Genomic DNA, 288358 nt, shown 5'->3' with positions numbered 1-288358 from the left:
GAGCGCAGGTTCAGTAGTTGTGGCGCACGGGCTTAGTTGCTCTGCGGCATGTGGGATCTTCGGGGACCAGGGCTTGAACCCGTGTCCCCTGCATTGGCAGGCGGATTCTTAACCACTGCGCCACCAGGGAAGCCCTACATTTTGCAGATTTTTTAAATGTATGACTTAATAGGCAGCTGGATTCTCAGATCTTCTTCTGTGTTTAATCTGTTGCCCTATCACATGCCGTGTAGCCTCTGGAAAACTCCATGGTCCGCTTGTGAGAGGAGAGGGAGAAAGACAAATGACAGTGTAGTGCTTGACTTTGCAAACCTCAGCTTTGATTATCAACTCAGGGTCAGTCTTGTTTTATCTCTTCCTCCTCCTGTGCACCCCCCCACCCCACTGCATCATTTTGAAGCAAATCGGTAACCATCAATTATTAGCGGCATTGTGCTGGTTGCTTTCTGCCTTGCCTTCTTAGTCATCATTACAAATCTGCTTTATTAGCATGTATGAGTATCTGGTTGCTCATGTGAGGGAGGCAGGCCTCAGGGACGTTAGGAAGATTTCCCAGGTTCGTGTCTCTGTGAGCTGACGACATGACAGCCAGGATGGTGCCCAGGTCAGATCTTTATTACACAGTCTCCTAAATTTGACTTCGGACCACGAGAGCTACTGGGGCTGCTGCCTGCCTGCTTCTTTTTTCCACTGGGACTTTGGGGGAAGGCACTGGTTTTCCTCCCTGTTTCCATCTCTCACATGTGAGTGCTCTTTCAGGAGATCTTTAAGAAGTCATCTTGGCCAGGCCTTGTACCAGCTGTTGGACAGAGAGCTGAGCTGGCTGCTGCTGTGTGAAGCAATTCTGGGTAACTTCTTGGTGCATGAGCTGAGAAAACATTTGCACTCTCCATTCTGTGGTCCAGCCCTGGGAGTGAAGAAGAAGCAGCTGAAGAACCCAGGCTAGTGGGGTTTGGTATGGTCTGCTCCAGCTGGAGCCAGGAACATCTCCACTCACTATAGAATCATGGTGCCCAGAGATGACAGGGCTCCAAGGTCATATAGTCCTGACTGCCTCCCAGAAATCATCTCTGAAATACCCTACCCAAACGCTGCCTGACCTCTGCTTGTACCCCTCTCATGACAGGGAACTCACTACCTACCTCAGCAGACAGCCATTCCATGGATGGCACTCTCATTGTTAGAAAGCTCTGCTCTCATTGAGTAACCTTCCAGGAACAACCCGATCTATGCTGTGATGGGAAGAACCAGATGGGGACTTGAGATTCCTGGGCATGAGATTAGGGTAACTGTGGTTAAGCCCCATCGCCTCTGGGATGTTGATTTCTTTGTTGTGAAGATTGCTGGTTTCTGGTTCCTTTTCCCACTAACATTCATATTATTTCTGATTTGGCCTCCTTTCCTCCAAGAGCAACCTTCGAGGACTTGGAGAACTGAGGTCCTCTTTATTTATTTATTTGTTTATTTTATTTATTTATTTTTGGCTACGTTGGGTCTTTGTTGCTGAGCCTGGGCTTTCTCTAGCTGCAGCAAGCGGGAGCTACTCTTCATTGCGGTGCGCGGGCTTCTCATTGCGGTGGCTTCTCTTGTTGTGGAGCACGGGCTCTAGGCACGCTGGCTTCAGTAGCTGTTGCACGTGGGCTCAGTAGTTGTGGCTCGCGGGCTTAGTTGCTCCGCGGCATGTGGGATCTTCCCGGACCAGGGCTCGAACCCTTGTCCCCTGCGTTGGCAGGCGGATTCTTCACCACTGTGCCACCAGGGAAGCCCCTGAGGTCCTCTTTGAGTGTGGGCATTGCCATTTCTCCAGGTGCACGGTCTCAGCTGCCCATCCAGCCACCACCTCTAGAGACAGCACCATCTTCCCCTGGCCCTCTCTGAGGAGGCGCACCCCAACACAGACCTCCAGGAGTTCCCAAAGCAGTCCCGCATTGCACAGATCCTGAGGCAGCCCCAACATCCGTAGCTGCTTCACACACCTTCTGTTGCCTTCAGGAAACCCCCACCCCCCGCGCCCAAATAAGCTGTCCTGTGACTTTACAAAGATTTTGCAATTGCACAGCCATGAGACTTCCCCTGCCTTTGCCAATATCCCAGTTGATTTTCAAATAGTTGCACCTTCCGGCAGGAAGAAGAGGGAAAAATAAAGTGGAAGAAATCCCCAACCAGGTAATTGGAGAAGAGCTGGGGCTCAAGTCGCCTCTTTAGTTTGGAAAGGGTGTGGATGTGGCTACTCCTGCCCTGGCCTGAGAGTCATTCCAGGCTGGCAGGCTGGACCATCTCCATGGCAACTGTTGTTATTGGTAACTGAATAAGCATCTCCAACAACAGCCGCTGGAGCTGCTGATGCTTTTCCCTTCTAGATGAAAGAGGAGCCAGGTTCTTTGCTGATTGATCCTAAGTGCTGGCTCTTTGCCCCCATTTTGGGATCATCAATTGATACTGGGCAAGGTGAAGCCACTCTTTAATTATCCCCCTAACCTCTGTGGCCTAAGGGGTGTGACAAACCGACTTAACATGTATTTTCCAGCTTCCTTCTGAGATGCTGAGAAACCCACTTAAGGGCATCTGGCTAGCAAGGTACAGAACTTGAAGCCTGACCTGTCATTCTGAAAGTCATGCTTATGACTGCATAAGCCTCTGTCCTTTTTCTCTGAGATCACAGGGCAACTTTATCAGCCCTCCCTTGTGACACCATCGGTTTGTTTAACTCTTTGTAAGGACAGGTAGCATCTCATGGTGATTCATGGGCCACCATGATGGTTCTTCTAGATGCTGTCTCACTTGATTATCCTGCAGTGGGGTCAGTGGGACCTCAAGATCCTACAGTCCTAGAATTGTAGGGAAGCAGAGAGTCATGGAGGTGAGGGGACTTGCTCAGCCAGGCCATTGTCTCAAGCTGCCTGCTCTCCCCATCACACTCTCTCTTCATCCTGGCGGCTGATGTACAGTGAGGCACAAGTGAGATTCGGAGCACTGCTATAGAGCACCTTTGGGCACTGCATTCAGTTTTATCATCTTTCTCTCTCTCTCTGAGTTCTCTTGTTTTACAAAACATTTCAGGCCTACTTCCATGGTTGATTTTCCTAGATGAACTTTAGGATCACTTTTGCCAGGATTCGGAACTAATCCCACTGAGATTTTGAGTAGAGATGTACAATGCTCATAATTCATGAGGGCCCTGTCATATGGAAGTGAGGAAGAACTCAGAGTTTGGCATCTGGCCATCTATGTTCAAATTCTAGTACCCCTTCTTAAGAAGGACCCTCATCTTTCTTGGTCTCTCAGTGGCCTCCTACAGAAATAACCACTCCCTCCATCTTGAAAATTCCCTTGCCCTTGGCTTCTATGACCCCACCTTTCTCTGGTTTTCCTCTTGTCCCTCTGACTATTCCCTTCACTGTTCCCTTTACTATTCTTCCTTTACTTGACCTCTACAAGTTGGCGTGGTTCAAGGCTTGGTCCTAGGTGACATCATCTACTGTGGCCATGGCTTCAGTTCTTACCTTTCATTCCGTTTTTATGGCTGAGTAGTATTCCATTGTGTATATATACCATGTCTTCTTTATCTGTTCATCTGTCGATGGACATTTAGGTTGTTTCCATGTCTTGGCTATTGTAAATAGTGCTGCTATGAACATTGGGGTGCATGTATCTTTTTGAATTAGAGTTTTCTCCAGATATATGCCTAAGAGTAGGATTGCTGGATCATATGGCAACTCTAGTCTTAGTTTTTTAAGGAACCTCCATACCGTTTTCCATAGTGGCTGCACCAATTTTATGTAAGATGCTTTGATCATCATGAGGCTACCATGCCATGAGGAAGCCCAAGCCATTCAGAGTCCACATATCAGTGCTTTGGTTGAAGGTCACAGCTGAGCCCAGCCTTTGAGTCATTCCAGTCTAGAAGTCACTGAGTGAAGAAGTTTCTAGATGGTTCTAGATCCCCTCAACTTCAGCCACCGAGTCACCGTTAGCCATTCATGTCTTCCCAGCTGAGGCCCCAGACACTGAAGAGCAGAGACAAGCCATCCTTGTTGTTCCCTGTTTGAATTCCTGACCCAGAGAAAGCATGAGCATAATAAAATGGCAGTTGTCTAGGGGGGTTTAGTATGCAGCAGTGGGTAACTGGACCAACATTCAGATCTTACAGATGGACTTCAAGGCCTGCAGGTCTTTACCTCCAACTGACACTCCATACATCTTCTCATCTCAGGGTCTGGAATGTTCTTTTATCCTTCTCCCCACCTGCTCAGCTGGCCACCACTGACTCATCTTTCAGTCTCAGCTCCAACATCACTTCTGCTGGACACCTTTCTCGACCACCCAGAGCAGGTCAAGCCCATCATGGGCTTCCACCCCGTGACAAATATCTCATGAACGTGATCCTAGTGACCTTTGAATCTTTTTTATCAATTCTTCCACACTGGACTGTGAGCTCCATGAGGGCTGGGCCCATGCCTGGATCCCCGGCTCGTGGCAGACTTCCTGGCACACAGTTGGCACGCAGTGAACGTTGGATAAGCGAGAGAATGGATAAAGCTAGTGTTAACATTGATATTGTTTGGTGGGAATATTTGGGAAGCATAAGAGCTTCTGCTATTGGTTCCAAATTTACAAGGGCTCTCCTGATTAAATTTCTTACTGTGACCAGGGAGCAGACAGGAAGGAAATGTCTTGGGCTGTGTGGGTTTCAGGTGTGGTGGCATCCAGGTGGAAGAAGAGTCTTAGGGCAGGGCAGGGGTGGGGTGGTCAGGCAGGGTGCATTCTCCATGCATGGGCTCTGTATAGGGGCCTTTGGACCTGACCATCTAAAATCAGCCATGCTGAGTGGGGGCAAAGCCCCAGCCTGACCTGATGGAGAACTTCACTCACCCTCTCTAGGTCCCATTTTTATACAGATGTTTCACAAGAGCCCAACAAAAGCCAACTCTAGCTTTATGGATCTGCAGATAAAGACACTCTGGAGACCAGGCAAAGCAGCCTATAAATGGCTGTATGATCCAGGCAAAATCAGCAGGGAGGGGTGCAATTTGTAATTTTAAAAAAATTAACCAATTATATCCTCAGTGCTTTCAGTTCTTGGTCTCTTTTGGAAAGGATCTTCAGGCATCTAATTGACATACTTTAAGAGACATATTGGCTAGTTAGACATCAACTGACATCCTTATTAAGTATCAATTAACACATTCCCTGACTTGATATTTAATTAGCTTGCTGTAGCTATTCTTTTAAAAGTCAATTAAATGCTTGGAATATTCTTACAAGTTGACTCCACTGATAGCGATTATGTATGAATTCCTGTCATAAGGGGTTTTTAGTTAATTGCAGGGCAAGCTGATTCTGAATATAGATTATCAGGCCTTTCAATAAGAATTTTAAAATCAATCATTGGATATCTAATGAACCCTCTTCTCATTGCTGATTGTGAATAAAAGGCACGTCTGGCTCTGGGACTGTGGGCTCTTATATTTTCATTTGATTGTGGAAACTCTATGTCAAACAGTCCATGCCCCTGCCTCTAGGTAAAGCCATGCTTCATTTTTTAAAAAACTGTGATAAAATACACACAGCATGAAATTTACCATTTTAACTATCTTTAAGTGTACAGTTCAAAATTTTTAAATACATTCACATTGTTGTGCAACCAATCTTCAGAACTCCTTTCATCTTGCAAAACTGAAACTCTGTACCTATTAACAATAAGAATTCTCTATTCCCCCCTCCTCCGGACTGTGGCAACCACCATCCTACTTCTTTTTTTTTTTTTTTTTTTTTCATCCTACTTCTGACTCTGTCAATCTGACTACTCTAGGTACCCATGTAAGCAAAATCATACAGTATTTGTCTTTTATGTCTGGCTTATTTCACTTAGCGTAATGTTCTCAAGGTTCGTCCATTTGTAGCAAGTGTCAGAATTCCATTCCTTTTTAAGGATGAATTTTATATATATGTATATATATATATATATATATATATATATATGTATATATATATATATATATATATATATATATATTTCACATTTTACTTGTCCATTCATCTATCAATGAACACTTGGGTTGCTTCTACCTTTTGGCTTTTATGAATAATGCTGCTATGAACATGAGTGTACAAATATCTCTTTGAGAACTTGCTTTCAATTCTTTTGGGTACATAGCCAGAAGTGGAATTGCTGGATCAAATGGTAATTTGATCAAATGGTAATTCTATGTTTAAATTTTTGAGGACATGCTCCATTTTTAAGTTCATTCAGTGTGTTCATTGAGCTCCTAGGCTAAGTGGACATTCCTAAAATAGGGGAACCCAGCCCAGTGGGGTTACCAACCTAGGAAGAATTCTAACAGTGGGGCTATTGCTGTAGTAGTGAGGATTCTAGCACAGATGGTGTGATTGGGATCTTTCTCACAGTGTGGCATGGACATGAGGTGTGGTAGAGACACGAGAAAGGAGAAGGGGAGTTCAGCCCTAAGGGCGGGGCCCAGGTTTCCCCTGCACCACTGTTGTCACATCTACACTGGTGGATGCTTCCGTGCTCTCACTGTCCTCCTTGCCCCACCCAGTACCTGTTCTTCACCCCCCATCATCTCCCTAAAATTACTGAGTTCCTATTACCTGCCTAGGACTTTGCTACATTTTTTTCATAATTTGTCCCATAATGAGGAGTTTTTAGTGTTTTCTCTGCTTTCCTCAGGAAGATCTTGAGGCTCAGGAAGGCTAACTAACCTGCCTGGGGGTTCTCATGGCCGAGGGCCAAAGAGTCCACGTCTGTCTAATGTCATACCTCCGCACTATCCCCTCCTCCTCTTCCCCACATTGTCGGACCTTCACTGCAGTCTCTCTCCCTCCTCCCCACAAACCCTCCTCCTCTCCAGGCCTCTGATAGAGGGTGGGGAAAGTGTCCTAGGCCAAAGTGATGCTGCATGTTCTGGGTGAAGGGGGTAGAAAGATGCAGCAAGCATGGAAATCTCTAGCTCTTGGAGCCTCAGTTTTCTTACCTGTAAAATGGGGGCAAAAACTGCTTCTCTCATATGCCTGCTATGAGGATAGGTGAGAAAATGCTTGTAGTTTGACAAGTCATTTAACAGTCGGGCGCACAGTAAGCATTTGATAAATGCACAAAACTATTCAAGACACAGATCAGATCCCTCAAACACCTTTTCCAAACCTCTCCACGAGGCCCTTTTCATGCTATCTGTGCTCAAGCCTGCGGTGGATGGTGGCGCTGTCAGCTCCAGCAAGCCCTGCAGGCGGGGCGGGGGGGGGGGGGGGCGGGTAGCCTTCGGCACCTGCTCTCTTATTCAGCATTTAGGGAGGAAGATGAACCCTCAGGCCTCAGGGCATGGTGATCAAAGAGGTTGCAGGGCATTTGGAGCCTGAAGGTATCTAGAACTGAAAGCCAGTTCTGCCTCTTCCTGGCTGTTAAACTTCATCTCTTTGTGTCTCCATTTCATCACCTGTAAACTGGGGATATAAGCTGGGCCCATCATCCTGTTGTCAGGATGCAATGAGTAAATCCATGGGCCGAGCACATGCTGAGCACTCAATAAATGTTAGATACAGTTCATCTCTGAGCCCCAGGACCCAGAGATCCCCACTCAGCACCCACAAGGCGCTTTGATGCCTGGCCGGGAGGGCCTACAGAGGGCCAGGTCAGGGCTCCAGGAGACAGTCTCTCTCCAGAACTCTGTGTGCCAGGCGTTGTCACCAGCTCTGTCCACACACTGCTATTTATGAATAGAACTGGGGGACCCATCTGCAGGTCAAGAAACGGAGGCTCAAGGGGGGCCGAGACACTGTCCCCAGTTGGTAAGAAGCAGTCAGGATCAGAGGCCTGGTTGACTGGTTGTTCATTCACTCATCAGCCAGCCATTCACCTGATACTTATTGAGAACCTACTCTGTTCCAGGTACTGTTCCAGGTTCCAGGTATACTGTTCAGAGAAACACAGACATGACTTCTGCCATCTTTGGATTTTTTTTGCTTTTTACAAGAGCACAGAAATAAGGGAGTAGTCAGGCATAAAGGTTTCTGGCCAAGCACTGATCACAGGGTCAGCTGAGCTCTGCATGGGCAGGGGCAACTGGAGCTTGAAGGGATCAAAAAAAAAAAAACATGAGCCAGATTTTCCTCTGGGTAATGATCACTGCTCTATCAGTGTGAAGGAAGGAGAAAAGATTTTGGTGCCCTGGGCTGCATTAGTAAAGGTATAACACTCAGAATAAAGGAGGTGAGAGTCATACTTGTAATCCTGGTCAGACCTCATTGTTCTCTGCTTGCAGAATAAGGTGAACATGGGTCATTAGAGCAGATGCCATGGAAAGCATCTAGGATGGCCTGTGGGGCACCACTGAAGGAACTAGAGAGGCACATCAGGCAAAGAGGGGGTTTACTTGGGGGCATCGTTGTTGTTTCCAGCTGTCCAAAGCTGTCTTGTGGACCAGCTTGGAGTAACTTGAGTGGCCTTAAGGTCGTAACTTGGACCTTATGTTATCGGATGTTATGGGGTTCATATGAAAAATAACTTTGACCTATCAAAGCCCTCAACAATGGGTGGGGAGGGCAGTTCCTAGAGGCAGTGAGTTCCCCATCCCCTAAAGCATGTAAGTGGTAGCTAGAAGATCATTTGACCATTTGGGAAGGGAGTTGGACTAAGGAATGTTTCAGGTTCCCAAGCAGTTCATGATCACAGTCTTTGCACTGACTGTTTTTTCTACCTGAAAGACTTCTCAATGTGCCTTCTCATCCTTCAGATATCAGGTTTAATGTCACCTCTTCAGAGAAGTCTCCCTTGATTACTCATTCAAGGTAGGCTTCTTCTTCTCCTGCCATTCTCTGTTTCAGAGACCTATTTGTTTCCTTCATAGCATTTTTCACAATCTGTAATTATTTAGTTTGTTTACTTAATTAACATCTGTATCCCTGGTAGAGACAAAGTTGTATGGCTTACCACCTGTATCCCCAGTGTCTGGGACATAGTAGGTCCTCAATAAGCATTTCTTGGATGGATGGATAGATGGATGGATGGATGGATGGATGGGTGGATGGATGGACGGGTATTTCTTGGATGGTTGGATAGATGGATGAGTGAATGAATAGATAGACGGGTGGGTGGGTGGATGGATTACTTCCCAGGGTTTCAGATTCAAGCTTCTCCTCTGTGTGTTCAGGAAATACATATATGTATATTCTCTTCAGAGAGCTTATCTGTGTGTGTTTCATCTTCAGTTCCCATGGACAAGAATTATGGCTTCTTTTTGGGGAGTCACTGTAGTGAACTGATTAGGAGATAATTATAAGAGAAAGATTTTATGTTTTTGACCCCAGAATTAACCACATGAACTTTAATGAAGAGGAAAATCAAGGACTGGGCGAATCCACTCGAATATTGTTTAACATGCCCTTTCAGCATGTAGGCAGCTAATAAAAATGGATCTCATTCATGTCCAAATCCTCTCTGAGGGGTCCTCCCTGGATGTCCCAAAGTTACAGCCAGCTCTCTTCAGAGTATGGCCCACAGACCTCTGGAGAAAGGTTATCTCCAAGCTTTGTTAGACTTTGGGGCTCATCCCAGACCCAGTGAATGAGAACCTTGGAAATGGGCCCAGGATGGCATATTTCTGAACTACCCTGAAATGATCTGGCTCCAGTGGTGTTTGTCTCTTCCAGAGAGAGTCAGTGCTTAGGCACCTGGAAGACCATCTAGTACAGACTGACAGATGATGAAACTGAGGCTCAGAGAGGGGCAGTGACCCGCCTGAAGTCACACAGCAAATCCATGGCAGAGCTCAGACTAGAACCTTCTCTTTCTTCTGCTAGACCTATAGCCTCTTCTTGATAATGGGCACGAGAGAATGGGATTTAGGGTCAAAATAATCATAACGCTCCCAACCTTTAATTTATATTTGACTGTTAGTCCCAACCTTAAATTTACAGTTGACTGTTAGTCCCAATTTTCTACGAATAATGTCTATTAAATAATTAATGTTCCTTAAACTAGTCTGGGTTCCCTCACGCCTTTTCCCTCACTCCTGGAACATCAAACCCTTTCAGATCATAATTAATTAAGACACCTGATGGCCCCGAGAGGTAGGCAGACACCCACAGAAGCCTGGTAATTGGTTCTGAACACTGAGAGACACAGTCTGCATTCCAGAATTTCCCTGATTCAAGGATTGGCAAGGGAAAGAGGAGGGGGTGGGATTGGAGAGAGACTAACGTGGTCCGGAGGGCTGCCATGCTCCAGGCAACATGCAGGGATCTCTTCATACATTTGGGCGTCTTAGCCTCACAACCTTGTGAGGGGGGTGGAATTATCTCCATTTTACAAACTGAGGCCACGGAGGCTCAGACTGCAGGGCCATGTCTTCAGCACAGTGACATTGGAGGGGGTGGTAAATCTGCGCACAGAACTAATCTCATTCCCACAAGTTGAAGTCAGGGTGGCAATTTGTCCTATGCTGTCTTAAAAGCATGCTTTGCTCGTGGTTTGACCAGTCCTTGACCAGTGTGGCTGAGTGGAGCGGGGTGTGTTCATCCTGGGATGAACCGTGGGGGAGCACGAGGAAGGGTCTGCAGAGTTGGGGTCTGGGGTGGACAGAGGCCAAGCTGCAGAGAACCTCGCTCAAGGTGAATAGTTATTTGTAGGTCTGTCTTGGGTTATTTATAAATAACCTCCCCTAACCCTCCTCCACTGCTGGTGGGAATGTAAATTAGTGCAGCCACTATGGAAAACAGTCTGGAGGTTCCTTAAAAAACTAAAAATAGAGTTACCATATGATCCAGCAATCCCACTCCTGGACATATATCCAGAAAAGATGTAAACTCTAATTTGAAAAGATACATGCACACCAATGTTCATAGCAGCGCTATTTACAATAGCCAAGACATGGAGACAACCTAAATGTCCACCAACAGATGAATGGATAAAGAAGATGTGGTATGTATGTGTATATATATGTATGTGTATACATATATATATATGTATATATATATATTACTCAGCCATAAACAGAATGAAATATTGCCATTTGAAGCAACATGTATGGACCTCGGGATTATCATACTAAGTGAAGTAAGTCAGGCAGAGAAAGACATATTATATGATGCCACTTATATGTGAAATCTAAAAAAGTAATACAAATCAACTTACTTACGAAACAGAAACAGACTCATAGACATAGAAAAAAAGGGGAAAGGGGAGGGGGAGGGATAAATTAGGAGTGTGGGATTAATTATTATACATAAAATAGATAAGCAACAAGGATTTACTCTATAGCACAAGGAACTATATTCAGTGTCTTATAATAAACTAGAGTGGAAAAGAATCTAAAGCTGTACACCTGAAACTAACACAATATTGTAAATCAACTATAGTTAAATAAATTTTTAAAATGCTGTTGATTATTTGCAAAAAAAAAACCCCAAAAAACCCAAAACCTCCCCTTACATCCATCAAGGCCTTCATGGGGTACCACACACAGTAACCCCTAGCTGTTTGTTCATTAGTTCAGTCAACAAATATTTCTTGAGCACCTATTATGTGCCAGGCACTGTCTCAGACACTGGGGAAACAGCAGTGAACAGGACAAAGCCTTGTGGGTGACACAGACAATAAATCAGCAATCAAATAAATTAATGAATTACCATTGTGATCCACACAGTGAAGGTAACCAGTGTTGCTGTGGTTTGGGCATTTCAGAGGCAGCCTTCTGCAGATGGGGCGGCCAGGGCAGGCCTCTCCAAGGGATGGAGGTTGTAGGCTGAGAACTGATGGAGCGGGAGGAGCCGGCTGTTTGAAGATGGGGAGGAAGAGCGATCCAGGCGTGTCCTAAGGTTCAGAGATGAGAAAAAGCTGAGAGCCCGGAAGAGGTTTACCTTCCTGGCATGTGCGGTGGGAGAGTGGTGGTGTGGCAACTGGATCTGGACCAGGTCAGCAGGACCAGAGCCTGAGGGCACTTTAGCCCTGGGTAAGGAAATGGGGGAGCTGTCAGAGGGGCTGGAGCAGAAAAGTGACACAAACTGACTTATGCTGTACAAGATCCCTTTGGCTCCAGAGTAGACTGGAGGTGGGGGGCAGGGAGGCTGCAGGGAACCCAGGTGAGAGACGCTGGCAGCTTGGTCTGGGGACAGAGTGGTAAAGGCGAGAGTCAAGGTCAGACCCAGATATATTTGGTGGAGGAAGGGACACCTATGAAGGCTGACTTCTGGGTATTTGGAGACTCCCTCTGGCCTGGGGACAAGGAGTGGGGAGAAGTTTCCTCCCATTTGCTAGGTGAGAACACTGGAGCCCCCAAGAATGAAGTGATTTGCCCAAGTTCTCTCCAGTATGTATAGCTCTAAGCAAGGCCTCTGTCCACCCCTATGGCCCGACTGAACCCAGGACTTCATCCCTCAGGAGGTGGATGAGCCCAGCTGAGGAGAGATCCCGGTCCTGTAGGAGCTGAGGGCTAACAGCCTCTTTGTATAGTGAGCCCCTCCTCTGTGCTCAGAGAGGCATGAGGTCCAGCTGGGCTCTGGAGGAGGTCAGAGTTCCATGGGGGAGGGAGATGAGAGGCCCGAGCATGACAAGGTGAAATAACTAGACTCAGTGGGAGCTGAGGATGGGGATGAACCCTGATGGTGGGCAGCTGAAGGCCTTCCTGGAGGAAGTGAGAGAACCGTAGGACCAAAGACATAGCCGGTAAGGAAGTGAGAGATGCAAGTGAAAGTGGAGGACGGTGGCAGGTGGGTAGTAGGCAGAAGACCCTCCAGGTGAGAGGTGTGTGGGCACCAGGACAGACTGAGGATTGAGCTGGGGGGGGGGGAGGGGGGCAGGAGGCCTGGCATGTGACCCCACTTCTGCACCAAGTGACCAGTCCCATCCCCTCTGTAGAGTTCTTCCCCCCTACTGAGCCTTGAGGGTGTGCCCACCAGCATTCCCCACTCATGGCAAAAATAATCTCTCCAACCCTCTTAGAAGATTTATAATCTATTTCACGTATTTTATATGGTATATGTTAAAAAAGTAGTTAACTATTGAAATTAGCATACTATTAAGTATTGTATTACAGAGTTCATGTTTAATACAATTGTTACATAGAGAGGCATTTTTTATCTTGCTCCTTTAAAAAGAGATACACATAACAAACTACACAGTTTGCTGACCAATACATCTTTAAATAATGTATCATGTTTGATTTGGGGAACAAATGCATATTAAAATGTAGACTGACATTTAATCACGTGTTTAATCTGACACAGAGAGAAACTGCTTTCATGGCCTGATGTTAGGGAGTTTTGAGTTTTGTGGCTAAAATAAAAGCCATGGCTTATTAGTTCATTTTGAGGTTTTGTTTCAAATTGACTAAATAGGAGAGAAGGCTTCAGGCTGGTGTTGGTGAGACCTACTCAAGGAACACATTGTGGGTTCCTTTTTTTTCCCTCCAATAAGTGAAAAGTCAAGTCAGTTGTACTCATCCCTGAATTTTCTCTCTTTCTAAGTGGTTTCTGAGGAGCTTGAAGCATATGGATGTGCTTTATTAGGACTGTGGTCAGATGGCATCAGTGAGTGTTACCATGAGGCATATACAGTGAATTATCATCATTGCAGCGATGCTCATTCACTTGTATCTCAAATCCACTGTCCTCAGGCTTCCTGTTCTTAACCAATATTCTGTTGTGGGAATAAATGAAACAGGGTATGAGTAAGAATGTGAACAACCTGAACTGTCATACAACCAAGATCCTACGAACAAATGTAAAATTACAACAGTGATAGTACTCACGAGATGCTTGCAACAGTGCATGGAATGTACTGAATACCCAATAAAGGATAGCTACGGGGGTGATGATGATTAACGCTCTGAAGGTGAGGAAGGTGGTGCTGAGTGTGTATAATATAGGATTTGGTCCAGAGAGGGAGGGTTCTCGAGCTAAACTCCTGTGTGACCATGAGCAAACTGATGAAACTTTCTGTGCTTCAGTTTCCACCTGTAACATGAAGACGATTAAGGTACCTGCCTCACAGGTTTGTTGTGAGGATTACATGAATTAAGACATGCAAAGTCCTTAGAATGTTCTGAATACATGGTAGGAGCTAAAAAGATTACTTTCTAAACATCATCATCATCCTTTATCATCATCATATTGTGATATTAGTCAAAGCAGGCTTCCCAGAGGAAATGACTTGGAGCTGAGCTATGAAAGATGAGTCGGTGGTAGCTAGGCAACAACGGGAGGGACAAGCATCCTAGGCTGAAGGAACAAAAAGTCCTATGTACAAAAAAGCCCTATGGCGGGAAGGAGAGTGGTGTGTTGGGGAGCTGAACGGAGCTCGTCGGGCTGGAGCAGAGTGATCAAGGGGGAGCGTGGTGAGAGATAAGGCTTGAGAGCTTGGATGGGGCCAGAGCAGGTAGAGCCTGGGAGCCTTTCCTAGGGCTTTTGGTCTTTATCCTGAGGGAGTGCCAACAAAGGGCTTGAAGCTGGGGAGTCTCCAAATGTGATTTGGGATTTGAAAAGCGCCCTCTAGTGGCTTTGGGGAGAATGAATGGGAAGAGCTGATGCAGGCTTTGGTGGGGCTGATAGGGATGGAGAGATGGTAGCAGAGAATCTGATGGGTGCACCCCAGAAGACCTGGTGATGAGTGGGGTGGGTGTGAAGGGGGAGGGGGACTACAGAGGCAAGGACGACCCCCCCCACCTTAGTTTGTGTAGCCATCGGGTGGACGGTGGTGTCTGAGAATGGTGGTTTTGGGGGGTGAGATTACGTCACCTCTTGGAGCCCCAGTTTCCTCGTTTGTACCCTCCAGCCTATTGTGAGGATTAAGTGAGAGAACCTCCAAAAGGAGGAAAGAAACTCCAAAATGTGTCTCCAGACTCATCACTGGGGTCCTGCCTCTTTGCTATCGTGGATGTGGGTATAATGGAAGGTATCACACAAGTGTCACTCACACTTAATGATGTCTCATTTTCATCATCTAAAAAGTGTCTACCAGAACCCTTAACCCACAGGTTTCTATGAGTTCCCTGAAGGGCGATGGAAGTGAAGGAGCTTTCTGCCCGTGGAGGACCACACTCATGTGGATGGTGATCAGGGGCAGGCAAACCTGCATCCCTGAGATGCTTCCTCCCCCCCATCCTCTCTCTGCATCATACTCAGACTCCCCCATTTGTGTGCACACCATCTACGTGTACACATTCGAGCACACACTTTCCTCTTGACAATTTCATACCTCAACACACAACATACGTATGCACACACACTCCTAGTACCCACGTCCATGCCCCCCTCAAAAGATTTAAACTTAGAAGGTCTCCAGAGCAGTGCTATCCAATGGGAGGAGAATGGAAACCACATATATAATTTTAAAATTTCTTGTAGCCATATTCAAAAGTAAAAAGAAACTGGTGAAATTAATTTTAATATCATATTGAATTTAACCCAATATATCCAAAATATTATCATCTCAACATGTAATCAAAATAAAAGTGTATTAATGAGATATTTTATATTCTTATTGTCTTTTTTTTTTTTTTTGTACTAAGTCTTAGAAATCTGATGTATATTTGACACTTTGAAGACACATGTGGCTAGTGGCTACCATATTGGGCAGCACATCTCTGGATTATCTGCCCAGAACCCTCATTCAACAGATGGGGAAACTGAGGCCCAGAGAGGGGCAGTGACTGGCTCTGGGGATGCAGGATGTCGGCTTTATCCCACATCACCCTGCCGTGGAAGGTATCCAGGGTTCCCCACTGACTGCAGAGCAGCCCTAGCACAGCTCCCATCCTCGGCTTCCCAGGAGAAGTAGTGCCTTTACATGGATCAGGATTGAGGTGCCTGACACAGCCTCTTATCTGACCTGCTGGCCCATGATCACCCCTGAGGGGGCATCAGCTAGAAGCTGGGCTCACAGGTGTGAGGGCAGGCTCGGGTCTGCCCCTTCTCTTACACCCCTAATCCCTGGAACCTGTGAATATTACCTAATGTGGGAAGTGGTCTTTGCACATGTGATTAAGGATTTTGAGATTTGGAAGATTATGCTGGATTATCCGGGTGGGCCCTAAATACAATTATAGCTGTCCTTGTAAGAGAGGGGCAGAGGGAGATTGGACGCAGAGAAGAGACGACAATGTGACTACGGAGGCGAGATCGGAAGGCTGCGGCACAAGTCAAGGAATGCTGGCAGCCCCCAGAAGCCGGAAGAGGCAAGGAACAGATTCTGCCCTAGAGCCTCTGGAAGGAGTGCAGGGCGGCTGACACCTTGATTTCAGATTTCTGGCCTCCAGAACTGTGAGAGAATGAACTTGTGCTGCTTTAAGCCACCAAGTTTGTGGCAATTTGTTTCAGCAGCGACAGGAAACTCATACACTCTGTCTGGCACCAGATACCTCCGCCCCTAACTTAGTCATCATCATCCAGCTATTGTAACAGCCTCAGCGCCAGACTCCTGTCTCCTGCCTGTCCCCAGCCCTGCCCTCCACACACAGTCTAATTGGGTAACTTCCTCCCCAAATTCCCTCAGCACAGAGCCCACATTTATTAGCCTGAAGCACAAGGCTTTTCCTGACATGGTCCCTGAGTACTTCTCCACCCTCATTTCTCACCACTAGCTCCATCACTTTTGCTCCAGCTACATCAACCTTCTTGCAGTTTTCAACGGTTACATGTTCTCTCAAGCTTCTGAGCCTTTGCACATGCTGTCCCCTCTGCCTGGAACACTCTTCCCCACCCGAGATATCTACATGGCTTGTTCATTGACTTCAGGTCTTTGCCCCAGAGACCTTCCCTGATGACTGATTTCAAAGCCAACCCCCTCGTCACCCTCACATTTCTGATTCCCCTGCCCTACCCTGTTTTTTCCCCCATTGTACTTATCACTGCCTATGTATTTAACGTATTTGTTCATTATCTGTTGCCCCCAATTAGAGTTAAATTTCACAGGGACATGGAATTTAGACTGGGTAGCTTAAACAATAAACATTTATTTCTCACAGTTCTGGAGGCTGAGAAGTCTAAGATCAAGGTGCCAGCAGGCAGATTCAGTGTCTGCTGAGAACTCTGAGCTCTGCATCCCCTTATAAGGACACCAATCCCATCCTGGGGGCTCCACCCCCATGACCTCATCCAAACCTAATCACTTCCCAAAGGTCCCACTTCCAAATACCATCACACTGGGGATTAGGCTTCAACATATGCATTTTGGGAGGATACAAACATTCAGTCCATAGCAGGAGGGTTTTGGGGTGATCTGTAAGGCCTCCTGGGACCCTCAACACCTTGTAATCCTCAAGGTCAAAGTTTCCTAACCCTTCTGAGCCATGGACTTCTTCACTGAGCAAATCTTTTGCATGCATAAAATAAAACACATTAGATTACGAAGGATTCCAATTATTTTGAAATGCAGTTATCAAAATATTAAAAGAAGACATTTTTGATATAGTAATAAATGTGCTTCTTTATTAATGCACTAAATACCAAGAGCTAGGGACAGGCCTAATTAGTATCATAATTTTGAAGCGGTGATGAGTGTAAACAATCTTTCAAGATAGCAGCAGCGACAGCGATGTGATATGAAAATATCTGTGATTTCTCTTGGTGACAAAGTCACGGACACTGCAAACACTACGGCTTGTTGTCAGTCTTCACAAGGGAAGGAAATGCTGAATTTCAGTTAGAGGCAAGTAAAGAGAAAGACGAATTTTTTTTTTAGATCCAAATTTACCGGCCCCCTCCAGTCAGATCCCCTGTCACTGATGGAGTTAGAGGTGAGCCGGGAAGAGCTTGGACCCAGGATGTTTCAGTGTGGAGAGATGCTCCTGACAAGTGTACCCCCTGTGGCTAAAATGGGGGGCCCTTGAGGGTGGCCCTCCTCAGCAGGCAAACCTGAGAACTGTGTAGGGCCTGCCCCTTCCTCCCTTTAACCCCAGGGAGTCACAAAGCCTCCTTTCTCAGGAAGACCAAATATACACAGTTCAGGATTATCTTGAGAACAAGATGTTTGTTCACTTTAAAAATTGCAGACATGGCAAAGCGCTCAGGCCCACAACTGCAATTAATAATAATTTAGGTCAATCTTTCCTGGGGCGAAGCTGCATCTTGATTTTAGAGACAAGACCAATCTTTTTCTTGTTTTGTGTTCAGGTAACATTATGTTGTTTATTTGTTCTTAGTCATAGATATTTGTATTGCTTTTTCCCCCAGTTATAAAAGGAATACATGCTCATTGCAAAAATTTCTAAACACTACAGAAAGTGAAATTTCCCCCATTTTAACCTATTCTCCAGAGAGAACCACTGATAATGGAGAAGAATACATTATGTGTGCTTTTGTCACCATGCATGTACTTACACACATTACCACTCATATAATTCTTTTTTTCCCAAATTGCAGTCTATGAAAATTGTTCTATAACTTGCACTTTTCACCTAAGACACCACAAATATTATTTGCCTATATGTCTGTCTCCTCAAATGGAATTTGAGGTTCAGAGGGGAAAATAACAGTGCTTTATTAATCTTTATAAATCTAATACTTTGCCCAATAATTTGTACATAGTAGGATTCCATAAATATTTGCTGAGCTAATAACCAAATGAATGAATAAATGAAGTTTTTAAAAAACTGTATCATAAACACCTTTCTATATTTGTTCATTGAACAATAGTTCATTGTTTCAGGGTAGCTGAGAATTAAATTGTATGGATATGATTAACTTTTTCAATAACCACTAATGGGTACTTGGACGTCGGCTGTTTCCAATTTTTCAAGCTTATATCTATTCTGTGCTGAATATCCTTATATCAATATATATCTTTGCTTACTTTTTTATGCACTTTTTTATAGACTCAGAGAAATGATGGGTATTGCCAAATTGCCCTTTCTCTAGGTTGTACCAAATTACAATCCTATCACCAGAGAATCTGTTTTCCTGTTCCCTCACTAACATTGAGTATTTAAAAAAATAATATACTTTGAAATTTCAAGCTTACAGAAAAGTTGCTAGAGAAATACAAAGAACTCCCATAGACCCCTCACCCAGATTCTCGAATTGTTAATGTTTTTATCACATTTGTCATCTTTCTCCATGATCCTTTTTCTGAATCCTTGGAGGGCAAACTGCAGATATAGTATTGCTCATCTCTAAACACTGCAGTGGGTATTTCCCCAAACCAAGTTTATTCTGCTACGCAACCCCCACGCAACCCTCCAGATCAAGAAATCAACATTGCTACAAGCACCACTGCCCAATCCACAGAACCCATTCAAATCCACTGTGCCGACAGTGTGCCTTTTCTCTTCTGGTCCAGGATGTTCTCCAAGAATCTGTATTGCATTTAGTTCTTCTGTGCCTTCAGTTTCCCCCTGTCTTTGAGTTCTCAGTAGTACTAAAGGGTATGAATCTTACATTCTGTCGGATGACCCTCAACCCAGATCTGCCTCGTTTCCTCAATTCCAGACTCAGGTCAAGCTTCCTAGGTGGGAGGACCACAGAAATGATGCTGTGCTCAATCAGTGTACCGTATCAGGAGGCACGTGGCGGTGATCCGTCTTACCCTGGAGGGGAGGCTCTCTGAGAAGATGTCAATATTCTGTTCCTTGTCAAACCTCCATGGATGACTCCTGCTGGATCAACCACCTCTGTGACTGTTGCCAAATGGGGATTTTCTAGTCCTATCATTCCTTCTACACTTATTAGTTGGCTTTCTATTGTAAGGAAAAGCTGTTTCCCTTCTCCCGTTTATTTGTATCAGCAGGAGCTCATGGATTCTTATTTTATAATCCATTTCTAACATTATTTTCATGCTCCTAGTGTCCCTGATTTGGCCAGCAGGAGCCCCTTCAAGGGCACAGTGTCTCCTTTGTCCTTTTGACATGACTCCATGATTCATTGATCATTTCCTTACTTCCTGGCACAATGAGATAGTCTAGGTTCATCTTCTCCTCTTGCATTTTCCTTGCCTCAGCCTTGGAATCAGCCATTTCTTTGATTAGTCCTGGTTCATTTCAGTGCAAGATGGTACGTAAAGCCAAGATGTGGGCGCTCAGTATGCTTGTTGCTACTGGAATGTCATGGCTTCTGTCTGTCTGTCTGTCTGTCTACCTACCTACCTACCTGTGTATGTATGTATCATGTATCTATCGATCCATTTATCTCTGTGTATGTATACACACATATAATCATTTATTCATTTATAAACTATCTCCATATCTATTTGTATGTATATTACAGAACCGCGAGTTCATATCCAACCTCCAATTCCAATCCAACACCTCAGGGTTCTTTAAGGCTCCCCTTTTACATCTGTAACTGTCTTCTCAGGCAGTGAAAATCTGGGCTCTTGTTATCCTCAACATTTTTACTTATTTCTTTAATTGATTTGATTATTTGCTAATGTGAACCCATCTCCCAACCTTGCCTTCTGTCTTCTTTGCCCACCAGCTCAGCATCCCGCTCATCATCCTGCATCTTTGGCGGCTTTGACTGTCAGCTCGTGCCTCTAGGCTGCCCCTCAAGCTTCCCTCACCACCCAGCTTCCTCGGTCTTCAGGCCTACAGGCCCCGGGACCTTTGCGTGACTCCCCTCACACGCCTTCACCTCCAGCCCTGCATCCTTGGCCACTGACAAGTGCCTCCATGCTCCTACTCCCCCTCAGTATTTTCAATCACTAAATTTTGCCAATCTTAGAGTTTGAAAGAACTGTCAATGTTGTAATTTGAATTCTTTAATCATTAGTGAGGCTGAGTATCTTTTTATGTTATTTCTTATTTGAATGGCTTACTTATTTATTTTGCCCATTTTCTACTAAGTTCAGCTATTTTCTTAGTGATATGAAAGACTTCTTTGTACAGTAGAGACCTTGGCTCTTGGTCATATGCTACAGTTTGTCTTTTGATTTTGTTTATGGTGTTCATTACCATTTTAAAAAGTTACATGATAAAATTAACATTTTAGGGTTTCATATTCCTCAATTTTTGTATAAATATATTTTCCTAGCATTTTAATCATTTAAAAATATGTAAACCATTGATCTCTGGAATATTTTTTGGTATTAGGAGGAAGGCTGGGATTTTTACCCCACCAAAGGGCTAACCAATTATCCCATCTTTTATTGTATAAACCACAATCTTCTCACTAACTTGAAATGTTGCCATTATTATAAATTAAACTTCAATATATTTTTGGGTCTAAATTGGATTCTCCATTCTATTTCACTGATTTGTCTATCTCCTTAGGCAACATATCTCATTACTGATTACTGTAGTTTTATAATACATTTTAATACCTAATACCTGGTAAGGAAAATTCCCCTTCATTGTTCTTTTTTTTTTTTAAAGGATTTTCACAGCTCTACACATTTATTTTCTTGGCAAAATTTAGAATTATTTTGTTAAGATCACAAAAAAATATTTTTTGAGGTTTTAATTTGGATTGCATTAAATTTTATATTATTTTGGGAAGAATTTATATTCTTTATGATGTTAGATTCTACTTAGAAAAAGGTATCTATCTTTATTCATGCAAATCTTTTCTTATATTTTATGTAGTGTTTTACTTTTCTCTGCATTAGAGGCTCTGCACATTTCCTGTTTGTTCATTCCTAAGTATTTTCTTGTTTTTGTTGCTATTGGGAAATGAGTCTTTTACTCCATAGTATTTTCTGACTAGTTATTACTTGTATATGTGAAAGCATACTGGCAGGAAATAGTAGTCCCTGATGTGTGTAAACACATGGGCTTTGGAATGGGACAACTTGAATTTCCATCCTAGCTCTGTTATTCACAAGCTGTGTGACTGTGAGCAGATAACTTTGCCTCTCTGAGCCTGAGTTTCCTCATTTTAACATAAGGATAAAAATAGTACCTATTTGATGGCAATGTCCCCAGTAAGTCCTTAACAAATATTAGCTATTGTTATTATTATTTAAAGTTTTGTAATGAACTGTTTTCTTGAGCTATTATAATGCATATATTTCCCTAATTTAGTGTATTATTACTCTTGTATTCTTGTATTATATTGCATTATTGTATTACTTCTAATAGTTTATTAGTGATCCTCTTAGGTTTTCTAGAAAGCCAACTATATAATACATGAATATTTTGCAGATCCTTTTCCAAAGGGATCGGCAAATTAATTTATTTTCTTATTTAATGTATAGCTGTAATTAATTTGTTAATATTTTATTTCATGCTTTTGCATCAGTTTTCTTTTTTCCTGTTGTTTTCAGCTTTTAGTATAATTTATATGTCTGCTTTCTTAAAAAATTCAGAAAGTTTCTTCTTTCTAAATACTCTGGATCATTACCCTTTCTCCTTAAATGTATTTTAAAAATTATCATACAGTAAAATTGACTTTTTTGAGGGGATGTACAGTTCTATGAATTTTAACATATATATAGGTTTGCACAATCACCACCATAACCGGAGTACAGAATTATTCCATCACTATATACAACTGTCATGTGGTTCCAGAAAAAGGGGTGGGGGCAGGGAGGGAGAGAGAGAGAAGTGATGATCAGGAGGAACTTGCAGGACACAGAAGCAAGGGGGTTCCCAGGAATGGTTTCATGGGTACCATCATAGAATGTTGGACTGTGGTTAGTGGGATGGAAGACTGAGAGTCATAATAATTTGTTTCTTAAAATTACTATGCGGCCATTGACTTGAAATCTGAGGGCATATCAGTTAACATTTGTTTCAGAATGTAACTGTTTAAGCCTATGAATTGTCTTCTCAATATGGCTCGAGCTGTTTAAATAGATTTCTTCTTTGAGGCAAGAGTTGTTGAGGATAGAAAATGTCTCAATTTCCGTTTTTCTTTTGCCTTTACTATTACTTTACATTTTTATTGCATCAAGGTCAGTGTTTATGAACTGTAATATATCTACTTTTAGAATTTTTAGGTTTCCTTTGTGACCTAGCATATGGCAAACTTTTGCAAATATCACATTGGCACACAAAGAAGAAGAATATTCTCTGTTCCCTGTGTACAGGGTGTGAATATATTATATACACTCATATTTGATCAATTTTATTAATCATATTATTTAGATTATTTATATCTTTATTTATTCAACTTAACTGTCAAAAATCAAGGGAGGGGAGTTACAGTTTCCTACTCTTGTATTTCTATTGATTCCACATTGCATTTATATTTGTAGTTTTTGCTTCATATATGTTGACACTACATTATCTGGAACATAAATTGTTATGACAATTATTCTAATGTTTTATACCTTTTATCATTATGGGTGATGCTTTTTTTTTGTTCAATGAATTTTGGTTTCAATTCAGCCTTTTCTGATATTCATATCATGGACTGTGGTTTCTTTTTTTAAGTTTAAGGTGTATAATGTAATGATTTGATATATGTATATATTGCAAAATTATTACCACAATAAGGTTAGTCAACACATCCATCACTTCGCATAGTTATAATTTTTTGTGTGTGGTGAGAATTTTAAAAAGCTACTTGATCGTGGTTTCTCTTAGTTTGCATTTGCCTGGCACATCCTCGAAAATTATTTTACTTTCAACTCCTGTTCAATCCTTCTCCTGGCCTCCCACTTTCTCTGCCCTCAACTCAACTGACCAGTTACTGATAGAGTTTATCAAATGTTTTTACTTTTTAAAAAATAATATACTCGAACCTCTTTTTTCTTGATTTGTCAAGAAATAAAACAGTGTTATCATAGTATCAATGGACTCTTTACTGTGAAAGATCACAAATCTAAGGGTTCATATTTCCTCCCCAACCCAATTTTGTTATGATCTGAGATTTTTATCACAGTTCATTATAGATATTCTATTTTTGTTGTTTACTTTTATTTCTTTTCTTTTTTTTTTTTTTTATAAGAAGGATTTTATTAGGTAATATATACACTTTAGATGAGGCATGCTGACTTGATACACTGATAGAGGGAGGCGTACACGCTGGGAGCTACAGATAAAAAGGGGGAGTGAGGGAGAGTGGGCGAGGGTCCGGATGGAGGCCCCGGGCCAGCAGAGGCAGGGCCGGGGATGGGGGACTCCTGGGTCCTCTGGCCCAGGGGACTGATCAGGCCATGGCGCTCCTCTGCCCTGGCCTGGCCGGAAAGTGCTGCGCTAAATCAGGGCTCCACACGGAGGAGAATGCTCATAGATGTTGGTGCTGTAAGGCAGGTTGATGAAGATGGGGTCCATGTCCTGGATGTCTGTGATGATGATGGCCAAGTTGGCCAGGGTGGACAGAGGCCTGGTCTTGTCTTGGTCCGTGGCATTGACGGTGAGCTGGTAGGCCTGCGTGATCTCGTAGTCCAGCTCCTGGATCACTGTGACAATGCCACGTGCGCTGTCGATGGCAAAGAACTGGGAGGGGGGCTGAAAGGAGTAGAGGACGCTGCCGCCTGCACCTAGGTCGGGGTCCGTGGCGTTCACGATGAAGATGGGCGTCCCCACTGGCGTGTTCTCAGGGATGCGGACACTGTAGGGCTGATTATGAAATGTGGGCGCGTTGTCATTCACGTCCCCGACCTGGATGTTCACCTTCCGCGTGATCACCCCCTGGTGGTCGCTGACAGAGAACTCCACCGTGAACTCCGACTTGGTCTCTCTGTCCAGCGGCTGCCGGAGCCACACCACGCCCATGTCAGGCTCCACGGCAAAGAAGCGGGAGGCCTCCTCCCCAGACACGCCGAACACCAGGGGGTCGTTGTCCATGTCTCGGGCCAGCAACTGGGTCACAGACGAACCCACAGGCGTATCCTCGCTGATCAGCAGGTATGTATCAAAGAAGTGGTTGGTGAAGAAGGGCAGTCGGTTCACCTGGCCACAGCATCCAGAGATCAGCACAGAAAGCCAGACCACGAGGCAGCTGGAGGCGACGTGGCACCTCATGGCTCATCAAACGGTGCTCCCCTCGTCAGAAGCCCAAATCTTGGGACACCACACAGTCCTGGCCCAGAAGCCTGCATTGTCCGTGGCGGCCAGAAGTGGCCCAGAGAGGGGGCCACCTTGGCAGAGATGACACAGCACATCAGTGCCGGGGGCCAGAGACAGGCCTGACGCCCACTTTAGCAAACAGACCCAGAAATCAGGCCTGGGGGGCAGGGCACGGGAGAAGGCCCAGCCTCACATTCAGCTTTTGCTAAGGAATATCCCAGTTGTTGTTTACTTTTATACAATGTAGACTTTCTTTTGGAAATTATGTAATTTTCATTTTGACTAGAAATTAATTTTTACAGTTATTTCGGCTTAGTTTTATATTTAAAAGGATCCAAGACTCAGTTCTTGCCCTTTCTTTCAATAGCTTTCCTATTCCTGACTTCTAATTTTGAATTATCTCTTGGTTGTTTGGGTTATATTATCAAAACCTTTTTAAGAGAAATGTTGATGGATCCTACAGTCCTTGAGTAAATATGGATAAAATATTTGTTGAGTATAAAATTCTTTTTTTAAAATTTTTTAAAAATTTATTTTATTTATTTATTTTTGGCTGCATTGGGTCTTTGTTGATGTGCACGGGCTTTCTCTAGTTGCAGCGAGCGTGGGCTACTCTGGCTGCGGGCTTCTCATTGCAGTGGCTTCTCTTGTTGCAGAGCACAGGCTCTAGGCGTGCGGGCTTCAGTAGTTGTGGCACGCAAGCTCTAGAGCGCAGGCTCAGTAGTTGCGGCGCATGGGCTTAGCTGCCCCACGGCCTGTGGGATCTTCCTGGACAAGGGCTTGAACCCATGTGCCCTGCATTAGCAGGCCGAGTCTTAACCACTGTACCACCAGGGAATCCCTGGGTATAAAATTCTTAAGTCACACTTCTGTTCCCTCAAAACTTTGCAGATGTTACTTTGGTCTTCTGACATCAAACGTTAATGTGGAGAAATTGAGGGGATTCTGATATTCTTCCTCTTGTTGATAACTTGGTATTCCCGGCTGGATATTTATATAATTCCTTCTTAAATTCTTTAAGCTGAACATCTTGATCAGAGTATGTCTAGATTTTCATCTGCCTCTAATAACATTTTTGCAATGCCATATACTCTTTCAATCTCCATATTCAGCTTCCCTTCATTATATGATGGATTATTTTTATGATGTATTTGTTTTGTTCTCTTCTTTAAGGCTACCCATCTGTATGTTGACCTCCATTGTCTGTCATCCATACAATCATCTTCTCTAAATTGTCCCTAGCTCTTTGAGTCTTTCCTTTGCATTTTGTATGATTTTTTTCTGTAGACTATCTTTAATACTCCCATCTTATTTTTCTCCTGTGTCAGTTCTATCCTCATGGTTTCTCGTCTATTTAATAGTAGCATAGTGGTATTATTCTGGACCAAAATTTCTTACCTTGGCTCTGCAATCCTTCTAATCTTATTCTGTTAAATTATTGTCTTATCTTCAGTTTCTTGGGATTGTGATACATTTGTGGTCTAATATTTTTCTGTTTCCTGGGCCATGTATTTTTCCAAAACTGAGTTTTTAATCTGTTTTTAACCTGATCTATCTCTTCCTTTCCTATATTGCTGTTTTTTGAAATTTTCCATAGTTTTAATGGTATTTTGTTGTTGTTGCTTATTTATCTTTGAACCGGAGGAGTTTTATCAGGTCAATTATTTGCCAGATGCAGAACAGCTGGAGTCTCCCATACCTCCTCCCCTGTTTACCTGGGTCTTCTCTGTACCCATCACATCGTGAATTTCAGGGCTGCTCTTCTGGTGCCTGGAAGGTGGGAGAGGAGGGGCTGGGGACCTGGGTAGTAGTTACAAGTGAAACTTTTATGATTTTTCTCCACATAGCACATGGCTTAAAGCCCTGGAGGGGAGTCACTCAGCCTGGTTGGGGACACATCCAATCAGGGACAGTGGGGAGGAGGGACACTCTCAATTTCAGATGGTCCCAGCAGCTTCAGAGACAGCCCACCTTCTGAGGCTACATCTTTGCCATAAAAACAATGAGTTTCAGGCCATTGATCCAGCCAAGCTCTTCTGCCTTCTTGTGAGATTGAGTTTTAAAGATCCCAGCTCCTCCACCTATTGACAGGGAGGCCAAGTGGGTAATTCTTTGCATTCCACATCTTTCCCGGGCTACTTCACCCACAGGAAGTGCTGTTTTCTCTCTCCATTCTGTAAAGCCTTTATTTGTTGTCAGAGTGTTTGACCCGGTGTTCATCCCCTTGAAAGAGTTCTGCTCCCCTCTCAGTTAGAGGTAAGTATTGTAGGTTTGTCTGCAATTGGTCAACTCACTATTTTCTGGAGTAAGGGGGGAGGGTCTTCTACCCCTGTGGTTCTCATTTAGGAAATGAGATTTCTTTTCTTTTGAATTTTTGAATTTTATTTTATTTATTTTTTATACAGCAGGTTCTTATTAGTCATCAAATTTATACACATCAGTGTATACATGTCAATCCCAATCGCCCAATTCATCACACCACCACCCCTACCCACTGCCACTTTCCCCCCTTGGTGTCCATACGTTTGTTCTCTACATCTGTGTCTCAATTTCTGCCCTGCAAACCAGTTCATCTGTACCATTTTTCTAGGTTCCACATATATGCGTTAATATACGATAGTTGTTTTTCGCTTTCTGACTTACTTCACTCTGCATGACAGTCTCTAGATCCATCCACGTCTCTACAAATGATGCAATTTCGTTCCTTTTTATGGCTGAGTAATATTCCATTGTATATATGTACCACATCTTCTTTATCCATTCGTCTGTCAATGGGCATGTAGGTTGCTTCCATGACCTGGCTATTGTAAATAGGGCTGCAATGAACATTGGGGTGCATGTGACTTTTTGAATTATGGTTTTCTCTGGGTATATGCCCAGTAGTGGGATTACTGGGTCATATGGTAGTTGTAGTTTTAGTTTTTTTTTTTTTTTTTAAAGATTTATTTTATTGATTAATTGATTGATTGATTGATTGCTATGTTGGGTCTTCGTTTCTGTGCTAGGGCTTTCTCTAGTTGCGGCAAGTGGGGGCCACTCTTCATCACGGTGCGTGGGCCTCTCACCATCGCGGCCTCTCCCGTTGCGGAGCACAGGCTCCAGACGCGCAAGCTCAGCAGTTGTGGCTCACGGGCTCAGTCGCTCCGCGGCATGTGGGATCCTCCCAGACCAGGGCTCGAACCCGTGTCCCCTGCATTGGCAGGCAGACTCTCAACCACTGCGCCACCAGGGAAGCCCCTAGTTTTAGTTTTTTAAGGAACCTTCATACCGTTCTCCATAGTGGCTGTATCAATTTACATTCCCACCAACAGTGCAAGAGGGTTCCCTTTTCTCCACACCCTCTCCAGCATTTGTTGTTTGTAGATTTTCTGATGATGCCCATTCTAACTGGTGTGAGGTGAAACCTCATTGTAGTTTTGATTTACATTTCTCTAATAATTAGTGATGTTGAGCAGCTTTTCATGTGCTTCTTGGCTATCTGTGTGTCTTCTTTGGAGAAATGTCTATTTAGGTCTTCTGCCCATTTTTAGATTGGGTTGTTTGTTTTTTTAATATTGAGCTGCATGAGCTGTTTATATATTTTGGAGATTAATCCTTTGTCCATTGATTCGTTTGCAAATATTTTCTCCCATTCTGAGGGTTGTCTTTTCGTCTTGTTTATGGTTTCCTTTGCTGTGCAAAAGCTTTTAAGTTTCATTAGGTCCCATTTGTTTATTTTTGTTTTTATTTCCATTACTCTAGGAGGTGGATCAAAAAAGATCTTGCTGTGATTTATGTCAAAGAGTGTTGTTCCTATGTTTTCCTCTAAGAGTTTTATAGTGTCCGATCTTACATTTAGGTCTCGAATCCATTTTGAGTTTATTTTTGTGTATGGTGTTAGGGAATGTTCTAATTTCATTCTTTTACATGTAGCTGTCCAGTTTTCCCAGCACCACTTATTGAAGAGGCTGTCTTTTCTCCATTGTATATCCTTTCCTCCTTTGTCATAGATTAGTTGACCATAGGTGTGTGGGTTTATCTCTGGGCTTTCTATCTTGTTCCATTGATGTATATTTCTGTTTTTGTGCCAGTACCATATTGTCTTGATTACTGTAGCTTTGTAGTATAGTCTGAAGTCAGGGAGTCTGATTCCTCCAGCTCCGTTTTTTTCCCTCAAGACTGCTTTGGCTATTCGGGGTCTTTGTGTCTCCATATAAATTTTAAGATTTTTTTGTTCTAGTTCCATAAAAATTGCCATTGGTAATTTGATAGGGATTGCATTGAATCTGTAGATTGCTTTGGGTAGTATAGTCATTTTCACAGTGCTGATTCTTCCAATCCAAGAACATGGTATATCTCTCCATCTGTTGGTATCCTCTTTAATTTCTTTCATCAGTGTCTTATAGTTTTCTGCATACAGGTCTTTTGTCTCCCTAGGTAGGTTTATTCCTAGGTATTTTACTCTTTTTGTTGCAATGGTAAATGGGAGTGTTTCCTTAATTTCTCTTTCAGATTTTTCATCATTAGTGTATAGGAATGCAAGAGATTTCTGTGCATTAATTTTGTATCCTGCAACTTTACCAAATTCATTGATTAGCTCTAGTAGTTTTCTGGTGGCATCTTTAGGATTCTCTATGTATAGTATCATGTCATCTGCAAACAGTGACAGTTTTACTTCTTTTCCAAACTGTGTTCCTTTAATTTCTTTTTCTTCTCTGATTGCTGTGGCTAGGACTTCCAAAACTATGTTGAATAATAGTGGCGAGAGTGGACATCCTTGTCTTGTTCCTGATCTTAGAGGAAATGCTTTCAGTTTTTCACCATTGAGAATGATGTTTGCTGTGGGTTTGTCGTATATGGCCTTTATTATGTTGAGGTAGGTTCCCTCTATGCCTACTTTCTGGAGAGTTTTTATCATAAATGGGTGTTGAATTTTGTCAAAAGCTTTTTCTGCATCTATTGAGATGATCATATGGTTTTTAGTCTTCAATTTGTTAATATGGTGTACCACATTGATTGATTTGCGTATGTTGAAGAATGCTTGCATCCCTGGGATAAATCCCACTTGATCATGGTGTATGATCCTTTTAATGTGTTGTTGGATTCTGTTTGCTAGTATTTTGTTGAGGATTTTTGCATCTATATTCATCAGTGATATTGGTCTGTAATTTTCTTTTTTTGTAGTATCTTTGTCTAGTTTTGGTATCAGGGTGATGGTGGCCTCATAGAATGAGTTTGGGAGTGTTCCTTCCTCTGCAATTTTTTGGAAGAGTTTGAGAAGGATGGGTGTTAGCTCTTCTCTAAATATTTGATAGAATTCACCTGTGAAGCCATCTGGTCCTGGACTTTTGTTTGTTGGAAGATTTTTAATCACAGTTTCAATTTCATTACTTGTGATTGGTCTGTTCATATTTTCTATTTCTTCCTGGTTCAGTCTTGGAAGGTTATACCTTTCTAAGAATTTGTCCATTTCTTCCAGGTTGTCCATTTTATTGGCATAGAGTTGCTTGTAGTCGTCTCTTAGGATGCTTTGTATTTCTGTGGTGTCTGTTGTAACTTCTCCTTTTTCATTTCTAATTTTATTGATTTGAGTCCTCTCCCTCTTTTTCTTGATGAGTCTGGCTAATGGTTTATCAATTTTGTTTATCTTCTCAAAGAACCAGCTTTTAGTTTTATTGATCTTTGCTATTGTTTTCTTTGTTTCTGTTTCATTTATTTCTGCTCTGATCTTTATGATTTCTTTCCTTCTGCTAACTTTGGGTTTTGTTTGTTCTTCTTCTCTAGTTCCTTTAGGTGTCAGGTTAGATTGTTTATTTGAGATTTTTCTTGTTTCTTGAGGTAGGCTTGTATAGCTATAAACTTCCCTCTTAGAACTTCTTTTGCCGCATCCCACAGGTTTTGGATCATCGTGTTTTCATTGTCATTTGTCTCTAGGTATTTTTTGATTCCCTCTTTGTTTTTTTCAGTGATCTTTTGGTTATTTAGTAATGTATTGTTTAGCCTCCATGTGTTTGTGTTTTTTACGTTTTTTCCCTGTAATTGATTTCTAATCTCATAGCGTCGTGGTCAGAAAAGATGCTTGATATGATTTCAATTTTCTTAAATTTACTGAGGCTTGATTTGTGACCCAAGATGTGATCTATCCTATAGAATGTTCCATGCGCACTTGAGAAGAAAGTGTAATCTGCCGTTTTTGGATGGAATGTCCTATAAATATCAATTAAATCTATCTGGTCTATTGTGTCATTTAAAGCTTGTGTCTCCTTATTAATTTTCTGTCTGGATGATCTGTCCATTGGTGTAAGTGAGGTGTTGAAGTCCCCACTATTATTGTGTTCCTGTCAATTTCCTCTTTTATAGCTGTTAGCAGTTGCCTTATGTATTGAGGTGCTCCTATGTTGGGTGCATATATATTTATAATTGTTATATCTTCTTCTTGGATTGATCCCTTGATCATTATGTAGTGTTCTTCCTTGTCTCTTGTAACATTCTTTATTTTAAAGTCTATTTTATGTGATATGAGTACTGCTACTCCAGCTTTCTTTTGATTTCCATTTGCATGGAATATCTTTTTCCATCCCCTCACTTTCAGTCTGTATGTGACCCTAGGTCTGAAGTGGGTCTCTTGTAGACAGCATATATATGGGTCTTGTTTTTGTATCCATTCAGCAAGCCTGTGTCTTTTGGTTGGAGCATTTAATCCATTCACGTTTAAGATAGTTATCAATATGTATGTTCCTATTACCATTTTCTTAATTGTTTTGTAGGGTTTGTTCTTGTAGGTCCTTTTCTTCTCTTGTATTTCCCACTTAGAGAAGTTCCTTTAGCATTTGTTGTAGAACTGGTTTGGTGGTGCTGAATTCTCTTAGCTTTTGGTTGTCTGTAAAGCTTTTGATTTCTCCATCGAATCTGAATGAGATCCTTGCCAGCTAGAGTAATCTTGGTTGTAGGGTCTTCCCTTTCATCACTTTAAGTATATCATGCCACTCCCTTCTGGCTTGTAGAGTTTCTGCTGAGAAATCAGCTGTTAACCTTATGGGAGTTCCCTTGTATGTTATTTGTCGTTTTTCCCTTGCTGCTTTCAATAATTTTTCTTTGTCTTTAATTTTTGCCAATTTGATTACTATGTGTCTCGGCGTGTTTCTCCTTGGGTTTATCCTTTATGGGACTCGCTGCATTTCCTGGACTTGGGTGACTATTTCCTTTCCCCTGTTAGGGAAGTTTTTGACCATAATCTCTTCAAATATATTCTCGGGTCCTTTCTCTCTCTCCCCTCCTTCTGGGACCCCTATAATACGAATGTTGTTGCATTTTATGTTTTTCCAGAGGTCTCTTAGGCTGTCTTCATTTCTTTTCATTCTTTTTTCTTTAGTCTGTTCCGCAGCAGTGAATGCCACCATTCTGTCTTCCAGGTCAGTTATCCGTTCTTCTGGCTCAGTTATTTTGCTATTGATGCCTTCCAGTGTATTTTTCATTTCAGTTGTTGTATTGTTCATCTCTGTTTGTTTGTTCTTTAATTCTTCTAGATCTTTGTTAAACATTTCTTGCATCTTCTTGATCTTTGCCTCCATTCTTTTTCCGAGGTCCTGGGTCATCTTCACTATCATTATTCTGAATTCTTTTTCTGGAAGGTTGCCTATCTCCACTTCATTTAGTTGTTTTTCTGGGGTTTTATCCTGTCCCTTCATCTGGTACATAGCCCTCTGCCTTTTCATCTTGTCTATCTTTCTGTGAATGTGGTTTTTGTTCCACAGGCTGCAGGATTGTAGTTCTTCTTGCTTCTGCTGTCTGCCCTCTGGTGGATGAGGCTATCTAAGAGGCTTGTGCAAGTTTCCTGATGGGAGGGACTGGTGGTGGGTAGAGCTGGCTGTTGCTCTGGTGGGCAGAGCTCAGTAAAACTTTAATTCACTTGTCTGCTGATGGGTGGGGCTGAGCCCCCTCCCTGTTGGCTGTTTGGCCTGAGGCAACCCAACACTGAAGCCTACCTGGGGTCTTTGGTGGGGCTAATGGCGGACTCTGGGATGGCTCACGCCAAGGAGTACTTCCCAGAACCTCCGCTGCCAGTGTCCTTGTCCTCACGGTGAGACAGAGCCACTCCCCGCCTCTGCAGGAGACCCTCCAACACCAGCAGGTAGGTCCAGTTCAGTCTCTATGGGGTCACTGCTCCTTCCCCTGGGTCCCAATGCGCACACTACTTTGTGTGTGCCCTCCAAGAGTGGAGTCTGTTTCCCCCAGTCTCCTCAAAGTCCTGAAATCAAATCCTGCTAAGCTTCAAAGTCTGATTCTCTAGGAATTCCTCCTCTCGTTGCCAGACCCCCAGGTTGGGAAGCCTGACGTGGGGCTCAGAACCTTCACTCCAGTGGGTGGACTTCTGTGGTATAAGTGTTCTCCAGTTTGTGAGTCACCCACCCAGCAGTTATGGGATTTGATTTTATTGTGATTGCGCCCCTCCTACTGTCTCATTGTGGCTTCTCCTTTGTCTTTGGATATGTGGTATCTTTTTTGGTGAGTTCCAGTGTCTTTCTGTCGATGATTGTTCAGCAGTTAGTTGTGATTCCAGTGTTCTCGCAAGAGGGAGTGAGAGCACATCCTTCTACTCTGCCATCTTGAACCAATCTCCCTAAGTTTTTTATTATTACTTTTTCCATCTCATTGTTAGGCAACTGCAAAAATTCCCCATTATTAAATGCAGGTGTTATTAGAAGTGCAATTTTATATGAATGTGGTTTTCTCCTCTGCCTACTGGAAATGGATGAAATCTCACCAAAGTATTGGCTCACCCTGGGTTGGAATTTTCCACCTGGACCCCTTACATTGAGGAGTTATCCTAGACTCTGACAAGAAAGTCTAACCACACAAGGCTCATTTTTGGAAGGATCCCCAACTTCCTAGTGTACCCCTGTCTCCACAAGTCTAGAACCAGATATTCAATTGTCTCAGGATCCCGTTATTGGAGGCCAGAGATACTTCAGTCCAATACCCTCCCTTCACTTCCCGCCAGCAGCTCCTTTTCCTGTGAAGCCTCCTTATCTCTGTGCCCAACCCCAGCACAGAAACCTGTGACTCATCCTGGTTTCTTCCATCCTCCTTAACTTCACCATCCGATGAGCTACCCTGTCCTGCCTCTGCTCCCAAAACAGCTTATTCACACATCCCTCAGTCTCGCTGGACCTGTTTTCTCATAGAGGATGAAAAAGGAGAGAAGTAAAGATAAAAGGAAGGAAACAGTGAGTTTTTTCTCTTTGATGTAGGCATATTCTAAGGAATTTGACATCAAACAGATTGGGTCAAATCCAACGTTGCTGCTTCTTAGCTTTGTGTCTTTGGCAAATAACACATCCCCTTTTTGAGCTTATTTTCTCATCTCTAAAATGGGTGTGATAATATGTATTTTGAACATGAAATGGCACAGTGGACCTGGCACACAGCAAGTGATGTATTTTAGCCAGACTGCCTGTCCTCCCTTCCTTCCTCTTTCCTTCCTTGTCTCATTGAGAATCTGTCTACTGAGCTGTATTTTTCCATCCAGGCAAATGTCCCACTGCCCCCCACCTCCAAGTGCGTGCACTGTTTGAGAGGGTGGGCCGTGAGATGAGGCTGTGAGTCGCAAACACATCAGCTCTGCCAGTTTCCGTCGCTGGCTTACAAATGTCACGTTCATCCAAACAGCAATTTCAGGGCAGATTTCTTTTCTGATGTGTTGGTGTTTCTGAAAAATTAAATGGAGAGAACATTGAGGTGCCAAAGAACATGATGAACTCATGGTAGGAGCAGAGTCAGCTCTTCCCCAGGCCACAAAGCTCTCAAGTTAGACTCTGCGAGGAAGGCTTGGTTCACCCTTCCCCCAAAGCAAAGGGTATCCCACTTGCCCTGAGGTCCTGAAGTTTGGGGGACAGACCTTCAAGGCTGACCCATAGTCTGTGGCATCTCTCCCCTCTGTCCACTTCCATGTGGAACCAGGTCCCACAGGAGAGGCTGCACACCTGCCAGTCAACATCTCATTGAATTGTTCTTTCTTTTAAGGTCAACTTTATTGAGGTATAATTTACATGTGAGAACATGCACCCATTCCAGGTGTCCAGTTCAAGGCGCTTTGACCGAGGTCCACAGTCATGTAACTACCGTTACAATCAAGACAGAACATTTCCATCACCCCAATAATTTTTATTTTAAATTTAGAAATATTACAACCATCCAGAAAAATATAGAGCTTAATATTACAAAATAACAGAAACTTGCCACCAAGGTTTAGCAAAGGTTACTGTCTTGCCATATTTGCTTTGGTCTGTTCTATTTCTCTCTCTCCCCCCCCACCACCCTTCATCTACCCTCCCTTTTAAAGAAATGGATTAAAATTCTTTTGAAGAAATGAAACATTGTAGATACACTTGGAGCCTTCCTTATCCCAGTCCTCAAAGGTAACCAATTATCACTACCTGTGTTTAAAGGTAACATGTTCTGGGGACTTCCCTGGTGGTGCAGTGCTTAAGAATCCACCTGCCAATGCAGGGGACATGGATTCGAGTCCTGGTTCGGGAAGATCCCACATGCTGCGGAGCAGCTAAGCCCATGCACCACAACTACTGAGCCTGTGCTCTAGCACCTGCGAGCCACAGCTACTGAGCCCACGTGGCGCAACTACTGAAGCCCGTGACCTAGATCCCAGGCTCCGCAACAAGAGAAGCCACCGCAATGAGAAGCCCTTGCACCGCAACAAAGAGTAGCCCCTGCTCGCTGCAACTAGAGAAAGCCCACGCGCAGCAACGAAGACCCAACGCAGCCAAAAAATTAAAAAAAGAAAAGAAAAGGTAACATATTCTACCCATGTTTTAAATTTCATTGCATTGTGTATGATCACAGACAATACACTGCACTGTTAGGGAGGCTTCTGATGTTTACATAAAATAGTGCCATAATGTATGTGCGTAATGTATACAACTTATTTTTACTTAGCATGTGCTTCTAAGATCCATTCACCTTTTTACAAGTAGATGTAGTTCCTTTGCCTTAACATAGTGTTATAGTGTAAGAATGTTTTAAAATTTCCTTATCCAGTGCCTTATTGATAGGCAGTTAGTTTGTTTCCTTCTTTTCTTCCTAATAATATCAATGCTGGAGTGATTATCTTTGAGCCCATGTATAAGAGTTACTCTCAGGTATTTACCTGAAAGTGGGATCGTTGGGTCATAGGGTCATATGGTCATAGGGCAGACACATCTCTGACTTTACTAGGTATTGCCAAATCTCCGAGGTGAGAGTACCAACACCCTCACCCAGAATGTATGAGAGTTCCTGTTTATTCCACCTCCTCCGCAACATTTGGTCTTGTTAGATAACTCTCCCCAATCTGGTGTTTATGAAATGGTCTGTCGGTTGTTTTAATTTGCATATCCCTGATCATCAGTGAAGCTGAGCACGTTTTCATATATGTGTTGGCATTTAGAGTTTCTTGTGTGAATGCATGTTGATGCCTGATTTCTTCTACAAAATAAAAGGCAAGGTCCCCAGCTGAGGTGGTGGGGATTGGAGATTTGAGGGGAGAGGAGGTGAAGAGTGTGAGTTATCTTCCTTTGGGTTGCTCAAAAGCGGATCCTGAGACCAGGATCCCAGAGCATGTGGTTTATACGGAAGGTGATCCCAGGACACACAGGCAGGGAAGCGAGGCAGGGAAGGGAAGGAAGTCAGTACGGGGTGCATAGTTAAGCCCATTGCCACAGTGGGCAACTAAAGGTCAATCCCAGTGGGGAATCCTGGGATCCACCCATGAGGAGAGGGAGCTGGGGTATCTATACACCAACTCGGGTAGTTTTTGCTTGAAGGTTGCTCCTGGTTGGGGATTCCTTAGGTCCCCAGCACTTAGACAGACTGCAAGGATGAGGAGAGAGCTCTGCCCACCAGAGAAGGCCCTCAGGCAAAGACATGCAGATGATGGCAATTAGAAGTTGGGTCCGCACTGGTATGGTCAGGGCCCAGGGGTCATGGGTGGGACCCTCACAGCATCTGCTGTGGTTGGAGAGTGAACTTACCAGCAACAGGCTTCTGAGCAGTGCCATAAAGGGCCCCTCAGCGCTAATGGTGGTGGTTTAAAGGAAACCAGAGAGCATGATAAGTGCTCAAAGAACCGTGGTGATCATCAGCTCTCTGGCTTACAGATGAGGAACTGAAGGACCCAGAGGAAGAGAGACTTTTCCAAAATCACAAAGTACTCTTACATGTCAAGGTGGCAGGTTGAGTTCCCTTGGGGCCTTGCACAGAAGGAAACAACGATTTTAAAACAGTTTTTATTTTATGAAAGTAAAACACAATTATTGGAGAAAATTCAGAAAAGATAGCCAGAAGGAAAATTAAGACTCACACCTATAACCCAGAGACAAATACTGTCAACCATCTGGTTTGTATCTTTCTAGTCTTTTTTTCTAGATATATTCATATCATATCCATATACTAGTTTTTTTTCAACAAAATTTCAGTCACATTAATCATGCAGAATATACTGTCCTGTAACATGATCTTTTCATGTTTCAGTTTATCATGTATATCTTTCAATATCACTGAATATTCTTCTACATCAGTGTTAAGTGCTCCCCAATATTCCACTGTTAAACATTTAACTTGTTTGTATTTTTTCATTAGTATAAACACCACTGCAATAAATATCCCAGAAACTAACTCTGAGCATGATCATGCTTATTTCCTAGGAATAAATTCCTAGGAATGGAAGAAAATGGGTAAGCACTTTTTAAGGCTGTTACTACATATTGTCAATTTGATAAACTTTGCTAACTTTGGAAACTGTACCCAACTGCTCAGGTCAAAATTCTTGAGTTGTTCTGCATATAGTAATTTTGTACTTTGTGGTAGAATTTCTGTAGGGTCCCTGGAAATGGGTTTGCTGAATAAAATGGTATACTTATTTGCCATTTTATTTATTTATTTTAAAATTACTTATTTATTTTTGTCTGCTTTAGGTTTTCGTTTCTGCGCGTGGGCTTTCTCTAGTTGTGGCAAGTGGGAGCTACTCTTCGTTGCGGTGCGTGGGCTTCTCATTGCGGTGGCTTCTCTTGTTGCGGAGCACAGGCTCTCGGCGTGCGGGCTTCAGTAGTTGTGGCGCACGGGCTTAGTTGCTCTGCGGCATGTGAGATCTTCCCAGACCAGGGCTCGAACCCGTGTCCCCTGCATTGGCAGGTGGATTCTTAACCACTGCGCCACAAGGGAAGTCCCTTATTTGCCATTTTGATAGACACTGCCAAATTATCTTCTAAAAGTATTTACCCTAACCAATTTTGTTCTTATCCAAAAACATGCTATTTTTCTTTTTCTTTCTTTCTTTCTTTCTTTTCTTTTTTTTTTTTTACTATTAAATACTTCAGTAGAGTTAAGTAGTTGTTTCTTCATATAGATCATGCATATTTTTTAAAGTTTATGTTTAGGTATCTCCTGCTTTTTATTGCTGGCATGAATGCAATTTTTAAAATCTGCTATATTTTCTAATTGGTCATTGTTGGAAATCTAAGAAAACTATTGATTTTAGTATATTTATTTTTAAACCATCTGCCTTCACTGAAACTATTATTATTTCTACCAGGTTTTAAATTGATTTTCTTGGTTTTTTTCTAGATAGAAAATTATATAATGTGCGAATATTGATCATTTTGCTTTTATTCCTAATACCTACACCTCTTATTTCATTCTCTTGCCTAGTGGTAACACCTCAGAAGAGAGTAATAACAGTCTCTTTTGTTTTTCTCATGGTTTAAGGGGAATGTTCCCGAATGTCTTCCCATTGATTGTGTTGCTAACAGTCATTTGATGTCAGTGTGAAATTTGGGGGGGTGGGGGAGGGAGGTTTCATGCTATGAAAATATCCTTCTATTCTTATTTTATGAAACATTGCTATCAAGGATAGATGTTATTTTTTTAAATTGATTTTTTGGAATTTATTGAGGTTATTCTTTTTCTTTTTATATTAATAGTCTATCAAAGTTTGAACAATCATTGCTTAATCTCACATTTTTTCTCTTAACATACTCTTTGGTTTATGTGCTAATATTTTATTTAGTATTTTGCAGGTGTATTCATAATTGGGTTTCTAGTGTTCCATTTCGTGCTTTGTCTACTTTTTTATATTGAGTCCTGCATAATTTGTACAAATAATTGAAATTTTAATTTCATTATGCACTGGAATTATTTAAATGGCAAGAGACTGCTATAGTATTTGAACGTTTGAGAGAATTCTACTTTGTCTGATGTTAGCACTGTGGCTCTGCTTTCTTGTTTGTTTGCATTCCCTAGAACATCTTTGCTTTTCCTCTTACTCATAATCTTTCTGAATCATTCTGTTTTACTTAAGTGTTTTGTAGACATTCTGGAGCTCTATTTTGTGTTTTAATTCAAGTAAGTTTTTTAAAAAAAATATGTTTATCCCATTTTCATTTATTGTCGTAATAATTTCTGTTGTTTAAAAGTGTTGTTAGGCTATTGTGTTTTTAGTTGCTGTGATTCATGGCAGTATTACTTGCTTTGTGTCTTTTGCTGTATTGCTTATAATTTAAAAAGTAATTTAATGACTATATAGATTCTATGCTTTAGATCTATTAATAATTGAATAACAATTAATCCAAGATTCTCCAATTCATCAATTTTAGAAGTAAGACCTGGCCTTTCATCTCTCTCTATAAATGAGTAAGAAAATACACATTTTTACTTCCTTTTGTTCTTTCCTCTGTCAATCTCAACTCCAAATCTAAACCACCAGATTTACTTATCTGTGTATCCTGAATTTTTGTCCCAATGTATTATAATGAAATTATTATTAATTTTGTATTATGTGCCTTTCTCTGCCAAGGAATTGAATAACTTCATTCTGTTTTATAACTATATTTGTCATGGTTACTGAGTCTTAATTCCATGTTTAGGATTTGGATGGACTTGGGGCTCACTGCAACCCTTCCGTAATACAACTTTCATGTTCAAAAATATTTATTTTTTTGACTAGTTCCTGAGGAAGCGTTTTATAGTGATCTCCTCCTCAAATTCTCCAACGTTTAACAACATCTTGTCTGTTTGCTTAACAGGAGACTGGCATCTTGGCTGAGCTTAGAATTCTGGGACCATGTTCTTTTTATTCCTTCAAACCTTTTTTTTGTCTTCCAGCAGTTAATTGAATGGCGGAAAAGTCAGGGTTCTGTTTCTTCTCCGTGGATATTTACATAAATTTTTATTTAGATGTAAAATGAAATAATTGTATCAGAATTTGCCTTGTTATTGTCTTTCACTTTTTCCTTTCTTTGGTGGACTGCTTCAGGCTTCAATTTGAAGTTCTCTTTCATATTAGGAAAGATTTCCTCTTTTATGTTTCAAATGTTTTTTTTCGATACAGTTTGTTCTGGTCTCTTCTTTAGGAATACCAGTTATACTATATGTGATCTCTGTTGTCTTCTCTATATGGGTTTTCTCATTCTCTTGTCCTTTGCCTCTATATTTTGTATTATTTTCCTCATATCTATGCTCAGTCTTGTTGATTTGGGTTCCTTCAATGATGAGTCTCTTTTTCATTGCTTCTTAAACTATTTTTTAAAATGTTGCAATAGCATTGTTCATTTCCTTAATATTTTTTCCTAGTATTGCCCATCCTTTTGTTAACCTGATCTGTTGTTCTAGGACCTCATTTTTTAACCTTTTTTTTTTTTTGAGCCGTTGATTTTTTCCCATTCTGTTGAAAGTAGATTTGCCCAAAATTTTCATGCTTTATGGGTTCAATTTTCAGAAGCATACTCTTCACATCTCTGTGCTGCTGTGTTTGTTTCATTATCTTTGTGGCGAAGCTTTTGCTTATGTCTCCTTTTTTCATCTTTGACTAGGATTCTAGTTAGGATTTTTATTTGTTTCAGACTAACATGGTCAGATTTTCCTTGGTGATTCCCCACACCTCACACTCCATCCCTATGTATTTGAGTAGCTTGGGAATCACCTTACAAGAACCATATAAGTGTCTATATATTTGGATGCATTTAGAGAAAAATTAAGAAGGATACAAAACCAACAGAATATATTGGTTATTTCAAGGTAGGAGTGGAGGGAGAGAGAGACTATCAATTTTTTTCTTTAAAAATCTCTTTTTAAAAACTGGGCAAACATTCTGAATAGCAAATAAAATTTGCTTGTAAAAAGATGCTTGACTTTGCTGATGTCCATTGAAATGCAATGAAAACAACACTGAAACATCATCTCTTGCACATCAGATTGGAAAAACCATTAAAATTTTATAATATGTAACATGGTAAAAATATGGGGAAAGATGCACTATTACCAGAAATTTTTTTAAAAGGGAACTTGAAGACTGCATCATGTAACTTAAAATACTATTTCAGGCATTTAAAACCCAGACTGAAATGGGGCTATGGAGAGAGCGGGTGAATTTAGTCTTAGTGTATTTTGTTTTCAATGAAGAAATAATTCATATACTCTTAAGAACACTATGAACAAATTCAAGATCAGACTTAATTTTGCATTAAGATTGCCGTCAGTTTTTCTGGACTGTGGTGTTTCACCTAAAATGCTGATATCTCTCCACTGCTTTATCAAATACCATACATCAACATCATGAAATAGATACAGAGCCTAAGGGCTGCAAGTTTCTGTCAAGGTGACCTTGTAGCCCAGGTTGATAGCTCTTGCCCTCAAACTATCCTGGAGAAACTATAGAAACAGGAGGAAGCTTGGATTTGAGGAATTAACAAAGAACTGTTGCAGAATTCCCTGGCAGTCCAGTGGTAAGGACTCCGCGCTTCCACTGCAGTGGGCAAAGGTTCATCCCTGGTCACCCCGGCCAAATAAATAAAACAAAACTGTTGGAAATCCTTGGGGGGGTTTGAAGGCTGCCTTGAGCTGGAGTGTGTGTATCTGTGTGTGATGTTTCAGTGTATGTTTATGGTGTGTGTGTATGTATGTATGTGAGGTGTCGTGTGTGATGTGCATGATATATAGTATGTGTGGTGTATATGTGTGTGTTGTGTTTGTGGTGTGTGTGTGTGCATGCTCATGTATGTTGAAGGGTAGGAGATAAGGCAAGTAAAGGCAATGGTGGGAAGACAGAGCAGTGATTCTCAATCCTGGATGCAAATTAAATATTATCTGAGGACACTTCTAAAAATATTCACACCAGATAACAATGATATGTAAGAGAATGACCTTGTTCTTAGGAGACTCATGTTGAAGTCTTAGAGGTGAAAAGTTATGATGTCTGGAACTTACTTTCAAATGGTTCAGCAAAACAAAACTAAACACCCTGCACTCCCATGAGGGAGGGAGGGAGAGAGAGAGAGAGAGAAAGAGAGAGAGAGAGAGAGAGAGGAAGCAGATGTGGCAACATTTGGTGAATCCAGGTGAAGGTCACACTGGTGTTCATTATACTATTTTTTTCAACTATTTTATAGGTTTGAATTTTTTTTTTTTCTAAAATACAATGTTGAGAAAGACAATACTCATCTCCAGGCTGCATCTGATTTTATCAGTCTGTGGTGAGGTGGCATTATTAAGAACCAGGATTAAAACCCATTGGCTTGAAGGAAAGCTTTTTAAAAGTTTTGCTCTAGCTGTTCCTCCTGAAATGCCCTGATACCATCTTTGACGGTCACTTCACCACAGAAATTGGAAGCAACAGCCCAGACCTCCAGTATCAGTAGAGTAAACGCGGGACAGCTAGGTGCTCTGCTGGCCATCATGGGATCATGACTCAGAGGCCAAAAATAACTAGACACCCAAGAAGTACATCTCTTATGGAAGAAAGACAAGAAACTATACGTATCCCATCTGACACAGAATTATTGAGACAGATGGATCCAGAATTTAAAATAAGCATTATAAAAAGACTTAAGGAAATAAGGGAAGATGTAAAGAGTGTGAAGAAGAATTAAGAAATTGTTTAAAAGAACCAATATTAAGCATGAAAAATAGAACAGTTGAAGTAAAGGATACAAGAGATGGCATGGATCAAGCAACAATTGACAGAACCTCAGGGAGATGTTGATAATTCATTATTTGTCATTGGACATTGTATCATATTCCACTCAGAAATGGACAGATGAAGTAGTCTAAAAATAATCAGAAATATTTTAAAAAATCTTCTTTTTGCTCCCAGTGTTTCAAAACTTCACAATGATATCCTTTAGTCCATTTTTTGTGTATCTTGCTAGATACTCGTGGGCTTTTTCAATCTGGGAATTGATGTCCTCTCTTTGGGGCAAATTGTTATTGTTTTGTTACTGACATACAGTAATATTGTGATTTATAATAAGAAATATATATTCAGTCTTCGACCCCTTTCATGGCACAGAGCTACTAAAACCCTTCACATTTCCTGTGATAAGAGTGTTTTGCTATGTTAATGAGGTCACTTTTGGAAAGCCCTTACTTAACCTAAGGATGGGGGCTGACTGCCAGGGGAAACAACCATGTCTTTAGAGGGTTACAACTTTCAGTATCTCACCCTCCGTCTCCCACCCTAACCTCCGGAGCAGGGGAGAGGGGCTGGAGGTTGAATCAATCCCCAGTGGCAGATGATAATGAAGCCTCCAAAAAATCCCAAAGGACCTGGTTCAGAGAGCTTCCAGATTGGTGAACACGTGGAGATGTGGGGAGAGTGTCTTTCCCGGAGAGAGCATGGAAGCTCGTGCCCTTTCTCCATATCTTGCCCAGTGCAGCTTTTCCATCTGGTGGTTCCTGAGTTCTATCTTTTTATAATAAACCGGCAATCTAGTAAGTAAATTGTTTCTCTGGGTTCTATGAGCCACTCCAGCAAATTAATGAAACCCGAGGAGTAGGTGATTGGAATCTCTGATTTATAGCCAGTGGGTTGGAAGCATAGATGACAAACTGGACTTGTGATTGGCCTGGGTCGGGGGATGTGCCTTACAGGATTGAAACTGAACCTGTGGAGTCTGGTATATAGTGTCCAAACTGAGTTGAATTGTTGGACCCCCAGCTGGTATCTGAGAATTGCTTTTTGGTGTGGGGACCTCCGCCCACAATAGAATTGCTATCAGAACCTGTTTATGTACTTCCCTATATTCCTCCAGAACTCCTCTTATTTGGATAGTTTATCTTTTTTGCCAATTTCCTATATCTTTGTCTTCTTTATCTACTTTCTGGGAAATTTCCTCATCTGTATCTTCCCATCCTGCTGTTGACTTAAAAATTTTTTTTCTCCTATCTTCTTTTTTTTTAAATAAGTTTATTTATTTATTTATTTTTGGCTGCGTTGGGTCTTCGTTGCTGCGTGTGGGCTTTCTCTAGTTGCGGCGAGCGGGGGCTGCTCTTCGTTGCGGTGCACGGCCTTCTCATTGCGGTGGCTTCTCTTGTTGCGGAGCACGGGCTCTAGGTGCACGGGCCTCAGTAGTTGCAGCACACAGGCTCAGTAGTTGTGGCTCACGGGCTCTAGAGCGCAGGCTCAGTAGTTGTGGTGCACGGGCTTAGCTGCTCCAGGGCATGTGGGATCTTCCTGGACCAGGGCTCGAACCCGTTTTCCCCTGCATTGGCAGGCGGATTCCCAACCACTGCGCCAACAGGGAAGTCCCTCTCCTATCTTATTTTTAACTTTAAGAGCACTTTTTTGTTCTCAGAATCTTTCTTTTCTCAAAAATAGAATCCTGTTCCTGTTTCATGCTTGCAGTACTTTATACCTCTGAGGAAGTTAATACTTTTTAAAAGGAGGTCTTCTTCGTGAATCATATCTGTTTCTTGAAACCCCCTTGTACTGGTTTTTATTGCTTCTGTAACAAATGAACACAACACAAATTTATTGTCTTACCATTTTGTAGGAAAAAAGTTCAATACGGATTTCACTGGGCTAAAATCATGGTGTCTGCAGGACTGTGTTCCTTTCTGGAGGCTCCAGGGGAGAATCTGTTTTCTCACCTTTTCCAGCTTTTAGAGGCCACCCACATTGCTTCCTCATAGCCCCCTTCTTCATCTGTAAAGTCAGGAACTCACATCTCTCTCACTCTTTTCTAGTTGTCACATCTCTCTCTGACCATCACCAGGAAATGTTCTCAGCTTTCAAGGATGCATAGGATTAGATTGGATTCATCCGGATAATCCAGGATAATCTCCTCATCTCAAAGTCGGTTGATTAGCAACCTTACTTTCATTTGCAGCCTTTAACCTGCCACATAACATATTTATAGGTTCTGAGGATTAGGACATGGACATTTTTCAGGGGCATTATCTTGCCTGCCATGACCCCCTCTTTTTTAAAAATTTGGTCTCTGATTTTCACATTAGTGGTTTTCTCTGATGTCTGGTAGTCCTTAGTTATCTGAACATATTTAATAAAAGGGGACTAAGAAAAGTATTGGAAGCTCTGAAACATGAATAGAGCTTGTTGACTGTGAGTTTCGCTGTGGATGATTTCACTGGCCATATCTGTGGGCAACCCCAATGTTAGCATCTGAGGGTCTTTCCTGTTGCACGGCTCAGATTCCCCAGAGAAAACTTTCACAATTGCCTGGCCTTCACAGAGGGCCTGGCCTTCACAGTTCGGCAAGATGAGTAGGGCAAGAGGCTTGGGGATTTCAAGATCCAGGGTGTGTATGTTTACTCAATTCTTTTGTTCCCTTCAGAGATGCTTGGTGTCCCTTGTACAGAAACTAGACATTCAGTCCTCCGTCTGGGTGTGAAGAATCAGGGAGGGAATGGATGGGGGTGCCCGGCAGTCTCTTCAACAGACTTTCAACCAATCATCCAGCTTTTAGTCGAATCTTCCCCTCTACATCCAGAGATACCTGATAACAATTGCTGATTATTTTGGCGAGATCAGAGGGGGGTTAGTATAAATTTATTTGCCCCTGCTGTCCTTTTTTTTTTTTTTAATTTTATTTATTTATTTTGGTTGCGCGGGGTCTTAGTTGCAGCAGATGGGCTCCTTAGTTGCGGCTCGCGGGCTCCTTAGTTGTGGCATGCATGTGGGATCTAGTTCCCTGACCAGGGATCGAACCCATGTCCCCTGCATTGGAAGGCAGATTCTTAACCACTGCGCCACCAGGGAAGTCTCTACCCCTGCTGTCTTAGAACTCAGCTTTCTTAGTTCTCAGCTAAATATGTCTCATTGTTCCATCTTCTAAAATTTTGATGTTGCTTTTTCTCCTATTGGTCCTTATTAATCTATGCTTTATTTGTTGTTGCTAAATCCCCTTATTGTTGCTTTAATGGAAATTCTAAAGGGAGCAGAGCTCAATGCTTGGGTTCAATTCATCATCTTTAACTGGAAGTTGGTACATTTTTCTATATTTGTTGTACCTCCTGGGCAACGTGGAGATGGGGAAGTGCCCCGGCCCACTGTGGGTACCCCTTCTGACTTCCATTTTTTTCCCTTTTTGGGAGTGGATCAACCAGTTTGAAGAGATGTCAAGCTAAAGGAAAAAATCATAACCATAGGCTTTCTGTATTGAAGGCCACTCGTGTTTCCACCCCAACCTGTATCTGTTGATGATGTTGGTCTATATTTGTGAAAACAGCTTCAAGACAATTAGCCCCATCCTCCCTGATTCTGCCTTTGCCTTGATAACATCCGTGGTGTGTGTGTGTGTGTGTATGTGTGTGTGTGTGTACATGTGTACACTTTCCTCCTTTAGAATGTTGTACCCTCAGCAGTATTAGGACTCTGGATCAGAGAGATGTGATAGGAGCTTTGGGCTTATTCGGCCCCATTACCATAACCTCAGAATGGTGTCTGTGTAGGGCAGTGGGTCTCTGATTTTCTCATGGCTCACCCATGTCTTTCTCTTCATGCCTCCAACTCAGAGATAGTGCCATAACTTAGCACTTAGTTTTACAGCCATAGGAATATCTAATACCATATATGGCTTAAATACAGGGCAGCCCAGAATATAATGCATATCTCCATCCATTTTCCAATTTAGCATAGCCTCCAGATTCTTAGCCAACTTAAATATTAAAAAACCATTAGTGCATAACTAAAATAGATATTTACTTATAAATTTTTTTGGAATAATTACACACACATTTAAAATTATATATTATAAAAATAATTTAATTTACCGCTTTTTTTCCACTCATATTTTAAGGAGCAATTTTGTTCAAGCTCTTCACCGGCATCTTGGACATCAGTGTTCTTGTCATCTGTAGGGCCATTTTTTAAAATCATCTAACAGTTTTCCACACCACCTTATCTTTATTTCCATTTAAGGCATTTGAGATACATTAATATTTGAATCTATATTTTTGCTATCACAGAAACTTTTATCCCAAGCCACAATAACACATTATGTCAGGACGGGCTTTGGGTTGTTTAATTTGTCCTGGAGGTGTTTGTGCATGATTTCCACAGACAACCATTTCCTGTATTGATTTTAAAGTGAGCTTTAAGAGGCTTGTTTACAAAGACATCTGACACTTGCAATTGTGAGATGATACCTCCAGCAATAATTACTAAATCTGTGTCAAATTTCTTTGCCTTCCTTATTTACTGATTCTGTCAGGTGCCATCTCTAATCATCCCAAACCAGCATTGATTGAGGTCATTTCAGGTTGATGTTTCTTCCCCAAACAGGATTTTTGTTCAAAATAAAGAAATTGAGAGTGTATTCCCATAATATGAAAGATTTTGTAAGGACTAAAATTTAGGGCAATTCTTTTCTGAGAGTTTATTTTTAGAAATACATAATATTTAGAGTAAATTCCATACTAAATTGATTTTATTGTTAATTACCAGTCCTCTTTCATTATGATCTTCTTATTTCTGGTCCTATACTTTAATCCAACAATCATCAGGAGTTAAGTACGTTGTTTTTATTTTTTTATTATTTTTAAAAAATTTATTTATTTATTTTTGGCTGCGTTAGGTCTTCGTTGCTGCATGAGGGCTTTCTCTAGTTGTGTCGAGCGGGGGCTACTCTTTGTTGTGGTGTGTGGGCCTCTCATTGCGTGGCTTCTCTTGTTGTGGAGCATGGGCTCTAGGTGCGTGGACTTCAGTAGTTGTGGCACGTGGGCTCAGTAGTTGTGGCACATGGGCTTAGTTGTTCTGCGGCATGTGGGATCTTCCTGGACCAGGGATCGATCCCGTGTCCCCTGTATTGGCAGGTGGATTCTTAACCACTGTGCCACCAGGGAAGTCCCAGTACAGTTGTTTTTTAAACATCGTTTACACAGTGATGACTCTCTGTTTTATATCTTCTGACATTTCCCTTGATCTTCAACTTATATACTCACCTGGCAACTCAACACCTCCAATTAATATCTAATAGGCATCTCAAACGTAAACTGTCCAAAGGAGAGTACAGAAGTATTGACTGATCTCCTCACCATCCCCCCACCCCAGAACCTGTTTCTCCTTTACTCTTCCTTATTTCAGTTAATGACTCCATCATGCATTTTTCTGCTCAGGTTCAAACACCTAAAAGTTATTCTTGATCCTCTTCTTTCCCTCATCAACCCCCGCACCCAATTCATCCTCAAGTTCTATTAACTCTTCCTTCAAAATTCACCATGAATCTGATCACTTCTAACTTCCTCCACCACCCTCACCCTTGTCCCAGATACTAATCGCTCTCTTTCTCTCTTGAACTGTTGTAAAAAACGTTGAAACTGGTCTCCCTTGACCCCATACAGCCTGCTCTTCACACAGCAGCCAGAGGGATCCTTTTAAAAACATAAATCTTTTGTTCACATCCCTCGTGTGGATTCTCTTTACATGTCGAATAAAATCCAAAGTCCTCAAGTGGCCTATGACAGTGCCCCTCAATCCTTAAGAGGCAGACCAATCATCAGGGGATTTGTTACAATACAAATTCTGATTCTATAAGTCTGGAGCAGGGCCTGAGACTCTGCATTAATCTTCCAGGTGATGTTGATGCTGCTGGCCTACCGATGGCACTTAGAATAACAGTAACCTTTAAAACAATTTGCAGTCTGGCCCTTGCCTTTCTGATTTCATTCCTACCACTCTCCTTCTCCCTCAAAACATACCAGCTGTTCTATTTTCTTTAAAAAAAATATCCAGTTCCCTAATGAAATTCTCCATCTTTCCTTTTATCTGAAATTTTGTATCTGATTACTCCAAAACCTGGAGCTGTTGTGAAACCATTCATTTGTCTGTTGTTTCTGCTGGTTTTATTCATATCGTATCATCACCTCCTGTGCCTGGTTATTTTTGATTGTGTGCTGGACACTACATATAAAAACTTGTAGAAATAATTTGAGGCCCAGGAGGATGTAATTTTCCTCCAGAGAGGATTTGCATTTAATTCTAGCAAGTGCCTATGGACACTAGCAAGGTAGAATTACCTTAATCCAAAGTTAGGCTTTGGTCCCTGTGGAAGGGGATGGTCATTTTCCAGCTTACTCTTAACTTTAGGGTGTAGACTTTCAAGGTGAAAACCCAAAACCTGTGGTGATTACCACTCTCCCCCCAATCTTGATGGGCCCTGAACTTTATGTTTGCCCTCTTTGAGGATGTTGAAAGTGTCACTTCTCTTCTCAGAACTTTTACAGAATTGGTGAATGACCTTTTGAGAGGAAGTGTCCCCAGCTGCCAAACTTACATTCGCTGGTTTCCTCCTCCTCTTGGAGCTTGTCTTGGTAATTTTTCCCTGCTCTTTTAACTCTCAAATGCCTTCATATAGGTGTTATTTTTACATTTTAATCATTTTTTCCCCCTGATTGTAGTTAATGGAATCATTGTATAGATTGTCCTCTGTATCTTTCTTGTATTACTTCTAGGTGGAGGTATTTAAAATCAAAAGTTAATAACAAGACATATTTGTTCTTGGATTCTTCTGACGCTACCTCCTTTGGGGTCATACAGGTCTCATATTTCAGGGACAATGTGGGAGGATTCTGGTTTTAACAAATGGAGCTGGTGGGAAAAACCTAGAAGATAATATTCCGTGCATCACCCCACCATATCTATCTTTGTTTTAGTTATTTATTTTTTTAAAAAATTATTTATTTATTTATTTTTGGCTGTGTTGGATCTTTGTTGCTGTGTGTGGGCTTTCTCTAGTTGCAGAGAGCCAGGCTACTCTTCATTGCAGTGGCAGGCTTCTCATTGTGGTGGCTTCTCTTGTTGTGGAGCATGGGCTCTAGGCACGTGGGCTTCAGTAGTTGTGGCTCACGGGCTTAGTTGCTTCGTGGCATGTGGGATCTTCCCAGACCAGGGCTTGAACCCGTGTCCCCTGCATTGGCAGGCAGATTCTTAACCACTGCACCACCAGGGAAGTCCCTATCTTTGTTTTAATGTCCTCTCATCTCTCCATTAAAAGACCAGCATCTTTGGATCAGAAATACCTATAACTACGCTTCTGTTCTCCCCTTCATAGCTAAAGTTTCTAAAAAAAAATTGAGTGTTTTCATTGCCTGCCTCTACGTCTCCACCCCTCCTCATGGATTGCTCCTGGTATGACAAGATATAGATATAGGATACCAAGTTTGTTTCAGCGGTATCCACTGGTCCTAGGATTCAAGTCCAAGTCTCTCTCTCGAGCTCCAAAGCCTATGTGTATACTTCTAAGCACAACTAACCCCTCTTATATCACTCTCTTTTTACAGGTTCAGTCCTGCTTCATTTTCTCTGACAAGCACCCTAAGTTTCCTTTTGAACTCAGCATGCTGCCTTGAACTCTCACCTGGTTGACAGCCCTTAACTCCACCTTCCTCCTTCTGACTCCTTTGGGGGCTCTATTCTTTATATTCCCAGCTGCTCGCCAGGATCTTATGACAGAGACTATGACACCTATTTCCTCCTTATTGTGAAGTTAAGGAGGGAATATATATAAAAATATTGAGTCCAGAACCTGGCCATCCCTGGGACTGAGGATGTCCAGGTGAGGGTGACTGACAGACAGCTCTGCTGAGGTGGAGAAGCTGAGAGTCTATGATTCTGTGAACAGTGTGTGGTCCCTCAGAACCTAACCTCTCTCTGCACTGACTAGCACATGCCCAGCTCTTTTAGAGATCTGGGTTAGCACCAAAAATTCAATATTACACCCTTGCTCAAAAAACTTCAGTGGCTCCCCACTGAATTCTAAATAAGAGCCTAAGTTTTAGTATAACACTCACATCTCTCTAGAATATGATCCCAACTCACCTGTCCCATCTCTGGTGCATTTCCCCCCCAGCATTGCCTATCCTTCTCCTCATGCATCTGACATGCCATTCAGCACAATACAACAGAGAGCATGGATTTGGGATACGAGGAGATCTGGTCAGGAAGTCCAGCTTTGCCACTGACTAGCTGTGTGACACTGAGAAACTTTCGTCTGTCAAAATGGAGAATAAGTCTACCTATCTCACTTGGTGGTTGTGAGGTTTAAATGGAATAGGGTATGTAACTATAGGGAACAAATTTTGCTCAGTCCCTCTCTCCTCTTATTGGGGGAGAGACTCCCCATCTTACTTTCACCCTTTGGTTCTGTGGGCTGTCAGTCATTGCAGCTTTCTTCCCTGGACCAGAGCTGGAGAATGGATCCCATTGGGCCAATCAGAAGTCTTCCTAGGAGTTTTCAAATTGGAGTTAAAGGAAGAGGTGGAGCATCTTTTTTTTTTTTTTAATTAATGAATTTATTTATTTTTGCCTGCATTGGGTCTTCGTTGCTGTACGCGGGCTTTTTCTCTAGTTGCGGCGAGCAGGGGCTACTCTTCATTGCAGTGTGCAGGCTTCTCATTGAGGTGGCCTCTCTTGTTGTGCCACAGGCTCTAGGTGCATGGGCTTCAGTAGTTGTGACACATGGGCTTAGTAGTTGTGGCTCATGGACTTTAGAGCGCAAGCTCAGTAGTTGTGGCACACGGGCTTAGTTGCTCCGTGGCACGTGGGATCTTGTGCGACCAGGGCTCGAGCCCATATCCCCTGCATTGGCAGGCGGATTCTTAAGCACTGAGCCACCAGGGAAGCCCTGTAGCATCTTTCAGATGGGAGAGTGTGAAAGGTATGAGGGAGGGAGTTTGTGGTGTTCAGGTGGCCCAGAAAGCCAGTGTATAAGAATGAAGCCTAGAGAGAGCTCTGGAGGCATTTAACTTTGGGTTCTGGTTATTTCTGCAGCAGCTGCAGCTCTTTCCATACTAAGGAAACACACCCATTAATTATTCTTTTTTGCCCAAGCTAGATCACAATAGATTTCTGACTCGTGTCTGAAGTCACCTGACTAATTCAGTGATCAGAGACCGAGGGACCCTCCAATGAGGTCATTTTCCTTCTTCATCCTCTCCCCACCTCAGAGCCCTCATCACTCCAGTTTTATATCACTGTCTTCTCTGATTCTTATTTTCCCATCAGATCCGAGGCTCTGTGTGAGCAGAGAAATCGTCATCCGACTTGCTCTTCCTCGTGAGCTATCCTGCGGTTTGGTCAGGGTTTGAGGATGTGTTTATTAATTCACAAGGCTCAGGCAACATCAGAGTCCTTGAAAGGGAGCAAGGGTACTTAGAATACTCCAATATGGTTGCCAGGACTTCTGCCAGCTCCCAAGGAGGGCTAAATTTGGATTTCTGTGGATTTCAATGGCTAACTTACCTTCATTTCCCCTCAGACCCACCAAACCCAAGTTTCTGGAAGTGGGTCCTGAGAGTACGTATATCTGTCAAGCATCTGGGAGATTTCAATGTGACCAAACTCGAGAATCTCTGGGCTGAGTCTTTGATGATACTCTGAGTTAATAGTCTTACTTCTTCAGATTCCTGAGTAGAGCAGTTTGGGGAAAGTTATGACCAAAACAAGCCAGTGAGCTTAGTTTCTTATGCTAATGGTCACAGAGGCCTCATAATTACATGACAACACAAGTGTCCCATAATTAGCGTCTGCTGTTCTGTTCCTGGAGATCAATTGTTCTGCAACAATGGCCATGCTCAGCACTGGACAGCCCACATCCAGCTCAGCTGCTCCCCTCCACATTCTTTTCTCATGAGAGAAGAGCCCCCGAGTTCTTAGGGCTTTAACCCCCTCCTGCCAGGACCCAAGGACCAGGGGTCCTGGGGAGGAGACCTGGTGCTGGGCATCAGAAGGAAGTGGAAGAAAGATTCTCAGGAATGACTGAGTATTTGGGGCAGCTAGCACTTTGCATCTAAGGCTGTGTTTCTCACTCACATCTGACAAAGTATAACTTTTGGGACAGAGGCACAGGAATCCTCCCGGGGATTCTGATTATACCAGGATTTGAGACACATTGACTAAATCCTTACACCTCTTTCAGGCTGAAGAGTTGGCTAAGAGGGCAGGGAGACTTACCCCTGACACATATCTATCACTCAGACTGTCAGAGTAGCCTTTCCCCTCCTCAGTGGGATTATGAGTGACCAAGCAGCAGAGTGGTGTAGTGACAAGAACATGCATTTGGCCTTAAAATTTGTGTCAAATCCTGGCTGTCGGCCACCAGCTATGTGACTTTAGGAAAATTGTTTAATCTCTGAGCTGCTGATTCCTCACCTATAAAACGAGGATAAGTCTACCCACCTCTATTATTTGTATATTTCCAATTTCTTTCTTTTAAAATAATATTCTTGGCATTATGAGTTTAGCATTCAAGGTTCTGACCAATGGATGATACTTGGGTGTCCACAAAAACCACCTGGGGACCTTTTATAAAATGAAGACCTAGTCCCGTTGAGCTGGAATCCACAAGGGCACAACTAAGTCAGGAAGGAGTGTTTGGAAAAAGTTCTAAAGGTCCTCCTGATGGACACTGGTTGTTCAAACCCATCCGTGAGAGGCCTAGAGGGAATGTGACATGTAAAAAATGTGTGATTTTGCAGAGGCAAAATTAACGTGATTTTCCACGTTAATATGTTGGAGCAAGTTAGCGGGGAGTCACCCTAGACAAGCGCCCGGTATAGACCTGTCTGTCTCCTTTCTAAGATTCACAGGGGTCCAAACACTTTATTTGATTTTCTTATTTAATCCTGAACTTGTATTGCTAGTCTGGGCCACTCCCACGAGCTCAGACCCATACACCCAGCTACCTGCCTGCTCTTTCCATCCGGAAGTAAACAGACTTCTCCAGTATAATTTGTCCCAACTGAACTCCTGATCTCCCCTACACCTGCTCCACGCTCAAGCTCAATGGCAATTCAATTCTTATACTTTCTCAGGCTGAACCTTTTGGTCCTACTACACTAAGGGTGAGATATCCTTACCATCCTCATGGCCACCACTCCATCCTAAGCCACCATCACCTCTCTCAATAATCACCATAGCACGTAAACGATCTTGCTGCTTCTACCCTTGACACGCTCCAGTCAAATGTCACCTTAACAAGAGTCCTTCCTGCCTCACATGCAACACCCTCACTCCATTCCATTTCCTTTCTTTGTTTTTCTTTTTAGCATTAACACTGGCTCTTACAATTTTGTTTATTTTGTCATTTTCTATCCTCTCCTAGAATGTAAATTCCACAAAGGCATGAGTTTTTGTCTGTTTTATCAGTGCTGGGTTCCCAGTGTTTAAAACAACGCCAAGCGTATGACAGGCACTCAATATATATTTGCCGAATGAATGAATAAATGAATCAATTGCCCACAACATCTAAATATTATTGTCTTCATTTTACTGAGCAGGAAACAGAGGTTCAGAAGATGTTATTACATTCCCCAAGGCCTCACTGTGAGTAGAGAGAAGAGCTGAGTTTCGAACCCAGGACTGACTAGCCAGACATCATTCTTCCACACGTGGAGGAGGGGCCATTTTTGCAATCAACCACAATTTCCTTCTAAATAGAGCTCCTGCATTGGCATTTCAAATTGAGATTGCTATCCTCATAGGTCAACATGGAAGCTTAACCCTAAGACAAAGTGGCTTTCTTACCCCAGTCTCCCAAAGCTCTCTGCACTGAGCCAAGATGACCATGCAAGAATCTAGGCAACCATAGTTAGTACTCACATGAGAAGAAATCATACCCTCCATGGCTCTTTTGCTCAGTGCTCCCCACTGGTGAGGAACAATAAGGAGAAAAGTACTCAAACCATGGGAAGACCCATTTGCACCAAGATATTTATCACTGAATTACTCACTTGGGAGAATCCTTGCAAATTTAAGTCTGAGCTTCGGCGCCCATTGTTAAGAGGTCTGGGAGCAGAGGAGGAACCAGCAAAAGATACCATGAAGGAGCCATTTGGGAGGCAGGAGGAAAAGTAGGAAAGTGTGGAGTCCTGGGAGTCAAGTAAAAAAAGTGCATCCAGGAGGATTCCAGGAGACAAGATCAGGAAATGGTTTAATATGGAGAAAATAATGAATCTCCTCTCAAGGATATAAAATAGGACTTTAATAAATATAATAAGTACCTAATAGGACTTCCTATTCTGGATAGGAAGAGTTAGTATAGTAAGGATGTCTGTTCTTCTTAGATTAGTCTTTAATTCAAGGTAATCCCCCTCAAATTGATGGGAATTTAACAATTATTATAAATCTGGAACAGTAGGTATGAAAGAATAGAATGGCATCTCCTGAAAAGGAGGCGTGAGTGGGACTCGCCTTACCCATTTACCTAAGCATGTTGCAAGTAAAAGGGATGGGGAGTGATGAATTAATTAAAGGGGCCACAGAGCGTAGATGTAGACTCAAGGGTCCGTGGCTATTGTCATATAATGAAGTCAGTGTTTCACATTTGGGGAAGAACTGATGAATTATTTATTAAATCATATCTAAATTGGCTAGCCATTGGGATAAAAAGTTAAGCTAAAAACCGTCCTCGGGTCTTACTCCAAAATAAACTTCAGAGATAAATCAGAGATGAAAAGAAAAAAAAAAAAAAAGCAATCCTTAAATCCATACAACATAAAAAAAAAACCCCAAGAGAACATTTTAGTGATCTTTAGAGAAACTAAAGGAAAAGATTGACAGATTTAATTGCAAGAGGACAGATTTCTTTTGTTTGTTTTTGGTTTTTTGAGGACAGATTTCTCTACAGCAAAAGAAGGCATGAAAGTAAAAGATAAACACCAATGTGGAAGAAAAACTTTAAAAACATATATGAGAGAAAGGGTTGATAGCATTAATATTAATTTTGAGATTGGAGTAAAGTTGAGGGTTAAATAAATACTTAGGTTGGGGGAGGGGCAAAGAGCCTTAGACTCTGTCCACCCCTCCTCCTGCAGGTATCTGCCTCCCTGAATTCCCAGTTCGGTGGGATAGCTTCCAGGTGGGCAGGCTGGGCCATGGGGATGTTACTAAGTACCAGGAAATGAAAGAACCCCACTCCCCCACTCCTCCACCCAGAGGGCCCCCCTGGACCCTCCCGTTATCTCCCCACCAAGGGGCAGTGATGGGGGCTAGGAGGAGTCATGCAAGTTCTCTTTCCCTCAGAGGCTGACCCCAGGGGACTTGAGGCCATGCTGGGCATCGGAGCTGGAAGGTGAGAGGCTAGAACAGGTGGGTGGGAAATAAGGGGTGTGTGCAGAGCCTGAGGGTGGAGATTGTAAGCAGCAGGGAGGAGGGGAGTAGCGGAGAGGAAGATTTGGGGGTGGGAGCCATAGGCAGGTAGGATTTGGGGTCAGAGGGGGCTGCCACAGGCCCCAGAGATGTCATTTCGCATATCCCAATCCTCCAATTTGCAGTGACTTCCCTTTGCTAAAGAAAAGGTACCCTCATGTCCTTGGTTTCAGGAAATAATGTGATGAGTGAAAGCCCATCTTGGGACATTAATTACTGAATTGGTTCATTCATTCAAAGAAGATTTGTTGATTGTTTGCTGTGATCCACATGGAGCTGGGTACTGGGAATACTCTGGTGCCACTGCGTTGATACATTTTAAGGCAATGTAAGAACACTTGGGTTTAAAATGGAAAGCCACAAGTAAGGGGTTTCTCCTCCAACTCTAACTGGCTGCCTTCTGGGGGAGTCAGAGAAAACCAGGGTTTGGATTTCCATCCTAAGTTTACTGAACCTGCTGTGTGCCAGGCATGGGGGGAGCACTGGGGTGTAGGGCTGATGATCCTCCTGTGCTTATGAATTTCATAGGAGGCTCAAACAGGGTCACACAGTGTCCAAAGTGAAACAGTCTTTGAACTGACACAGCCTGTTTCAAAGCAGCTGAGATGGGTTGCCTTTTTGGCATTTGATTTTTGGTGCTAGGCCAAAAAAAGAAGAAAAAAAAAAAAAAGAGGGTGGGGGGATTTTATCATAAATGCTGTTATTTCATCCACTGTCACTTTGTAAGGGTCCTTTTGAATTTTTGATGGAAAAGATGTTTTTGTCTGGGTCCAGCTTCAGGACAAAGGGAAATTAACGAACACAGAGCAGAGTTGATAGTGTTTAAAAACAAGTTCAAAGTTCCTCTACTTTGTAACCGAGTTGCTGAGCAATAATGGAAGAATCCCTGACCCAGCAGGGTGAGCCTGGCCAAGCCCCACCCACAGGGCCCGAGAATAAAGGCCCCTCCTCCCAGCTGTCACAGGCTGCTCTCTAGAAGCTTGGGAAAAAGATTATGATGTGCTGGGATGTTTTTCTGGAATGACACACAAATCTCAGTGGTGTTCTGGAGGATCGATTTAGATGTAGTGGACTAGATCGGTCAGCCAGGACTGGGAAACAGATGCCCTGGGTTCCAGTTCTGGCTTCTGACTTTGCCCAAGGTCTTCTATTGGACCCTGTTTCCTCATCTGTTAAGAAGGAGTCATGAGCTGATGAGCTCCCTTTCCCAAGACTCAGCGAGGATCAAATGTGAGAGAGTCACATCCCAACCTTACCCCCGCACAACTCACCTGCATGTTCCAATTAGAATCTCAAGCAAGGCCCAGAGCGCAATCCAAGGCTCACTTGGTAGCAGCTCTTGTCCTTGGCCACGACCACACACCTGTACCCACCTTCTTCACATCCCTGTCACCTCCTGTGTCGCTGAACCAAAAATCTGTGCTGCCCCTCCCATGGTGTAACACTGTTCTGAAGAGGCATTTTTCCAGGCAGGGACTACATTTCCCAGCGTGCCTTGCATCTAGGGTTAGCCACGGACTAGTTCTCATCCAGGGAAGGTGAGCAGAAGTGACAGGTCACTTCTTGGTTGGGGTTTGTACGGAGCATCTAGGGCTTCTCCCCTCCCCTGGCCTTTATCTGCCAGCTCAATGCAAAGAACTCCAAGGCCCTGGGGGAGGGTGGAGCCCAAGAGAGAGGAAGCCTGGATCCCCGAATCACACATGGAGGAAAGCTGTCAACCGAAGAGTAACAACTAGATTGGACTCTGCAGTGAGGTTAAACCACTGAAATTGGGGGGTTATTTGTTACAGCAGCTAATGTTACCCTAAAAGAGGCACCCTCTCTGCATACTCCTCTCCTCTGGCACACCCTCCCCTGCTTCCTTCCCCTCCAAACCTCTCAGACATTCACAGATGCCATTCAGAATATCTGGATCACTGATGTTATCTATTCGGTCATTGATTGAACAAATATTTATAGCTCACGTACCATGTGCAAGAAGCAGGGCTGGGCACCGGCAAAAGAAAGGCAGAGTGGTATGTAGTAGCCCGTGATGTGCAATAGCCCCATGCACACAAGGCAGATTCCACCCCTGTCCTTCCTTGAGGAGGTCATGGTCTGGTTGCCCCTTGCCCCCAAGTCTAGCTGCTGGCCTGAGGCTTCATTCTCCCACCTTGGGATCCAGCCTGCCACCCAGTCTTCTGGTCCTGGACTTACCCTTCTCTCTGAAGGCCAGCCCATCCTCACTGCTGAGGACACACCCTAGAGACTGTCTGTCCCTTAGTACTGCCACTCCCCCACATTAAGTTAAAACCTTCAACTTGCAGGCCTCATTATACCATCCTCAGCCTTCTCACAATTCCTCTAGCCCCATCCCATGGAGACCTCAAAAACCAGAACCTCCGCCCTTTTTCATACTCTGTCTCCTCCTGCCTTCTTTTCTCTCTTAATTTAGAATTGACTCCGAGGCTGAGAGTTTCCATGGTTCCTTTGCAAATGCCTTCACCCCTTGTTGCGGAAGGCTGGAAATTTGGGTGGTCCTGAGGGTGCATGTTCAGACATCCCTGGCAACGCAAGTAGCCCCGAATGGTTCTCCAGGACCTGCTAATTCATCTGGATTTTTGCCTGGCCTCTCTTTGGACTTGGCAGCCCCTCCCCCCAATAAACACCGCCTGAAGTTTGGACTCAGGACACAGCTGCCCACCCCTGGGAACAGGCATCTGAGTAACTGATGTTTTTACAAACTGACCTTGCTGCCTTTTTAAGTGGAAAGGTTCAGCCATGGCCACAGGGCTTGGCCAGCAGAATGCAGGCTGGATTTCAACTCTACTCACCCCCTTTACACAGTACACAATGTATACAACTGTCCATGGTCACCTTGGCTTTGAGCTCCTAAGCCTGGCTCATAGGGTCCTCCCTCTGGCTTTGCCTCTCCAGCTGTATCCAGGCCTCTCTGCCATGCTCTGTACTCTCTACCGACAGCCAGCTTCATGGGGCTATTGCACATCATGGGCTACTACACACCACTCTGCCTTCCTTTTGCTGTTTCATCTGAACAAAGCATTCTTCTTTGCTCAGCCAGCTCTGGTCATTCTTTTGTTTGGGAGTGTCCTCAGCCTGGAAGTCTTTCTGTACTCCTTGCATCCTCCCTTGTTGCTTCCTGCAACCCCGGGATCACCCCCTCATTGGGCACTCACTGTCCTCGACTGCAGGGTCTGCACACACAACTGTCTGAATGCAACCCCTCTGGGCAGGAGCACATCTGTCACCTGGGCAGCCTGCTCCAGCCCTGGACCTTACAACAGAGGACAGCAGGAATGGAATTAAATGAGGAAAATGGCTTCAACCTCAAGGAGTGGTTGGTACAATGAAATGAGTCCGTACTGAGAGATTCACTCATTCTTGATTCACTGGTTCAACAAGTACTTTTCAGAGTACACCTTGTGCACCGGGCTCTGTGCTGGCCCCTGGTGCATAGTGAATAAGACAGACACCAGTTCTGGCTCTGCTGGAGCCCCCAGTCTTAGCTTCTACATACATCACTGGATCCGAAAGAGGAATGTGAAAGATGATTCTGGTGGGAACAGTGATAGAGGAAGTGGAAAAGGGCCTCAAATGATCCTAACCCGCAGGTAGAGGGGTGGAAGCCCATGGCTCTGGGAGCAGGAGGGCCATGGGCTGTAGCCTAGGCCTGGAAGTCAGGATGCTACGTTCCCAGCCTGCTCTCACAGGGCCAGTTCAGCCATCTCCCTGGGCAGTGCCCACCCCACCTCCTCCCTGGGGTTTCAACTTTGAGGGAGGAGGAAAGTCCAAGGCTGAATGACACTTGAGCCCCAGATCTGATCAGAGTACGTGGTGGGGGGCTGCCGTTGGCACAAGCCCCCCTGCTCTTGGGTACAGAGGTCACTCCAGATCCAGGGGCGGCCAGGACTTCTTTCTGGGCCAGAGCCAGGCTGCTTGCTAAAATTTGAAGAACCCACCTTCTCACCCACTGCTGCTGGAGTTGCCATTTTAATAACCAAGTTTAGGAGATTCAATTAAGATTGGGAGTCTCATCCCTCTTCCAGGGAGGCCTCACAATTGGTATTTTTCTCTGCAAGAGCATGAGTGGGGCCCTTTGCAGGGGTTTTTGTACAGCAAGCAGCACAGAGAGAGAAAAAGGAAAAAAAAAAAAAAACAACTTTGGCTCAAAGATGCCAATAATAGGGGATTTCTTTTCCCGGTCTCCCCATGGAAGGTTGTCAACAGTGCAGGCATAATCGGGCCGGCGGCTGCCCTGCTCAGAGAGGGGGACGTGTGCTCCTTTGTTACGATGGGCTGAATAGGATGTCCCTGCACCCAGACCTGGCCTCCCGGCTAACAAAGGGCCCCTTTGTCACCCCGGGCAAAGAGTGCTGCCGAGGTTGCCACAGCAACTCAGGGACAGAGACTTAACGTGCAAGTGACATTTCAGATGGGAAGCGGGCATTCAAAAATTCAAATTTCTGTATGTGTAGTGGTTTCCTTCTCTGGATATTTTAAAGGAACCACATGGCAAACGAAAGAAAAAATAAATAAGCCAACAATAAACGCGTAGCCAAGCAAACAAACATCACTGCAAGTCAGCATGCTGGTTCCTCCTCCCTCGATGGGTGAAAAGCCCTGTTGACAGCATCATTGGGGCCCCTAGGCGACCTGTGTGTTCTTATCCAAAAGGCAATCTGACACCATTAAAAAAAGTTTGAAAAAAATCATCTAGAATTCTACCTGCTGGACACAGGACACTTTTTCTCTGTCTCTGTCTCTGCATTCCCTAGACGGTCCTGTATGATCTGCTGCATGCCAGACCAGGAGCTGGGGTGGGGGGATGCAAAGATAAATCAGATTCTTTCTCTCCAAGGCTGATGGTACAGTGGGGCTCCCAATGTACCTCTAATCTCCTTACAACTGGAATGGCCTTTAGTTGGGGTCTAAGACAGTTGCCATCAGAGGGAGTAACGGATGCTGTTTGGGGAAAGGGGGTGAGCAGGGCTTGATAGAGGAGGGGAACCTGAGAGGGATTTGCTGCTAACCCAGTGTTGGCACTGAGTTGCTATTTCCAGGATGAAATGAGGGAGGAAGGGAGGGAAGGAAGGAAGAGAGAGAGGAAGTGCTCTCTTTCTCTCTCTCTCTCCATTCTTTTAAAGGGGAAAGCATCATAAATAGCAGGATGCAGGCAACATGTCAGGCAAAAAAAATGTCTTTAAACAATTGCCACCACAATATACAAGATATTTTCCTTTAGCACTTTATTATGACAGTTTAATAAACAACATTGAAGGAATATTACAGTGAACACCTGTATATCCACCACCTGGATTTGGCCATTAACATTTTACTTTTTCTGGCTTTATTGCATATTTATCCATCTATCCATTTCTCTACCCATCCATTAATCCTTCTTATTTTTTTGGACACATTTCAAATGCAGACATCCTTTAACTCCCCTAAAATACATCAGCATGCGTGTAATTATTTAGAGTCCAGTATTTGTTTACATCTTTTCTTTTGATTTGAAATTTACATGCAACGAAATGTACATATCTTTTTAAAAATTAATTTATTTTTGTCTGCATTAGGTCTTTATTGCTGCACACGGGCTTTCTCTAGTTGCGGCCGAGCGGGGGCTACTCTTCGTTGCGATGCATGGGCTTCTCATTGCTGTGACTTCTCTTGTTGTGGAGCACAGACTCTAGGCACACGGGCTTCAGTAGTTGTGGCACGTGGGCTCAGTAGTTGTGGCTCGCGGGCTCTAGAGTGCAGGCTCAGTAGTTGTGTCGCACGGGCTTAGTTGCTCCGCGGCATGTGGGATCTTCCCAGATGAGGGCTTGAACATGTGTCCCCTGCACTGGCAGGCGGATTCTTAACCACTGCGCCACCAGGGAAGTCCCAAATGTACAAATCTTAAATGTACATTCTCTGAGTTTTGACAACGGCATCCGCCTGTGTGACCCAAACCTTTATCAAGATACAGAACGTTAGGATCACGCTAGAAATTTCCCTCATGGGAAGACAGACAAACAAATAGTCAGATATCTTCTTCAAGGTGAGAAGTACCAATGAACTCTATCTTTATTCTTCTTTGCCCAAGCCTGTACATCACTGAGGCTACTACAGGGGATGGAGAATATAGGCCAGAGGGGTGTCTGGGTCCAAAGTGGAGGCTCTTTATCCTTAGAAGGGGGAAATATTAGCAGACATTCTCTTGTGGAAATGAAGGAGACTTAAGATCACAGATTCCTGAGTCCAGGCAGCCCACTCCTGCCGGGAGCTGAGTCAACTGAAGATGGGCCTAAGGTTAGGGCCAAGAGATACCCATCTCTTCACTTGACTAACTCCTCAGTACCCTACAGTGCCCAGCTCAGCATTACCTCCTTCAGGAAGTCCTCGTTTGTGTTCCCATTTTATTTTTTCTCACCTCTATTATGTTTACTACACTGTATTTAATTGACTATTTGTTTGTCTTCCCAATTCAGCTGTGAGCTCCTTGAGAGCACAAATTATGTCTTGATCATGGTTCAATCTCTAGTCTCTGGCATGTGATCAAAAATATTTTTCATATATTACCCTTACTAATATTTGCCAAATACTTTCTAAGTGCCAGGTAATTTGTAATTACCTTTGTTTTTAGAAATATTAATTTTTTACCCAGTTGCTATAAAAACTTGTAGATTAGAGGAGAATACAGAAAATAGAAAATATATAATATGGAAAAATATAGTCTAATGACAAAGACCAACCTTGAGTATGATAAAGAAAAAGGATAGATAATAGATGCAGGAGAGTTCTTAAAGCCATAAGACTAAAAACACCTTTACACTAATACGTTTGTAAAGTTAGAGAAAATGAATAACTTTCTAGAAAAGTATAATTTACCAACATTTACTGAAGAAAAATATGACATAATGATCTAATTATAATTTAAGCAGTTGAATCAGTTACCAAAATTCTTCCTCAACTCATCAGACAAAATGAGTATAACCTTGGCATGCAAAGCTTGACAATAACAGTACAAAAAATTTAAGACCAATTTCAATTACTAACGTAGATGCAAAAAATTCTAAATGAAATAATGCAAATGGACTTAGCAGTGTATTAAAAAATGAATTATGACTGAATAGAAGTTCCAACAATTATCCCAGGAATTCAAGGATGGTTCACCATGAAACTATCTATTAATATAATTTACAATATTAGTAGGTTAGGAGATAAAATCCAGATGATTATTTTAATATATGCTAAAAAATATTATGAACTACTACTAATTCATGCTCCCCAGAAAAATCTCTTAGCAGAATATGAATAAAAAGAAACTTTTTTAATTGATAAAGAGTATCACCAAAAGTTTACAGTTAGTATCTTACTTAATAGCTTAGAGGTGAAATGTAATCAGTTTTCTTATTGAAGTAAGGAACAAGGCAAGAATTCCTGATATCAACACTTCTATTTAACATTGATTCTAGAGGTGCTGGACAATGAAATAAGAAAAGACAAAGAAACAAGTAGTAAGATGATTGGAATGGAAGAGCAGAATCAGTCTCCCCCCACTCCCCTTTCTGCAGAAAATATGACCATGCATGCAAAGAATCCAAGAGAATCTACAGAAAACTATTAGAACAAATAAGAGAGTTTAGTTAGTTTTGTTGACACAAGATATTCATCCACAACTTTAATATTGTTCCTTTATATACATATTAATAAAATCTCGAAGGATTGAAAGACTTTTTATCAAAAAAAACCCTCAATTCTCCCCAAGTTAATTTAATAACTAAATATAATTCAAATCAAAATACTAACAGGGTTTTCTTTTTGCATAAGCTGAAATTCATATGTAAGATTAGAGAGATGTAGTAAGGTCTAGTGGTTATGCGTGTGGACTTTGGAGCCAAACTAGTTAGTTGAAAATCCTGGCTACAATATGTACTAACTACAGGTAAGTTACTTGGCCTCTCTGTGCCTCAGTTTCCTCATTTTTAAAATAGGGATAAGAGTAGTACCTACCTCATGGAGTTGTTGTCAAGATTAATAGAGGTAATAGATGTACAGCATTTAGCATAGTGCCTGGCATACATCTGGCACTCAGTACTTCTTAGCTGTTATTAGAGCTTCTTTTAATTTCCCCTTAGAGAGCAGCACATGGTTATTTATCTTCTTATTTCTTTTTCGAGTGGGGTTCATTCACATTTAACTTTTCTGATTTCTTTCCTTCTGTAACTAGCACACGCTAATATACAGGTGTGTACATGGCAGACAAAGGTAAGGAAACCTTGAGAGCTCTCAGGGGATATGTTCCAGATGGCTCATTCGTTACAAGCTTTTTGTATTGTAAGACAATCTGCATGATGTCATTTAAACTCAAGTGTAGTGTGTTGTTGCAGAAGGTGCATGGATTTCAAGTATGAATCCCAGCTCCACGAAGTTCTCACTGCATGTTTGAGGTTCAGGGACTTTTTTCTAAGCCTCAGTTCCCTCATTTGTAAAAAGTGCTTTGATAATAATGCCCATCATGAAGGCTGGTGAGGGGATCCCAAAAGATAATGTGCTGGTTCCCACAGCAGGGCTCCATGAACTTCAGTCATCGCCCAAGGATTCTGCACCCTCCCTCTTTCCTCCCAGCCCCCACTTCCTCTCCCCAAGAAAGTCCAAAGAGTGTAAAGTCTCCCAGATGGACCTTGGCACTGCCCCTCTGGAAAGCTGGAGAGCGATTCATGGGTGGGACATCAGGGAGAAGTCCCCTCCTTTTGTGAGGGGACTTTAGAGCAGTTGACTAGGTAAACGTGGTTTAATAACAACGACTCACAATTTAATAGTGCTTCAGAGTTTTAGAAGTGCTTTGCTATCTATTTCCTCATTGCTTCTCATAACAAACCCGTGGAGAAGGCACTACCTTCCCATTTTGCAGAAGTGGAAACTGAGGCTCAAAGAGGTACATTGACTTGGATAAGGCAAAACAGGGAGTTGAGCAGAGCTTAGGACTTGAACTCAGAGCCTTTGGTGTCTCGGTGCTCTTATATGAAGGGCCTAAATGAATTATCCTGTGCTAAAGTGTCTGCCACATGTGCATCGGTTCATTTGATCTTTTGTCCAGCAGACATTTTGAGTGGAAGTTGTGGGCTGACTTGGCCAGTTGTCAGAAATAATGGACAGGTTGGAATGTTGTTGAGGGGGTACAATGGTTAGGGCCCCAAGAATGCCCAACTGATGCACCAGACAATAGCCACCCACCTCAGCCAAGTTCCTGAAGGAGATGCGTGCGTGCACGTGCAAACACGCACACACTCACACACACACGGAGTGAGAGTGCCTAAGGAAAGCAGAGTTCTGCTCTGTTATTAGGTGGACTTGAGCCCTGTGGTAGACACTACCGGGGCTCTGCCCACATCCCCACAAACCTCACCACTCCAGTGCATGAAGCCCCAACTTGTGGCTGCTGGTATCTGCATCTCCTTGTCTAATGGCTTTCTCTGGTTGACAGAACCCCATTCTCCTTGCCAGGCTGAACTGCCCTGGAATTAATGCTCTGTGAGAGCAGCCTCTAACCAAGACTGTGAGGAGTTGGTGGATAAAGACTCCAACTCCTTGCCCCTCAAGTGGGATAACTCTGAGGCAGTGTTCTACATTGTTTTCCAGAACTCCCCCGTGGAGTGAGGCTCCAGTTGCCTACAGTGGTAATTTGCATGATAATGTGCCCATTACTGACTGTCTTTCTTTCCTGAGATCACTTTTCTACCCCCTACCTGTGTGTCCTGGGATCACTCTCCAATAAACTACTTGCACTAGGATTCTTGCCTCAGAATCAGCTTTTGGAAGACCCCAACTAAGAGAGGTGAGCTTTTCCTTGGGGACCTCTTTTTTCCACACCCCAATTGAGCTTGACATATCCCATCACATCTAAGCCTGAGTCAGATCTTATGCACACTGGCCACTGGGAGGGAAGAGACAGAGGAGCAGATACTGCCAGGAGTCACCCACATGTGCTAAATTGTGACTCCCCTCACTGGCAAATGTAGCCCATCTGTTCCCTAGAATCTGGACAATTCAGAGGCTTCTTCTTCCTGAGGGTGTGCATGTGGCATGTGTGTGTAGATAGGAAGTCCCTTGAAAACCCTACCTCCCCTGGAAGTGGGCATGAAACATCCATCCTGTATTAGTCACTGGAGGCACCAAGATGAGTGAGCCATCATCCCTGCCCTGGAGGTACTCATAGGGCAAATGCGTTATTACGGTTCGGTGAAATCTACACTAACAGTCCTGTGTGCAGACAGTTATTGGAGCAGCAAATTGGAGCAATGAGTTGGATTCTTGGGGAAGTCTTCACCGAATAGGTGTCACTTCTATTGGGTTTTAGTGAATAAGTTGGAATTTGTTAGGGTTTTCATGGTGGAGGGAAAAGAGAATAAGGTTAAGTATGCCTAGACCCATAAATCCCCCACCTGGAAGTGACACGCACCACTTCCGTTCATGTTCCCTTGGCTAAAGTAAGTCACAAGCTCATACCTAAGCACAAGCGGGTGGGGAAGTACATTTCTACCATGCGTCCATAAGGGAATGATTCAAACTAGCCAATCCTAAATTTGTTTATGCTGCTTTGCCTGTTCCTTTACATGGAAACCACAATAAATGTTCTTGCCTACAATTATTCCCTCTCCCCATGCCTCCTAACTGACCCTGGTGCTTCCCCATGTGGCCCCTACGGCATGGCATGCCTCTCCTCTTGGGAACTGTGAGTAACAAACTATCTTTTCAATGGCAATTGTTTCCTGATCCATTTTCCTTACCATAGCTAAATAATAATAAAATATGTTAAAACACATCCATATTCTGATATCTCAGCTATTTATGATATCAGAAACTGAGAACTGGAAGATGCATAAGCAGGTACTCTGGGTCCCCAGACTGGATTGCTGCAGGCAGGGCATGACCAGGCTGGCCTGAACCAGCTGTGAGACTCCCCTCTCCCAGATTCCACCTGGGCTCAAGAGGAAGGGAAACCCCACTCCTGTCCTGAGAACAAAAAATGAGGCTGAGGTGTTTCTTTGAGGGAAATGAGTCATCAGCTTCCTATCTGATCAATTCCCACAAAAAAGGGCAAGCCCAAGCTTTGGGGTCTGCATGGCTTCCTTACTGGGATCCACTACCAGACTTCCCAGAGATCTCTTTGGTGCTGACCTCCCCTCGGGGAAGGGAGTGGACATAGGTGACTGACAGGGTTGGTGTTTGCTGCTGCTGGCAGACCCCAGGGAAGCCGAATTGCTTCCTGAAGTTGACCCACTGCACATGGACCTCCATACTCTGGTGGCTGTTGTTCTACAGCCCTGGCCAGAGTTAATGAGACCAAGACTGTGGAAATGCGGGCTGTGGGAAGTGCTCCAGGTGGGATTCCGGACTTAGGTACTGCTGATTAGTCCTGATATTAACACTGTGATGTTGAGGATTCCTCCCTGGGCTTCATACTTCTCATCTGTAAAACGGCCACAGCAGTCTTATTTCCTGACTCAGAGGATTGCTGTAAAGATTGACCTCCTCAACCCACAACAGAGGTATCTACAAAAAACAAAATGAAATTAAACAAAAAAGCAAGCAAAAAACTACAGCAGGCACTATAATAAATGGTGAAATATTGATAGCTTTCCTTCTGAGATCAGGAATGAGACAAGGATGCCTGCTATTATTACTTCTTTCCAACATGTACTGGCCATACTAGCCAGTGCAACAAGGTAAGAAAAAGAAAGAAAACGTTTAAGGATTGAAAAGGAAAAACTAAAACTCTCATTTTTACAGACGAAATAGAATATGGTATATTTTTTTAAAGTCAAACAATCTACAGATAAATTGTTAGAATAAGTGAGTTTGGCAGTGTTGCTGGATACAAGTGCATTATACAAAAATTTACTTCTATATGTATTATGTTCCAGATCTATATTGCCGAGTAACAAACCATTCCAAAACTTCATGGGTTAAAATAACAATAATCGTCTATTATCTCTCATGGTTTCTGTGCATTTTGGATTCAGGAAGCACTCAGCTGTATGTTTCAGAGTTTTTCATGTGGTTGCAGTCAGGTAGTAGATGGAGCTGGAACAGCAGGGGACTGGCTAGGCGTTTTCCTCTCTTTTCTTAGTCTCAAGGTCTCTGCATATGGATTCTCTGTGTGGGTTACTTTAGACTTCTTCAAAGCACAGCAGCTGAGGACGTCTTACATAGTGGCTTAGGGTTCCAAAGACAAATGTCCCAAAAGAGGGAGCCAGGCAAAAGATGTATCAACTTTCATCACCTAGACTCAGAAGCCACACAGCATCACTTCTGCTACATTCTATTTGTTAAAACCCAGTCACCAAGACCAACCCTTTTTAAGGGTTAGACTCCACCCCTTTGGAGGATGTCAAAGAATTTGCTGACTTATTTTAAAACTACCACACTGTACTGGCAACAAACAGATAATTAAAAAATATATATATAAAGGAACCATTGACAATGGCGTCAAAAACGTAAAATACCCAGGACTAAAAGTTATAAAAGATGCGCAAGTTCTCTACATAGGAAACTACAAAACATTGCTGAGATGACTTTAAAAAAACCTAAATAAATGAAGGGACATACCATGTTTATGGATAGCAAGACAATGTTGACAATGTCAGTTTTACCCAAATTGATCCAAAGATTCAAGGTGGAAATGCAAATGTCAAGAACAGTCAAGGCACTCTCGAACATAAAAGTGGGTAGATTCACGCTATGGGACATTAAGACTTATTATAAAACTATAGAAATTCAGACTGATAATGGCACAAAGAGAGACAAACAGGCTAATGGAACAGACTAGAAAATTCAGAAACTGCCCAGTGCACACATGGACTACCTGATTTATGACAAACTTAACACTGCAGAGAAGTGGGAGGAAAGGTGATCTTTTCAATAAATACTGCTGGGTCAGTTGGATGTCCAGATGGAAAAAAGGAGAGAGGCCAGTGGGAAATTCCTTCTAATGAGACATGGCAATGAATTCTAGAAACAATGACTGCTGAAATTTATTTAGAAGTTCTTTCCTTTCTGAGCTGTAATTTCCTTCTGTTGTTCCCAAACCTTTAGTGAAAGCCTGTTTCCCACACCTGTCTTGTATTAGGGGATCTTTATGGTCACAAATAGTGGTCCTAGCTTGAAGCCAGGACCAGCAAAGCCCAAATCGCAGTTGGGAGCTAAGTTCTAAGCTGGTTCCTGGGTGGGCAAGGGGCTCACTCCCTTTTTTCCAGATAGCATCTCATGTCCTGCTGCCACCCAAGAATCCCATTCTAATTCACTTCTGCCTCCTGGCCTTGTGCCCTTCCCAGCAAGGCATCCCCAGTGTGCCAGAGCCAGGAAGGCAGAGGGCAGTGGTGGCCCAGTCAGTGGGAGGTGAGGGAGTAGAGACTGTTAGACAATTCTTAGATGGGAAGGGGAGGAGCAACAGGCCAGCTGCCAGCAGGTGATGTGAGGAGTTAGGGGGCTTCTTTTATATGTGTGTGTGTGTGTGTGTGTGTGTGTGTGTGTGTGTGTGTGTGTGTGTGTGGCGGGGGAGACTGTTTCAGTCACCTCTCTGTCCCACCATGCGAGCCATGTCATTTCCATTCTTCTCTCACTCCAGAAGACCATGGTGGTGGTGGTGGTCGTGGTGATGGGGGTGGCAGATTCTGGACTCTTCCCCAGAACTTCACTTTCTAGGCTATTTCTACAGCCCTCTCTCTGTCATTAAAGGGAGAAGGATCCTCTGCCTTCTCCGGGTGGTTTCAGTCCTAGATCCTCTGGGGGCAGCGGAGCCCACTCCATTCCCGACGCCACAAGTCCTTGCCTCGGTTTCCTCATATGTAAAGTGAGAATTTAAGCAGCAATCCTCCAGGGCCACTCTCTCAGTGACTCAGATCAGTGGCACACGGAGGGAGAACATCCTAACGTCAGCCTCGGGCTCTGGGCCGCAGCCCCGGGGTAAGGCAGCACCCATCTCCGAAAGTGTGCCTTCCCTTCCGTCACATTTAGGGCTCAGAGACGCCCTAAATATCTAGGGCGGGGAGTGTCCCACTTCTGGGGAGGGGTGTCGTACAGGCTTCTCCCTCCCTTCACCCTTGGTGGCTGAAGGCGGGACGGGAAAGGGCCGTCTGGACCGGCGCGCAACCCCCCGGAACCCCCGGGGGCGGAGAGCCAGGCGGGAGACCCGGCGTCTGCCTGGCCCGCGGGAGGAACCTCCCCACCCGGGTCCGGGCCCCAGGCCCTGCGCGGCGCCCGAGGCCGGAACAATAGCGCGCGCTGGCGGGCGGGGGCGGGGCGCTCCGCCGGGCGCCGCCCCCGGCCCGCCCCCCGCGCTCCCACACTAGCTCGCACACTGGCTCGCACACTGGCTCCCACCCGCCGCCCGCCCAGGCACTGCCCGCGGGAGCCGCCGCCGCCGCCGCCGCGCCCGCCATGGACGTCCGCCTGTACCCCTCGGCGCCCGCGGTGGGCGCGCGGCCCGGGGCCGAGCCGGCCAGCCTGGCGCCCCTGGACTATTACCACTGCGGCAAGGTAGGCGGGGGCGGGGTGGGGGCCCGGGAGGGCGGGGCCTGCCCGCGCCTTCGGACCCAGAGCCGAGCCAGAGCGCCCCGGGCTGGAGCGCGGGCAGCAGTCTCCCGGCGGCTCGGGACGCGGGCGCTCTCGGGGACACACGCGGGGAGATGCCGACGGTGCCGACGCGCGGGGACACGCACCCATCAGCCCCGCCGACGGGCACATGCCACTCACGCCGATCCTCTGGCGGTGACACTCACGCCCAGAGTTGTTGGGATCACAGGCAGAAGTCACCCCGACAGTCACTCACACGATGTCACAGTGACACACACTCACCCACGTCCCCCTGACAGCCTCGCATGCATTCACAAGCCGACACACAGTGACCCACTGTCACACACACAGCCATCCTGCTTACACTAGCGTCCCACACAAGTCACCCTGACAGTCATTTATTTCTACACAGCCACACGCAGTCACTCGCCCACCTGCGCTGTCACACCGCCACATGCAAGCCACCCGTTCCCACACTGCGACGCCACACACCGCGTTCCATGCCCCCATCCGCCGTCACACGCAGTCACAACTGGGGACAGGCACACAAAGAAGTCGCTCCGACAGTCACTCGCTCACGCTCCCAGTGACTCAGACAGTCGCACGCTGTCACCTATAGCCACCCCATGGACGGGGAACCTCAGGCACCCTAATCGCCCTGACAGCCACACAGTCACACGCGGTCACACCCGGGGGCAGCCGCGGCCACCACACCGCCCTTCCCCCACCTCGGCCGTCCACACTCGCGCGTGGGCGGTTTAACTTCTCGGCGCCGCAGCGCAGTAATTGGGCCGTTTGGTAATCGGTTGTCACCGCCCGGCGGGGCCTCGGATTGCGAGCTGGCCATGGCCCAGCGAGGCCTGTCCCCTCTCGGGAGCGAGGCCTGTCCCCTCCCGGCTGGGGCTGCGGTGAGGGATACCCCTTCTTTCCCGAGATCGCCGCCTCCACCCGCAGCCAGGTCCCAGCCCCGCTGCTTCGGGCGCGATGCGAGCTCGCGCTCCTGGAAGCCCGGACGGGCGGCGACCGACCCCGCTCCCCGCGCCGAGCCCAGCCCGGGACGCTGAGGTGCAGCGGCGCCGTGCGCGTCTCCTCCCTCGCCCGGGAGGGAACTTTCGAACTTAGTTAGGAAGCCGGACGGTCCGTGCGTCCGCGGGACTGTGCGTCGGTCCGGGGCCGGCCGGAGCCGAGCGCGGCTTTTCGTCACTCGGAGCCCGGATTGAACGGCGCGCGTGGGTTTCCCCGCGGCCCTGGCGCAGACGCGCGGGCTCCATGGCACTGTGTGGTGAGTGCGCGTCGGGTGGCTGGGTCGGCGGCCCTCCGGGGCCGTAACCCCACCCCACGGGCCTTTCGTCAAGCTTCTTGCTGTGGGGATGCTGCGGGGAGGGGGCGTCCCCGCGCGGAACCTGGGGCCGCCCAGGCTGAGTGCGTCCTCAGGCCTTGGGGAGCGGCTTCTGGACTCTGGGGGCAGAGCCCTGCGCAGTTCGCCTGGGGCTTGGGGTGGGGTCCGGGGCCCTCAGGGCCGGGGGCGGCGTGGGCCGGGGGCAGGAGGCAAGTGAGGTCTCGCGGAGGATGGGGCGATTATCTTTTGTCCGGTGACCGGCAAAGTTAGAAGCCGAAGAGGGGGATGGTGTCTTCAAGAGAAGGCCGGTTCTCGGGCTGCTTCCATCTGATGGAGGAAGAATTGATTAGAAGTAGCAAGTGGAATCTTTAGGAAGGAGAAGACGGTTGGGTTTGGGGCAGCTCGTGTATCTTCTGCCCTTGGCTTTGTTATTTTTTAAAATATGAAGTTGGCAAGGTTCCAGCTCCTGGTTTGGGGGCAGGGGTGAGATTGGGGATTTGGGCCTCAGAGTCTGGTTGGATGGGTGCCCCTCGCCTGCAGTGCTCCTTTTGGGGGTGGTGTTTCTGTAAACCCCCTCAGAGTGGGGTGGTCTCATAAGGGGGCCTTTGGGAGGTGGCACTCAGCCGAGGCCCCAGCTTTATTCCGATCCTCTGTAAAGCTCTGACTCAGCACCGAGAACCAGTGTGAAACCCTGGTGGGAGGGAACCAATCAGGGAGTCAGAAGCTGGTGATTCTGGTTTCTGTCTGTGAACTAGGACCCCTGACCCAGAGCTGAGGGTGTGTCCAGGTGGAGGAGGGTGGCAGCTGGGCCACTAAGATGGGTGAAAGAAAGGTCTGACATTGCATTTGGACGTGTGATCTGCTTCTCGATCCTTCAGCCTCATGGCAGGGTGAGGCAGAGGAAGTCACTTGGCTCAGGGAGGGGTGGGTCAGAAGCCTGTCGGTAGCAGATCATCAGTGGGCAGTCGCCTTCAGCGCTGGCGGTTGGGGGGTGGGGCAAGTTGTGCCGAGGAGCTGATGTTGAGGGACTGGGGAGGCTCCGTCCTTACAGCTGGTCACTCTCAGAACTGGAGGGGAAAAGAGGCCCAAGATGCAGCCATGACCACAATTGGGGTCTATAGACTGGGCTGCAGAACCAGGACAGGGCCTGCACATTGGGGGCTCGGTCCCTGGAGCCCAGATAAGAGGCTTGTCCCCACAGGGCCTGAGAAACACAAGGGCAAGCCTTTGCCAAGTGATGCTGGACAGCCGTGGGGCAGTTGACCTGGAAGGGCCCTTGGCAACCGTTCCCTTGGTGACTGTCCCCTTAGTGATCCTCTAACACAGAGATTCCAGCCTCTTTAAACCAAAGTCATGAGCAGTGGCTGTTCTTTGGGTATCTTTTGTTTGCGAAGATACACAATGACGCAAAGCTGGTATGGTTTCATTTTTGCTTTGAAATAGATGTTTATTAATCACTATAATATTAGCATGCATTTGAAAAATAGCTTACAAGATATGGAACAGGCACATTACTTATTTTATGTAGTAATGGTGCCTGGTGAGCGTAGGGGCTTGTGGCCCTGTAGCCCTGTCTGTGGCCCCCTACTGGGAACCATTAATCCCCTCCTTCTTCCTTCACACAAGGGGAGACTGAGTCATGGAGTAGTATACTCATAGGTTACATAGCAAATGAAGAGCACAGCTGAGGCCTGAACGCAAGTTCCTGGACTCCCAGCTTGACACTTGTCTGGCATTCCCCACACGTCTCTGTCGTGGTTTGGGGGTTAGGAGTCATGATGTCCTTCTAGGGTAACTATGAAGTCCCTTCATTAGGGTTTTGGCAAGGTATTTTATCAGGCTGGGGGCATTGCCTGGGGCTTCCTGCTCAACCATGGCAGACTAGTGGAAACTGGCCACTGGGATTGGGCAAACGTGGATTCAAATCTCCGCTTGTGGCTTTGTGACCTAGGGCAAATTATTTTACCTCATTGAGATATGATTTACATACAATAAAATGCAAATTTTAAGTGTACTGTTCCATGAGTTTTGACAAATATATAACCACATGTGTAACCACTATCCCAATCCAGATATAGAACATTTCTGTCACCCCAGAAAGTTCCCTCATGTTCCTTTCCAGTCAGTACCCCCTACCCCTAGAGGAAACTACGTATCTAATTTCTATTATCAATGCTTTATTTAAGTTCAGTTTAAGTGTACTAAGTTAATTTAAGTTGTAGAACTTATGAAGCATATACATTTTTGCATTCGGGTTCATTTTGCTCAGCGAAGTGTCCTTAAGATTCATCCATGTTGTGTACGTCAATAGTTTTTTCTATTTTATTTAGTAATATTACATCATACAAATATAGCACGATTTGTTTATTTGTTCACCTGCCGTTGGACGTTTGGGTTTGTGTCCATGTTGGGGCTGTTATAAATAAAGCTTCTGTGAACATCCTTATACAAGTCTTTCTTTGAGTGGGGCAAATTATTTAATATCTCTGAGCCTCAGTGTCCTCTTGAGGACAACATTGTCTACCTCTGAGGTTCGGGAGAGTTAAGTGAGTTGATATAGGATAGGAAAGTTCTTGACACATACCAGCTACTAATTAGATAACAATGCTATCAACCACCTGGGACCTATTCCAGTAAGAGGCTTAGCATCTCTGTGTTCCAAGTATCCTTCATCCCTGGTCCAAACATCCTGGGTACGAGGCCAACCCAGGATGAACCCAGGGTGTTCAAGGCCAACCTGGGTACCACTTTCTCCATGCAGTGCTCCATGGCCAACAACCTTCTCTCTTTCTCCAGGCATGCCCCATCACCCCAAGAACTGGGGTTCAAAACTGCATGGGTTTTGACATGTTCTGTCATCCATCATTCAATCAACAAACAGTTTTCGAGCACCTCTTTGTGCTAGGCACTGCACTAGGCAACTGATGGTACAGCAGTGAAGCAAAGTGACACATATTGCTACCCTCTGGAGCTTACATGTCAGCATGGGAAGTCATAAATATATGGGTGAGATAGATACGGTATTGTGACTGATGCCATCATTACAACTATGGAGAAAAATGAAGCAGGGAAGAGGGTTAAGGATGTTAGGTCCAGGTGCCGGTTTGCAGTTTTAAGTAGGGAGGTTGGGGAAGGCCTTGTGGTCTAGATCAGTAGGTCTAAAATTTATGTACCCATTAAGAATCATCTGGTAAGAGGTGAAACAAAAACAGATTCCTGGGCATCCCTTCCTGCCCTGAGATTCTGATTCAGCTGATTCGTGCTGGGGTCCTGAGGGTTTACATCTCTGATGAGCGCCCAGCCATGCTGCTGCAGCTCTGGAGACCACACATTATATAGCAGCGGTTTGGTTGTTTGTATACAGGCTTTTGTGGGCTCCCACCAGGCAGGAACCATGCCCAGCACCTGGCACAGTGCCTGACCCATAATTACTCAGGAAATTGTGCTGGTGGGTGAATGATTCAACTCTCCACCCACACAGCTCTGGGCACAGCATCTTGTCCCTGGATGGGATCTAGACAAGCTTAGTTAGTGAATGATTGGAGGCTCCTTATGGCGAAAATCCATGAAGTGGAAGTTGCTGGTCCCACCTCACCCAGACTTGAGATATGAGAGACCCGTTCAGCAATCCTAGTAGATGAGGTCCCCGCAGCATCTTTCTGCTGGGGCACAGGTGGCTGTGGATGGGTCCTGGGGAAGGAGCCCTGGGCGGGTTGGTCCTGGGGGAACTCTGGAAGGGTGCCTCTGTCTCTGTTAGGAAGATTTTTTACTTTCTGTCTAAAGGTGCTCCCTACAGCCCTCCCCGAGTGTGTCCCAGAGGCTCCTCAAGGACCACACTTCCGTACCTACCAATGTCAGGAGCAGCAGCCCAGGCCTGACACAGCCCCTCCCTCCCCCCACCCCAGTCTGCTGGGTGACCTTGAGCATGACAGTGCCTTTCTCTGGGCCTCTGTACCCCTCTGTGCAAAGGGAGAGCACATAAGTGACCATTATAGCCTCATGAGATGGGGAGCTATGGTGTGGAAATATAACGAAATAAAGTCTGGGGCATGTCCTTTATAACTGTAGAGTGTGGTGCACCCGGCAAGGATGAGGATGATACTTTTTGAAGAGATAGGCCCTCATATGCATCAGAGGGTAGGAACCACCGTGTCTGTCTACCTTTACTTTTGTATTCCCAGAGCTTGCCTGGCACATAGGTGCTCAGTAAATATTTGCCGAATGAACAAATTCAGGGCTGGCCTGTTGTTCCCTGTGGCTTGAGGAACTTAGCATCTGTTTGACTCTTAAAATCTGAAGACTTTGCAGTGAGCACATCGTGTCCAGAGCAGGGCAGGGCAGGGGCCAAGAGTCTTTTGGTTGACCTGACATTCCTAGAAGAACTTCCCTGAGTAGGCCCAGGGAGCAGAGCCCAGCATGGAGAGCAGCCAGTAAACTGGGAAGAGCCTCACCCGCATCCCAAGGATCGCCCTGCAGGGTGGCTGCCAGCTCCATGTGATTCTGTAGGGCGTTTATTTTGCTTCTCGGATTTCCCAGCGCTGGTCTCAGGTTAGGAAGGCAGTGTAAATTCTGGGACCTGGCAGACCTGGGTTTGAACATTACCTTACCATCTTCAGTGCAGGCAAGTTATTTCACCTCCCTGTGCCTCAGTCTCTGCATCTGGAAAATGGGCACATCAACACCTCCCCCACAAGGTTGCCATCAGAGCTGGAAATCCTGCCTGTAAGGTACTCAGCCCCAGCAGGAAATGCTTTCATTTCTATTCACAAAGAGTAGCACAACTGAAAGTTAAAATGCAAGAGGAATCTAGTTTCAGCACTGGCTGCTGGGGGAAGGGTCTTCCTAACAACAGGCCTTTCTATGCCTTGGTCTCTGGATCTGATTTTCCTGGGTCTAGGGTTTGAAGAGGTCTCTGCGCAGCATTCTGGACAGACAAGGAGCTGCTCACTTCCTTTGCATCTTTCTTTTTCCTTCTTGAATCTGTGTGGGAGGGAAGGTGGGTTTAGGAGGCAGAGAAGACTGGTTCAGATTGCAGCTGCACCGTTCATCGGCGTGGACCGCTGACCTTGTGCACATCATTCAACTGCTCCAAGTCTCAGTTTTCTCATCTGTACAAGGGGACAGTAATGCCTTCCTCATATTGTTGCTATGAAGCTCAGGTTAAAGTAACAGACATGGAAGTTCCCTCTCATCTAGAACAGTGTTTCCCAGCCTCAGCAATATTGGCATTTTGGACCTGACAGTTCCTTGTCTTGGGGGTTGTTCCATGCATTACAGGATGTGGAGCATCATGCCTGGCCTTTACCAGCCGGATGCTAGCAGCACCCCGCGCTCTAGTCACGACAATCAAAAATGTTTCCAGACTTTGCCAAGTATTCCCTGGGCGAGGAGGCAAAATCACCTCTGTTTGAGAACCACTAATCTGGAAAGTGTGGTACCGGTAAACTAGGAGATGATGGTGATGAGAGTGGCAGAGCTTTGGGGCTCGTGCTTTCTGTTCGGTATTTTAGTCCTGTGTCTCCTTGTCAGCAAATCCTGTATCCACGTGGTTGACAGTTATCCTATTTATTTATTTACATGGACCAAAAAACTACATAGTGATTTTTCAGCATGGTTTGGGAGCAGCAGTAAAAACATATGGTAAGTAATTATTACCTTAATGAGTCGTGGTAAACTGTAATTTTATATCTTAGTGAAAACATGTTGTATAACACGGGATAATAAATTTTGTTCAATTACCCTGATGCTTAAACTTGCTACTGTACGGTTGCGATTTCTGGTGCCTGCTAGAATGAGCAGCAAGGTTGTGGCTTTTCAGTGCGTAATGACCTGTTTCCCGCCGGATTTTTCAGATGTTCAGCAGGTTTTAATGAGTGCCTACTGTGTGCTAGGGGATTCAGCCCTGTCCTGAAGGTGCAGGGACTCAATAGGAAACTCGGCTTTCCTAGGTGAAAGGCTGTGTGGATCTGTAATATATTGGCTCGAAAGGCAGAGTCATAATTAAATATATAATTATCTGGGGAAGTGATAGTGTCAGAGGTGTGGGAAGGCTGCACATGGCAGAGTCTTACAGGGAACACCAAGCAGGCTACATGGGGGGCATGCAGAGTGGTGGGAAGGCGTTCTAGGCAGAGGGGCACCCGTTGCAAGGTGGCTTGGAGGGGATTTGGGGATACTGTCAGCCTAAGTCAGGGAGTGCTGCCTGCAGGGGAGAGGGATGACAGCAGGAATCATTATACGGAGGGAGGGTCGCATCCCAGCTGGTTGGGTTTTAAGTAGAAAGGTGCCTTGGAGCCAGAGTTATGGTTCAGAGTATGGAATGTTTCATGTTGCTGGATCCAGACCATTGTCGGTCACTGCCTCTTGGTCTTCTGCTGTGGGAAAGTTTTTTGGTCTTTTGTTTGTTTGTTTGTTGTTTGGTGGAGAGTTTAATATCATTATAAATGCCTACAAAATATCCTTCACTTGTATGAAACTGGGGTTTATCATAAGTAGGCATCCTATTTTTTTACTGCAGTATAGTTGATTTACAATATTGTTTTTGTTTCAGGTGTACAACAAAGTGATTTAGTTTTATATATATATATTTTTTTCAGATTCTTTTCCATTATGGGTTATTATGAGATACTGAATATAGTTCCCTGTGCTATACAGTAAATCCTTGTTGTTTATCTATTTTATATGTAGTAGCGTGTATCTCTTAATCCCATACTCCTAATTTATCTCTCCTCCCCCTTCCCCTTTGGTAACCATAAGTTTGTTTTCTATGTCTGTGAGTTTGTTTATGTTTTGTAAATAAGTTGATTTGTATTATTTTTTAGATTCCAGATATGAGTGATGTCATATAATATTTATCTTTCTCTGTCTGACTTAGTTCACTTAGTATGATATTCTCTAGGTCCGTCCATGTTGCTGCAAATGGAAATATTTCATTCTTTTTTATGGCTGAGTAATATTCCATTATATATGTATACACACACACACACACCACATTTTCTTTATCCATTCACCTGTTGTTGGACCTTTAACTTGCTTCCATGTCTTGGCTTCTGTAAATAATGCTGCTATGAACATTGGGGTGCATGTATCTTTTTGAATCAGAGTTTTCATCTTTTCCAGATATTTACCCAGGAGTGGGATTGCTGGATCATATGGTAACACTATTTTAGTTTTTAAAGTGACCTTCATACTGTTTTCCATAGTGGCTGCACCAATTTACATTCCGCTATGGGAAAGTTTAATGACTTGTGTTTGATTTCCCCCAGTAGCCAGGGATGCTCTGCTTCTCAGACTTTAGTGCAACAGAATCACCTGGAGGGCAGTTAAAACACAGAATGCTGGCACCACCCCCAGATGTTCTGATTCAGTATGTCTGGGGAGGAGTTGAAAATGTGCAGTGCCAACAAGTTGGTGATGCCAGTGCCGCTGGTCTGGGAAGCACACTTAGAGAACCCAGCTCTCGTCGAGAATATGGGAGGATTTTCCCGCCTTGGCCTAGGACAGTAAGGATGTACTGCTGGCCTGGGGCATGTAGCCCTAACTTGGACATGGTCAGGTGTCCCAGAGACTCCTGCCTTTTTCAGGACCCCTGTGGGTCATGGGGAGCGTCTCCTTCACCTTGGAGAGAATCTTACATTGGACTCCCTGGAAATAGACTCTGATGTGGAGAGTTGCCTGTGGAAGGTGTATCTGGGGGGAAGTTCTGAGGAGGTGCACCTTGAAGGGAGTAAGAGAAGCATGGTTGGGCAGAGGGAGATGCTGGCCTGGGATACAGTTAATGATGAAAGCATCCCACAGGGACCTTTGGAGCTGGACTCCAGTTTGTCTCAAACTAAGGCAAGGGGGCTGCCCATTCCTTTGATTCTTGCATCCTCTGGTCACTGGCTTCAGGTGGCCCCCACAGGGTATAGCTGTGAGCCCAGAAGTTAGGGAATGAATGGGTGGAGAGGGAAACACCACACTGTCCATTTCAGGGAGCTGCATTTCGGGGAGAAAACTCACCTTCCTCTTGTTTCCCAAGAAATCAAGGGTCAGCATATTGATGATTAAATTTTAGAGACTTTTGAGTCACTTGCTAGATTCTTCTTTGCTTCATGCTGTGAGGGAGAGCTGGGAGATAACTGCTTCTTAGGTCCGAGTGAAGAAAAATGATAATTAATGGAATTTTCTGGGGCCCAAGGAGATTCTCTTACACATTCCTAGGTAGGATTCCAGAGTTCTTGCGCTGAGATGTCGCATGTTTTCCTGTGTGGTAGGGAGGACTCCACATTGATTTCTGAGGAGCTTCTGGGCCATGCCTGAGTGAGTCACATCTGGGCAGGGGACCGTGGCTTTCTCTTTGGACTGGAGTCCTGTCACATTCTTCAAGAGCCTCTTTGCCCTGCCTCCACCTCAGTGTAGGTCAGCATCCATGGTGGTCCCTTTATCAATCTTTCAGCTTTTCTGAGCAACCGGGAAGCTCAGAGACAAATGCCTGTGTCACTTGTAGGCATGACATAGGATATCATGGGACATCTTTTTTTTCTTTTAATTTTTATTTATTTATTTATTTATTTTTGGCTGAGTTGGGTCTTCGTTGCTGCACGCGGGCTTTCTCTAGTTGAGGTGAGCGGGGGCTACTCTTCGTTGCGGTGTGCGGGCTTCTCATTGCGGTGGCTTCTCCTGTTGTGGAGCACGGGCTCTAGACGTGTGGGCTTCAGTACTTGTGGCACACGGCTCTAGAGTGCAGGCTCAGTAGTTGTGGCTCGTGGGCTCTAGAGTGCAGGCTCAGTAGTTGTGGCGCATGGCCTTAGTTGCTGTGCGGCATGTGGGATCTTCCTGGACTAGGGCTTGAACCCGTGTCCCCTGCATGGCAGGCAGATTCTTTTTTTTGTAACATCTTTATTGGAGTATAATTGCTTTACAATGGGGTGTTAGTTTCTGCTTTGTAACAAAGTGAATCAGCTATACATATACCTATATCCCCATATCTCCTCCCTCTTGCGTCTCCCTCCCACCCTCCCTATCCCACCCCTCTAGGTGGTCACAAAGAACCGAGCTGATCTCCCTGTGCTATGCGGCTGCTTCCCACTAGCTATTTTACATTTGGTAGTGTATATATGTCCATGCCACTCTCTCACTTCGTCCCAGCTTACGCTTCCCCCTCCCCGTGTCCTCAGGTCCATTCTCTACATGTGCATCTTTATTCCTGTCCTGCCCCTAGGTTCTTCATAACCTTTTTTTTTTTTTTTTAGATCCCATATATATGTGTTAGCATACGTTATTTATTTTTCTCTTTCTGACTTACTTCACTCTGTATGACAGACTCTAGGTCCATCCACCTCACTACAAATAACTCAATTTCGTTTCTTTTTATGGCTGAGTAATATTCCATTGTATATATGTGCCACGTCTTCTTTATCCATTCATCTGTCGATGGACACTTAGGTTGCTTCCATGTCCTGGCTATTGTAAATAGAGCTGCAGTGAACATTGTGGTACATGACCCTTTTTGAATTATGGTTTCTCAGGGTATATGCCCAGTAGTGGGATTGCTGGGTCATATGGTAGTTCTAATTTTAGTTTTTTAAGGAACCTCTGTACTGTTCTCCATAGTGGATGTATCAATTTACATTCCTACCAACAGTGCAAGAGGGTTCCCTTTTCTCCACACCCCCTTCAGCATTTATTGTTTGTAAATTTTTTGATGATGGCCGTTCTGACTGGTGTGAGGTGATACCTCATTGTAGTTTTGACTTGCATTTCTCTAATGATTAGTGATGTTGAGCATTTTTTCATGTGTTTGTTGGCAATCTGTATATCTTTGGAGAAATGTCTATTTAGTTCTTCTGCCCATTTTTGGATTGGGTTGTTTGTTTTTTTTGATATTGAGCTGCATGAGCTGCTTGTAAAGTTTGGAGATTAATCCTTTGTCAGTTGCTTCATTTGCAAATATTTTCTCCCTTTCTGAGGGTTGTCTTTTGGTCTTGTTTATGGTTTCCTTTGCTGTGCAAAAGCTTTTAAGTTTCATTAGGTCCCATTTGTTTATTTTTGTTTTTATTTCCATTTCTTTAGGAGGTGGGTCAGAAAGGATCTTGTGTGATTTATGTCATAGAGTGCTCTGCCTATGTTTTCCTCTAAGAGTTTTATAGTGTCTGGCCTTACATTTAGGTCTTTACTCCATTTTGAGTTTATTTTTGTGTATGGTGTTGGGGAGTGTTCTAATTTCATTCTTTTACATGTAGCTGTCCAGTTTTCCCAGCACCACTTACTGGCAGGTGGATTCTTAACCACTGTACCACCAGGGAAGCCTTCATGGGACATCTTTTGCTCATTAACTCACTCCCAATTTCATTTCATTCTTCTGTCATTTCCCCCTTTGTCTTGAGTCCTGACATTTTTTTTTGAAAAATATTGTTTTTATTCTCTATAAAATACACAGAAATATATTAGAATAAAAAAAAGTAGAGCCGCCTCTCATTCTCTTTCATTTTCCCCACTGCCCTCTCAGCCCTGCTCCCCAGGGCTAACCACTGAGGGGACTGTGGTGGGTATACTTCCAAGCATGACCATTCTTCAGTTCAGTACTTCTAATAAGTTTATTGTTTCTGTTTCTGTAATCACTTTTTCATGTCTCAGAATTCTGTATTGTTTCTTGATTGAGCTTATGTTCTAGTAGCCCATTCTTTTTTTTATGGATATGTGAATATCTTGAATCTTTTTGAAGATAATGTTTCAGTTTTTAAAAAAAGTTATCTTCTGTTTGCTGCATTAACTCTGTTTTCTTGCTGGTTAGGTCCTTGGTTCGCTTCCTGGTCTCTCTTTTATGCTGATATTTTCTACAAATGCCTGGTGACTCTTGGTTGACATTTATTTGTGAACAAGGGTCTAGATTGATCTGTTCTGTCGTTGTAAGTTTCCTCAACATCTGTGAAAGCCACGAGCCATGTGGGTAGGCAATGTGAATGTTGATTTTAGGTGCCCTGCGTGGGGTCTGTGTGTAGACACTTAAAGCTGGAGACTTCTACTAGACCATGGGACAAGCTCACTTGAGGTTGGGGACATCTGTTTCTCTTATCAGCCAGCAGTTACCCATGGGCACTGGTGCACTTTGTTTTGTTTTTCCTGCATCATGTCCATCCATGGTGGGGGAATCCCCCAGACGGATTTCTCATTTAATTAAAGAGTTCTTCTTCCTGGCTTTAGCCTCAGGGCAAAACCAACAGTCAGCTTCTCTGAGGACTGTAGACTAACACAAAGGTCAAGTCACCTCCCCCTGCCCAGGACTTTCAACCCCTGCTGCCTGTGCTTTGCGATTTTCTGGGGTTCGGTTAGGAAAATAGCTTTTCTGGAGGTCTTGTGTTAGTGTGCAGGTACCTTAGAACTGATAGGTTTCATTGTCAGTCTGTCTCTTCGACTTCTTACTTTCCAGCACCCTCTCAATGTTTCTGATGCCCAGCCCTTTCTCGTTTTCTTATGGGCTCTTTTGGAGTTATTCAGTTTTCATCTCTCTATCTGAATTATGAATATATGTGTGTGTGTACATACGGATTATGAATATGTGGGTGTATCTACCTCCCCTTTTTTTGTCATTCTGGTGGGGTTTAGAAGAGGGGAGAGGTAAAAGTATGTGTTCTACCCATCATCTTGAACAAAAAGCCCCCTCTTACAGATTTCTATTTCTAAAATTTGTGCTGTTTTATGGAGAAAAGTAGGGTAGAAATAAGCACAAATTATTCTCTGAGCATTTACTGCATGTCAGGCTCACGCACTCATATCATCTTGCTGAATCTTTGTAAGAACTATGCTAGGCATATGTGTCCCCATTGTGTCGGTGAGAAGACTGAGATCCAAATAGGTCAAGTTACAAAGGGCAGCAGAAGAGCTGGTTGGCAGAGCTGGGGTTTGGCCTATGCCCTCCCTGCTCCTCGCTCCTGCAGCCTTCGTGGTGCCCGCTGGAGCTCTCACCCTCTGCAGGGATGCAAGAATGGACCAACTCACCCCTTGTTTTTACTGTTGATGCATTGCCTATTCTGGGAGCCAGGGGGTTCCCAGCTGGGCCTCCCGCCTTGGTTTTCAACTTCGAAAATCATTTGGTAATAGAATGCCTTCACATTAGAGCTAATTCAAATGTGCTTATCTCGAAGTTGGGCCTAATTTGTAGGAATGATTTAGAAACCTGTTGGAAACGAATCCAACTCAGTAGTATAACCCAGGGTCAATCTCATGCATAAATTTTATTGTTCCACAGTGCTATGTTTTGACTCGAACTGAACTTGATAATGTGGAAGGTGGACCCGGGGCCTTTCTTTGCTCATTTATTCCACAAAGATTTAATGAGTGCCTATTGAGTGCTACCTACATTATTTAAGGAGGTCCCTTTACCCCACCCCACCCCTATGCATTCTCTGTTCTATATGTCCACCAGAGCTGTAAGTTAATTTTTATACAAAACCAGTTAGTGGATTCAGATATAACTTTTGAGTTCTATGGAAGTGCCTGGGTTCATATCCTGTCACTTACAAGCTGTGTGACTTTGGACCTGTCACTTAACCTCTCTGAGCCTCAGTTATCTCACATAATTGTATTTGCATCTCAGGTTTGTGGTGAGGCCTCTGGGAGATCAGGTAAGTCATCCCCTCCCTCATTCCTGTGCCAGGTGCTGTTCAGGTCAGCTGGGCCCTCGAAGGACAGGGAGCATAGATGTCATCCCAGGTTTTTATGTCTTTTTATAAATTGGAGGTCTAAGGAGCTTCTGAGTTCAGAATTAGTGTAGTGGTGTTTCTGGTTGGGGTGGTCTCGTTTCTCCTCTGTATCAGTTCTCTTCTTTCTCATTGAAGCTCTCACAGGAACCCTTTAAGGTTCAATTAAACATTCAGACTCACCAGACTCACGCAGGTTACCCTTGGTACCTGTCTCCTTGAAGGACTTGGGAGAGGAACCACCGCTTGCCAGCAGGGCACATGATCTGTCCCTCTTCTGCTGGAGTACTTCTAGCAGCGGCCTCTGCGGGAGCCCACAGAGGTGGCCAGCAGCTCTTCTCTTTGTCAGCCCCCGCCCTGCCAGGTCTTAGTAAAGATGCAAGGGAGTGAGACCCACAATGGGTGGGTTTGGAAGCCACCCTGACTTAGAAGCTTTAGTTCCCGAGGGAACATCTCTTGTAACAATTCCATAGTATCCACATCAAGGGTCCCTGCAAGGGGCATGTCAGTTACAGGAGTCACTACACTCAGGGAAACTTTAACTGTGGCTTCTTTATCAAATCTTTGTAATTTATTTATAACTTATTTATAGTTCCTTCCAGTCCAGATGCAACTTACCAATCAAGGGTCATTTTACCACAAGCAGAGTTACCTAGTAATATAGTTAACATCCTGCCTTCATCAGGTTTCCAAGGGAGTTATGCTAGACAGTTAACAAAGCTGAAATGCTTTTGCAAAAGGGAAAAGGGTTTGGTTAACCCTTTATCCATATTCGCCATCCTATTTTCCCCTGAGGGATGGCGCTTTTCAGCAGTTCTTCTGGAGGGATGAATGAAGCCCTTGGTATGTTTTGAAATGTATCCCATGCTTGTGTACGTTTTCTGATGGATTATATAAGACACACTCACACTCTGGCCAAGAGATATGCTTTGGAGTCATATTGGCCTGGGATCAAATTCTGGCTTTGAAACTTATTAAGAGTTAATTCATTTACTCATTCATTCATTCAGCCATGCAAAGAACATTCACTGCCTGCTGTATGCAGGGCTTGGAGGTATATGCCAGGCATGGAAAGGAGATGAAGACCTGGTCCTTGTCCTTGAGAAGCCACAGTCTAATATATTAGAGAGACAGGCAAAAAGAAACAATTCCAAATGGGTGTGAGACTACCAGGCCAGGCAGCGGGGGAGTTAGGGAAGTCTTCTCGGAGGAGGGGACACCTGGCCTGTGCTTGAAGGTGAATTGGCCATGTGAAGAAGATAGGGAAAAGCACTCCAGGTAGAAGGAACAGCACGTGCAAAGCCATCGAAGGGGACAAGAGTGTCAAGAGATGAGGCTAGAGAGGGGAGCAAGGCCATTTGGAAAGCTAAGCTACTTATTATCTCTGGGCCTCAGTTTCCTCATCTGCAAAATGGAATTAACTGTGCTTACCTGTTGATGAAATTAAATGAGATAATAATGTGTGTTTAAGCATCTGGGATACTTAATTTTAATTCCCTTTCCAAAACTCTCTATGGGTGCCTAAGAGCCAAACTTTGATTTTAAATGAGACAAAGAGAAAAAAAAAAAAACCCAAACCTGCAGGGCCTGGCCTCCCACCTGTGCAGTGCAAGCATTTCCTCCACTGGCTCTTGTGTTAGTCCTTTTACTTGTCTTGTGGATGGATCGCTAAATGTTTGCATGCTGTCTTGGATTATGTCTTATAGTATCAGTGAAGCACATAATTGTGTTTTCCTAAATTGTGTTTTCCACGACCCTGTTGTGGCGTCTTTGGGACAATATTCCCTCTGCCGACAGCCTTGAGTCTCTTGCTGCTTTGTCTTGCTTTTCTGAAAGGTGGCCACCTCCCACATACAAGCTGGGGCACTTAGCTTTTGGGGACATTCATTATCCAGTGATCACAAGTCACACATCATGATGAACTGAGGGGCCATCCCGACCATGATGGAGCTCTGTCTGATGTGTAAATTAGATCCTGTCATTTCTCTGGGCAGAATCGCTCTTGGGTCTCTGTTGTGGCTTGGTGAACTCTGCCCAACTGAAATCAGACCTCTGCTTAAAACCTTCCCATGCGTCCCCTGGTGTGTAGGTAACATCAAATGCCTTTTTTGGTGCAGACATCCCGGTGTGATCTAGCCCCTGCCTGCTTTTCCAGCCTCACTCCCAGCTGCTCTGTCCAAGGCCCCAGGCTTTGTGCTGGGGATACGGTGGGGAGCAAAGCCAGCCTCCATTGACTCTATTCTAACCACCCCAGCCTTCTTGCTTTTCCCCAGACACCTCCACCCCCATGGTCTTTTTTGCTTGAGGGGCCTTGCATATGCTGTTCCCTTGGTCTGGAATGTCCTTGTCTTCATTCTGCACAAGGCTGGCTCCTGCTCATCCTTCAGGTCTCAGCTTTATCCTCACCTCCTCCAAGACTCCGACCCCCCCTAATTTATGCAGTTACCCTGTTATTCTCTATCTCAGCGTCCAGTGTATTTTCCCCCTTGCATGATATATCTATGAGATGACTTGAGTGTCTGTTCCACCTTGAGGACAGTAAGCTTTCCAACCAGTGGCATCATGCTTGTTTTTTTCACTACCTAGTCCCTGGCACCTTAGCGTGGTGTCTGCTGTGTAGTAGGTGCTCAATAAAAAGAATGAATGAATCAGTGTGGTGGTTATATTTTCCGGAGATGGCCACCATAACATATCCCAGGCTGTGTTTCCAAGAATAATTTGCTCACCCTCTCTGGGCCTCACTTGTCATATTTGTACCTTGTTGCCAAGAGGATTAAACACATAAATGTGAGAGCCACAGTGTCTGGGCCTTGCAGATGTTAATAAATGTGAGTTCCCATTGTAACGACAGAGCCCAAGGAAGAAAGTTGAAATGGCAGTGAAGAGGGTTGATGGTCGAAACCCTTAGGATTTTTCATCAATGCTTGACTCTCTGGGGGCAGGGCTGGCAGACCACAGTCCCCTGTTTTGTCCACTTCCCATCTCCCTGTGGGTAGTGACCTTGCCATTTTCAGGAGGGAGGCGTCACTCCTGGTTGGTTGGGTTGGGGTATCTGGGGCACAGTTGGCCTGACCTTCGGAGATAAGGAAATCTCTCTCTAGCCTGTGGGAACGCTCCTGTTGGGCAAGTAGGACTTTTTGGTCACTTCTCTCCTGAAGTTATCACCCCTTTTTCTTATTAAACTGTAAATTATGAAGACTGCGTTCCCTGCCAAAAAGTTGGGGAAATCACCCGCTACTGTCCTACCACACAGACTCAAGAACAGGGTTTATTTGGGCACTTTCCTTCCTTACTATTTAATGCTGCAAATGTCTCCCCTCCACCCCAGTCCCCCAGAAACCCCTTACCCATCTTTTTCTTTCCCCTTCTCACAGTGTGTAATGTACCTATTCATTCTTTTTATTGTGTATGTCCCACTAAATTATCAGCTTCACAAGGGCTGACTCTTTGCTGGTGGCTCATGGATGTAATTATCAGAGCAGTTCTCACTGCTCTGCCTCTGGTCTTGGCATTCCTGACCTACCTGGCAGACTCCTACATTTTTAAGTTTCTGCTCAAGTGCCACCCACTCCGGGAGGCCTTTGCTGCCTGCTGCCCCCCGCCTGCACCCAGCACCTGGCACACCATAGGCTCCCTGTTAACTGGAGTATTCTCTGTCCCAGAGACGGGGCCTCGAAGGCTGTCTCTGGGAGGTTGGACTTTGTCTCAAAGGTGGTGAGAGTTGAGGTGTGTTGCATTTGAGAAGAATCTTTGTGGCTGTCTTAAGGGGAAAACAATGGATGGGGGCAAGAATGGATGCAAGTAGACAGTGGGGAGGTGATTACTGTCATTTAGAAGAGGACTGGTGATGGCTTGGAGTTACACTTTCCAATACGGTTGCCACTAGTTACACGTAGCTATTGAAATTTAAAGTAAAATGGAATAAAATGTAGTTCCTCAGTCACACCAGCCATATTTCAAATGCTTTATAGCCCCTGTTGGGCAGTGTGGATATAGAACATTCCCGTCATTGCACAAAGTTCTCTTGGACCTCTCTGGCTTGGACTGTACTGGTGGGATGAGAATGGGGAGAAGTAGAGGGATATGGAAGATGTTAGGAGGTGGAACATATGCGATTTGGGGACGGGTTGGCCGTGGGGTGTGCTAGAGAGGGGGTGTCAAGGCTAAGACCTAGGCTGTTGGCCACGGCCAAAGTAGAACTTATGGCTCAAGGAGTGAGCATTTTTATGGCTCTTGATTCAGGGCATCATGTCGGAAGGATTATTCATATTCCACCAACAGCACGAGAAAGCACCCATTTTTTATTTTGGCTGCACCACATGGCATGTGGGATCTTAGTTCCCTGACCAGGGATTGAACCCGTGCCCCCTGCAGTGGAAGCGTGGAGTTTTAACCACTGCACCACCAGGGAAGTCCCCAAAGCACCCATCTTATTGCACCCTCCTGGCAGAGTTGATTGTCTTTTCAAAAACCTTCAATTGTGTATATGCCTCTTGCCAAACCCGCCTTCACTTGGGGTCTAGCAGGTGGACCGTGAGGTCTTTGTGATCAGGGAATTATATGTATATTAATGCAGATTTCAATAAAAAGAGTTATGTTTGCCATTGTGGTACAGTCTGATGCTGTTTAAATGCCTTCGGTAATATCTTCAATGAGACGGCAAATAGAAAACAGGAAAGTTAGTAATAAAAAATGAATTAGGGTGATTAGCAAAAGGTGAACCGCTTCCCTCCTCAGGCAACAGGCCGAGATGATGGAGCTTTGCAGGGCTCCTCCTGTCCAAACACCCGGCTGGATTATTGCAGCCTCTGTGGCTGGCCCTGGGGTCTGCTCGGCACGTAGGACTTGGTTATTGCATTTCGTTTTGCAAAGGTCACAGGCATCCCCTTGGAGGGACTCTGAAGGGGCTCATTCCCTGGGGTGGGCTAGAGTGGGGCCTCTGAAGAGGAGTTTCTAACTCAGGGCAGGTCAGGAACCTTCTTCTTCCAAGGCAGAGACATCAGTGGCCTTGCTTCCCCTCCCTTCATCCTCCAAGGCCCTGGGGAATCTGTCCCTCTTTGCAACATCTTCTCCAAAGGTGCCCTTGGAGAACCTTTCCTAGCTGTCTGGTGCTGGGGTTTGGGGTCCCTTCAAGAAGGCAGTAGAGGCAAACACTCTAATTGCCTAATGCAAACACTGGGACTGGTTCCTGGGGCATCAAAGAGAAACAGGATTCTGGTGACCGCGTGAAGTGTGTGGGACTGGAGCTTAAATCAGAAGGACACGGAGCTTCTACCTTGGTAATGTTGGAACTCACATCCACCCAGAGGATGGAGCATGGAGATGGCACAGCTGGTGGTTGGGATGGTTATGTCTACACTGGTCAGCTCACTTCCATAGTCGATGGCCAGGGCTGGGTAACACACATGTTAGCTATATGATTGCCAAAACAGATGGGCAGACTTGGTTAATACCATGTTGGTTGGATGATCCCCACAATGGGATAACTATCTCTCTTAAGCCAGTGCTTCTCAAATTTTAACTCGCATGGGAATCACGTAAGGGTCTTGTTAAAATGCAGATTCTGATTCAGTAGATCTGGGTGGGGTCAGAGGTTGTGCGTTTCTTACAAGGTCCAGGTGATGCTGAGCTGCTAGTCAGTGGACCACAATCTGAGAACTGAGGACTTTGTGTCAGGCTGAGCTCCCTAGCCCACCTTCCTGCCTCTGTCCTTCCTGAGAGGTCAGTGCCAGGCTGCGTACTGGTGCCTTGGAGGTGAATGGAGGAAGGACCACAAATAATCATCCCGGATGAAGACAGTGTGGGCTTGGGGTGTGTCAGCCTTCAGGGCGAGGATTCAGTTCTGAATCATCTCCATGTTTCTTCCTGCTCTTCCCCAAGGCGTGAGTTTTCTCCCCCAGTCAGAGCTGGCAACATCCAGCTCTTTCCCTCTTATCCTTCAGGTAAACCTCTTTCTCTCTGTCTCTCATGTTATGTAAGCTACAGTCACAACTTGGCATCTGGCACAAGATGCTGATCTCAAACATGGAAACTCTTACTGCCACGCAGGGTTGTGGGGTTAAGATGGCAGTGAGAGGTGCCAGCAGAGTGAGGGTGGGGACGGAGGAGGAGCTACTATTTATTGAATTCCTGTGTGCCAGGCACTGTGCTTGGTGTCTTATGTATACTGTCTTATTTAACCCTCACAATAGCCCTTCACATCATGTATTGTTACCATGTCACAGACACCTGACACCTGTCAGGTGATGTGTGTCAGGTGACACCTGAAGCTCAGAGAGGTTGAGAAACTCGCCTAAGGTCACTCACCTGTTAGTAGCAGAGTAGATCAGGAACCGGAATCTGTCTGCTCTGAAGTCATGATCTTTATTCTGCAGCACGTGTCTTCGCATGTACAAAGAATCTTTAGCTTCCTTTGGGATGCCCTTTCACATACGCTCCCTGTTTAGATTCAGATCACCCCTCCTGGGGAAATCTGGCATAGGATGTGTCATTCTCACTGCAGAGACAGGCAGACCTAGGCACAGAGGCAGTGCCCATCTTGTCCAAGCTCAAGCCAGAGTCATAGGCCAGCAGGGCTCAAACCCAGGGGCTTGACCTTCACCCGCCAGCTGCTTTCCACCTCCCAAGAAGCTTTTGTTGTTCTCAAGTTGATGTTGTATAGATCAGACCTATGCTCTTTGACTGTGAGCGTATCATGGCCCGTACTCTTCTGTTAGCTCCTGTATCAGTTATCGCTTGCTGCGTAACAAGTCACCCAAAATTAGTGCTTTAAAACAACCACCATTTTATTTGCTTACAATCTGTGGGTTGGCTGGAGGACTTTCTGTGCTGGGCTGGCCTCTGCTGGGCTCTGTCCTGCATCTCTGGTCAGTTGGCCAGTCAGCTGACAGCTGGGTGATAGAGGATGGCTTCACCCCTGTGTGTGTGTGGCACTTGGCAGGCTGCTGGCTGGGGGCTGATTGTTGGGTCAGCTCTTCCCAGAGCCTCTCATCCTCCAGCAGGCTAGCTCAGGCTTGCTCACCTGGTGCTCTGGGGTTCCCAGCACAGCGAGACAGCTCACCCCAGTGCACAAGCGCTTTTTAGGCCTTTGCTTGAGGCACATTTACTGCTGTCTCGTTGGCCAGATAAAGTCACATGGCTAAGCCTGGCTTCAAGGCGTGAGGAAACAGACTCCGGCTCTTGATGAGAGGAGCTGAAACGTCACAACACAGAGGGTGAGCATGCAGAAACCGGAGGACCTGTGGTCATCTTTTTAATCCACCACAGCTCCCCTCGCTCTTTCAGACCACAAACATTTATCAAGCCCCTGCTGTGCACCAGGTGCTGTGGCAGGGACTCCAGCACAAGACAGACCTAGTGTTGCACTTATGTGGCCTCTAGTCTAGCAAACAAATAATCACATAACGAAACACATAATGTGAACACGACAAGTGTGATTAGGAGAGCTGCACAAGTGCTGTGGGTAACAGGGAGGGTCAGGAAGGACTTTCTTGACCCTTAAACTGAGACCTGTAGGAAGACCAGGAGTTGCTAGGTAATAGGGACAGAGGGGAAGCATTCCAGATAGCCAGGATAGCATGTGCAAAGGCCCCGTGGAGGGAGGGACCTGGCACATTTGAGCATCCAGTGAGGTGCCAGTTCCCTTTAAGTGTCAGCCGGTTTGGGCTGAGAAAGGAACTTATGGTTCACAGCTGTCCCTTGAGCAGCCTCCATGTGACCCAGTCTCAGGAGGGAGGTGGGGATAGACCTTTCCGTGGGTGGCTCGTTCACAGGGGCAGCTGGGCTTGGTGATCTCTGGGAGGAGGAAGAGATTGATACTCACGTGGGCACCCAGGAAGTCCTTGTGGAAGAGGAGGGATTTGAGCATTGGAAAGGGCAAGGAGACAGCGAGGAAAGGGTCAGATGCATAAAACTGCAGGGGCAGGGGGGCGCTGGGTTAAGTAAGGGGCTTAGATTTAGTTCTGTTGGCCAGCAGTCTTTGAACCATGAACCGAGAATGATGTGGTCAGATCTGGGGTGGGGACATGAGTGTTGGGTCCCCCTGGGGAACTCCCTGCTTACTCCCATGAGCTGCTTTTGATGTCCCCAAGCGTTTGACAGGTTCTCTCAAGGCATATCAGGAGGTACAGTTTTGGGAAAAGGCCTGAGCTCCCTGGGAGACAGAGTAATGATCATAAATGAGCCAGCACACAGTTGGAAAAATGGGACAAGTCAGACAAATCCAAGTTTGAATCCCTGCTTCTCGCTGACATCACCATGAAACTCTGGGCAGGTCACTGCCCAGCCCCAAGCCTTGGTTTTCTCATCTGAAAATGGGGCCTGGTCCCATCCACCCTGGATTGGGTGAGGAGGGACCAGTGGGGCTGAGTTAACATTAGCGCCTTTGCTTCTGTGCATGAAGGCTCTTGTCTGTGTGCAGCCGAGGACAGTGCAAGGGACCTCGGTGACTACACAGTCTGAGTGCAGCAAACACTCGTCTTTACCAGGCCTGGATGTCAGGGAAGCTGTCTTTCCCAGAATAAACAGAAACCATGGCAACCAGTATGCATCACGTGGGCCAGCAGCCCATCCCGCTGCCGATGGCCGGGAGGAGGGCCTGTCACAGATGTCCACCGGGGGTGCGGTGACCCCCAGGGACCTTCTTGGCCCCCCCCTCCCTGTCTGAGGTAGGACTGAGAAGTTCTGGAAAAATCAGTCCTGATTTTGGGTTTCTAGTCAACCTCAAATTTTATTATTTAATTTTATTTTTCCATCTTGTTCCAGAAAGCATGTCTTGAATAAGTTGGAGCAAACCTCCCTGCCCTCCCCATCCCTCTGTCATCTGCAGATTGATCCCTTGGAAGGATTTGCCAGGACGATGCTGGGGGCGGGCACCAGCATGGTGGCAAAGCTACCCTAGGAGGGAGGGCAGGGGCCCAGTAGGCTCTGCCAGTCTCCCCAGACGTGCAGCGAGGTGGTGACATCAATACCCCAGTGGACAGAGAGGCTCACCCTCACCCAGGGTTCACAGCTACTAAGTGGCAGAGCTGGGATTCGAACCTGGGTCTTCATGCTTCACAACTCATTTCCATACTGCGTGTGGCTGAAGTGGGCACTCAGCCACCAGTGTGGCAGGGCAGAGGGAGTTTATCAGCTCCCCGTGTGGGGAGCCTGTGATGCCTGCCCCTAGCACAGAGGGGTCCAGTGTGGTGGCGGAGAGGCAGCTGAGGTGGTCTTGGAGACTGGGAAGGTTTTCCAGTCCTTGTGTTTCTGCCTGGAAGCCTCCTTTTGCATCTCTGGTAGGAGAAGTCAGGACTTAGGCCCTGACTTCTAGAAGCATGGCCTTGTCTTGGCCGGAAGTTGGGAACAGGGTTTTCTGGAACCCCTGGCTTCTCCCTCTGTGTCTGCGGCCATCCAGACTGGACAGTCAGAGCCAAGCTTGGGGAACCCCTTGTCTCTTGGAACCTTAGGTCCTTATCTGTAAAATGAGGGACTTGTTGACTCAGTTGACAGCCTCATGGCAGTGAGCATGGACAATAGAGCCCAGAACCTTAGTTCCAATCCTGTCTGGGACACTTACAGCTGTGCACATCTAGTAAGTTACCCGACCTCTCAATTCATGCCTCTGTAAGATGGGAATAATAATAGCACCTACCTAATGGGGTCATCATGAGGACCAATATTTGTAAACGCGGGAAACAGTACCTGGGACAGCGTACGTGCTATTACTAGTGTTACCTTTTGGAGTTGCTGGGAAGTTAGTGTGAATGTGGCAGGACCTGTCGTGCTCGGCAGGAAGCAGATGCTCAGACACTGTTAGCTTTTTGATTGAGGAGAGGAGGCAGGAGATGGGGTCAGTGTGGAGGGTACCTGGGTAGACGGACCCCTGGGCTGGCTTTGGGACCTTGGAACACCCACTTAACCACTCCATGTCTGGCTTTTGGTGGTTGCTTAGTTTTGGTCATTCATTCACAAGAACACACACGAAGCTATAAAAGTATAGATAATACATTAAAAAATTAGAGCCAAGGAAAATATAAAATAGAACAAATTCCAGGTGGAAAATGAAAACAGATATGTTGGCCTTGGGCTCTATAGTTATTGAAATTGGCCTGCACATCTGGTTGTGGGCTTCCTGGTGGACAAGTGAAAAGGGAAATAGATTTACTCCAGGATTTCTTTATCCAAGGGGAAGATGCTTGGCAGCTCCTCACGGGAAGCACAGCCTTAACTGGTATTTGGAACTAAAAGAAATCCCTCCCTCTCACCATCTTCATGGATGTTCTCAGAGCTCAGTTTCCCCAAATGTAAAATGGGGGGATGAGACCCTGCTCCTCTGTCTGTCTGGCTGATTGTGGGCATATGTACCTGTGCATTCCTGGCGTGTAGTGGGCACCCAGAGGGCATAGTTCCCAGCCCTCTGCCCCATCATAGCTGGCGCCTGTCAATTTTTGGGCAAAAGTTTAAGTCAGCACAGGGTCAGCCCAAACAAAACCAGCTGTGCTCAGTGTGCAGTTCTGCTGTCAGAACCCAGTCAGGGGGAAGGATGTGTGTACGGGGAGTGGAAGCTGTTTAATAATAGGACATATGCCAAGGCCAATGGGCACTTTGACAAATTGAGGCTGGCACGTGGCGTGGTGCATAAGCCCCGCAGGTGAGTACACACGGTGGGGTTGGAGGACCAGCAAGGGCCCATTTGGTGAGACCGGCTGTGCAGTCAGACGTGAGTTGGAGTTCGAGTGCTGGGAGGGCTGTGAGGAGGGAGAGAGGGAAATGGGAGGCAGTTGCAGAGGATGGAGGGAGGCAGGGCGTGGAGTACCTTCAAGTGTGCGACGTGGCCCCTTGGTGATCAGCGTTTCCGGCGAGGAAGCACGTGGGGTTAAGCAACCACGACATCCCAGTGAGCTTGAGGATCCAGACAGGGCATCTTAGAGGTGCAAATGGCTTCAGTCACTTCCCTGGGGGGAGATTGGTTTCATCTCGAAGAAGCTTTTGTAGCTTCTCAGCACTTCCAGGTGCTGATGGCGGCATCACAATATTGTGAAATTAGCAGCGAAGCCGACTTCGTTTCCAGCTTACCTGGTGAGGGAGCAGCCGCCTTAGTTAGCACCGACCGTTGGGTATGACAGAGCTAAAACTGAACTTGGCAATTACTACTCGTGAGAGGTTCTCGGTGCTGTGAAAAGAAGGTTCCATGGAAATCAACCCTGGTAATCACAGGGCTAAAAATTAGTCAGTTACTATTCAGGTTGCTTTGTCAGCATACGCATTGGGGTGATGCAGGGGAAGGGGGATGGAAACTTGGGTTTTGGCTGTCTTGGGTTACCTTGTGTTCACCTGCACCAAATTCGTTTTTTACATTGATTCCAGGACAAAGGTTTGAGAGACCCCGTGTTAATGTCGTGGTGCAGGGTGGCCGTTTGAATGATGGGTCGTTTTAAAGTCCTGTTCTTTTTATTTGCATGAACTCACACATCTTTCTCAGCTTTCCAGTTTTCTCTACACTTGTGAAGGGGTTTTCCTAACAGGTCCTTGCGTCTCCTTGGGATGTGGCACATGACGAGCTCAGATTTTGTTGACTCCTAGTCTTAGAGGAGGGTTATTGAAGGCTATTATTGAAGGTTTCTGAGCCCTTCATGGAATTATTTTTATTAAGCTTTGACTAGAATATTTCAGCAACCTCAGAATAATGTCCCCATGTTGCAGGTAAAGACAGTGGGGGGCCGGTGTGTGCTTGGCTGAGAGAGTCAGATGGAGAGGAAAAGCTTGTAAGATTCAGTTCTCAGTTGACTTGGGATGTGGGCCCTGACTCTCAGGAATGGGAAGATGGCAATTCAAGTCAGCTCATTGCTTTGAACCTCAGTTTCCTCATCTGTAAAATGGGAGCTTGGGCTAGGCAGGTGTGAGGCTTCAATGAGATAAGGCAGGCACAATAGGACCTCAGCACAGGTGGCTGTTGTTATTAACAGTGATATTTATTGTCCACTTCTTTTGTGCCAGGCACCGGACTGGACCCTTTCCATAGGAGACCACTGCTTTGTACAGAGATCCTGCAAGGAATTCTTAAGTAAATGCAGGCTCAGAGAGGGTTTAATTTTGTCCAGGTCCTCTCAGCGAGTAAGGGGCAGGGCCTGGATTCAAACTCAGGCACTCTGGCCCCCAGAGCCTGGCAGTTGTCTCTGGCCCCATTGTAGGAACACTTGACCATCAAAAAAAACAAGGCAGCCTGGATATGCTGCCTGGAGGGCCGAGAAGAGAGAAGCATTAGAACAGAAATACCTTTTCCAAAAGGCTGCGGCCCTTCCACAGGAAGCTGAGTCATCTCTCTTTGTTTTGAACCATAACCATTGAGCTGCCTCCAAATTCGAAAAATAAAAATAAAGCTAAAAAATGCTGAGTTCTGTCAAGATGCAGGGGCCCCTCCCTGGCTCTACCCCAGGGAGAGCTGAGCGGAGGGTCTGTAGAGCTGGGACCCCTGCCACCCCATGCTGCTTGGCCAAGTACTCAGTGCAAAGGGAAGAGCCCTCCTTCTGGAATCCACGCTCTGCAGGTTCTCCTGCAGGTACCCAGCCTGCCAGGTGGACGCTCCTGCCCCGGCCCCGCGTGCCCCGTGGGCCTGGGACTCTCACGGTGAGTGAGTCACGTTGGGACGCTGCTCTATCACGGCACACTGAGGACGACATGGTTACACCCCAGAATTCCTCCTTCCAGTACATCCAGAACCTTCTGTCCTCAGACTCAGCCTCCCTTCCCCCCGCACATGGTGGAGTTCAGTAAGTGTTTGATGGAGAATGTGGGGACTTCCTGCATTTGTCCCGTGTTGTCCCATCTCTAGCATGCTTCCTCCCTTCTCTGTTCACCCAAACTCTGCCCCTCCTTCAAATCCCAGCTCAAATGACACGTTTTCTAAATTCCTCGCTCAGCCGATGACCCTGGGGCCCTTAGCTGTGAGCACCATCTTCCTTCCATCATACTGTCTCACTACATGCATGAGCTGGGATGTCTTGTTTTTTTTTTTTTTTTAATTGGGAAAGATTTTAGGAATCTCTACTTCATGGGTTTTAATTTTATTTATTTATTTATTTATTTATGGCTGTGTTGGGTCTTCGTTTCTGTGCGAGCGCTTTCTCTAGTTGCGGCAAGTGGGGGCCACTCTTCATCGCGGTGCGCGGGCCTCTCACTATCGCGGCTTCTCTTGTTGCGGAGCACAGGCTCCAGACGCGCAGGCTCAGTAGTTGTGGCTCACGGGCCTAGTTGCTCCGCGGCATGTGGGATCTTCCCAGACCAGGGCTTGAACCCGTGTCCCCTGCATTAGCAGGCAGATTCTCAACCACTGCGCCACCAGGGAAGCCCTGGGATGTCTTCTGAGGACACGGACAGTGTCCTGCTCACACGTTGCCCTGGTGTCTGGAACCCCGCCCTGCATGGCGTGGGAAGTAGGCAGAGGGAACAGAAAATTCTTGGTGAGTGAATGAATAAATAAATGATAATTGAAGGATTTTTGCCTTCACACTGTCCGTGTGCCAATCAGTTACACCTTTTATCAGCATCTCTGGTTTCCAGTGAGCGAGTTTAACATTCAACAAACAACATGAGCTTCTTTCCATAGCAATAAATGCTGATCATTTCATAGGTGCCTAGTATTCCACTGTACAGAGACCTGTGATTTATTTAACCAATCCCCTCTCAGTGGATTTTGTTGTCATTTCCATGTTCTCATAAATAATGTTGGCAATGAAGAAATAAACATCCTTGTTCATACAGATTTGGGCCTAGAAAATCCTTTCCCATCTTAAGCTTATATGAGTATTCATGGATGGTTTCTTCCTGCACCCTTCCAGCTTTGTGTGTGTACATTTCCAAATCTTCAGTATGTCTGAAATTTTCATCCCTTTCTATCACAGTGCAAAACCTGCATCTCCCTTTCCTTCAGACAAACTTCATGTGCTTGGATCTTGGCCTTGTATCTACAGATTGTGTGTACTTTCTATTTGTTGAGCACCTACTGTGAGTCAGTTCCTGTGCTAGGAGCTGGGACCCAGAGGTGAACAAGACAGATGGTCCCGGCCATCAGGGAGCTCACAGCCTAGGGAGGAAGATGAACAATAAACATAGAAATAAAAACCATCAAAACAAGCAACCAGAAACCATCGGCTGGAGGACTGTGCTACAAAGAAAATAATTCAGGTGTGGGTGAGTCAGTGGACCCCCTCTCTGGGGAGGAAGGAGAGCTTGAGCAGGATGCAAGGGTTTTGTGAAGATCTGGGCAAAGGCATTTTATGCAGAGGGAACAGCATGAGAAAGGTGCAGAGGCACAAGCAAGACTTCTTCCTCTCTGGAGCCTTTTCTTTCTTTCTTTTTTTTAAATTAATTTTTTTTTTTTTTTGGCTGCGCTGCGCAGCATGTGGGATCTTAGTTCCCTGATCAGGGATCGAACCCATGTCCCCAGCAGTGGAAGCGCAAAGTCCTAACCACTGGATTGTCAGGGAATTCCCTTTGGAGCCTTTTCTAATCCCCTCAATCCTTCCTCATACTGACATGCTGGGCAGCAACCCCCTTTATCATGTGGCATTTGCCGTTCCCCAGGCCTTTCTCTCTGTCACTTAGTTTATTATTGTTACCAGTGGGGCGACCCCCCAGAACTCCTCTCACTTAGTTCTGGATGCCCTCAGCTCTCTGATGCTTCCTTAGCAGCCTCTGATGTTTCTGAAATGTCCAGAAGATTAAAATTGGCTTAATAGCACCCAGCATAGTACATGGTACTTAACAGGTACTATCATCCCCATTTTACAGATGAAGAAACTGAGGCTCAGGGAAGTTAACTGCTCCAGCAGGCAGAGCAAGAATTCAAACCCAGTTCTGTCTTATTCCAAAGTCCACCTTCTTCACGGAGCCCTAATTTAGCTGGATTTGTGTGAAAGCTAATGAGACTGCCAGGGGAGCCATAGTGCTTCGGGCAAGCACTGTCCCAGACCTGATCCAGCCTTGTGGTGGGTGACCTTGGCCCTTGGCTTACTGGCTTCAGAGGAGTGGGAAAGGAACCAGGGAGGCTCTTATGTTTTTGTTTTAAACTACAAATGTACTACATGCTTGTGGAAAAGAAAAAAAAGAAAAAAGAAACAAGAAAGAAAAAAGCAGCAGCTGAAAATACCTCCTTCTCCTACTCCCAAGGGTAACCACTATTAACGGTTTGGCATCTTTTACAGTGCATATCCACACACACACATAATTATGGTTTTTATAAATATGGGATCATGTCCTTGACTTGCTCCCAGCCGGTTCTAAGTCAGCACCTACAGACCTCCCTCATTCTATCATATGCCACAGAACGGATACACTTCAGTCGATTCAGCCTGACCCCGTTTTAGACATTTAGCTTGCCTCTAACTCTTCTCTGTAACGAGCAGCATCAGTGAGCATGCATGGTGCACACAGGTACCAATATTTCTGCAGGATGGATACTCAGAAGTCTAATTGCCAAATGAAATGACATGCAGGTTTCACACAGGTGCTGCCAAAGTGCCTTCCCAAAGCCCTTCCGGTCCCACACCCGCTCCCAGGGCAGTGGGGAAGGCCCTTAAGCCACAAATAATGCAGAGCTGAGCTGCCTCCCCTTCTGCGCCCTGAGACCTGGCGTGGAGACCGCCGCCAGGAGCTCTGAACACACAGGCCCAAATTGGGATAGAAGATGGATTTTGATAAAAGAGGTTAAATAACAGTTTTTTCCATTTCACCTTATAGGAATGGGATGGGGGGTTGGGGTACTGGGCCTCCAGCCAATAGAGGACCAAGAGTTGTCAGGAGGGCTTATAAAGCTTGCTATTTCTGGCATTTTTTCTCTTTCTCTGCTGATTATGCAGCAGAATCGCACAGAGGCTGTCGCGGGCGCGTTCTCTCGCTGCTGGGGCTTCTGTGGAATGAGACTCGGGTTCCTTCTACTTACAAGACACTGGTGCATTGCAGGTGTGTTTCAGCAGAAGGTAAGCAGCGGGTGCCCGCTGCCCCCTGGGGTGGAGGTGGTCAGGCTGGCGCTGCGGGGTGAAGACAGATGATGTCTGGGTGGGGGCAGGCAGGGACCTGGACAGGTGTCTGTCACATTGTAGAATGAAGATGCTTTGGAAGGTCCAGGAGGCCTGCAGTTGGCAGCTCCTTCGTGAAAAGAAATTCTGGAAGTGGCTGGTACCAGCCCCCGAAGAGCAGGTCTTGGTGCCCAAATGTTCAGAAAGCATTTGTTCGCCCATTCGTACATCCATTTAACATGCCCTGCAGTGGGCCTGACCAGGTGTGATGGGGGGGGGTGTCTGGCTAACTCAGATTGAAACAAGGATGGAGCTGGCCCATGGCATGGTAGGAGCCCAGAAGATACCTGGGATGAGGGGTGGGAAGGGCCTTTCAAGGCAGGAGGGGTGAGAAGTAGCTGGGGACATCACCGGGAACAAAGTTTGAGCTGCCTCTTGCATTGGATTTTGGAGTTTGTGGAATCAAAAATTCCTCTCCCGATTTGGTGAGTGCCACTTTTTCCTTTTCTCCATTAATGATATTGAAAAGATAACCAGTTGGGATCTCCAGTTGCCCTCCTTTTGTAGAAGAAAGGACAGCAAAAAATGAGAAAGGACATCGTCACAGGTTTAAGGGCAAACACACACGCATTATAGGTGACAGGGATTTTGAATGCAGAAACACAACATTCATGGCATTTTCCCGCCGTCCCTGGGGAGATAGTCTTTGTGATGGGAGTTGGCTGAGTTGGGGGTGGGGCTTGTTACAGTTGACAGGGCTGCACCCAGCTGAGCCGAGAGAGAGTGGGAGGCCTGACCTCTTCTGGCTCCGATTCATCACAGTCATTGTTGCAAATCTGGCTGCGTGCACGTGTGTCCCAGAAATGGAAGCCACGCCACTCTCTCAGGCCTGCTTTCCCTGGCTCGGAATATCCCAGGTCAACTGAGAGAGACCAAGAAACAGGAGCTTCTGTGGCCCGTGTGTGAGCTCCACTTCCTGCACACTGGGTCTAAAAGCAGGCAGTCACAGGCCCCCAGTGTGCTGGGAAGGCTTTGGAGCCAGCCAGCCATTGAGGAGATAGCTATTGAGTGCCCGCTGTGTACCAGGGGCTGGGTTAGGTACCGGTTGCAAATCTCAGCTCTGCCTCAAATACAATCTGTGACATTGGGCAAGCTTTTTGAGCCTGGCAAGTCTCAGTCTCCTCATCCATAAAATGGGGACACTGATACTTGCTTTTCTGTGTTGTGATGATTTTGTGTGTGTGTGTGTGAGAGCATATCTGTGTATGACCTGGGGAGCTCTCCCCTTGTGCTTGTAGCCAGAGGCTCTGTGTTCTGGTTCTCTTCTTAGGGAGCTTGAATGCACGGCCGCAGTCTGCTTTGCAGCCCTGGCTGATATGAATTTCTCTGTCTCTGGTCACATCCATGGGCTCTTGACAGGGAGAGGAGTAAATGACAGGGGCTTACTCGCTGTCTTGAAACAGAACTGACTCTAATTTTTAACACTTCCTGAACAGCTTACTGAATACCAGTCACCAGCGTTGTATAATACAACTGGGATCTCAAGACAAAAGCCAGCTAGTAAACCAGTGTTTGCTGAGAGCCCTGGGTCAGGGAGAAAGGCCTTGGAAGAGAGGAGGGAGTGGTCTTGGAAGGGAGGGTGTGGCTGGAGTATCACCACCCCCACCCCCATCCCCACACATCTCCCAAACCTGGAGAACAGAAGCTGAACCCAGGTTTAACACTTGGCTTTGAGTCCTGGCTCTACTCTGCGCTCGCTGTGTGATCTCCGGCAGGTCACCTTACCTCTCTGAGCCAGAGTTTCCTCTCCTACAAAATGATGGATTGTTAGGAGGATTAAACAAGATCTATCAAGCACTTTGTTGGTGCTCAGTAAATAAAAATACTCATCTCTCTTGAGGAAGGGACCCTGCAGAACCTTTGACAGGGTGTGGCACACAGCAGGCACCCACTGAATATTTACAGGAAGAATGAAGGTGCCCAGGGAGTGGGAAACCGCAGTTGCAAGTATGTACCCTGCTATTGTAATTGCTTTGTGATCTAGGGCAAGTTCTTCACCTTTTTTGGTCTCTGATTCCTTCAGAGAAATAATTCAGGCTGGTCCCAGCAGCCCCTACTGTTTTACTCCTTGTTGGAAATCAGGGTTGTGTGGGGACCCTCCAGAGGAGGATGAACTGCATGTTTGAAATTAATTTCCTTCCCATCATTAGCGGCGCCCGTAACGACTCTTTCCCTGCTGCCTCGTGCATCCACAAACCAGTAATTAATGAAATTGGGAGCAGAAGCAGGGATGCAGGGTTTCCCGAGGAGGCGGCTTGGGCACAGCTGGGCCGTCCCTGTGGCACCCACTGTGATTGCCTCAGGGGCCCGAGGGCTGCCCAGGAGTCGCCATCTCTGTCTAGCCAGGAGGCCTGGCAAATGTTCACATGTGTGAACAACAGCAAACGAAGTCCTGAGCTAACATAGACGGGGAGTGGATTCCCCAGCTTCTCCCAGACCCTGCGGTGACATTTTCCAGGGAGGGTGTGAGGGCTCCCCCGCTGTCGGGTGTCTGTGGAGATGGGCATTGGGATGGGAATCGGGGGCCTGGGTGGGCAGGCTTCGCTCTCGTGATTTCTGGCCATGAGACTTGCGGCAACATTCTTACCTTCTGCGGGTCTTAACTTGCTATGCAGAGCAGTTGGGGCCAGGGGAACGGATGTCCCTTAAGGATGGGGGAATAGTGTAGAAAGGCAGCTTTGATTTGCACGTCCTCACCCCAGAGTGTTCACCTGAAGGAGACGGTGGCTCGAAATGGTCCTTATCTCGGTTCACGTGCCCCCAACCCCAGACTTGCCCTCCCCCATCACGCCCATCTTGGTAAACATCATGACTGTACACTACTTGGCTTAAGTCATCCTTGACCCCTCTGTCTGCCATACTCCCTGCTGGTTGTGTCTTCAGGGTACAACCACGTCTGCCTGCTTCACTCTTACCTGTGGTTGGGTGACACTGGAGCCTCTACCCAGGCCTCCCTGCCTCCGCCTTCCCTCTTAGAGTCTGCTCTGCTCACAGCCCCCAGCGGGATCTCCGGGAACCAATCCCCTGCTTGAAGCCTTGGTCACTTGTACCCACTGGATCTGTTTCAAAATCCATCATATGCCTGCTTGGGGGCGGGGGCACCTGTCGGATCTCAGGTTTTGCAGTCAGAGCTAGCCTCTGTCTCCTCCCTCCTGGACAGAATCACTGCCCTGCTGCTGCCTAAAGCCCCTCCCCTGCTAACCAAACTATCATGCTTCTTGGTTTTGTACACCCAGACCCTTTTGTCCAGAATATGTTTTCTCTACCCCTCGAGCTGCTGCTTATTCTTGCAGACAGAGTTGTGGCATCACTGCTTTCTAGAAGCCTTCTCTGATTGCCATCTCATCCCACCCCCAACAGACTGAGCCAGGGACCCCTTCTCTGTGCCCTTCCCATCGGTGCTGTGATGCACGGAGGGGACTGAAGCCATGTATGATGCACCTTTATCCTCATGCCTCCTGGAAGGCTGGATAGCACAGACTATCTGCTTGGGAAACATTACTTTAGAAAGTAAATGCGAAGAATCCTTTGCAAATTAACAGCCTTCAGACCTAGACAGACTGGATCAGAATCCTCAGCCTGTGGTTTGATTTGGCTGTGTGACCTCAGAAAGCCACAACCTCTCTGAGCTTTGAGAGTCAAGAGGATTGACAAGACGACACCTATAACAAATTCCCTCTTCTTTCCCACTTGCTGGACAGTAAATGTCCCCAAAGGCACTTGGAACATTTCAGTGGCCACTCCCCATTTCTCCGAGCAGAGTAAACCTAAAGAGGGGCCAGGCCCAGAGCAACCCCCAATCCCGTACACAGAGGAGCCCGGCATCGAACCCCAAACAGGAGCAAACAGGAGCAGCTATCGGGGCAACCTGAGATGCAGAAGCCACAGGAAGAAGCCACAGGCCAAGCGGATGTCAGCTGCTCTGGGGCCCCATGTGGTTCCTCGGATGTGCCGAGCTATGCAGCCCCCACGCCTGCCCTTGCCTGCTCCTCCAACCACAGCATCAGATAAAGCAGGCGGAAAAAGTGCTGCCTTCCTCTCTCTGGGGAGGGGTAATCTCAGTGCCATCTGTGGGGCACACTCTGTCCCCTGTTACCTCTCTGGCTGCTCCTCCTCTCCCCCGTCGCTTGCTCTGCCCACCTTAGTGGTCTCCACCAGCACACTCCCACCTTAGGGCCTTTGCACGGGCTGTTTCTCCCCCACCTACCTGCCCGGCTCACTCCCTCACCTCCTTCCAGTCTTTGCTCGACTATCACTTTCTCAGTGAGGCCCACCGTGACCACCCTGTTTAAACTCGCGTACCCTCCACCTCACCACTCCTGATTCATCTCACCTGCCCAACCTTTTCTTCTTTCCATATAAGACTTAGAACCGTCCAACATACTAAGTAAATGACTTACTACGTTTATCGTTTATTTTCTGTCTCCAATGCAAAAGGGAAGCTCCAAGGATCTTTGGTCACTCCTGTATCTCAGGGGCCTGGAATAGTGTCTGGCACCAAGCACATACTCAATAAATATTCCTTCAGGAAGTGGATGCATGAGAGAGGGGATAAGAACCAGCCCAGCAATGAGAAGAGGGTCAGGATGGGTATTTTGGATTCTTCTTCCTTGTATATGCACACACGCCCTCAGCTACTTTTTGAGCCTCTCAATGTTCGGGACAGGGCTGGCCCGGGGTAAGTGCTCATCAGCGGTTGTAGGAAGGAGGGGGAGACTAAGTAATGCCAGTGGAACGGAGACCTTGGCATATTCTACGAGTTGTTGAGTTGGCAGGAGAGTAGAGGTCCAGTGGGAGATGGTGAGGGATGGCACTGGAGAAATCAAGAGCCAGACCAAGCAGGACCTCAGGACCAAGGGAAAGAGGTGAGTCTTTGCTGAGGACTGTAGGGAGCCTTTAAAGGATTTCGAGCAGAGGAGTGACTTGTGTATGGATGATTTAGGACTGGGTTCTCCTGGTTTGTGATTAGGTGGGAAAACCCAGGCTTTGCTCTTCTACTTTCCAAGAGTCAGCTGTCTGCCAGACAGCCCTTGGTTATGCTTTTCACAAGGTTTCTCATGAACCCATTGTATAGATGAGCAAACTGAGACTCAGAGAATGGAGTCTTATGGAATCCGTCTTCCTTGTGGCAGCCTGAGTCATCTTTTAAAATAGAAATCAGAGCACGTTGCTTCTCTGCAAAAACTCTCCAGTGGCTTCCCATTTGAGATAAAATCCAAGTCCCCACCACGACCCCAGGGCCCCACATGCTTTGGCCCCTGCCGACTGCTCTGATCTCATCCTTGCTCCTGCCCCTCTGCTTACCGTGTTCCAGCCACATTATGCCTCCCCTCATGCCAGAGCTTTCTGCTGGCTGACCCCAGGGACTTTGTACTTGCTGCCCACCCCCCGACCTATTACGTGGCAGGGCCCTTCTCCTCCTTCAGGACTCCCTCAGTTAAACTGTCACCTCGAGAGAGAGACCTTTTCAAGTACTCTGTGTTTCTCTCCATCTTCTATCTCTGCACTCTGTTTGCTTCACAGCATTTGTCACAGTTGTAGACACTTTTGTGTGTTTGTTTGTCACCTGCCTCCTCCAGGGGACTCTGAGGCTTTCGGGGGCTAGGACCGTGTCTGTGGTGGATTCAGGGAGCTCTGGGCCTGTGGGGACGGCTGATGCTCCCAGGCCTGCCTGAGGAGACAGACACCTTGCAGGGACCCAATTCCTGTTGCACCTGGTCCTGACCCGCTCCCAGTGCTGCCCACATTCCCTGTAATGGTAAATGCTCTGCCTGGCATTTCGGCAGCCTGGTGGATCCACGTGTACCTGTGGAAAGATGTCAGCTGAGTCATCTAATAGCTGTGAGACCTTGGGCAGTTTCCTTTATGTTTCTGAGCCTCAGTTTCCTCATCTGTAAAATGGGCATACGGAGGGACAGTGTCCCAGCAAGGGCCTAGCGTATGTGTGCCCAGTGCTTGATTCAGTTCTGAACTCCCTTATCTGAAATCCAAAAGGCTCTGCAACCAGCAGTTATCTTGTAAATATGCTGCAAACTCATTAGGCCCCCAAGCCTGATCTAAACTAACAGATATAAGTTCACTTAGCCCTCTTGTGTGAACATTCATAGGATTCACTGTAGAAATCTGAATGTGTTTTAACTGCAGGTGTTGTCCCAGACCCCACAGAGGCTACTACCTAATTTGTGGAATCTTCACTTTCTCACTTTTATGAAATCCAAACAGATTCTGAATTCTGAAACTCCCTGGGTTCTGGCTAAGGGGCTGTGGACCTGGGTGTGTGAGTTGCTGCTGAAGACCCTCCTGGGGTCTGGGAGGGTCCACAGCGGCCTTTGACAGACATGGCAGAGCCAGAAACCTCGTTTCCTCTTGGTTTCTTAGCAGCCAGTGTCTTTTTAGTCACCTGGGGTTAAGTTGGGTTTTGTTGGCTGAGGGGCCAAGGTTAAGGCTTGGGCAGGGTAAGCTCCGGTGCTCAAGCATTTCCGGTTTGAATTTAAAAGGGGAAATTTTTTTTTCTTATGAATCATCAGAAAAAGAAATCAGAAGGAAGTGTGTGACCAAGGAGAGGAAATTAGGGTTTGCAAACTGCGTGAGTCACCCCCTTTCTGACTCTTGGGTGATCCCTTGCTCTTGGCAGTTTTCATTCATCTCTGAGACTCTTAGTTCTGAATTTTGGAAAATATACTGGAGACTGTCGTGGTTTTATTCTGGCTTCAACCCTGCTTCCCTTTCTAACCATCAATATAAATTTCTATGTTTGAATCACTGCCACACTCTTTTACTTATTATTGCTTTAGCAAGTGTTTCTTCCCTGCTCAGAGTCCTGCTTCTGGGCTCCACCCCTGGATCACCACAGAAGCTTCTGCCTGGCTTCCTAGACAGGCTTCAGTCTTACTTTCCCCCATCCATTCTTTACCTGAAGCTAAGAAGCCAGTTTCTAAAATGCAGCCCACAATCTGGGCTTTGGTCTCAACCGTCCACCCCCACCTTGCATAGCCCTGAAAAGCCCCATCGTGATAAGGTCCTATTTGCCTTTGCAGCTCAGCTCTCACTGCCTCCCCTAAGTAAGTGGGTCCTCCTCTCCAGCCCTCTGTCCTTGGCAAATGCTGTTCCCACCAGCCTGCCTGTCCTGTCCATCTGGTGCCTTCTCCCTCACCTGGCTAATTCTGCTCAGCCTGTAGGTAGATTGGCTTAGAAGCCACCTCCTCTGAGAAGTCTCTAGGCTCCCATGAACTCTGGCTCCCAGTGCACTTATCACCCACTTATAGTTCCTGGTCCTGTCCTCTTCACTGCACCAGATGCTCAGGAGGACAAAGACTGTATCCTGTCCATCACTGGTACCATCCCCAGCACTCGGAACAGAAAGCTGTTTCAAGCCAGACTGGGTGGACTCGAGACAGATGGGCAGTGTGGTGAGGGGGTGACTCTTGAGGCAGCAGGCAGGGGTCTTGGGTACTCATCTACCCTGCTTCTGGCTGGCTATCTGCCTGGCGGTGGCTGCCATATTCCTTTCCAGAAGGCTGGAAACTGTTTTCCATGTCAGCAATGGGGGGAAGTATCCCAGTTTCATTATAGTTCGTGTGTTTCATGTACATTTCTCCCATTTCCATAGAATCAAGGGTACATTTTTTCCTATGTATTTGTCTCTTGGTAGATTGCCTCCTGTGTGACTTTCCTGTTTGTGTCCTGTGTCTTTTTCGTCTGTCGGCATCTTGGTCTCTTTAATTTGACTGAGCCATTTCTGCATCGTATTTATTAACTGTCTCATAGTTGGTGCTGATATTTTCTTAGCCCGATGTCCTTTTCATTTTGGTTTTATCATGCTTCCTTCTACAGAAGATATCAATGCGTATATATTTGAATCTGTCAATCTCCCTTCCTCCGTGATTGCTTCAAGGGCTGAGGAAGTTATCCTGCCGCCAGAGATCTGATAAACATTCTGTTCTGTTTTCTGATATTTCCCTATAACATGACTTTTTAGACTTAACTCTTGAATCTGTTTAGAGTACGTTTTGGTAGGTGGCTTGCAACGGGTATCTAGTCCAGTGTTCCTAAGTAGGAACAGGATAACCCTGTTATCCCCATTCTGTTTATGAAATAATTGGTCTTTGTCTCTTTGTTTCCAAAAGGAGAGACAAAATAGAGTAGTTGTTATGGGCAGGAGCTCGCAGAGTTAAGATTCTGGCTTTGCCACTTTCTAGCCGTGTAACCTTTGAGCACGCTGCTTACATCGAGCTTTTCTCCTCTGTAAAAGGGGGTCGTGGCATCTCCCTTGTAGGCTCGTTGCAAAGATTGAGTGAAATATCTTAAGTAAATCACGTCACGTGATGCCTGGCATAGAGTAAGTGCCCTCCTTAACCATAATGTGTTTCCGTACGGAGTTGGGTCTAATTCTCTACCTTCTCTTCTGTTTCATTGATTTAAAGTTCTCCTTTGACACCCCTGCCCCACTGCTTTAATTATTTAACTGTTGCTTCACAGAATGTTTTATCTCTGGCCAAACTAGATGACACCTCCCCAATTACTCATCTGTTAGGAATATTGCTTCAAACTCTCACTGTTTTTTTTCAGTGAATATTGAGTCTTCCCATGCACTCTGCACTATAGCCCACCTCACACCTACACACACACACCAGTTTTCTCACCCTCCCAGCTGCCTCGCCTCCCAGCTCTCTGATCACTCTGGCCCCTCTACCTGGCAGGTGTGTATCAACTGTCTCACCTGGCCTATCTCTACCTAATGCCTCATCACCCCAGCTGTCATTAGTGCTGGTGTCTGTACTGCCTCTGGGCCCCAAGCTTCCCTTGGGGATCGTTTCTGTGTCCCTGGTACCTTCAGAGCCTGGCACATGGCCAGTTACATCATAGATTCTCAGATCAGGGATTGGGGAAGGCGGGGGTGCTGCCACCATCTTGGATTTTGAGGGTAACTGGTCTTTGTTATCTTCTGGAGGCACAGGCTCGGGGACCCCAGTATTGTGGTGGTTTTAACCGTTGGCATGCTGTGGCCAGTCACTGGGGGCTGTCTGCCAGCCCTGGCCTCCGTTTCCCCAGTGGGATAATGGGAAGGAGTCTAAGAGCCTATCAGCCCTGAGGTTCTATAATTTATCTTAAACTGGGTGGCTTGGCAGTGAAGATGAATTTGAAGAACTCATTGGCATGTGCTCTGCCTTGGAGTGGGGTTTGCTCTCTCTCTCTCTCTCTCTCTGTGTCCGGGAAGAAGGTCCGGACCCAGAGGTCCTAACTGCCCTCCTGGCTTCTGTGCTGCAGGGTCCCCAGGGAGAGCCCAGACCTAGGGCGTAGGGCTTCCGTAGTGAAGAACAGAGGAGTGGACCTCAGCCTAGGCAAATGGCAGGGGCGATAGGGGAATCCAGCCTCTCTAGGGCACCTCGGTGTGCCCGCACACTGACAGGAGGCATGCACAGCCCTGCCAGTCCCATTCCCATTTTACAGGAGAGGCATCTGAGAATCAGAGAGGTGAGGTTCCTGTCCCAGCCACATGGCCACACAGCCACACAGCAGCTAAGTGCAGAGCCTAGGCTTCCAAAACCGGTCTGCTCCAGTGTTCTCTCAGCTCCCAAGTCCAAGGGCTGATTTCAATACAGCGCTAAAAAATATAGTAGCAGTGTTTACAAATATCATTTCCTGTGTTATCTGGTACCGACAGAAGGAAGTGAACTTGGTACTTTGTCTATGTTAGATTTTGGGGTTAGAGGCATTAAGTGTCAAGTTCAGGTGACCTAGAAAACCTTTCTAGGTCAAATTACGATTTCAAAAGATTTTGTTTTCTTTTCCTTTCTTTCTTTTTTTTTTTTTTTAACCGCCCCACGATTGAACGCTGTCGTTGACATATTTCCCTTCCAACAATACCAGCCCTTTGTGGCATGATTGAGGGCTTGTTTTGTAGCACTGGGGAGAAAATATCTTCCAAATCATCTGCTTCTCATTGTCTCAGTCACACTCACTCCCCCAAGCCACAGTCCCCACAATGTACACTCATGTGGCTTTTAGTTAATTGTCTTTGGCAAGGATCAGTTTTGGGACTTGTTCCCAACCGCTCGGATGATAGATAATTGTCAAGCGCAGATACTGGCCACTCTGGGCAGCCTGAGGCTCTAGACCGCTGACCGCAGCCCAGCCTCTGGGCAGAAGGCTGCGGGTGGATAGCCGTGTGCCTTCGTGAGTAGCAGGGCAAGGCCACGGAAGTAGCACAGCCCCATCGTGAGAGCGTCAGCTCTGGAGGTGGACATCCTGGGCTCGAATCCTGACTCCACCACTTACTAGCTGTGTGGCCTTGGGCAAGCTGCTTAACCTCACTTGACCTCAGTTTCCTCATCTGTAAAATGGGAGCCTTAGAAGCAGTAACTCACCTTGTAGGTTGGTTGTAAGGATTATATGAGTTAAAACTCGTAAATCGATTAAACGAGTGCCTGACATATCGTAAGCAGGCTGTAAATGTTGCACGGATTAGTTAAAATGAATAAATGATCATAGCTGTAGTGGATGCTGTTGTAAGTCACCCAGATCCCTCCCCGATTGAGACGCTCATTCTTCCAGCTGTGGAGAGTGTTGGCTGCTGCCACTCGCAGCCGAGTCTCTGGGTATTGCCTTTGGTGGAAGGAGGGACCTTGTCCAAGGTTATCAGTCACCCTGTTCCAGGGCAGCCTGGACCCAGTGGCTGGCCTGCTTGGGAATGCAGTGGCTTCTGCCTCTATTTAGGACATCTCTACAGAGCCATCCCAGCTCCAGAGTCTCCTTGGGACAGGCTGAGGCCTCTGTTGTGACTACATCACGGTTCAACTTGCCCTCTGCCCACCTGCTTCCCTCGCTCTGCTGTCACGCTCCCCAATAAACTTCGAACTGGCAGATTTCACTCTGAGTCTGTTTCCAGGGAACCTGCCCTGGAAACAACAGGTAACCATCAGATGTGAACAGACCTTGATAACCATCTTAAAACACACACTTAGTTTCCTTGCTTCTTTTTCCAGAAGCTCTGTGAGGCGTGGCCTCAGAGTTCTCCGCGATCCCTCATCCCCACCTCTGGGTGGGCGCCATTTGTACACTCTAGACGTGGCTTGGTGAGCTCCCCGTGTTCCGAGGGTCCCGGCTGAACATTTGAACGTGCGTCGGTGGCTTCAGGGCCACTCTTCAGGTGGGAAGAGAAAGGTCTAGCTGCTGAACGAACCACAAAACTTAAACCTGACTGAACTACAAAGGGCCCAGAGAGCCTCGCCCATTCAACCATTCCACGTACAAATGGGGAGATTGAGGCCAGAGAGAGAAAGGCCTTGTTCGGGGCCACACAGTGAGTGGATACCTCTCCTCCCCGCCCTTGGAGCAGAGGGTGCTATGGGGAAACAGCAGGGCAGTCTGGTCTTAGGAGCCAGACGTGTGGCAGTTGGTAACAGGATTATAGGGTCCGATAAATCCTTCCATAGCTTCCCCCAAGCAGAGGGCCGGTCAGCTGGATCCAGGAGTGGGTATCAGCGATGGCTTCCTGGAGGGGAACAGCGCGGGAGTGATTGGGAGTTAACCGCAAGGAACAGAACAAGAAGGGAGATTCAGGTGGAGAGTGCAGAGCCGCAGAGGCCAAGGTGTGTGGGAGAGTGTGGTCCATGCCGGGAGCTCAGGACATCCCGAAAAGGCAGAACAGGGGAGGACTGTGAGAGAGGAGTGGGAGGCCAGCCTAGACAGTCAGGTTTGGCAGGATGGAGGTTCTCAAGTGCTTTGAATGCTACAGTAAAGAATTGAGACTTTTCCCCCAGTGGTGAGATGGACCTTGAAGGAGGATGACCTGGGCAGAACCAGACAGGGGGCTCATCTGTCACGATCCCCACTGACCCCTCACTGCCTGATCAAGTCTGTGCTTGGGCCATCGTTGTGGAATAAATGAGTGGACAGATGAAGGAATGGAAGGTGCTGGAGAAAGATGGCGGCAGTTCAGGGGGAGAAGGGTGGGAGCAGGGACAGCTGCTGATGGGGGAGGGTTTATCATTCAGAGCTGGGAGTGTGGGTCACCCTTCCCCACCCTAGAGAGGCCCACTGGCTCCAGCTTAGACGAGACTCTGACGTACTGGGGGTGCAGGTGGGACCAGCTGAGAAGATGCGCGTTGGCATCTCCAGCAGCAGAAGCCTGGTGGACGGCCATCAAAGTCTTGATCGGTCTGATCTGATGGGGTCCTGGTCCTGCTCTTGGACAGACCACACCCTGACCCACTTCTCGGGCCCCAGCTCCTTGCAGCCACAGGCAGCGTCGGCAGCCCCCCTGGAACCATTCCCCCTCACAGCGGCCAAATGAAAATGTTTGTTGAAAACAACATGTGCATAATTAAAGCTTAATGAGTGCTTGTCTGTTTGGAATGTGCAATTAGATTTATAATCGGGGATGGGAGCAAGCTCCAAATGGCTTTAAATGGAGCTGAGAGAGAGGATAATTTTTGCCATAAATCTGCAGTAGTGCAGACGGTGTGTAAGCTGCCACCAGTGGTAGAATCACAGGCTTGCCAGGCCATGCTGTGCCCTCTGAGAGACCCTGCCCGTCAGGATGTCTTGGCAGCTGCTGGGGGGGCTCAGTATTGGTCTTTGAGGTGGATCTGCTCTGGGTTGGAGCTGGAGTTTCACCATGTCTTCCTGTCTCTGAGCTCTGTGATCTGAGGTGGCAATGGGGAACTGAGGAATTGGTGCAAGTCCAGCTGCCCTGGTCCCCAGGTGTATTGGCCGGGCAAGGAAACCTGCATCATCAACATGTCACCTCTGGTCTGGGGTGTGGCTCCACGCTTTGTCCTGTGCTGTATCCCAGCACTTAGAACTTAACGTGTGTTGAGTGAATGAATGCCTCTGTACCAGCTGCTTGCCTGAAACATCACTCTCCCTCTGTGGGCCTCAGTTTCCCCATATCTCTCGTGGAGAATTGGATTCAGCTATTGCTGTCTCCAAGATTCTGGGTCTGGAGCAGATAGTGGCTGGGACAGCACCTCTGCCAGCACTGTCCAACAGAAGTATAATGCAGACCACTTACATAATTTCAGATGTTTAGTAGTTGCAGTTTAAAAAGTAAAAAGAAACAGGTGAAGTTAATTTTAAATAATATATTTTAGTTAACTCCATCTATCCAAAATGTTATCATTTCAGCATGTAATCAATATAAATATACCAATGAGGCATTCTGTATTCTTTTGTGGCTGTTGTTGTAAGTCTTTGAGACCTGGTATGTGTTTTACATGTAAACACCTCTCAGTTTGGACCAGCCGTATTCCAAGTGCTCAGTGGCCACCACGCTGGACAGGCCAGGTCTAGAAGGAGGATGGCTAGAGCGAGCTGGGAAGGCCCTGCTTCCTTGTCTATAAAACGGGGGCACTGATTCCCACCTCTTGGAGGAGCCAGGTGCCTGGTAGCACTCTGCCACTGAAGTTGTATTGATCACTGTCTTTTTACATTACCTTCCAATATTTTTAATTGATAAAACACGTGGCGCCATCCAAGCCAGCTCTGGTCAGTGGTGGGCAAGCAGGTCCTGCAGTGGCTACAACACTGGGCTTGCTCATGAGGCCCCCAGCCCCTCTGGCAGACCATGCCCAGGGCATTATCTCTCCTTCCTGGTAGACAAGGCTCCTGGCCCAGAGTCACGAGGTTACCTGCTCTGGTTCACACAGCTTGGAAACAGTGGAGGTGGGAAGCCAGTGTGGTCTTTTGGGGGTCCAGCAGCCTGGACTGCAGACTCAGCTTGGGCACGTCTTGGCTGTGTGGCCTTGGGCAGACCCCCTAACCTCTCTGGGCCTCAGTCAGAGTTCTGGATTTCTTGGTGGGCAGAATAAGAATGTGTGTCACGTCTGGCAAAGCACTGATAAAGAGAAAAACTTGTTTTTGGAGAGAAATTGATATTTGACATTTAGGAACAAAGCGCGAATGTCATCATCATAGAAAAAATTAGCCCTTAGTTGGACTGTCTTACAAAGATTTTAATTTACAAATTTTACTTCAAATTACATATGGTGGGCGGAGGCATAAGGGGTTTTTCCCACACTTAGGACCTCACAGGTTTGCATGAAGCCCCACTCAGTTTCTTCATCTACAGAAGGGAGGCAATTATAGCAAGCTTCTAGGGTTGCTGTAAGGTTTAAATAGTAATATAAGTAATAGCTAACAATTTTGAGTACTTTCTCTGTACCAGGCAAAGTTCTAAGCACATAAATTAATTTATTTAATCCAAGTGATAGTCATGCCCATTTTCCGGATGAGGAAACTGAGACATAGTAACTTAGTTAAAAAGTTGCACAGCTTGAAAAGCAAGCACAAGATTTAGACCCAGGCAGCTTGGCACCAGAGCCCACGTTTGTAACCACTGTGCTGTCATCCTTCTTTGAGTGATGGTGGACCTGGAGTTAAGCATACGGGGTCTGGTCAGAGTTTGAGCCTGAGGCCCTGTCCCTGTCCTGCTCCCTCTGTGCAGCGCCTCTCTGCCCCTCCCCCATGATCTCCCTGGTGTGATGTGTATCTCTCTGTGAGACTTCCACATAAAACCGCACTCTCGGCAGGGCCCAGGGTGCAGCTGCCACGTTTGCTGCCTCTATACTTTTGAACTGTTTTATCTGTGCAGAACGAGTGTTCTCACGGCCCACTGTGGGGGCAGGCGGGAGCGGTGTAGGCTGCTTTGATTGTTTCCTCTTTAGATCTCCATGAGGCGTATCTCTTGGTGCCTGCAACTGGCCGGCCTGAGGACTGTGCATCTTTGGTCTTTGATCTGTGTCTCTGTGCAGAGGGGAGGGACAGCAGCTTCTACAGAACAACTGTTGCTTTGGTACCTGACATCAAGGGCAGATTCGGAACTGACTGGGTAGCTTTGGGCAAGCTCCCCAACCACCCTTAGCCTTGCCTTACTCATGTCTACAGTGGGGCTGGTCATGAAGCCTTGGGAATTCTGGGGCTTTCCAGTGAGATGACCAGGCACAGCTCTGGGATGAGGTCTGGAATAGAGTAGGTGCCCACTGGCCTGTGCTCACAGCAGCCTCAGATGTCATGTTCCCTGCTCTTTGCCTGGCCAACTCCTATATGTTCTCCATCATGGGGCTTCCAAGTTATCCTTTTCAGGATACTTCTCTTGAAAGGCCCTTCTCCCTTCTTTCACTCCTCTGTGATAACTTGATCCTACCATTGTCACATTTGTCAAAGATGAGGCCATCATTTTATATCAGAAACAAGATGTTGAATTCATTGCTGTACCTTGCAAAGCTAGTCTGTCCAAATCAAGCAAGAGCTGAGTTTTGTAGGGTTTGGGGAAGCATGGAGTCCAGGGATGGGGGTACTTTCAGAAGCAGGAGGTTCTGGGGAAGGCTGACCCCCAGCTGTGGACATGTAGCTATTGGAGCGAGGCTGTTATTGATCGCTTGACTTTCAGAGTCTGGGTGGGTACAAAACTGTCACTGACCAATTGAGATGAGCGTCAGACAAGGTTTGTGGTTACTTGTTCCTGTTGTGGGACTATGGCCAAAGAACGGCCTGTCTTCCTTTCTCAGATTTGGAGAATAGGAACGTTTTATTTGCCCAAGCTTCTCCAAAGGACTGGGGGCTCCTTGAGGAGCTGTGTCATTATCATTACAGCATGGCTGGTGTCTGTACAATGTCAGGCACATGGTAAACAATCGCTAGATACCAGTCAACAAACAATGACAGTTGCCCCTTCTGTGACCTCAGAATCCCTTCGCTTTTACCTCTTTTCAGTGCCTTGTGACAAGATTTATTTAGGGTAAACCGCCGATGCTGGGAGTGTGGTACTCAGTGCGTTGTAGGTGCTTGGTGCCTGATATAAGGGCATTGACTGATTTCATTTTACCTCAGCATATTTTTTTTTTTAAATGAAAGCTTCTTTATTTCTTTCTTTCTTTATTTAATTTTGGCTGTGTTGGGTCTTCATTTCTGTGCGAGGGCTTTCTCTAGTTGCGGCGAGTGGGGGCCACTCTTCATCGCGGTGCATGGACCTCTCACTGTCGCGGCCTCTCTTGTTGCGGAGCACAAGCTCCAGACGCGCAAGCTCAGTAGTTGTGGCTCATGGGCCCAGTTGCTCCGCGGCATGTGGGATCTTCCCAGACCAGGGCTCGAACCCGTGTCCCCTGCATTGGCAGGCAGATTCTCAACCACTGCGCCACCAGGGAAGCCCAACCTCAGCATATTTAAATTAGGTCTTAGATCTAGGAGTGGGAATGAATGAGGAAAAGACATGAGAGGGACGGGGTCAAAGTGAAAGGGCTCACCTTGAATGGGAGGGAGACACCTCACCTATTTAGACTAAAGGAAAGGAGGTCAGGATGGGTGTGATATTAATAATGTGGAGGAGGGGAGAGAGTTGAGGGAGTATCTGATGGTCTCAGAGACATAGGAGATACAGTCCTCTGCAAGACTGAGGGGCATTGGGGCTGATAAATAAAAGATAATGTTGATTAAACACTTGTCAAAAGTCATTACCATTATTAAGTATTATGTTACAGATATTAACTCATATCTGATATCTGATAACAGATATCAAAAACCTTATGAGGCAGTAATAATTAACTGCCATCATTACCATTTTACAGGTGAGGAAACTAAGGCAAAGAGAAGTTAAATCCAAGGTCACACACAGCTAAGTAAGTGGTGGAACTTATACTCCTATTCAAGAATCAGTGCTGTTGCCCAGTATATCACACTATACATGGAAGTTGAATTAAGTCCAAAGCTGGCTTGAGATGGGGGCTTTAAGATTGGGCCCAAGAATACGGATTTATAGAAGCAAGCAGGACTGTTAAGGTTGGAGTGCATAGCCAGAAAAAAAAAAAAAAAAAAAAAAAGACCTAGGAAGAGTTGGATCTCAGTGGATTGAGAAAGGGAGGAGGAGGGTGCCCTAGGCTGATGATGGGGCAATGTGTGCAAAGGCAAGGGTGCTGGAGGTTCCTGCAGCCTTGAGGGATGCTGTGGGAGCTGAATCTCAGGGCTGGTTGTCATGGAAGGTCCTGGATGCCAGAGTCAATGATGTGGAGTCACTGCAGGGTTTTGATCTGAGCAGTGAAATGATTGCCGAAAGATTGCTAGTGATAGCCAGGGTGAAAGATGGGTTGGGTTGGAAGAAGCTGAGCAGAAAGCTTCTGCTGGTGATTGGATCAGGAGGATATAGGATGGAAGGGGTCCAGAGTCACCCCAGAGGTACTGACAGTGTACTCTGTAGAGGTGACATCTCTCATGATGGCTGACCGCCAGAGAGAGAGCAGGCTTCTACAAGTGTCGTGAGTTCAGTGTTGGGTGTGTTGAACTTGAGGCGCTCATGGACCAAATGGGGGAAATGTTCAGGGGAAATGGTGCATTGCAATCTGGAGGTAACTTGGCTGAAGGTGAGTGTTTGAAAGTCAGTGACATGTTGCAACCCTAAGGAGCCGTGGCATCATCCAACGAAAGTGTGAATCGAGGAGGAAATACCAGACCTATCTATCCACCCACCATTCGGCCCATTCCATTAGCGCAGGCATCCCACACACCCATTCCAGCCATCTGTGTATCTCATCCACCATCCTAATCATCTTCCCGTCACACCCGTCTCTTCATACTCACCCAGCCATCCCCTCTCATTCATCCATCTGCTTGTCCCTCTCATCCCAGCCACCCACCTGCCCCTCCATCCATTCATCCCACCTTCTAATTCCATCTGTCCAACCACTGAGTCATCTCTTTGTCCACTGACCCATCTATCCCACTCATTCCCTAAACCACTCATCTCCCCATCCCCGCTTCCATCCATCATCCATCCATCCGTCCACTCATCCGTCCATATTGCACCCATACACCTACCCGCCATCCATCCACTCGTCTTATCCATCCCAACTATTTACTTCTCTATTCACCACCAGCCACCTGTGACTTTTGAGCACTCAAAATGTGGCTAAGTCTAAACCGAGACGTACTGTAACGTAAACTACATACTGGATTTCAAAGACAGTATCAAAAAAAGACTGTAAACCATCTCATTTACAGTTTTCCTATTGATCACATGTTGAAACCAATATTGTTAATATATTGGGTTAAATAAATACGTCTTTAAAATTAATTTCACCAGTTTATACTTTCTTTTTAAACTTTATTTATTTATTTTTAAATTTATTTTTAATTTAAAAAAAAATTTTGGCCATACCACGCAGTGCGGCATGTGGGATCTTAGTTCCCCGACCAGGGATCAAACCCGCGCCCCCTGCATTGGAAATGCGGAGTCTTTTTTTTTTTTTTTTTTTAGTTTTTATTGGGGTATAATTGCTTTACAATGTTGTGTCAGTTTCTACTGTACAGAAAAATGAATCAGCTGTATGTATACATATATCCCCTCTTTTTTGGATTTCCTTCCCATTTAGGTCACTGCAGAGAACTGAGTAGAGTTCCCTGTGCTTTACAGTAGGTTCTCATTAGTTATCTATTTTATACGTAGTATCAGTAGTGTATATATGTCAATCCCCATCTCCCAGTTCATCCCACCCACCCCCCTTGGTATCCATACGTTTGTTCTCTACGTCTGTGTCTCTATTTCTGCTTTGCAAATAAGATCATCTATACCATTTGTTTAGATTCCACATATATGCGTTAATATACGATATATGTTTTTCTCTTTCTGACTTACTTCACTCTGTATGACAGTCTCTAGGTCCATCCACATCTCTACAAATGACCCAATTTCATTCCTTTTTATGGCTGAGTAATATTCCAGGAAGCGTGGAGACTTAAGCACTGGACGGCCAGGGAAGTCCCTTTTTTTTTTTTTTTTTTTAACTGTGGCTACTAGAAAATTTTATATTACACACGTGGTTTGCTTTATATTTCTATGGGACTGTGCTGATTTGTACCATCCATCATCCATCCATCCATCCATGCATCCATCCATCCCATCCTTCATTCCCTCCCTTCCTTCCATCCATTCATCTACCCAGTTACCACATTTGTCCATGCCACAGATGTTTAATTTCCACCTCCTGTGAATCTGTGGCTCTGTGGGTCATCAGAATAAGGAAACGGAGGCTTCGAGCAGTTACGGAGCTTGCCCAAGGGGCACAGATGGAACTAGCATCATCCGACTCGCTAAAATCAGGGCATCTCACCTTTCACCTTGGCTGCCTATTTGCTAAGTTTGCTTAAAGATAGAAAAGGGATCTATCCTTTTCTTTGTGCATGTGTGTATGTGTGTAGGGGGGCGGTGGCTGTTGGACTAGAGGACCAGCTGCCGCTCTCACCAAGGGGACCACACGTTGTGGGGAGAGACAGACCCTTCAGAAGCCTCTCCTTGGTGGCCGTCATGAAAGGGTTATCCCCACACATTCGCTATTTGCAAAAATGTGGATTCTTTCAGATTCCCAAACTCATTTCCATGACAAAACTCTTGGGAAGAGAAGATGAAGGGCTGGCTTTCGCAGAACAATCTTCCAGCTGTAATGACGACTGAAGATGGCGCTGGGAAAAGGAATTATAATTAGAATATGAAATGGGGAAAATTAATCTATTCCAGTCAGTGGTAAGAGATGTTCTCCTGGCATTTCATGGAAATTCTTAGGCCGTTGTTCCCCACCCTCCTGAAACACACACACACTTTTTTTTTTTCACATTTTAAAGCGTGTGGAAGGTTGTGTGGTGTGAAAAAAGATTTTTGGCTGAGGGACTGAGAAACTGAAATACGCACAGAATTTAAGTTCTTCGTTGTCTTTGTGTGTCTCTGCGTGCGTGGGTCATATGTGCTTGTGTGCACGTTTCTCTGAGTTATATACGTATTCAGTTGCAGATGGGTGGGGTACTCACTCTCATCTGGGCATCCCCTCCCTTCCGTGTGTGCAGGCTCTGGCGGTTGCGTACCAGCCCCATCAAGGGTCTGTGCCGTGTACACTGACGCTTGTGCTCTGGACATCTTTGTCTGCGATGGTTGGTGCTACCCATGTGTGTGGTGTGTGTGTAACTGAGTGCTGTCTTGAACACTCTGTTGTGTGTGCCGTGGGCCCCCGCCAGTCTGTGATGCATATGTTGTTGCCATGCTTGGGCACACTGTGTGTCGTATACCTTCGTGTGATGCTCATTCAGCGTCACCGCTGTGCAGTGGGTGTCCATGTGGGCGTTTTCAGTCTGTTTGGTGCACGCGGAGGAGGAGGTGACTCTTCAGTGTCTAGGCTTTGTGACTTCTCCCCTTGGCACGCAGGTTCTTTCCTCCAGAAAGCCCCCCAGGGGCCCCAAGAGGAGGGCTGAGGGGTTAAGTCTCAGGCCTTAGGGCCCTGGGGGCCAAGGCAGGGGAAGCCTGGGAGGTTGCGGAGGCCCCTTCCCTCCTTCCTTCCCCCTACAAGGGCTCAGAGGTGGTGGAACGCTGGACAGAGGTGGGCAGAGAAGAGACACCAGCTACCCAACCACCACCTCGGGGCCTCTGTTCATAGCCGCTCAGTAGCCGAGTCCTGTGCTCCAGGACACCATGCGAAGCGCCCAGGGGCGACCCGACGGAGGCTGACCCAGGCCCTGCCTTGGGAACCTCTGCCAACTTCTCAGATTTTCCTTGAAGCAGGAAGCAAGCTTCGCTCTGGCATGTGGCTGCTCTTTCTTGTTTGAATAAACAAGTGAATGCAGAAGCCCACTTGAGGGGGCTCTGATGACCTCATGGGGACCCGCTGCTCAACCTCTGCACTACCCCTGGCACACACGCCTCAAAATCCAGGGTCCCTGTCCCTCCCCAGCGCCATTCCCCACCGCTCACTGCGGGGAGTTCCTCCCTCTGCGAAGCACGACCACGTACACATGGAACACCTAGTATGTGCCAGGCCCCGGCAAATGATTGGCTATGTGTGTGTGTGGGGGGGGGGGGGGGGAGTGCAGCCAGGCCGTGATCCCTGCCGCCAAGGAGCTTACAGCCTCGTGGGAGAGGCCAAGCCCAGGAAGCAAACAGACCACTCTGCAGTGCAGTGTCTCCCTAACTGCGTGATCTTGGGCAACTGTTTATCCTCTCGACCTGTTTCCTTGGTTTGAAACACTGGTTGTTGTGAGGGTTAAATGAGCTCTTTTATGGAAAGCATTTTGCTCGGTGCCAAGCATATTCATTCATTCACCAAGTATTTGTTCATTGCCTGCTGTGCATGTCGGGGGAGAGAGTGGACCAGGGTGGCTTCGTTCTAGCCAGCATTTAATAAATGGGATATTGCACAGAGTTTGGGGGATATCTTTCCCTCTGCTCCTTTAATACACGTCCCTGTACTTTTAATCTATACCATACTGTTTGATGACTATTGCTTTATAAAATGTTCCAAATACCTGGTTAAATTTCATCCCCCTCCACTTCCCATCATTCTTTCTTTTAGAACATACATATAAATTACGTGTGATTTTTCAAAAGGTCTTACTTTTATTGAAGAACATGTAGCCATGGTGACACGTCTGATAAGTACCCAGGAGCTTTTGTTGAGAGCACTCTACCCTGCCTAAGTCGTAGTCCCGTTCCTGACGCCAGTCTGTGTCAGGTGTTGTGGGATTTGGAGATGACCAGGACACAGTTCCAGCCTCCATGCTGCTCCCACTCTGGGGCAGAAGACAGATGTGGAGACAATCTATGTTGTTAGAGGGACAGCCAAAGGAGGTGAAAGCATGGCAGGCCTCTTGGAGGAGGTGTTTCTGAGCAGAGCCTTGAAGCCTGAGCTCCGGGGGTACAGTGTGGTAGATGGAGCCTTGCATTTGGGGTCATGCCAGACTCTAGGCATGGCATGGCCTTTTCTTTTGCAAATCCAGCAGTCACCAAAGGACTCTGCCCATCCTTGTGTTGGGAAGGCACTTGGGTATAAACCCTAATCCCACTACCCCGATGGAAAGATTGGCCTGGTAAAAGACAATGTGAGTGATGTAGTTTCATTCACTCATTCATTCAACAAGCATTTATTGAGTATCTGCTCTGTGTCAAGCACTATTCTAGGTATTTGGGAGGCATCAGTGTCCAGACAGACTAAGACCCCGACCTCAAGTCCCCTCCATTTTCGTAGGGGAAATCCAACTGTAAGCAATGAACGTGGTAAATAAGTAAATTATGTAGAAAGCTAGAAGGTCAAGAGGCTGTGTAACGATGAACAAGGGCAAGCAGGGCAAGGGAGTCGGGGGAGTGGGCTTCAGAGCCCACAGAGGTAGGAGGCTGGCATCTGAGCCGGTTGTCAGGAAAACCTCTCAGAGCGAAGAGGGTCTGGATGAACTGATGATTGCAGGATTGTGGACTTTTCCAGCCTCCACGAGGGCTGCTTGGTGATGCCCATCCACATTACAGACGCACACACGGTCGGATGCCGTGAGTATGCAGACTAATCCTACAGGTAGACTCACACCCACGCAAGATGATGGGTGCACAAAATATTCCCGGGAGCAATGCGGAAATAGCAAAAGCCTGGAAACAACTCAATTGCCCACGTGCTTAGCTAGTTAAATATATATGTTACAGGCATACTGTGGCATACTAGGTACCAGCAAACAAAATTATGTCCTGACATAAAACCCTTTCCAGGATGTGTTGCTAGGAGAAAAATAAGGTGCGAAATGGTGTGTATAGTGTGCTGTCATTTATGTGAAAGCAATGACTCTAATGTATATACAGGGATTGTCTCTGAAAGGATGTATAGGAAGCTGGTAGATGCAGCTGTTGTCTCTGGAGAGGGGCGGTGAATGCCTGGGAGGTGGGGGGAGGCGACTTTTCACTCTGTTGCTTTTTGTACTTTGGGAATTTTGAACCATATGAATATAACCTAATAAAAGGTTTTTTTTTCAATTACAGTAAACTGGCCAGCTGCTGTTGGTGCCCCCCCTCCCCCAGATCCCTTTACTGTCCAGCACAGCCTACTCCCATCTGCTGTGAACACTGACTAAAAATGGCTCACAGCTGGCACAATTCTCTGGAGAACTGTCCTTGGCCAAATGGGGGCCACCCTTCTCAGGTTATGACTCCTTCTGTCCCTTAAGGGCAGCCCACAGCCAATGACTGATGTACATGGGCTACAAAAGTGCAGCCTCTTGCTTCATGCTGGGACTAACTCTGTGGTACCATCCATGCCCCAGAGCTTGTGGTGGGATCAGGCTACAGCGACTCTCCAGCTGGGACCACATCCTTTTAGCTCCTTCCCCTGTCCTATCCTGATCCCTCCCTCCCTTACAGGTTATTTCTAAAGAGCACTTCTCAAAGATCACATGCATTTGAACCCTTGTCTCAGGCTCTGCTTCTAGAGAACCCGACCCAAGACACTTGTCTCAAGCGAAGGGAACTGGAATTGAGCCAAGTGCTTTGCACGTTTCAGTGCAGCATCCCCTGGAGAGAGGACTACTGTCGTTATCCCCATTTGACAGATGTGGCACCTCAGAAGTTCAGACACCAGCTCAAGGTCACACATCAGGGAAAAGGGGAGCCAGTGGCCCCAGAGCCCCTGCTTCTCCCGCTACACCTGCTCCCTCTTGCAGACAAATCTTCCCAACTCCAGCCTTGGCAGCTGCTCAGAACACAGGGTGTAGTTCCTGTACATGGTTTTTACCACAGTCCTCACTGCCTAAGGGTCAAAGGTGAGGGGGCAGAGCCACTTGGGATGGTAAGACCCGGAGGATGGGTCGGGGGCAGGCTGTCCTGATCCCAAGGCTCTGGAGACCTTGGCCTCTCTCCAGCTTGTGGAATTCCAGCTCTAGCTGAGAGCCTGATGTCATTTTGGTCAGGAGAAATATTTGCATACTTCCAGAGATGGGGAGCTCAGTATCTGACAAGGCAACCTGACACATCTATGGACAAGGTATAAAGGGCAGAAAGGTTTTCCTCTCTGCATCCTAAGTGTGATGAACCCAAGCCATCAGAGGTCACAGAATAAGGACTGCTCCTTCTACCCGAGAGGGAGTCCTACTGAAATGGGGACTGGGCATCTTGGGCTCAGTCTTTGTTTCTCCAGGCTCCAGAGTCTTTACCCCTCAGTGCTTTTAGTCCCCTGACCTCCTCTGGCTTCTCCTGGGCCCTTCTTGAGACCATTTTCATCAGAGCTGCCTCTCTTTCTCTGTTCCAGTTTGATGGTGAGAGTGCCTACGTGGGGATGAGTGACGGAAACCCAGAGCTCCTATCAACCAGCCAGGTGGGTGCCCCGTCCTCCCTGTCTAGCCTTGGGCTGGCTGGAGCCAAGCTGCTCCCGGGGTGGGATGGGAGGGGTGCAGAGCAGGAAGCTCATCCCACTATTGTCCTCTCTTAGAATGATCAAGAATATCAGCTGAGTCTCCCTCAACTGGGCAGTCAAACTGGGACTGTAGTGTTTTCTGTACATCAACTACCTGGCTCCTGTTGGCTTACAATGGGCATCACTGAAAACTTGATAAAACTCGAAATGTGTTGTCTGCACTCTCCATGCACAGAGGGGAAGTTTTCAGCAGCAACGAATAGAGATGTCACATGCTCTCTGGTGCTGCCTGCCTCTCGTCACCACACAGCACCCATGGGGGCAGATGTTGGTGTGGAGGTGCTCACACCCACGTATCAGCATTCGGGGCTCTCCTGCCCACCTGGAGTTGTCTAATGCCGCTGGGGAGGGTTGTGGACATGGTGAAAAGGGAGGAGAGCAGAGGCTTTCTGTGCAGCTTTTCTTGGTGGTGAAGGGGGCTGAGTCATCCCCGGGCAAGACTGTCCCCAGCTCCAGTCCAGCCCCTTGGGAGCCCCAGATGCCAGTTGGACAGATTTGCCACTGAGAGCCTGGGCTCTGGAAATTAAGGTTTCTCTCAGCTGGGAGCATCCTTGCTAGAGACTCAGATGCCAGAGAGGGTCCTCACTATAGCCTGGGACCCCATGGAGGGTCCCGCAAACATCCTGGAAGATGTTTCCCTAAAGCAGTGGTGCCTGCTGGGAGGCAGCAGCTCAGGGTGCTGGATGGAGGGCAGAGGGGTTTCATAGCTGCTGAGAAACTTGGGGAGCTGGAGGACAAGCCTGTCCCTGGAGCTGCTGTCCCCCGCCTCTGGCTACGTAGTCGTGGAGGTCATGGCAGTCCCAGTTGGGTGGCTAGGACCACATTTTCCAGCTGGGGAAACAGAAGCCTATTAATTCACAAACATTTATGTGCCCTACTCTGTGAGAGGTACTGTGGGGGACACAGATGAGAGAGACATGGGCTTGTGGCCCTTAGGGAACACTGCCGGTGAGGGAAGATACTGTTGTCATCCCAGCGTGGTGTGGAAGCTCCTCTGTTACAGGGCGCTGCAGCCCCCTCCTCTGCCACTGCAGGGGTGTGCCTGTGGACCTGCCAGGCCATACCCCTTCTATGGCCTGTGACCATGTGAGCACCAGGGGGGCTGCTGAAAAGCTGCCTGTATATTGCTCTGACTTGTGCCGAGCTGCAAGAACTGGTGAGCCAGACTCCAGTCCTGGAAATGCTCATTTTGGAAGAGATCGCAGAAGTCACTGAATTGTCCATAATCCACTTGGAAATGTGATTGTCTCAAAAGACCAGAGTTTACTCCTGAACACCTTATCCGAGCCCTTTCACAATGTTTCAACTGCATTTTGCTAACATCCTGAGCCCTGGCTCTCAGAACTGTGCTATGCTGGAGTCGGCACTGGCTCAGTCCCTAGTGGAGAGGGTTGGTACTGTGCTTCCACCAAGAAGGGCAAGTGGGACTCAGTGGGGCTCCGCGTCTGCTCTAGGCTTGGGCAGAGGGGGGCACAGTCCTTTGCAGGGTAGCTGGAGAACAAATAAATGTCCCCCCGCCAAGTTGCTAACAGTAGCTTCAACTGTTCACCCAACACTCGACAGTTTGCCCTTTTCTCAGTGGTTATTTCAACTGACCTTCACGACCGCTTTGAGACGTACCATGAAGAAGTAAGACAGTATCGTTAACCCCATTTCATAGATGAGGCAACTGAGGCTCAAGGATGTTGACTGACTCAGCCAGGGAGCAGTACAGATGGAATTTGAACCTGCAGGGCTGGGACTCAAAGCTCCACACACCTTGCTGTGTCTGTGGAGAGCTCCGTTCCCACCTCAAGGCTGCCACCAACTTGCTTCAGCCTAAATGTCACTTCCTTAGAGAGCTCTTGGTGACCCCCAAATCCAATTTAGGTCCCTTCTCTGTAATTCTGTCTCATGGTACCATGTCCTTTTAGTTCACAGCGTTTGTCACTGTGGTTGTCTGCTTTTTTGTGGGATGACTTGAATAACATCTGGTTTCTACCCTAGACTGTGGCCTCCCTGAGAGCAGGATCTGGTCTCTCTTATTCACTGTTGTGCCCCCCTGTTGGGCCATAATGCCTGGCACAAAGGAGGCACTCAGGAAATACTTATGTAATGAATGCATTTCCTTAACAGTGTAACGAGGTGGTTGGACTCCCTAAGGGTCCTTCCAAGTCTCTTGTGCTGTCACTCAGAGAGTCTCCCTAACTTAGAACTTTATAGAGAAGATATCAGGATTCTCTGAGTCCACGTGGTGGCACAAGCCAACCTTGATGTGAGCAGACTTAGAAATTACAATCTAGACTTATTATAGTGTATCAGTTAGCTTTTGCTGCATAACATACACCCCCAAAAATTAGTGGCTTAAAACATAAATATTTATCTAGTTCATGATTCCATGGCTTGGCAATTTGGTTGAGTTCAGCTGGGTGGCTCTTCTGGTCATGGCTAGGATCATTTAGGTGGCAGCAGTCAGCAGCCAGGTAGGCTGTGGGCTGATTGGTATGGAGGATTCCGTTCTATGCCAGATGGTCTCTTGTGCTCCAGCAGGCTAGCCTGAATTTGTTCACGTGGTGGGAAAAGGGCTCCCAGAGCAGCAAGAGCCAAAGCTGCAAGACCTCTTGAGGTCTAGGCTTCCAACTGGCATATGACTACTTCTAACATATTCTAGAATGTGGTCAAAACAAGTCAGAGGGCCAGTCTAGAGTCAGGGTATGGGGAAGTAGACTCTGTTGATGGGAGGTGCTGCAAAGCAGTGTGGTCTTTTAACAAACTATCACATATGGGAAGCATGTGCCACGTAGTTCACGCTGATTTTGCTGAAGAGTAAGACTCCTCTGGGACCTGCAGCTCCCATGGCTTGGTGGGGCTCCACTGGCCTCTAGCTTTTTTTTTTTAATTATTGAAGTATAGTTGATTTACAACGTTGTGTTAGTTTCAGGTATACAGCAAAGTGATTCAGTTATTTTATATATATAAATATATGTATATATATTCTTTTTCAGATTCTTTTCCATTATAGGTTATTACTAGCTATTGAATATAGTTCCTTGTGCTATACAGTAGGTCCTTGTTGTTTATCTATATTATATATAGTAGTGTGTAATCCCAAACTCCTAATTTATCCCTCCTTCCCTTTTCCCCTTTGGTAACCATAAGTTTGTTTTCTATGTCTGTGAGTCGATTTCTGTTTTGTGAATAAGTTCCTTTGTATCCTTTTTTTAGATTCCATATATAAGTCATATCATATGATATTTGTCTTTCTCTGTCTGGCTTACTTCACTTAGTATGATAATCTCTAGGTCCATCCATGTTGCTGCAAATGGCAATATTTCATTTGTTTTTTATGTCTGAGTAGTATTCCATTGTGTATATTTACCACATCTTCTTTATCCATTCACCTGTAGATGGACAAGGCCTCTAGTTCTTAATGGCAAAAGTTCTGTATCTTTCCTTCCAGTCTCTTCCCTGGAATGCTTGCTTGAACCCACACATGCACATTTGTACATGAATACCCAGTCCTGGTGTGTGGCCTCATCAGCTGTAGGAATTGTATTGTCCCAATTATTGAAGGATTGACATACACATGTGGGCAAATGAAGGTCTCATAGCTGATAGAGGATTCAGAGGATAAACACTCTAAATGGCAGGAAATGCATTTTATAAATACAGTTAAATACAAGCTTCATCTATTCACCACATGTTTATTGGGCACCTACTATGTGCCAAGCTCTATATGTAAGCAGGAAGCCATTTCTGGAAGATGTTTGCTTCCAGAAAGTGCAATTTTGTCATGTTAAAAACCTGTTCTTTAATTTAACCTTCTCCTGAAACACCATCTTCTTTATCTCTGCAGCTGAGACAGAGGTTCCTACAGGATATGTATTAGCCAACTGTGTCCCCTTGTAAAAACTTTCAAACTAGTTCTCATGGACTTGAAGTTTCTTTTGCAAATGCTTGCTTCATTGTTTGCTTTTTGCAAGTCTCTCCAAAATTCCTGAATAGCTGCCTTAGTTTTCATATATTATCACTTTTCCTACCTCCCTGGACCTTGAGTTTCTTTTGTACCAGACTTTCCTGGGTGGTCTGAGCCCGAGATGCAGTTGTCAGGCATGGTTTCTGGCCCATCAGCAACTTCTAGGGGTGGAGGGCCCGGTAGAGCTCAGCTCTTTCCCCTCCTGAGAGGATTCCCCATTCAGGAGTTACAGAGATTGATATTTCCTGGTTAAGTGATCCAGAAAGAGTCTCCCTCTTCCTGGGATGAGGGCGAAGAGGAAAGGAACTAGGCTTGGGTCTTAGCAGTCCTGGATTCAAATTCCAGCTTTTCCACTTCCCAGCCAGATGCCCTTGTGTAAGTTATGTCAGCTTTCTGTCAAATGGGAGGAGTAATGATTGCCTCCTAAGGTGTTCTGAGAAGTAAACGAGGAGTGCGATGTGGATTCTGTTGGTACCTCCCCTGCAGATTCCCTTCATCAGCTCAGGACAGCCATTATCCAGCTGTTGTGAGTATTGGCTGTTACCTATTCACAGCTGACCCTTCCTTAGAGAATTTTCTGCCAAATGGGAACCATGAACCAGGAAGGGGAATGGGAGATGGTCTAGAAGGCCCCACCCCTTGTCTCAAGGCGGACCAACTGGGCCACTCCCCATGGAGTTCCAGCCAATTCTAGCTGAGACCACATCCTTACTCAGCTCCATCACATGCCCTCTCCTGCTTCCCTCCCTCCCCTTTGCTAAAGTCACTTCTCAATAAGTTACTCTCATGGGAATCCCCGTCTCAGCTCTACTTCAAGAGACTCTAACCTAAGATAGTGTGTAAAGTACCAGTGTTCAAAAAAACTACCTATGTCTTCTTTTTATTGTTTTTATTACCATAAATAATGCTTTGGTCGCACGAGACGAACCTCTGGTCACTTCTTGTACTCATTTACAGTTTTGCGCCTCTGTGTGTGGTGTTTCCTCTGATGGGAATCCCCTGGCCATTTTTACCCAACAAATGCCTATTTGTTCTTTCATGGCCACTGCAAATGTCACCTCCTCATTACAGCCTTCCTAGTTGTGGGTAGAGTTTTCCACTCTCATGGCTGTAAATACCACTTCTTTTTTTTTTTAATTGAAGTATAATTGATTTACAGTGTTGTGTTAGTTTCTGGTGTACAGAAAAATGAGTCAGCTATATATATATAGACACACACACACATATATATACACACACATATATATTTTTTCATATTCTTTTCCATTATGGTTTATTACAGGATATTGAATATAGTTCCCTGTGCTATACAGTAGGTCTTTGTTGTTTATCTATTTTATATATAGTAGTTTGTGTCTGCTAATCCCAAACTCCTAATTTTTCCCTCCCCCACCCCGTTCCCCTTTGGTAACCATGTCTGTGAGTTTGTTTCTGTTTTGTAAATAAGTTCATTTGTATCATATTTTAGATTCCATGTATAAGTGATATCATATGGTATTTGTCTTTCTCTTTCTGACTTAGTATGATAATCTCTAGGTCCATCCATGTTGGTGCAATTGCATTATTTCATTCTTTTTTATGGCTGAGTAATATATATATATATATATGTATGCCACATCTTCTTTATCCATTCATCTGTCGATGGACATTTAGGTTGCTTCCATGTCTTGGCTATTGTAAATAGTGCTGCTATGAACACTGGGGTGCATGTATCTTTTTGAATTAGAGTTTTCTCTGGATATGTGCCCAGGACTGGGATTGCTGAATCACATGGCAACTCTGTCTTTAGTTTTTTTAAGGAACCTCCATACTGTTTTCCATAGTGGCTGCACCAATTTATATTCCCACCAACAGTGTAAGAGGGTCCCCTTTTCTCCATACTCCCTTCAGCATTTATTGTTTGTAGGCTTTTTAATGATAGCCATTCTGACCAGTGTGAGGTGATACCTCATTGTGGTTTTGATTTGCATTTCTCTAATAATTAGAGATACTTAGCATCTTTTCATGTGCCTATTGGCCATCTATAAATACCACTTCTGCTAAATATTTCACACTTTGTTTTAAGAATTATTGGAAGAGGGGCTTCCCTGGTGGCGCAGTGGTTAAGAATCTGCCTGCCAATGCAGGGGACACGGGTTTGAGCTCTAGAGCCCATGCTCCGCAACAAGTAAAGCCACCGCAGTGAGAAGCCTGTGCACCGCAACGAAGAGTAGCCCCCGCTCTCCACAACTAGAGAAAGCCCACGCACAGCAACGAAGACCCAATGCAGCCAAAAATAAATAAATAAAATAAATTTTAAAAATAAAAAAAAAAGAATTATTGAAAGAGCTTGTGTTTGTGTGTGTGTGTTAGAGAAAACTGGCATATGACTACTTCCAGCATATTTTATTAGTCAAAGCAAGTTACTGGGCTTTGTTAGTGAGAGACAGAGAGAGACTGAGATTGAATGATGTGATCAGATTTGCAGTTTTAAAAGCTCTCAGTGGCAAGAGTGGATACAGGAAGACCAAATGGGAGGGTGTGGTAATAGTCCAAGTGAAGGATGATATATTGTCCTAGATTGTGTAGAGGCAAAGAGGAGATGGGAAGAAGTGGATGGATCTGAGATGTGTTTTGGAAATAAAGCTGGAAGATCTTGATGATGATGGATGCAGAGGGAGAGAGAAATAGGGGAGTAAAGGATGACTCCCAGGCTTCCATGATGCGTCTGTTTCCCAGCATGATGGTACAGCTTTCTAAGCTGGGGATGGTCTGGAGAGGTGCAGGTTTGATGAGGCCAGACTTGGACATGTTCCATTTGAGATGTTCATCCAAGTAAAGATGTCTGAGTAGCTAGATGGTTGTATAAGTCTAGAGCTCACTGGGGAACCAAACTTGGAAGTCCTCAGCTTATGGTATTAAAACCTTGAGAGGATGAAATTTACGGAGAGAGAGGAGGGTGAGAAGGGTAGGGGACCAATGACTCTTAAATGTTGAGCTCTAACATTTGAAGGCAAAGTAGAGGAGAAGACAACTGTGAGATAGGTTGAGAAGCAGTGGCTGGAGAAGTAGGAGGAGAACATGGAGTCTTAGAAGCCAAGGGCAGTGTTGCAAGAAGGAAGGAGGGGATCTGGGGGAAAATGATGTTGGATCCAGCTACTTCCCTATCAAAGGATAAACTTTAAATAAATCAAAGATTTAAATGTACTCAAGGAAACCATAAAGGCACCAGAAAAAAAAAAATCTTTAAGGTATGCTTTACAGCTTCAGAGTGGGAAAAGCATTTCCACGACTCAGAGTCTTAAAAGAGAAGTCATAAAAATTGACCATAAATTAAAATACAAAACAACTTTGGTATGTTCAAAACACCATAAGTAAAGTCAAAGACAAATGAAAAATTGGGCAAGAATGTTTTCAACTTATGGTATACTGAAAGGACTGATTTCCCTCATATATAAAGAGTTCCTAGAAATCAATTCAAAACCCTGGTAGAAAAATGGGCAGGAGATATGAACTAATAGTTTACTGAGAAAGAAATATAAATGGTTCTTAAATATATGACAAAATGCTAAAAATAGTTCATAAGAGAGGCAAAACTACCATTTTTCACCTATTAGATTGGCAAGAATCCAAAGGTTTGATAACGCACTGTGCTGGAGCCCCTGAGGGGAAAGAGGCACTTTTATACATCACTGAAAGGAGAGTAAATTGGTATAACCCTTACGAAAGGATAATTGGCAGCATCTATCAAAATTACAAACGCATTACCCTTTAACCCAGTAATTCCCTTTTTGGAAATATATCCTACAGATATATCTGCATACATGAGAAATGACATATTCAAGATTATTCATTTTGTTACTGTTTATGGTGGCAAAAAATTGGAAAAAGAAACCCAAATGTGCAGTAATATGGGACTAGTTACAGAAATTATGTACATATATCAAATGGAATACTGTGTGGCTGGAAGTGATAGAGTTCTTTCGATACATTATTTCCTGAAAAAAGCAAGATGATGAACAGTAAGTACAGTACGTTACCATTTATGCCAAAAGGATAGTAAGAATGTATGTTTCTGTGTGCGTGTATAACTCTGGAAGGATATATGGAGACTAGTAAAAGTGACATTGTACATCGTGTGTGTGTGTGTGTGTGTGTGTGTGTGTTATGGTTACTGGGGAGGCAGACAAGGGTAGCAAAAAGACTTTTCACTGACCTTTTCAGGGGTTTTCAACCATGAGGATTTAGTATCACTTCAAAAAATTAAATAAAATTTAAACAAGAAGAAGCAGAAAGTCCATACTTCTGAGGGGTTGGTTGGAATAGGAACTGAGATACGTCCAATAGCTTTAGCAAAGAGAAAGTCATCCTGGACCTCAGAAAAAGCAGTTCTGATGTGTAGGGGATGTCCTGCAGGTCCCAGGGTGGATGGAGGAGGGAGTGTGAGGTGAGGACGTAAATGGCAAGTCTAGACAATGTCTGAGAAGTCTAGCTGGGGAAGACAAGAGCAAGGGCCAGAGCTCAATGAGATGAGGACTCCTTGGAAGGATTTTTTAAAGATGATAGAGTCTTTAGAATTAATCTTGATGGAAGGCATCCAGAAGAGAGGGTGATGCTCAGGGCTCAGGACAAGGAAGAGTTAATTGGTGGCTTAAGTTTTTGGAGAGGGTGGGAGGGGTGGGTCCTGCCCAGAGGGTGGAAGCTCTGGCCTTGGCCAGAAGGGGGGACCAAGGAGCAAAGGAGTGTGGCTTTGTAGATGGGATGGCTCGGAGCAGAGGGCGTCCGCCCCTGTATGCACCTGTCTTCTCAGGTTGGTGGGTGGGTGGGTCACCTGCTGACAGTCAGGACACTGGAGGTCTAAGGGGATGGGGGAGGTCTGCGATATTTGTCATGGATCGTGGAAGACTGAATTCTTGGTGCAGGTGCTGTCAGGGCAGACAGTTGGGTGAATCCAGGGCAAGGATTTGCCAGGCAGGTGTACCAGAAGGACACTCAAGCTTCGTTGCCTAAGAGAGAGACTGAAGTGAAGGACCAGGGAATCCAAGCTGGGTCAGGACAGAAGAGAGGGAACCCCAGGCTCAGAGAGTCCCTGAGGGAGGAGCTGAACAGTGAGGACACCTTAGTCACGGACTGGGAAGCGGGTGGTGATTCGAAGGTGAGCAGCCATGGGCACTGATGGAGTCTTGGGTGCGTCTGGGGAGGGGTTGTTGACAGAGTGGAGCAGATGTTCCTGGGGAGTGAGGAGCCGAGAGCCCAGCATCAGCGTGGCGGCTGAGCTGAAGGGACTTGGGATGGTGCTGGGATGCGATGGATGGGAAGTCGGAGCCTAGAGCCGAAGGCTGGGAGCATGATGGGGAAAGGAGACGAGCTGGAGATGCATGAGCTGGTGGATGCCGATGGAGCTGAGTGGGGTGGGGTGGGATTTGTAGGGAAGGTAGACAGTGGTCTGGATGGGACCTTGGAGAAAGAGAAGGATGGCAGCCCCATCCCCAGGGGTGCCTGGTCTGTTTTTCTTACCGCTTGGGTCAAGCATAAACCTAGACTGGGTTGATGCGCAGCCTCCTTCCAGCAGGGGGCAGTGTAGGATGCCCAGAACGGGGAAAGAGCCAGGAGCTCTGGGTTCCAGGTTCAGCTCTGCCCTGTTCCCTTCACCTGGTGTTGGTATCTCTCTGAGCCTCAGTTCCCTCCTGAGAATAATGAAGGCAGATGGTCTGTAGGCTTTTTCCAGCCCTAAGTAATGCTGCTGCTGCTACTGATAATGAACATTTACTGGGCACTTCCTTGGGCTCAGGCACTGGGGCTAAATGTTTTCCATGGCTGGTCTCATTTCATCTCAGGTAGGTATGGTTGCTTTCCTGTTTAACAGAGAAGGAAACTGCAGCCACAGAGAGAGGGGTGGTTGAGGCTTTTTGAAACAAACAAAAATACCTCCAGCAAATGTCCCGGGACCCAGAGACCTCCTGCCACTGTTGAAATCTAAGATTCTAGGCTTAGTAACTCTGGCCTTTGAATCTGTGTACATCGTAAAGGGCAAAGATGACATGGCTTTTATTGCTTTAATTAAAACCTGGGTGAAGAGCTCCCGATTCATATGAAAATGAAATTGTGTTCTGCCTGCTGTGGTGCAGAGAAGGGAACAGCAGTGATTACTGCTAAGATTACAAACAAGCAAAGAGAAAAGGCCTTTTGCAAGCATTTCCTATTAAAGCCACAAACATCACACTTTAAAAATAATTACGGTTCTGTTATCGGAACATGATTCATGAATTCTGAATAAATATGAGGGGCCTTAAGGGAAACTGTTTCAAGACCACAGATTTTGTTCAAGTCTGATGAAATTTAATATCACTTCGCAGCTGTAGAAGAAAATGCAAGGAAGAAAAAAAACAACCCATGGTATGTATATGGAGAGAATTGAGTATATGTCAGGCTGAACTAATGAATGTTCCCTCATCTGTCCTACACACGTGCTCAGAAAAATGGCCCAGCCTCTCTTGTTTTCATTGAGAGAAAACCGCTGAGAAGGAGTCGGTACTTACACCTCACCAATCTTAATTATGTATTCCAATAGCTAAAGTATATATATTTATTTTAAAGCTCTAGATTCCTGGCTGTGAGATGTTTAGATATTTGAGGGCACAGGCATGGGAGACATCAGGGGATGGATTTGTGGGGTGGGGGCTTGGGGGTGGGAGACCTGGGTCTGCACTTATTACACCTCCCCCGTAATGCTGAGGTTTCTCGTACAATGCAGTGAATGTTTACAGCATGTAGTTTTGTTTCCTTCCAACTATTATGAGAGAAATTGAATCCCAGGAAACGTTCACTCTCTCTAAATGGGATGGAAACAATGAAGATGGTGCAGGAAGTTTATGGGCTGGGGGAGGGAACAGCATTGGGTTGGAAACGTAATTTCAAGGGTTTTCTTTAAAACAGCACCCCATGGCCCCTCCCAGCCACCTGGAACTCAGCATCCTCTGTAGGGCCTGAGTCTTTGCTGGGGAGGGTAGGAGAGTCCCTGATTTAACACACTTGTTCATTGCTGCAATGCAAGCTCACCCAGTGGTCAGGAAGTCGAAATGGGCCAGATGGGGGACCTTTCCAGAATGGTGCTGAGTCCTGGCTCTGGCCCTCTTCAGCCTCTCTCACTGTGTGCCCTTGGGTAGGTCATGCGCCCTCTCTGAGCCCTGGTTTTTGCATCTGTGAATGTGGGCTGAATGGGTGCCTCTGAGGGACCTTCTAGATTATGTCTTTTGATGGGTCAGCCTCTTCCACCCCCTGCCTGAGACCCTAGGAGGGACTGGTGTCTTTTATTAAATTTATTTATTTATTTATTTATTTATTTTTGGCTGTGTTGGGTTTTCATTGCTGTGTGTGGGCTTTCTCTAGTTGCAGCGAGCGGGGGCTACTCTTCGTTGCAGTGCGTGGGCTTCTCGTTGCGGTGGCTTCTCTTGTTGCGGAGCACTGGCTCTAGGCACGCGGGCTTCAGTAGTTGTAGCACGCGGGCTCAGTAGTTGTGGCACATGGGCTTAGTTGCTCCGCGGCATGTGGGATCTTCCCAGACCAGGGCTCGAACCCATGTCCCCTGCATTTGCAGGCGGATTCTTAACCACTGCACCACCAGGGAAGTCCCTAGTGTCTTTTCAAGTGGCCAGAGACTGGCCTCCCCCACCTGGCTGAGTCGCCCCTAGGCTGAAGGGGCCCTGAGATGGAGTCTAGTGGCTCTAAGTGAGGTTTCAGCCCATCATGGGCAACAATAAAGAGATGTTGTTGGTCAGATGAGTTATAAAGGTAATGACAGGGGAAGACAAACTGACCTGGGCTCAAATTCTGGTCTTGACATTTCATGGCTGGGCGACCTTGGACAAATCAACCAACTTTTCTGAGCCTCAATTTTGTCTTTAGAAGTTCCTCAAAATGATGTGGGGGGAAGTAAATAAGATACATTTATACCCAAAGTTTTTATTATAGGGCTCAGTGCATGGCAAATGGTAGTTAGCATGAGGTGCTATTAAAGTACCCATTTTACAGATGAAGAAACTGACTTTCAGGAAGGTAAAACAGCTTGCCAAAGTCATCCACCCAGGACGTGCTGGGCACAGGAGATTAAAAACAGCATCAGAAATATCAGCAAAGAGGAGACAAGTCAGCTATTTAATCTAATGCCAATCAAATTATGTGACGGGTTGAAATTGAAAAGATGATATTGGAATTAACTTGCTTTTAAAATGTGCCAATAAATGCCCCCCCCCCCCAAAAAAATCACAAAAAAGAGTAGAAGATGCCTCCTGATAATCGCCAGCCCATTGAAGATATCTGACCCCTCCCCACTCTCCTCCCTTTGACCACCCTCTAAGCCGGTGCTCCAGGCAACAGCTGGGCTTGCCAAGCCTCCTTGATTCACATATCATTAACATTAAAAGGCCTTCGTGTGGTCTAGACAGCCAGTTTCTCTGTCTCTCATATACTCAAAGCCTGAGACTCTGATGGGGAACAAAGGTGTGGGCGTGATGTGATTGCCCCTGCCAGGCCTGGCATCCCTCATCCTGCCAGCCCCTGGGAGAGTGTGGAGTGCAGGGGACTCAGGTGAGTCAGGTGAGAGTGAGTGGCAGGTCTGCGCTCCATGGGACTCCTACTTCTGTCTTGTTCTCCCGTGTGACCTCGACCAAATTACTTAACCTCTCTTGTTCTCACTTTCTAGTTCTGTAAAATGGGGGTATTATTACCTACCTTGCAGGTTAAAAGAAACCAGAAGTGGGTGTAGCTTAGTTAAGTAGTTCAGTTGAGTTAGACTGGTTAAGTGGGTGTAGGTTAGTTAAGAGGACCAGGTGAATGGGTCTAAGGTAACCAGCTCAACCAGTGCTAGGTATGATAGGAACTAGATAAAGTTTTTGTTTTTGTTGATAGAATTTGCAGTGTAGGGAAGAGAAGCAAAATAGTGAAGGAGCTAGGTAAATGTTTGGTGGCTCCAGTTTTTGGTGAACATTTTTTTTTTTTTTTTTTACATAGGACTGGGGTGGAATGAATTAGACGAGGCTTGTGTTTCAGGTAAACAGAAATCCAGCCCAGATACCCTCAAGCCAGGCCAGCACTGGGGCCTCAGAGAGGCACTTGTTTGCCTGGTGGCAGAGTCTGAACAACTACCCAAGGGCATCGAGCGAGAGGGCAGCTCTCAGGAGCCTGGGGGAGCTGGGGTGCACAGCCTGGAGGGGAGGGTGTGCCTGGCTGGGGAAGGTTGGGGAGATAAGCCATAGGAATGAGTGTTGGCTTTGGGGAGAGAGATGGCTTCCGGAGAGCCTTGCGGAAGCCTTGCTTTGCATTGTGAGGTGGAATGTCCTGTTCAAAGTCCCCTCGAGAAAACCTTAAATAAAGTTCTCTATAACAGCTCAAGGCCTTTCGCGTCACTCTGTGCTACTTTGGGTTATTTAATGTGCTGGGATGGCCCTCAAGGGTGGGTGTGTTGCGGCTGGTGGTTGTATCTGTGTGATATATAAACATGGAGCAGTTGTAGTTTTATTCTTACCGCTGGCCTTAATAAACATTGCCGGACATAGCAATGGGAGAAGAAGAACAGGAAAAGGCGTGAGGAAGCATTTTGACATTATTAAATACTCCCCTCAAAATGTAGAAAATGGAAAAGACAGAGATACCCAGTCGGGCAAGGATGTGCAGGCACTGGTGTCCTCATACATTGCTGTGTAAAATTGGTACGACCATTTTGGAAAACCAGTTCTCAGTATCTAAAGCTCTGTGACCCAGTAATTCAACCACTAGGTGTTCACTCAACAGAAATGCATTCATCGGATCACCCAAAGACACGTACACGTATAAGAATGTTCATAGCAGCACTTTTCATAAAAGCATGAAACTGGAAACAATCCAAACGCCCATCAACAGCAGACTGGATAGATGATTGCAGAATATTCTTACACAGCGGAAATACTACGCAGCAACGAGGAGTGATTTATAACCACGTGCTTAAATCTCAAATACCAGGTTGAGTGGAAGAGGCCAAACCCCCAAAATGGAATCCGTATTTATGATTCCATTTACATAAAGCACGTGAACAGGCAAAACTATTTTATGATGATAGAGATCTGAGTTGTGGTTATCCTGATGGGGGTGGTATTGAGGGGCCTTGAGGGGCTTTGGAAATGTTGGTAGGTTTTCTCCCCTCATTTGGGTGCTGTTTACACAAGTCTGTTTGCTTCATGAAGATTCCTCACTGAGCTGTCCCCTTACGCCTTGAGCACTTTCTGTTGATATCCTATGCTTCCGTAAAGAGGAAAAAGAATTATCAAGGCATTTGTATAGATGTCTCTATTTTTAGAGATGTGGTGTGATGGGGAAGGGAACCTAGCCAGATTTGGTCATTTGTATCCGTGTCAGTCAGCTCACCAGGGTAGTGCATTCCCACTGGGGGTGTGGCTGGACTAGCCCTTTACAGCCTGAGCAATTTATTTAACTTCTTGGGAGGGGAAAAATTCTTTTAGCCTCATAATGGATGATGAGCTCTGAAAGTGCTCCAGCCATGGCTGCCCCAGGGAAACAGGTGGTGTGGGCTTCCCTGGATCTGCTCTGCTCTGCAGGCCCCCACCTTCACCCCCATCTCTCTGTGGACAGAATTTTAGGAAAACTTTGAAAATACGAACATCTAAAAGCAACGTGCGTGCATGTGTGTTTTGTTGTGATGCTATGTTGTGGTGCCAGAAAATCTTGTTTATGGAGTATTTGGAGATATCTGTGGAAAAGTGCTTCCTGGCACGTGCGCACTCCACACACACACACACACACACACACACACACACATACACACACACACACGCTTGTTTGCAGCCGTTCATGCACAAGTACAAGCATATGTGCACATCACACTCACCCCAGCATGCTTGCTGATACACACCTTTGCATGCGTTAAGCATCACTCTGTGACCCTGGGCAAGTTACTTAACCTCTCAGTGCCTCGGTTTCCTCAGTGAAATGGATAAGGGCACCTAGCTGTTGGCGCTGTTGTGAGCAATACACACACATACAGACACACACAAATGAGTTTTTTATTTGTGTTATGGTTGCCTCCTTCCTAGACTGTTGGCTTCATGGGAGTGGGGACCTGGCACATAGTAGAAGCTGAGTGAATATCTGGTGAGGGAGTCAATGAATGAATGAACAACTCTCATAAATCCCCTGGCACATGTGCTGACATTAGGCACATTCACATACACATTTTTGAAGCATATGTACGTGTCTGCACACACACTCATTTACATATGTTGACACATAATACAGGGCATATACATGCACACATCTGGACACCCATGTCCAGGCCCAGAACTCAGGAGGGTGGGTTTAGCTGTAGTTTTGAGACTCTAGACTAGAAGTCAGAACACAGCGTTCTGTTTGTGACTCCAGGTTTATTATGTGACCTTGGGTAAGTCTTTTCACCTCTCAGAGGTTAAGGACTTCTAGCCGGGATGTGACAGAACTGGCATGTGGACTGTGGTCTGTCTGGGCCAAAGTCTATGCTTTGAATACCTAAGGCCTTGCTATCCACGGTGTGACCCGTGGACCAGAAACATCACCTGGAGCTTGTTGGAAATGTAGCATCTCAGGTCCCACCCCAGCCTCCTAAATCAGAACCTGCATTCTAACAAGGCCCCCAGGTGATTTGTGTGCACATTACAGATTGAGAGGCATGGCGTGAGGTACAGTGTCTCCCTAAAGCATTAAGAGGGAGGGTCCACGTTCAAGGGACTCATAAGCAGGGCACAGGCATATGCCCACCTGAGGACTGCTAAAGAGGAGAGATCAGAGAATGAGGGAGGAGGCAGCTGGGAGCTGCCCATAGAGACAGAATCAACACAGAACTTCAGCATCGCTCCTGAGGGAGCCCGTCCCTCCTATTTATTTATTTTAAATATTTATTTATTTATATTTGGCTGTGCCAGGTCTTAGTTGCGGCATGCGAACTCTTAGTTGCGGCATGTGGGATCTAGTTCCCTGACCAGGGATCGAACCTGGGCCCCCTGCATCGGGAGTGTGGAGTCTTAGCCACTGGACCACCAGGGAATTCCCCCTCCTATTTATAAAGAGGCAGAATCACACAGTTATTAAGAGTACCAATTCGTGAGCTAGACTTTTAAATATAAAAATAACATGTATTAATTGTCTCGTAGTTCCTGTGGGTCAGAAATCCAGTTGTGGCTTAGCTGGGTGCCTCTGGCTCAAGATCTGCCATGAGACTGCAGTTGATATGTTGATCAGGGCTGCAGTCTCATCCAAAGGCTCGGCTGAAGGCGGATTTGCTTCCAAGGTCATTGGTGGTTGTTGGAAGGATTCAGATCCCCTGAGCTAGCCTTTTGAGTTGGCATCCTGGCTCTAACCCTTCCCAGCTGTGTGACTTTCAGCAAGTTTCACACCTCAGTGCCTCCCTTTCTTCCTCTGCGAAATGGATATAATAATAGAACCTGCCTCCTAGAGTTGTTGTAAAGACTAATAAATTCATGTATGAAAAGCACATAGGACAGGGATGCACTTAGTACATGGTAAGTACTATGTAGATTTTTGCTGTTATTATTATTTGAACAAAGCTGCAGAGAAGCAGGACAGCACAAGCTGGCTCACAGAAGAGGCACAATAAACCTTAGGGGAGTGGATGAGCTCTGGGTTGCAGTCTCCTGATGGAACTTTTGGAGCATATTAGCAGGAGCGTGGGGTCCAGGCCATAGAAGGAGGCCTTGCTCCATTCTGTACAGAGCAGGCTTAGAATGCTGTGCCCAGTCCTCCGTGCCTGGGAAAGCAGAAGAGTATTGTGGCAGTTCTGAGGATGAGCAAGTGTCACCTGGGAGGAAAATGGCCTGAGCAGAGGGTCCAGCACACCCAGGGGCCTGGTGATACCAGAGCAAGCAGTGCCTGAGGTCTTCAATGACTCACTGTGCCTGGTGTCAGGTGATGCTGCAGGATCTGGTGCAGGCATCCTTGGATGCCAGACAGATACTGGGACCCTGCTGTGAAGGCAGTAAGCCTTGGAAGGGTCTGAGCAGGGCACCGTGCCTGGAACAGCATGAACTGGGGGACTTCCCTGCTTATCCCAGTGTCACAGGACCTCAGAACACTCACAAAGGCCAGTCACTGAGAACTTCAGTGCATTCATCCCCAGGCAGCTGGCTGGACACATTTTTAGGTGATGCTACTTCTGTAGTTTTCAAAAGGTAGAAATGGAAAAGAAAAAAAAGCTGCAAATAGACATAATTTTTCCCCAGAAGCTATTTTAACACAGAAACAACTGGAGAGCCTACTCATCATTTAAAAGTGCTTTTAAAATCATCACTGCCTCATGTCTGCCTGTGTACCTGTGAATTAGTGGCACATACCTGGTTAAATTTGGGTTTAAAAAATCCATTGGTCCAACTCCCTCTTTTCACAGGTGGTATAACTGAGGCCCAGAAAGGAGCAGTGACTTTCCCCAGGTTACACAGACTGTCAAGGGCAGAGCTGGAATTCAGACACATTCATGGGAAGATGATTTCTAAGATGGGGACAGGGAGCCAAGAGACCCTCATGGGTCAAGTTAGAATTACTTTGTACTAAGCAGCATCTTTAAGGAGAAGGCCACCTTAGACCTTTGCTGACTTCTTAGAGCTTACAGGGAAAATGATGCAGAGCCCAGCCCTCTACCACAGTGGGCCATCAGTAAATTCATTCATGCATTCATTCATTAAAAAAAAAAGTTTACTGAGTACCTACTGTGTGCCAGGCAGTGTTCTAGGTGCTGGAGATACAGCAGCAAACACAATAGTCCAAAACTCCTATTCTCATTCATTCATGTATTATTTCATCCAGCAAATGTTTATTGAGGCCCTACTATGTGCAAGGCACTGTCCTTGGCCCTTGGGATAATCAGTGACCAAACAGCAGAATTCACATTCTAGTGACGGAAACAGGCAATAAGTACCTTTAAAAAGTCAAGAATATTGTGTGTTAGATGCTAAAAGTTCTATGGAGAAGAAAAACCACCTCTAGGACAAGGGTCAGCAAACCATGGCCCATGGGCCAAATCTGGCCCACCACTTGTCATTTGTAAATAAAGCTTTATTGGAACACAGCTCTGTTCATTAGTTTCAATATTGTCTATGGCTGTTTTCATGCTACAGTGGCAGAGTTGAATAGTTGTAACAGAGACTGACACACAAAGCCAAAAAGATTTATTATCCGTACCTTTGCAGAAAAAATGTGCAGACCTCTCCTCTAGGACATCCAAGGGAAAGTGTCAAAGAGGCAGTTGGATATGTGATTGTAAAAAAATATGTTATGAAAATAAAACTCTGCCACTTACTGGAAAAGTGAGCTTGCTTATCTGTAAAATGGGGTAATGCCTGCTCCTCAGGCCACTCCCTCTTACTCAAAAGCTGTGGCCCCATGTTATCCCCAGCCTTGCTACTTCAGTTCTGCTGGGATTGATTCCTCCTAAAGAAGAAGGAAACCCCACCGCTAATTGCTCACTTTTCCAGAAACATCCCCCACAAGTGTATCAGTCTGGAAAGCTGCCGGAACCTTAAAGTGACTCAGATAATTTTCTGAGCAAAACAACACACAGGGATTATCATGTTTGTTCCCCGATACAGTTTTAGTAAACAAAGCTCATGTCAAGTGTGACTGGTTGTCATTGTCACATTATGATGCCTCTGTCTGCTGCGATCCAAGCATTTCAGGATCAGGACCACCAGTGGGAGAGTTTTCTACACTCTCCTCTGTCCCTGTTGCCATGACTTGGAGGTTCTGCCTGTAAATAAAGGCTTAAAAAGCTATTACATCCTCCTCCCCGCCGCCACCTCCAGAATCCACATTTAATTTTAACAATATGGATTTTCCACTCCCGCTTTGCTTATATATGGCATGGGATTTTATTTATTTATTTTTAAGAAGCATTTTTTAGTCCTGGAAAATGATAGCCCAACAAGAAGGCATAATTGTACCGATTTTCAGAAGGGTGGCAATACTCCAGATCTGATGGACTGCGAGACATGAATCAGAAAGATTCTATTAAACATCTCTGGGACGGGTGACACAGGGGTGTTATCCAAGATGATTAATTTGACTCGGTCATTATGGACACAGACAAGCCTGACAAAATTGCATTTCAGTCCCCACTGAATTCCATAAAATTACTGTACACATAATAAGAAGTTATGGCGCTGGGTGCCCTGATGCAGTTGATGGGGTTTCAGGTTTGGGTAAGATGCCATTTTCCTTGTTTTGAAAACAGAGTCAGGAAGCACTGAATTGAATGACAGTCCTCTAGCTGAGATGTTCTTATAGGGTGTAGGTTTGATTTGTTAGGATGGTAGGTGGCCATATAGTTTATTGTCCAAACCAGGACAATTTTAAAGTGAAAGAAGGCACTATTAAAAATTACCCCAGGACAAGAGGTGTAAAGCAGGACTGTCCTGGGCTAATCAGGACTGATGTCCGTGTTAGGAGGGGCGTGAATAATGGTAGAGTATATGTTGGCCCCAGACAGTCAGGGCTTCTTGTCCTTGTTACCATAAATGCTACCCGTGTGACTTTGGATAAGTCATTTTGCCTTTTCGAACCTCAGTTTCCAAAATGGAAAAGATATTTAACACTTGTTCTGCTTACACCCTGAGGTCTTTTTTTTTTTTTCCCCTCCTTGGGTGTTGGGGAGGGGATTGTGTTGACTTCTGTTCCTGTGTTTTCACATCTGTTTCCTCATATAATTCTCTCAGCTGTTAGGTGGGGTTTTGTAGATAAAGACACTCGGGAGTAGGTAGTTGGGATAAATTGCCAAAGGTCCCTCAGCAAGTAAGTGGTAGGATTGGAATTCCCCCAGGTCAGTCTAAGTCCAAAGACAGCGTTCTTTCTGTAGATTAAAAAAAAAAAGAAAAAGTACTCACTGATTATGTATTCCAAGAATCTTCAGGCTTTTATGGGAAAAATATTTGAAATATGTGGAAGCATTTGGAACCCCAAAGTCCTGTGTCAACATAAGGTGTTGTTGCTGTCACTCTGGGTTATTCAGCGGACTGGACTCCACAGGATACAAGAAAGCAGAGGTCCATCCCATGTTCTTTCCTTCCTGGCTCATTGTCTTGGAAACCTGCAGTGGGCATGGGGGTGGTCTGTTACCTCTCCATCCACTCCCATTTCCTGTGATGCTGCTGGAGACTCCAGGGTCAGGACAGGGTAAGGCAGGATTAAGGGCTAGGGTCAAATCTTCATGCTGACTAGTACTGTTGAAGTCCTACCCTCCATGCCTGCTGCTATAGCAGGCTCTCACACGCTGGCTCTTTTCCATGGGGCACATTGAGCTGGGGATTCACTCTGCAGCTCACCTCTTGTGACCTGCTCTGTGGGTGGTATACCTGTTGACATACCTCCTGCTGCTGAGATCCCCCTGCCCTGTCAGGCTACCATCTTGGGTGGGACCTCTTTAGATGCCTTCAGCCAACCGCTGTCCTTAGCTTTCACCTGCCCCCAGCAACTCACGTATCCTTAACTTGCCAAACCAGGGACATGCAGATCGCTCTCTGACTCGCTCTCATTCTCTCAATCTCTCCTGGCCCTGACATTTCAGGCAGCTTCTGCTCTCCTCCCATCTTTCAAAACCTTCCAGTCACAGAGCCTCTCAACTCTGGGGACACAAGTTGGGTCCTCCTGAGAGCTCTTTCCTTCTCACCAGACTCACCAGGGAATGAGGTGCCAGCTCCCCTTTCGTGTTGCATTCCGAGTCCCAACAAGCTGTGCTACTGGGGTCTTTCTCACTTGGCTCGAAAGTGGGGTTTCAGGATGGAAGGAAAGCCAAATCACACTCTACTCCTATAGATCCCCCCTCAGTGAATCTTCTGCCTATACAGCATCGGGGTGGGTGATGGAAATGGGTAATCCAAATGTCAGTCTGAGAACTTTCTAGTAAGCATTAATTGGATAAACCATTGAATAATGAAAGGTACCCTTCCCCAAGAAGAAACAATAATCATTAATATGTAAATACTTAACCACATAGCTCTGAAATATATGAAACCAAAAATAGACAGACATACAGGAAGAAATTGATGACATCACAATCATGGTGGAAATTTTTTGACCTACCTGTCTCAGAAACCAATAGATCAAACAGAAAAAGAAAACTAATAGTTATTTAGAAGATTTAAACAACAGAATGAAGCTGAAAATAATAAACATTTATGATAGCCTTATACTCTGTCACAAAGGAATTCTCAACAACTTTCAGAGAATCAATGTATTTTTCATTCCTTTTTTGGGTGTCCTTTTTTCTTTTTCTTGTCAGTGGTTTACTATTTTGTTAGCCTTTTCAAGAAACCATCTCTTTCCTGTGTTTCTCTAAAGTTTGTTTTCTATTTTATTAGTCTTCTACTGACTTTTGGTTTCTTTTGTTTCTGTTTCTAGCTTCTTGAGTGCTGAATTCATCTATTTTGTCTTCCTTATCTTCCAATAAATTCATTTAGGTAAAAAGTTGTAAATTTTCCATTGTCCACCTCTTACAAGTTTTGTCAGATAGTGTTCTCATTGTCTGTAATTTCAGTTGTGATTTCCTCTTTAACCCAAAAGTTATTTAGAAGATTGCTTTTAAAATGCCCAAGTATTTAGGAGGGTCTGCCTCCCTCCATGTTTTTTCACTCCCTCCTTCTCTCCCTTCTTTTTTTCTTTTTAATTAAAAACTAGGTTAGTGCATTTAGATCCTAGAATGTGGCTTATATCATCCCTACCTTTTGAACAGTTTGAGATTATCTGAGTAGTTATTACATGCTCATGTTTTTTAAGTGTTCTATGGACATTTGAAAAGAATGTGTGTTCTTTAAATTTGAGACAGATCAAGAGAGGAAATTGTGTTATTCAAATCTTCTGTCCTTACTCATTTCTATCTGATTGATTTGTCAGTTTTTGAAGAGATGTGTTAGCGTCTCTTCATGTTTATGGTTTGGTTAAATCCGCTTTGTACTACTAACAGTTTTTCAACGTTTTATATTCCTGTGCTTTATCCGTCTACATAAAAGTTTATGTCTGTCATTTCTTCTTAGTGGATTGTGTCATTTATCAACTTAAGTATTACTCTTAGTCTCTTTTATGCCTTTTGCCCCAAATTGTACTTAACTTGTTATTAATTTTGCCACTTCTGCTTTTTATTTGCCTGATATGTCTGCTTAGTTTTAACCTTCTGTGTCACTTTATTTCATGCATGCCTATTATAAATGTCATATGCTGGATTCATTTATTTTAATCAAAATATTAATTTTTTATCTTTTAATAAAAGAATTGAAATCATTTGTAGTTATTGTGATTACTAGTATTTAGTCTTAATACTGTCATTTTTTGAAGGTTCTTTATCATGTTTCATAGTTCATTTCTATTTTCTTTTCAGATTTTTGTTGGTTTGATCAGGTTCTGTTTTCTTTTCCATTTGTTGTTGTTGTTATTGTTGTTGTTCCTCCAGCAGTGTGGAATTTCTGCTTTTCTTTAAAATTATAATAAATAGATAATAAATGAATTCAGCAAAGTTTCGGGGTATAAGATCAATATTCAAAAATCAGTTGTGTTTCCATGTACCAACAATGAACAATCCAAAAAAAAAAAAAAAAGAAGTAAGAAAACAATTTCATATATAACAACATGCAAAAGAATAAACTATTTAGGAATAAATTTAACCAAGGAGGTGAAAGACTTGAACAGTGAAAACTATGAAACACTGCTGAAAGAAATTAAGGAAGACTTTAGCAAATGGGGGAGACATCCTGTGCTCATGAATTGGAAGTCTTAATTTTGGTGAGATTGCAGTACTCCCCAAGCAATCTACATATGCAGTGCAATCTCTATCAAGTTTCCACCGGCCTTTTTAGGAAGAAATGGAATAGCTGATCCTCAAATTCATATGAAATTGCAGTGGGTCCTGAGGAGCCACAACAATCTTGCAAAAGGAGAGCAAAGTTGGAGAACACTTCCTAATCTCTACAAAAGCACAATAGTCAGAACAGCGTGGTTCACAATAGAACAGTATAAGGATGGATATATAGACCAACGGAATAGAAATAAGAGTCCAGAAATAAACTCCTACATCTGTGGTCAATTGATTTTCAACCAGGGTGCCAAGACCAGTCAATGGGGAAAGAACAGTCTCTTCACCAAATAGTGCTGGGACAGTTGGATAGCCATGTGCAAAATAATGAGGTTGGACTCTACCTCATGCCATATACAAAAGTTATTTCAAAATGGGTCCACGACTTATGTCTCAGGGCTAAAGCCACAAAATTCTTAGAAGAAAACATAGGAGTAACTCTTCATGACCTTGGATTTGGCTATGGATTCTTAGATAGGACATCAAAAGCATGAGCAACAAAAGAAAAAATAGATGAATTGGACTCCATGAAAATTAAAAATTTCTGTATATCAAGGGCATTATCAAGAAAGAGAATGGGAGAAAACCATCTGTAGATCATACATCTTATAAGGGTCTAGTACCTGGAATATATAAAAAGCACTTACAATACTGCAACAGAAAGACAACCTAATTTAAAAATGGACAAAAGACTTCAAGACATTTCTCCAAAGAAGATATGCAAATGGCAAAAAAACACATGAAAAGATACTCAACATCATTAGTCATTAGGGAAATACGAATCAAAACTACTATAAGATACCACTTCATACTCACTAGGATGGCTATAATAAAAATAATGCAACATAAATGTTGGCGGCAAGGATGTGGAGAAATTGGAACCTTCAGACATTGCTGGTGGAAATGTAAAATGTGCAGCCACTGTGGAAAAAAGTTTGACAGTTCCTCAGTAAATTAAACATCAAACTATCATATGACCCAGAAACTCCGCTCCTAGCTATATACCCCCCAAAATTGAAAACAGGAACTCCAACAAATATATGTACAAACTTGTTCATAGCAGCACTATTCACAGTAGCCAAAAGATGGAAACAGCCCAAATGTCCATCAGTGGATGAATGGATAAACAAATTGGGTTTATACATATAGTGGAATATTATTCAGCCATGAAAAAGGAGTGAACTACTGATATGTGCTACATTATGGATGAACCTCAAAAACATTATGCTAAGTGAAAGAAGCCACATAAGGTCGCATATTGTATGGTTCCATTTATATGAAACTATCCAGAATAGGTGAATCCACAGAGACAGAACACAGATTGGTGATTACCAGGGGTTGGGACCAGGGGAGTAGGGAGAAACTGCTTAATAAGTATGGGGTTTCCTTTTGGGGATGACAAACATATTCTGGGACTAGATAGAGGTGGTGTTCACAAAACATGAATGTACTAAATGGCACGCAAGTGTTAATTTTGTGTTATGTGAACTTCAACTCAGTACATGTAAAAAATTAGAACAAAATATTTAAACTTAAATTTTCCTTACACTATAAATAACTAATCAGTATTTGTAGTCTTCTTTAAGGAAGGCATAGCTTCTAGCAAAATCCTGTCCATTTTTAGTTTGTGATCATTTTTAATTTTATAATTCTGTCCTATACCTCTTCTATTTTAGGAATCCTCATAAGATAGTCACACTGAATCCTGCAGTCACCTTATCAACAGCTATTTTGAATTAATATAAATTGTAGTATCAACAGCTATTTTGAATTAATATAAGTTGTAGTAGTTTTTCAGCTCACCACTCCTTCTAGAATCCCTTTCTGGATTTTCTTTTCATTCTCTAGGTTTGAGCTTTAAGTATTTGTTTCGGAAAGGGTTATTTAAAAGAATATATCTATCTCTATCTATCTATCTATATATATTTGTTACTTCCTATGGTTGAATTTTTGATTCACTTATTTTGTTGTGGTAAGCGAATGAGTTTATTCTGATAATTTCATGGAACATAAGCTTATCACTGCAACAGGCTTCTGGTCCAATGGATGTTCTTAGATTCTTTCTTCTCCATCCCTTTCTCAAGGCCCAGAGGCTGCTCCCTTGCTTGTTTATTCCCCTATCTCAAGGAGTCATTGGCTTTGATGTTCAATTAAGACCTTTCCTCCTAGGAATTCCAGGAGAAGGCTTACCCTTCTCTGACCCAAGTGCAAGCCACAAAGGCCATTTGGATCAGTCCAGTAGTCTTCCGTTCCTAGAATTGGTGCATGAGAAACCTGCCAGTCTCCTGGATGCCCCTTCTACCCCAGCTGTATTGCTTTGCTCTGAGTTCTCGTTCTTTAGTTGATTTGGAAAGAAAAGTGCAAATGGACGAATTGAGAAATAAGGTGATTCTAGCAGCCTCCTAACACACATCTGTATGGTAGATGTCATGTGTTGGTAAAGCCCTACCTCCTAGCCCTGTTGTTTGCCTCAGTGCCTCTTCCTCCCCACTCCCACTCGCTCCCCACAAAGGACAGTCGATTACAGTTTTTCATGCACCACTTCCAGGAAGGGAGGAATGCTGGACTGATTCAAACAACCTGTGTCTTACCCTTGGATCAGAGCCAAAAGTAAGCCTTCTCCTTAGAAGGGGGTATCTTCATGGTTTGCCAGTCCATTCATTTTCTTACCACTCTTTTCTTCTGGCATTTGATGAGTAGTTCATTTGTTTATTCACTCATTCATTCATTCATTCATTCATTCATTCATCGAATACTTTCTGAGTACTCATTACATGCCAGGCACTGTTGAAGAAATTGGGGATACAGCAGTGAACAAGACAGGTGAAAATCTCCTCCTCCGTGGAGCTGATAGTCTAGTGGGATGAGACAGGTAATACATAATAAACTGATAAAAATATTGAGTTGGCCAAAAAGTTCGTTTGGGTTTTTCCTTACCATCTTTCTAAAAACCTGAATGAACTTTGGCCAACCCAATATATAGGATGGGTTTGGCCAACCCAATATATAGGATGTTAGGAAGTAACAAGTAATAAAAACAAACAAACAGTAGAGTATGGCTGATGGTTTGTGACTTTAAATTGAGCAGTGAGGTTAAACCTCATTGAGAAGCAGGGGTTTGAGTGAAGACCTGAGGGGTGAAGGAATGAGCTCTGTGAATATTTAAGAGGAGAATGTTCCGGAGAGAGGGAACAGCCAGTGCAAAGGCTCTGAGACAGAATCATGCCTAGTGTGGCCAGACTGGCATGAACGAGGAGAATATTAAGAGGTGATGTCAGGAAGGTAAAAGGGATGTACATGGGAGTGGGGGAGTAGACCATGTAGCCATTATAAGGACCCTCTTCTTTTTTTATTGAATGAAAGATTCTTTAAATTCTACAGTGCTTTACCATTTTCAAAAGTTTCACACACAGGGTTTCATATCATCCCATAATAACCCTTTTCCACTCCTACCCCTATACTCCTCCTCCCCACTTCCCTCTCCCCGCTGGTAACCACTAGTTTCTTCTCTATATCTGTGCGTCTGCGTCTTTTTTGTTATATACACTAGTTTGTTGTATTTTTTAGATTCCATATATAAGTGATACCATACAGTCTGTCCTTTTCTGTCTGACTTATTTCACTTAACATAATGCCCTCCAAGTCCATCCATGTTGCTGCAAATGGCAAAATTTCATTCTTTTTATTGGCTGAGTAGTATTCCGTAGCGTGTGTGTGTGCTACGTCTTCTTTATCCATTCATCTGTTGAAGGACACTTAGATTGCTTCCATACCTTGGCAATTGTAAATAATGCTGCTATGAACATTGGGGTGCATGTATCTTTTTAAATGAGTGTTTTTGTTTTTTTGGGTATATACCCAGGAATGGAATTGCTGAGGACCCTGTTATTAATTGAGTAAGAAGGGGGCCACTGGAGGGTGGTGAGCAAAGGAATGACATGACCTTACATTTTAACAGGATAATTCTGGTCTCTGAATGAGAATAGACCAAAGCAAGGGCGGAGGCAGGGAAACCAGGTAGGAGACTACTGCAGTCATCCAGGGTAAAGAGGATGACGGCTTGGACCGTAGAGGTTCCATCTTGTATCTGTTCTGAAGGTGGGGCGAATAGGATTTCCTGACAGATTTAGTGTAGGGTGTGAGAGAAAGAGAGGAGTCAAAGGATAGCTCCAAGGCATTTGGCCTGAGCAGTTGGAAGGATGGACTTGCCATTAGCTGAGGAGGAGAAAACCATGGATTGACAGGTTCTCTTTTGGACGTGTTAAATTTGAGATGTCTATTAAAATCCAAACAAGGGCGTCAAATACAGTGGGCTCTATGAATCTGTAGTTCAGGAGAGAGGTCTGGTCTGGAGATATGAGCCGAGGTGTCAGCAGCATATAGATGGTATTTAAAGCCAGGAGTTTAGATGAAATCCTCAAGGACTGAGTGTGTTTAGTGAAGAGGTCTGGGATCTGAGCTCTGCGACATCATTAATAGGTTGAGGGAAAGAATGGGAACCAGCAAAGGACATGGAGAAGAAAAGCCCTGTGATTTAGGAAGATCAACATGTGTGGTGTCCTAGAAGCACTTGAAGAAATTTATTCCCAGGAGAAGAAGGAGGGTGGCCAAGTATGTCAAATGCTTCTGAGAAGGTCAAGGTGTACAGTTGGGACTGAGATCTGACCATTGGACTTAGTAACATGGAGGCCACTGGCGACCTTGCCAGACAGTTTTGGTGGATGGTGGGATGAAAATGTGATTGGAGTGCGTTTTTTTTTTTTAATTAATTAATTAACTTATTTATTTTTGGCTGTGTTGGGTCTTGGTTACTGCGCGCGGGCTTTCTCTAGTTGCGGCAAGCAGGGGCTACTCTTTGTTGTGGTGCGTGGGCTTCTCATTGCGGTGGCTTCTCTTGTTGCAGAGCACAGGCTCTAGGCACACAGGCTTCATTATTTGTGGCATGTGGGCTCAGTAGTTGTGGCTTGCGGGCTCTAGAGCGCAGGCTCAGTAGTTGTGGCACATGGGCTTAGTTGCTCCACGGCATGTGGGATCCGCCCAGACCAGGGCTCGGACCCATGTCCCCTGCATTGGCAGGTGGATTCTTAACCACTGCACCACCAGGGAAGTCCCTGGAGTGTGTTTGAGAGAGGATGGGTGGATAGGAAAAGACAGCTCTTTACAGAAGTTTCCCTGTAAGATTTGCTAATATTTTTAGCTTCTAGAGCTCTTAAAACTTGGCATCTCTTTCTATATTCTCATGAGGACACTGGCTCTGGGGAGCAAATTAGGCATCACTGAGTGGCCCATTTCTTACTTAGAGGAAGTGAGGAATATGAGTCTTGAATAGGTCTCTGACCCAGTGTGGGAAAATGATGGATTCAGGGTCACAAGACCTGGGCTTGAATCCCAACCAAGAATAACTTGGGACACCTTCATTCTCTGAGCTTCATGTTCTTCATCTGCAGAATGGAGAGAACAGTCACTTCCTTGCAGCACTCATATGGGTTAAATGGAGAATGAGTGTGGAAGTACCGGGTCCAGAGACTGGCACACAGTATGAATCCATAGCAGGCTGGGGTGGTATTCAGGTGTCATGCATTTAGGATTTAATTGCATTCAGAGGAGGCACGTACGTGTTTGCACGTTTAGTTATTTTTAAGTGTGCTAATTGCCTCTTTAAGTGAATTGTCATAATGGTGTGATTCCAATATTTTGATGCAACATATGCTTATTTTTGGAAAAGGCTTCTGGTCATTTGGGCTGGTTCCAGTGTGTTAGGGTTTTGGTTTTTTAAATGAAAGGTATGGACTCGTGCAGTCATTTGGCATTTACTGTCACATGCCATGTGACAGCACCTGTTCTGGATGCAGGTAGTAGAGAGGAAGGTGACGGTCCACAGACATGAACAGTGGGTGACTGAGGGACTTCCAGTCTGTTGGGAGGGACAGATATGGAAACCCCCAGGTAAAGTCTAAACCCAAAGCCTGGTGTGTCCTCCCATTTCATGTGCTCATTCATCACATTCTAATTGAGCACCTACTGTGTGCCAGGCATTGGTGACAAGACAGCCTTAACCCCTGCCCTCGTGGAGTCTGGGGGGAGGGGGCCCAACTAAAGGGAAGGAAAGAGTCACAAATCATTGTAGGTGATAAAGATGCTATGGGGAACACACATGAGGCTGTGGAGGGAGAATGAGAGGAGGGGAGTCTTGCTGTGGGAGGGTCTGGGGAAGGCTTCCTGGGACTCTGCTTTCCGGGATGATATGATACGTATGGCTGAGTGCCATCTAAAGGCAGTCAGCCCCTGGCCCATCTCGGTGGTCAGGCTGAAGCCAGACATCAGCCTGTGATGCATGGACCTGTGGTGTGAGGAGTTAGGAACATTCACGGTGGGCAAAACAGCGAGGATACCGAGCGGGTGAGCTGCTGTTTACTTGTCCTGTGTCCTTGGGGAAGTTCCTTAATGTCTCTGAAACTCCTGGCAAGGACAATAGCAGCAGCAATAACAACCATCACTGAGCAGGCTGTCTCTGTGCCAGGCAGTGTCCTGACCAGTTTACACATGTTGATTCATTTACTCTTTGCAGGAGCCCTATAGTATATACTGTTATTACCTTCTTTTCACATACGAGGAAACTGGGGCACAGGGAGTTTACGTAACCTGCCCAAAGCCACACAGCTGGTATGTGGCAGAGCCAGAATTCAAGGCTCTGACCCACTTACACCGTACTGCCTCCTGTACAATAGCAGCAGTAATGGCCACCTCCAGGGCAGTCACGAAGGTTGGGTGAGATGCATGCTTATGGCATCTGCCATAGGACCTGGCTCATTCACCCATCCAACTAATTATTTAGCTCTGACTTTGTGCCAGATTCTGGAAAACAGGACATACAAGGGCTGTCCTGGCAGAACTCAACATTAAACATTAAACAAATAATTATACAAGAAGTTAGCTACAAATCTGATGAGTACTTCCAAGAAGAAATGCAGGGTGTGTGACACTCTAGAGAGTGTCAGGGAAGACATTTAAACCAAACCTATGGCTGAGGGATGAGTAGGAATGGGCCAGATGAAGGAAGAGCGAGTGACGGGCAAAGCATTCTAGCAGAAGGAACAGACTGTGTGAGGGCCTGGAGGCAGGAAAGGTCCCTGTGGCTAGAAGGGTGATGGGAGCCAGGCCAGGTGAAGACTTACAAGCCATGTTTGGGACTATGGACTTTATCCTAGGACAGAGGGGAGCCATCAAAGCATTGTAAGCATGGGAGTTATGTGGTGAGATGATCATCTTTCTAGAGACCCGTTTTAGCTGCATGAAGGGAATGGATTGGTGGGGACAAGAGTGGGCTATGGGAGACCAGTAAGGAAGCTTTTGCAGTTCCCCAGGTAAGAGATGCTGGTGGCCTGGACCAAGATAGTGTGAATGGAGGGAAATGGATAGGTTTAAAAGATATTTCAGAGGAGTTTCATTGGACTTGAGGGGTGACTGAAGGTAAGCCCCAAGTTCGTGGCTTTATTAACTGGGTGGAGGATGAGGGAGACACAGGTGCAGGGTGGGGGAAGGGGCATCGTGATTGCAGCTTTGCACATGTTCGCTTTGAGATGCTTGTGAGACATCAGGTGGGAGCATTGAGTAGGCATTTAGATGCTCAGATCTGGAGCTCAGATGAGTGACCACAATTGGAGGTGGAAATGCGGCATCAAGATGGAAGTTGAAACTGAGACTGGGTGAGGTCCACCTGGGGAGAAGGTGTAGGGCAGGAAGAGCCGAACGCTCAGGACTGAACCCAAGAAACTCCAACGTGGCTGGCAGAGAAGGAGTTGACATTGGAGACAGAGAAGCAAGAAGGTGGGCAGGTAACTGACAGCACGAGGTCCCGGAGGCTAAAGGAGGGACGCCTGCAAGATGAAGGAAAGGCATCAGTTGGACTGTCACTGCTGAGGGGACAGATGAGACGTGGCTGGGAAAAAAAGCCAGTTGGATCTGGTGCCGTGGAGCTCACTGGTTGCTGAGGGCATGGAGGGAAGAGAATGCAGGTTGCAGTGGGCTGTGGAGACAAGGAGACAAGGGAGGGGAGCCGATGGGTGAGGACAGCCCTTTCTGGAAGATGGGTGTGAACCGGAGGAGAGATGGTGGCAGCTGCAGAGGGATGGGCGAGTGTGTAAGACCAGAGAGTTGAGCATGTCTCAGCCCAGCAGGGAGGGGAGGCTGAAGAGCCAGAAACAAGAATGGTTAATGGAATGACCAAGGTCCCTGGGACAGAGGGAGAAAGGAGGGGGTAGGACCATTCATACACAGGTAAGGAGATTGGCCTTAGGAAGAAGTAGGGATGGCTCTTCTGGCGTCAGAACAGGAGGCAAGTTGGTGCCAAATGGGCAGGTTTGTGGTTCTGGTGTCAGGACATTTTGGAAGCTATTTTCTGTTTTCCCTGTGAATGAAGTAGAAGGTGACTGGTCATCTGCAAAGGGCAAAGGGGCAGAAAGGGAGTTCAGAGGACTACTCAGGGGAGAATCATTGTGGAGATTAACAAGGTGGAAGGGAGCGGTTCCCAGCAGCACGAAGATCCCACGCAGAGCTGGTGAGCGTGATTTCTGGTGAAATTTGGCCAGAGCCTTGCTCAGCTGTCTTGGTGAGGGTGCAGACGGGGTGGGTGGTTGCATTCACATCAGGGGTGGGGGGTTTACTAGCCAGGTGCCAGGCATAGAAGGGTACAGAGTGCTTTCTCTCCAGCCATTTCTGATTTCTTGGGGGTATTTCTCCCCTTTCCCCTCTCTGCTCCCTAGAGCAATCAATCTCCCTTCACCAAATTATGTACCATTCATATCCTTAACCACAAAATTATACCATTTGACCTTTGGGTATCTTGTCTTGGAAGAGATGCACGTAAAGGTGAAGTTACATTAACACCCGCATATATGCACCAAAATGCATCAAAATACAATCTGAAGCATTTTCATCACCCTTGGGTGCCATGTTAAGATGTTTGGAGGGACCTCTCTCTTTCTGTCTCTTTCCAGTACATACTAGTTTTTAGGCAGCGAGTGTTCAGAATGTCTTTATTTGAGGAATGGGCACTGGGAGCAGAGTGGACATAGACTCAGACGGGGAGGCTGTTGCTTGGAGGGTCCTTAAAGAGGTTGCTACTGTCACAGCAACACGAGAAGATACGGATCAGACCCAGTTACCTCCTAGTTGTAACCTGGGTGAAGCCTCTAGATCTTGATTTTTTGATCTGTAAATGGGGATAAGTACAGGATGCGTTTAAGAATTAGAGGTTTATATGTCAATCATATCTTAATAAAGCTGGAAAAGAAATAGTTCAGGGCAGGCCTACCTGGGGAATTAGGGAGACATCCATATCAAGGTAGACAGACCTGGGGAATAAAGTTGACAACCCACATCAAGGTAGACCTCCCTGGGGAATTTGAGGGATGTCCCAGGTCAGTTTAGACACACTTGGGGAATTAGGGAAATCATAGGTGACACACACTTGTAATTAAGGAGACCTAGGAGGTCACTGTAGACACAGCTGGGATATTAGAGACACATACCATTTGTTACACACCTAGGAGACTATGGAGAAAAAATAATTAGAGATGATGTGCACATAAAACACCCACCATATATTGGGTGATCAGTAACTAGCAATGGGGGCTATATTCTGGGTAAGAGACAGTAAGGGAGAGCATTGGATTGGGGTCCTGTGTAAGAAAACGTGCTTTTGATCTTCACCTTTTAGTGGGAGGAGTTACTTTCCCAAGCTCATCAATAACAAGGCTGGACCAAAGCCTGTTTCTTGGTGCCCAAGCCCTCAGTTTGGCCTTGATTGGCACTGCCTCTCAGGATTGTTAGGACCCAGAGTCTCAGGATCCATGTCACAGACTAGAAAATACTGCCTTCCTTTGCAGACAGTGTAAATTAGGGGAGGAGGGAGTGAGACCTTTTTCTAACTGTGTGACTTTGGGCAGGTAAATTCCCCTCTCTGTGCCTTAGTTTCTGTATCCATAAAATGGCTGTATAATAACAGAACCTCCTTCACAACGATGTTGTAAGAATTAAATACATTAAACTTTTGTAAAGTGCTCACACCTGGCACATACTATATGCTCAATAAATGTTAGATATTTATATTCCCTGATTGAAAAAAATGCTCAAGGAAATTGTTTTCGGTAGAGCTGAGACCTACCAGGAGATGGTTTCCACCTATGTGTCAAGCTTGATCAGGAGAAACTGGATCTTCCTTGGGCCCTCTCCTGGTCCTTCTGTTACTCCCAGGCACCAGCTGGGGGACTCCCATCAAATTGGATTGAAATTCCATGGATATTGATAGAATAGGTAATGTGTATACTTAGCCATGGAGCTTGAAACGTGGATGAGCCCATCCCCTGTCCCCCTTTGTGCGAGTGTGGAAACTGAGCCGAGAGAGAGGGCAATGACAGGCTAAGACCGTGCAGTATGAGATATAGAACTTTGGTTGTATGCATATAGAGCAACTAGGCAGGGGTCGGTCCCCAAACCTGTGAGTTTGGTCCAGCTCTAGGAAGCAACTTCATGTGGTAGGAAGGAGCCAGATCTTGGGGTCAGAAGACTGGATCCTATTCCTGATGGCTCCAGATGCCCTTTGCCACCAACAGGGTCACTGCTTCCTGGACTGCTGTTTGCCTATCCGTGAAATAATCTCACAAGATCCCTGCAGAGGGAGCCAGTAAGCAAGAGGTGGCTTGGGCTCTGGGTCCAAGGCGGGGGCATGAGTGTGGCTGGGCACTGCCCTCTCGGAGCGTGTTTCTGTGGATACAAAGGGCAGCCTAGGGCTCTTCGCCAGGAATCGTGGTGAGGTTCACAGGTGCCCGAGGAGAAAGGCGTTAACAACAAGCAGGTGTTTTAGAGACCATGTGGGCCTTACTCCCACCATAACTCCACTCGAATCCTACCCATCCCCACCCCCTCAATAACCTCATCCAACAAATACTTACTGAGAGCCTACCCACCAAGAACCAGATATTGTAATGAACTTCAACTGCCCTAGCTATTTAATACACATACTTAATTTACCAAAGAATATAAGGATGTTAGAAGATTTATTTCTTGTATGCTGTTGTGGTTTCATGTTTTTTTCCTTCTCTACACATTATATGTTATGACTGTTGGAAGATGTACCATCATATTCACCAGTACCTTTGGTGTCCTTCATCAGTTCTGGAATGTTTCCAACCATTATCTCTTCAGTTATTCCTCTGCCCCATTCTCACTGTTCTCCCTCCAGAAGGCTGATTGAACAGATGTCCATTAGACACCCTCACTTTGTCCTCTATTATCTTGAAACTTCTCTTTCATGTTTTCTTGGATCCATCTTGCAGTTCACAAATAACTCTTCTCCTAGGTCTAATCGCTCTCAGAGCATAGCAAAGGAGGAATGATTCCCCAGGCTAACATAACCTTGGTACTAAAACCCAACAAAGGCAGTATGAAAAAGGAAAATCATAGGCCCATCTTACTCGTGAACTAGATGCAAAAATCCTAAACAAAATATCAGCAATCAAAATCTAATAATGCATAAAATGACCAAGTAGGGTCTATTCCAGAAATGCAAGGTTGTTTTCACATTAGAAAAACCAAGTGTAGCAATTTACCATATTAACTGAATTAAAGGAAAAAGTCACTTGAGACTTTCAGTAGATGCAGGGAAAAGGAATTCAATAAAATTAAAATTTCATGCATAATTGAAAGAAAAAGGAATGCCCTTAACCTGTTATAAAATACCTGTAAGAACCTATGGCAAATCATGCTTAGTGGTAAAAATATTGAGCTACTTAAGATAAGGAAAAAGGCAAGGGTGTCCACTCTTACCATTTCTATTCAGCATTGTAATGGAGCTTCCTGGTCAGTGCAGTGAGGTGGGAAAAATGAACAAATAATGTTTGGAAAAGAAGGTGTCCAGTGTGGCTCGTAGCTTGTGCTCCTGGGGGAATGTTTTTACCGTTTACCAAGATGAGAAAGACCAAGAGAGGACCCAGTTGGGAACATATAAGAGTAGGTCGTCCAGCTGCCCTGGAAGACCATGGGGCAGGGAGTTAGGATACTTCAGCTCCACTCCCAGCTCTTCTACTAGCCCTGCATGGGCCGTTTTGCTCTTGGACCTGAGTTCTTCCATCTGTAAAATGGGTGGGTGTGGACAGATGGATTCATGGTGGGCTGCAGGGGCCAGATCTGGTGGGAAAACAGAGAAGAACAGGTGAACAGGAGCTGGCCCTGTTCTCCAGGAGGGCAGATTTCTGTATACAGACTGTATAGTAGGAGGAAGCACCCATTTGGGGGTGGGTCAGGAGTCGGACTGGGCCATCTTGACTGTGTGCCTTGCAGAGGGATCATCCCCTCTCTCCTTTGCCAAGGGGTTATCATTGTTGCTATTTTTGGTGCTTTCAAGCCTGTTCTGCAGCTGTAAGACGTTGACCCTCAACAACATGCCCTTTTGATGTTTTAGACCTACAACAGCCAGAACGAGAGCAACGAAGACTATGAGATCCCCCCAATAACACCTCCCAACCTCCCCGAGCCATCCCTCCTGCACCTGGGGGACCACGAAGCCGGCTACCACTCACTGTGCCACGGCCTCACGCCCAACGGGCTGCTCCCTGCTTACTCCTACCAGGCCATGGACCTCCCAGCCATCATGGTGTCCAACATGCTGGCCCAGGACAGCCACCTGCTATCGGGCCAGCTGCCCACGGTGAGTCCCTTTTACCCGCCATGGTTCCTGCTGGTTACAGCAGGAAAGGGAGTTGAGGGGGAGTAGAATGCCAGAGCCTTGATGAGGACCCTCTGCTCATGGGCAGGGTCTGGGCTCAGTTGGTTACTTGCATGGGGGTCTGCAGAATATTGGGGGTGGGCATGGAGGGAAATTTATGTCCTCACACTACTTATTTCTGAAGCTGAGTTTATAATATCTCGGTATTATTTGTTTTATTATTATTTTTAATAGTATAGTCTCATCTTTATTTTTATTTTTTAAAGACTTTATTGAGGGGGACCTCCCTGTCGGTCCAATTGTTAGGACTCTGTGCTTCTGCTGCAGGGGCCCTGGGTTTGATTCCTGGTCAGGGAACTAAGAATCCCACAAGCCGCTTGGTGTGGCCAAAAAAAAAAAAAAAAAAGTCTTTATTATTGAAATATAATTCACCCACTATACAGTTCACCTATTTGAAGTATATGGTTCGGTAGCTTTTAGCATATTCAGAGTTGTGTGACCATCAACACAATCTATTTTAGCACCTTTTCATTACCCCCAAAAGAAACCTTATACCCTTTAACCATCATTCCCAAATGCCCCCATCATCTAGCCCTGGGCAACCACTGATCTACTATATAGTTGCCTATTATGCACATTTCATATAAATAGAATCATATTGTTTTAAAAATATTGTATTGCTTAAGCTAGCAGGGAAGAGGGTGATTACTGACTTAGAGTTTTGAGGTTGTGTGGAAATTTGGCAGGCAGACCAGGGAAGGAAAGGACCTTCCAGGCTGAGGGAACAGCATGTACAAAAGCAAGAGGCAGGAGGCTCATGTTGTACTCAGGAGTGGCATGCAGGTCATTCTTTTTATTGGGCTGGAGAGAAAGGACATGGAGCTATATAGGGAGAGAGGAGTGAAAACTAGCAAGGCCTGGATCATAAAGATCCTGAATCCCATGCTGAGGAAATGTATGATTTTTCAGCATGGATGGTTGCTTTGAACAATCAAGACCTATAGAAAATCAGTAGAGAATTTTTTGTACAATGGGAAAATCTCCTTAAAGGAATTCTAGTACTTCTCCTGAATGACTGTGATGTGTGTTTATTTTTGCTTTTTCCTTCACAGCTAGTCACAACCCTTAAGTTCACTCCTAAGTGACAGTAATCAAACTCAAATAAGCTGATGCAAAAAAAAAAAAGACTGAAATATCCAGGGGTCGACAAAGGGTTTCAGGCATAGCTGGATCCAGGAACTCCAGCAGTATCATTAGTGTCATCTGCACAGCAGGCATGAAGGCTTCCGGCAGCCAACATCTTCCCTGATGTCTCTGGCAGGTGGCAGTTTGGGTCTTCCAGGGAGGACCATGACAGCATGGCTGGACCCACCACTGCGTCCAGGAGGAAGCAGTCCTTGATTTTGTCAGAAACACACCTATGGAGGGGAGGAAGGGCCACTAAATTGATTTCCTGTCAGAATCACATGATGTTGGATGGATCATGTTTACCTCTGCAGAGGCTGCTCAGAGGTCATGGCCAAATTTGTGGCCCAATTCTAGCAGATGCCTGGGACCTTCAGGTATACAGTTTATCGTCTAACAATCTTAACTGTATTTTATTTATTTATTGTTTACTCTTATTACCACCAAATCTCCTTGCTTAAAAAAAAACCTGGTATACTCTATGTATACTTTTGAGAGCCGCGTCACTTTTGTGTTTTCGAAGCTAGTGAGATGTAAAAGGAGAGAAGGAGAGAGGGAGGGAGGGAGGAAGCCAACTCAAGCCCCACATTTTATACTGTTCAGGGTCTGACTAAAGTGCTCAGTGGAAATTGATGTTCCATTTGTTGAGGAACGAGCCCATCAATAATGCAGCTTCTCCGCTTCCCCTTCTCTCTCTGAGACCTGCGGATTCCACAGCCGTGTGGTTTTAATTCCACTGCGTTACAACGCTTTTCACCTTAGCTGCTTGCCCAGCTAATTTCCTAACAAAAACCTCACAATTCCAGACCGTCCCGGTTCGGGATTTATGGTAACAGAGGCAAGGGCGGGGCCCTGCAGACATCTCTGGTGTGTACCCTGGGGAGGGCCGTGGATGAGGGGTGCGTCTGGCTGCGGTTCTGGGCCACAGTGTCACTGGTCTGGGAAGCTGGTGGTCAGTGGAGACAGTGCGGGCTAGTGGTAAGTGCGTGGGCTCCGGCCTCCCACGGACCCGTGTTAATCCTGGTCCCACATCCTGAGCTTCAGTCCTCTTTTCTTGCAGTGACGTGTATCTGAGATAATGTATGTAAAGTCTTAACAAATGTCTGGCAGAGAGTAAACAATCAGGGACTATTTGCTATTGTTATTATTAGTCATAAAAATGAATTCCCACTGTAACCGAATGGCAGTGTTTTCCCCTAAGTCTCATTTACCGAAAGGAACAGGCTGCAGATACTCGCAGGTACCTTGGTAGGGCCACCTGGTTATAATAGCTCTGATAATTACAAAGGATATTATCTGTTTATCAGAGGTGACCCCCCGATCCTTCCTCCTAGAAAATGCTTTTGTTGGACTCAGTCCAAATAGGTACTTTGTAGCCATTTTCCAGATTTCTTTAAAAAGTAGTGCATGTTTAAGATGCTTCACAAATTCAGATAGCTTTAATTCTTCCATTAGTGAGAGTTTTCAAGGGTTCACTGGGTTTTATGTTCCCTCGTTATGAAATGAAAGATAAGCCGAACTATTTTACCCAGGGGAAGGCTGCCGGACCAAGTAGGAAACCAAATAAGAACGTGTCCATCCATTGGGACTATATGGCAAAGAGGGACAAAGCACCCTTGAAGACAATTGTTTTAAATTAGTCTGAGCTGAAGCTTGAAGGGGTGTGTCTGTGTGTATGGATGTGCATGCTATGTGGGTGATGCTGGAATTTGTGTCAGCACCCTCTAGATGTTAAGCATTGTGCAGGAGGCTTTACAAACATTTTCCCACGTAATGCTCCCAAGTTCCGAGGGAGGCAGGAACGACTGCAGTGAGGAAATGGAGGCTCAGAGCAGGTAGGTGATTGTATTAGTTTCCTGTGGCTGCTCTAACAATTGTCACAAACTCGGTGGCTTAAAAACAACAGAAATTTATTCTCTCACAGCTCTGGAAGATGGAGGTCCCAAATCTGTATCATTGGACCAAGATCAAGGTGTCAGGAGGAGTGACCTTCCTCCAGGGACTCTGGGAAAGAATCCATCCCATACTTCTCCTAGCCTCTTGTGATAGCCGGCTGTCCTTGGCTTGTAGCTGCATCACTCCAATCTCTGCCTGTCATCACATCGCCTTCTCTTCTGTCAGTGAAATCTCCCTCTGCCTGTCTTACAAGGATGGTTAGGTACTTAAGGCATTTAGGAATAATCTAGGGTCATCTCCCCATCCCAAGAGCCTTAACTTAATCACATCTGCAAAGGCTCATTTTTCCAAATACAGTACCATTTACAGGTTCCAGGGATTAGAATCTGATGTCTTGAAGAGGCCATTTTTGGACTTAACCACAGTGATCAGCCTTGATTGAGAGCCAGCTAGGTACCAGGCATTTTTCTGAACTCTGGATCTACAAAATGCCCTTGAGGAACTCCTGGTGCAGGTGGAGAGAGACAGGTGAGGAGCTCATTTTTGAAACTGCAGTAGAAGCTCTGATAGAATCAGTGCCTGTTGCTCTGTCCACCTAGAAGAGGCGGCTGGCTCAGATGTGGGGTTCTTGCTTCCTAAAGGAAGTGATGACCTGACACTAGTAGTTTATGTATTTTATGAGTGAATGAGTATAACATAGTTATTAAGTCGCAAAACCAGAATTTACTCGCAGCTGTCTACCACGCACCTCTCAGTTTTCGCAGGTGCCCAAGGGGTGGAGCAGCTTGGCTGCAGGGTCACCAGTGGCACAGAGGATGCCCCAATGACCAGGATGCCTCAGGCGCTCTCTGCACAGGCTGAGATGTCAAGGATGTGGTCCCTGGAGCAGTGGATGAGGCCAAGGTGTTTGACAGCCATCTCATTAACGCCAAGCCCTCTTGGCTCTGACGCCAGAGGCCACCAATTCCTTTTGGTCCCCTGCCCGGCCCGCGTGGTCTCCCAGCATGCATGGGAGTCGGCTCTTCTGCTTTAAAGGCATGGCTGCCGGCGGGAGTCCTATACAGTATTGGCAGCGGGCTCCTTTTACAAAATTAAATATGCTTAAGGCTTCTCCCTCGACTTCAGCATCTTAACTGATTCAACATTCATTTCCAAGACAAAAAGAGTCAATTTAGTATGAAAGATATATTTTGCCAGTTTAATTTAAAGCACCGCACCTCCATCTGACCCCTGTTTTCATAACTCAATAATTTTATCCTGTGTTGATTGTCTCATTTTGAGAGAGATATTGTATTTATAAATCAGTTTCTAAAATACCCAAAGAAACTAGAAGAGTGGAATTTATTGCGCAGCCTCTGTTAAGTCTGAAATAATTTACTTTGGAGTCGTCCTTGGGAAATGCTCGAACTTATGGTCCTGGCTCACCCAGAATAGGAATTATCCTGGGAGGGGACAAAGCTTGATGCCCCCAGATAAGTTCCTGGGGAACCTGCACCTTTTTCGAGACTAGAGAAACTCCTGGGAGAGCCTTGGGCAGGTGGAGACGGGGCTCGATGGGAAGTGAGTTCTGGCAGAATCAGCCATGGGTTCTGGTGATTTGGGAAATGTGGGGTCTCCCTAAGATGAGCCCTGTGGGTCACTAAAATTCTGTGGTCCAGTCCTGGGCTTCAGTTAGCACAGGGGTGGCACACAGCCGTCATTCAAACATTCTCCTCCAGCAGCGACTCTTGTTTACTGCTTTCTCTGGGAATTTGGATAAGTCACTTCTCTCCCAGCTTCAGTTTTCCCATCTATAGAATGGGGATTGGGATTCCATCTCTGGTGAACTCACAAATAGGAAAATGGGGATAATTGCTTTGCCAGCTATGACACTCTGGATAAGCATATGGGTTTGGGGTTGGAGAGACCCTGCTACCTCCGCAACACATGCCACTGGCCTGGGGGGCTCAAAACTTATCAACTTGGATTAAAATCCTGAGTGCTAGACTGGTAGTTTTAGACCCTTTGTGTTCTAGGTCCCTGTCCCAAAGTGTCTCGCCAAGGCTGGACCTTCTCCCTGCACAGAGAGGGCTTGGGGCCAGACCAAGTGAAGGGTCTTTCCTGGCTAGGATCCTAGGATGGGCTTTTGGGGAGAGGGCTGGGCAGTTTCTTAGTTGCACTTCACCCCCTTGCCTTGGAGGTGGTTCCCATGAGAGAGCCTGCAGCCCTGGCTTAGGGTCTGGAGCCTGGGGGCAGGGCTCAGAGCTTACGGGCAGGGCCTGTGTATTGACTGGGGAAGGTCCTTAATAATCATCTCCCCCCACCTCCTTCCCCCTTGTCTTCCTGTTCTCACTCTTCCCCTCCAATCTCCTCTCTCTCTCCTCCTCCCTTCCCTGACTTATTCCTTCTCCACCCAGGAGACTTGATCTCCCTCTATTTGATTCTCACAAATTGAGATGCAGGGGATCCCCTCTGGAGTCTGAGAAAAAGGGACCAAAGACCCCCAACCTTTGGTTGTCTGGACTTCTGAGCCACAGGACCAGGAGAGATACCTCCCCCTGCCTCCCCCGCCCCCCCCCCCGCCTAGTCCAACCTATTCATTCATTTAATTGCCCTTAATGCATGATTTGTTTTTCGTTGTTATTGTCGTTGTTTTACAATTGTATCAGTTTTTGCTGTGTAACAAACTACCCCAACATTTAGTGGCTTAAAGCAAACAATGAACTTTTACTATTTCTGGTGCTTCTGTGGGTCAGCAAGGTAGTTCTTTTGATCTGGACTGGCTTGGCTGACTTCTGCGGTCAGCTTGCAGCTTGGCTGGAGCTGCATGGCCCAGGATGGCCCTGGTCACATCTCAGCAGTTGGCTGGCGTCAATGGGGATGACGTGGTCACAGGTCTCTCCTCACATGGTGGCCTGGGCTTGTTCACATGGTGATGGCCACAGGGCTCCCAAGAACATCAAGAAAGAGGCTCCGATGTGCAACCACTTCAAACCTCAGCTTGCATCATATTTGCTAATGTCCAGAAATAGACCCCACCTCTTGAAGGGAGAAATGGCAGAGTCACATTGCAGAAGGGCATGAATGCAGCGGAGGGCAGGAATTTGTGATCATATTGTGTGTGTGTGTGTGTGTGTGTGTGTGTGTGTGTGTGTGTTTTGTTTTCTTGATGTATAGTATTACCCAGTATTTAGGAGCGTGGGCTCTGGGGTTAGGCCAACCTAAGTTCAAAACGCAGTTCCACCATTTGTTACCTTCCACCCTGTGACCCAGAGCAAGGGGTTAATCGCCACGGCGCCTCAGGTTTTTTCATATGTAAAATGGAGGTAGTGTTACTTGCCTTATTGGAGCTTATGGGGATTCAATGATCAGATGTAGGCAAGTACCCAGTTGCCTGGCACACAGTGGGCATTCAGTAAATGTAAGCTACTCTATTTATTAATTTATTCATTTTACTGATGAGGTTTGGGTATCTGTGTTTGTCCAGCCTGACCTGCCTGGGGTCGGCTTTGCTGGAGCCGTTGTCGGGCTGAGTCGCCAACGTGGGGCTGGTCCAAGAGGTGGGTGTCGGGGAGGGCAGGTCAGAGGCTGGGGGTGGACAGGGGACAGGCATATTCATTAAACTAGGGCCTCGGTCGAGGCTCAGCGCTTGAGAGCAACAGCAAAGTGACAGTTCCACTGCTTGCCAAGAAAGTGAGGGCCCCGAACCCAGCTCCTCTTGGCTGCGTGACCAGGGGAAGGATCTATCTTAGTAAAAGTAGGGTGTCTGCAAGGGCTCCTACAGCCTGAGCTTTTCCTGGTTGCCATGTTTTTGGCTGATTTCCCTCTGGGGGTGGGAGTGGGGTACTTATCTCCCAAATGGGCCTCTGAGGATCCTACACGGGGGCGGGGGGACCCGGTGTCCAGGGGTTTCTTTATATTCCGCAGAGTCCATAAGAAACTCCTTCCCCCTGTTTTTTAGGGGCAATAAGCGAAAGAAATGTCTTTTTACATTTCATAAAACTCGGAAAAATGGCTTTAAACAGCTTTTGCTCCCCTGCTATAATTATTTATTTTCAAACACTCCTGCAGGGGACTGCTCCGTTTTCTTATCCTGTACTCCTTTTTCTCATAAATGAACCATCACTTCAATAAATCATTATGAAAACAGAGACTAACACCGGCTCTGAAAGGTTGAAAGATTTATGTAACACATTTATGTTTCCCATTTTCTCATTCTGGTACTCGGCTGCAAAAGCTAAGCTAATAAAAGCTGCTATTAATATTTCTTGTTGCCTAGCAACCCCAGAGCGGGAGTAATAGCTTCAGCTAGAAAAATAGATGACCGATAAGGAAAAATTCAATTCTTCTATTATCTCAGGGGGAAATGGCCTTTTACTGGAACCATTATGATGTACGAGTATGAAGTTGAACACAAAAGATGTTTTTGTGTGTTTGTTTTTCTATTTTTAATGAACATTATTTTACCTCCACTGACTCTTTCAGGGCACTTTTGTTTCCTTTTGCACCCCACCACCACCCCCATCCCTCATGCTTAATTTAGTAGCTATGGTAGTTAAGAACCTGTCAGCGTATTTTAGTTTAAAAATGGCTTTTGCAAAGGTTTATAACGCAGCCATAAAAATTCAGTCCCCGTTAAAACTCAGGCCAGTGATAAGCGAACACATGGGCTAGTTCTCTACGAACAGGCTCACGTTCGTTGAGAGATAAGACTCATGGTTTTCTCTAAGAGGAAGTTCGGGAAAGAACAAAACGTATTCTTTTCCATGTCCCAGTTTTCTTTGGAACCCAGGGAAGCTGTCTCTTTTGAGAAGGGTTTGCTATAAAGTTTGAGGGGTGTTCAAAGCAGGAAAAGATAGGGCTATTTATTGAGCACCTGCTGTGTACAGATGTGGTGCCATTGCCTCTTCCCAATAACCCTCTAAAGTAGGTACCATTTTTATCCCCATTTTTCAGATGCAGAAACTAAGGCTTAGAGAAGCCAAGGAATCAGCCCAAGGTAGCTTGACGCCATGATGTTTCACCCCTTGGTGCTTTAGCGTGGCGTTTCACAATTCTTGGACCTACCAGCATTGGGGGCAGGATCATTTTCTGTTGTGGGGGCAGTTCTGTGGGTTGGAGGATGTCTAACAGCATCCCTGGCCTCTACCCATCATTCCTGGCCTCTAGGAGCACCCACCAGTCAAAATCACCCTGTTGGAGAACCACCGCATGCTGTTCCCTCTGCTTGGAAGCCCCTTCCCCCTTGTCAACCTGGCGGACTTCTGCTCCTGCGTTAGGACCCAATTCAGAAGTCATCTTCTCTTGGGGGCTCTCTGGATCCTCTGGGCCGGGTGTAGGTTTCATGCAGTATTTTTAAAAACCAAAATTGCCACCAAAAAATATGATGAACTGTGTATCAAAAATTTAAATAAAGGTGAGATCAGTCTGAATTCATGGAAATATGTGGTTGGCCATTTAGATGCCCGTCTGTACCACCAGCCCGGCACAGCCTGAAGGCTGGGTCTGTGCTTTATGCTTTTCTCTGGCACCAGCATCTAACAAAGGGCCTGGCTTGCAGATAACCCTCAATCTCTGTTTATCGACGGAATGAATGGCAGAAGGGAGATTATCATCCAGGGTCACACAGTGAGAAAAAGGGTAGATATGGAACTTGAACCCAGGTCTCTGGCTCCAAGCCCAGTGCTCTCTGCACCCTTCAGGCCGTATATGGGGTGAATCGAGGTTGCCTGCAGGGTGGTATCTAAGTCACAGGGGATTCAAAGATGCCCTGGGGTGCTCCCAGCCTGGGGGAGGGGGAAGGGTAATAGCAGCCATGATTTCAGCTTGGTGTCCGCTCGTCTCTCCCTGCGGCTGTCTTATTCACCCACAACCCCTGTGCCAGACAAGAGCCGGCAGCTCACTGATGCAGAGCATCTCCAAGAACAGAACCATGATGGCTAGCACCCTGGAGCACCACTCACGCTCCCTGTGGTCACGGATGCCTTATCTTGGCCCTTGGAAGGCAAGGACCACTCCTTGTTTGACCCCTATATCCTCTCGGTGAACTTTTTCTAAATGAATGGATGAATTATCTGTAATCTGCTAACATTTATGTAGCATTTATCATGTGCTTGACACCCACTTAAGCCCTTTATATTTGTTATCTCATTTAATCCTTCATCCTGATGAAGGATATTATTGTTGCCATTTTGCAGATGAGAAAACAGAGGCACAGAGAGATAAATCACTTGGCTACACCACCACTAAGTGGTGGCACCCAGATTTGAACCCAGATGGGCTGACTCCCCAGCCTGTGCACTCATTAGCCAACCTGTACAGCCTTCATGTGAATTATTGAATGAGCAAGGGGGTGAATGAGCCAAGATAGAGAACCCCTTTAACCGACTCTGAGTCAAGCCATTCACGTTCATAAGTAACCGCAGCATGAAGTGTGAGGTGCTAGCTTGGAGTGAGGAGCAGAGGAGTGCTGACTAGCTCAGAGGAGAGTAGTAGCAGGGAGGACCTCCTGGAGGTGGTGGCCTTGGGGCTGGGCCTTAGGGGCCAGAGAACAGCAGCAGAAGCCTGAGGGGAGGAAACTTCACACCTGCCTGGATGTCCTTATTCAGACCCAATTGCCACCTCTTCTGCTGGGATTCACCAAACAGTTGTGATGTTTTACGATCACTTAGGTGCCCTCTGGTATCCATCTTCCCCACCCCCTGCCAGGCTCCTAATCGGAGCCGTGACCCTCTGGCCGCGAAGGGTGCAAGGGCCAGACATTTAACTTCCATTCTGGGCCAGGTGCCCAGCTCAGCAGAGTACCTCTCCCTCTGAGACCTGCTCCCGAGTCACGAGGGAGAATTCACGGAATATCTCAGCAACATTCGTCAGCTGCAGCTTCGATATTACCCAGTATAATGGCTCATTCCTCCGAGTGCATATTCAGTACCACGTCTGGGAAAATGAGCTTTTAATGTACCATCGGCATTGCTGAGAAACCATCTTTGGCTCCGTAGAATGTCTGGCACACATAAAACTTGAGATCTATTGGAGTCATTTTCCCCTGGCTCTGCTGGATAATAGAAAGTCAGTCCCATGCCCTCTTTCTCTCATCTTGTGGCTTTGTCCATTTAGAACTCGGGGTCTTTATAAAAGGCAGCAACACAAATAAAACTCATCAAAATATTAAGGCTCCAGAAGAGAGCATCGATGTACTCCTGAAGTCGAGACACCAAGAGCATTTCGAGAGGAAGGGCATCCTGGGAGAGGTTTCAGCACACCGGCTGGCTTGGGCTGTGGCCCCAGCTGTGATGGTGGCAGCCCGGGGTCCAAGTGGTAGCACTTAACCGGGAGTATGGAGTCTTGAGGTTCCTCTTCTGCCCTGGTGGGTGACCTTGGGCGTAACTCCCTCTCTCTGAGCCTCAGGTGAGATGGAGCTGATGCTATTTACCCCACAGGGTGGCTGTGAGAACCAGATGTGTGGATGGATAGTCCTGGTGCTTAGCTTCGTGTGTGCGATGTAGCAGGTGTCCGATACGGGTTTGTTGAATGACTGAGGGAGTGAAGAAATGAATGAAAAATAAATGCTGCCTGTGTAAACACTTCACAAACTGTAGAGTGCTGCCTACATTATTGTTGGTAAGTAAGCCAGATGGGGACCCTATAGTCTATTCCATCTTACGGCCCACCTTATCTAACCCTCCCGTCGACTTTGGAAGGAGATGGAATTATCCTCATTTAACAGATGCGTACCTGAGACTCAGAGGGCAAGTGGCTTGTCCAGAGACAGCCAGGAAGTGGTGGAGGCAGGACGGGAACCTCGTTCCCGTGAACCCAAGTGTCTTGTGCTCAGAGCCTAGAGGTTGGGGGAGAGTCGGGTGGGAGCTCCAAGGCCAGATGTGTGATCAGCTGTGTGACCTCAGCCACCCACTCACCCTCTCTGTGCTGCAGTTTCCTCATGGGATATTTGCAAGGAGTAAATGAGATATTCCAGATGGTGTCCAGATCCGTGCCAGAGGCAGGTCTGCCTGGTTCCACAGGGAGCTCTTCAGCATGAATTAGACTCCTGTGTGAGGTGTCAGTCGTTGGTCACAGGCCAGGATGGGAGGGGCATGTGCGTAAGTTCCTAGGCAGGAAGGCTCCCATTGGCCAAGGGCAATTCTTAGAGAAGGAGGCAACCATGAACCTTTCACAGTCAACGCTCCCAGGAATTGTTCTCGGTGGGGCTCCGGCAGTATCTACATCTAAAACGGGATCCTAAGGCCAGCAAGATCGGCATCACCCGGGAAGTTGTTAAGAGACGCAGATTCTCGGGCCCCCGCCTGGCCCCTCAACCTGTGTTCAACCAGCCCGCCAGGGGATTCTGATCCTGCTCAGAACCACTGGATCGCCATCATCCTCAGCTGAGTCCTGAGTTCGCCGTTGTTTTAGGACACACGGAACTGTCACTTGCGTTCCTGTCTGCCTTGAGAATGTCATCACACCTGTGACAGTTGCAAACCTTCTTCCCCAGAGAACGCAGAGGATCCACACCTCTGCCTATGGCTCCTGACTCGTCCCAGCCCCCCATGCCTCCTTTTGGCTAGGCCTTGAAGCAGAAACCCTGGCATGAGGACCGTCCGCAGCCTGGGATCAGAAGGACTTCAGGCCACATCTCCTTAGATTGTGAGGCTTTAATTGTGCACCAAGGGCCTAAGCAGAATTAGAAGCAGCATGTACTAGGGGAAAAGAAAGGGAACCCGGGCAGGGGGGATCACCAGGACCTCTGAGTGACCGGGAGGCAGGGTTCTGCTAGCTGTGTCTGGGGGACTGTGCGGTGTGCCAGCTAAGGGCAATCGGAGCAGCCTGTTCTCGGAAATCCTGAGCGGACGGAGTATGGGGAGTCGGACCAAAAGACTCAAGCAGACGTCTGCAGCCCTGGCAGCAGCTGGACCTGATGAATTAGGCTTCGGCTAAAGGCACAGGGCGACAGCAAAGCATGGGTCCCCTGCCCGAGATCCTGGGCCCAAAGTGTCAGCCTGAGACGGTCACTCCCCCATCCCACAGGACTCCTTTTCTCGCTTGGAAACCCCAGACCTCAGACCGCTATGCCTTTGCACATAAGATTCCTCCTCCCCGCCCCCCTTCACCTGCCTTGTGTACGTGATGTGTTCTTACTTGCTGTGCCCCTGCTAGAAGCGGGTTAACTCCAGCCAGCAAATTGGCTGCGCCCTTCTCTGCATGTCCCCACCATTGCGACCTTGGTCACAGTAAACTGGAACTGTATCTTCTCATAACCCCCAGTGTGGTAGGGACCAGGTTCTGTGCCCCAGCACATAGCGGAAGCCTGCCACCCACGCAGGTGTCCACAGCGCAAGTGACCAAAGGCCAGCCAATGACACTAGAAGCAAAACTGTCCTCTGGGAATAGGAGCTTAGCCTCAGCTACGGCCCCTTACCCTGGGCACTCACACCGTGTCTCTGTGCCTGCTGCCCACTGTCCTGCTGAAAAGGGGTTAGTACTTTGCAAAAATTAATATCACTGGCTTTGGACTTCCGGAGACCTGGATTTAAATCTGAGTCCCTCCAGCTGCTTGCCGTGTTGAGCAAGTTACCCACCCCCTCTGATCGTTAGCTTTCTTATGCATAAAATGGATATGTTAATAACCCTTACCTTATGGGGTTGTTTTGAAAATTAAATGCTACAATGCTTATCAAATGCTCAGCATGGTAGCCATAACAATGCTATTATTTGTCTCTAAGCACTTCGTGTATGAGCTGTTTTTCTTCCCTGCCAACCCACTCTGTATCCTTTCTAGTTTCCCCCAAGAAATCTACCTGCCCAAATATTGGTAGACAGAGTTGCTTCCCTGGGGGTCTTCTGGGGGTACCCATCATGTTGACACATGTCTATGCTCCCGAGTCCCCTCTTGGCCACGCTGACACTGTGATGACCTCTCTGTCTCATCCCTGCCCCCATGGCGTGTTCGGCGTCAGGATCCTCTTGGTTGGGTCTCACACCATAATCCCCTCAAGTTCAGCATCTGTCCCCAGACCTACAGATCTAGACGTACCTCTGAGCTCAGCTGAATGAAGGCTCCTCCGTGAATAGGACCTGCCTTCCTTAGAGGTTAGTTTAGGGCCCCTTTGGTTTAAACTGAGCATACTTGGGTCCACCCTCCACCCTGAGCAAGATATTGGTATATTTCTCAATACAAGTCAAAAGAAGTACAGTTTTCTCCCAAACAGGGATTCTGGTTGCATTAGTTCACCTCCACCAAGAAGCAGCGCTAGACGGGATTAGACATGGAAGAGGTTTGTTGAAGAGGGAGAAAGAGAAGGCGGGAGGTGGGGGGGGGGGGAATTCCAGACTGTGATGCAGGTCTTATATCTATGGAAGGAAGGAAGGCAGGGAGGGAGGAAGAGGGATTGGGCAGGAAGAGTCTTGGGTGGCAGCATAGTTTGAAGAAAGGTTTGGCCAGGCCAAGGGGGGATCCTTGAACCAAAATCCCCATTGGAGGAGCTGCATGTCTCACCAGATGGCCCTGCCTCAGTACCCCCGTGTGCTCAGTCACTGGCTTGGGGTGGCCCGTGGACAGCGTGGCCTTGGCGAGAGCACATTCATGGAGCCAGAAGAGCAGCAGCTGGGTTCTCAAAGCAGGAGAGCTGAGTGGTGCCTTTCCACGGCACACGGATCTGCTTCTCCATGCAGGCGAGGCAGCAGTATCTCCACGGTTCCCTGGACCCCTGTTCCTGAAGGAAATGTAGTGGAACTAGTGACAGCCTTCCTTGCTGCCTCTGCTCTTGGAAATGTGATCAGTGCCATCCTTGGTTAAATTCCCCTCTCCCCCAGCTATCACCCCCGCTGATCTGGTGGCTTACGTGTCTTACCTGCTCCCGAGAGGTCTGTTTCCTCGCACATAACACCTCTCAGGTCCGGGTTGCTGCATCTGTCCTTGTACAGTCACAGTGGGGAAGGTAGGGGTGAGAGGCACCGAGTGGGTCACCTGGGATACATGTGTATTCCTCCCTGCACCCACAGGGCAGACCTCCCTTCTCCCGCCAGTCAGGGCCAGTTCCTCCTGCCACGATGGTGAGTTCTCCTCTCTCCTCCCCGTCCCTAGACGTAAGAAGTCCAAAGGGCCCCGGCAGCAGCCGGATCTGTTGTGTCCTCTGGCAAGAACACACCCCCTCTGGGGACCAGGTTCTCCAACTGGGCAGAGCCCAGAATTGCCGGACCAGGAAGCATAAGATCCCCTAGTGGATCATTGGGAGTGATGAAGAGTAGGACCACTCCTGCTTCCACCCCTTGGTTCCTGGACCCACGTATTCTGCACAGAACCACGTGGAGGTCTCCAATTTAATGCAAGTACCACGTCCTGAAGGTCAGCACCCCATCCTTTCAGAGTGTTATCTCCCAGCTAGTGCTTCATCTGCTCCTGTAGAAGGCCATTCCTGCATTCTAGAGGCCAGATCCTGGGGAGATACGCGATGTGACCCATAGATCCCATGGTGACAGGCCCATCCCCATGCCTCTGTCTTTGTGAAGTGGGCCCCCTGGTGGGATGCTATGCCATGTGTGATTCCAAGCCTGTGGACCAGGCTTTCTGTCAGCCCCCAGAGAGCTGGCTGAGGCACTGCAGACAGGAGAGGCAGACTGTGCCCAAAATATCTGTCCCTGAGAGGGTGAACTGGCTCTTCCAAGATGGAAGAGGCCCAATGTAATCAACTTACCATCCAGGACTGCTTGACCTCTTCAAGGACTAGTGCCACGCTGGGGGCTCAGCACTGGTCTCTGTGGCTGACAGAGTGGGCAGTCAGAGGGAACAGCAGCTAAACTGGCTGTGGTCCATGGGAGTTCCTGTCATCGGGTCCTTATATAGCCTCATCTCTGCACCTGGGCTACTCCATCCACGTGCCCAGTGCCGGTTCTGCGGTGGCTGGTGATGAAGGCTGGTTAATGCAGCGGGGTGAGCCATCTTGTCTACGTGATCATTCAGTGCCTCTCCCGTGGTGAATGCCTTCTGGTTGGCAAAAGTGTGATTCAGAAATCACACTTTGGGCCCACTCCCATAACTCCATCCATATGCCTCTACCCGAGACAACTGGCCCCCAAGCTCACAGCTCTTTGCCATCCAGGCCTCTGACCAGCCAGCCAGGCCATTGGCTCCTGCTGTGACTCTGTAGACAGTCGATTCTCATTATTGGCAGATTTCTGTGTTTGCCAACTCATCTACTTGCCAAAATTTATTTAGAACCCCAAAATCAGTGCTCATGGTGCTTTCACAGTCATATGTAATCCAAATCTCACATTCCCTGCTGAGGTCACAGGGGGTGATGTTCTGCCTTCTTGTTTCAGCTTTCATGCTGTAAACAAGTCCCCTTTTCAAGGTCTATTTAGTGCCACATTTTTCACATTTTCTTGCCTTTTGTGGCTGATTTCACTGTTTAAAGTGGCCCCCAATTGTAGTGCCGAAGTGCTGCCTAGTGTCTCTAAGCTCAGGAAGGCTGTGATATATTTACAGAGAAAATGGGTGTGTTCAGACACGAGTGACAGTGCCTGGAATTCAATGTTAGTGAGCCAACAATGCATACCAAATGAGGTGTTTTTAAACAGAAACACACATAAAACAAGGTTGTGTATTGATCGGTTGATGAGAATATCATCATTTCCTGTGACCAGAGGCTCGCAGGAACCTAATCCCTTATTTCTCCTAGGAGTGGTGGTTCAGTATTCACTGATTCAGTGTTGGAGGTGGCTTTATAGAACAGAACCGCCGTGAATTATGAGAATGGACTGTATAGTCTCACCTCAGCCTCCTCTCCTGCCACACAAAGTGGATGGTGGGGCGCAGTTGCTTACACTCCATCCCCTGGGAAGATTTTACCGCTCTCTTCTCTTTCAAGACCTGCCGCGAACGTTGCTAAAATAGAGTCATCACCCGCTTTTGGTGTGTACCCACATAGGGAACTGGCCCATCTGTAAGTCGTACTTGGTCCTTTCCTTCTTGTTTCGGCGGGTTGTACAGGACTCCCCCTCCCCAGCACAGCCGCGGGTGTGAATTGAGGCGTTGGTGCAACTGTGTTTTGTGACATGATGTGTGGTCTGCTGTTTCCCATTCAACTTACTCACGCCCCCTGGTCTTGCTTGGGTTTAATCCTGGATATACGTTTTTACATTGGAATTTCAGTACATCCACAAATTAAAATGGAGAGATTTTATATCATTATACTCTTGAGTTGTCACATTCAGAAACAATGTGAATCTCCATTTATTTCAATAATTTTTGCTCTCTTTATAGTTTTATATATGTATATATCCATATGCATATACATACATATGTATGGATCCAACATATTTCTTATAAATTTCATTCTTTAAAATTTTATATTTTTGCTATTATGGCTAGAACTTTTCAATTAGGTTTTCTGTTTTTTTGTGGGTAAATAAGAAAGCAGTGTATTTCTTCTATTTACTTTTATCTGGCTGTCTCAAATTCTAACTTTAGAATTGGAGGTTTTGGGGGTTTCTAGAAATGCTATCACATCTACAGAGAAGATCCTTTCCAGTGGTTGTAACTCATTTCTTTTTGTTTCATTGCATTGGGTCAAACTTTCACTTAATAGGGATGATATCAGTGACCAGTGATCTTTGCTTTCTCCCCCAGTTTAATGGGGATTAAATTCACCCTTGGCATAAAGTCAGTTTTTTAGCATATTTTAAAAGACATTTCTAATCTTTCAGCTTACTCATAATTTTTGTTGAGTTTTATCAAATGGCTCCAAGATACGTATTGAGATGATCATATACGTTTTTCTTTCCTAGTATATTGAGATAATAAATTTTATTAATGGGTTCCCAGTACATATTAATATATTCTAATTGGGTATGGTATGTGTGTATACATACATATTTAAACATATGTACATACACACATATATATTTTTTAACATGAGGCTGGATTTAATGTACCTATTATTTTACTTAAGATGTTTCTTCTACATTTTTTTTATGGTGAAATGGTTCTGTAGTTTTCTTTTTATGAGATAGCTTCGTCATTTTTCTGTATTGAAATACAGACTGTACTATAATCTATATATTCACTATACAGGTTATACCATCTTCGGAAAATGAATAGTTTATCACACTGAGATCTATACAGTTAGTACCACTGAATTGTATTTAGTATAATGTTGTAATTTTCATAGGCTTTGTACCTGTGATTGTACCGCAATCATATTCCTAAAGTTGTGTGTTGTAGTTTCTCTTTTTTTTTATGCTCATCTTTAACCATGTTATTGGTTTCTCAACTTTATTTTATTCATTTTATTCAGAAAACCAACCATCAGAGTTATGTTTCAATTTTATTTTCTTTTTTCTTAATTTATTCATTTCCCCTTTTATGTTTATTAATCTCTTCCTTTTTTCCTGTGGATGTTTAGATTTTTCATTTTAGATTCTTTAGTTCATTTGCTTTTATTGTTTACTGTTTAATAATAAAAGGTTTATGGCCGTACCTTTTTCCTGAGTGTGGCTTTGGCTGTACCCTATAAATTTTGAAATGAAGTGTTCTTAGATCTTTTACTTCTTTCTTTCAAAAACATAGCTTTATTGATTTTTCTAAAAATGGCACATGTCCATAGTAAAAATATTAAACAGAAGCAAATACAAAGAAGAAATAAAAGATCATTAAAACTGCACCATCCACAAATAACCATTATTAGCCTAACCATTTGCTAAGTATCTTTTCAGTCATATCTTTGTGATTTATACACATAATTTACATAAAAGGGACCATAACACGGTGCCTTTTCCTGTACTTTCCAGTCTCTTCTATTGGAGCTGTTCTGTGACCGGTTGATTTTCTGCAACAGGAGGTAATGGATGTATTTCCATGAGCATAATGATAGGTCGTGCCCTTCTTTTTAGTGGCTGCATAACATTTGATTTTATGGATGTCTCATTGTGAACGTAAACAGTATTCTACTGATAGACATTTAGGCTATTTCTGACTTTTCTCTATTATAAAACTCTCTTGGGATGGGTTCCTTAGGAGTTGTGAAAATGATTTTTTGAGGGTGCGGTCTCGGGAGAGGGAGGAGAGGAGAGCTCTACTCTGGGCAAGCCCTCTGAGTCTCAGTCTTCTCATCTGTAAAAATGGGAATCACCATAGTGCCTGCCTCATGGGAGGATGTGAGGATAAAGGATGAAGCCATTCGTGGAAGCTTCAAAACTATTTACAGGTTGCAGGGGCCCTAAAGCTCACGGCGGAGAGAGGAGGCACATAGTCAGTCCTCTGACCTGGCCATGGAGGGGGCTGGGAAGCCTGATTTTCAAGGGTGGAGCCAGCCTGGATTCTGAAAAAGCCTGTTACCCTGAACGGCGGTACCTGATTTGGCAACATCTGCCCATGGCCCTCAGAAGGCCGGGGAGCTGGGAAGACCTGGCCTCCTCTACGTTCCCAGCATTGACTCAGAGCCAGACATCCTCAGACCCGCTTTGCCAATTAATTTGTGTTGGATTAGGCAGTGGGAACCACTCCTGAACTCCCAAGTCCTGTCTGTGCCTTGGATCTACTGTGTGACCTCAGGGCCAGTCCTTGCCCTCTCTGGGCCTCCCATCCCTGGCCCCTTCCAGCCTGATCACCCACAACTCTTTTGAGAAAGGTTGTCAGAAACAGTGCCTGCTGCCTCCTGCCCCCTCCCCAGCATTTCAATCTCCACTTAACCAGGGACTTGAACAGGCAGCACTTTTCTCGAGAGTTCATAAAAACATGTAAACACGGGTGAGGATACAAAATATTGAGCGGCAAGGCAGTAAAACATGGCAGTGTTTGTTGTGTTAATTGAATATTCATGAGCTGACTGTTTAAATTACAGTTCACAACTGTTGCAGGGCCTGATGAATAATTTAAACGAGCATGGCCAAAGAGATTTCAACACCACATTAGCACACCACTCAGGATCAGCTACAGAGGAATTTATAATTAGCTTGGAATATCCTATAATAAATTCTTCAGAAAGATGGTTTTAATTAGCACATGTGCTAATTCTGAATGTAGACTGTTAAGCATTAAGGAGGAGGGAGGTGAGTAACCCTTCTGTTTCCTTGTGTTTCCCTCTTCTGTGGGGTCCAGCCAACCTGCCAGAAATCTCTGAGCCGTACTGAGCCCACCTCCCGAAGCCCTCGTACTTCCGCTGCCCCCGGCTTCAGGCCCGCTGCCGCACCCCAGCTCAGCATCCCCTGTCATGGCCTGCGCTGGTGCAGAAGCCTCTGAACTTGTCCCTCTGCCTCTGCCTTTCCCCCCACGGTTCACTCATGAGCTGGTTCGTCCCCACCAGGTCAGCTAGTGTAGCTTTCTGAAATGCAAATCTGATTCCACTTCGGCCACCTTTAGAGCCCCTCGTTTTTATTTTTGTTTGCTTTTGGTTTTGTTTTGTTTTTTTCTTTGGTTGGTTTTTGTTTTCTGTTTTTGTTTTTTTGGCGGTGCTGCGCGGCGTGTGGGATCTTAGTTCCCTGACCAGGGATCAAACCCGTGCCCCCTGTAGTGCAAGTGGAAGTCTTAACCACTGGAGTGCCAGGGCAGTCCCTAGAGCCCCTCAATTGAGGAAGCCCAGAGAGAGAGAGAGAGTGGGTAATCAAGGTCACTCGGGTCCCAAGGGGCACCCCAGGACCAGCTGACTTCAGCCAGTCTCTAGACGTGTGGGGCTGGGAGAGGCACCGCTGGCAGAGGAAGAACGTAAGCAAAGGCAAAGAGCCAGGAACCTGTGGTGTGGGGACTGCCAGGGGGGAGCAGGGCGGGGAGAGGCTTGAGGGAAGCGGGGACCTAGCTGCGACGTGCCTCGATGCTTTGCAGAGGGAGGACATGGGAGGCGGGTGCCCCTGAGGGTTCAGTCTCCATGGGGCTGGCCTGGAGCTTCGGGAGGCTGCCGCCCTGGAGCCCAGAGCTTCCAGGGCTACCTGGCTCCCTCCTTCAACATTTACCGGGTGCCTGCGGTGTGCCAGGCCTGGGGCTGGGCACTGGGGAAGCGGCTCCGAGCAAAGCGGCCATGGTCCCCCCCTTCACGGACGGAGCACACTACCAGAAAAGTGTCCGCACGCCGGTGAATGTATGATTACAAGCATGGCACGGCAAATGGAAAAAATAACAAGGTGCATGAGAGACGATCACCTGGGGACCCTGGCTGAGGTGGGAGAGCCCGAGAAGGCCTCCCTGGAGGTGCTGACATTTGAGCGGAGTCCTGAGAAGGGAGGCACATTGGGTTGCAGGCAGAGGGAGCTGGGCCTGCAGGGCGTCAGAGCTGCCCCATCCCCAGAGGGAGGTGCTGACGACAGCGGGTCTGGCGGAGTCCCTGGCGGTGGTCTGGGCTGGGGGTGGGACTGGGCTGGTAATAGTGCTGGAGGCTGGACTGGGAATGAGAAAGGGAACTCATTGCTGGAAAGAAAGAACCCCCTTTGCCGGTCCTAAATTTGACTCTGGTGCTTAAAGCTGCAAGACTTCAAACAAGACCTAGGCAATTGCTCAGCTTCACTTCACCAGGATTCATTCCTGTACTTTCTCATTCATTCTGTAAACTTTTATTGAGCCCCTGCTGTGTACCAGGCACTCTTCCCAAGCCCTGAGCAGATGACAATCCCTGATTCATGGAGCTTACATTCCAGTAGGGCAGACAGACAGACAAGGAGATAAGGAAGTAAAATACACCCTTCCTGCCACTCAGATGGGGAAGCGGAGGCTGGCTGCCAGCTAAGCAGATGCACCTTCCCAGGATGTGGCTCAGCCCCAGTGCTGCGGGCTGGAGCACCAGGCCCCCTTCCAAGAGGAGCTGAAGATCAAATTCAGGAAGATGGAGGCTTCACAGCCTCGACAGGTTATTGGCCTCCTGTGATCTAGGGTGGTGGTTCCTTCCTCAGCTCTCTCGTGTCCGTGACGTCTGCCCCATGTACCTTGTGATCCTGCCTCTGGCCTCTTAACCTGAGCGCAGGAAATCTGTTGGGCCGTCTGCTGTTCACAGCCACCCAGGCTCCCACTGCCTGCAGGACCAAGCCCTCATCGCCTGTGATCGGTCCTCTGGGGGCCCCCCAGCTCTATCCCTGCCTTGACCCCGGTGCACCCCGAGTCCTAGCAGGCCCCTGGCGCCCAGGGGTGACCATCGTGCTGACTCTGGACCCCAAGCTTCGTCTCCAGTCTTGTTTTAATCGCAGCAGTTTCCTGGCGGTTTGTCATCCCCTCCCAATCCTTCACAGAGACACAGAAGGATCCAGGAGTAGTCAAAGCAAGGCAGATATGCTGTGCTGACGCCGCTGTGCAGCGATGACAGAACCGTTCCCTCGGGGCACTCTAGCCACGGGCCCGCCCGGCCCATGCTGCGCCCCTCCGCCCTCAGTACTCAAGAGCTCAGACTTTGGGGTCAGGCAGACCTGGGCTGGGATCCTGACCCTGCTCCACCTGAGCTGCGCACGCGGAGCAGTTGATTCACCTCTGAGACTCCATTTGCTCCTCTGTAAAGTGGGGGCAGCAGCACCTGCCTCGCAGGGCTGTTAAAAAGATCACTTGAGACGGAGGGTGAGAACGTGGCCCGTGAGTGGCAGGGCCATGTTGTCGCCCATCAGTTCTGCAGTAAAGGTCCCCATGGGGGCATTACTGCGACAGGAGCGCCCATCCTCCACAGTTGTACTTCAGCATCTAAAAGAAAGTCGTCCTTCGACACCTGCCTGCTGTCCCATCTCTCCCCTCGTGGTCCCAGCGGAGCTTCTAGAAGGAGTCATCGGCCCTGGTTGTCTGTATTCCCTCCCCTCGCATTTTACTCTGGCCTCTGCCAACCCTCCTGACTACAAAATGAGTCCACGTGGGGGGCCGGGGGGGCCTCCACATTGCCGAAGCCATCGGGCATGTTCTGCCTCTGTCATACTTGACGTTTAGCTCTATTAGATCAGCTGGCCGCCACTTTGTCCTGAAACTCTCCCCCTCCTCTGCTTCCTCGGTGTGACAGTGATGCTCCTGGGGTCCTTCACTGCTCAGAGCCCCCCCCGCCCCGGCCTCCTTTGCAGGCCCTACCTCTCTCTCTCTCTCTCTCTCTCTCTCTCTCTTCTCTCTCTGTCTCTCTACCTGGTTCTCCATTGTGGCTGGATACCTCTAGGACCCCACGCCACCTTCCACTGCTCGGTCCCCTTCTCCAAGTACCAGACCATGTAATCGACCATCCCCATGTGAAGACCCCACTAGGATGCTGGGCCCAAGCTCAGCTTGTTCACAGCTGACCTCTCCTCGCCACCTGGCTGGACCTGCCTCTTCTCCCACTTGACCAGCCCGTGAACCTCACTGGCCATCCGGTGCCACCCTTGACCCCATGCCATGACCAGTCCCAAATCCTGCCTCTTTCCCTCGGCAACTCTCACAGCCATCTCTTACTTTCCATCCACCCAAATCTGGGATGGTGGTGGTGTCACTTTTTACCTGGAAGCTGCCACCTGCCACATACCTGCCGGGCTGGCCTTTCTAAAATTCAAGTCTCTGATCTGCTTTTCTGGGTTCCCAGCGACCCTCAGGATGAAATCCGAATGTCTTCACCTGGCATTCAAGTCCTACCCCAGCCTGGCCCCTGCCTGCATCTCAAGCACATCCTTCCCTGCCCTCCTTGCCCCTCCCCAGTCTCCTTCACCCCAGCCAGAGAGAGGCTTCTCCGGATCCCCGGTCTGCCTCTGACAACCTCCCCGTGGCCTGTGGCTTTCCTTTCAGCGCTCGTCACCGTTGTGACTACATACCGATTTAGGTGTGGAATTGATCAATGTCTGTCTACCCCATGAGACTGTCAGCTCCGTGGGGCAGGGACCCCACCTATATTAGTCACTGTGACTCTCCAGTGTCCAGTACAGGGCTGAGCACATAGCAGATACTTAATCAATACAGACGTTTCTGCTGTGATATGAGAGATACAGTCCTGAAAAGGCTGCAAAATCCTAAAAATAGCAGAGCTTATAGGAAAAATAGGGCTAGGGCAAACCTCTCAAGACCTCTGCAACTTTGTAGCCAGAGACCTGTAACTATCCTAATGCATATTCCTGCACGATGAAAAACCTCTCAGTAAGAACTGGGAAGGTAGCTTGATGGAAGCAGGTGTAACACCGCTGGGTTACAGAGACAACGGCAAAATGCACGGAGACTGGGGAGAAGCATGCGGAAGGCGCTTTCATGCCAAGACACGTGCCCAGACAGGATGAGAGTAAGAAGGTGGGGTGAATGCGCAAGGGGAATAGCGCTGATTCCTCCACTGCTCGCTGAGTTCATCTGGATTTGCGTCCTCTGCATTCACAGGCTGTTCCTTGGTGGCACAAAATATTAACGCACTGGAAGAATCACCTGTGCCTGAACGGGACGTCCCTGTGGTGCATCATTTGCCCGTTTATAGGGATGGGATAGTTTGTGTCCCAGGAGCTCAGGTCTCAGGGGACACATTGCATTTGTGGAGTGGGTGAGTGCATTAATAGCACATCACACTGTATTCACAGTGTGAATTCACTTGGCTGGCTCACTTGTCCGTCCTGCTGGATTTGGTGGCCCTTCCTGAATGACAGGGCCTGTGCCTGCCTTCTTTGTCTCCCAGGGCCTGTGGCTCATCGGCAGTCCCATGTGGGCCCTGGGACTGTGACAGATCCCAGGCCTCAGTTTCTGCCCTCAGGGAACCGAGAACGTGCCATGTGGCACATGGGAGTAACCCAAAAACGCGTGCTGGAGAGACTTCTGAGCAGCCCAGTAAGAGACGTTTCACTGTCCAGGAAAAAGAAATGGGCTGTGTGTCAGTCAGTGTCCTCCAGGGAAACACAACCAATAGCATATCGATAGATACATAGAAGTCCCACAGTCGGCCATCTACTGGCTGAAGAACCAGGGAAGCTGGTGATATAATTCGGTCCAAGTCCAAAGGCCTGAGAACCAGGAGCTCCGATGACTGAGGGCAAGAGAAGATGGATGTCCCAGCTTAAGAAGAGAGAGAATTCGCCCTTTCTCTGCCTTTTTGTTCTATTCGGGTCCTCAGTGGATTGGCTGATGCCCACTTGCACTGGGGAGGGCCATCTTCTTTACTCAGTGGACAGATTTCAAATGCTAATCACTTCCGGAAACACCCTCACAGACATGCCCAGAAATAACATTTTACCAGCTATCTGGACATCCCTTAGCCCAGCCAAGTTGACACATGAAATTAATCATTGCAGGCTCTGAACCTGGGCAAGAGGGGTGGATTTGGGAGATCACGAGGAGGTGGCCTTGCCTGATCTGGAGGCAGAATAGGTGTGGGAGGAAAAGGAAGAAGGGGTCTGGGCAGATAATTCATTCAACAGGCATTCTTCTATGTGTCACGCGTTGTTCCAGGTGCAGTACGATGGTGAACAAAACACAGATGTTTGCCCGTGTGGAAATTACATCCTGGCAGGGGGAGCAAGATGAGAAAGGCAATAAAGAAGTCACACAGTGTGTTTACAGGTGATCAGTGCTTTGGAAGGAAGAAAAAGAACAATGGCCTGAAGGGGCTTGGGGAGGCAGGAGCGGTGGGGGGCATGGGCAGGTTGCAGTATTAGGTGGGAGGGTCAGGGAAGGCCTCATAGGTAAGGGGAGGTTTGAACAAAGACTGGCTGGAGATGAGGGAATAAGTCAGGTAGGTGTCCCCGCGGGTGGGGAGGAACATCCCGTTCAAAGGCAACAGCTAACTTGCAGGGCGTCCCGCCCTTGGCACTGTTGACATTTGGGGCTGGGTAATTCACCACGGTGGGGGTCTGTCCCGCGCCTAGTAGGATGTTTAGCGGCATCGCTGGCCTACTGCCCACTAGAGGCCGGTGGCATCTCCCAGTTGTAACTGAAAATGTCTCCAAATATTGCCAGTTGTCCACTAGGGGGCATCACACTGAGCTAGAGGAGGGCCATGAGCTTGGGTGTGCGAGGGATGGCCGGAGGTGTGGGTGCTGGAGTGGAGTGAATGGGGAGAAAGCAAAATGGGGAGAAGACCACAGAGAGGTCTGGGTGGTAGTGGCGGTGGCAGTGGGATGTTCTAGGGGCGTATGATTTGGTAAAGACTCAGGCCTTTACTTAGAGTGAAGTCGGGGTCTAGTGCAGGCTCCAAGCAGAGAAGCGAGAGCTTGCATCCCAGGGATGGGAAACCTAAGGGCCGCCCCGCCCCCATCCCAACCCAGCAGAAATTTCACAACCCCAGCAGGGCAACCCCAGACCCAGTGTCTCAGCAACCTGTGTTTGCAAACCTTTCTTCAAAGACAAAACCAGCCCCAAAGAGGACAAATTGCTTTCCATTTACATCCTTCCCTGCTGGTGCCTTCATATTCATAACAGGATGATCAGTGTAACCTGAAATGGGGCTGTTACTTTCAAGGATAAAGTAGTCTGACGCTTAACTCAATAATTAAAACTGCGATGGTGCTCAGCCTGCAGGGATAATGTACTATTATTATAGTCATTTGTTTCAATTAAATGCTTACTGATTTTACAATAGCAGCTGGGCACCTGGGCACTATAGCTATTACTCTGAACAAGACATCTCAGATTTCAGGAGAAATTTGTCAGTGTGCAAGGGATCTCCCGCCAAGCATGAAAGTTTATTAGAAATACTTACTGATGAGGCTTCGGGGCGAGAGGCAGGCACTGGGGAAGGCTTCCTAATGGCTTTCTATCTCTTTTGTGCTGGAGTTTTTTTCCTAAGAGAAAATAGTTTTCCGATATTTGACTCTTAAAGCCTGAGGAAACTTCAGAGAGTGGTGTATCCCTGGGAGGGTTGGCATGGGGGAGCTTTGGTTGTGACTCCCCCTTGATCTCGAGGGTGGCCTCGGCCTGCAGTGGCTTTTGAAGCAGGGTTTTGGTTGCCGGCCAGATATTGAAGTCAGGCTGTGGCAGTGAGAGCACTGAATCCTAACCACTACACCAGTGGCTAGTGGAAAGGCCCTGGCCCTTTGGCTTTGCAGGAATGAATTCCCACAAAGACACAGAAAGTAGTGAAACAAATGTTTATTAGCAGGAAAAAGAGTACGTGTGGATAGACTTATGGGCGGGCTCAGAGAGAGAGTCGTGCCCTTGTGGTAGTTTGAATCACTTCTCTGGGGCATTTCTTCCAGGAGTCCTTTGGCCAGTCATCTTGCTTTGCCTGGTTCTGAGTCCGTATTTGGTATATCTCAGGAACCTCCCATGTGTGCTTGTGCATCTCTTAGCCAAGATGGATTCCAGCGAAGAGGCCTATGGGTAGCTTGACATCACTCCCCTTTTGACCTCCAAGGAGCTTTATAGTCGGGAAGGTCTCCTTGGCTTCAAGAATGAGAAATATGTGGTCTTTTATCTTTTATCAAAGATAAAAGAGCCCAGCCTCTCCTCCCTCCTGCTACTTTGGAGTATCTGTCCACAGGGGACGAACTTCAGCTGTTCAGCCTGGGCCCATCTATCGCCTGCCTCACCCACATCATTGATTCCGGGATGCGGTAGACTAAAGAATGCCCCTCAAGATGGCCATGTCCTAATCTTCGGAGCCTTTGAGTATGTTACCTTACACAGCAAAAGGGATTTTGCAGATGTGATTCAGTTAAAATCTTGAAATGGGGAGATTATTCTGGATTATTTGGATGGACCCCATGATGTAAGCATGAGTCCTTATAAGAACCGGACAGGAGGGTCCAACACCTGGAGTGTTGGGAAAATGGAAGTAGAGAGAGAAAAGGCCGTTATGATGCAGGGCCACTAGCCAAGGAGTAAGGACCACATCCATCCTAAAAAAAAGCGGGGAGACAGATTCTCCCCTGGAGCCTCCAGAGGGAACCAGCCCTGCCCACACCTTGACGTTAGCACAGTGAGACGGATTCTGGCCTCCAGAACGGTAAGGTAATGAGTTCATGTTCTTTTAAGCCATCAGGTCTGTGGTAATTTGTTACAGCAGCAATGGGAAACTGCTATGCAGGGTGTCTGCTGCTTCTGAGTCCTGGGACAACTTTCCCCCAGGAAGGCAGTTCTGCTGCAAATCACAGGATTCCCTGGCGGCTGTCGGCGCACAGACCTGGCTTCTGACGCGCCTCTGCCTCAAGCCTTAGCACCTGCAGGCATGGTCCTCCACGCCGGCCCTCCACGTCCTAGCCTCTGCTACCCCTTTATCCTCATCTCCTGCTCTTCCCGAGATCTGTAGTCAGCAAACTGGAGACCCAGGGGAGCTGGCGCTGTACCTCCAGGGCAGGAGGAGACCGACATCCTCGCAGTCAGGAGGCGAGGTTCTCTCTTACTCAGCCTTTTTGTTCTATTCGGGTCTTCAGTTGATTAGATGATACCCATCCACATTGGGGAAGGCAAGCTGCTTTACTCAGTCTACCAGTTCATATATTAACCTCATCCAGGAACACCCTGACAGACACATCCAGGATAATGTTTGGCCAAATGTCTGGGCACCCTGTAGCCCAGTCAAGTGGACACATGAAATGAACCATCACACTACTCCATGCCTCTGTGCCCTCGCACATGCTGTTCCTGCTCCTGGGAACGCCCTCCACCCCTTCCTTGTCTTCTGCAGACTTCCCCTCCAAGAGCCAGCTCAGAGTCTTTTCTGTGGAAAGGCTTTCTAGCTCTCCAGCCATTGGAGGGGCCCTTCTCTAGCCCCCTCCCCAGATCCCACTGCACGCCTGTGCTGTTGCACTGGTTAAAACTGGGTGGGACTTCCCTGGTGGCGCAGTGGTTAAGAATCCACCTGCCAATGCAGGGAACACGGGTTCGAGCCCTGGTCCGGGAAGATCCCACATGCCGTGGAGCAACTAAGCCTGTGCGCCACAACTACTGAGCCTGCGTGCCACAACTACTGAAGCCCACGTGCCTAGAGCCCGTGCTCCGCAACAAGAGAAGCCACCGCAATGAGAAGCCCGCACACTGCAACGAAGAGTAGCTCCCGCTCGCCGCAACTAGCAAAAGCCTGCGTGCAGCAACGAAGACCCAATGCAGCCGAAAATAAATAAATAAATTTATAAAAACAAAAAACTGGGTGGCCGCATCTCTGCCTCCACCATCAGACGGTGCACCCCAGGTGAGGTGTTTTTAGTCTGCTCTTTCGTCCTGCTTCTTCCCAGGATCTCAGACACAGAAGCCCTCAGGGAATGTTTGTTGAATGAATAACAGGAGGAGGACTTGAGAAGTAAAAGGACCACAGAGGTAGTTCTCATGAGGGCAGCTGAAGGCAGAGGCCCAGTCGAGGACGTGAGAAAGAGGCTCAAGACAAGCCATGGAAGCTCAGAGTCAGAGGACAATGGCCAACTACCAGGCCTCTGTCACCAGTCCAGGTCTTTCTGATTTGAAAGAGAGGCTGTGATATGACTCAGACAGAGCAAGAGGCCAGCTGGTAGCCAGGGCAGGGTTGTGCCCAAGGACAGCACACCGAGCAGCTGTTTCCTAGGGCAGGGCTGGGCAGAAAGGTGGGGTAGTGCCTGAGGACCCGGGCCTGGAAACCAGTCAGCCCTTCGTTTGAATCCCAGCTCCACCACTTACGACTTCTGACCTTGGGCACTTTTCTGAGCTTCAGCTTCCTCACCAGTAACGTGCTACTGATAAACACACCTTCCTCCCACGCACAACTGGGTGAGAATTAAATGTAGTCAGAAGGTCAGTGCCTGGCAGATGTTAACTGACAAATACAGGGTAGTTTTTCTAGCACCACTTCTATTTACTTAACAACATTCAAGGGGTTGGCAATCCATGGCTATCGATCGGCCAAACCTGGCCCTCTGCTTGTTTTTATAAATAAAGTTTTACTGGAACATGGCCACCCCCATTCATTTACATATTGTCTACTGCTGCTTTTTGTGCTATAATGGCAGAATTGAGTACTTGCAACAGAAACCATCTGGTCTGCAAAGCCTAAAATATTTAATATCTGGCCTTTTACAGAAGAAGTTTCCCAACTCCTGATCTAACAAATATAACAAATATCTTTGAAACACCACCCCTGTGCCAGGCCTTGTGCTATTATCTTTATTGTCATCAGAGCCTCCCTCTTGGCTTCTCTCATATTTCTTTCATAATCCAGAAACTTCCATTGTTTCTGACCTCTTAGCCCAATTGAGATCCAGTTCAAGCTTATACCCTGAGCAAGTCCATGAGGGCATGAAGGAAAGGAAACCTCCCCTGTTGAACACCTACTGTGTGCCAGGTTCTCTACAACATGTTTTCGTTTGATCCTTACAGCGGTCCTGTGAGAGCAGGTTCATTACCCTCCACCTATATTAGAGCCGTTAAGGTCCGTGGGTGCAGTGAAAAGATCTCAGTCTTGGAAGGCAGCCAGAATTCTGACTTTCCCACTACCTAGCTGTGTGACCTTGGGGAAGTCACTTACCCTCTCTGAGTTTCAGTGTCTTTATTATAAAATGGGGATGATAAGAGTGTTTATGTCAAAGGTTTGTTCATGAAGCTCCTGGGACATAGTGCGTACTCACTAAACATGATAGTAAGTATATGGTATCACTATGACTATGGTTACCATTCCTCTATAAAACAGGAATATTAGTATCTGTTAGAAAGAGTTGCTCCGAGGCTATGGAAGGGATTGTAAAATGCTGGTCAGTGGCTTGTTAATTTTCCTTTGTGGTTTGATTGTGCTCGGAAATTAAGGAGAAGTTTCTGGACCCTCTGGAACTGAGGCAGAGGCTTCAATGAGAGAATTGAGCGGAGCCGCTGTTGCCTCCAGAAAAAAAAGTTCCAATTCCCTGGGCAGAGCCTGAGGCTGTGTTGAATGACACCTTGTCCCTGCCTCAGAGGAAGCAGGGCGGGTGTGCGTTCTGTGAATCAGCAGAAAGTGGGAAGGAGACGGGTGTGATTTCTTATTCTCTCCCTGCAGCGTGGGGCTGCTCTCGGCACCTGGGGTACTCTCCATAGAGAATGCAAATGAAGCTTTGCAGAAAAACACCTTTGTGTGCAGCCCTGAGGATCTATTAAGCCAGGCGAACCTAATTATGTTCACAGCGACACCCTTACTATTTCCTCCGTTTCATCCTTCCTGGAGAGGCTGCAGATGTGGCTCCTGGAGGTGACCATATGTTTCCATGAGAGAAGTAGGAGGCTTGGTTCATTTGGTTACCAGACATCTCGTAAGTGCCAGCTGCGGGCTGGGCCGCCTGCCTGGGGCTGGGCCGCCTGCCTGGGGCTGGGGAAGCACATTATGTATCTCTGCACATAAGCAGATTCTCCATACCCACCAGGGTGAGCCCAGGGGAAGGCGCAGGCAAAGGGCGTGGCCAAAAGAGGAGAGGTCAGGGAAGGCTTCTTTGAGGAGGTGGCATTTCAGGTAAGCTTGAAGATGATCAAAGGACCAGTGAGCCACAGGGGAAACAGTATCCGTTCCAGCGCGAAGCCCACATGTCCTGGGAAGCTCTGGGAAGGATCTGGAGCGGTCGGGAGGAAAGAGATAGTGCAGATCTTTGTGGGCTCCTACAAGGCCAGGACTGGGCTAGCGGGTCATGGGGGAGCTATTAAAAGCTTCTGAGGAGGGCTTCCCTGGTGGCGCGGTGGTTGAGAATCTGCCTGCCAGTGCAGGGGACACGGGTTCGAGCCCTGGTCTGGGAAGATCCCACATGCCGCGGAGCAACTGGGCCCGTGAGCCACAGTTACTGAGCCTGCGCGTCTGGAGCCTGTGCTCCGCAACAAGAGAGGCCGCGATAATGAGAGGCTCGCGCACCGCGATGAGGAGTGGCCCCCGCTTGCCGCAACTAGAGAAAGCCCTCGCACAGAAACGGAGACCCAACACAGCCATAAATTAAAAAAAAAAAAAAAAAAGCTTCTGAGGAGGGAGGAGACATATTTTGCTCCTGAAGGGTCACTCTGGTGGCCAGCAGAGCACCTGGGCTTGAGGAAGCCATGCTGGGGGCCGAGAGGAGGGTTGGTGTCTTAATTTGGGATCTCCCTTAAAGCAGACTCTGACACAAAGGTTTCGGTGCAAGTAGTTTGTTTAGGGGTGATCCCAGGATGTTCTGGGAAGGAAGAAGGGAAGAGGGACAGGAAGGGAAGAAAGCCAGTAAAGGGCAGGGTGGTGAGCTGTGACCACCTGGACCAACTGGAATCCTGTAGTGGACCCTCCAAGAGACGTATGGATTGAGACTCAGAATTGTCCTCTTGAGGGGAGGGGAAGCTGAGGTTTTATCCACAAACTGCAGCCCCTCAGAGATCGAGGGTCACTTCTAGGGCTCAGCACTTCCAGCCTCCTTGGACAGACAACGCTGTCAGGCAGGGAGACGCAGGAAACCAGCAACAGGGGCAATAACCCTTGGGCTGGTGGTGTCAGGGGGACCTCCAAAGTAGGCCAAGGGCAAACGGGCAGGCCCCTCCCAGCACCTGCTATAGCTGATTAGGAGAAAAGGCAATGGTTGCCAAATGTGTTGGGCAGAGCAGGGTGGATTTTGATTGGGCAAGGGGCCCTGTGAACTGGTAGGGAATTCTAGAATGTGTGGAGGGATTGACATTGTCTGACCACTTCTGTGTACTGCCCCTGTGAGCTCACCTTTTTTCTTTCAAAGCCTGAAATTGGCTTTAAACAAAACACTTCCTTAGGTGGGATATGGGAGTTCGGAATCATCTCTGGGGGATGCCCCCTATTTATAGGCATCCATGCAGAAGCCACGACTCACCCAGTGGGCATGGAAGAAAGGAGGGAAAGTCGGACAGAGCTGGAGGAATGCCAGTGTTGAAGGAGTGGGCTGGAGAAGACCAAGAAGGAGTGACTAGTGAGGTAGCTGGACAGCCAGGAGTCAGGCCCTGGAGGGAAGAGGGCTGTCAGGCAAGGCAGCAATTCTTGGAGTCAAGGACTAAGGGGTGTCTTGGGGGAGGCATCATAGCTTAGTGAGAAAGTATGACGGTCTGGAGAAACCCAGCTCCACCTGCAGTAGCTGTGTGATCATGGACAAGTCTCTGAACCTCTCTGAGCCTTGGCTTCCTCAGCTGAGGATGACTATATTACCCAACTAGTATGGTAGCTGTGGTGATTAAATGGGCCATATATGGAAAAGCTTAGCAGTGCTTCTGGGACATATTAAATGCTTAATAAAAGTTTCCCCTCCTCTTCCTACTGATGAAGATGGTGGTGAGATGATTAAGTGGTATACGTAGTAAGGAGGGTACACGCCAAATGAGTTGCCGATGGGAGGGGAGGTCCTAGTGACAGTGAGAATAGATAGTTCTCTGCAGAAGATTGGCTGTGCAGGGGAGAAAGTTGGGACAGCGGTTTTTAGGAGACTTGGTACTAAGGGAGCTTTTCATGTAAAAACGGGAGAGAAGTGAGCATGATTTGATGCTTATGGGATGCAGCCCATGGAGAGGGGAGACCAGTTGACCTGGTGGAGAGAGACTTAGGTGAGGCTCCTGGAAGCAGAGCCTGAGACGAGGATTCTTGTGAATGCTATTTATTGAAGGAGAAGGAATCAGAGTCCACAGAGAAAGGAGTTGAGCAAGGATGTGACCTCAGCCAGAGACTTGGGGAGCCCCAGGGCACGCCTGCACGACAGAGGAAGGGGCTGTAATAGGTGTTTTTATGATTTTACTACATTTTTATATGTCCTTAAACACTTTATAGTAATGTTTTATGTTTTGAACATGTACATAAAGGTATTCTACTGTATGTATCCTTCTGAAACTCTTTACTCATTATTGTTTTGAATTCATCCTCATTGGTAGGTGTGGCTCCAGGCCATTCTCTTCAACTCTGTACCGAATTCCATTCTGTGAATAGATCACAGATTACCACCGTTTCCCAACTGGCAAACATTTAGATTATTCCCAGTTTTTCTGGAGTTAAAAAAAAGTGCTGTAATGACCATTGTTGTAGTGTATAATTTTTGAAAGGTAATATGATTTTCATATAAATATAAAATGAAAACATGTCAATTTATTTAATTCATTCACTAATGAGGAAGCCAGTAAGATATTATAATCAGCGCAAAGGACAATCTGATGAATAGGTACGTATATAGGCAATCAAGAATGCTGAAATAAATGTTCTTATAAATGCAAAACTGGTTGATATCTATAGAGCAAGAATATAATGTTAGAGTTCTTCTTTTCTACAGGATGCGATCAACTGGTACCTCTACCAGACAACATTTTTTGCATTTTTATGGATAAGAATCATTTGCATTCCACCTCACAACCATTAGGTTGGTTACTATCCAAAAAAAAAAAAGAGAGAGAGAGAGAGAAAACAGGAGTTGGCAAGGATGTGGAGAAATTGTGCACTGTTGGTGTGAATGTAAAATGGTGTAGACCCTATGGATAACAATACGGCAGCTCCTCAAAAAATTAAAAATAGAATTACTATATGATCCAGCAATTCTATTTCTGGGTATATATCCAAAAGAGTTGATAGCAGGGTCTTGAAGAGATATTTGTACATCTGTGTTCATAGCAGCATTATTCACAATAGCCAAAATGTGGAAGCAACCCAAGTGCCCATCAATAGATGAATGGATAAACAAAATGCATTATATGCATACAATGAAATTTTATTCAGCCTTTAAAAGGAAGGAAATTCTGACATATGCTACAACATGGATGAACATTAAGGACATTATGCTAAGTGAAATAAGCCAGTCACAAAAGAAAAAATACCGTATGATTCCACTTCAGGAGGTGCCTAAAGTAGTCAGATTCATAGAATAGTCAAATTTCATAGTAGTAAAATGGTGGTTGCCAGGGGCTGCAGGGAGGAAGCAACAGGAAGTTATGGTTTAATAGATACAGAGTCTCAGTTCTACAAGATGAAAAGAGCTCTGGAGATGGATGGTAGTGATGGTAGCACAACAGTGTGAATGTACTTAATGCCACTGAACTATATACTTTAAAATGGATAAGATGGTAAATCCTATCTTATGTGTATTTTACCACAATTTAAAAAAATGTAATGATAAAAAAATAAGTTGCACTAATATCATTTTTGTACAGCTTACAAAGCTGTAAAATAGCCTAGTCAAAGACAAAAGCACACATTTCTGTAGAAACAGATTACCCTGAGGTCGACTAGCCAACACCCAGGATGCCATTGAAAGGACATTCATTTGCCCATTTCAGAGTCTTTAAAATTTCCTGCAGTATGTATGTCTTCTTGTGCATGTGGGAAAGTTCTTTATAGTAAATATCTTGGTATAGAATTGCTAGGTTATAGGATATGGATTATCAGATTTCTTCCTAAAATGTGTACCTTACTAGTTTACACTACCACCAGCAGTATAAACAGAAACCCAAATGGCCAGGAAACGAATGAAAAAGTGTTTGACTTCTCTAGTAAACAGGGCAGTGCAAATTAGAACAACTTTGGGAGCATTTCAGACTTAGCAGATTTGCAAAAATCCAAAATCTGCCATTATCAAGTGTTGGCCATATATTAAATTACTGAGTCAGGTATACCTGATTGAAGAATTCTAAAACAGGCAGCTGGGAAGGAAAAAAAAGAAACAAAAAACAAGCCCTAAACACAGAGCCCCAAGGCCAATTTGCCCTTGAAGAAATAATGTCAGATCCTTCTTTAAGATTCATGGAAAAAGGAGTGTGTACATGTTGGAATAGAAAAGGATGTTTAGAGAATAGATTTTAAAACCTACCTTTTGTTCAAAGTGTTCAAAAATTTTTCCAGCCTTATTGGGATATTATTGAGATTTAACATATTTAAGTTTAAGGTATACAATATGATGATTTGATGCATGTATATACTGTGAAATAATTACCATAATAAGTGTGTGTGGTGATAACTTTTAAGATCTACTCCTTTAACAACTTTTAATTATATAATATAGTATTGGTAATTATAGTCACCATGCTGTATATTAGATCCCTAGAATTTATTCGTCATACAGCTGGAAGTTTGTACCCTTTGACCACCTTCACCCATTTCCCCCAACCCCCTGGCCCTGGTGACCACCACTGTACTCTCTATTTGAGTTCAACTTTTTTAGAACCCACATATGAGTGAGAACATAAAGTATTTGTCTTTCTCTGTCTCACTCATCTCATTTAGCATAATGCTCTCAAGGTCCGTCCACACTGCCACAAAAGGCAGGGTTTCCTTCTTTTCTATGGCTGAATAACATTGTAAAATGTACCATATTTTCTTTATCCCTTCATCTGTTCACGGACATTTACGTTGTTTCCATGTCTTGGCTGTTATGAATGTTGCTACAGTAAACATGGGGTGCAGATATCTCTTCGAAGTAGTGCTTTCATTTCTTCTGGATATATACCCAGGGATGAGATTGCTGGATCATATGGTAGTCTAGTTTTAAGTTTTTGAGGAACTTCCATACTGTTTTCCATAGTGGCTACACCAATTTATATTCCCTCTAACAGTATACAAAGGTTCCCTTTTCTCACACCCTTGCTAACATTTGTAATCTCTTGTGTTTTTGATAATGTCCATTCTAACAGATGTGAGGTGATACCTCATTGTGGTTTTAAAAAAATTTTATTGAAGTATAGTAAATAAAACAGTGGAAAAATCAAGAAAGTGATAATTGCCACAGATAAAGTAGTATTTAAGATAGAAACATTAATTGAGGCAAACATACTTTTAAAAAAATTAACAAGGAGAAGCCATAATGAAAATATAGCATTCTGGGACATATATGGGAATGAATAACTTCACATCAATATAAAGAAAACCGGTTTAAATTCTGTAGCGAAGCTGATAGGAACACAATAGTAGTAGGAGGCTTAAACTCATTTTTCTCGAGATTTCACAGCTAAAGTAGTCAAAACAGTTTATTGAATAGACACATAGAGAAATGTGTATGTTACCGAGTAAACATTATCTCAGAGGCACATGAAAGTTTTACAAAAATTGATCATATCTTAAGCCATAATGAAAACTTCAGTACCACAAAGATAAAATCCTAGGTGTTATGTTTCCTGGCCACAGTCACAAAAGGCTACATTAATAAAGACCCTTTTCCAAATAATTTTAGGGTAAAAAGGAAAATCAAATCTTCAGTTGTAGAATATTTTTAAAGTATTTCTATGATACAGCTACAGTCCTCCGCAGGGGGAAAAAATCATGGTTACAGAGCTGGACTTCTCGCCCTCAGCACTGTTGACATTTTGGGTACATAACTCTTGTTGGGGAGCATCCTGTGCTTTATAGGGTGTTCAGCCGCATCCCTGGCCCCTCGACCCACTAGACACCAGTAGCAGCACCCCCCTCACCCCGTTAAAAACCAAAAACATCTCCTACATGGCAAAAGTGTCCTGGTTTGAACCCCTGCCCTAGCTACTTCTATTATTAAAAAAGGAAATGTGAAAATAAGAAAATTGTTTAATTTGAAAAGCTAGATAAAAAGCAACATGATACCCGAAGTTAATATTAATAGAGAGAAAAGCAAAATTTAATAATGATCAGAAAAGTTGTCAAATTGATTTGTTTAAATATAAGAACTGGTTGTTTGGACGGTTAAAAATATATAAGCTTTTGAGAAGGAGAATTTTAAAAAGCAACATGCATTCACAGTATTACAATTGAGAATGGGGATTTAAAACCATAGAGTAGGTTAAAAATATGGCAATGTTATCCCAATTTTATGCTATTGGTATTAAAATCTGGATGAAGTATACAATTTTCTAAATATATGTGTGTGTGTGTATATATATATCTATAAAACCAAACTAACTCAAGAGAATGTGGAAACTAAAATAGACCTATTAGCCATGGCAAATATTGTGAAAATCAATCTTTCAAAAAGCCCTGGGCCTCAGATGTTTTTATGTCTAAACTCTTTCAGTTCTCTAAGGAAAATAGTCATTTCTTTGTTATTTATACTCTTCCAGGACATAAAGAAAAAGAGAAACAACTCAGTTCTTTTTCTAAAGCTGACCATCACACAAAAAACCAACATTTGACAAAGATAACCCAAAAAAATGGAAACTGACACGTAAAAAAGAAAGTTCCTCAGAAATGAAGAAATGCCAAACAAATTCAAACAAATATATATACAGGCAAGGATAGCAATGTTCGTATCAGACTCCACTGAATTCAAGGCAAAAATTAGACACTTTATAATAATACTAAAGTTTAATCAGTTACGAAGATATAATTGCCAGTTTTCTTTTTGCAAGAAAAGCCAACATCAAATTCCCAAAACAAAAACTTTGAGCATTAAAGGGAGATTTTGATGGAAGCAGAAAGTTGTAAGCAACTTTGACAAACCAAAGGAATCTAAATAATATAATCACCACTGATAGGACAGAGAAATGTCACACTATTATATTACTCTGCAAACACAGCTCCCCTTTGCCCTTAAATACTGGGAAATATATACAAAATTTAAACATATTTGGGTCTTAAAGGAAACCTGAATAAATTTTCAAAAGTGCAAATAGTACAGATCATATTCTTAGATCACGTTTGTTACTAGAAATTAGGAGCAAAAGGAAAAGAAACAACAAAAATTTTTACCTCTTAGAAATTTCAGAACTCGGACTTCCCTGGTGGCACAGTGGTTAAGAATCCGCCTGCCAATGCAGGGGGACATAGGTTCGAGCCCTGGTCTGGGAGGATCCTACATGCCACAGAGCAGCTAAGCCCGTGAGCCACAGTTACTGAGCCCGGGTGCTGCAACTGCTGAAGCCCGCGCCCCTAGAGCCCGTGCTCTGCAACAAGAGAAGCCACCGCAATGAGAAGCCCGCGCACGGCAACGAAGAGTAGCCCCCCGCTCACGGCAACTAGAGAAAGCCCGCGCGCAGCAACGAAGAAACAATGCAGCCAAAAATTTTTTAAAATTAAATTAAAAAAAAAAGAAATTTCAGAACTCTTCTTAAACATCGATGGGATGAGAGAGGAAATTAAAACTGAAATTTAAAAATAAATACGTCAAAAAGAACAATAATGAAAATCTCACGTGATGAAGTCTGAGAAATGTTAAGGTCGTGTTCAGAGGAAAATTCATAGCATGAAACCTATTTCTAAACATTGAGAATGAAAATACTGAATTGAAAATGCGACCCAAAATTGAGGGGGAAGCAACACTAATAAATATGTAAAAATCAGAGGAAGAGATTAATAAAGATAAAATTAGATATTAAAGAATTAGAAGATGGAGAAGGAGTAGACCTGATAAAGTTGAAATTTGATTCTTTTGAGGAGGAAAAAAAAAAAATCCCACAAAATAAAATAGAAAACCGATGAGGCTCCCTAACGAAGAACAAGTAAAAGGAAAAAACACAGATACTGGATGTTAGAAATTAGAATTTAACCACAAATTCAGAGGAAATAAAAATAAGAGTATGCAAATTGGCATGCCTCACTGAACAGTGTGTGTGTGTGAGTGTGTGCGTGTATGTAATTTTTAGGTAAAAAGAGTACACTGTTCTAAATGTGTTTAGTGTGAGAAATGCCTGTATTTAAAAATTAGTAGCTTTCTTTATATTCTAAAAATAACCAGTTAGAAAATATCACGGGGAATAGATAATAAGAAAACGACTGACCTGTGGGGGGAAAATGTGCAAACTTTATTAAGGGATTTATTTATTCTGTGTATTTAACAAACCCTCATACAAGATAGGGCTTACTATGTGCCAGGCAGATTCAATCCTTAACAACCCTAGAAGGTAAGTTTAATCATTATCCAAAGTTTTCAGATGAAGAAACTGAGGCACAGAGAGGTTAAGTAACTTGGCCAAAGTCACCCAGTATATAAGCAGCAGAACCAGGATTCAAAATGCACTCGGCTTCCAACGTCTATGCACTTTGCTATCACGCTGCATGGTGAATAAACGCAAAGATACACCGTGTTCCAGGAAGGAAAACCCCGTATCATAAAATGATCTCTTCACAGCTGGACTGAGCTCTCTAGCAAGGGCTGAGGTGCTGACTCTCTGTCCAGGGTGAATATCAACAGAATGGCACCCTCCAGAGGTGCATCTAATTGTGCAGGGGTCAGAATAGAATGGACACTCACCTGTGGGCGATCCATGGGGAAGCCACAGCTCAGAGTGGACCCCCTCCTCTGAGTCTGGTACCTACACATGCAGATGTGCTGGTCCTTTCTAACTCAACACGCAACCTCCTCTTCTCTCAGATCCAGGAGATGGTCCACTCAGAGGTTGCTGCCTATGACTCGGGCCGACCAGGGCCCCTGCTGGGCCGCCCGGCGATGCTGGCCAGCCACATGAGCGCCCTCAGCCAGTCCCAGCTCATTTCTCAGATGGGCGTCCGGAGTGGCATCGCCCACAGCTCCCCGTCACCCCCAGGGAGCAAGTCGGCGACCCCCTCTCCCTCCAGTTCAACTCAGGAGGAGGAGTCGGAAGCGCATTTCAAGGTACGTAGGGATGGAGATGCAAAGGCTTAAGATGCCCTCCTATCAGCAAGGGGACAGGCCCTGCATGGAAATGGTCATCACCTACTTCTAGAAAAGACTAGAAGAGTATAACTATACCCTTTGCTGAAAGAAAAAGGAGGAAAATTCTGGATAAACGTGATGTCGTCCTATTCCTGAATAGCCAGTGGGTCATTTCAGTGGCATTGATGGCATTGGCAAGATCCGCAGGGCCATGTCTTGTGACCACTTTGGCCTTTTAGGAGGACCACAAAGATGGGCGGTCCAGCAGTGCTCTGGGCAGCGCTGCAGGATTGCGCACTAAAGATGACTCCCCCCCCCTTGGGGGCATGGCCCACCCTGTATCCCTGGAACCAGGGGTGGTCCTGCCTCTTCAAGAACACGTCAGGGGCGAGAACTCACCATGTGTCCAGGCTCCCATCCTTTCTTTGCACTGACTCTAGATCTCCCTCCCTGTCGAAGAGCATCTTGTTTTATGAAAACAGAGGCCCCGAAAAGCCAGAGTTGGATGTGCTTGCCCGGAATCTCCCAATGAGCCGCCGGCAGAATCAAGGCTGATTCCACAATGCCTCCCTCCCTTTCTTCTTCATAAGGGCCTCTCACGCCTTTCCATGTGGTGGCCCTGCAGAGGCCTGGGGCAGTAACCGTGGCACCCATGCCATCCTGCAGGCACCCTGACCTCCGGGCTGGGGTGGGCACCTCTGGATCCTGGTCCAGCTACATCCTCAGGATAACTTGGTCTCTATTGTAGTCCAGGCGGGGGGCGGTTTTAATTTTATTTTCTTTTTATTTACCAAACCCTTCTAAAACACTTTCACGGGCCAGACACTATTCTAAGGACACGACAGGAATTAATCCACGTAATCTTCATCGCAACCCTATGTGGTAGGTGCCTTTATTATCTTCGATTGGCAGATGGGGAAACTGAGGCACAGAGAGGTTAAGTAACTTATCAAATGTCATAGAACCAGGATTTAAACCAAGGTGGTTGTAGTCTGGCCCCAGCATATGTGCTCTTAACCACCTGCTGTGCCCCGTCTGCTCTCCGTCAATTACAAGGTGCATCCGTCCGCATCTCCTATCCTGTTAGAGCCTCGCCATGGTGCTGACAGAACTGAGGCTTGGGGAGGTGAGTGGCTGCAGAGAAACACTCAGGAACAGAACCAATGTGGCTACAGACCGCCCCTCACCGTCCCTCAGGTGTGCAGGCCTGAGTCTTATCCACTGGCCCACAGTTTCCTTATCAGTTCATGGTGTCACCTTCATTTCCTTGGTGCATAGAGCCATGGTCTTCACGGCAGGATCCAGGGCCTTTGACCAAAATCCCTGGTCCCTGGGTGGCCTGGGAGTCCTAGTCTGTTGGGGGGGGGGGGTGGGTATTCCCACCCGCTTCGCATCCTGGAAGCCCTAAGTGAGGTGCTCACAGTATGGTGGTCCTGGCATCTGACTGCATCAGAGGCCGGGTGTCCAGGGTGAGGCCACACCTGGCGACAGTTACATTAACCTCACTCCATCCAACAGCTTCAAAGGGGGTCAGGGGCACGAAGCCACTGGCCCCAAGTCACACAGCTGAAATGTGGTGGAAGAGACTGATCTTATGTAATCAAGGATAATCTTTGGGGATTATTTGTGATCACAGGAGGGGAGAGCTGTTAAGAAAAACATATCTATCCAAAACTAGGAAATAGTCCAAAAACGGATAACTGCACATTCTTTCAATGGCATATTACAGCATCGTCTAACAGACTCTCAAAAATTATCTGATTCTCTGGGAGATTGTGCCTTTGTTTTGATTCCTCCTTCATTTTTTTTTTTTTTCCTCCTTCATTATTGATTAGGGGGTTTTACACTCTGTAAAGGAAGATGTTAACTTGGGGGAAAAGCAATGAAGATGTAAACGATTTTTGTCTGATTACAAGGCAAATGAACTTTTTCCCTGTAGAGACGCAAATGACTTCTGTCCAGTACAAAAGACTAGAAGCCCCAGAGGTGATAGTTTTATTGCTCTCCAGGGCATTAACCAGTTTCTTTCTCTTGTATTTCTTTGAATCAACTTTACCATCATGCTGATTCTCATTGATGAGTTAAATGAAAAATTCAGTATTAGATTTAAAAAAAAAAAAAAAAAAGAAAGAAAACAGAAAAACCCAGGGCTCATACCCAGGACATGTGTGCATGCATGTGTGTGTGTGTGTGTGTGTGTGTGTGTGTGTTCAAGCTCGGGGTGGGGCGTGGCCAGCCCCCAGGTGTTGCCTGTGTATAAGCAGGGCTGGGCAAGCAGGGAAAAGCTGAGGAAAAGTCCAGCTCTGCCTGAGGCTGGGTCGGGTCCCCTTTGGCAGGAGGTCCGGGCTTCTCTGATTTTCTGACTCCTCTCACCTGGGCAGATGTCGGGAGAAAAGAGACCCTCTGCCGACCCTGGCAGAAAGGCCAAGAACCCGAAGAAGAAGAAGAAGAAGGACCCCAATGAGCCACAGAAACCTGTGTCAGCATACGCGCTTTTCTTCAGAGACACTCAGGCCGCCATCAAGGGACAGAACCCCAGTGCAACCTTCGGGGATGTGTCCAAAATCGTGGCCTCCATGTGGGACAGCTTGGGAGAGGAACAGAAGCAGGTGAGCCTCCATCCCTTTCTGGGCCATCCCTCAAGCCTTTGAGGTCAGACTTGGAAGGTCTGGAACCAGGCCCAGCCTCTGGAACTAGAGACTCTTGCAGAGGCCTTTGCTAGGCTCAGTTTGCCCATCTGTAAGCTGGGGAGGTAGGACCCTTCTGATTTGGCTGTTTTGCAGCTGCATTCACTAGCGACTTGGTTAAGTGGAGAAAAAAAACTGGACCTCTGCTTCCTCATCTGTTAAATGAGAACAGGCATCTTCATCCATCTTGGCCTCCAACTCTAAAAGTCTGGGGTCCAAGCCAGAGCTTTCTTATCCGCTGACCAGAGGCCTATGGCCTCCTCTCAGGGGCCTGCAGGGAGAATAGGAGCAGAAATAGCTCCGAGGTAAATGCCAGTTACGAGCCCTGTGAGCTCACGCTGACCACCTGACCTCTCCTCGATATTGCCCACACCTTGGATCTTTCAGGCCTACAAGAGGAAGACCGAAGCAGCGAAGAAGGAGTATCTGAAGGCTCTGGCAGCCTACAGGGCCAGCCTTGTCTCCAAGGTAACACCTGGAATCCCTAGGCTCAGCCCTGATAAGAATGGGGCCACTTGAGGGATAGAGCAAGAACCACGGCGGGAACGGTCAACACCATAGGTCTTGGAAGGGATGGGTAAGACCAATGTGGTCCCTTCTCCAGTGCACCGCCTCTGTGCCAAGCTCATGCTTTACATGCATACTGTACATGCATCTCATTTAATTCTTCCAAGAAGAACCTGATACACAGAGGAGTTAAGTGACCTGCCTGCGAGTAGCCAGCTTGTTAGATGGCTGTACCAGGATTGAGACCCAGTTTTGCCAGTCTTCAGATGTGGCCTTTCCTCCTGTCCTGCACTCTCTGCCTCATTCCTCAGCACCAGCACTGCAGGAGGCTCAGCGTGGCAGTGGTTGTGTGGTCCACGGGGGGGCAGAGGGTGGTCTGGAAGCTGCTACAGAGGACGTGGCTTCTGGGTTAGGCCATAAAGGGCCAAGCAAAGAGGGTGTCCCAAATCAAGGGGACAGCCCACACTAAGGCGCAGAGGCTGGGGAGAAGCCTAAGTAGAGGATAGCCCAGCTGGACGATGCTGGCCCCTCAGGCCAGGCTGAGAAGCGTGGGTTCTCCCGTGGGCAGGGGAGCCCCCAGGGATTAAAGCAGGGGTGGTTGGATGGTCAGAGCCAAGTGTGCTGGACCCTGAATTATCTCTGGTGAGTCCCCAGCTCTTTCCCCGGGGGCCCGAGAGCCAGCCAAGAGCCACGCCAGTGGGGGACAAAACCACACGATCTTGTGGCTCAAGTTCTGGCTTATCCACCTTCTCCAGAGTGATTGGTGTCTGTCTCCTTCCAGAGCTCCCCCGACCAGGGTGAGACCAAGAGCACTCAGGCGAACCCACCGGCCAAAATGCTCCCACCCAAGCAGCCCATGTACGCCATGCCAGGCCTGGCCTCCTTCCTGACGCCGTCCGACCTGCAGGCCTTCCGCGGCGGGGCCTCCCCCGCCAGCCTTGCCCGGACGCTGGGCTCCAAGTCGCTGCTGCCGGGCCTCAGCGCATCCCCGCCACCGCCCCCTTCCTTCCCTCTCAGCACCCCCCTGCACCAGCAGCTGCCACTGCCGCCCCACACCCAGGGCACCCTCCTCAGCCCACCTGTCAGCATGTCCCCAGGCCCCCAGCCTCCCATCCTGCCTGCTCCCATGGCACTCCAGGTGCAGTTGGCCGTGAGCCCCTCACCTCCAGGGCCACAGGTAAGCAGGGTCCAGTGAGAACGTGCCCCTCGGGGACCCCTTGCAGAAAGGGGAGGCAGCTTGGGATTCCAAATACTGGCCCTGCCACTCACCGGCTGTGTGACCTCAGCCTTAGCACCTTACCTCTCTGAGCCTCAGTTACCGCAACTGTGAAATGGGGCGAGTACACCTTGCCTGAGATGCACTGGCTGCAGAGAACAGTTGGCAAGTAGCCAGACAGATTCTTCAGATTCTTAGGGTATCTCAGGCCCTCCTCCCTCAGCCTCTGTCCATTTCTGCTCTCTGGCCGGAGGGGTTGAGACCACTGTGGCTTCTGCCAGATCAACCCTAGCTCCTGGCTCTCCCCAAAGCCTTTGAAGCCAGATCCCCCTAATTGCTCCACAGACACTGGTAATTGCAAGGCTTGCTTGGCCCTGGGAGGTCACTCAGCCCAATAAATCCATTTTACAGAGTGGGAAACTGAGGTCCAGGAAAAGAAAGTCCTTCACCCCCTCCCCCCCATGTAGCTAAGACAAGGGTTGAATTTTCCAGAACATGCTCTACTAGGGAAAAGAAAGAAGCATTCCAGGCAGAGAGGCAGAGCGGAGATTTCTTATAAGCCGGGGAAGTGTCTCTGCGAACACGCCCCTGTCCCCCCTTGCTGCCTGAGATGCACCCCGTTCGCTCTCCTTTGCTCACCACCTCCTCCTCCCCACCTCGGCAGGACTTCCCTCACATCTCTGAGTTCCCCAGTGGTTCCGGATCCCGCTCCCCTGGCCCATCCAACCCCACGAGCAGCGGAGACTGGGACAGCAGTTACCCCAGCGGGGAGTGTGGCATCAGCACCTGCAGGTCGGCCCTCACCCCACTCGCCCACCCTTGGTGCTGCCCTTGTCCTGCCTACACGTGGAGAGTGAGGATGGGATGACAGGGTGGGAAAGGACAAGGGGGACACTGCAGGTCACTGTCAGCCCTGCAGGAGGGCCTCTTGGGCACCGGCTGCCCGTCGTCTTCAGGAGAGGACCAAAGCAAGGCCCCAGAGGGACTCAGCTGGTCTGGTGCCAGGCCCACAGGGGAAACTAAGGCCTGTCTTCACTCTTGCTGTTTTTCCTTCCATCCTGTTTTTTTTCACAAGTGCTTGACATGGCATTCATAGCTAAGCCATCTGTCTTCAGTCAGCTTCCTCAGAAGCAGAGCTTGAGGCAGGGATTTAGGTGTCCTCGATGATGTATACATGTTCAGGGAGAACCTGCAGGAGAAGGGGTGGGGGAGGGAAGCAGGCCAGGGCAGGGAGGGAGCTTAGAGAGGGCATGGCCTCAGCTGGAGACTGGCTTCAGCCTGATCCCATGGGAGCTCTGGGCACCAATCACAGCACAGACTTGGTCTCATTTTGAGGTTTGAGCTTTTTGTATCCGCTGAGGACCAGGTGGTCCCCTGCCAGGATTCCAGGAGGGGTGTTTGGTTCTGCCCAGTGGATAGTCAGGGAGGGACCAGCACAGACCCTCATTCATCCTCAGAGGGGCAGCCGAATCCAGGGAGGGTGTGAAGGGCCAGGGAGCAGGTGTCCTGATGTGCCCCGGGCCTTGTGTCCAGGCCCTTGAGGGCCAGGGGGGCGCCTGGGGCGGGGTGGAGGTGTCACATCCACTCTGACAGCCTCTCCTTTCTCCCCCAGCCTCCTCCCCAGGGATAAATCGCTCTACCTCACCTAAGCCCGCCTCCCTCTCCTCCCTGAGGCTTGCTGGAAGGGCACTGCTCAGAGCCTGAAGGGCTGACAGCAGAAAAGAGGCCTTGGCAGGAAGCAGGGTGCCGGAGAAGAGAGAGCAGTGACACGACCACGGCCCCGGGCTGAGTCTCTTCCTCAACCTCCCACCAGACCCTGCAGAGGCAGCGCACCGCCCGCCGCCAGCCCAAAGAACCTGCAGGAACCTTCTGCCCCCTGACCTGCTTGCTCCAGGGTTACTGTGGACCCTGCTGCTCGCCCTGCCACCGTACCCTACGTCTGGACGTCTGGCCCCAGCCCAAAGTCATGTGAGCCGCCCCTGGACGGATCGCTCTGCAGCAGAAACCCGCCCCCAGATGCACAGGGCAGGGGCCAGCTCAGCCCCAGATGTGCAAATACGGTTTTACAGTGCGAACAAGACATTATGAAACTCATAAACTTGGCTCCGTGTAAGTACTAGTTGACTAAGTGTTTTAGAAACTGTGCTGAAGACACCTGTAAGATTATTTTGTTGCGGGGTGGGACGGGGTGGGGGGAAAGTAGATTCCTTTAAGGTGAGCATTTTCTATGACCCTTAGCACATTTTTTAAAGTGTTACCTTAAGGGAGATGTGCACGAAAGAAGCGGCCAAACCGTTTCCTCGTCTGTACAGCAGGAACCGGACGATTTATAGCCACACTCAGAGACGTTGCGCTTTTTTTTTTTTTTTTAATCATACGTTTATTTAAAATGGCCAACAACAACTTCTGTCTATTTATAAGGAACAACTGAGAACAAAAATGCAGTTTATCATAAAGTGTGCGTGCTTTGGGGGCTTGGTTTGGGTTTGGGTTCTTAATGTTTGCAGCCGTTTTCTGACCCTGCAAATGTCTGCCTCGGTGCCCAGTGCTTCTCTCGAATTTCTTTATAATAAAACTTCTGAAAAGTTGGCAACAAGCCTGTCTCTCCTTACACTTACTTGGTAAGCCAGGGCCAGGCCTTCTGGAGTGGACTTTGGTGGTGGCTTCACCAGGACAGAGCCCCTGGTGTCAGTCAGATTGAGGGCAAAGTCCCACCTGCCCTTTCCCCACCCCCGAGGGTCTCTATGGATGACAGAGCCCTGCTGGCCTCAGTCTTCCCATCTGTAGAAGTGGGATAATGATGGTGTGAACACGTAGGGTTCTCATGATGATTCCAGGCGCTCTGGCATAGAGTGTTGGCCATGCAAGGGCCCTCATGGGCAGGTGACCACAGCGAGTCCCTACTGACCCACTCCCTCGCCACCGATGGGGCCTCTGACCTCTGGAAGCTTCCAGTCTGGTGGAGGTGAGAGGTGGGTTCAGGGCAGCAGGAGCCCAGGGCGGGCAGAGGGAACCCTCCAAGCCCGAGCGTAGCCAGCATCCCAGACAAGGAGGGACTGTTAGCCAGGTTTCCTGACAGATTTTAGGGGGTGATACTTCCAAAAAAAGTAATAATTACGTGACTACTTGAACTGTATCTGGAAAAATCACAATCGCTGGTGTAGTGGAGCTTCGGGGAGACTGCAGCTTTTGCGCCCCGTGACACAGCTATTTTGAGGAGGGGGACAGGTGCTGGCACCCCAAACCAGGCCCGTGACCCGGACAGAGGAGGCTCCACGGGCCTGGCCCCTCGTTCTCCAATCATGTATCCCCGCTTCGCCCAGATAACAGCTCCCGAGATGAGGCGCAATTTCTCTGTGGGCAGTTTCCTCACTGGAGGGCATTTTCTAATTCACTTTGGAAAAAGGAAAACCAGCCAAACAAGAACAACACGCTGTCATGTCAGTAGCATCATTGCGATGTGAAGCATAAATATTTCATGTGGTCACAATTTCCTTTCCTATGTGGAGCTTGTCAGTAACACGCTGATGACTTAGTTTAATAGTCGACTCTTGCTTCTACATTGGAGAAAACAGCATCATTGGGATCCACGCAGACAGCCCCAGATAACAAGATTGCAAGGCTATCGGGTTCTTGCTCTCGAGGCGGATGCTCGTACCTGCCCCGCCGCCCATCGCTGCACCAGGAGCTCAGGATGCCTTTGGACACATCCACATGCCGAGGCTGGCCTCTCTCTCAGCTGCAAGGGACAGAGGCACCCAAGCAGAGTCTGAATACTCTGCCTACATATATCAGGAGGTGGCCAAGCGGGTGCGTCCTGTGGCCCCAGAGAGTGGAAACAGAGCCAGTGGTCAGTGGACGGTACAAGAAGGCTGATTTCAGGGACGTGGAGTCCACGACGCTAACTACAGTGGATGCTGTTGGCGCCTCCCCCAGATCGCTTTATGGGCCAGCACCCATCTCCCAGCTCCTGAGTGGTGGCCGCTCACAGTTGTCAGGGGCCCCCTTTGTCCCAGTCGTCGCCCTGGGCCAGGAGGGGATACCCCATTCCCCAGAGCTACCCTCAGCTAATGACCGAATACTAGAGCAGCCAACTCCTTGGTACCACGCATGCTCCAGAGCTCCCGGGGGATCACGATGCAGCAGGTCTCCATCCTTGCTTAGCTGCTTCTCTACCCTGCCCTGCTTACCTCACCCTCTTCTGAGAGCACCCACCTGGTAAGCTTCTTGACCCAGAGACCCCATCTCGGGCTCTATTCCTCGGGCCATGGACCTACCCATCCTAGCTGAGCACAGTGAGGCCACACCAGTAAAGTTCCGTATTCTTTCACTGGCTCCGGCCCTACCTTCAAATGCAAGACTTTCAGCCCCTGAAACCACTCAAGCTTCGTGCAAGGGGGATCTAGGTTCCCACACGTTCACAAAGAAATCCTCTCCCCTAAGAAGTCCTCTCCCCAGGAAGCAGTGTCTGCCGCCTTCTTCCTACTCTGCCCTGAGATGATGTTGGTACAGCCCACGGAGTCCCCGGGAGCCCGATGCCACACCCGCTGTAAAAGCACTGAGGCCTCTGCGGCAGATGCCCTCGCCCTGCCCCTGTGCTCCCAGACCTGCACCCCGGGCTCCACAGCCTCAGAATAGACCAGGTACCCCTGCAGCCACTGCGCCCCCGATATGCCAAGGCCGGTCTGTGGCCTGGGCCCGCCATACCTCGAGGTCACGTGCTATTGCCTGGACCCTAGTGCAGTGGCCCTGACATCGTGAGGACCCTCAGCTCCTGCCTGCAGCTACCCTCCACGCCCAGCCTGCCCCCTGCCCGTGAAGCTGGCCCCAGAACCAAAACCGTTCGCCCTTCCTGGTGCCAAGTGCCTGCTTCCGCGGCATCCATCTCCCAGCCCCCCTAAACACGTTGGAATCCTAGCAGGGCTCACAGCGGGGGCAAAGGCCGAGCCTCCCACCCCGGAAGGAAGGCATGGCTGGCCCTAAGATTGCCCAGTGGTAACCCCTCCCTCCAGGGCTACGTACAGATTTCCACATTAGACCGAATGTGGGCAACATGGCACGGATGGGCCTTCCAATTAACTTTGGGAGTCCAGGATGCGAAAATTCAATGTATTCATTCAGCAGGAATGCAAATAACCGAGGAGTTACTCTCTGCCAGGCCCTTCGCTGAGCACCAGGGAGGCCAAGTGGAATCGGACACAGATTCAGCCAGTCTAGGAGCTTAAGGCAAGCTGGGGAGGCAGAGGATGAAAACAGTAATATTTAATTAATCGTAAAGTTATAATTTCATCTCATAAATCATAAAAATATAAAATTAAAACTACTATGTGGCCAGTGCAAAAAGAGGGGACCAGGAGAATGCAGAAGAGGGGTCCCCAGTCCGGCTGGTGTCTGCCAAAGCTTCCTGGGTAGGTGACATCTGGGCTGTGCCCTGCCCAGTGACCAGGACTGAGCTGGAGGACTGGCCCGTGGTTGGAGAGTGCCGTGCTTCCCTGACCCCAGACACCCGAGGCTGGCTCTGTGGTTGTGATTCTCCAACGGGGAAGCTGGGCGGGGAGGGATACATTCAGAGTATGGGATTAACAGATACGCACTATGTATATAAAATAGATAAACAGCAAGGATTTACTGCAGAGCACAGGGAAATATATTCAATATCTTGTAGTAACCTATAATGGAAAAGAATATAGACATATACACATGCATAGCACATGGGCACACACGCCATACACGTCACGTACCACACACCCACAATGCCCACGCACACACCCCACTATACCCTGGCTAGTACATAATACAAGAAACTGTACCTTCTGGTGTGGAAATTAAATAACAACAACAATAATAATTTCGAAGAACTTTACATGTATTTATTAACTCCTTATTACTCACAGCAACTCTTGGAAGAGGAGACTATTACTCACCCCTAGTCACATAAGAGGAAATGAGGAAGGAACTTGCCCAAGGTCAGGTGACCCGCAGGAAGCAGAACCAAGATCCTCCCAGGCAGGCTGTCCCTCATCACAATGCCGTAGCCCTTCATCTCTCTGGCCTCAGTTTCACGCCACATGCAGGGGTTTCCTGGGCCTCCATCCTCCCTCCTCTCCAGAGGGAAAATGCTCCTGCTGCCAGAAGGCACCCCTACCCACCCCCCACCTGCCCATCTCTGCCCATCTGCCCTTGACCGTGCTTGATCTTCTGCCACCAGAGCTAGGCTTTGCAGTGGAGGTAGGCTGCCCTCCAGAGGTTTCCTGTTAAATACAAAGCGGGTTAACTGGCACTCGTTCAACAAATATTTAACGAACTCCTGTTAAGTGCCAGGCACTGTGTGTGGTGTTACAACACAGGGGTGAATAAGATAGGCCAGGTCCCCACCCTCTTGGAGAAATAAAGCATAAAACAAGGATACCCACCAATACATACAAGACATCAAATGATAAGGATGCTTAGCAGGGCCCCAAAATAGTTGCTCCGAGCAAGAGTAACGGGTGGTCCTGTGTTAGATTGGGAGAAGGCGGTGAAGGCAGGGCTTTTGAGGAAGGGATCCTGGTGGATCTCCCTGCTCCAACCATCCCCTCCCACGCGACGCGGGTGTGGGTGGCAGCAGGACGCTGGCTCGGCGAAGAGGCGCAGGTTCACGCATCTCTTCGGGAGCTCTGGGTATGAGTGTGTTGGGGGTGGTGATATTTGGCCCCAACTGCGAATCAATTTCTCTAACACGTGCACCTCAGAGGCAGCCCTGGTCACCTGCACTGGGCCACTGGAACCGTTCCTTCCAGCCAACACATTTTTACACAAATAACTAATGAATGAGAAGGACAGTTTGAGATGGTGACAAATGCTCCGAAGGCAACGTAATAGGATGACATGAGAGGGATGGGTGGAGGGAGCCTGGGGCCACTTCAGAAAGGGGTTGGAGGTGGCTGAGCAGAGTGGCTGAGGAGGTAAAGGAAGCAGCAGTGACCACAGCTGAGAGGACAGAGTTCCTGAGAGAAGAAAAGGCTCATGGAGAGGCCCCGGGGCAGGAAGAAGCTGGTTTGTTTTAGAATAGCAAGGAGAGCAGTGTGGCTGGGGGGTGATCAAAGGGGAGCGTGGCACGAGATGGGTTTGAGGATGCTGCCAGCGGCCTGATGAGGACTCCTAGGCCACAATAGGGAGTCTGGCCTTTGCTGTCAGGGCAGTAGGAAGTCATTCAAGTGAAGGAGGGACGCAATCCAAATTGCATTTTCACAAGATACCTCTGGCTGTCGGGAGGGGAGTAGGAGGCAGGGGGCTGTGCTGTCATCCAGGGGAGAGAAGATGGTGGCACCAGACAGGGTGGTGACAGTGGAGGAGAGGGATGTGGATGGCTCGGATGCACTGTGTCACTGGAAGTGACGGCACTCGAGGTGCAGTGGCACAAGGACAGCTGCTGGCCGAGAGAAGCAGTACAGGGAAAGGAGTCCATAGCCCTGGCTGCAGGGACCTCAGCCCCAGTCTCTGTCCTGCCGTATACTCGCCGGTTCCACCATGTAACGTGGGACTCTTACTGCCTTTGAGGTGTGGGAAGGGAATCAGACAGAGTACTGGGCAGGAAAGGGCTTTTCTAAACTGCAGCCGTGAAGCAGTTAAAGAAACCACTATGAAGACATTCCAGTCGAGGGAGAAGGGGACATGGAGGCCAGCTGTCATTTGGTTGTCGCTCTTGGGTATGGACTTAATTGTGTCCCCTCAAAATTCATATGTTGAAGCCTAACCCCCAATGTGATGGTATTTGGAGGTGATTGGGTTTATATGAGGTCATGTGGGTGGGGTCCCCGTGATGGGATTAGTGCTTTTACAAGAAGAGACCCCAGAGAGGAGTAATTTCTCTCTCTCTCTGTCTCCCCCCATCCCTCTCTCTCTCTCTCCTCCCCTCCCCCTCTCTCTCTGCCATGTGAGATCACAGTGAGAAGGCAGCCATCTGCACCCCGAAGAAAGAGCTCTCATCAGACACTGGTGGCACCTTGATCTTGGACATCCAGCCTCCAGAACTGTGAGAAAAATCAATTTCTGTGGTTGAAGCCCCCCCAGTCTGTGATACTTGTCGTGGCAGCCCAAGCTGACCGCTATGCCCTGAGAATCAGTAAGGACTGTGGAGGGGCAAGAAAACAGGGGCAGGACCCCGCGGCACTTGGAGCGTGCAGGACCAAGCCGGGCTCGGCGGCATGAAATCATGCCTGTGGGAAACACCCACAGTAATTTCATGCTACCTTATAACAGCAATTAGCAGGGACACGGAAGGAAGGATGTTAATATTCAAGGTCCTCAACTTCAACTTTTAAACCAGTAATACACATATGGAGCTTAACAAGTCAAACTGTACTAGCAGCTTCTAACAGCGCTGCTCTCCACGCCTTCCGGCGCCACCTCCCACCGCCTCCCTCCATACCCTCAACGCTTTTAGTATTTCCTCTGTGACTCAACAAATAAATATGGATAGATACACTGCTATTTCGTGATTTACCCATTTTTAATATTATTTATTCACTTCTTTCCCCCATCTAAGGAACACCTACAACACTTTTTGAGGACCTACTCTGTGCCAGGCATTTTACACATAAAGTCCGTTTTATTTCTCACGCATCCCTGTAAAACAGTTGCCATTAACCCCATTTTACAATTGAGAAAACAGAGGCATAGAGAGATGAAAAAAATAATTGAATCCAGAACAAGTCAGTGGCAGAGTCAGGGTTGGGACCCCAAGTCTGTGGCCTCCAAAATACTCACACATGTGTCATAGGGTTTCTCCACCGTGTCACTGTGGACATTTGGGGCCTGATAAGTCTTTGTTGGACCGGAGTGGGGAGCAGGGCAGGAGCGCTTTTCTGTGCATCACAGGATGTTTGACAGAGTCACCGACCTGTACCCACTAGATGCCAGTAGCACCCCTCTCCCTTAATACCCAAAATACCCCAGACACTGCCCGTGACCCCTGGGAGGCCAAACCAGCCCCAGCTGAGAACCACCAATGTATCGGAAACTTGGGCTGGACTTCTGGTTGCTGCGGACCGGTGCTGCCTTAGGCGGCTTGGCCTTTTGAGGGTCCCGCTCTGGCCACTGCCCTCCCTATGGGGTGAGAGGTTCGTGGAGCCAAGGAGACACGCCTACCTAGAGCCTCCGCCTTTCTGAACAACGTTCCGTCTTCCAGGGCCTGAGTGGGCTTATGGCCAGTTCTCCTGGCTGTTAGATTGTGCGCTTCTACCCCTGAGAGGTGGCCCAGTGTGTCATCGAGTCGGGGGGAGGTGGACAGAGCCAGACGTTTGAACCAGGTGGTCTGGACACAAATGCCAGGCCCCTCCGCTGCAGGCTGCTTGTCAGAGGTGGGAAGACAAGGCTGGTGGGCTATGGGTGGGGCCTCCATTTGTATCTTGTCTTAACCTGCAAATCTCAGGGCTGGCCTGCTCCAGACCCTGGCCGCGTGTAGTTGGTGGGAATGTGGTCATAGGCCGTACATTTTTAACACATCAGTTTGAAGAATTAATTCACCTCTTTCTGTGGGGGAAAAAAAAAAGGATTTAGTGCTCATATGTCTCCATCTTTGCTCTCCCCTCCTCTGTCCTCCCCATGAAGCTCCATAATCATTGTGGTTAAATCAACATTTCACGCTTACATTCATCCTATCATGTGAACAAATGTTTACTGATGGGCCAAGGTGTGTACTTTAATTATACCTTCTCCTCGAATACTTTTGTTGATTTTGGTTTTTGTTCTTTGGGTACTTAATTTTCCTCTGTCCCTCATTTCCCCCCAATCTCACAGAATGTGAACTTGTTCGGCATATGGTCCGATACTGGCTGTTCCAATGTGTTCTCTCCTTCTCCGGGCAGACTCACAGCTGTCATCTGAAGCAAATCCCTTTGCTTTTCTCCACTGAAGGTCCTCGTTCTTCTGGATTCTGTTCATTCCTCTTTCTTGTTTTGCGTCTTCGTTGTGATGGAGCACATCTGCCAGTAGCTTTCTAAGAAAAGGTAGATCGGAAATATATTTGGGGCTCTGCAAGTGTTTTTATTCTCCCCTCACACTTGATTGATAGTTGAACTGGGTAAAGATGTCTAGGTTGAAAGTAACTTTCTCTGTGAATTCTGAAGGTGTGGCTTCATTGCCTTCTAGCTACCAGTTTGCCGTTGAAGAATCTAATGTTATTCTGCTTCCCGTTTCTTCATACGTCGCTTGCATTTTCTCCCTTCTCTGGTGGCTTTTGGTTTTCTCTTTGTCTGGTATGTCTTGGGATGGCACCGTGCCGTACATTGAGGTGGGTCTTCTTTCATTGTCCGGAGCTCGGTAGACCCTTCCAATCTGAAGAGTGCTAGATGGCATCTCCCTACCGACTACTTCTGTCTTACCCCTAGACCATATTTTTGAACTTAGAAGGCAAGAGATTGGCTTCTCTGTGCTCTTACCCATGAGGATAAGATGGGCTCTTATAATCACTAATAGGAGAAGAACGTGAAGAACAAAGCACACCAATTAATTCTTCCACATGGTGTCTCATGCCGGGGGTGAGGGGCGTGGCCGGGAGTGTTGGAGCTCCTTCATCTTCTCTCCCAGCCTGGCTCTAGGCCGCAGACTTACACCCTGAGCTCAGCCAGCCCTGCTAAGCCCCCAGCCGGACCACCTTTGATGAAGACAGTGTATTAGTCAGCTTGGACTGCCATAACAAAATGCCGCAGGCTGAATGGCTTAAACAACAGACATTCATTTTCTCACAGTTCTGGAGGCTGGATGTCCAAGGTCAAAGTGTCGGCAGGATTGGTTTCTTCTGAGTCTTCTCTCCTTGGCTTGCAGATGGCCACCCTCTCTCCGTGTCCTAACGTGGTCTTTCCTCTGTGCATCAGAGTTCCTCGTGTCCCCCCTCCTGTATGTCCAGATTTCCTCTTCTTATAAGGACACCAGTCAAATTGGCTGAGGGCCCACCCTAATGGCCTCATTTTAACTTAATCGCCTCTTTAAAGGCCCTGTCTCTAAATCCAGTCACATTCTTAGGCACTGGAGGGTAGGACTTCAACACATAAATTTTAGAGGAGACACAATTCACTCCTTAACAGACGAGGTGGTTATGTTAATTAGCAACCCCACAGTGCTGGTTAAGTCCAACTACCGGTCCATGGGCCAAGCCAAAGGAAATCAGAAAAGACACACAAATCGGGAAAGGTTCTGCGTGGGTCCATAAAGTAGCTGGTCACTCTGCTCTCCCCACTTAGGAGGATGCTGGGAAGTCCAGACGTGTCACATCCACCTCCAGCTCACCATCGTCTGTCGCAGGAAACCCACACATCTGACGTGGGGCCATGCACACTGCAGTTACTCAAAGAACACTTCCTGACATGTCAGGGGACAGCACTGAGAGACAGGGCAGCCTCCCATGTCTCTGGAATGACATTGGGTCACAACCATTTGTCATCTCTCCTGACTGCCTTCCTAAACCTCCAAGCTCCCCCAGTAGTTTTATTTTTTTTTCAGTCCACAAAATGTTATTAGAATAAAGGGAGTCAACACACTGTCATTGGCATAAATGAAGTTGCAAATTCAAATGACATCAGAGTTGGGCAGAGAAGACAGAAAAAGGAAAGAGACGACAGGTTGACAGGGCATGGTGAGGACTGTGGCTAAGTGGAGACTGCTGCCCTGCCAAAAAGCATTTAAATTCAATGTGTTTTAAAACACCAAGCTGACCCAAACAAAACAAGTTTGCCAGCCAAATACACCCTCCAAGCATCTAGTTTGTGCCTTCCATTGAGGGTATGGTTAAGAGTATGGGTTTTGAAGACAGACAGACAGACCTAGGTTTAAATCTTAGCTTCTAATCTGCAAAACACAATGGCCTTTGAAAACACAGAGCTGTTGTGAGGAATATATGAAATAATGCATGTAAAGTACTTGTGCAGGGCCTGGCATACAGTAAGTGCTTAATTTATAGTAGATTTTATGATTATGGTAAATCAGAGAATAGCAATGGTGATGAATTTTTTTTAAATTTTATTTATTTTTGGCTGCGTTGGGTCTTCGTTGCTGTGCTCGGGCTTTCTCTAGTTGAGGCGAGCGGGGGCTACTCTTCGTTGTGGTGCACGGGCTTCTCATTGTGGTGGCTTCTCTTGTTGCAGAGCACAGGCTCTAGGTGTGCAGGCTTCAGTAGTTGCAGCACACGGGCTCAGCAGTTGCGGCACACGGGCTCAGTAGTTGCGGCACACAGGCTTAGTTGCTCCACGTCATGTGGGATCTTCCCGGACCAGGGCTCGAACCCGTGTGCCCTGTATTGGCAGGCGGATTCTTAACCACTGTGCCACCAGGAAAGTCCAGTGGTGATGAATTTTTAAAATAAAAGCAGCCTTCTCTTGAGCACATTCATGAGAGCATTCACGTGTGGAGTCGTGGCGCCTCCTGGTGGTCATTTTCAAGAACTGCAGTGCCGTGTAGCAGGCCTAACAGCATGGGTAGGAGCCAAGGTGGGCTTTAGTGTCAAATAGACAGTGAGTTTGAATCCAGTTTTGCCAGATACAAGTAGGTAACATGGGTCATTCACCTCCACCCTTACCCTGCGTCACCTGCTCCCAACAATTACGATCCCACGGAGTGGCTCTGACAATTTAATGAAACAGTATAATATCATTGGCATGCAAGTGATCTTAATAGCTCTTAATAAGCGATGGCTATGATCCTAGCGCCCCACATTGCTAATATCCTTCCTCGTGTGAGCAGGGAAACAGGTGTATGATTATTTATTTTTTCTTCTTTTGGGTGGGGGTGAGGAGGGGTTACTTTGGCTTGGAGCACCTGTCCAAAAAATAGCTCCCCTGTGGATAACTGAAATTTTTCTAGAGTAAAATATTCCTTTGGATCATGCATTGCTCTATCCAGCCTTCTCTTTTCAAGTGAAAACTCCCCTGGAAGGATGACTATTTGTGTCAAATGCCCAGGTGAGGATGAGTGTATCAGCCGCTTTCCTCCCAGGCTGGAGGGGCCTGGGAGACACATTGTGTGGTCGTTATCTCCAGCCAGACCCCTCACTCCACACACACCCTCTGCCCCACTTGCTGTTCTGCCTAGAGAGGGGACTTCCTTCCTTCTCGGAGGCCAGGGGGGAAGGAGAAGCCTAGGCTGAGAGAACTGCCCTCCGGCTCCCCGCTTCCCTGCCCCACGATGGGGGACCCGAGGCCATGCCTGGGCTCCGACTACAGGGTCTCCCTCCCCCCAGCTCCCCACACGTCAGCCTTGCCCATCTTCCCATATCCTGCTCACACCTCCTTACAAGGTCCTGGGCTCTTTTTCCAGCGAACGGAAGCCCCTTCTGGCTGGAAACCTGGGAAGAGGGGCCCCCACCTGCTCCCTGCGTACCCTGTCCCGCTGCCAGGTGGAGAAATAAGAACAGGGTAACAGCTCACGCTGACGAAGCTGACCTTGAAGGAAGTCATCTGTTCTGCTCTCAGAGGACGTGCCGCATGGCCAAGAAGCACTAATGAGGTCTCGTTGCTAAGAGAGGTCCCTGGCTAAGAGGTAGTCAGAAACGGGGACCTCAGTCCTACACCCACAAAAATGAATTCTGCCAACAACCCAACGGAGCTTGGAAGCAGATCTTTCTCTAGCTGAGCCTCCAGATGGGGATGCAGCTAGCCAGCACCATGATTTCAGCTGCGTGAGCCCTTGAGCAGAGGACCCAGTTAAAATGGGCCAGACCCCTGAGCCACAGAAACTGTGAGATGAGAAACAGGTGGCTGTTTTCAGCCCCCGTGTCTGGGGTAATTTGTTACACAGCAATAGAAAATGAATACAATCTGCAAACCAGGTTACACTAATGGTGGCAGTTAGGGTTTGATTGCTAAAGAAAACTCACAGGACCCCAGATGACAATACCTGTAATCTAAGGTTTATTGCAAGAAAAGAATTCAATATAGCAACTGCCCTACAGTAGAGATTGTCATCACAGACAAAGACTGCATCGTAACCAGGTCCCGAAGGCTGTTTGTGAGCTCCAACCATCCTCCCCTCTGCAGGGTCCTACTAGATGTGCTTTCTCTCTTGGATCAGAAACCAGCAGAGGACACACATTACCTCCCAACCAGGGAGCCTAAGATAGAGTCTTGTACCCTGCTGGTCACATGGGCACATTCTTGCTATGTAACCAGCCCCCATAGCAGAGCCTTCTAGGGGCCTCACGGAGACCAGGTGCAAATCATCAGTCTCACTGTTATCAATAAACAATGCTGACAAGCTGTTATAAACTGCCCCCAAGCTCACCTTGAACCCATGGTTATAAAGCATCACAGTTAATCAGTCCATTTCATGCCTTGAGCAGGGGTCAGCCCTGTGCAGGTACAGCTCTTGCTTCAGCAAAACAACAGGCTAATTCCAGGCCTCCTGGAATTATCCCTCTCGGCAAACGGGTTCAAGTTTTTCTTCTTCAATCAGCTGGAACTCTTCTTGAGACCGTCCTGTGCAGTGACGGACAGGCAGCAAAGCCACAGAAGCAAGAGCCGCAGGAGTCTGCACTTCTGCTCATGTAACTTACATACACCTTGAGGACCAACTTGAGCCTGACCTTGTACGTGCCAGCTCCCCCTGATGATGGACTGCAATGGTACATGCCCAAATGTCTGGCTTGGTGGCCTGAGAGCCAGGCATTTCGGCTCTAACAGGACCCAACAGCAAATCCTGATCTTTTTCTCTGAGGAAGAAGGCATGACTTTGCTCCAAAACTCAAGGGTCTGTGCTATGATTCTCCTGTTGGATTTGCTAGAAGCTCCCTATTGCATCTCTATTTGACATGGACTTTTCAATATCATTACATCTGATCATGAAACCCTCATTTTAAAAAGTGAGGCACCATAAAGACTTTATGAATCAAGAAATCAATGCCAGTTGCTAAGTAACTTGGTTTGGATTATTTTAGTAATTAATTCCAATTAAACTCCTCTGCAAAGGGGCTCCAGAAGCTCCAAGAGGGCCATAGGCAAAGGCCTCCATTACTGCCAGAGCGGACCTCTGCTTTCCCCAAGGGCCAGGTTGACTGGCCCAGCTGTTTGGTCCCCATGTGCCATCCCCTGTAAGCTCCTCTCTCTCCCAGTCAAGGCTAGGTCTCCAACGGTTTTAATTGCCTCATGGAAGTCCCACATCCTCTGGAGTTGCCACTTTCAGCTCTAGTTCCTAGACCCCCGGCCCTTTTCCAGGACCACTTCCTCTCAGTTCACATGCCCTGCTTCCAAGTCACCCCTCCTCCTACCCCCCATTGTCCAGCCCCCGTTGTTCTGTCTCCCAGCCTCGTTACACACTCACGATCATGGAAAGGCAGTTAAGTGTAAGGTGGTGAAGGGCCCAGGTTTAGAGTCAGCCTACTCGGGGTCCAGTCCCACCTCTGGCCCTGTGTGTCCAGGGGCAAGTCGCTTCACCTCTCTGAGCCATCATTTGCTCACCTGTAAAATGAAAATAATGAATACCATGGCTTCCCTCACTTGATCAACAAACTCATCCCCAGGGAGTGGTTACTATGGCAATGCTGGGTTCATGGAGAAAGTGGGAAACAAAGCTCAGGATGGTACCCTTTGCTGACCCCACGGCCCTAGGGCATGAATCTCTCTAAAAGATCGCTAAAAAGTGGGCGGGTAAATGACCTGACACATGGAGGAGCCTGGCATGTGCTCTCCTGGCAGGAGGGTCCCACCTGCAGTCAGCCTGTGAGCAAGGGGTCACTGTCCTCTCAGTCCTGGTCTGTCACTGACCTGCTGTATGGCCCTGGCAAGTCACCGGCCTCTCTCCAGCCTGTTTTCCCCTGTGACAAGTGAGGGGGCCAGGTTAGCTGATCGCTTAGACCTTCCACCTCTGCCACCTTGGAAGTCGTTTCCTCGAGCTTCTTAAGGGCACCTTTCCTTCTGTCCCCGAGCTCTTTCAAGAAACTGTGAATTATCTCACCCACCCATTTCCAATATATGAATCCCCTCGGCCATATCCCTGTGCTGTAGCCATCTGCTTTTAGCTGGCTTATCTCCAGTGACGGGAAGCTCACTCCTTTGCCGTGGGAAGCAGTGCAGCTCTGTGGAAAGAGCACAGCCTCTGCCCTTCCCTCCCTGTGATACCCTGAACCAGTAACTCCATCTCTCCAAGCCTCAATTTCCTCATCTGTAAAATGGAGAGACATATCTACATCAGGGAGTCGTTGTGAAAATTGAATAAGGGTACATTTATCATGTGCTCAGCCCATGCTGGGCACCGTTCTCAGGGCTTCATTCATAGTTTTAATCTTAAGAGGCAGGTGGTAGCATAACCATCATCTTGGAAAAGGAAGTCAAGAAGATTTGAGACGTCAAGGGATGGGGCCAGGATTCAAACCAGCAGCCTAACTTTAGAGTTACTGCACCAAATCACACAGCTGTTCTGTCACTGGATAGAGTAAGTGAAGGGCATAGCACAGGGCCTGACCCACAGCTGCCTGACTCCGTTGAATGTGGGGTTTCCCTCCCTGGGTGGACTGGAGAGAGGGAGAAATCCAGCCTCCAGAAACACAGTCAGAATTTTGGACAAAGGAAAAAATGAAGAGCTATTTTAATTTCAGCATACATGCAAGTTTTGTGTTTTACAGTTTTGGTATTGCTTTTATTTTGAGCTACTTATTTGAGGGGGCTCCGTATAACTTTTTCGGGCCTGAGGCCTCCATAGGTCGTCATCTGGGCCTGCATCTCTCCCAGCGCAGCCGGATCCTTTGTGGGTTCATCAGAAATTATGAAAATTCCCATCTTAAAAAAAAAAGAAAATTCCCATCTTGCCACAAATCCCCAATCTGAATCCCACAGCTCCCAGGCCCCCTCCCTTTTTCTGCCCTGCAAGAGTCCTGCCAAGACCCCAAGGCAGTGGTCAGTGATCATAGACCCTGTCAATGCCCACAAGGTGGTCTTAAGTTCCCCTGTGGCACAAGACACCTTAACAGGATCCTGGACCTGGCAGAGGACAGGACAAACTTCTAGAGCTGCCAGTGGCCAAGTTTGAAAAAGGGACCAGCCAGGCTGTGAGCTGTGCTTCGCCACCAGGGGGCGACCGACTCCGACCAACCTTACCTAACTCGGAAGTTCCAAAGGGGGCCTCGGGAATGAGCTTTCTTTCCAAACCATTCCAGGTGACTCTAATGCAGCCGTCCTCCTGCCCTCCACCCCACACTCCCACTTTACACACACACACATTCAGTCTACAGACTAGTCAACTGGGCCGGCTGCCCACTTGCCCTGCCACCCTACCCCACAATCCTTCTCTTGGTGGATTTTACCCAAACCTCTGCAGATTAACACTCACTCCCACTCCCTCCATCCCTCCCGTAGTCCCTCCGAGCCCATCCTTCTTCCTGGGGATCCCTGGATTATTCCAGGGTTTTGACAACCACTTTACCACCCATAATCTACCTCATTTGATTCTTAAAACTGCACTGCCTGTGAAGAAGGCAATGGGGCAGGCACGATGGTCTCCTTGGTAAAAGAGGAAACTGACACCCAGAAAGAGGGGATGACTGGCATGCAGCAAGTCCGTGGTGACACTGGGCAGACAGCCAGGACTCCTGATCACCAAAGCACCCCGGGACCTGCCTGCACTCAAGCCAGTTGATGGGCGAGGGACCCTCCCCTCCAACCATCTCATGGGGGCTCCTGGCTTTGAGAGAACCTTAATACTTATCCACAGACAAGATAACTGCTTTCCTGCCCCTGACTTGCTGTGTGACCTTGGGCAAGTCTCTTCTCCTCTCTGAGCCTCTGTAGAGTATGAAGATGGTCTCTGGGTCCCACCTCTGACCGAGACATTCTGTGGCTCTCTGACGGGGGCCTGAATCATCTCCACCCCTTTGGGGCTTCTGGGGTCTCGATCAAAATGCAAAAGGCTTGTGGGAGGACTGATGACAGCACTTTAGTGCAAAAGCAGTAAGGATCCCGAAATGGAGAGTCTGCACTTCTCACTGCTCTCAACAGCTGGGCTTTACATAAGCTTCAACATTTAATGTTATCCTCACTACAACCCCAGGAGGTAGTATTATTATTTCCCCCATGTTATAGATGAGGAAACTGAGGCTCAGAGAAGCGAAATAAGTATGCTGAGCAGGACTAGAGCCCGGGGAGGCCAATCTCAAAAGGCAGGCTCTTTGGGGACTTCCCTGGTGGTCCAGTGGTTAAGACTCCACGTTCCCAATGCAGGGGGCATGGGTTCGATCCCTGGTTTGGGAACAAAGATCCCTCATGCCACACAGTGTGGCCAAAGATTTTAAAAAAAAAAAAAAAAAAAAAAAAAAAAGGCAGGCTCTTTCTTCTACTATATGCTGCTTAGGGTATCTTCTGGAAGTCTGCTTTAGAGAGCCAGGGCCTGCCCTAGAAGGTCTGTGGCCTTTGGGGCACCCCTCCAGAACTGAAGCCCTTCAGCCGCCCCTCAGGAGGAATTATGGGAACTATAAGAGAGAGACAGGGCCTGGACCAGCATGACCCAGGGTCCCCGGCCTCTCTTCTCCTTCAGCCAGTCCCTCGTCCTGAGCCCACAAGCAGACACTGCAGCCCAGCCAGAGCCTGTGAGCAGATGCAAGTTTATTATGGCACAGACGGCAGCTTCTTGAACCCTCACCCCAAACACCAGCCCCCAAACAAGGCCCCGGGAGGGAGCTCTGGCAGCCAAAGGCTTATCCCTGGCCCCGAGCCAGACCAAAAACCCTCGACAGTGACCTCAGAGCCGAGGCCTGGAGGCTGTCAGCCCTGAGCAGTGCCCCCAGCCGCCCCCCTCATTCCCCAGTTGTCCAGAGAAGCCCACACACAGAGGCAGAGCCCTTGGAGGATGGGAGAACCCACGGGCTCCTCTCCGCGGAAATGCAGTCCAAGGTTCCAACCGCGCCTTGAGACCCCATCGGTGCTTGAAACAGCAAGTGTGAAGCTGGAGGGAAGGTTCCCAAGTATTGAGGGAGGGAGGGAAAGCCGACCCCATCAGAAGCAAACTTCAGGTCAGAGAGCTGCCCTGGAGAGGCCAGACCACAACGCCCCAGCCCCCAGGGAGCAGAGAAACAAAGAAGAGCAGCTGCTGCCTCCAGCTCTGCTTAGATGCCATGGCCACACCCTTTCCCCCAGCTCAGCTTGCAGGGGCCTGGAAGACTTGCCCTCCATCCTCCCCAGGGCAAAGGCCACAGCCCTCAGCCTCCACCCACCTGCAGCAAACACCAAGGCCCAGAAAGATCAGCGTGGTACAAAACATCTGTTAACGGGCTACATGCAAATACCATCTTCTGCCAAGCAAGCCGAGGGGCTTATCATCACAGACTGTGCCCAGTGGGAGCCCCAGACTTGCTCCCCTCTCCCTGGGAAACGCTGGCTGACAAGCAGCCCGTCTTCACACCTGCCTGAGAGTCAGCCCCAGTGAAATCTGCCTGGGCTTCCATGCTCACGCTCCCCCGAGCCTGCGGTGGCCCCTGGGAGCGGAAGCGGACAAGTCAATTCACGGGGCATCCCCGGAGCTTTGCACCAGCCCCACGGCTCCTGCGGGGCGACCCCTTCTCCCCCTCAGCATCCTGGAAGCCCCACATGCAATGCCAGCCCCAGGCTCAGGTGCACTCAGAGACAGGGCCATCCCCACCACCCCTTAGCCCTTCTCCCCACCCCCACCCCCTGGCCACCTGGTCAGTGGCTTCCCAGCCAAAGGCCCCAATTGCTCACGTCTCTCCCTCTTCTACTGGTCCAGAGGGAAGCTAACTGGACCAGTGGGAGGAGACAGAAGCACTGTATCCTGGGATATTCAAATGGAACATGTCCATTTCCTCTACTGTCATCCAGAACATCTGTAAGCAAGGGACAGAGTGTGGGCGGGGTCCGGACTGCGAAGGGAAGGGCCGCTGGGCTGTCAGAGCGTCTCCCTCACTGGCCCACCGCAAGGATCTCGTCACTCCCTCCACTTGCCCGGGAGGCTTCAGCCCAGCAGCCAGAGGATAAAAGAAAGCAAGGGAGGGTAGAAAGAAGGGGACTGGGATATAACATCCTGGTTTGGTGACTTCTCCCAAAACACAGAGAAGCCCAGGGAGGGGGTGACCTAGGGGCAAGGCGAGGGAGTGGATGAGGATGGGGGACGGAGCAGATCAGGGTGTTCAAGACCAGGGCTCTGCCTTCAGGGCTTTCCCTGCCGCTGGACAGAGAGCTCCCGGAGGGTGCCCAGCCCTTTCTCTTCCTCTGGGCACCACCTGCGTCGGGCATGGGCGCCACGGGAAACCTCCTTAAATGTTTGTGGTGTGGATGCGAGCTGGACCCCCGGCATCCAGGTCCAGAGTCCAGTCCTCCTCGGCTGCCCTGCCTGGCACTGCAAAAAGATGGGTCCACGCGTCCTCAGCAGGAACTCCTGGCTCTGCAAAGAGACAGCAAGAGGGTCAGGCAAGGGAAGGAGGGAGCAGGGAGAAAGGCAGGTAGGGCTGAGGCTGAGCCAAGCTCCAGGCAGGGTTCAAGCCTCAGGCCTGATGCTCTCTGGGGCAAGATCTCCATCACCACCACCAGCCCCGTCTCCCCAAGCCCCCAGGGCAGCCTTGCCCCTTGGCTCTGACTCAGTGGGACCACATACAAGTCCCGGAGGCCTCCCCTGGCCCTTGCAAGGCCCCCGCTGGATGCCGCCTCTGCCTATTTGCTGCCTCTGCCTGTTCCCTTTGCCTGGTACACTCTTCCCTTTCTTCCTCCTCCCCCACTGCCATCTGGCTCACCCCTCTCCATCCTTCAGGTCAGGAAGCTGGCAGTCCCCGCCACAATCATTCCCAGATTCCCTACGAAACATGGACCCTGCCTAGCTCAGCATCCACCCACACGGCAGCACCTACCAGGCTAATATTGTCATTGGCTATTTACCCGGTGACAGGACAAGAATTCCTTCTCCTTTTCCTCTGGGACTGAGTAGGAACCTCCAGCCCACACTAAGCCAGGATCAAGGGAGGGGGCCTCTGGTGGAGCGGGGGAGGGCAAGAGGCAGAAACTCTGTTGGCATCACCAAGCGCAGGATGTACAGTGTAAAAGCTGGTCCCGGCAGGAGAAAGATTTTATTTGCCTTGTAGATATTTCACCCTGAGACCAACGAGGGCCTTTTTCCTTCACCCCAGCCCAGCCCACTTCCTTTTCCCCGGACCTGACCCAGCCCCTGAGCTCCATCACAGGGAGAAAACCAATTGGTGGAACCAACTGACTGACAGCAGGGTCTCAGGAAGAGAGGACTGAGGGCGGGGGCGGGGGGTGGGCGGGTAGAGGGTGGGAGCAAGAGAGAATTGGAGGACAGAGAGAAGAGGACCCGGCCATCCCAGGTGGCCTCAGTCTAGACCTGCGGGGGTCTGGGGGGATGGAGTCAAGAATGGTTTTGCTTGACATTTGAACTGCAAGACTTTTACATAATGAGCCGTAAGTTAAAGGTTTACTCTCATGTTCACCCCCTTTCTTAGGGCAGGAGTGAGTCCCCGCCGAATCCTTAGATCCCAGCAGAGCAGGTGCTCAGTAAACTGTGGTTAAATGAACGATGAGTTAGTGAATGAATGAATGAATGAATGACGCCCCCAGTGCTCACCTGACAGAGATCCGGTGCTCTGCGAATGTTGAGCCAATGAGGGGGGTGTACGTGTGTGTGTGTGTCTGTGTGAGTGTGTGTGTATGTGTGTACTGTGTACTAGGGAGAGATGATCTCTCAAATCCACACTCTAGGTCCCTGCCTCTGCTGGGGGATGGGCCTCAATTAACCACAGGACGGTCGCTCGGTAGGCAGCTGGCCCTCGCTCTCCTTCCCCAGGGGCTCCCATCCCCTCCTCCCAGCCGCACCTGGTGGATGAGGTCAGGTCAGGAGGTGAACGAAGAGGATGGCCAGGCCGATGTTAAGCAGGATCACCATGCAGATGAGGACGGTGTTGGGGACCTGGGAACAGTGGAGAGAGGCTGCCTGAGTCCCCGGGAGAGCACACCCCCATGCTCTTGCTCACTGCTGTGCCCAGCACCGGGACAGACCATCAGCGCTGGAAGGATTCTTGGAAATAATTAACCAATACTGCTCAGGGTCCTGAGAGGGGCAAGAACGTATCCCAGAGCACACAGTGGGCAGAGCTGGGCCTGGAACCCAAGAACACGGCCTTCCCCGCTGCTAATTCCTCTGGGGCCACATCTGTCAGTCCCTCAGAGCCCAGCTTCAGTCTTTGGCGCTGCAGTTCCTAGCTCCCAACCTCCTATAACAAGCCCGGCGGTCCAGGACCCAAGCCCCCCACTGCGCCCCTCCCTGCTACACCTTGCAGCTGAGGCTGCGAGCCTGATGGACAGGTGCACCCCACCCCAGCCGCTTAGGACTCCCAGCCACCTCCTTCTCCAAAGAACTGCCCAGACAGCGGGCACAAAGACCAGCACCCTGCCCCAAGGTGGGGGGAACTGTGTCGTGTAACCGTGAATCAGGCTGCACTTAACTAAGGCCACATCCCGCCTGCCCTGCCCTGCACCATCACCCTCGCCCCCCACCCCGCCATCTGCCCCCGAATCCCACCCCCAGCTCCCCCACCCCTGGGGAACCCGACTTCCCACCGACAGCCTCACCTCCTCCACCTCCACCTCCGCCTCCGCCGCCGTCGCCGCCTCCTTCCGAGCCTTCTTCTTGGCCCCGGCCTTGGTCAGCCGGGCCTCCGTCTTGCGGGCCTTGGCCTTGGGCTCGGCCTTGGGGACGATGGGCTTGGGTTCCAGCTTGGCGGGGCTCTCGGGCGCGGAGCCTCGTGGCGGGGCCGCCGTGCCGGGGGCGGCCGGGGACGCGGGCGCCGAGTCGGCCGCGGGGACCCCGGGCTCGGGCTCGTCCTCGAAGGGCGGCGGCGCGGGCGGCGCGGTGCGCACGGCGTAGCTGTGGTAGCCCTGGTAGAGCGCCACCTCGGGCTCCTGCGACAGCGCGGGCGGCGCCTGCAGCGCCTCGATGGCCATGCGCTCGCTGGCGGGACGCGCGGGGCTGCGGCGGCCCGCGGCCTCGGACGGCGTGACCGGCCGGCTGCCCTCGCCGCCGGGCTCGCCGTTCCAGGCGCCCGAGCTCAGCAGGCCGTCCTTGGACGCCGCAGCCGGCCGGGGCCGCTTGGGCTGAGGCGGCGTCCCGGCCGGCGACGGGGGGCCACCCTCGGGCGCAGGGGTCTCGCGCTCGTGCAGCTCCGGGCTCTCGCGGGGCCGCTCCGAGAGGCCTGCGGCGCCAGGGCCCCGGTGGGGGGAATCCAGCAGGCTCTCCGAGTTCTCCAGGATCTCCTGGAGCAGCCGGCGCTTCTGATACTCCGGACCTGCCGGGGACCACACGGGGAGACTGCATTCGAACCCCGGTCCCAGCACTGGATGACCCAGGGCAAGCCGCTCTGAGTCTCATTTATGTACTCAGCCAGCCCTAACTTACGGCCACCAAGTGCCAAGCACTGTTTTAAGCAATTCCCCAATACTAACTCATTTAATCATTTTAATAACCCTATGAGGTGGAGGCTATTATTTAGCCTCCATTGTACAGATGAAGAAAAGGAGGCTCAGGAGAGGTAAAAATCACTTGCTCAGAGTCACCCAGCTGACCAAGGGCAGAGCCAGGACTGGCGCTCAGGCTAGTCTGGCTCCAGAGTTTATACTCTTTATGGTCACACTGGTCTCTCCATTCTCTTACCTGAAAAAAGGGCCCAATCATACCTATTTCATAAATACTAACGGAAGGATTAATCGGGTGAAAAAAAAAATGCCTGTAATATGCTGAGCTCAGTGCCTGGCACGTGGTGACAGCTGTTGCTATGACCATCCAAGGAGGAGGCAGCCAGCCAGGGTCGCTCTTCCTTGGACCAGCAGGGGGCGCACTGTGATGGGAAGCGACTTAACCTCCCAGGCACAGATCTGCGCTCTGCGGTCTTCCATCTAGTCTCCCTTTGGTCTTCCGGACGCAGCCAGAATGCTTAGAAAATACAAATCTCATCGTGCCACTCACCTTAAAACCCTCAGTGCAGGCAGCACCGATCCCCCACCCTGATGGGCTCCCACCGCTCTATCCAAATGCAAAGTCTGTATCAGAGCCAGGGGGTCCTCCTTACTCTGCAGCCCCATTTCCCAGAGAGAAGAGACGGGCTGGAGTGGGGGCAGCCTCTGATACCCCGCCACAATCTCAGCATGAGTCCCCTTGTGTCATGCTTGCACGCATCCCATGCTTGCACCACGCTCCACAGATTCTGGAACTCAAAGGCATGCGTGGACCCACTTGAGCATCTCAGCTTTCCAGCAAGCAAAGAAAAAGTGTCCACCCCCCCAGGACCTACCCCTACCCCGTCCTGCCCCTCCCCTCCCTGGTTGGCCCTACCTGGCTGGTAGAAGTCTGGAGCCAGTTCCCTGGCCAAAGTGCGGGCAATGTTGGACTCTTGGTTGGCAGCCAGGGCAGCCTGTTCTGCTGCCTCAGCTTTGGCCTTGGCGTGACTTGTCCTAAGGAGACAACATGGTGGAGACTCAGGATCTCTCCAGAGAACTAGCCCTCTGCCCTTCCTCCCCAACCCACAAAGAGACACCCTGGACAGAATTTTCATTCACTCCAGCTGTCAATGAATATTTATTGAGCCCTGTGGTCCAGACTGCTGTGCATTCCCCAGACCATTGCCTCTTCATTCTGGGCACACAGATGGACTACATTTCCCAGCCTCCCCTGCAGTTAGGTGTGGTCAGGTGACCGTCCAAAGCATTGTGGGAAGACAGGATTATGCCATTTCCAGACCTGGCCCACAGAAACCTCCCCTATAATCCTCTTTGTCCTCTCTTTTCCCCCTGTTGCTGGTAAAATGCAGAGGCCAAGGCCCAGAACAGGGAACTTAACCTCATTTGTGTCACAGATCTTCCTGGCATCTGGTGACACCGCTGGAACCCTTCTTGGAATGTTTTAAAATGCACAAATTACACAGGATTACAAAGGGATGCAATTATATTGACACAGTGTTACCAAAATATTTAAAGGGACAAATTTGTAATATAATAATGTATATTCTTCTTTATTAGCACTTTAAACAAAATATCTAGGGGGTCTTTTAACTACCATAATTTAAAAGTATAGATTAACATAAAGGATATTTCAAGGATACGTGCAACAAGAGTAATGTGACATGAAAATGTGTGTGATTTCTATTAGTGACAAAGTCAGAGATACTGCTAATACTACTGTTGATTTATTGCCAACTTCCATAATTGAAGAAAATACTAAATTTCGGTTAGAGGTTAGTAAAAATAAAGATGTGGTTTTCCCTGCCCAGATCCCCTCGCTGGGCAAATGCACCCAGCCCTAGCTTCTGAATTGACCACTAATGGGCTCACTGCTCTCCCAGAGAATTGCAACCAGTAGAAGCCACCTTGTCCCCGAGGTCAACGACCCCTCCCCAACCCAGGGAGCCCATAACCAGTGACTAATGACACCAGCCAGCCCCTTCTTGCCCCAAGAGGAACCAACTCTGAGGTACAAGTCAGGCTCCAGAGCCCCCGTGGGATCAGGCTGAAGCTGGACTCCAGGTAAGACCACATCCCTGCTTGGCTACTTCCCTGTCCGATTCTGTGTCTCTCACTCCCCCTCTCTCCCGAGAGCACTTGCTCCATAAATCGTCTGCACAAGGATCCTCATCTCAGACTCAGCTTCTAGGGAATCTAACCTAAGGCAGCATCCAGGTTCACGGACTCCCTGATTTCTCTCCACACTACCGCCTGTGGACCCCAGGTTCAGAAACACAGTGGAAGGAATTTGGGTCCACAAATGATTATTGCATAGAGCAAAGTCCCCCCCAGCCCCGCAAAGTCCCATATTAAATGTGGAACATTTAAGCATTAAATTTAAACATTAAATTCAGCAAGCCTTAAACGTCTACTGCGTTAAGCACCTGAAATTTGGGGGATGTTTGTTTCAGTTTATTTAATCTAGCCTAACTAGGAGAAGTACCTGCTAAAATATTAACAGCCCAATTTACCAGTGGGCATTGTTTTAAAGGAATTATGAAGATTATCTCATGTAATCATCATGATGCCTTAGGAAGCTGGTGCTGTTATTATTTTCCCTGTTGTACGGAAAAGGAAACTGAGACACGGGCAAGGTAGGTAACTTGCCCAAGGTCACAAAGTCTTTAAGTGCAGGAACTGAGATTTTCAGGCAAGATCATCAGGCAAGATGATTCCAGAGCCTGTGCTGCTCTGAAGCACGTGCCACACTTGGCCAGGAGCTGGGATTCCTGTGGACAAGACAAGCCCCTCTCAAGTGAGGGAGATGGGCTGGAAGCAAACAACCAAAATTATTTAATACAATGTAATTAAATAAAAAGTGCAATTGTGAGAAGTGCCATAAAGGAAGAGTACAGAATGCAATGAAAATGTACAACAGGAAGACTTGATATAGATCGGCAGTGGAGGTGGGGGATTAGGCAAGGTTTCCTGGAGGATGTGACATTTAAGTTGAGAGCTGAAACTGACACACCAGTTGGCCCATCAGACGTGAGGTGGGGACAGTGAGCCAGGTAGAGGGAAGAGCACGTGCAAAGGCCCTGAGAGGGAGTAAGAGCTTCGTGCCTTTGGGGAACTGAAAGGTCAAATCGGTGTCCCCATGGGCAGATGAGTCAGTTCCTCGGGGAGCTGATTTGCGTGTGTCTTTAGCATGGAATTGGGCCCACGATAAGGGAGATAAATTTTACTAAGCTCCCTCCAAACGCCAAGCCCTTTGCCTACATTATCCCTTTCAATCCTCAAAACTGCCTGGGAGGTAGTTTTTACTGTCTCTATTTCACAGGTGGGGAAACTGAGTCTCAGAGAGGTACCTTGCTCAAGGATGCAAAGTAACAGTTGACACTTACAAAGCATTTACTACATATCAAGGGCTTTATAGAAATTAACCCATTTAATTTCCCCAATCACTATGTGGTAGATGTTATCACCATCATCCCTCTTTACAGAGGAGAAATCCGGGGCATAAGAAGGCTTCAAGGATCCCACCAAACCTACCCAGCCAGCAAGTGACAGCAAGTTTTCAAACCAAGGCTTTCTGGGATCTAGAGTCTGTGCCCTTAACCACCGGTGTATCTCCACTCCATAATGAGTAGTGGAGTTCAAACCCAGAATTGTCTGATTTCTAAACCCTTGCCCTCTCCACTGCCCCAATAATGTTTACTGAAGAAAAGAATATTTTACTGAATGAAAGGATACATAAATGAATGCATGCATGCACACGTACACGTATGTATGCGTAAGCGGGCAGCATAGGAAATAGTTAAGAGCATGGTTTTGGAATCAGCAGTCCTGGATTCCAATTTTGGCTCTGCCAAGGCTGGGGCTAGGGTGCAAGTGAGGCATTCACCTCAGGCTCAAAATTTAGGGATGCCAAAAAACTCAGTAATCCAGATAAATAATACTCGAACGCCATATTTTTAAAAGTCCAAACTAATGCAAAAATAATCCTTGATGAGCAAGCTATGAACAAAATTTAAATAAAGGCCAAATCAGACCCTGCATTTGTATGACTCTCCTCACTCGCCTCCCCCTAGTCCCGACCCCACTGGGACTCTAGGACCTTGGGTGAGTGGCTTTGCCTCTCTATGCCTCAGTTTCTACATCTGTAGGATAATAATTCTGCCCTTTTGGAGTTGCTGTGAAAACTACTGAGAGGCAACACATGAAAGTGTTTAGCCCGGGATGGGGCTGAGTGATGATGATGATGGTGATGGTGGTGGTGATGGTGGTGGTGGAGAAGGAGGAGGAGGAGAAAAAGAAGGAGAAGGAGGAAGATGACATTTGTGACATCAAAATCAAGTGTGGAACCAACAAGGAACCTACTGTATAGCACAGGGAACTATACTCAGTATTTTGTAATAACCTATAAGGGAAAAGAATCTGAGAAAGAATATATACATATAATATATATATACATACCTAGATATACGAATATATATACACATACATATATATATACGTATAACTGAATCGCTGTGCTGTACACCTGAAACTTACATGATATTGTAAATCAACTATACTTTAATTAAAAAATTAAAAAATAAAAACCGAATGTGGTACATGCATATCCCCAGACTCATATTTGCCTGTACATGGGTATGTGTGATTCAAAGATCTAAAGTTTCAGAGACACTTCCCTGGAAACCTGAAACCCCAGGTTGGGGGAGGAGGGAAAGGGCTGGGCAAACCCTCAAACTGAGAAAATGTCCTTTTTTGGTAATGTAAGCTGGATGAGGCTTGTTTCCCGGTGCCCTGGGAAGCTGTGTTGCAGGACTCCTCAGGCCAGAATGGCAGCCTTCACACTGAGCCCTGGAAGATTCTGGGGGATCAACGGTGGACCCTCCAGGGCAGCCAGAACAGGGGTCAGAGGGCAGTGGCCACAGAGCCCAAGGCAATAAGGGCTGCTGGGTTTAAAGGAAGCACGCTCCTCTGCCCACATCCATCAATCTGACCGACTGAATACCTTATCAGCGCCCCCCCCCCAAAATGCCTCTGATTTCAGGAATAGCTCCCTAGCTCCCCAGCCTTCAAGTCAGGAATCCCAGCGTCTCCCACACCCTCCTTCCTCACCTTTCAATATTCACAGACAACAACCACCAACTCCTGTCTCTCCTGCTCCCCCTATAGCTCTTGAATCTGCCCATTCTCCTTCCTTCCATCACTCCTCCTGCAAGGTCCCCCACCCCCATCTGTAGCCTCCCAGCCTCCAGGCTCGCTTCCTACAACCAATTACATGCAGCTTGCTTAACCCATACATCCCGTGGCCTCACCTCTTGCTGAAAATCTTTGCAAGGCTTCCTATTGTGCTGAAAATAAAGTCCAAACTACTTATCGTGGCCTTCAAGGCTCTCCAGATTCTCGGCCCGAGGCAGCCTTGATGGGGTGTATCTGGCAGCTCACCAGGTCAGGCTGAACTGCTGTGGTCCAAAGGCTATCTTCTGGTCCAGTGGCACTCACAGTGTGGTCCATGCACCACCCCCCAGCCCCTCATCATCCAGGCACTTGTTGAAAATGCAGATTTGGGGGCTCCACCCCAGATCTGTTGAATCAGAATTTCTTAGGAGGAGCCCAGGAATCTGTATTTTATAAACCTCCAGCTGCTTCCACTGCTCAGTAAAGTTTGGGAAGCATGCACTAGTCAGACAGAGAGAAAATCCAGCTTTCTCTTGGGCAGTTCCCAGCCTGCTCAACCCCCCAGGAGCCTTGAGTGGCTCTCTTCAAGCACCAGGATCCCTCCCTGAGTCCAGGTCCTGCTAGGGAAGCGCAGGAACCATTTCTTTTCCTATGACCACTTTGATGTTTCTTGGGGAGGGTCTCCTAGGATGGCTCTGCCCCTAATGGGGAAAAGGGAGGGAGCAGTAACTGGGGCAGGGGGTGGGGCAGGGATCAGTCACCCTTCTTGATTTCAACAGATTTTCTTTCGTCAGCAGGCTTAAAAATAGGGCTGGTGGTGGTTCAGGGCTGGGGCAGGGCAATAACCCAGGGGAAGCACTTCTGAGAGTATCCAGCCCCACCCCTGACTCCTTTGCCCACCCCAGACCCCTAACCGCCCCATTAGATCTGGCCTTGTTGCCCAGGCTCCCACCAGGCCACCGATGGCTTCATTGGGCCAAAGGGAGACACCCACAGGATGTACCCCTGACTCCTTTGCTCTGGCTGTTCTCCCCTCTGGAATGTTTTCTCAATCCTTCTACCTCCCAGCCTTAAAGGGCCAGCTCAAGACCCACTTCAACATCCAGATTCATTCATTTAATACAACTTTATGGAGTGCCTACTATGTGCTAGGTACTATTCTGGGCACTGTGACTAAAAAAGCAAACCAAGTATCCAAAAATCCCTTCTAGAGCTCACATTCTATTGCAGGGGGCAGCAAATTAGGGCAACAGGCCAAAGTTAGCCTGCTGCCTGTTTCTGTACCACCTGTGAGCTAATAATGCTTTTTATATTTTTAAAGGTGTGGAAAAAAACCCAAAAGAGTAATTTTATGATGTGAAAATTATATGGAATTTAGATTTGTGTCCATATAAAGTTTTATTGAAACAGAGCCACACCCATTCGTTTACTATTACCTAGGGTTAAGTAGTTGCCACCGAAGTCCATGTCCTGCAAGGCCAAAAATATTTACCGTCTGGTGCTTTACAGGAAAAGTTTGCCCACCTCTGTTCTAATGCATCCACTCAACAACGGTCTCTTCTACTACTCTTATTAATAATATTGATCTGTTATTGGTTGAGCACTTTGTGCCCAGCTCTGTGCTATGGCCACAATTACACATATGACTTCAGTGAGGTGAAGTCACTTTCTCAAGGTCACACAGCTAGAAAGTGCATCTGCCCAAGCTCTTCCCCATTACACTGAGCCGCGGCCTTCCTGGCACTAACTAACTGGGCCAGGTCTTCCACGTGCTGGGACCAGGGATGGGGAAAAATCAGACCCAGCAGCCGCCTGAGGAGCTCACAACCTAATGCAGCCCTGCCAGGTCAACTATGCAACATCTCTGAAAATCAGTGGATGGACAGAGGCACAGAGCAAAGCCTTAAACTACATGGGGGTGTGGCTAAGAGGGGGCAGCTCTGGCTAGGTTGTCTGGGGTCAGGTCTTGGCTCTGCTCCTTATACCCTCGGGCAAGTCTGAGCCCCCTGAGCCCCAGTCTCCTCATCTGTAAAATGGGGATAATAACAGCACCTGCCTCAGAGAAACAGTATAAGGAGTAAATGAATAAACAGTCATATGGCCCTTAGAACAGTAGCCAGAACACAGGAAGTGCTATCTAGGTGCTTGTTAATAAAATATGTAAGAAGCACAGTTGTTTTTAGACGACTGAAACAAAAAACCTGAATGTACTTTATGTCACTGATTTGTTCACTTATAAAGTTTTCAGAAATCCATCAGAACAAGGAGCCCATGGTAGGTTTGGAGGACAGAGGCAGATAATCAGAGCCCCCAACTCAGGCCTCTGCCAGCCTCTCTGAAGCTGCAGAGGTGGTTGATAAGGGCAGTGCAGCCAAGTCTTCCTGAGGGGATGCTTCAGATGCCACCGCCCTGTCTTCTCCCAAAATAGCCCCTCGCCCCTAGCTCTGGCTGGCTGTGGCCATTTCCCCCCAGAACAATCATGGTCAGAGTAAACTCGAGGAGGAACCACAGCTGGAGTGTCCAGCCACCTGCCCAGATAGCTCCCTGGGAGGAAGTTCCCCTGCCCTCCAACAAGGATGTAGACAAGGGTCCAGTCTTGCCTGGACTGCATTCATTTGGCAAACGTGTGCTAAGCCCTGCTGGGAAAGTCTTCACCAGAGGGATTAAGGGTACAAGTTCACATCCATCATATTCTGGGTACCTGACCTTTGCTCTCTGGCCTCAGTTTCCTCAACTGTGAAATGGGTTAATAATATTTAACTCACAAAATTACTGGGAGCCTGAAATAAGATTGCACAAAAGTGCTTAGCATAAACTGAGCACTTAACAAATATTAGCTATCATTATTGTTACAGTTTTTGTTATTATTATAATGATGTTTACCAGCAATTCCCTTCCAAAATGCTAAAGACTGCCAAAAAATTGGGATTTAAATATGCATTTGTAGAAGGATATGTCATGTAAACATTGTTTCAAGGTTCACCCATGTTGCAGCATAAATAGTACTTCATTCCTTTCTATTGCCAAATAATGGTCCACTGTGTGGATAAACCATATTTAGTTTATCTGTTCATCAGTTGATGGACATTTGGGTTGTTTCCACCTTTTGGTTACTATGAGTAATGCTGCTATGGATATTTGTAGAAGTTTTTGGGTGGATGTATGTTTGCATTTCTCTTGGGTATACACCTAGGAGTGGAATTGCTGGGTCATGTGATAACTCTTTTTAACCTTTTGAGGAACTGCCAGACTGGTTCTGAATTGAGTGTAACATTTTACCTTCTTCCAATAACATATGAGGGTTCCAATTTTTCCACCTCCTTGTCAACACTTACTATTATCCATTTTTAAATTTTAGTCACACTAGTGGTTTGTGAGGTGCATTTCATCGTGGTTTTGATTTGCATTTCCCTGACGGCTAATGATGTTGAGTGTGTTTTTATGTGCTTAATGACCATTTATGAATCTTCTTAGGAGAAATGTTTATTTAGATTCTTTGCCTGTTTTCAAATTTTTTGTCTTATTATTGAGTTGTAAAAGTTCTTTATATATTCTAGATACAAGTCCCTTATCAAATATATGATTTGAAAATATTTTTCCCATTCTGTTGTCTTTTCACTTTCTTGATGGTGTCCTTTGAAGCACAGAAGTGTTTAAGTTTAATGATGTCCAATTTATCTATTTTTCTTTTGTTGACTGTGCTTTTGGTGTCATATCTAAGAAAGCTTTGCCTAGCTCAATGTCCAAAGATTTACTACTATATTTTATCCCCAGGGTTTTATAGTTTACTTCTTACACTTAGATCTAGAAACATTACTTCTAATAAGAAAAAATGGGAAATAAACTAAGGGTTCATACCGCCCTAGGAGATAGGCACCACAACCATTTTACAGATGAAGAAACTGAGGCACAGAGAGGTTAAGTCACTTGCCCATTATTATTATAATGAACATTAAGCCAGACATGGCCCCTGCTCTGGAAGGATGTAGAGTCTGGTCAGAGATAAGACAAGGTGAAAAGTTTTGAGAACAAACAGAAGGCTACAGGGCAGGAGAAAGCCCATGTGCTGGGTTACATGTTCATAATTTCTATTTTGTTATTTTTATATTATAAATATATAAAATACGTAGTAAAAATAATATGGTTTCATCATCAAAAAAATTGGAAAATAAGCAGATTTGTTTGAAAAAAGAAAAATTGCTGTTAATATTTTGGTATTTTGAGGTGGTTAAGAACACTGTTTTTTGACTGTGGGTGGCTTACATAATTCTCTGTACTTTGATTTTTTTCCATCTGTAAAATGGGGATATGAATAGCCCCTGCCTCACAGAGTTGTTGGGATTATAGAGAGAATGACTGTACCTAAAGCATTTAGAACAGGACGTGGCGCATAGAAAGCTCTATGCAAGTGTTTGAAAATTTTAGAAAGTGAATTTGTTTTAGCTGAAGTGGAGGGGCATGGGTTTTGGGTCTAGGGGGCTGTGCCCCACTTCAGGCCCTAGGTAGGACCTCCCGACCTTGGAAGCCCAGTCTGAAATCCCCAGGCCATGGAGGTGACCTGTTCCAGATCATGTTTTACAGAAACCTTTCTCCCCTTCTTGAAAAAGAGCCGCCAGCCCAGCTGGGAAGGGGGCTCACACTCACCATGTGTGGGTGGGTAAGTGACACCCCTTCCTCCCACCCCAGCCTCTAAGGGGGAGGCAAAGTAATGAGTTGCTGTTTACTAAGTGCTAACTATGTGCCAGACACTTGATCTTTGTGGTCGGCTGAATAATGGCCCCAGAGATATCCAGGTCCTAATCCCTGGAACCAATGAATGTTACCTTATACGGCAAAAGGGGCTTTGCAGATGTGATTAAATTGAGGATCTTGAGATGCAGGAATTATCCTGGATTATACAAGCAGGTTCTAAATGTAACCACAAGTGTCCTTATAAGAGGCAGGGGCAGATGGGACCACAGGAGAGGAGAAGATGATGTGATGATGGAACAGAGACTCAAGTGATGCACTTTGAAGATGCAGGGTAGGGCCCCAAACCAAGGAATGGGGGCAGACACCAAGAAGTTGAAAAGTCAAGGAATTGGATTCTCCTGTCAGCCTCCTGAAGGAACCAGCCCTGTCAACACCCTGACTTTAGCCCACTGAGACTGATTTCAGACTTCTGACCTCCAGAACTGTAAGAGAATATATCTGTGTTGTTAAGCCCCCAAGTTTGTGGTAGTTTGTTACAGCAGCAACAGGAAACTACAACAACCTCTGTGATCTCATGTCATCCTCACGACGACCCACTGTACAGGAGAAGAAAGGCAGGCTCAGGAAATTATTTGCCCACGGCTCATAGCTAGTGAGATCCAGAGCCGGCTGGAACACGATTCCAGATCTGTCTGGCATCAGAGCCTTTGCTGACCCACGCATCTGCTACACACTTCAGTTAAGCCAGAAGACCCCAGCAGCTGGGACTGGCCACAACCATGCCTCTTCCCCCAGGGGCATGGGCATCCCTAGCGTTCATCGTGCCTATCATAGAGCCCAGGGCTAGTGGTTACCAGCAGTGATACCCTCAACTTCCCCAAAGAAAGGTTAGTCCATCCAAACCTGGGAATTGCCTGGCTGACTACATGTGACTGAAGTCTGGCTGTATTGTGGCAGCCAGTGAAGTGACAGGGAGGGGACCTCAGGCCTTGCTCCTCCTCCCCACATAGGACTGGGCCTGCAGTCCAATCTGGAACCCAGGTCTCAGCAGTGAGGCCTTTTCTGGATGAGTTGGCTGCACAGGGAAACCTCCTTTTTAAAAAGTCTACACCAGGGACTTCCCTGGTGGGCCAGTGGTTAAAAATCTGCCTTCCAATGCAGGGGACGCAGTTCGATCCCTGGTCGGGGAACTAAGATCCCACATGCTGCGGAACAACTAAGCCCATGCAACGCAACTACTGAGCCTGTGTGCACTAGAGAGAAGCCCGTGCGCCACAACTAGAGAGAAGCTCGCGCGCTGCAACAAAAGACCCTGCATGCAGCCCTGCATGCAACGAAGATCCCATGTGCCACAACTAAGACCCGACGCAGCCAAATAAATAAATAAATATTTAAAAGTCTATGTCAGATTTTAAAATCACACTTTATGAATTATGAAAAGAGTAACAGTAAAGCAACAGCACTGGGAACCCACTGTGCTAAAACAATAGCTAGGTAAGCTTTTGAGCCTTCTTTTCTAGCCTTTCCACGTGTACATCTATTTTTTAACAGAGCTGTGAGCACAATAAAGATACAATTTTGAGGGCCAGTTTTTAAGAGCATGGAATCTGAAGTCATGCTACCCAAGTCTGAAAACCCTGACTCAGACATTAGCCGTGTGACCTGGGCAAATCACTTAACCTCTCTGTGCATCCATTTCTTCTTCTGAAAAGTGAGTGTGGCAGGAAGATTTTTCAGATGCCTCCTGGTATTCATACCCTTATGGGATCCCCTCCCCTTGAGTATGGGCTGAACTCAGTGACAGACTTCTAACAAAAAGACTATGGCAGCGGTGACAGGATAGCACTTCCATGACTAGTTTACAAAAGATGGTGACTTTGCTCTCGCTAGCAGACTCTTGCTGGCTTTGACGAAGCAAGTTCCCATGCTGGGGAGGCTCACATGGCAAGGCACTGAAGGCAGCTTCCCGCCAACATCAGCAAGGAGCTCGGGGCCTCAGTCCAACGGCCCACGAGAAACTGGATCCTGCCAGCAACCATGTGCGTGGGTGTGGAGTGGATCCTTCCCCAGGGGAGCCTTCAGATGGGACCAAAGCCCCGGCCAACACCTTGACTGCAGCCTCATGGGAGACCCTGAGCCAGAGGACACAGCTCAGCCACGTCCTGATACCTGACCCACAGAAACCGCGAGATAAGAAAAATGTGTTGTTTCGTGCTGCTATGTTTTGGGATAATTTTTTAGGCAGTGATAGACAACTATTACAAATTTGGATAATAATAATGCCTACCTCATAGGGCTGTTATGAAAATTAAAGGAATTAATATACAGAAAGGGCTTAGAACAGTGCCTTTTGCCCTGAGTGTGCACTAGAGAAGTTTAGCTTTCACTGTTATACATTTTTCACTCACATAATTTTTCATGTTTGCATATATTCATGTTTATCATTTCACACTGCTCAACCTTTTTTTCTTTAGAAATTTAACACCTACATATTTTTGAGCTAGTGCTTCCCCTTCTGGGAATCTGGCCAACTGACATACTCAAATTGTGCAAAATGACACACGTACAAGGGTATTCACTGCAATCCTGTTTGTAATAGCAAAAGATTGGAAATGAAGCCAAAGCAAGAAGTGGGGAAGTAGTTGATTAAATTATGGTATAGTCATTTGAAGAACAATTCTTGTTGAGTGCCTACTATGTGCCAGCACTACGCTCAGATACTGGCATGTATTATTCCATTTAGTCCTCACAGTATCCTCTAAGGTAGACATCACTATCAATTCCCATTTTACAGGTGAGAAAACTAAGGATGAGAAGGTTAGATAAGCCATCCAGCTCACACAGTCAATAAACGGGGAAAGCCAGGAATTCCAGTGTGGTGAACACCAAGATAAGATTAATATTAAATAATTTTTAATATTAATGTTGGAGTTTTTGTTAATATTGGTGTCAGACGACATGGTTTCAAACCCCAGCTCCTCCACGTCCAAGTTGTGTGACCTTTGCCAAGTCACGGAACCTCTCCAAGTCTGTTTCACCATCTGTAACTCGGGTTAATAACAGCACTTAGCTGCCCCTAGAATTATTGTGAGGATCAAGTGAACTGTGGCATGTGAAGGGTATACTCATTTGATCGTGACAAGTATTTACTAAGCACCTACTGTGTGCTGGGTCCTGGGCTAGATCTAGGGGCACAGCAGTGAACAGAAGAAACTCACCTCCTAAAACTTACAGACTAGCCTAGCATGCCTCCCTGTGCATAGCGGGTACCCCATCAATGGTAGCTGCTATTTTTGTTACTATTACTTAAAGAGTGATTCTTCGCCCCAAGGGTTGGACTTCCCACCTGGGTCTACTGGGATCGCCCGCAGAGAGCCCGCTGACCTGGATCTGGGTGTGCTCTGCTCCCCCCCTCAGCCCACCCCACCCACCCGGTGAGCCAGCCGGCCATGGCATCCCGCAAGGCCCAAGTCAGCAGACATCTCCTGTCTAAATAAGGACAAGGCGCACAGGAGAGCTTTCTGTGAGCTGGAGGAATGCTGACAGCTGAGCCCTCCCGGCCCAGCACCCTCCGCAGCCTCCGGCCCCTCCCCAGGTGGGACTCCGCTGTGGCATTCCAGTTTTTCCCAGAGCAGCCCCCAAGGTCCCTGACACCCCCCCTCACCCCCCAGGCTGCTCTGAAAACTGATAAGGAGCCTTAGGAAGGAATTCCAGGCAGCTCCATCTGTTCCTGGGGGCTTGCATCCCTGCTGCCACACGGGGAGGAAGAAACCGCGGGGAGGGGCCAACCTCAGCCCCAGCCCTGGAAAATCACATCCCTTGCTTCGAAAAGCATTTCCAGAGATTTTATTTGGCCTCAGGCGCTGTGTCAGGTGTGAGGGCTCCAGAGAAGATTCCGACCACGCTGCTGTCTTCCTCTATCCCCAAACCATGTCACAGGTCACGACTGAGACAAGTCCATGGCTCCTGGTGGGGTGGGAAGGGGGAGACACATCTAGCCCAGAGCACGGGCTCAGGGGAGACCTCTTAGAGAAGTTCTTCCTGAGGCAGTGGCTGAACGGGGGAGCTCTGGCACCAGATGACTGGGGTTCCCAGCCTAGCCCTGCTTCTTCCTAGTTGTGTGACCTTGAGCAAGTTACTTTACAGTTCTGTGCCTCCATTTCCCCATCTGTGAAATGGGAGAATAACAGCACCAACCTCACAGAGTTGGGAGAACTAAATGCATGGGTGTTTGCAAAGTGCTTAGAGCAGTAAGGGCGGCGGGGGAGGGGGGGGGGTCATGTCCTCAGGATTTGTTTAGGGTGACCGGAGAGCTTATCATTCAAACCAGGGCACCTGAGGGTGAAAGGGGGTCTGTTTATAATTATACCCAGCATGATCCAGGGCGATCTCAGGCACACGAGGCAGCGTGGTCATCCCAGCCTCGACCACAACTAAGGTGCCAACTGTCACCGACAGCGACTGTCTGTCATCTTTGTAAGCCAGCCCTGCAAGAGATGAACACCATACTCAGCACACAGCAGGTGCACACAAGAGCTGCTGAGGTTTTGTTTCCAACAGATCCGACTTTCAGATTTCCCAGGAAGAAAAAATAACCCTTACGATGAAGACACGTAAAAACGAGACTTGAGCTAGAGTCCAAGGAAAATATTAAGGATTTCTATGCATTAGTTAAGAGATATTTATTGAGCTCTTTATGTGGGTCCATGCCTAGGCCCCGGGGTGGTGGGGTGAAGGGGGAGGGGAAAGAGGTGTCATAAGGAAGCAAAATAAAGAAGTAAAGGATTCCATGCCTGGTGACCAACCATGGTTGGTCGGGTAACAAGGAAGCATTTGGAGACAGGATTCAAGATAGAACAGACACCATCAGGGAGGGGTCAGGTCTTGGGTGGGCCTGAGGGATGTGACAAAGGGAACTGATCAAATGTAGAGCAAAGGCAGAGAGGTGGGCAGGAAGGGGGCCTGGGGCTTGGGAAGGGCATGTCCTGATGGCTAAGAACCAGGTCTTGGACCGGAATCAAGGGTCCAAGTCCCATCTGCACCCCTTGTGCACTGGCTTACCCGTGGCAACTCACACTATCTACTTCGCCTCACTTTCTGCAGCAATAAAATAGAGCAAAGGATACCTTCGCTCTTCAGGGCTGCCCGGAGACCAAATGAGATGCCTGTGAAATTCTGTTCAGTTCATGGCACGTTGCAGATGTAGAACGCTACATTTAGAACGCTAAATGTAGAACATACTACAAATGTAGTACGCTCCACAAGGAACAGATTTTTGTCTGTTTTGTTCATTGATGAATCCCCAGCACCAAGAACAGGGCCTGGCCCACAGCAAGTGCTTAATAAAAATCTGTTGAATGAATAAATGGCAGCCATTATGAGTATTATTATCATAATTATTATTCAGTGATAGGCCTGGCTGAGCTGGAGCAGAGGAAAACAAAGGAGCTTTTTACAGATGTGGAAGCAGGCCGAGACAGGTGAAGGGATTTGCCTGAGGTCACACTGCCAACAAGTCACAGAGTGGGATCTGCCTCCGTGGCCGGGCTCTTCAACTCCACCTCCTCCCATCCTCCCTGCCTGCCTGCCTTCTATAAGCATTCCCTGGGTGCCTACTAAGTGCAGGCATCTGACAACATAACAGGGATATAAAGAAACTTAAAATCAGTGTTCTGGCCATAAGGCGCTTATAGACCAGTAGAGAAAACCTATAGGAAAATAATCTAGTTGGGAAAGTTCAGGCTTTTTAAAATGGGAAACCCAGAAAAGAACAGACATGGTAAACTTGCTTGCAGAGGAGACCTCTGAGCTACAGCCTGAAGCAAAGTAGGGATGGAGAAATCAAGCCTGATACTAAACATGTACTGGAGATGTCCCAGGCAAGCTCTTGACAGGACACTGCTAGCTTGAGATCAGCCACTGTGGCAGTATCTACACCATGGAAATTGGCAAACTCAAGGAAGCAGGGGTCTCCATCTCCACCCGCCACCCACCAGACCCTCCAAGAGCTGTTTAATCAGCTCATTACTTCACAGAATAGACATGAGCTAGAAAAAAAGCTAACTGTCTCAGCAGATTCAGATCCTTATGTTTTACCTCCTACCTGGGCAATTTCTCTCCCCTCCCCCTTTGAAAAACAGGTTACTAGTTTTTTTGACAAAAAGCACTTGAAGTTTGCCATCTCCGACCTCAGGATCTCCCCTCCCTATTTATCACAGGACAATTCTCGGAGTGGGTCTCAGGCGGCGTCCGTGGAAACCTGCGCTTTGCTCTGTGAAGGAGTTAGGGGAGCTGAAGGGGACCCCTCCACGCTGTGTACAGGCATCCTCTCTTCTTCCTGCATGTAGTCCTGGGAAAATGACAAAGTCTTATTTTAAATTTTGAGGCTGTGGGCTTATTTCCATGTCTGTGTGAGCTAGTCAGATGGAGAAGAGAAGAAAGAAGTGAGGAAAGGGTGGTCTGAATAGAGGGAACTGCAGGAGCCAAGGCACAAAAAGGTGTGAAAACACACACAGACACACAGACAGACACACACCGAGTGTTTAAGAAGCTGAGAAAAGTTTAGCCTGACAATGTCATGAGTGAATGAAGAATTAGCATGGAGGCAAATGATAAAGAGCCTCGAATGCCACGTTCACTAAACATTGCTGAGACTAGATAGCAGTTCACCAAACCCCTTTCCTCTGCTTCCTGGGCACACACCCGGACTGTTTCCCAGCCTCCTTTGCAGGAAGGTATGGCCACGTGACTAGGTTCTGGCCAATGGAATGTGAGAAGACATGATGCGCCCTACTTCCTGGCCAATAAGAACCTTCCACTGCCTCTTTGCAGGTGTTTTTCCTTTTCATTGGCTTGATGCAGAGAGCACTATGATCTTGGAAGCCATATGTTGAAGATGGCAGAGCCACAAGATGGAAGGAGCCTGGGTCTCTGAATCATTGCTTGGAGGAGAGCTGCCCACTGAGAGGGGTACCCATTTTGGATTTTACGTGCGTGAGAAATAAACTTGTGCCTGATCTGTTCTGTGTCTGTGTGTTTAAATGAAGGGATGGAAGAGGATGAGGAGAGTAGCAAGGGTACTCCTGTGCTCCTCCTCTCCAGTCTGGGGGACTCCTGTTCCAGTGTTCCACCAGCAAGCTTCAGCCCTGAGGTAAACCGTCTGCCACAGGAGGCGAGAGTGAGAGCAGGACATCTGCTTTCCTTGGACAAGATTGAGGAAGGCACTGTTAGTCTGAATGTCCATCCCTCTTTCATAAGAGCCCCTCAGGCCCATTAATGAATCAGTCACTGCCGAGCATTTAGTGAGTGCCTACTGTGTACAAGGTCTAAGCTTGGGCTCCTCCCATCCAGAACTCGAGGGTCTAGTTGCCCTTCTAAAGACTGGCTTTCCCTCCCTTTCAGGCTCTGAAAAGAGGGAGAGGAGAAATCTGTCCTTCAGGCCAATGACTCAAAAGCTTACTACTGACAGGACCAAAAATGATAGGTGGTACCAGGACATTCATCAGATAACATTGTTCGTTTAAGATTCAAAGTCAACCATCCTGATTTCTTCAATGAGAAAGTCTCATTTAATGTTTATATACCTTTAATGAGTCTTATATTCCATTTTTTTAACAGAGAGAGAGCAGAGCAGCAAGTAGCCTTGAGCTGAGCTTTTAGTAGGCAACCGCACTGGGGATGGTTTAATGATGTTTTGCTTCACTGTATTTTTCTCTTTTTCTTGTGCGTATGTTGTTCTGGTTTTCTTTTGGTATTGTCTGGTTGTGTTTTTGTTTTTTCCACTAACCTCTCTTTATGTAACACTGCATTTCTATCTATGGTAATGACCTAAAGACGCGTTATAAAAATAAATTTAGGGGCTTCCCTGGTGGCGCAGTGGTTGAGAATCTGCCTGCCAATGCAGGGGACATGGGTCCGAGCCCTGGTCTGGGAAGATCCCACATGCCACGGAGCAACGAGGCCCGTGAGCCACAATTACTGAGCCTGCGCGTCTGGAGCCTGTGTTCCGCAACAAGAGAGGCCGCAATAATGAGAGGCCCGCGCACCGTGATGAAGAGTGGCCCCCACTTGCCGCAACTAGAGAAAGCCCTCACACAGAAACGAAGACCCAACACAGCCATAAATAAATAAATAAATAAATAAATAAATAAATAAATAAAATTAATAATAAATAAAAATAAATAAATAAATTTAGGGAATTCCCTGGTGGTCCAGTGGTTAAGACTCGGCACTTTCACTGCTGTGGGCCCAGGTTCAATCCCTGGTCAGGGAACTAAGATCCTGCAAGCCGCGAGGTGCAGCCAATAAATAAATAAATAAATAAATAAATAAATTCAGGCTTAAGAAAGTTAAGGTTTTTTTAAATAGTAAGGAAATAATAATCCAGAGGGTACATGGCTATGGCACAGCTCGGGAAGGTACATCAGTGACTGGCATTTGGGAAACGCTGCCTTACCCCACGTGGTCACGCATCTGTGCCTTTGCCCATGCTGGTCCCTCTGCCTGCTCTTCCGTGCTGACCGCACTAGGCTGCCTTGGCCTTGGTCCGGGCTGAAGTCATCTCCCAAAGAAGCCGTGGTAACAGTGTGCACGTGGCTGGGGTGTGGGAAAGGCCAAGCGAAAAGCCAATTCTGGGTCGCTGTTCTTCCCCAAAACAAGGCAAGGACGGTTCAGTGTCCCAGGACACGGAGACCAGCAGAGGGCAGGGACTTGCCCAGGATCGTTCAGCACGTCGGGGCAGGGGCCTTCTCACCCTCCTACAACGTGGATGGGAAGATAAGAAGGGACAACCACTACAGAGAGACTTTGACCACTAATTGCACTTGGGGGAATTTATTCTAGAGATCTACTGATCCATGGGTGAAATAATGAACATACAGCTTTATCTCACGTGGCAAAATTCTGGAAACTACCTAAGCAATCATGCGCAACAACAGGGGCCTGATTAAATGAATGATGATTCAGCTATATAATGGAATACTATGTGGGAGTTAAAACGGATAAAGTTCTTTATTTGGAAAGATCTGGAAAGCTCTCTGATATATACACACAGCAAAGAGAAAAAAGCAAGGTTCAGATGAATATGTATAATATGCTACCTTTTGTGGCAGAAAGAGGAAAACAGGAATCTCTGCATTTGCTTATATTAGGTGGAACCATGTGAAATTGCTGTTTTGTAGGTCAAACATAAGTTTCACCTTAATATAAGCATAAAGTTACTCTGGAAGGAAAAGAAAAAACTGCAGGTAACAGTTGACCAGGGGTGGAGGTGGCAACCAGAGGGGAACAGGGAAAGAAGATAAACTTTACATTTTTGTCTAACTGTGGGGTTTTGAACCACATGAATATATAACCTTTTAAAAATGTAAAGGAAGAACTAATTAGGGCTCCAGGGCCAGCTTTTCTGGCACGTGGTGCTGGTCTCTATTTCCACCCCAGCTGGGGTGCTCAGGGAAAAACTATCTATGCTTGGGCCCTGTAGGGGTGGGGGGCTGCCCAGGTGAACCTCTGACCAATTCCCACCTAAAGGACCCACCCTGTGGCATTTCTGACCCTACCTGATGGGTCAGAGCTCAGAGGACCCCGTCCTTGGCCAGGCTTCTGGCAAGGCTACCTCAAGTCCTGTGGGGTTACGGGGGTTGGCAGTGGGCTGCCGTGACCTTGGGGTAATACCCCCTTCCCAGATAGGGTTGCACGGAGCCGGGGCTGATGGGAAGCCCGTGGGCAGTAATGCGATAGCCCTCATGAGGGATGTGCTTGGCCAAAGGTGGCTTTAGAGATAGATCCTCACTGCAGCCCCTCCCTCCCCTCTGTGGTCCCACTCCACACCCCTCTGGAGACGAGAGGAGACAGGCTCTCCCTGGGGTGACTGCTGGGACAATGGAAACACCTAGGGGACCTGGCAGAGAGCTCCCCCCGTCTGCGGGCTCTGGTTCCTCATTCATCAACACCGGAAGGAATCACTGAGGCAAGAGGAAGCATAGTTATAATAATCAAAATGACAACTGCCACTACTGAGTGATGGCTGTGTGCCAGGCACTGTGGCTAGTACTCGATGTGGACTATCTCATGTTACCCTCACAACACCCTCACCTGTAAGTACTCTATTAATTTCCACCATATTCCACAGCTGGGGAAACTGAGGCTCAGGGAAGTGACCTGTTGAAGGAAACAGTGTTATCTGACCCGAAAACCCATGCTCTCCATCACTAAATGATGTCTGTGCCTCTGTTTCTCCACCTGGAAAATGGAGAAAGTGATGAGATTTGAAAACAGGGGCTGAGGAAAGGGGCTGGAGACGTTTAGGCCAGCGAAGACTCTCAGAGGCATTAAGATCACAATCTTTACATCTCCGCAGGGATGTCCAGGGCAGGCATTGCTAACTGCTCACCAAATATCCATTCTCTCCTTCTTTCCTCCTAACATTGTTCAGGGAAGCAATGTGTCCAGCTAAAAATATCCACCTTCCTAGACTCCTTGCATCCAGGGAAGGCCATGTGACCCACTCTGGAGAAGGAGATGAAAGTCCCCGGGTGGGCTTCCTTCCCCATCAAGAGAAGCTGTTGCATTCCGACCTCTGCCCCGGATGTGGAGGTGAAGCTAGGGGCGCTGTGACCACCTTTGAGTACGAGGACAGAAACTACATTCTAAGCAGGGCAGGAGGGAAAGACAGAGGGGGGCGTCCCCCAGGGCATCTTGGAGCTGCCACGTCAGCCTTGCACTGCCTCTCTGATCTTCTTCTGTGAGAAGATATAAGCCCAGTGCTTAAGACAGGTTCTGTGACCTGCAGCTGAACACGTTTCTAACCCACACAGTGCCCGAGGGCAGAACTGGGACCAACGAATCAAGCGACAGAGAAGCAGAGCATTCTCCTGGTTTGAGCAAATCTAAAAGCCAAAGCTGTCCAAAGCTGGCCTGGACTGGCTCAAGAGGTGGTGAGTTTCTTACACCTGGAGACACAGAAGCAGTGACCGAAGGGCCGTTCGGCAAGGACGATGGGAAAGGCGTTCTGACCTTGGCCGGCGCTGAACCAAATGGCCTTGCATACTTTTATCATACCCACTTTGAGAGGTGAGGAAAGGGCCCCAGGATGTGTGCCCAGTTATGTACGGGCAAGGTTGATGCCCTACAGTGACCTGCAAGGCCCCACCAAGGCAGGGTCTACCACACTTTCAACAAGGAGGGAAACGGTCTACCTCTGTGCCATCCGACACGGTAGCCATGAGGCCCTTGCCATGTGCCTACTGTGACTGAAGAGCACTTTTAATTTTTAATTTCAATTCATTTCCATTTAAATTGCCACATGTGTCGGGACTTCCCTGGTGGCGCAGTGGATAAGACTCTGCGCTCCCAATGCAGGGGGCCCGGGTTCGATCCATGGTCAGGGAACTAGGTCCCACACGCATGTTGCAACTAAGAGTTCACATGCCGCAACTAAGGAGCCCACGTGCTGCAACTAAGGAGCTGGTGAGCCGCAACTAAGTTACCCGCCTGCCACAACTAAGACCCCACACGACCAAATAAATAAATAAATATTTTAAAAATAATAATAAAAAAATAAAAAAATAAATTGCCACATGTAGCTAGTGGCTCCCACATTGGCAGTGACCTGTCCCCTTCCCACCCCTGCACTCTCTCCGGCCTCTTATACTATTGTCTTCTCTCAGTCCACGTCAGCCACACTGGTCTCCTTGCTGCTTCTAGAACATTCCAGGCACATGCCAACCTTGGAGGTTTTTCCTGACTCTGCCCTCTACTGGGCTGCTCTTCCCCCAGGTACCCGGTTGGCTAACTGGTTCAACTCCTTCATGTCACATATTTAGAAAGGCAACTTGCCCCCTCCCATGTGCTCTAAAATTTATTTATTATGTCTGCCGTGCTGTCTCCCCAGCTAGAATGTAAACTCCATGAAGGCCAGGATCTTGAAGTTTTCCTCCCTAAGTACCTAGAACACTCCCTGGCACATAGTAGGTGCTCAATACATATTTGTTGAATGTGATTGAAAGCTTAACTGAGTCAGATGGAGGGTGCCTTCCCTTACGAGATGTTGGAAACCTAACATCAGTCATTCAGCAATGCTTCCTGAGCCCCACATACGTGCTGGGTGCCGTGCTGGGTGTTGCCACCTGGCAGTGAACGCAGCCGACAGGGTCGCCATCCTCTGGGAGTATACAAAGTAGTCGGGAAGACAGAATGAGTAGGGACAATTGTCGGGGTGGCAGGTGAGGCCGGGGCACACAGGAAACACGTAACCGGGAACCCAGACTAGGAAAGAGCTCAGAGCTTCCCTGAGGAAGAAACATTTGAGCCGGGTGAGGCCTGATAAACGACGTGCTAGCAAGATCAAGAGTAAGGGAAAAGCATTTTAGGCACATCGAATAGCACGTGCAAAGGACCATGGGCAGGAAAGAGAATGGCCCTTTGGAGGAACTGAGGCTGGAGGTGAGTGATGGGGAGACTGGTGTGAGATGGGGCTGTTGTGGTAAGCTTGAGCCAGACAGGAAGGGTCTTGGGGGCCAAAGCAGGGGAATCTGAAATTTCTCCTAAGGGCAGACACCCCTGATGCCCACATCACAGCCCCTCAGTCTACCCCCACTTTCACCCATTACTTTGCAGGACAGTTCCACGTACGGGAAGATACCCCGGTACTGCCAGTGTCCCACCCAAGCTTCCCGAGTTCTACCCGGAGCCTGCTCTCAATGCTGCAGGACGCCCCTTCACCCCGACCCCAAGCGCAAGCACACCCGGAAGTGCAGTGGATTTATGCCCCTGGGGGAAATCTTCAATGAATAGGGGACTGGAGCCAGTGGATAATGCTTTGCCCACCTACCACCCCTGCCCCTGCCCCTGCCCCATCTTCCAGGTGCACAATCTCGGGGGTGTTCTGTACCGAGGTCCCAGCCCAGCCCCGTCCCTGTGCCTGCCGCGATGCCTCGATAACACACATTTATATTGGCTTTTCCTTCTTCCCTGTCTCACTCTACCCATCCACTTCCTCTCACCTCCTCCTTCCTGGCGTCACTTCCCAAATCAACTTCCTACACCCAAATCCTTGTCTCAGGCTCTGCTTTCAGGGGAAACCAAACTGAAGACGCCGTGAAGGTTTTGCTTACTAGAGTGGCGTGGTCAGGCTTAACATTTTAAAATCTCACTCCAGCTGTTGCATGGAGAGTTTAGGGCAGAAAGAGCTGATGAGGGGCCCTTACAGTGGGGCAGTGAGAGGGGCTGGTGGTCAGCTCTGGGCTGGAGAGAAGAGGCTGGAGATTCTAAGGGATCCTTGGTTGCCCCTCAAGCCCAGAGGCTCGGCAGCAAGGCGGGGTGATGTAGAGGCTTGGCCCCCACCAGCCTGTCAGCAAGAACCAGCCTTGCCAATTTCCATCCCGCAATCCCCACCTGGCTCCAGAGACCCATTACAAAGGCGCTATTTTTAGAGAGCTGGGTGTTTACTTGAAGCATTTAAAGACTGGGCTTTATTTTTAACTCCTCTCCCAATGGCAGGGACTCACTGGTGTGGACTTAGGAAGTCAAGTGGAAGTTGGACTGGGCTGTGGAAACCCAGGGGAGTGAAACAGCCTGCACTTGGGGAAGGAAAGGACGAAGCTTGGAGGAAATGCCTGCTGGCCTCTCCGAGTTCCACCCGCCTGACTCTCCGGGTAAGAGGAATGATGATAAAACTGGCCTCTCCTTACCGAGCACCGAGACCACGTAAAATCCTCTACACACATCATCTCATTTAGTCCTCATCACAACAGTGAGAAAGGCTGTTACTGTCCCCATTCTACAGACGAGGAAAGTGAGGCTCAGGAAGGACCAAGGACACGAGGCTGGCAAGAAACAGTGGGATTCGAACTTCAATTTCTCCATCTCCCCATGCTTTCAACCACTCTGCCATACAAAAGGATGGCCAGGCACCAAGGTCAAGGCACGGAATATCAGACTGGCAGGAGAGTAACCTGAAATGTTAGAGCTCAAAGACTTTCTCTTCCAACAGTGGTTAAGGGGGTAGAGTCCAGATCAGAGAATTTGAAGCCCTGTTATGTCAGTTATTTGGGGACTTTGGGCTAGTTTCCTCATCTGTGAAATGGGTTCATATAATAGATAGCACCTCCCTCATGAGGATTAAATGAGATGATGCATATAAAGGGAATCAGCACAGAGCCCGGTACCCAGTAGTGAGAACAGGGCCCTGACCTGTGCCCAGCCCCCTAAGTGCTTGATCCTCTCATATGCCCAAGACTGGACCTCTCATGATCCCCATTTTAGAGATGAAGAAATGGAGGGACAGAAAGTTTATGGGGAAGTCACTTGCCGGCAAGGCTAGCAAGTGTCCAGGACCAGAACGCAGGCAGCCTGACCCTGAGTCTGAGCCCTCAAGCGCTTACCCTATGGTCCCCACTATTATTCTCACTGTTACTGTTATCCCAACACCCTGTGTCCAGGCCCTTCTGGTGATGACCCCTGAGTCCCTGGCACTGCTGGGGCTCAGCTCAGGTGCCACGGTCAGGGCAAAGCACTGGCTTCACATGGTCAGACCTTCCACTGGGACATGGGGAAACCCTGGCATTGGAGGAAAGGGGAATTTTTCTCGCAAAGGTGCAGGCTGTTGGCCTGTCTGTTCTCTGACTGCTGTTTAGGCTGAAATATCAAGCTGGAAAGGTTCCGGAGTCAGACTGAAAGCATAGTTTACAGGGGTGGGGGAGACAAAATGCTCCTTTCTACCTCCCAGAGACCTGTCCTCTTCCAGGATGACCTGTTAAATGTGACCCCGAAACCAATTGAGGTTTCAGAAGAGCCTCCCACACTCTGCCCCCTGGCCACGCTCCTCTCTCTGGGTCGCTGTCCCTTTCTAGGCCTCAGTTTCTCCATCTGTAAAATGAGCATATTGGGCCATGTCCTTTGACCGGCTTTTTCTGAGGACTGATGGGAGTGATGCTGTCTTTTCTCTGCTTCTCCCCTCTCCAAGCTCAGAAGGGTTGGCTCCCCCAAAAACACTGCCTCACAGTTTGAATATCTCCCTGCCTCCAGGGACCCAGGCAAGATCTTCTCTCTCCATAGACCACTCAGCTCAGAGGCCAGCCTTAGAGTCACAGCTGCCTCATGTATATCATGAGAATCCAGCTCTGACAACTCAGGAAATTCCATTCATCCCAGTCTTTGGTCTCTGGGAGCAAAGGGATTTTGTCCATCTGGCAATTCTTGAAGGAGGGATGTGATGGGGGGCAGGAATCCGGGGCTGGGGGCCTTCCCAACATTTTGAGGCCACCCCCTGGGAGTTTAATCCCCCCTGATGGAACCGCATATTCAAGAATCTCTGGAGGTGAGCCAGAAACAGAACAAGGGAAAACTTTTGCCTCTGCGGGCCTGGGCAGTTGATGGTGATCCCTGGGTTCATGGAACACCTGACTGTCCTCAAACAATTTGGCAAAGATGCAAAAGAATGATAATCAGGGTGTTGGTGATGGTGTGGGGAAAACTGCCCTCACACAACTGTACATTGTTGAAGGGGGTTATAAATTTGGTGCAGCCCTTTTGGAGATTAACTGGGGTTCTGCTAATAATTAAAACGCACATTCTTTTTGACTCAGCAATTCCGCTTCTAGGAATTTAATCCATAAAAGTACATCTGTGCAAGCAAGGACAGGCAGAGACATGGGGGCACCCCAGCAGGCTAATGACTTGACATGCCTTGCAACAATTATTCTTAAATATCTATTTAACAAATATGGAGGGGCAGTGGGACCTTTGACAGGGGTGATCTGGATTTTTGCTTGTTTGTGTTAATCCACTCAAGAGTACCATAGACCTTGTCAGGGGAGACCACAGAATTTACATTTTGACCATGAATGTCAAGAGTCAGTCCCTTGCAAAGACCTGGGCTAATGGCATTATATTTCCAATGCATTCCGGTGATGCTCAAATATCCCTGATAGGATAAGGCACCTGGCTGAGCCATCCCTTTAACCAGCTCCATGAGCAAGAATATGGTCCAAGGATGTTCACTGCAGCCTCGTTTGTAATTGTAAAAACATGAGATGGTTTCAATCTCCATCAAGAGAGATCTGGCTAAATAAATCATGGTACATCCAAACTGTGGAATATAATGCAGTTGTTAAAAAGATTAAGGCAGTATGTGCATAAGATGAAAAGATCTCAAAACATATTAAGTTTAAAAGCAAGCTGAAGAACATTATGTAGGTAGTCCCAGTTGTAGAAAACAAAAACAAAAAACACAAACCAGAATAGGTAAACGGAAGGATGCTATAAGTGAACTGTTAACAATGGTTACTTCAGAGGTGCAACAGAGGTGGAAGTAGAAAAGGGGTTTTATTACTTTTTATCTTCTATTATTCTGAATTTCCTTAAATTTTAGCAAGTATGTTTTTCTGAACAATGTAAAAAAAGAAAAAGAAAAAAAAGAGGAAAGAGAGAAGTTCACTGTATCTCAAGTGGCAGAAACTGTCCTGGGTAAGATCAGGCTCGGGCCAGAATTATAGTTCTATCACTTACTAGCTATGTGACTTGGAGCATGTTTTAACAATCTCTATGTGCCACAGTTAGAATTAGATGAGTGAATTTAGCTAAGCATTTAGAACAGTGCCTGCTGCATAGTAAGTTCGAAACTCCTTAACCTGGCATTCAAAGCCGTCCTCACCTGGCGCTAGGCTGCCTTCCAGGCTCATCTCTAATCTCTTTCCCCACCCACACCGGCCCTGCCAATGACTCATGGCTCCCAAAACAAACCACACACATTCCTACCTCTGTGGCTTTACCTGGAATGACCTTTCTCTCCCTCGTCTCCATCTGCAAACTCCTAAGCAGAGTCACCCATCACCTGCAGGGAATCTCCCAGACCACCTCTGGGGCAGTTAGTAACTCTTTGCTCACTTGTCCCTCTAACCCACCACTGACTGTGTCAAATCCCATTCTGTCTTGGCCACTAGGCTGTGAGTCCCCAGAGGATGCTGGCCATGCTGATCCACTGGGTGACCAATGCCCCAGCACAAGCCTGGCCCAGGGTAAATGCTAATCAATGTTTGTGAAAGAAATCCAGCCAAAGGTCAGATCACAGTTAAGACCATTCTAGAACCAGATCTCCTGGCTCTGGGGTCTCAACTCCCAGTTCTGCCATTACTCAGAGGAATGACCTTGTTTGAGATACTTAACCTGTCTGTGCCTCAGTTTCCTCATCTGTAAAATGGGAATAATAGTACCTTCCTCATAGGGTTGTTTTGAGGATTAAGTGAGTTCATATATGTAAGGTACTTAGAATCCTTCTGGCTCCTAGAAATAAGGACTACATGGATTGTTGTTAAATAAAAATTAAACAGACTCGAACATGGGCAATTACCTAGACCTACCTGGACCTAGCCTAGGGCCAGACTCTCTTCCCCAGGAATGTCTGCACACCCTGTAGGTGCTGGAAATGGGCATTGGCAGATGTGAAGTCACAGCTTGAAATAGCATCAGACCATTCTTTTTGTTGGTCAAGGACAAACCTCAGTCAGGTGCCTACAGGTCTCTCAGACCTGTCAATCTCTTGTCAATGTCTCTTTTTAGCAAAAAGAAAGCAGTCTTCAGGATTAGGATCTTTGGCATTAATAGTTTGACCTCAGACTTGAATGACATCATTCTGCTTTCAGAACTTCCCATGCTATGGGTCTCTCACTTTCAACAGGGAGTCGAAAGTCCTCCTTTTCAATAATTGTACATATTTTGAAGTAAGCTGATTTAAAGATAGAGATTAAATTGGAAAGCAGAGGTGATACATGGATATAGCAAAAATTGGGACTCTGGCATGCAGAAGATGCAAGTTTGGGAAACATTTGTAGGGACTGTGAGAGAAGACAGAGGCTTCCCTTGGGGTGATATCATTCTCAGGGAGACTCAGATCAGTACAAAATGATTCATCATAACGGGATTCATTGTAACAGCGTATATATCTCCTTGCATGCCTTCAAAGCAAAATCCATTTACATGGGCTATCTCTTTTACTCTCTGCAACAGTACTTTGAAAGAGAATTAACATAATTCCCATTTGACTGAAAGGGAAAGTGAGACACAGGAAGGTGAGGTAACTTGCTTAAGGTCACACAGCTTGTAAGTAGCTAAACCCAGATTCAAACCTGGGTCAGTTCAATGCCATAACCCAAGCTCTTAGCTACTTACCCAAGAAATTCACCTCCCAGCAACTCACAAAGCCAACTCTAACCCTGCATTCAACTTGGGAATTTCCAGGGTCAATCTGGGTGTGTGTCTGTGTGTGGGGGGGGGGGGGGTGGGTGTAGTTTGAAATGGGGGTGGGGAGGTGTTGGAGCAGAGGACAGACCAATTCAGGGGGCCCTGTTTTCAGGGCCACACTGATGCCACCCTGGTCAAAAACCTGAGATGTTCCAAACCTCACACCCTGGGGCAGCTGAGATCTCCTGCAGGCCAGCCCCTGCCTCTGCTGCAGGGGCACATGACAACAATAACAACAAGAATCCTAGACAATGACAACAGAAGCTAACGTTCACTGAGTCCTGCTTCCAGCCCTGTGCTGAGTGCTGCATATACAGTCTCTGATTTAACCCTTGTGAAAACGTTTTGAGGTAGATACCATTATTCTCCTTTTAGACATGAAAGAATTAAAGTCTGGAGAGAAGATGAAATTTAGCCAGCAAGAGGCAGAGCCAAAGCCCCACTCTGAACCACTCCCTGTGCTCCTTCCAGAAGGGAGCCATTTATCAGGGTGTTGTCATGACAACCAGAAAAGTTTAGCCACCTCCCCAGATATCCTAGCTTCCCTCCACAGCCCAGTATCCATGACCTTAAAAGGCATTACAAAAAGAGTTCGTAGTCACAAAATCAGGAACCATGAAGCTAGCTCCCCCTTGATCACTCAGTGCCTATGGGCATCTCTTTGTCCTTTTCTGTACTTCCGTTTCCCCACCTGGTCAGTGAAGGAGTTGGACTATCTCCTTAGGGCCCTGAATGGGTCTAGAGCAACACTGTCCAAGAAAAATATAACGTGAGACACATATGTAATTTTTTTTTACTTTTCTAGTAGCCACATTCAAAAAATTCAAAAGAAACAAGTGAAATTAATTACAATAATACACTTTCTCTAACCTACTATATCTAAAATATAATCATTTCAACCTGTAATCAATATAAAAAATTATTACTAGGTTACTTTACATTCTTTTCTTACTAAGCCTTTTTCTTTTTTGGCTGTGTTGGGTCTTTGTTGCTGCGCACGGGCTTTCTCTAGTTGCGGCACGCGGGGACTGCTCTTCATTCTGGTGTGCAGGCTTCTCTTGTTGCGGAGCACGGGCTCTAGGCACGCAGGCTTCAGTAGTTGTGGCACACGGGCTTAGTTGCTCTGCGGCATGTGGGATCTTCCTGGGCCAGGGCTCGAACCCTTGTCCCCTGCATTGGCAGGCAGATTCTCAACCACTGCGCCACCAGGGAAGCCCCTCTTACTAAGTCTTTGAAAGCCAGTGTGTGTTTCACATTTGTAGCACATTTCAATTCACATCAGCCACATTTCAAGAGCTCGACACACACATACGGCTGGTGGCTATCATATTGGACAGCACAGATCTAGAATCATTTTCAATCCATAGCCCATTTTAGGGGATGAGACTTCTCAGCTTTCCCCTTCTCCCTGGGAAAGCTGTCCTGATCCTAGACGTCGAGCTGATAGCTTCCACGTAAGCCCAGGGCATGGAGTCTGAGGCCACAATAGACAGAAACCCTAGGTCCGCCTGGGCCTGAAGGCTGGTGGGAAGGCTTTCTGTTCTCTGCAGCCCGATTACTCACCAAAGCCCCTGGGAGAGAGACAACCCTGCTTTTCCTCCTAACCCAAAGATTACCTTAATTGGAAATTCAATCTGAGTTTAAAACCGAGTCAGGCAGCTGCCCCCCACATGCCACCAGCCCCGTGGGCATCCAGGATGAGGAATCCAAATCTCCTCTACACTCCCCTCCCAGTAGCACCGCCTGGAGGAAGCTGGCACCACCTTCTCACTCCAGAGACTCAGTGCCCGGCTGTGGGCCTGGCAGCCTTCTTGGAGGCAGCTCAACACCTTCATGTTCAAGGGCACAGCCTTGGCAGGAAGGACAGGGAAAGCAAAGGGGCAGAGAGGGGCAAGAGTTTGCTCCCAGCAGGGGAGAGCTTGGGGAAATCCCTCCTTCTCTCCAAGCTTCCATTTCCTCACTTTTAAAAGCGAACATGTTAAATGATGGCAATGACTGCTTTTACTGCTGGCTGCTCTGTGCCAGGCATTTTACAGGCATTAGCTCATCTACTCCCCCAAAAAACCCTAGGAAGAAACAAGATCCAGGGTTCAGAGTGGTGAGGCAACTTGGGCAAGGTCACATAGCAATTCAGTAGAAGAGCCAGAATTCTAACTCATGGTCTTCCAAATCAAGAGCTTCAGCTCTTACCTCATCTAAGCTCTGCCGTGTCCCAGGGTGGCCCCGGACAGTCCTGGCTTATACCTGTTGTAACTATATACACTTGGCATAATAGTTTTAAATGTTCCATTTGGAAGAAGAGACAAATCTTCCGTACAGAAGGATTCCAAATAATGTATGTGGATACTTCCCCCTCCAAAAGGTAGAGCTTAATTCCAGACTCTTCTCCGTCCTGAGTGTGGGCTGAACTTGATGTCTGTGTTCCAAAGATTAAATTAGGGAAAGGGGAAAATGGTAACTTTACAGCAGAGAAAGCTGGCAGACACCACCTTAAAGTCTGGAGTTTAGGTAACAGTGAGGTATGCATGTTGGCTTTGATGAATGTATTACTGTAATGAAAGAAGTTAACATGAGAGGAATCTGGGCGGAGAGTATATGAGAACTCTCTGTACTATCTTTGCAACTTTTCTGTAAATCTAAAATCAGTACAACATAAAAGTGTTATTTTTAAAAAGTGCCCCCTTTTACTCATAAAAGTGTCCAAGTTTGGACAATAAATTATATGATCGCCTGGTCACAAGCCTGGCTCTGCCCCTAACCAAGAAGCCTTAGAAAAACTACCCATACCTCCTTTCTGCCTTAATGCTACTAACTGCTCCTACGTTCGTGACAATTTAAAGTTTACAAAGTTTAGAGTGGGAAAACGTGCTGGTTAAAGCTTTGGAATCAGAAAGCCAGGGGCTGAAGCCCTGGTTCTCTCACTTGCTTGTCAGGTGGGCTAAAACATACTGTCTTCCTTCTCTGGGCCTCAGTTTCCACATCTGTAAAATGAATTCATCGAAGGACGACAATGACTAGTAATATTTATGAAGTCCTTGCTAGGTGTCCAGCACTGTAGTAGATACTGTGATCTGCTACCCAGTTTCCCCTTCAGGACCAAGGATTTATTCCTCCCCTCCCCCTGCCCCCAACCCAGCTGCTCAGAATGCTGCCCGCTGTCAATCCTGTCCAGGGCTTGCCCTTGGCTGAGGAGGGCCATCCAGCCCCAGGTCATGCCCCTTTCTGGAGGTCAGCCGGCAGCCAGTGCAGAGGGTGTAAAGATCCACCTCCCCCACTTCCACTTGGGATAACTTTGAAGGTCATCTTCACTGCAGGCCGCGCCTTGTGGTCGGCGGATGCATTGTGGAGACTGCACTGCAGCCCAGCATCTCCCTCTGCCCAATCCTGCCGCCTTCCCTTCGCCACGGGTGTTGATCCTGAGAGGGCTCCTGTAAACTTCCTGCACACTCATCTCCATCTCAAAGTTGGCTTCCAAGGGAACTCATGCCATGACAGGGCTGTGAACCACTGGACTTGCACTATGTTTCTTAACTCTCAGACCAACCCCATGTTTATAAATGTGACAACTGAGGTTGATTTAGCCAAGCACATACAACTAGGCAATGGTGGCACCACAGATGGGGAAACGGAAGTTCAGACGGGCAAACTGATGTGCCCAGGTCTGAGCTAAAAGATGGCAGGGCCAAGATTTGGCCCTCGGTCTGCTTAATCCTGAAGACCACAGGGCGAAAGCCTCCAGCCCAGTTCGTTCTGAGCCACCAGCAGGACTGCTATAGGCACTGGGACGGGCTAGTACCTCTCACCACTGTCCTGCCGCACGCTCTGCTGTCCCCGCAGCTCAGCCACGTTTGCAAAATGGGAATAATAATAGTACCTACCTCCTCACGATCTTGTAAAGATTAAATGAGTTAATGTATGTAAAGACCTCAGAATGGTGACTGGCTCACAGGAAGCTCTTTATAAGTATTAGGTTAAAAGAAAATCACATAAGCTGCATAAAGTTGCAACTGCGAGATGTTCTAAGAAGACATCCATGCAGCTGAGTGAGAGGTGGCCTGTGATGGGGGGGTTGGGCCTCATCAGCTCTCTACGGGGGTCAGGCTTGACCTGAGCTCTGAAGGAGGAATACAAACTAAGGGGGCAGCAAGAGAAAGGAAGAGCAGTCCAGGCAAAGGAACCAGGAGGAACAAAAGCCTTCTGACAGGAAGAACCAGAGAAGGATAATAAAAGGCCAGTGTGACTGGTACAGAGAAAAAAAATCCCGGTCCAAGGAAAGGGTGGTAGAAAATGAGGCTGGATAGGAGGGAAGGAACCACCTACTACCTGGCCACTAGCTACCTGGGTGATTTGGGACAAGTCACCTTATCTCTCAGTGCCTCATTTAGCTCATCTGTAAAATGGAAATAAAAATAGTACCAATATTATAAAGCCGTTAAGGAGACTGAATGAGTCAATACTTGTAAACCACTTAAAATAGTGCCATGCACACAGTAGGTGTTATAAATCTTTGAAGGCAACACTGGAACTTTTTCTGAAGTACAATAAAAAGACATAGAGGGGCTTGAATATGGATGAAAGGGTAGGTACTGAATGGATGGAGGGGGGATGGATGCAGGGCTGGCGGATGGGTGGGTGGAGGTGGTTTAGTGAATGGAAGGGTGGATGGATTGTTGGATCTAAGTATGGTTGGGTGATGAAGGCGGTTGGATGGATGCATAATGGATGGACAGTTGGATGACTGGGTAGGTGGGTGGGAGTGGATGTTGTTTCAGTGAATGGAAACATGACTGGGTAATGGGGTGACTGGATAAATGGAGGTAACTGGGTGAACGAAGGTGTCTGGTGAATGGATGCATGGTTGAATAGGATGGCTGGTGGTTCAGTGGATGGGAGAAGTTGAGTGAAAGTGGGTGCTGGGGATGAGGGGATGGATGGGTGGTTGAATGGGTGCCTGGGTGGCTGGATGAATGGCTGGTGGATGGATGGGTGGATGACTGCATGGTGGGGTGGGTGTAAAGATGGAAAGTTGAATGGGTGGATGATTGGGTGGATGGGTGGTGGTCTGGGTGGATATTAGAGAGGTTGAGCGGCTGGAGGTGGCAGGATGGACAGAGTTGGGTGAACGGAGGGGTTGGGTGAGTGGATGAATGGCTGGTTGGTTGGATGAGGTGACTGGGTGGTTGAATGGGTGGCTGGGTGGATGGATGGGTGTGACTGGGTGGGTAGGGAGATGGCTGTTCCCGTTGATATTACAAAGGTTGGGTGAATGTAAGGTTTAAGTGAAGGGAGGGGTTGGGCGAATGGGTGGATGGGAGTCACTGACTGTATGGATGGATGGATGGATGATGGATGGATGTCTGGACAATGGATGGATGGGTGAACAGGTGACATGAGATCCCGAAGCACTTCCAATGAACCCTCTATATAGACTCCTCTATATAGAGTCATGGAGGAGCCCCTGATGGAGAAAGAAGCCGAAACAGGGCCTCCTAGGTTGCCCTGGCCCAGGATTTCTTCCCCGAGTGGGGCACAGCCCATCTGCGCCCGCCCCGGGGGTCCTACCTGGAGGCGGCGATCTCGGCCTTCTGGCGCGCGATGGCGGCGGCGCGCTGGGCGCCCTCCACGCTGTGCTCCACCTTCTGGCGGACCTTGCTGCTCTTGAGCGGCAGCACGCGGCGCTTGGTGCCCTTGACCAGCACGTTGTGGCGGTACTTGCCCTCCTCGCGGTGGCCGTCGGGCAGCGTGGTGCAGCCGTAGCCGTGGCGCAGGTTGTCCAGCCACTCGCCCTCGTAGCGGAGGCCGCTGGAGCGCTCGCTCACGCCGAAGCCCGAGCGCTTGTCGTTCTTCCACTCGCCCATGTAGGTCTCTGTGGTGGTGGCGTCGATGTCCGCCTCGAAGGGCGCGGCCTCGTCGGCGCCCTCGGCGCCCTCGCCCAGGCTGGCGGTGGACGCGGCGTCGCTGGCGCCCGAGCTGAGGTCGCTCTTGAGGAAACTGACGCGGCTGCGCTGGCTGCCCAGGGACGCGCGCGACTCGGCGCGGCGCAGCTTCCCCAGCAGCGCGCCCCGCTGGAACAGGCCGCCGCCCTTGGCCGCCCGCGCCGCCGCCGCCTCGGCGTTGGCCAGGAGGCTGAGCGCGAAGCCACCGCGCGGGATGGCGGGCGCGGGCAGCGCGGGGCCGTCGGCGGCCGGCGAGGCGGGCGAGTCCGGGGCCACCGTGCCGTTGCTGTGCTCGCTGCGCAGGGACGAGAGCGACGTGCGCAGCGGCGAGCGCACCACCACGGCCATCCCGTAGGGCACGCTCTGGCGCACGCCGTAGCCGTGGCGCATGCCGTTGGTGAACTGGCCTTGGTACGTCCCTGCGGGCGAGGAGAGGGCGGTCAGTGGGGCGGCCCGACGGGGCCCCCGGGGGCGCCAGGGCGGGGGCAGGCCAGGCTGTTGCGAGGCAGGGAGGGCGGAGTGACCAAAGCCGGCGAGGCTCTGAGTGTGTGAGGTTGCGTGAGTGAGTGTGGGAGAACAAAGGCGTGCAAGCCAGAAGTCTGCGTGGCGGTGTGAATATTTCTGTCGGTGGGAACGTGGCAAGGCCACGAGCGTGCAAGATGGAGTGAGGTGGTGTGACGCCGAGTGTCAGTGTGTGAAGTTGTGTGGGAAGGCGGGGCCCCGGGAGTGCGTGCCAGGACACGAGTGGACAGGCCGGAAGGAGTTTGCATGACCGGTGTGAATATTTCTGTTGGTGGGAATGCGCCAGGATCTTTACTGTGCGAAATCGGGTGAGGTTGAGTGAGGCCGTCTTAAGTGTGAGGTTGTGTGCGCAGATGAGGCTGTGTGAGTGTGCACAGATTTGGAATCACACAGAGCAAATGAATGTGCCAGAGCGCGAGTGGTACGACAGTGAGTTTGTGCGGTAGCGTGAATGTTGCATTTGTGAGTGTGCGTGTAGAAGCTTGCGTGTGCAAGGCAGTGTGTGCACAGAGGGTGACCGAGATCACGTGAGCATGGGACATATATAAGGTTATGAGAGCATTTGAGGTCTTAAGTATGCAGGAAAGGCAAAGTTGAGTGAGGGTGCAAGACTGCTAGAGGATCAAAGAGTGCAAACTTGTGAGCAGGCAAGGCTCTGTCGGTATGTGAGGTTAAATGCGTGTGCATCGTTATCCTAGTGTGCAAGATGACGTGAAAGTCCAAGGTCATGAATGGATAAGACGGTGAGTTTGCCTAGCGGTGTGAATGTTGGAGGGCACAGGCGAGTGTGTATTTGTGCAAGGCCATGGGTAGAGAAGACTGTTAGGAGCGTGCCTATCGGTGTCCTTTGACTCTGTGAGCTCATGAGTGTATGATGCAGTGTGTACACACTGGAGTGAGTGCCCAGTGGAGGTGACATTATGGGTATGTGTGAGGTCTGAGTACACAAGGCCATCTGAGTGTTAAAGCCCAAAGTAATCTGAGACACTCGAGGCTGAGTGAGTGTGTGAAGTTGTGCGCATTAATGAAACTGAGACCGTGTAAGACGACGTGTACGCAAGATGGCGTGTACAGGGAGCTGGTAACAAGAAGGCCTTGCGTGTCCATGAGTGTGAATACCTGATCTCCTGGGAAATAGAATCTGTGCATGTGGCCACGATGTGAATAGAGAGGCAGCACAGAGTAATGGTTAGGAGCACAGACTGCGGAGCCAGGCTGCTGGGTCCGAACCCTGCCTCTGCCCTTGCTAGCTGTGTGACCTTGGGCAAGTGACTTAACCTCTCTGAGGCTCAGCTTCCTCACCCGTCAAACAGGTAACAATTGCCTCTTACCTCATAGGGTTGTTGGAGGTTTAAATGAGTTAATATTGCTGAAAAACTAAGAAAGAAAAGATATGTGTGATGTTGTGATTTTACAAAGTTATGCTAGCGTGTGAGGTCACCTGAGTTGTATGAACAAGCTGATACAAAGGTGACAAAATATCTTCGTATTCCACCCCCATCCTAACAGGCTGTGCTCCCCGGGGCTCCGTCCAAAACCTCCTCCCCATCCTCCCTGGGTGATTGCATCATCTGGTGTTTTTATAACTGCCATCTGTGTCCTGCAGATTCTCCCGAATATATCCCCAACTTCTTCCCCTCTGCAGCTCCACATGTTGCCTTGGAGATGGATGCCCCCAGATGTTACACAGCATCTCCGACTCAACACCTCCCCTCACCCACACACACAGCTGTTCTACCTTCTTGGTCTTTCTCTCCGCAGCAGCACCACTGAAAGCTATCTCCCTGCCTTCATCCTTGTGCCTTTTGTATGTAGAACAGTGCGTGACACGTGTTCACCAAAGTGAGGGGGGAAATTCAGAACCGTTGTTTTAGACACAAGCTGATGTGCTGCCCTGGTTAACCAAAAAAACCAAATGGCTTGCCAACAAATACCCAGGATGGCTGGCAAGGGACTCTTAAGGTCAACCCAACAGGCATGTTCCCATTCGGACGTTTGCACTGGCTGTTCCCTCTGCCAGGAACTCTTTTCCTCCCTATATCCTTCAAGTCTTTGCTCACTGAGGACTACCTGACCACCCTATTTAAAACTACAATCTGCCTGTGTCCCCACAAGCACCAAGATATCCGTGATCTACTTTTATTTTTTTTTTCTATAGCATTTATCACCTTCTGACATACCATATGACTTATTTATTTATATTTATTGCTTTATTGCTTTATTTCTTTTCCTCCCCTGCTAGAATGGAAGCCTTGTGGGTGCAGGGATCTTTCCTGTTTTCTGTTCTGATGTATCCCCAGCACCTGGGACAGTGCCTGGCACATAGAGGTGCTCCAGAAATATTTGCTGATTGATTGGCTTGAACCTGTCCAGAAACGCCATCTCACTGTGTGACCTTGGGTGACTCTCTTCCTTTCTTACAGGCTCGATTGCCCCATCAGTCAATGACATGTTGGTGATGAGGCTCTAAGGTTTGGCCTCACTTTGAGATGCTGGGCTTCTAGGAATCGGGGCACTGCGACTCTGGAGGCAAAGGATAGTGAGTCCCCATGACTCCACGCGGCCCGGCCCCTCCCAGCACAGACTGCTCCAGCTCAGGGTCCCACGCCTACCCCGCCCCAGCCCTTTGTGTGTGAAGAGACCCCATCAAGGATCACGTACAGTGCGGGGCGGGGGGGGTTCACTTACACCTCTCAGCAATCCTGTGAGGTGGGTCTCATGCAGATGCTCATTTACAGGAGAGGAAGTTGGTGATCTGAGAAGTTACTAGACTTGACCAAGGAAGCAGGATCAAAACCCAAGTCTATCTGATGCCCAAAGCTCATGCTCTGAGCCCACAGTTCTCAATCCTGGCTGCATGTGAGAAGCTAAATATAAAATACAGATCCCCGGGCCTTGCCACCTGAAATTCTGCTTTAATTTGTTGGGGAGGGTGTCTGGTGCTTCTGGCCCCTCAGTACGGCAGGCAGGAACAGCCAGGGGTGAGAGGACAGCAGGGCTCACCTGCCTTCAATGACCAGCCACGAAAAACCAATGATCAGAGAATATCAACTATAAAAGGGCCAAAGAGAAACGGAGAGAGACAGAGAGAGATGAGAGCGTTGGGCATGACCTCGCAAAGGAAGATGCAAATATGCTCTCCATTTCTTAGGTGGGTTGATGTTCAGGGAGGTTATGTGACTTGCCCAAAGTCACACAGTGAGGAAGAAGCAGAACTGGGATTTGAACTGAGGTCTGACTCAAGCTGGGGAAGTGGGATTATGTGGCAAGTGTAGAGAATAAAGAAATGAGAGTGTGGTACAAAGGATGAAAATGTGAGGAGACAGATAGAAAACTATTATGCTCCATTTTCCAAGCTCATCCACATGGGGCCACATTGTGTGGGAAGCAGGAGGACAGAAAGAAACACAGAGAGAGAGACAAACTGGTTTCAAGCACCATCTAAGCTGGGGAACCTTGACCAAGCTACTTCTTCTGATTCTCAATTTCCTTACCTGGAAAGTAGAAAAATAATACCTGTTTTCCGGCTTCTTTGGGAGACAACAAAAGATGGAAGCAACCCAAATGTCCATTAACTGGAAAATGGATAAACAAACTGCACTCAACCGCACAATGGAATACTAGTCCGCAATAAAAAGTAGCATGTTACTGAAACACACACCAACATGGATGGATCTCAAAAACATGCCAAGGGAATGAAGCCGGAGACAAATCATATGATTCCAATGACATGAAAGCCTGGAAAAAACTAAACTATGGTGATAGAAAGCAGATCTGTGGTTACCAGAGGGGTAAGGGGGATCCACTGTGCAGGGGCACAAGGGAACTTTCTGAGTTGATGGAAATGTTCTGTATCTTGACTATGCTGGTGGTTACACAGATGTAGATGTTTGTCAAGACTGTGCACCTCGGGGCGGGGGGGTGGTGGTGGTGTGATGAATTGGGCAATTGGGATTGACATGTATACACTGATGTGTATAAAATTGATGACTAATAAGAACCTGCTGTATAAAAAAATAAATAAAATTCAAAAATTCAAAAAAAAAAGACTGCACTTAAAATGTGTTTTATTGCATGGAAATTATCCTTCAATAAAGTTGATTTGATAAATGAATAATTTGTAAATAAATTTTTAAGGAAAAAAAAAAACCCCTACCCAGTACAGTGTCCCGCAAGTATCCATCAGGAAATCCTGTCCACTCTACTTTCCAAGTGAATCTAGAATCTCGCCACGTCTCACCACCCCCATTGCTGCTAGATGGTAGCCCGAGCCACCATTATCTCCCTAACACACCTATCAGAGGGGATTCTGTTCAAATATAATAAGCCAGATCACGACACTGCTCTGCTCCTTCTTACTCAGAGAAAAAGCTGAAGTCCTTAGTGACCCACAAGGCCCTACCTGATCTCATCCCCATCACTCCTCCATCCTCACCTCCTCCCATTCTCCCCTTTCCCTCACTTCACTCTAGCCACAGAGGCCTCCTTGCTGTTCTTCCCGCACACTAGCCATGGTCCTGCCTCAGGGCCTTTGCATTTACTGTCTGCTCTGCCTAGAATGTTCTTCCTCCAGATATCTGCATGGCTCACTCCCTCACCATCTTCAAGCCTTTACTCAAATGTCATCTCACTGAAGACTCCCTCACCACCCTATTTAAAATTATAACCCCCACCCAAGGTTTTTTTTTTTTTAATCTCCCTTCTTTGCTTTTTTTTCCCTTCATAGCATATCTAATATTACATATATTTTGCTTTTTCTTTTGTTTATTAACCATCTCCCCTACTGGAATGTAAGTTCCATAAAGGCAGGGATTCCATTCTTTTTTGCTCACTGTTGTATCCTTAGTACCTAGAACAGTATCAAATAGGTACTCAATAAATATTTGTTGAATGAGTGAGTGAGTGAATAGCATGCACTTTCCAACTATTTTCTCTTCTTTCTGCTCTATCCATCTGAAAACAGATCTGCGAAAATGACCAGAGAGATATTTAATAGTTCCTATAAGACTCACCGAAGATGACACAGCTAATAAATGCACAGAGTCAAAACTCATACCCATGTCTGGCTGTGCTCCTTCCAGGAGTCTCAGAAGAAAGAAGAAAAAATATATATATCAAAGGGGGAAGTGAGCAAGAACAGAGCAGAGGAGATGGTAAACCAGAGGAAAGAAAGAAGACATCTAATCTCTAGATTGGACAAGTTTGTGAAATTAAATCAACCATTCCACCTTTGGCTTAAATTTGGCGTGAGATGGGCTGACGTGGCCACTTTAAGCCCAGGAAAAACTGAGATTGCAACAGGAGAAGGGCTCTTGGCCTCCAGCTGGGGAGGAAATGGCCAGGCTATATTAGGAAACTTACAAGCAAGTGGCAAGAGGCACAAACACCCAGGGGAGGCTGGGAGTGATGGGGCCCTGGGAAGGGGGAAGAGCCAAGTGCTGGAGCCATCCCCTGCCTGACTCTCTAAGGCAGGACAGTTCTCTCTGGGGACAGGAAGAACGCATCCAAAGAGGGAGAGGAGGACCCACCCACAGCCCTCTGGCTGAGAGGAGCCTCTATGTAAGGAAGTGCTTCCTAATACCCTTGGGGATGATCCCCTCACTGGGACTTGCAGACATTACAGGGCTTCCCACTGCCCGCAGGGTAAGGACCAAGATTCTCAGCAGCCTACAAGGCCCAGAGTGGGCTGCCCCTGCCCACCTTTCCTGACTCTTTTTGAACGGCTCTCCAGTCACACTCGCCTTCTCCCTGCAATTCCCCTTCAGGTTTAGTATAGAATAACCTGGGTTTTAACCTTAACTCTGACACTGGATAGTTCTAAAACATGCATAAGTTATTGAAACCCGGCAAGCCTCAGTTGTCCTATAACATGGAGGTAATGATACCTACTTTATATCGTTTTTCATTCATTCCTTTGAATCAGCAAGTACTTGCAGTGCACCCTGCATTCACTGGGCTAGGTGCTGGGGATGCAGTGCGAATAAATAGACGTGGTCCCTGCCCTCAAGGGGCTTGGAGTCTAGTGCCAGCAATAGACTGGATTTAATCAATCATCAGAAATAAACGTTAAGCAGCCCCAGCAGTGTGGTCCAGAGAGATGACGATCCAGGTCTTGGTTGGCAGTGGAGTGGGGAGGGTTGGTTGACCGAAGATGAAGTGAACTCTATGTGAGGCAGCTAGCACACAGCAAGTGCTCAATAAAGGCTAGTTTTTTGGCAGGTCAGAGTCTTTGCTCAGAAAAGCTGGCAAAGGATTAACTGAGATTAACTGGGAAGATGAAGAGGAGCCAGGGAGGACAGAGAGAACTCAGAGGGAGAAAATGAGACCAGCTCTGGTTTTCTGCCTAGGTGTGTGTGCGCTGGTAAGAAGGCGGGCTTGTGGCCTGGAATGCCCAGCTTTCGCTGGTTTGGGGACACCCCTGAGTCAGGCCGCAGAACTTCTGTCCTTGAGAAGAAGAACATTTGGGGGTCTGCTCATCTGTGAGACCTGCCTCCACGCCCTCTAAACACACAGGATGGAGGAGTTTCTGGAAGCCACATCTATAGTTTAAGATCCACTCCCCAGGGACAGAGATTATGACTTAGTTGATGTGGATACTGGAAATCATCTCAGACGATTCTAATACGCATCCTGTAAAAGTTTTCCACTGACCTCCAGTTAGCCAACATGCTCTGTTCCTCTGTTGTAAAACCTGCTAACTGATGCCCTTAGCACCCTGATGTGCCTGGCCAGCAGCCTATGCTCTAGCAAATCCACGCCTCTGTTCCCACATGCGGAACTGTGTGTTTATTTAAGACTGTTCCTAAACCTGTTTACCTCCATTGTACTCGTTATTGAAATTTTGTTATTTACTAATATTTGTTCTCTAAACCGATGGACTATGAGTGTACAGAAAAAGAGTCTTACTTCTCCAAAAACAAGCTGAATGTTTTTGGATGTTCACAGGGAGACAGTTCCTTAAAAATCCCTCTCAAATTTGGTATGAATGGGATAACTATAAAAGGTTGGAACAAAATTATAAAAATCTAGACGTTGGACTACTTTGCAGTGTCTTTAATTTCTTGCTCCATTTTAAAGAAACCAACAGAAACTGGCAATTATAGATGATACGTTACAGGAATGGAAGACAGACAATGAGAAACTCCACTGCCATCAAAAAGAAGTCTTGGGGCTTCCCTGGTGGCGCAGTGGTTGAGAATCCGCCTGCCAGTGCAGGGGACACGGGTTCGAGCCCTGGTCTGGGAAGATCCCACATGCCGCGGAGCAATTGGGCCCGTGAGCCACAACTACTGAGCCTGCGCGTCTGGAGCCTGTGCTCCGCGACAAGAGAGGCCGCGACAGTGAGAGGCCCGCGCACCGTGATGAGGAGTGGCCCCCGCTCGCTGCAACTAGAGGAAACTCTCGCACAGAAACGAAGACCCAACACAGCCAAAAATAAATTAATTAATTAATTAATTTAAAAAAAAATTTCAAATGCATATCCTTTCTGACCTAGCAATACCCTTTAAAAAAAAAAAAAAAAAAAGGTCTTTGCCGGGAATTCCCTGGCGGTCCAGTGGTCAGGACTCTGTGCTTTCGCTGCCTAGGGCCCGGGTTCGATCCCTGGTCGGGGAACTAAGATCCCACAAGCCGCGAAGCACAGTCTCTCTCCCCACCCCCCAAAAAGCTTTGCCATCAAAAGATTAGTGAATGAAAAAAACTGAATATCTATACACTATACGTAAATGTGATATAAATTAAAATAAATGTCAAAAGATATATAAATCATTTTAAAAATCTTTCTCTGATCTCACTAACATTCAATTAACCAGCTTGCATTTGGTATTGATGACATCAGATAAGAGGGCTTCTACTTCGGTTTTAAATGTCAGTGTGAATACATTTGCTTTGACAAAGAGAAAGCAAAGGAAAGAAGACACCAAAAGGGTAATCAAAACTAAGTCAAGGAAAATAAGCAAGTAACCGTACACCAGCACCCTGATGTGCGACTTTCCCATAGGGTGTGTGAATCCAAGTTTTGGATGAGTTTAGTTAGGGCAAAACTGCACTTTTCATTCCTTCTCAGGAAAAGGATGCCTGTGGCCTGAGTCACTGGGGCCTCTACCCACTACCTGGTCTGTAGGAATTTTCCCAGCGTGGTGGGTACTGCTCATCCAGTTCTGATCATAAGAGGCCGGACTGGAGGTGTATAGCCTGTGGAGAATTTTCCTGGCTGTATAACTTAATAATCCATTAAGGCAGGACCTCCAAAAACGTGTTCTGCAAAACTGGTGTTAATATATTTTATCACGGAAAAAAAGAAAAACAATGCTGAAGTCAAGACAGTTTGAGGAGGTTAAATGAAATGAGAGTTTTCCTGCCTGTGGGCGTTTGTCAGAACCCCTAAAGTGCTCCTGGGGACTGTGAGTCTCCGTGAGGTGATGCTAGTTAATCAGAAGACCCTTCTTGCAGAACACCTGTCAGGGTTAGTACCCCACGGAACCCACTTTGGGAAATGACCATAAGGCTCACATCAGTTTAACCTGGTGGGGTCAGGAGAGCAGGTAGTATTGTACAGCTACTGTTGGTTGTTGCTTACCCAACAACAATTGTCCTCTTTGCTAATAGAGCCTTAATTTTTGTCCCAGGGTCCAGTATTCCTCCCATGTGACTCAGAGAAAGGTCTGCAATCCAGGGGCAAATCCTGATTGCTCTAAGCCAGGCATACGGGAATTCCCTGGTGGTCCAGTGGTTAGGACTTGGCGCTTTCACTGCCAGGGCCCGGGTTCAGTCCCTGGTAGGGGAACTAAGATCCTGCAAGCTGCAAGGCACAGCCAAAAAAAAGCCAGGCATTCAAGTCTATCCACCTTGCCAGTGATTGGATTAGACGTGAGCATATGAACATGTGATGAACTCTGGCATTGAGACCTGAGGTAAGTCAGCAAAAGGTGTGGGGCAAGGGAGACAAGAAAGAGTTCTTAGTTCTTCTCAAGAGATACTTGTGGAGAAACATACCCTCTTTTTCTGCTGTATGTTGTTGCATGTGGACATGACTCCTGGAGCTGTGGCAGCCATATTGGGGCCATGAGGGGAACTAGCTGAGAACAAAATTGACACTCTGTGGATGGCAGAGCAAAAAGGCAGCAGGAACCTGGGTTCTTGCTGATGCTGTTGTGCCTCCAAATTAACCAGTCCTGAGACTTCCCTACCTCTGGATTCTTGTTTATGTGTGATTAGAAATATCCTTATTAAACAAGGTCTGTGCTGTCCAATATGGTAGCTATTAGATGCATGTGGTTATTGAGCACTGAATTTAAAAGTTTTAGTACAGGGACTTCCCTGGTGGCTCAGTGGTTAAGAATCCGCCTCCCAATGCAGGCAACACAGGTTTGAGCCCTGGTCTGGGAAGATCCCACAAGCCGCAGAGCAACTAAGCCCATGTGCCACAACTACTGAGCCTGTGCTCTAGAGCCCGTGCTCCGCAACAAGAGAAGCCACTGCAATGAGAAGCCCGCGCACCTCAATGAAGAGCAGCCCCTGCTCGCCGCAACTAGGAAAGCCAGTGCACAGCAACGAAGACCCAGTGCAGCCAATAAATAAATAAATAAAAATTGGAAAAAAAAAAAGATTTAGTACAAAAAAGAATGTAAAATATCTCACTAATAATTACATATTGATTACATGTGGAAATTATAATATTTTGGGTAATGGGTTAAATAAAAGATGTGATTAAAATTCATTTCACCTTTCTAAATGTGGCTACTGGAAAATTTTAAATTACGTTTGGAGCCCATGTTATATTTTTGTTGGAAAGGGCTAGTTTAGGTCATCTGGAGTTAGGGTTTTCTGTTACTTGCAGACAGAAAAAAATATCCAAACAGATGCAAGTATTAGCATTCTGATTTTACAGCGGGAAAAACTGAAACTAAAAATGTAAATAACTTGCTCATGATCACACCAGTGTAGCAGTTGTTGGTGATCACAGCCAAGCATCCTGACCAGTGCTTTCTCCTCTGTACCTCTAAGAACCTCAGAATACCCCCTACAAGTGAAAGGTTCAGAAACCCTCACCCAAACCTCAGCTCGGAAGAAAGCATGAGCGTTTCAGAAACCCAAGGGGAGACAGAGAAGAGACCTGTGGGTCAGACCATGGATTCTGCCTCCAAATACAGAATGAATACTGAGAACACCATCCCCTCTGGCCGGTGACACCTGCCTATTTCTAGGAAACTGTTTGAGGTCCAACTGTCAGTGTCCCTAGGGGACTGAACAGAGACGGAGAGAAAGGAATCAGGAGTAGCTTCTCTCTGGGGTTCCCCACTGCCCACGGAAGTCCTTACTTGACAGTTCAGTGTCTTCATGACTTGGTCCCAGCTCACCTTCTCAGTTTTCCTCCCCAAATCCCCCAAAGCCTACTTTCAAAGCCACCTCCTTCAGAAACCTACCCAGGCCACCTTCCTTCCTCCAAACTCTCATTACTTCTTACCACCTATGGCCGCTATCTTGTCTATATATTGTCTATTTTGTCCAATAGCCATCTCTGATCCTTCTCCAGGTCCTCTCACGTAGTCTTAGAAGTTAGTTCAAGATCTTTGGGCAGGACCATGGAAGCGTTATCAACAGATTTCAGACAGGGTTTAAGAGAGAGCATGGCAGGTAGGGGAGTGAGCACCAGAAGAGTCCAAGGGTCATGGCTCTTGTCCGGGCACCCTAAATCAGATGAGGTAAACCAGGAATGCACATCGTGGTGAACACACATGCCCATGCCATGGACAGCCACATAGATGCTCTTGACTATAGGGGACCCATCCCACCTTGATGAAGACAATGGATCCTGTGTCCCAGAGCGAGCAAGTCAAACCTGAGACATCTTTGGGAGCAACAAAGAATAATGGAATTTGCTTGGGCTTTGGAAACAGACCTGACTCTGAATATCTCTTTAATCTCTCCCCACTTCCCTTTATCTCCACCCTGCACATCTAGTGCAGGGCTGTGCCAATGTTCCCTGGTTGACTACAGTAGCATCTGCCCTGGTCTTTGCCTCCCCAGATACCCACTTCAATCCACCCTTCGCTGCCGCCGGAGTCATCTCCTTTGTAAGATGCAGCTGTGATCAGATTACCCCCACTTAAAACTTTGTGACGGCTTCCCAGTACCTTGAGGGAGGATTGTCCCCTAGGAAACATATTCTGAGACTGAGATTGCATGTGGGTGATTTTGGGGGGAGGGCTCTCGGGACAAACAGCCGTAAGGAAGGAAGCAGGCTTCGATAAGTGGAAGAAGTTGAACAGTTGCAGCTAAAGCCTCACTGGATCCCATGGGGATCTCTGGAGCTGGTATAGCCCTTCAGAGTCGTCCAAAATCGAAGCAAGGAGGCTGGGTCTTTGTACGCCTGTATCAACTAGTCCTTAACTATGGGTTACCCCCAGAGGGAGGCACCTCCTTTTGACAGAGGGCAATGGCCAGCTATGAGCCATCTGCAGCCCAGACTCCCGGCAGCTGGGGAAAAGAGGATCCGGCTCCTGCGGGGTGTCTGAGGGTGTCCCACAGCATCTGCTGTAAGGATGAAATTCAAACTCCTCGTTGTGACCCACGAAGCCCTCTTGGCTTGGGCCCTGCCAACCCTCCAGCCTCATGTATCCCACTCTCTCTCTCAGTCTCTGTGCTCCCACCTTTTCTTGAACACAGCATGCTCCGTTCCCACCTCCAAGCCTTTGCACTCAATATTCTTTTTGTCTGGCACCGTGTGGTCCTCCCATCACCCATCCTTTAGATCTCAGCCTCAAGGCTAAGATCACTTCCTCAAGGAAGCCTTCTCTGATTACCTGACCAGACTAGGTTCACCCATTATCAGCTCATAAACCCTTCTACTTGCCCTTCAAATTATTTATCCCATGTTGTAATTAAATAACTGTCCAATGCTGGTCTCTGCTGTTAGAATGCACACTCCTGAGGGCAGGGACCAAGACTGCCTTGCTCACCACAGCATCTCCAGCCCTCAATGTGATGACTGGCCCAGAGAAGGCATCCAGCAGATACTGTCAGATGAGTACATGAGTACATGGCCTTGGACAAGTTCTTTTTGAGTCTATCTCTGCTCAGCAAAAGAAGCAAAGCAATTTTCCTTGCAGGGTTGCTGTGAGTGTCATGTGAGTTATCTAGCAGAGACCTCAGACTCTCAATAAGTGTTGGCTCCCTTCACTTCTTGGGAAAGGATTGCAGGGTGACCAGTCATCCCCGTTTGCCTGAGATCGAGGGGTTTCCCGAGAAACTTTAATACTTTCAGTACTAAAACCAGGACAGTTCCCAGGCAAACTGGGAGGGTTGGTTGCCTTAAATTTGGGTGGGAAGGAGAGAAGGGCATTTCATATTAGCACATCGTTCCTGGTATGCTGGTAAGACAGCTCTTTGGAAAAACAAACAACCCTGATTCATCACGTCGGCCAATTTCCATCATCTAAATATTCCCACCCTGGCCAGTCAAGCTACCAGCGGTCGAACAGCCAGCTTGCAAAATTCCTGAAAACTTAACAATGGGCTGTCATGCACCAGTAGGAGCTGACGCCAGCGCCCGGTAGCTAATATAGACTGTCGCGTTCCTGATATCCACACATGCACAACAGGGTCACAGACAACCTCAACTCGGGGGTAAGTGAGAATATTTCAATCCCAAGAAAGGCACAGCTGGAATGGACCTTGAAGACCATCTAGTCCAAGGCAACAAGTCATCTGTCACATGGGCTACCTCTTCCCCATCCTGTGTCCACAACAGACATTGTTAATGGATCATGATGCTGAATCCTAATAAGGCAGAGCAGTCTCCCCTCACCACCTCTCCGGGCAGCCACAGTCAAGTAGCTGATGTTGCGTGTGAGAGAAATCGACTTACCTCCAGGAGTGAGTGTGGTTCAGCCCCTCAGTATACAGGGTAGGAAGCTTAGGCACAGGGTGGTACAGGGACCTACCCAAAGCCACACAGCCAGGCAGTAGCTCAGCTGGGACTAAAGAACAGATCACCTGCCTTGCTTGCCCTTTCAATCCTGCTTTGCCTTGAAGAGCTGAATACCCCAGAGTGGGGCAGAATGAAGGGAACTCATTTGGGATCTGAGCCTAGATTCTGGGGGACTCTGCTTAGAGCCCCCAAACTCTCTTTGTACCCTGAAGGCTTCTTAGCATGTCAGCATATAAAGGTTTATGTGTTGGGGGGAGAGCACTTCTGAAAAACTTACAAAGTTGCACATCCCCATTGCATAAAATTCAAACAACAGAGGAGTATTTAAAATAAAAAACTCTTGCATTGTCTCCCCAGAGGTAATCACTGTTAACAATTTCAGTCCTTCCAGGACTTTTTCTACTTATTTACAAGCCTATATATATCACAAGTGAACTAAAAGATTAGCTGCTCCCCACCCTAACACTCTCCCCCTCAATAAATATTTGTCCAGCGGCTCTTGTTTGCTTAAAATGCCTTAGATTCCTTTCCATACGAGTATAGGTGGGTCTGTCTCTGTCCTTCCCCCCCTCCCCCGGATGCGCCGTGCAGCATACGGGAATCTTAGTTCCCCGACCAGGTCTTGAACCCACGCCCCCTGCAGTGGAAGCTCAGAGTCTTAACCACTGGACCACCAGGGAAGTCCCTGTCTCTGTCTTTTTTCTCTCTCTCTCTCTTTTTAAACTTTTTTTTTTTTTTGATTGAGGCATAGTTCTGCCTCTGTCTTTTGAGTGGTTTTCGTACTCCCTGGCATGGTCTTATGAATTAATTGAACAGTCCCTTTGGGTGAGCATATAGACGGTATTCCGTTTTTCCTGTAACAATCCCAAGGCCTTGTTCTCTGGCTCGCCTGCGAGGTGGTCCCGAAGTCCCTTCCCGTGGCCCCGAAATGCTACCTCCCATCAAAGCTCCACTGTCTCTGGTTTCCCAGGATCACCAACAGGGGATTAATCAGGTGACACTGACCGGATGCTGACAATCCTGGGGCCTGGGGGAAAGCATCTTTGCCAGGCCCTGGGTCAGCTCAGCAACGCTGAGGGCCTTGGAAGCCAGAAATAGTTGAGTGTGGGGGAGGAAAGGGATCAAGGGGAGACGGCCTGGGCTCAGACTCCCCACTGGTTGCTCAGGGCTCCCTGTCTGTGTGCACGTCCGCCCACAACCCTCACGCCCACGTGCCATGTTTAACGGGCTTTGCTGACTCTCAGTATACAGCACCGAGCTCCTGACCTTCCCTCTTCAAACCCTCATCCCATCTTAGGGCAACGCCATCCTTTGTGGCTCAGGCAAAAGCCTTGGAACCTTCCTTGACTCCTCTTTCTCTCACTCCCCCTATGCAATCTATCAGCCCAATCTTTTGGCTCCAGGTTCTAAATAGACCCAGAGTTCAACCACTTCTCCCCACCTCTGCTGATCCAGGTTGGAGGTCCAAACCATCGTCACGTCTCAGCTGTGTCATTGCAATAGACACACTAATTGATCTCCCTGCTTCTACCCTTTCCGCACCACATCCTTGCCCCCAAACCGTCTCTGAACACAGTAGCCAAAGGAAGCCCTTTAAACAAAGTCAGAGCATGTCACTTTTATAGCCTGCATTTTTCTCAGGGTAAAAGCCAGATTCTTACAATGGCCTACCAGGCCCTGCGTGAACTACCCTGTATCCACACCTTCCCGGCAGAAATATTATACAGGGGATGTTGTGTCCTTCTCTGTACATCCCAACAAAGGCCCCTACTGTCTGGTTGTCCTGTCATCAATGATGTGAAATTGGATCACTTTGTTAAGATGGTATTCACAAAGGATTCAAATTTAATTAAAAATAAAAGTAAGAAAAACATTGTGCGTGCCACACAGAGCATTTCCTGCAGGTTGCGGCCCACCCTCAGGCCTCAGGGTGTGGCCTCCATTCTACACGGTTCAAACAATGGTCAGCAGCACATGCTTGAATACCTCCAGGCACAAGGTACTCACTACTCGCCTAGGGGGAGAGGCTTCTGGAGTTCCCACTGCCCCTGGATCGCCCTATGGATTCTGGCAGGTGGGTCCGGGTCAGTCGACTCCCAGTTATGCAGGAGTAAGTAGGGACCTTGGTCTTGACCAGACCCAAAGCCCACCTACTCTGTGGCTCTGGCTTGGGAAAGGAAAGGAGAGAACAGGGGCGGCCCTCTGGTCTATGGCAGGAAGCAAGCCTGTCTCCCTCACCCCACACCCCGCCCTCAACCAGGGCCCTTAGAGAATGAGACTGGACATTCCTCACAAAGGTGTGGCAGCCAGGGCTGGTCCAGGCAACAGCTGCTGGGGACATGAAATTAGCAGGCCCTGGAAGCAAGCCAGCTCGATGAATGCCAAGGGCCTGGCCTTGCACAGGGGTACGTCTGAGGAGATTTGGCCAACTGGACACATGCATCCCAGAAAATAAGGCTGCAGAGAGGAGGACTAGTGACATCCACTTCCCTGTCTTACTGAGGGTCCATTCTGCTCCCCTGGAGTCCCGGATAAGTGCCAAGAAGCTGCTGTGACAGCAGCCCAGACAACTGTCATGCTGACCCCTGGCTGTGAACTGGGACATGAGATTTTCAAGATGAGGTTAAATTATGCTGATTCTACATTCGAAATGGAATCATGCCTGACTTGGGTTCCATCTACACTGGCAGGACCCAAGGCAGAATTATGCAACGTCTTGGCTTATTAAGTGCTCCAAAATCAAAAGCTAGGTTTTGTATTGAAATATTCTTCCCCAAACGGAGGCAGCTGTGGTTCAGGCCATCCTGAATTAGTTCGCCCTTTGGACTGTGAAAGAAACACAGAAAAGAGAATATACGTTTCAGCATTTCCTCTGTGCCAGGCATCCTGCTAAGTCCTTTTTATGTATTATCTCATTTCATTGTTTCAATCACATTTTGAGGGAGATTTTGACATCCCTAATGGAAAAAAGGAAATGGAAGGTGAAAGAGCTCACATGATATGCTTATGTTTGTAGAATTAAGAAGTGGCCCCACTGGGATTTGGACCCAGATCTGGCTACTCTAAGCCCCAAGTGTTTAAGTAACACGTGCTTCCTTTAGTTCCATCAGATTCTCTTAGGACTTCTACACTTGAGTTTTAAAAGCAATCAAGAAATTCTAAATTAAAAGTCATTCTTTTTAAATCTGAAAAACAACCCCCCCAAAAAAAATCCCACCAAAACTAAGAAATTAATTTAGCAAGGTGAAAGGATTGAAAAAGCAGTGAACAATTGGAACAATGAAATTTAAAATGCCATTTATAATATCATAAAAAAGTAAAATACTTGTTAATTTTACCCCCCCCAAAAAAGTGCAAGACATTGAAAACTCTAAAACTTTGCCGAACATAATTAAAGAAGACCTAAATAAATAGGGATATATATACCATGTCCATGATTGGAAGGCTCACTGCTGTTCAGATGTCCATTCTCTCCAAATTGATGTGTAGATCAAATGCATTTTTTCTGTAATTATTTTACTCATAATCACACAATAAATTAATATAATGAATGCATCAGTATGAACAATGCAGCAAGTTGTTAGAAAACTAACTAGGATCCAAGAAAATGGAAAAATAGAATTTAAAAAGCAACAAGACAGTTTCCATAGACCTATATGGATGGGTCTCTTAAATTCTCTAGTGAAGAGATAATACAGTCACTTCTTTACAAATTGCCTTTGGTTCTTATGCTTATCTTAATTGTGAAGTTGTGCTGAATATACTTCAGCATAATCCATCAAATGCATTTTTAATCAAATTTCCATCAGGCTTTTTTAGTAGAAATTGACAACCTGATTTTATCATATATATAGAAATGGAAATTATCTAGAATAACCCAAACGGTCTTGAACAAGGAGAGCAAAGTTGGAAGATTTACTCTGATTTAAAAACTTGTTTTAAAGCTCCACTAACCAAGGCAGTGTGATATTGGCACAAAGATAGACACATAGACCGATAGAAACGATATTCCTTTGTGGAGCAAATATGTAAAGAAATATGGAGGTTAAGTTGCTTCAAGGAACACATATCACAGGCCCAGATAATGTGACATCAGGTATTACTCAGGCCTCTAGCCTGGCAAATTCATTTAGCTCCCATGTTCAGAGTCAATTGGGCTAAAATGAGCTTAAGTCATCAGCTTTGGGAAGGACAAAGAAATCTGTATCCAGAGCATAGAAGGTTGCGTTTTTGACCCAGGTCTCATACTTAAACATAAAAATATCATTTTTTCAGTATGTAATATAATAATAAGAGCACTAACCACATGCCTAACACTGTTCTAAGTATTTTATGTACATCAGTGCATCATTTAATTCTCTCAACAAGAGAGAACAATAATTCTATCAATAATATCTCATAAAAGAGAAAATAGCAAGTACAGCATATAGGAAGAGAAATATTGTTTCATGATGACTTGCTTCAGTTTTATGTTTGTGTGTGTGTGTGCATAGAATTACAATGGGAAATACATATCTTAAAGTGGGTTGTCGTCATAAAAATTTGAAAGCCGCTAGTGTAGTAGATGAGAGAGTTGTTAAGAAGCCTCAATAATAAATTGGGAGACTGGGATTGACATATACACACTACTGTATATAAAATAGATAACTAATAAGAACCTGCTGTAAAGCACAGGGAACTCTACTCAATACTCTGTATTACAGATTATGTATAGTCTGTAATGGACTATATGGGAAAGGAATCTTTAAAAAAAGGGTGGATATATGTATATGTACAACTGATTCACTTTGCTGTACACCTAAAACTAACACAATATTATAAATCAACTATACCCCAATAAATATTTTTTATAAAGACCCACTACTGGGCATATACCCAGAGAAAACCATAATTCAAAAAGACACATGCACCCCAATGTTCATTGCAGCACTGTTTACAATAGCCAGGTCATGGAAGCAACCTGAATGCCCATCGACAGACGAATGGATAAAGAAGATGTGGTACATATACACAATGGAATATTACTCAACCATAAAAAGGAACGAAATTGGGTCATTTGTAGAGACGTGGATGGACCTAGAGACTGTCATACAGAGTGAAGTAAGTCAGAAAGAGAAAACCAAATATCATATATTAATGCATATATGTGGAACTTAGAAAAATGGTACAGATGAGCCGGTTTGCAGGGCAGAAGTTGAGACACAGATGTAGAGAACAAACCTACGGACACCAACGGGGGGAAAGCAGGGTTGGGAGGGTGGGGTGGTGGTGGGATGAACGGGGAGATTGGGATTGACATGTATACACTAATATGTATAAAATAGACAACTAATAAAAATATATATATAAAAAATTATGTTAAGGAAAAATAAAAAATAAACCTCACTAATATAATGAATGTATGATTCTTAGCACAGAGCCTGAGAGAGAAAGACTAATAAAGACTCCGTAAATGGTAGAGACAATTATTACTATTGTCACAGAGCCTGATAAAAACTAGTAAAGACTCAACAAATGGTCAAGACCATTGTTACTACTGTCACGGCCAGCTTCATGGGCATTTAACCGGTGTAGTCACACAGGACTCTGCTCAGAAGGGTCCTGAACTTGGCTTAATGCTCTCTTGTCACCATCTTGAAATTCTTACTGATTTTGAAGAAGGGGCCCACATTTTCATTTTGCACTGTGTCCCCCAAATTATGTAGCCAGTCTGATTATTTTGTATAGTTGTCTGTCATTTATTAAAATACTGATTCATAATATGTATAAAATATTTAATTATCACTTACAACTTACAAGATCAAATTCCATCTCTGCCCCTTATCAGCTAGAGGACCATGAGAGAATACTTACTATCTGTCTCAGTTTCCTCTTCTATAAAAGAGGGGTAATAATAGTACTTCTCCGTAAGGTTATTGTGAGAGTTTAAATAACACAACACATGCCACGTACCAAGATCAGCACCTGGCACATCGTTCCTACTCCAAAAATCTTAACTATTATTATTATTAACTTTATGAAAAAAAGGCAACCTTGGGCTTGGTTTTTCCTACTGCACATTTTGGGGAGGGGATTATTGAACTAGACCCATCGTTCTGGAATTTATCTGAGCAGCAGATTACTTGGAGAATCTGATGGCTCTTTGAGGAAATACCTCCCAGAAAAACACAGATAGTCCACGCATATATGCACACATCTTGCCTGTAGTTTCAGGCCATTTATGGGCCTCTGAGGCCAAGGCTCAGGCCCAGGTCAAGATCCGAGGAAAGCAAAGATCACTCGTGGCCCTTCTAGTCCTGGAGTCTGTGGGTCTCTGGGGTGGAAACCGCCAGGCAGCATGTTACTACTTAAGGACCGGGTGTCTGCTGGCTTTGGGCTTTTAAGTCAGCAGCTATTTTTAGCTTTGCTATATATGGCCAGGGGAGGAATGTGGGGCTATAGGCAGGGGAGGGGTGCCAGGAGGCTTAGGGCAGATTTTGGGAGGCTGGAGCTCCTTTGTCTTGACCACCTTACCCTTCCCACCAAAGAATTGGAGCTTAACTTCCAGCCAAAGCAACAAGCATGGGGAAGAGAGAAGGTCTGTGGATTTAGGAGTGGCAGGGGCTTCCATGAAGATGCCAGGTCAAGTCACTTTAGAACAGTGATATTCATACTTTTTTGACCATTACCTGCAGTAAAAAATATATATGTTTGAATCATGACACACACATAAACACATTTTTTTTTTGCCCATGATGAATAATTTATTAATCTACCATGAAATCATAAAAATAATAATGTGCGAATTTTCTATATTGTTGAATTTAATTTAAAGGGCCATCTTGTATTCTTGATTAAGTACTTTGTGTGGAGATATTAGTAGACAGTAGTCATCAATGTAGAAACGCAGACGTTTTAATACACACACAATATATATACATATATCCATATATGTATATATATATACATATATCTCCAACTGAACAAACATTTCAGGAAACAATACTTTATCTCATTCTTTATGAAACACTTTGATATTTTCTACTCTATTCTGTTCTATTCCATTCTTTCATTTTTTTAAATGCAGGTCATGACCCAATAAATTGATTTTGCCAATGAGTCAACACCTCCAGTTTGGAAATCTACTCTTTTCTTTGGTTTGGAGCAGGCAGACACCTGTAACATTGGACTGCAAGGTAAGGTAGGGAGTGGAGGAAAGGGGACATATTATCGCTTAGCTCAGTACTTCTCACAACTGGGGATAAGACGAAAGTTTCAGTTGGATATCTGCTGGATGGCAAGCTTTGGACCTCAGAGTCTTTGTACACTGTTCTCTCCACCTGGAGCACGCGTCCTCCACCCTTGTCACCTGGTTCACTCTGGTACTTCAGAGCTCCACTTGCCACTTATTCCAGGAAGCCTCCCTGATTGCCTCAGTCTGGTTAGCTGCCTGCGTCTTGCTCCCTTAGTGCCTGGGCACATCCCTGCTTGGCACCCAACACAATTTCTTCTTAGATTCTCTGGAAGGCAGGGACCTTTCCCATCCTGTTCATTTCTACACTCTCCTCACCGCCCGCCCACCACCCACCCAGTGTAGTGTAGCACTGGCTTCCTAATAATCACTCAGTAAATATTTATTGAATGAATTGATGATAGATAATAGTAATAATGGCAACTACACATTTATCGCATGAGAAATCTTAGGAGAGATTAGTATAAGTCCACTTTAGGGATGAGGAAACTAAAGCTCCAAGAGATGAAATAATATGATAGGGGGAGGGTAATAATCCAGGGTTGCCTGACTCCCAATGGTACCTAATCACAGGAGCTTATTTGTCCACATTCCCCTCAACACTGTCCAGGATGGGGCAAAGGGCAGGTCCTTAACAACCCCTGGGAGAACTGATGACAGGTTGATTAAAGAGATTTTCCGAAGCAGTGGCCACATCTAATTTTGGAGGGCTGCACTCGTGGGAGAGGATCTGTGAGGTTTCCAGGGCCCCTGGATGTGGGGCTGTCTCATTCGGGAGGAGAGTCTGGGCTTCTGACAAACCAGGGAGGCAGGCCTTCCGATGACACACCTTCCTAGGCTCCTGGACACACGTAGGCTAAAACCAAGGCCCTGCAAGTCTGTGTGACCTGGCCCATGCCTGCAACCCCAGCGGCAGCCCCAGCAGCCCGGCCTGTTCCCCTCATTCATGCGGATCGCGCCGCTCCGGTGTTCTTGCTGCTCCTCACGCATGCCAAGCCCAGTTCTGCCTCAGAGCCTTTGCAGCCGCCATGCCCTCTGCCTGGGGTCTCCCCTCCCTCACTAGTCCTCTCCACCCTACTTCTCAGGAACCCCCCAATCCAAAAATATCACCCTCTTCCTTCTCTGCTATTTTTTTTCATAACACTAGTAACTTCTGGAAATTGCATATATGTTTGTTTTCCGGTTTATTTCTGTCTTCTTCACTAGAGAGGGAAGTCCCTGAGGACTTTGATTGCTCACTGCCCCGGCCCCTAGGACTCGCTGTGGGAGGGTGCCTGACACATAGTTGGTGATCCATGAATGAATGAATGGGTTTCCCCCATTTTAGACATATTGGGACATCGGCCTCTAGTTTCCCAGAAATGTGTGTCCCTGCGACTCACATCCAGGCCCCCAACACACACACACACCGTGGTTTGGGGAGGGGGAAGAAGGAAGGAACTTTCAGCACATGCGTACTTGCACCACTTTGCATGGGTAACTGATGCCCAGCAAGCATGCGAGGATTATCTCCATTTGGTAATTGGAGAATCCGAAGCTTGCTCTCTGCTTGTCCCCAGTGTGTAGTGTAGTGTCCGGCATAAACATCTGGTGAACTTAATTGCACTGAATTGCAGAGGTTCCGCAAACTGCTCAAGGTCACCAAATTAGGAAACGTGGAGCCAGATTTTGTTCAATTCCAGCCAGGGCTGCGTGGCCGCCATGGTGCCATAGAAACTCCAGGGACACAACCTGTTAACATCCAGATGCATTCGAGGGCGGGCCCTCGCCAGACATTCACCAGTCGGTAGCCCAGTCAGGAGCGCATCCTGCACCTGAGGCCGTTCTCTGTCTGCCTCTCAAACATAATTTACCCATCAAGGTTCAGTTCAGATGTCACCTCCTTGAAAGCATCCCCTGACCGCCTCAAATCTAACTTCTCTTTTCTGCCACAGCACTCTGTGAATACTTGTGTATAATTGTTTGTCCACAAGCCTATCTTTGAACCCATGGGATGTATCTTGTTCCTCTTTATATCGAACCCTTTTTACCGTGCCTGGTGAATAGGTGGTACTACAGGAATATGCACTGAACGAAAGGATGCTTGGATGGATGGGTGGATGGATGGATGGATGGACAAATGGGTGGATGGATGAGTGATTGGAAGAACAGATAAATGGATGGATGGATGGATGGATGACTGGGTGGATGGATGGATGAATGGATATGTGGATGGATGAATGGGTGGATGGATGGATGGATAGATAGATGAATGGCTGGAAGAACAGATAAATGGGTGGATGGATGGATGAATGGATGAGTGGGTGGATAGATGGATGAATGGATATGTGGATGGATGGATGGGTGGATGGGTGAGTGGGTGGGGGGATGGATGGATGAATGAACGAATGAACACTTCATGATCTTTAGACTGAAAATAATTTTCATGGCAAAGTTGACATTAGACACCAATTCTTCTGGAGCATATTCCACATCTGATGGTACACCTAGCATGCAACAGTAGCAGTAGTGTCTTACTGAATGTGTATTTCTATGGCAGGCCTTGTATTAGAAGCACTTCTGCCAATCCTCTCAATAGCTCCGTTATTGACCCCACTTTACTAACAAGGAAATGGATGCAGACAGAGGCGGAGCCGCTTGCCCAAAGCCACACAGCAGATAACATCCTGGCACCTCTGATTTGGTGCTGTCCTGCCCCTGGATCTTCCCACCCTCCACCCGTCTTCCTCACCCTGCCTGGCCCCTCCCCCTGGTCCGCAGGCCCCAGGCTGGGCTCACCTCCATCCGCATAGGTCTCCGTGCCATAGCCGTCCTGCAGGCCATTGTTCCAAGTGCCCTCATACTTGGCACCGCTGCTGCTGCTCTGCCGGGTTCCGTAGCGTCCCTTGAAGCCGTGCGTCCACTCGCCCTTGTACAGCCAGCGTCCCTTGGTCTCTATGCCCAGCCCATGCCGCTTGCCCTGGCTCCAGTATCCCTCGAAGGTGTTTCCGCTGGGCCAGGTATAGACACCCGCCACTTCAAAGCCAAAGTTCCAGGAGCCCGAGTATTCGCCCTGGCCCTTGGGGCCCGTGCACAGTCCGTGCCCATGGGCCTTTCCCCCCTCCCAGCCCCCGCAGTACGCCCCGCCATCATCAAAGTCAAAGCGGCCCCCGCTCATCTCATCGTAGCCCCTGACCACCTCACCGTCCTCCAGCTTCGGGGGAGAGGGCAATGGGGGTGGTGGTGCCAGCGACTCTCTCCAAGCAGCTCAGGGCTGCCCCCCCCACCCCCGGACTCACTGCGCCCCTGGAGGGGGTAAGCAAGATGCCACCCGAGGCTGAAGGAACCCAGGAGCCAAGTCAGCACTGGGTCGGCTGGTCAGTGCCATGCCTGGGAGGCCCCCACTCACTCAGCCAGAGGAAGGCTGCCAGCTGGGAAGGAAGTGGGAAGGAGAGGTTCAAAGTGTCCACGGAGTGTCCCAAACCTGGCTTCCATGGAGTCAAAGGAAAAACGGTGTGATCCCTTTAAGAAATGCAGTGAAAGGGGTGGGGTGGAGGGGTCCCCAGTCCGTTTTCAAAGAGGAGAAATTCCCCCTCGGTGACAACCCCCAGCCCGAGGCTGAATTCCTGCAGCCCGCTGGCCCCCTTCTCCTCCACCCCCGGTGGGTGTGCAGGGCTGTGATTCCCCCACCCTTGCCCCGCCCCTCTCCAATCCTGCCCTCCTCCTGGGATGGAAAGGTCAGTGTTGCCCTAACAAGGCCATTGGATCTTAGAAGCTGCTCCCAAAATAACCCCCTGGCCGGCCCAGCCTCCTTCAAAGCGGGAGGGGTATTTCAAACTGGGCTAGAGCTTCAAACTCAGGGAGTGGTTGGAGGGATGAGGAAGGGAAGCTGAGAACTAAGCGTGGGCAGCTGGGGAGATTTGGTGGCTTTTCTTCTCTTGGGTAAGAGCTCCCTTCCACCTTCCTGGTCCCCTGAGTCTGCAGGCAGGGAGAGGAGAGGAAGACCAGCAGAACACGGGTCCTGGAGCACTTAGAATCCCCCAGAGCGTAGAAGTTAGCAAATCTCAGCCCCAGCACCACTCACATGCCCCCGCAGGACCTGGGGCTATTTATTATAGCACCACTGCCAACCCCATAAAGGAATCTGGTGACCTAAAGAGAAAGGAACGGGGCACGGGTTCACATATGCTTTTGAGAGTGGAGGAGGGAACTCAGGAAGAGAGGTGAGGTTCTGGAGACAGAGTTGGGAAAGATAAAGCGAATCTGAGTCTAGCACAACCCCAAATTCCCTCCCCTCCCCGCAACCCTGGGAAAACCCCGGAAAGAACACAGTGCAAGAAGCACGGGTCACAGATCACTCCCTTTCTCTCTTCTGATGGGCAGGGAGACTGCCCTCCTCTCTCTAGTTCTGAGACACAGTGTTGCTGGTTGTATTGGAATGAGGTCGTCTCAGAAATACTCAATGATCGTGATTTTTTTTTTTTTTTAATTCCCTTTCCAAGCTCTCTTCTGCTGTGTTGTCCTAAGAGCCTGGGAGGCCAGACTTCAGAAAGCTCTTGGGGCAGGGTCAAGAGCAAAGGGACTGACCAGCGCTCAGGTTCCCACCAAAATCCAGTGAAAGGGACAAATAAATCTCCACGACGAGAGGCGGTGGCCAAGGCTAAAGACTGGAAATTCCAACTGAGCCCCGGGTTACCAGGAACACAGAGTAATTCTGGGAAAGGTAGGAGCCACCAAGCACAGGAAGCTGTGTGTATGTGTGTGTGTGTGTGTGTGTGTGAGAGACGGGGGAGGAGGAGGATAGAAATCACCAAAAAAGCAAGCACAGAAGTGACTTGAGAACATTCAACTATTGTTATCTGACTTCAGACTAATCCAAATCCAAATCCAAATCTAAGTCTACTTCAGACTACTCCAAATCCCATGATGACTTAGGCCACTTAAAAGTCGCTGCAGAAGATGTGTTCTTGTTTAAGGAATGGATAGAAAAGCCTCTCTCCCTTCACCCCAGCTGATCCCGGTTCTTACCACTTGGTTCCTTCCTCGTTCACAACCCTCTGTCTAAAAGAGCCCTTCTCTGCCCACATTTCACCCCCGGGTAGAAACACCCAGCCTCAGAGCTCTGTACTGCTGGTTCTTTGCCAAGCTGACATGCAGCAAAAAGCAGTAAAGACTGTATCACCTGGGTTTTGACTCACTCCTCCTGCAGGTTGACCGACAGCCTGCTTGCACAATTCACAGCTGAGAGCACCTCAATGCTGCCCCCAGAGAGTTCTGCTGTTGCCACTTCTGATGGGTCTTTGGAAAATCACACGTTTCTTTCCAGCTCTGCTCTCCAGGGGAGAGGAAAGAGCATCTCAAACTGGAAGCCAGAGGGAGTTCAATACCCTTTGTAGTTAAATGCCAGACAAATCACCATAATCCTGTTCTAAGGCTGGTGGCTACTGTGTTCTAGCGAGCTGTTCCGCCTGCATAAGTGTAGCCACTGTTCATCCGTACAGCTCCCTACGGTGGTTCTCTACCAAGGGTGGGTACATGTAAGAATCACCTGCAGAACTTAAAAACATGAACAGATTCCAGAGTCCCACCCCATCTCCAACCTACTGAATTAGATTATCCTGGGAGAAGGCTTGGGCACTTGCATTCTTTTTAAAAGCTCTTCAGACGAATCTGACTCTCATCCCTGGTTAAGAACCACTGTGGGGGGAGTGGGGGGTGGTGGGATGAATTGGGAGATTGGGATTGACATATATACACTAATATGTATAAAATAGATAACTAATAAGAACCTGCTGTATAAAAATAAATAAATAA

General features: G+C 47.1%; 2 protein-coding genes, 1 non-coding gene and 1 pseudogene across 4 annotated transcripts; 2 read left to right on the top strand and 2 right to left on the bottom strand.

Annotated features, from left to right (window-relative positions):
- Positions 1 to 24083: 24083 nt before the first annotated feature.
- On the bottom strand, positions 24084 to 24854 carry LOC137778577 (cadherin-23 pseudogene; annotated as a pseudogene).
- A 45880-nt stretch (positions 24855 to 70734) lies between these two features.
- TOX2 (TOX high mobility group box family member 2) lies at positions 70735 to 206067 on the top strand. Of its 2 annotated transcripts, XM_068523941.1 has the most exons (9): positions 70735 to 70833; positions 124979 to 125044; positions 160406 to 160651; positions 199748 to 199987; positions 202390 to 202617; positions 203083 to 203163; positions 203984 to 204379; positions 205083 to 205210; positions 206031 to 206067. In XM_068523941.1, the coding sequence occupies exons 1-9, from the start codon at positions 70735 to 70737 to the stop codon at positions 206065 to 206067; spliced, it is 1521 nt and encodes a 506-aa protein (XP_068380042.1). The 2 variants fall into 2 exon arrangements, with proteins under 2 accessions (XP_068380042.1, XP_068380043.1); XM_068523942.1 differs by lacking the exons at positions 70735 to 70833; positions 203083 to 203163 and adding an exon at positions 100722 to 100847.
- Positions 206068 to 224082: 18015 nt separating this feature from the next.
- JPH2 (junctophilin 2) lies at positions 224083 to 285722 on the bottom strand. Its single transcript, XM_068523939.1, has 6 exons — positions 285344 to 285722; positions 261508 to 262300; positions 228722 to 228840; positions 226966 to 227678; positions 226210 to 226303; positions 224083 to 224770 (listed from the first exon to the last, which is right to left on the bottom strand). The coding sequence occupies exons 1-5, from the start codon at positions 285720 to 285722 to the stop codon at positions 226223 to 226225; spliced, it is 2085 nt and encodes a 694-aa protein (XP_068380040.1). The 3' UTR covers positions 224083 to 224770; positions 226210 to 226222.
- Positions 245908 to 245980, top strand: TRNAE-UUC (transfer RNA glutamic acid (anticodon UUC)). Its single transcript has one exon. It is a non-coding gene; the product is annotated as a tRNA-Glu (tRNA).
- Positions 285723 to 288358: the final 2636 nt, after the last annotated feature.

The sequence above is a fragment of the Eschrichtius robustus genome, chromosome 16 (genome assembly GCF_028021215.1).
Source record: "Eschrichtius robustus isolate mEscRob2 chromosome 16, mEscRob2.pri, whole genome shotgun sequence".
NCBI classification, from domain to species: domain Eukaryota; kingdom Metazoa; phylum Chordata; class Mammalia; order Artiodactyla; family Eschrichtiidae; genus Eschrichtius; species Eschrichtius robustus.
Note: the sequence above shows the minus strand (reverse complement) of the source record. Positions and strands in the feature narration are given on the sequence as shown.

Bases quoted from the DNA above. Each gene is read 5' to 3' on its own strand.
- TOX2 (XM_068523941.1), top strand. From the start codon at position 70,735: ATGGACGTCCGCCTGTACCCCTCGGCGCCCGCGGTGGGCGCGCGGCCC. The intron at 160,652-199,747 runs GTGAGTCCCTTT...CTCTTCTCTCAG, and splicing joins TATCGGGCCAGCTGCCCACG to ATCCAGGAGATGGTCCACTC. The intron at 202,618-203,082 runs GTGAGCCTCCAT...TGGATCTTTCAG, and splicing joins TGGGAGAGGAACAGAAGCAG to GCCTACAAGAGGAAGACCGA.
- JPH2 (XM_068523939.1), bottom strand. From the start codon at position 285,722: ATGAGCGGGGGCCGCTTTGACTTTGATGATGGCGGGGCGTACTGCGGG. The intron at 262,301-285,343 runs GTGAGCCCAGCC...CCTCGCCCGCAG, and splicing joins GGAGACCTATGCGGATGGAG to GGACGTACCAAGGCCAGTTC. The intron at 226,304-226,965 runs GTGAGGCTGTCG...CACTGTTCCCAG, and splicing joins CGGAGGTGGAGGTGGAGGAG to GTCCCCAACACCGTCCTCAT.